The sequence below is a fragment of the Perognathus longimembris genome, chromosome 14 (assembly GCF_023159225.1).
Source record: "Perognathus longimembris pacificus isolate PPM17 chromosome 14, ASM2315922v1, whole genome shotgun sequence".
NCBI classification, from domain to species: Eukaryota; Metazoa; Chordata; class Mammalia; order Rodentia; family Heteromyidae; genus Perognathus; species Perognathus longimembris.
The window spans coordinates 9,998,306-10,286,663 of record NC_063174.1 but is presented as its reverse complement, the minus strand read 5'-3'; the positions used below and the strand labels follow the sequence as shown (position 1 = coordinate 10,286,663).

Sequence of the window (288,358 nt, the reverse complement as noted above, 5' to 3'; positions counted from 1 at the left end):
GCTGAAAAGCAAAATACTATTTAAGTTAGATGACAGTGCAAATGATTTCCAGGATATATTGTTTCATCTTCCCTTTGTCTTTTATCATTTTTTCAATAATGTTGAATTAAAACTCAAAGCCTAAGGATATTTTACCAGTCATTCTAACTGTAACTATATACTGGAAGCTCCCAGAACAATGGCCAGTATGTACCTGGGTAGTTTGGACTAAAGCCAATGAGAAACTCTTTGTGCATGCTCTTCAACCAAACATCACCAGAAATGTTTGTGTTCACCACATTGGTTTCTCCATTCGATGAGGAGAAAGAACACCATGGGAAACTGTCGGGTGTCTCTATGACAAAGAGGATTGTAGGACTTATATTTGGGCTAAGAGATTTTGTGTGAGTGTGTATGTGTGGGCTTTAACTCGGAATCTAGCCAATGTTCCCTGGCTTTTCTACTCAGGACAAGTGCTATGCCACTTGAGCCACACCTTTAATTCTGGCTTTTTGCTAGGGAACTGGAGATAAGAGTGTCACAAACTTTCCTGCCCTGGCTGACTTCAAATCACAATCCTCAGATCTTAGCCTACTGAGTAGCTAGGATTATAGGTGTGAGCCACTGGTGCCTGATGGATTAAGATCTTGAGTAAGGTTCAAATAAGCGGGCTTGGCTGTAAACAAGAGGCTCTCCAGAAGTACAGAGAATACCCTGATTGGGCATATTAATAAATCCTGTTTCGAAAATAGAAGTCAGGGCACTAGCTCTGCAATTGGTAAGGCATTCACATTAGCTATGATGCAGGAATGCTTTGTGTTTTTGCGGTTTGTGGATTGATCCTGTTTATCTCAATAGATAGACAAGATATGAAGATGTTTTGGCTTTTTATTTCTCAGGGGTCGTGTTTGTTGTCCGAGTTTTTTATATTTTATTGCTATTGTACAGGTGATACACAGAGGGGTTACAGTTACATGAATCAGGTAATGAGTACAATTCCTTTTGAACCATGTCTTCTTCCCTGGCTCTCTCCCAGTTTTTGCCCTCCTTCCGTACCAGATTCATTTTCCATGTACATCTAGTGAGTATCACTGTTGTCTTTGTTCACCCTTTGTTCCAACTTTTCTGTGTTCCCCTTCCCCTCCCAAAGAAAAACAAACTAGCAAATAAGATAAAAGGGAAGGAAAACAAAAACAATAACCAGCAGCAACCAAAAAAAGTCTCAGTTCCTTTTCTTGGAGTTCATTTTATAAAATAGTATTTTATTTGATTATATATGTACATAGCTGTTGAGCCTTTGTGATCTGCTCCTATGCATATCCTCCTTTGGCTTCAGTGTGTGAATGTCTAGAGACCTATGTAATTTATCATGTCCCAGTGTGGTGTGTGTGTGTGTGTGTGTGTGTGTGTGTGTGTGTGTGTTTAACTATTCAGTGTGTTTACTTGTATTTTTATAGGCACATTCTAGCTATAACTGAAATAAGGGAAACCATAAGGCCTATGTTTCTTTGGCTCTGGCTTATTTCACTTAGTAATTGTTTCCAAGTTTTTCATTTCCTTACAAGTGGTACAATATCATTCTTTCTGATGGATGCATAGAATTCATATATGTATACATATACATATATATAATATATAATTTTCTTGGTCTATTCATCAACTGAGGGGCATCTGGGTTGATTTCATATCTTGGCTATGGCAAACAATGCTGCAATGCACATGGCTGTGCTGGTGACTTTAGTGGACTGGTTTATGATCAACTGGATAAATGCCCAAGAGTGGGATTGCTGGGTCACAAGGAAGCTCTGTTTAGTCTTTTAAGGAACCTCCATACTGCTTTCCAGAGTGGTTGAACAACTTTACATTCCCACCAACAGTGTAATAAGAGTTCCCTTCTGGCCACATCCCCACCAGCATTTGTTATTGTTAGGGTTTTTTTATAATGGCCATTCTAACGGGTGAGGTGGAATCTCAATGTTACTCTGATTTGCATTTCTTTTAAGGCCAGAGATATTGAACATTTCTTCATGTTTCTATTGACCATTTTTCTTCCTCTGAGAAGTCTCTCTTTGGGTCTTTAGTCCATTGAACGAAAGGGTTGTTAAGTTTTTGAGGGCTTATTTTTGTTAATTTTTAGAGCTCTAAGTATATTTTATATATGAGGCCTTGTGAAAATCACATCCCATTCTGTGGGCTTTCTATATATTTTGTTAGCTATGTCCTTTGCCGTGCAGAAGATCTTCAGTTTGATGTAATCCCATTTATCCAGTCTTTCTTTGATTTGTTGTGATTCTGGATCTTAGAACATTTCAACCCATGCCTAGAAAGCCTAATATTTCCCCTACCCCTTCCTGTAATATTTTTACAGTATCTGGCCTTACATTGAGGTCTTTGATCCATTTAGAATTGATTCTGGCACAAGGTGCTATATATAAGGATCTAGCTTCTGTTTTCTGAATGTGGATAACCAATTTTGCTAGCACCATTTGTTAAAAAAAGCTTTCTCCCAATATGTGATTTTGCCTCCCTTAGCAAACAAAAAAACAGGCCTATTTTTGTGCCAGTATCAAGCTGTTTTTTGTTTTGTTTTGTTTTTTTGTTTGTTTTTTGCCAGTCCTGGGGCTTGGACTCAGGGCCTGAGCACTGTCCTTGGCTTCTTTTTGCTCAAGGCTAGCACTCTACCACTTGAGCCATAGCGCCACTTCTGGCCATTTTCTGTATATGTGGTGCTGGGGAATCAAACCCAGGGCCTCATGTATATGAGGCAGGCACTCTTGCCACTAGGCCATATCCCCAGCCCCTGTTTTTTTTTTACTATGACTTTGCAATAAAGTTTGAAGTTCTTCCTGCTAAGGATTGTTTTTGCTATTGGAGTCTTTTATTATTCCATATGATTTTAGAATTGTGTTCTCTATTCCTTTGAAAAAGGTGTTGGGATTTTGATGGATACTGAATTGAATTTGTAAATTGCTCTGGGAAATAATGCCATTTTTATTATGTTAATTCTTCCCATCAAGGAGCATGGGAGGTCTGTCCATTTCCTTAAATCTGCCTCAATTTCTTTTTTTTTTTTCAGATTTTTAAAGTGTTCACATTTGGGGAGGGCTATAACAAATAGAGTTGCCTTTCTAATTTTAGTCTCACTCTTATCATTGTTGGCATACAGAAAAGCTGGTTTTTGTGGGTTGCTTTTATACCCTGCTACTTTGCCAAAGTTTCAGATCAACTCAAATAGTTTGGGTGAGGGATCTATAGGATTCTTTAAATACAGGCTCATGTCATCTGCAAAGAGGGATAGCTTTACTTCTTTCCCTATTTGGATCTGGTGGTGTTTTTTTTTTTAAATCTTACTTCATTACCCACATACAATACGACCTCATTTGATTAACAATGATATTGTCGATGTTCACCAAAGCACACCAAGACTGGCTAGGAGTGCCAAGCAGTTCCTAGTTGCCAAGAGACGGCTTTTTTCTTTCTCACATGTACATTTGAAACTCCATGAATACCTTTATTTTTCAGTACCTTGAATTTTTGGTTGAAATTATAGTTTATGACTTTCAAGTTGGAAATGACAGAATATGAGGCTCTAGAGTTCATTATAAATGTTGCAAGGGTGTGAGACTAGCATGAAGCAATGTAGAAAATAGAAGATTCAACAGGAGATTCATGCAACATGACTTGTGTTCTATGCGTCTGCTAACATGAAGAAGTTAAAGCCAACTGACTTCCTGTCCATCTCTCATCATTTCAGCTCTCTCATCAGGGTGGGAAACTATTAGCTATCATTGCCAAGTGATGAAAAGAAGAAAGCAAAAAAGAATGGAATAATCTCAATGTTCATCAACATTGTTACAGCATTGTAGACTAGACCATATAGATTGTGAAACTATTTTACTCCATAAAAATGAATACTATGTACTCTTAGGAAAGAAACACAAAGGTGCAATGCCTCTGTGCATCTGATCATATAAAACAGTATTTATCAAAATGAACTCCAGGAAATGGAACCAAGAGATTTTTTTCTTGCTTGCTGTATTGTTTTCTTTTTGTCTTGTTTGTTCATTTATCTGCCTTTGGGAGGATAAGGGGAGAGGCACAGAAATGGAGGAACAAATGGTGAATAAGTGCAGTAGTGATATTTGGCAGACACTGCATTAATAATGAACTATACAATTTGTGGGTGGAGATGGAGGGAAAAATTGGGAGAGAGCCAGAAAGAAATGTACTCTTTACCTAACCTATGTAACTGTAACCCCTCTGTACATCACTTTTATAATCATAATTTTTCAAAAGGGAACAAATAAATAGTATAGCTGGGCACAGATGGTTCACTCCTGTAATCATAGCTACTCAAGAGGCTGAGATCTGAGGATCACAGTTCAAAGCCAGCCTGGGCAGGAAGGAGTCTATGAGACTCTTATCTCCACTAAATTGCACCCCGACACACACACACACACACACACACACACACACACACACAAGGCCTGAAGTAGAGCTGTGGCTCAAGTGGTAGAGGGCTAGCCTTGAGCATAAAAGCTCAGGGATAGAGCCCAGGTCTTGAGTTCAAGTTCTAGGACATGGACACACACACACACACACACACACACACACACACACACACCTAATGCTGTGTACCATTCAAAAGAATAAGGTAGATCTCTCAGGGCTGATAGGGAAAATCATTTTGTTATTGATTAGTCAAGCTTTCTGTCATTATAAAGAAATGCCTGAAACAAAGGAAAAGTTGAGGGCCAGGCACGGTGGTACATGCTTGTAACCCTAACTACTAGAGTTCAAGGCAGGAAGATAACTGCCCCAAACCAACTAGTATAGACAAAGTTATCAGGAGATTCTACCTGCATGCAAACAAAACCCTAAAAATGAAAGGTTTTGCCAGGCACTGGTGGCTCAGATCTATAATCCTACTCTTCAGAAGGCTGGAATCTGAGATCTAGATTTGAAGCAAGCCCAGCAGACAAATCTGAGACTCTTATCTCCAATTACCCAGCAAAAAGCCAAAAGTAGGGATATAGTAGTAGAGCATCAGCCTTTGTGATAAAGCCAAGTGAGAAAATGAGACCATGAGTTCAAGCCCCAGTATGGGTACAAAAAGAAATAAGTATGTAAATAAATAAATAGGACTGGGGTTGTAGATAAGTGAGTGGTAGTGTGTGTCTAGCAAGCACAAGACCCTATGTTCAATCCCTAGTGCTGTGAAATATTTTATTTAGCTCAGTTTTTGAAGTTCAAAGGCCAAAGCCAAGACAGCCTCTGGTGAAGGCAGATGAGCACACATCATGAAAGAAGCATAAATATGAGCAAGGAGTCCAATCTCCAACCAGGAAGCAGAAAAGGCCAAGTGAGCCCAAGCTCACAGTTCCCTAATGAGAATTACCAAGTTCAATGAAAACCACCTGCCAAGGGCACATTCCCAATGGCCTAGGCCTTTTGAGCCTTCAATCACAATGGACCTTGAAGGGGATGCCCAAGTCACAGCAATCATCTGGACATATTGTTTAAAAAGAAAAGGGGAGCCAGGTGGCTCATACCTGTACCCACAGCTACTCAGGAGCCTGAGATCTGAGAATCATGGTTCAAAGCCAGCCCAAGAAGGAAAGTCCATGAGACTCTTATCTCCAATTAATCACAGAAAAAGCTGGCAGTGGCTCTGTGGCTCAAGTGGTAGAGTGCTGGCCTTGAATAAAAGAGCTCAGGGACAGCGCCTAAACCCAGAGTTCAAGCTCCAGCACTCGAAAAAAATAAAAAAATTAATCAGCTGCAAGTTGGCAAGCACTGGAAGAGGTGGTGGCACACCAGGAGATGAATTTATAAAAACAGAATCTCAAACAGTAGTGATGGCAGCTGGCAACGGATGACAAAGGGTAGACCTGACGTCAGCCTCCTCAAATGATGCTTCCAGTTGGAAACAAATCTGGTACCTATTGAATCTGCTTGAACTGCATTTGTAGAAGCCATCATGGTAAAAGGGATGTCCAGAAGGCTATGTGCCGAATTCGAGGGGAAATGAGGGACGACTATGCACTCCAGATTAGGCTGGTGTGGGAACTACACATTCTCCCCTGGTAGAAGCTGTGGCACTCAGCTGAAACTATTGGGCCTGAGAAAGGTTTTCGTGTACTCGATCCCAAACCAAGAGGGATACTCTATTATTACATGTACATATATATTTATAAAATATGGAATATAAGACTCAAATCCGAAGCTGCTAGAATCAAAGGAAAACTTAAAAGTATGTGAAGTATTTACAGTGCAAATACCCACAGATGTACTTAAACATAATGTGCTGGAACCAAAATTTTATCTTTAAACAAGTATAGGCACTTCACTATCTCTGCCATTAAAAAGGCCCTTTTCAAAACCTTTCAGTAATAACTAGAATATGGGATTTCTTTTAGTATTTCTCTGAAGATGTTTAGCCCTTGTCTAATGGTCCAGTTCGCCACCATTGAACATAATTTGTAATCTCCAGTTATAGAAACGAAATGGTGGGCTGGGGATATAGCCTAGTGGCAAGAGTGCCTGCCTCGCATACACGAGGCCCTAGGTTCGATTCCCCAGCACCACATATACAGAAAACGGCCAGAAGCGGCACTGTGGCTCAAGTGGCAGAGTGCTAGCCTTGAGCGGGAAGAAGCCAGGGACAGTGCTCAGGCCCTGAGTCCAAGGCCCAGGACTGGCCAAAAAAAAAAAAAAAGAAACGAAATGGTACCACGTGAATGCTTCAGGCTTGGAACGACAGCAATTCTCTCATCAGAAAACTGCAACCATCTCCTAGCCAGGCCACCTACCTCAAATCCGTATTAGAGTCACAGAGACAGAAAAGGGAAACTGGATCCTAAGAATTGGTACTCCATAACTTCTCTTGGACTTCATTTTTTTAAAATGTATCTTGCAGGTCTGGGAATATGGCCTAGTGGCAAGAGTGCTTGCCTCGTATACATACATGAAGCCCAGGGTTTGATTCCTCAGCACCACATATATAGAAAATGGCCAGAAGTGGCGCTGTGGCTCAAGTGGTAGAGTGCTAGCCTTGAGCAAAAAGAAGCCAGGGACAGTGCTCAGGCCCTGAGTCCAAGGCCCAGGACTGGCAAAATAAATAAATAAATAAAAATGTGTCTTGCCAGGCAACTGATTGCTCACATCCGTAAATCCTAGATACTTGGGAGGCTGCGATCTGAGGATCCTGATTCAAAGCCAGCCCTAGCGGAAGAGTCCACAAGATTCCATCTCCAATTAACTAGCAAAATGTCAGACTGGCGGTGTGGTTGAAATGGTAGAGTACCAGCTGTGAGCAAGGAAGTCTAATGATAGCTTGGAGTCCTTGAGTTCAAGCCCCAGTACCAGCGCACGTGTGCCCGGCACACACGTGCACACGCGCGCACACACACACACATACAATGTATCTCGAAAGGGATGGCACTAATTTAAACTATAGGAAAGTCTAGATTTATAAATTTTAGCTTTTTACAACTTATAAATACATGTTTCTCAGATGAGCAACTTTAGATCATCAACTGCTTTAAAAAGTTCAAATGTAAGGCTGAGACTGTGGCTTAGCAGTAAAGTGCTTGCCTAGCACTCACAAAGCCCTGGGTTCAATTCCTCAGCACCACATAAACAGAAAAAGGCAGAAGTGGCGCTGTGGCTCAAGTGGCAGAGTGCTAGCCTTGAGCCAAAAGGAAGCCAGGGACAGTGCTCAGGCCCTGAGTCCAAGGCCCAGGACTGGCAAAAAAAAAAAAAAAAAAAAGTTCAAATGTAAGTTCTCTCACAATATTGTATCTCTTCCAGTCTGAGAAAAAATGTCCTGGTCCCAAATTCCCAATACATGGCAAATTCTACAGAGTCAACATGTTAGAATTCTCACATTTGTGTTCACTTTGTTTTGAATACGCCAGTGTCAATGACTTTCAGTTTACACATGATACATCAGCTTCCACACACAGCAGGCACTCAAACTGCAAGTAGCATTACTGGCTGCCCAGGAGTCAGGAGTCAAAGTATTCAAATAAGCTAGCTGCCGCGGCAAACTACACAGTATAAGAAGAACTTCCAGGGAGGCCGAGACTCAGGCCCACACAGCCAGTGGGGAACTGCAGGGAAGCCGCCCACCAAAGCCCTCCTAACCGGCCATCACAGTTCCTGCAAGTTAGTTCTTCACAGCAAAAATGCAAAGGACAGGCACTTCGTGAGCCCAATTCTGAGCTTTTTGTTTTTTCTGTTTATATTTTTTAAGTATCTTAGATCCTTCATCTTTAGCAAATAAAATAGTTTACATTCCAATTTGGCAAGAGACTACATAAATCCTAATGTATTCATTCATCCTAAATCCATCTTACATATAAATGAATGTTCATTCAGTTTTATTCTATGAGACTTACTGGCTCCCAAAGCAAAATCTTAGAGTAACAGCCAACGTCCTTGTTCTTTACTTTTAAAAACAATCATCAATGAGATGTAAGTGGTTCTGTAATGAGTTCCTGAGTAGCGTGTACATCAAAAAACTTTAATCCACAGATATCATGGAAAATATTCAGTGCCTAACCCACCAATATGAACAATGAGAAGGCAAGGAATGAATGCAGGCCACTAGTGTTCGTTAGTCATCAATGCTTGAACTGACAGGGCCGGGGGACTGGACATGAGAAACAGAAGCTGTAACAGTTGATCCTAAAATAGAAGCTGATCATAAAGATCTCACTTCAGAGTTCTAACAATCCTTCTTCATTAAACATTACAACCAAAAGACTAATGGGAAGATATACTACTTTATAGTATTTTAAGTCAGAGACGTGTATATGCTTACTATATCTTAATATTATGGTAGGAGGGTACATATGATGTAAACATTAGTTTTGAAAGTAAATATTTTCAACATACGGCCTCTTTAGAACTTACAGTAGGCTTTTATTGCAGTACGGCTGCATGCACGTTTTAAGTATAACTTAGCAGTCTTGAATGTGTAAATGGACCCCAATAGAGACTGAGTTGTGAAGGAAGCAGAAACGTGCAACATCCTCCCCTGAAATCCTAAAAGGCCTCAAATCCTTCTTCCAAGTGGACATAAAAACTAAACATGCAGAAGTAATTCAAGACACTCACATAACACTCAAACACGTCTTTTTATTACATACTAAATTTAAAAATACAAATCCCATTAAAAATGCTTATCAAACGTATATATAAGTACTGTCAAATACTGTTGGATTATGACATTATGTACAGTTGCTAAGGTTAATGAGAAACAGAGCAAAGTAGCCTAACTGCTGATAGTGAATGTCAGAAGTCAGCATGTCAAAATTTGGCAAATGTGAAGTGGTAATCTGCACAGGATAGTCTGCAGAGGTAAAGTCGTAAGAAATCAACGGAATCATGCAGCTGGCCTGCGCTCAGCTTTAATAAGTCCATCTCTTCCTTGTCCCTTCAGTCCCACTGTAACAGATTAAAGTGCACAAGACCACCAGGAATTCTTGATTTGGTTGTACCCTAACTCTGCACCGCAGCCTGCCGTATGGAGGGCTTCACTCCTTTGTACTGTTCCTGAGGCTTTGGAAGTTCATTTTAAATGGAGCTATGGGAGAGAGGCCAACACTGTCTAAATTGCACCACATGGCCATAAAGTGTAAAAAAAAAAAAAAAAAAGACAAAAGTGTTAATTTGGAAATAGACTCAAAGAAATCATTCCTGTCTATTTTGCCCTAGGATTAAAATTAGAATAAGGACTTAGTTTGCCTCTGAAAAATACTTACTAAAATCTGTTCCAAAAGCTGAGACAAGTCCAGCAAGACCACAATACTGCCATTACTGTTTATCACATACATAGTGCATCATAAATACAGGCACAAACACCTGCCCTCAAAGGGGTTGCAGGAATACAAGTAGAAACATCCTAACATTTGACACATACCTTACTAATTAACACTAAGCATAATTTGTAAAAACAGGTCACCACCATACAGTCAAGGAAGAGGAGAAGGAAAGCTAGTCTACAAAAGTGCTCCTTTGACCTTTCAAACCCAATAGTTTCCTTTTGGGTAAAACAAGATTGTAAGGTTTGGGCCATCAGTTCTAAATAAGCTGATGACATATATACACCTTCACATATATATGCTTAAATTTCATTCTGATTTAAACTAATGTACTAGTACAAATCATGTATAGGAAACATTTTATCCATCTTATGTACAAAGATATGGGATACTTTTTAAAAATGCAGATCAACATAGCCATGGTTCCATATGGAAGAGACAATTCATAAAAAAAAAAAAAATTTAAGAAAAAAATCAGAAAAAAAAACCCCTACCATACATACCTACTTGTCATTGAGCTTAAGGGGCAAATAAATGTAACAATCATGATTACATTTTTATCACTGTTTCTTTTACTAACGTAGATATGAATGAGGTCTACTTAAGAATACTACCTAGAGCTACATATTCTCTCATGATTGGATAGAATATAAGTTACTGAATACATTTTTTAACTCCCATGGCACATCACACTTGGTAACACTAATAAGGTAGATTTAGATAACACTTAAATCATAATTATGAATGTTTAATTGAATATTTTCCTTTCTGTAGCTGTGAAATGTAAAGCTTAGATTTGCTTCCATCAGGCCTCTTAAACCAAACTTCATCATGGTTAATTGTTGTAATTACGGCACTGTAAAGGAAAAAAAAAGAACAGGAAAAATGAATGAATTACAATATGCCTCTTCATCTTATTTTAGATTACTAGATATAAAACCAAAAATGCTGGACAGCGGGTTCAGGTAAAAAAAATCATCACTCACCAAAATGCTGCATTATCAGTAGGGCATGTTGTCAAACTACCACAGTCAACAACTTTAATAGACAGCATCCTTTCTTTCCTTAATGGAGTTGTTAAATTTTATCTTCTATTTAAACTACAGCTATGCACTGCCTAACACTTTGATTAGCAATGAACTGCATATACAACAGTGGCTCCAGAAGATAAAAACAGAGCTAAAAAAATTCCTAGCTCTGTTGAAGCCATCAAAACCTTATCACAAAACTTGTTATTCCCATATTTGTGGAAATGCTGGTGCATGCATCTACTGTGCCTAGTCATAAAGAAGAATAGCTGTAATTACAAATAGAAATGGACACTTGATAGCAATATTGGATCAACAACCTTGTTGCTGGTTCCTGTACTTGCTATACAACTTGTTAGTTTACTTCTGAAAAAGGTTTACTATACGACAGACTGCTGTGTTACAGCAGTAGTCTCATCCTTCACCTCTTGACTGCTTCGAGAAGCCAAATCACAACCAGGCACCGGTGGCTCACACCTGTAATCTTAACTACTTAAGGAGGCTAAGATCTGAGGATCGCAGTTCAAAGCCAGCCTGGGCAGGAAAGTTCAAGAGACTCTTATTTCCAGTTAACCACCAAAACAGCTGAAAGTGGACCTATGGCTCAAGTGGTAGAAAGCCTTAAGCTTAGGGACAGCACTTAGGCTGAGTTCAAGCCCCAGGCCTGAGGGGGGTGGGGGAAAAGAAAGGCTATATCCAAGTAAAATTTAAGAGGCTACAAAAATAACTTCATAAACTTTAGTTAAGTCTAGATAATTAGATTTTAAAGGCAATTTCTAATTTTCAAGTTATACTTTAAATATTGTCAGTCTTTTTGTGGGGGCAATACTGGGGATTGAACTTATTAGCCTTGTGTTTGATAGGTTAATTACTTGCTTTTAAGGTTTTCATTGATTTCTCATTACTTTCTCACCTTCACTGATACAATTTGTTTTTGATTCAAAATACTGTAACAGGCCCCAAACAGTTAAGGACTAATAGGTTGACCAAAAATTATTCATGGTCTGGATTAAAGGTATTAGGAACACAATAACTAATCTACTATAACAATTAACAAATAGGATCACTTACTCATGGGTAAATAATTCCAAACATTTTCACTTTGTTATGCTTGTGTTCAAGACTTAACATGTAGTCTGGTGGATAAACATTAATAATGATGCAAAATTATCATCAGAGAAGGGTGAACTCTCGCAGACAGTACTTCCTGACAGCAATGATCACAAACCACACTCCAAGGATCAAAATACTGCTTACCTTGTAGGACATTCATCTTTCTTATCAATGCATATTGTTTGTCCACGAATATACCATTCACCGTCATAATATAATCTCCCCTCTTCGGACCTGGCACTGTGCAGATGCTTTTCCAGTTTCACAGGCACTAAAGGGGTCAGAAGAACAAGAGGAGACATGAAGAGGTGACACCAATACATCCATCTGTGTGCAAAAACATTAACAGTATGCCTTAGATAACAAACCCAAAGATGAGAATTTGGTTTCTTACATTCTTTTATGTAATTCATTAAGTTTTTAGTTAGACAAAGCTAAACAATGAACAATGAATGGCTAGCTAATGAGACAGGTGCCAGATGGGAAAGAGGTAATTACCAATTACCTAGTTTTAATAGTACTGAAAATATTAACTGCTGTATTTCCTCTAAATATGCTTTTCATACTTTCTCTCCAGCAAGGCATCTGCCCTGGCAAAGTAGCAGATTTCAGTGACTTCCAAGAAGTCCACAAGCTTCACATTCTATAAAAGGAATACCCTAAATAGAACTTCTACTTTTAAACCCTGGAAATGGCCGGGTCCTGGCTCACGCCTGTAATCCTAGCTACTCCAGAGGCTGAGATCTGAGGGCCATGGATCAAAGCCAGCCCGGGGAGGAAAACTTCATGAGACTCTTATCTCCAACTAACCACCAGAAAACTGGAAGTGGCACTGTGGCTCAAGTGGTAGAGTGCTGGCCTGGAGCACAAAGAAGCTCAAGGACAGCACCCAGGCCCTGAGTTCAAGCCTAGATCCAGCCAAAAAAAAAAAAAAAAAAGTAACAGCACATAAGCCAGATGCTGTTGGCTCACACTTATGACATTAGCTATTCAGGAGACTGAGATCTAAGGACTGCAGTTCAAAGGTAGGCCCTGAGTTCAAGCCCCAGGACTGGCACCAAAGTGGGGTGGGGGAAGTCAGAGCACACAAAACTAAAGGGGTTGGATGGAGATCTGCTCAAATCTGTAGTGAAACTCTCAAAAGAACCCATGATCCCAAATGGAAAGAATCACTCCACCACTCCACTAGAAAGATTAGGCATTTGTCCCCTAGATGGTTCCCAAGGTCAGTACTTTATGCCACAGTGCTATAACTTCCTGACACCATATAAAGTTTAAAGGCACCTTTGGTTAAAGATATAAAGGAAACTAATCTCTTATAGATTATATCTGTTGGAATCTAACTAGAAGAAATTCCTTTTCCTACTTAAAAAAAAAAAAAAGAAACTTTTTAAAATCTAACTTTATTGCTTATAGAAGCACTGGGAATTGTGACCTATAATGAGAAAAAGTAAAACATGACCAAGTTATTCTGAGTAGTAATTTCTATCATGAATTTGCAATTTGAATTTCAAAAACAAAAAAACTCTGGAAAACATTTGGTGTGAATTTTACAGAGTATATAAAGATGTATAAATCATAAGGTAGATGAACTCCACTGTCAGCATTCTAATCTTTAGCTGCTCAGAAAGCACACATGCATAAAAATTTCACATACAACTTTACAGATTCCAGAATGTCCAAAGACTAAGTCGTCTTTGAATTACAGACTCAGTATTAGTAGAGCAATATAGCTGAACATTAGTAAAAGAAACACATTGCACTTAGAAATTTTGAATCTTTCACAGGAAGCAAGAGATTCACAATTTCTGTTTTAGTGCTCACTGGTGAAATTATATTGATAGCATAGTTCATTAACATGCAGATTATTTAATAACCTATATTCAACAAATCATCACATAGAATATTTCTCCACTCAATACTTACATTCTGTTTTCACTCTGTGTGGACCCAGTGTAGCCATTGCCTTAATTCAAAAAAGGAAGAATTGTCTGACTTCAGATTAAAATGTATTTTGGTATCTCTTTAATATACACAATGTTCCGAATTGGTTCAATAACAAATATATAAAATATATATATATGTTTTATATAAAATATAACCCTTATCTGCTCTTAAAGGAATCTTTAATAATCTATAATTATTAGCTGCTCTAATTTTTTTTTGGTGTGGGTAAATCCAGGGTTTTGCTCATGCTAGGCAAGCACTCTACCAATAAGTCATACTCCAAGCCTTCTAATAAGTCTGTAAAGAAATGGCTGAGGTTGGGACTGTGGCTTAGTGGCAGTGCTTGCCTAGCATGCATGAAACCCTGGGTTTGATTTCTCAGTACCACATAAACAGAAAAAGCTGAAAGAGGCATTGCGGCTCAAGTGATAGAGTGCTAGCCTTAAGCAAAAGAAGCTCAAGGACAATGCCCAGGCCCTGAGTTCAAGTCCCATGAGTGGCGAGGGGATGGGGGTAGCAACTAGATGCAATGGTTCATATCTGTAATCTCTGCTATTCAGAAGGGAAAGATTGAGAGAATCACAGTTCAGGGGCTAGTGGTAGAGTGCTAGCCTTGAGCAAAATGAAGCCAGAGACAGTGCCTAGCCCCTGAGCTCAAGCCCCAACAGTGGCACCCAACAACAAAACAAAATCAGAGAGAATCACAGTTTAAGGCTAGTCTGGGCAAAAAAGTTACAAGAAAAAAAACAAAAACCTGGGCATGACAGTGCATGCCTATAATCCCAGCTATTGAAACTGGCCTGAGCAAAACTGTGAGATCCTATCTGAAAAATAACTAAAGCAAAGAGGCTGGTGGGGCTAAAACACTTATCTAGTAGGAATGAATACTCGAGTTCAGTACCAAAATCAAACAAAAAAGTAACATATGTATAAAAAATAATTCTTCCTTCTAAGTATTATCAGTATTTGAAATAATTCCTTGCTGTCAACTAAATTTATAAGAAATGGAAAAGTTTAAGAAGCCCAGGAAAAGCCTCTAATTCTTGCCTAATGACAAAACATAAAAGACATGAAGTTAGGGCTCAAATGTTTACTTGTGTTCCTTCAACAGGTATGCACCAAGTGCCTTCCATGAGCCACAACCAAGCACACAATATAATCATACTGGTATCTGGGAGCACTTCTACATGTTATTAAATTATTATTAACACCCCCAGTTCTTATTCTGCTGACACATTCCTAGTTCTTACAGTCCAATTATTACTGTTTATAGTAGAATAAACTGTCTAGAAATGTTACCAAAGACATAACAACTATATTTTGATATATAAGTGAAGAAAACAGAAAATTTTAACAAGTAGACTATAAAAATATATTTCTCTTCCATGGTTCTTTAATCTTATTTTTAAGATTTTTTTATCTTTAAGTAGTTGTACAAAGGAGTTGATATTTAAGAAAGCAGCTTATGGGGGCTGGGAATATGGCCTAGTGGCAAGAGTGCTCGTATACATGAAGCCCTGGGTTCAATTCCCCAGCACCATATATATAGAAAATGGCCAGAAGTGGCGCTGTGGCTCAAGTGGCAGAGTGCTAACCTTGAGCAAAAAGAAGCCAGGGACAGTGCTCAGGCCCTGAGTCCAAGCCCAGAACTGGCCAAAAAAAAAAAAAAGCAGCTTATGAATACAATGCATCCTGAACAATGTTACCCCTCTCTCCCAACCTCTCCCTCCCCTCACTTGTCTTCATTTTGTAGGATAAACATTGAATTTGTTACTGCATTCTCTCTCTCCCTCCTCTTTATTCCTCTCACCCACTCTCCTTGACCCCACGCCAACTCTGTTTATTTTCTATAACTCTGATTTTTGTTTTTCTGGGAAATTACACTGAGTTCTCCTCTAAATCAACTGTATTTCAATTAATACATTTGTGAACAACTGCACAGCATGCAAGGTATGAGAAACATTAAGACATTAAGGCAGGACAGAACTTTCTGAATAAAGATCCAGAAGCACAGCAAATCAAAGAAAGACTTGATAAATCAGACTATATCAAACTAAGAGCTTCTGCACAGCAAAGAACACAGCGGGCAAGCTAAAGATAACCTACAGAATCAGAGATTTTTACCAGCTATAAATCAGGCAATGGCCTACTATGTGTATGCTTAAGAAACTAAACCCTCACCCAAGTAATAAATGGCTCACAGTCTTTAATCTTACCTTTCTAATTGTCGTCCAGTCTTCAAGAATATCAAGATCTTGTAGCATATAAACTATATATGGACGTTGACAAGTCAAGGTCAATTTGGCTGTAAGAACATCTTATTTTCAATTCTATTTCCAAAGTTGTAGTTTTCAGAGACTGTAACAATGCAGTACAGGCATAATCCTTTGGCATCTTGAATTGACTTCAAACTATTCTTTAAAAACTTAGTATGAAGACAAATATACTCTAGTACTTCTGACGCCATACACAGTTCCCTTAATCCAGTATACTGATTGCAAAATACATCACCAACCCAATCACTACTGTTAAAGTGGGACCAAGAAAGGCAGCTGGGGGCACAGGGAAGATTTAGAAGATTTAGAAGGCTATGTGAAGGAAATGTGAAGACTCAATGTATACATCATTATTATTCAGATATTCCAATGTCAGGAACATAACAGATGAAGCTGGGTGTGGTGGCTCAAGAATGTAATCCTAGTTACTTGGGAGGTGGAGATCAGGGGATCTTGATTTGAGACCAGCCCAGAGAGAAAAGTTCACAAACTTCTATTTCAACCAATGGCTGGGAGGGTGCATGCATCTGTTATCCCAGCCACAGGAAAGCACAACAGCTGAGTACAGTGGCACATGCTATCGCCCCAAGTGTCACAGGGAAGCACAGTAGGAGGATCATAGCCCAGTCCAGCCCAGGCATAAAGCCAAACCCTACTCCAAATTAACCAAAGGAAAAAGGGCTGGAGGCCAAGCTCAAGCTCAGCACCTGATAGTAAGCATAAGGCCCTGAGTTCAATACACAGTACCACCAAAGAAAAGTACAAGTGCAGTGGTTCATACCTGTATTCCTAGCTATTTAAGAGATTAGGATCAAGGATGAAGGACAGCCAGGACAGAAAAGTTTGCAAGACCCCTGCTCAACCAATAGCTAGGCATGGAGGTACACGCCTGTCATCATTCCAGCTATGTGAGAGGTTGAGATAGACAGCATCATAATCCAAGCTAGCTTGAGCAAAAGAAGTTATGACACTCCGTTCACTAGAAGTTGGAGGCAGTAGTGTACACCTGTCATCCCAGCTACAGTGGAAATATATACTGGAGAATCCCAGTCCAGGATCAAGCTGGGCAAGACAGACCCTGTGTCAAAAATAACCAGTATAACTGTCGACATATTGTCTAATATCGACATTACATTTAAAGCCCTAGGCGAATTTTCTTGGGCGTAGGCCACGTGGCTACTGTATATGTTCTTGGTACATTGTGTATTGTATATATGTCTACCTGACCTAGGGAAGGGAAAGAAAACCAGGGTGTAAGATATCACAAGAAATGTACACACTGCCCTACTATGTAACTGTACCCTTTTTGCACAACACCTTGTCAAAAAATTTGTGTTTAATTAATAAATAAATTTTTAAAAAAAATAACCAGTATAAAAAAGGGCTAGAAGCTGGGCACCAGTGGCTCACACCTGCAATTCTAACTGCTCAGGAAGCCAAGCCAGCCCAGGCAGAAAAGCCCCTGGCAGACTTTTATCTCCAATGAACCACACAAAAACCAGAAGTGGCACTGTGGCTACAGTGGCAGAGTGCTAGCCTTGAGCACAGAGAGGAACTGGGACAGTGCCCAGGCCAATTTCAAGCCCCACAACCAACAAAAAAAGTTGGAAGCATGATTCAGCAGCAAAGCACCTACCTAGCAAGTACAAGGCCCTGACTTCAAACCCCAGTGCTAAAAAAAAAAAGTACATATGAGGCCAGGTATGTGGCATACACCAATAATCTCAGCATTTGAAAGCTGAAGCAAGAGGATCAAGAGTTAAAAGCCTGGGCTACATAGCAAAATTGTCTTAAAAATAAAATGTACACTTGAGAACAGATCTTGCTATGTAAGAAACAGGTCTTTCACAACAATGCCAATATAAGCCAAAAAAAAAAAAACATACTAATTTTCAAAGCTAACAGGATGACTAAATTTCTTCTTCTCTCTACCTCTCTTCATCTAAATTACACGTTCTGCCTTCAACCCACTTACTACAGGACCACCTAAATAAAGTCAATATGTACTAGTAAAAGCTATAAAAGTATGCACGATGTAAAAATGCACATGAAGGGCAGGAATCAACAATTTAGAAAAGGATATCTGAAACAACAACTGGCTTCTTCTTGTCAGGACTGAAGGGGTCCTTCCTCTTTTTTCTTGACTGAAGCTCATCATTCCACAACTCTGAAAGCAAATAGAAGGAAGGATTAGTTGATCTCATTCTGCTCATTTACATATAAACTACACAAAGCTTCCATGGAAACAATGCATACACATTAAGACTGTATTCGATACCATGTCTCCACTATGCCTGCTCTGTACCAGAGAAATGAAGTTTCTTTCTAACAGACAAAATAAGACATACCCTGGAGCAGACGAGGAAATCTGCAACCTCATGTAGCCCTGAAGCAGCCCAGGATTCACACAGGATTCATCTAACTATCAACAAGTGTCCTTTTTCTGAGCCAAAAAAAAAAAATCTACCCCTCGTCTCCATCCATTTGTTACAGCTTGATGCTAGGAAAGATTCCTAACCCTGCGGCTGACTCCACTGCTTCTTAGGGAGGATTTTGTCCCTTTGGCTGTCTTCAGTTTACATCTTTCTATACGGTTTGAGTTCAAATCAAAGGAAAAACCATAACCCAACCCAATTCTTCCCTTTCCCTCCTAGTGGACATTCCATGTGCATATGCTGATACTAGAAGAGACCCAAACCCAGCGTCAGAGCGCGCCCTCACCTGAGGTGATGTCAATGCTGTGTCTGTCCTCCTCAAGCCTTCTGATTTTCTCCTCCAGCTCACTCTGAACTGTATCATACAACAAAAGCTTTTCACTCTGGGGAGTAAACGAAACTACGGATTACAGAAAGAAAGTATCGTATCCGTCCATCTTAACTAAGTGCCCAAGTGACTGAAAGGACTTTAATACATGAACACAGAGTGGGTTTGATTGCCTTTTTAGTTATAATTAAAAGAATATTTTAAAGAAATATCAATATGTGAAAGAAATATATAAAATTAGAAATTGTACTATGTACATACTAATTCGAGCTACATAAAATGGTATGTTGTTTAGGTGGGAGGATATAGTCAAGAATTCAATGCATATCCTACAAAATGAAGAAAGGTGAGAGAAGGGCTGGGGTTGCAGGCAAGAATGCTGAAGGGGTGACACTGATCAAGACACAGTGCATTCATAAACTGCTTGGTTAAATGACAACTCCTTTGCACAAGTATTTAAAGATAGTAATAAAAAAATTGTAAACCAGCCAGATATGGTAGCTCACATCTGTAATCACAATTATTTAGAAGGTAGAGAGAGAAGAACAGGGACAGCCTGGGCTAAAAAGTTAGCAAGACCTCTTCTCAATAAATAAGCTGAGTAGGGTGGTTCATGCCTGTAATCAAAAAACAAACAAACAAAAAAAAAAACAGGAGACGTAAGGAGGAGTATCAGAGTCCAAGGCCAGCCTGGACAAAAAGCTCAAGACTGTAACTGAAAAATTACTTTAAAAAAAAAATGGAGGAATTTGAAAAAAAAAAAATGGAGGGAGGAAGGGAGCTGGAGGCAGAGCTCAAAGCCTAACTCAGAACCCGAATTCCAGTCTCCCTATCCCACCAACAAACAAATGAAATAAGAACATCTAAAGATACATGTGTTAAAGAAAATGTTTATAAGACACTGGCCTTTCTGAACCATCACTGGACTGCTTGTCACCGTAATGGAGAATATACAAAAACTGTGTCCTCAGAAAACTCAGCATATTTTCTCATAGAAATGGTAAATGATAATGTGAATTGTCTCCCCATCATATTCAGTGGGCCAACATATCACAAAAAAAAAATACCAAACACAAATTTTATAGCCATTTAAGATAAGTCAATTTATTGACAGTTATAAAATTATACATTAATTACTTCCAAACAGCTCTACAAAACTGTAGAAAGACACTTGCTAAAACACATTAGACAAGACCAGGGATATAACCTGGTGACAGAGCACTTGACTAGCATACACAAGCCCTGTCACTGATCCCCAGAACTACGAAAAAAAAGGAACAAGCAAGAAGAAGGAAGACGAGGGGAAAAGGAAGAGCAAGACGAGAAGGAAGAAGAAAAGGAGACAGAGGGAGAGAAGGAAGAAGAGGAAAGGAAAGAGATTAGAAGCAAGGTCTACTCGGCCTATATTTTCTGCTGTAACACTGTAGCCCTTCTTAGAAAAGCCACAGGTTACACATAAGTATTCAGAGTTCTTACATCAACAGCTAGGACAGCTCTATTCCACCCCCCACCCCCGGCCCCCGGCCCCCGGCCCCACATGCGCATGTCAGGTGGAAACACTCAGCTAGTGGGAAGATTAGAGTCTTGTGGAAGACTCTTGTGTCATCAGTTAGGATACAGGTTGCCCTGTATAAGAGCACAGTGCCAGGCAGCAATGAACTCCCACTTGGGGTTTGAAATTTCAACTGTACACATGCTTGAAGGTTGTTCTCTGTATGGTAAGAAAGATGGATTTTGTCCATCTGAAGCCAGCCAGCAGTTTCAAAGAAAGCCAAGCTGAAGAATACACTAATTGGATGTCAGATGAAAATGATCTCCTCACATGCTGCTCTCTGTACTTTTCTATGCTTCCTCCTGTCTTAGGAAATGTTCCAGTTTATCCACAGTGCGCTACAAGAATTGGGAACTGTTCTCTATCAAAGAAAAACGGGAAGCAGCTGCCCTCCAGACTCACACCGTGGAAGTAACACCCCGTTCCCCAAGAAAAGACGACCAAATGCAGAGCTTTGAAGAACAAGAAAGTTCAAGGATACTCTCTTTCCTTTCTGTTGATAAATTTGCTGAAGGTTAAGCAGAAATTCTACAGCAAGTCTACTAACCATGTGTGTGTGTGTGTGTGTGTGAGAGAGAGAGAGAGAGAGAGAGATGAGACTTTAAGTCAGGGCCTGTCCCTGAGCTTTTTTGCTCAAGGCTACAATTTAAGCCACAGCTCCATTTCTAGCTTTTTGGCAGTTAGTTAATTGAAGATAAGAGTCTCTCAGACATTCCTGCCCAAGCCGGCTTCCAACTAAGATCCTCAGATCTCAACCTCCTCAGTAGCTGACACTGCAGGCGTGAGCCAGTGGCACCCTACCACTAATCACTCTTTCAACTTAAGTGAAGCCAGAATGAGCCAGAAACAAGTGGATCATGTCTGTCAATAATCCTAGCTACTCAGGAGGATGAGACCTGAGGCTCATAGTCCAAAGCCAGCTGTGGGCAGTCAACCCCTAAGAGATCTTCTCTCCAACTAATCACCAAAAAGCCAGAAGTGGAGCTGTAGCTCAATTAGTAGGGCACTAGCCTTGAGTAAAAAAGCTCAGGGACAGCTCCTAGGCCCTGAGTTCAATTCCTAGGACAGCACTCTCTCTCTCTCTCTCTCTCTCTCTCTCTCTCTTTTCCTGTTGGGTTCCAGAGGTTCCCACCTATAGTCCTAACTATGTAGGTGAGATCCATAGAACAGAGATTCAAAACCAGTCCAGGGAGAAAAATAGGCAAGTCTCCATATTCAATGAACCAGCAAAATGTCAAAGTAGAATCTCAAGTGGTAGAGCACCAGCTGGGCAAGTGTGAGGCCCTGGGTTCAAACCCCAGTATCAGCAATAATAATAATAATGATGATGATGATGATGATGCTTACTGCTAGGAATAGTGACACCTGCCTTTAATCTCGCCTACTTCAGAGGCAAAGGATTATGGCAATGAGGCCAGTCCTGGCAAAAGCCCTGAGACCCTATACGACAAACAACTGAAAGCAAAAATGAGGGGGGGGGAACCATGACTCAAGTGGTAGGACACCAGCCTAGCAAGTGGGAGGTTGAATGCACAGTGCTTCCAAAAGTTATGTAATTAATACAAGTATACACTTGTACTGAATTAATACAAATGCTTGGTGTACTTCCATCCTCCTCACCTGCACTCACTGCTCACTAGCCTGTTCCCAGGCTGACACCTATACTTTTCTCATTGGGACAGTCTTAAGAAACCCCAAGAGAGTCCTCCAAGGTTCCATTATGACACTGCTCTCACACTGACCTATGTTCAGAATGAGTTCCTCTTTGGTAGTTTCCTCAATTAAATACCTCACTGTTTTCAACTTTCTTCAGGACTAGAACCCCTGGGAGATTTTGAAGGACTAGCATTACCCAAAAGTGATAGATACAATACAATACAATACAATAACTGGGCATGGTGGCTTATGCCCATAATCCTAGCTACTTGGGAATACAGGAATATTGCTTGCTGTTCAGAATCCCATCTTAAAGAATAAGCCAGGTGTGGTAGTACATTTCTGTAATCCCAGATATGCTAGAGGTGTAGGTATGAGAATTCAAATCTAAAGATGGCCTAGTCAAATAGTTCAAAACTCTAAAAAAATAACAAGAACAAAAAGGGCTGGGAATATTGTTCAAGTGGTAAAGCACCTGCCTAGCAAGTATGAGGTCCAGAGTTCAAAACCTCAGTACTACCAAAGAAAGCTTTAATAGTTTTCCCCCATGTGTACTGTACTGAAATTTTTAAAAAGTACATAGGATAAAATTCAAAAATAGAAACAACCTAGTTATGAAGGAATGATCAACTGGAAGTCTAATGATATTAGGAAAATTAATTTAACTGTATCCTGGAGGCTAGAAGTATGGCTCAGTGGTAGTGCATGTGTTTATAGCCAATGCATGAAGCCTGGGTTTGGTCCCTACTACCACCACCTGGATTAAAAAGCTACACTAATAAAATGAAATCACATATATGCTGAAATAACAATATAAAAAAATCCACAGAACATGCAAAAACTTACTCTTCCCCAATACCAAGGACAAAGAGAAAATTCTAAAGTTGAACAGGGAGAAAACAGGTCAGGATCAAGAAGCAGAATAACCTATGAAAAGCAATACTGATGGCTCATGCCTGTAATCCCAGGTACTCAGAAAGCTGAGACCTAAAAGATGGCAGTTCAATGCCAGCCTTAGCAGAAAAGTCCAGGAGACTCAATCTCCAATAAACAGAACAAAAAAATCCAGACTGGAGATGTGGCTAAAGTGGTAGAGCAACGGCTTTAAACAAAAAAGCCAACTGAGAGCATGAGGCCCTGAGTTCAAAACACCTGCACAAAAAAGCAAGCTAACAATAAATGAATTAATCCAAAGATGAATGTGTGAGAAGAGGAAGTTCAAGCACAGCATAACTCAGTGAACAACATGCACAATGAAAACAAAAGGCACAGCCTACAATAAATAAAAGCAAAGCTATTTTTGTACATTTAAAATAGAATTTTCCATTAAGGAAGGGAAGACAGCTAAGATGTTCTTCAAGAAGCAAAAAGTAAACATGCAAGGAAGCATTATAACTGAAAAACCCTACGCAAAAAGCTAAAAAAAAAGTGTAGGGCTGGGAATGTGGCTTAGTGGTAGAGTGCTTGCCTAGCATGCACGAAGCTCTGGGTTCGATTTCTCAGCACCACATTAAACAGAAAAGACCAGAAGTACCTCTGTGGCTCAAGTGGTAGAATGATAGCCTTGAGCAAAAAGAAGCCAGGGACAGTGCTCAGGCCCTGAGTCCAAGCCCCAGAACTGGCAAAACAACAACAAAAAAAAAGTGTAGATAAATCTAAAAAGAATTAACTCTATAAGACAGTAACAAAGTCTCATGAAGGGTAAAAAGGCAACAATGAAACTTTTAATTTGTAATCTGGGAGACAGTAACTAGAGTGAGACATGTCCAACTCCAGAAGGAGGCTGAAGTCAACATTTAACTTTAGATCCTACTAATTTAGATATGCATGCTGAAAGTGAACGCAACATTAACACACAGAAATGGAAGATACAAAGGTAATTAACAATAAAAATATAAGGTACGATTTTATTATATGATTTTAAAATTCAATAAACAATCCCTTTCACAAAACAAAAACAGAAAAGAAATATAAACCAGAACCAATAGAAGCAGGCATGGTAACGCATACAGTAACCCCAGTACTGTGAAGGCAGAGGCAGGAGGACCGAGACATCCCGGGCTACATAACAAGTTCAAGGCAAAGTTGAGTATCATCACACAGTGATACTCTGTGTCAAGAAGGGAGGAGAAAGGAAAGGAGAGGAGGGAAAAGGAGAGGAGTAGATGTGAGTGGAATTAAAAAAGAAAAAAAGAAAAAATAGCAACCAAAAAAAAAATACAATAAGAAATAAATTCAGGGCTGGGGATATAGCCTAGTGGCAAGAGTGCCTGCCTCGGATACATGAGGCCCTAGGTTCGAGTCCCCAGCACCACATATACAGAAAACGGCCAGAAGCGGCGCTGTGGCTCAAGTGGCAGAGTGCTAGCCTTGAGCGGGAAGAAGCCAGGGACAGTGCTCAGGCCCTGAGTCCAAGGCCCAGGACTGGCCAAAAAAAAAAAAAGAAAGAAATTCAGGGCTGGGGATATGGCCTAGTGGCAAGAGTGCTTGCCTCCCATACATGAGGCCCTGGGTTCAATTCCCCAGCACCACATATACAGAAAATGGCCAGAAGTGGCGCTGTGGCTCAAGTGGCAGAGTGCTAGCCTTGAGCAAAAAGAAGCCAGGGACGGTGCTCAGGCCCTGAGTCCAAGGTCCAGGACTGGCAAAAAAAAAAAAAAAAAGAAAGAAAGAAATTCAGGCAAAAGAGCATATAGTCACTGATAAAGGAAATTAAAGATACAAATGAGTTGACAATCAAAATTCATATATGATAAGCCTTAATGTTCTTTAAATGCCCACACTATTCAAAGTGATTTGCAGATTCAACATAATCCCTATCAAAATTTCAATGGCATTTTTTACAGAAATAGAAATAAACTAATCATAAAGTCCATATGGAACCACATACTACGTAAAAAAAATCTTGAGTAAGAATAAAAAGGTACCATGTCATCTGATTTCAAAACATATTACAAACCTGCAGTAATCAAAACAGTATGGTACTGGCATAAAGACCAACATACAGACCAATGAAAGAAATACAGATATATACAAATATACAGTCAGTTGATCTTAGACAAGAGTGACAAAACCACACAATGGGAAAAGGGACAACCTTCAAAAAAACAGCACTAGGAAAACTACATATATATACAAAGAAGGAAGGAAGGGAGGGAGGGAGGGAATGAGGGAAGAAAGAAGAGGGGGGAGAGAGAGAAGAGAGAAAGAATTGAACCCTCATCTTAAACTACATACAAAAACATAGTAACTAAAACTGTAAAACTCCTAGAAGAAAATATAGGAGATAAACTTCATGACATCTGGGCAATGACTTTTTTAGATATGACCTAAAAAGCATAGAAATACCCTAACAGTACTTCTAAAGTTTTTTTAAATTGTTTCTGTACAGAAAAGGAAAAAACCAATAAATGGAAAACAACAACCTAGAGAATGGGAGAAAAAAACTTGCAACTCACTATCTGAATTTCTGACTGGTTTAACAGTGGCAAAGAATAATAATATATGCCGTCATTTAAATAGTTCAATAGCAAAAATCCATTACTAAATTCAATAGATGTACACACTTAATACAATCTAATAATTCTTCATGGTAAAAGTCAAAACCATTATGAGGTATTACTTCAGACCTACGAGAATAACTACTGGCAAAAAGACAAAAGATAACAAGTGATAGCAAAGGTGTAGAGAAAAAGGAACTCACTGTTAGTGAGAATCTAAATTAGAATCAAGGTGAAAAATAGAAAGGAGACTGGTCAACAAATTAAAGGCCAGGTACAAGTGATTCACGCCTGTCAACTCAGCTACTTGGGAAGCTGAGAACAGAGGATCCAGCCATCATTTAAATAGTTCAGTGCCAGTTCAGTCCAGTACCAGTGGTTTGTACCTGCATCCTAACTACTCTGGAGACTGGACTCTAAACATCATGTTTGAAGCAGCAAAGTCCATAAAACTCTTTTCTTCAGTTAACCCCCAAAAGGCCAGAAGTGGAGCTCTAGTGGCAGAGCACCAGTCTTGAGCAAAAAAGCTCAAGGACAGTGCTGCAGAACACACACACACACACACACACACACACACACACACACACACACACACACACTCTTCCAGTTTAGCCCACACAGAAAAATCTAAACCGCTCCATCCATCTCATTAGAAGACTGTGCATGGTGGCACAAGCCTGTCTTCCCAGCTACAAGAGAAAGCCCTAAATAAGCAAATCAAAGTCCAGGTGTACACCCAAGCAAAAAATGAGAACTATTTCAAAATTACCAGTAGGGGAAAAAAGAAGCCAAGCATCAGTGGTTCACACCTATAATCCTAGCTACTCAGGAGGCTGAGACTTGGAGGAACGTGGTTCAAAGCCTAAACAGGCAGAAAAATCTGTGAAATTTTTCTCTCCAATGAAGAGGCATGGCTCAAGCAGTAGGGCTCCTCCCTAGCAAGAATGAGTCCCCGAGTTCTAATCCCAGTACAAAAAAATAAAAATACAAGGCTGGGAATATGGCCTAGTGGTAAAGTGCTTGCCTCATATACATGAAGCCCTGGGTTCGATTCCTCAGCACCACATATATAGAAAATGGCCAGAAGTGGCGCTGTGGCTCAAGTGGTAGAGTGCTAGCCTTGAGCAAAAGAAGCCAGGGACAGTGCTCAGGCCCAGAGTTCAAGTTCCAGGACTGGCAAAATAAATAAATAAATAAAATACAAATATAATCCAACAATTTCACTTTGAGATATGTATAAAAGATAATGAAATCATATTGAAAAGAGCAAGTGTGAGGCCCTGAATTCAAAACCAGTACCAAAAAAAAAGTATAATAACAACTGTAAGATGGGTGCCGGTGGCTCATGCCTGTACTTCTAGCTACTCAGGAGGCTGAGATATGAGGATTGCAGTTCAAAGACAACCCAGGCAGGAAAGTCCATGGAGACTCTTTTCTCCAACTAACCACCAGAAAATTGAAAGTGGCACTGTGGCGCAAAGTGGTAAAGCCTTGAGTGAAAAAGCTCAGGGACAGTGCACAAGCCCTAAGTCCAAGTTCCACAACTGACGAAATAAACCATGAAAAGGAAAAGAGCAAAGTAAGACTATCAGGTTTAATTATCAATATGTACTAAACTAAAAGCTAATGAATAAATCAGCATATCAGAAATAAATCAGCATACACTCAAATAAACATTAGATAAAATGATGGGATTGGTGATTTATTACAAAATAATGTATTGAGATCACCTATCCATATGCAAAACAAAATAAGAACAATATACTTTATACCACATACAAAAGTTAACTGGAGGTAGTTTAGAAATTTAAATATTAAAAGTAAACTTTGAATTTTTAATGGAAAAATGTATCTTTTTACCTAAAACAGGTAAGATATAAAAAGCACATATGATAAGTGAAAAGGTACTTGAGGCCATCAAAAAGAGTGAAAAGATCTGATTTCCTGAGCAAAAATATTTGCAAAGTTAATGAAGGAAAAACCAAGAGGCCAATCTAGAGATGAAAGATACACATAAGCCTTCTTAGCAAAGAAAACCCAAGTAATCACCAAAAAGACATTTATCTCAATAGTAATTGGTGAGCAATGTGTGGTAGCAAGCCTAGAGACAAGGGCTGGGGATATGGCCTAGTGGCAAGAGTGCCTGCCTCGGATACACGAGGCCCTAGGTTCGATTCCCCAGCACCACATATACAGAAAACGGCCAGAAGCGGCGCTGTAGCTCAAGTGGCAGAGTGCTAGCCTTGAGCAAAAAGAAGCCAGGGACAGTGCTCAGGCCCTGAGTCCAAGGCCCAGGACTGGCCAAAAAAAAAAAAAAAAAAAAACAAGCCTAGAGACAAGATGATTGAAAGTTCAAATCTAATCTGGCTAAATTCTAGGATATCCTGGCCTATCTTAGAACAAAACAAAATACAGTACAACACAATAAAATGAATTAACAGGCTCCCTCACTTGCATACCTATCAACTTAGCATACGGAATAGCTGGGGAAGAAAAGAGTCAGAATAGCTGGGGAAGAAAAGAGTCACTACAGACTTGGTCCTCTTTCTTCTATAGGTTCTAGACTTCTATCACCTAGGATTTATGAAAAGGTACCTGAAAAATTATCACGTTTTTTGTTTGTTTGTTTTGTGCTGGTCCTAGGCTTTAAAGCGGGGCCTGGGTGCTGTTTGTGAGCTTTTGTGCTTAAGGCTAGCACTCTACCACTTGAACTCCACTTCTGGTCTTTTGCTAGTTAACAGGAACAAAGAGTTTCATAGACTGCTCAGGCTGGCTTGAAAAAACAACCTTCAGATCTCTACAAACTAGCCAGATTGCAGACAAAAAAACAAAATTTATAGAAAAACATACCTAATTTTTATAAAGAATGCTGTCCTAAAAAGTGGGAAAAGGTCTAGACAGAAATTAATTCTACAGCCCTTTATTCTAACCACAGTTTTAGTATAAATTTCCACATCACATTAATTATTCTAATAATTTCAGGGATTCCAGATAACCTCATCTTCACAAAGTCTTACTGAAGAAAGTTGCAAAACTTCTAAATTTATCACTCTTCTTATCTACACTCCTTTGTGTCCTATGTCAATACTTCCAGGACAACCACATTTAAAAAAAAAAAAAAACTCACACACAGTGATGAGCTGAAGGACTACTTAATTGTTTTTTACTTATTTGCTTTTTAAACTACTACACTCAGAAAAGGCTTGAAGAGGTGCAATTACCTCACAATGCTGGCGAGAAGCTTGAATTTCACATTCATACTTGTTCTTTACAGATTCTAAGCAGAGCTCTCTATAGATTCCTGCAACCAAACACAATTACTCTGATTATGTTAGCAATGAAGAGTTTCATTATCACTTCTCTACAGGAACTCTATCTTCATATTTTATAAGATGAATCAATAAGAAATTGGCAAATGGTTCTAATTTATCTTTAAAAAACAAAAACAAAAACAAAAAAGGTTCAATTAAACTACATGTCAAAGAAGACTAGAAACTAAGAATTTAAGAGCTACGAAGAAACAAGCTATACTGTTTTTACGTCATTCTTCAAAAAATTACTCCTTAATGTTTGATAGAGAATGATCAAAATGAAAAAAAAATTCCTTTTCCTGTAAAAATGACAACTCAGGTTTCTTATAATGCAGAGAAAATAAACTCTAGTTTCCTTATTCACATACACTCAAAGGAAAGCTGGATACCATATGCCATCAAAACCACTATACTTAAATATTTCTTATTTTGACTCCAAATATTCTGAGAAACCAAATATACATGTTGATATAACAAAATGTATAATATTCAGAGTGCTCCCAAAAGGGCTTAACCTACAGGACAAATGCCCAACATTTAATTTAGAGATATCAAGACAGTAGTGTAAAATAGGCAACATGGCTACGCCAAAATATCACCACAAAATCAGCAAGCAGAAAAACTCTAGGTATATATGTAAAACTCTCTGCCACAGATGGCCTTAGAAATGTAGTCATTTCTGTGAAGTAAAAGCAGGGGACAGACAACCAGAATTATGCCATCCGCAACATATACCATCTGCCAAATCAAAAAGGGAGGCCACAGGATAAAGTGAACAATTAACCTGAATAATATTTGCTCTTCGCCTATGTTGTCTAAAAGCATCAAAGAAAAATAAAGACTTTTTGTTACTTTTAAGGATAAGCTAAGTGTTTTCAAAGACACCAAGTTAGTTATCATGTCTGCGTTTATTAAGCACTGAAGGATGAAACGGGTGTGAGCCATAGCTACTCAGGAGGCAGAGGTTGAGAGGATCACAGTTCCAGGCCAGCCCAGCAAAAAGTTCGAGTCCTTATTTAAATAATGAAAGCTAGACACGGTAACCTGCCACATCAGCTACAAGGGAAATGTAAATGGGAGAATCAATGTCCAGGTTGGCCTGATCATAAATAAATGTAAGACCTTATTTAAAAAATAAAAGCAAAAAGGGTTGATGGTGTGGCTCAAGTAGAAGAGTGAGGTGAGTTCGGACCAGGTACCCCCAAAAGAATAAATAAATAAATAATAAAACTCAGCAAATTTAGTAAAAAGAAGAACTTATCAACAATGCCTTCCTTCACAGGTACATGAAGATCAATTCGTATTCCAAAAAAGAAAAACAATCAGCATTTCCATTATTAAAGTTCAGATTTTAGTTCAACTATGAAAAAAATCCAAAATTATCATCAAGTAGATATCCCTTGGTAAGTGCATCCCATACTGAAGTTGGAATTCAGTTACAGACGGCAGACCAAGCTTAATGATATGAATACAGTACATCTTCATTTATTCTGCCACAAGTATGTAACCAAACTTACCCATTTTTTTAAAAGGATCATTAAAGTACCTAGTTAAAGGTTAAATTTCTGTTCTGTAATATCCTGACCAAACATTTTTAAAATGTTTTTTATAAATTAAAAAAAAAAACAACTCTACTACTCAGGAAGATGAGACAGGAGGACGGCTTGAGCCCAGGAGTTCAGGATCAGCCTGGGCAACATAAAAATCACCTCTCAAAAAATAAAATAAGCCAGGCACCCAGGCACCCATGACACCTGTAATCCAACTCAAGAGGCTGAGATCTGAGGATCACAGTTTGAAGCCAGCTTGGGCAAGAATGTCCACGAAACTCTCCTATTTAACCACCAAAAAGCCAAAAGAGGAGTTGTGGCTCAAAGAGATAAGAGCACTAACCTTGAGCAAAAAAGCTTAAGGACAGGCAGCACCCAGGCCCTGAAATCAAGCCCCAGGACCAGAATCCAAACAATTTTTAAGATAATTGAACTCAAATAAAAATCCTATCACTCATACAGAGGAAAAATGCCAAAAGTACTTAAGCTTTAATTTATCTAACAGTAAATTAAACTATGATAGTACCATTATCTCTTAATGAAAATATCAGTTTCTAATTGTTTACCACTTTTTTAAAATAACATTGTGAGCCACTGGCGAATTCCTTGTGTTTGACAGTTCTAGGGCTTGCACTTAAGGCTTCAAGCTTGCTAGGCAGAGACTCTACCACTGAGCCACACTTGATGCTGTTGTTTTGTTTGATTGGTTGGTTGGTTGGTTTTTCTTCTGTAAATCTCTGGGGGTGGGGGGAGGGGATCCAGAGGCTTTAATAAATCACTAGGCTGCTGACAATGGATATCAACATGTTTGTAATGCAATGTAAATATATAAATATTTTTATAATCCCATCAGTAGTGCAAATGTATCTGTAGTACCATCAACAACACTTGACAAACATCTTTTAGAGGGAGAATGTAGAATCTACTATAATAAAAAGAAAGTTTCACTTTCCTACCTGCTACCTTTGTACGAATTTGCATATTTTCTTGTAAAGTTGCCAGTGGTTCCAAATATTCTGGTGCTTTTCCAGCTATGACTTCTTGTAGTTTTGCATCCACCTGACTTAATCGTTCTTTATAAAGTCTTAACAAAGCAGAAATTAAGACATTAATTTTAAAATCCCAACAATGGCTAACAATTTTTCATTTGTATACATTATTTTTCCTAATATCATTGACATTCTAATAACTTATCAAATGTATTTTTGCTCTCATCACAAGTGAAAAAAAAGCAATTAGATTATTTGTCTTTATACACATCCTAAGATGGATATTAGTCTATGATCTGTTCTCAGTATTATCCTTATAATAGTTAATACAAAATTACAATTGTTAACACAAAAATACAATACAAAAAAACTACTAAAAGCCAGGACCCAGTGGCTCATGCCTAGAGTTCCAGATAGTGGAGAGGGTGAAGCAAAGGTAACCAAGTCTAGAAGTTCCCGAAGCAGCCTAGCAACATTGCCAGACCATCATCTCAATAAATACACACACTTCTGGCATTCTCCATTTTTGTTTGTTTAGATTGAAAAACAATAAATCATTTCTAAGACTGAAAGCCATATAAATTCTGAGTTTAAAAAAAAAAAAAGGAAGAAAATTCCTTTTGGAGACACTAAGGTTTTGAACTCAGGGCTTTGCACTTGTTAGGCAGGTGCCCTACCACTTCAGCCATTCGGCCAGCCCTTTTTGTGCGCAGCTGTTCTGGTTATTTTATTTTGCTTTTGCTGGTACTGAGACTTAAACTGGGCCTTTCACTTGCTGGGATTATACGCTTATCGCTGGCACTCTATCATTAGAGACAGGCCTCTAGTCTGCCATTTTGCTGGTTAACAGGCGATGCAATCTCTTAAGACTTTTTCACCCAGGCTGGCTTCAAACTACAGTCCTCTAGGTTTTAGCTTTGAGTAGCTAGGATTACAGGCATGAGCCACCACAGCACAACAGGGCAGGCTGGTTGTTTTTCAAAGAGGGTCACTCTCTATGTCCAGGTCAGCATGGACCACGATCCTCCTATTTATGCCTTGGCAAGTAGCTAGAATGACATGTGTATACCACAATACCCAGCCACTGGATGAAATACAGTCTTGATTTTTTATTTTATTTTTTTGGCCCAAGTTTGCCTCTAACCATGATCCATCCATCCTCTCCTTCCCAGTAGCTAGGATTACAGGCTTCAGCCCAATATCTACATAGGAAATCAGGGTTTTTTTGTTTTGTTTTGTTTTTTGCCAGTCCTGGGACTTGAACTCAGGGCCTGAGCACTGTCCCTGGCTTCTTTTTGCTCAAGGCTAGCACTCGACCACTTAAGCCACAGCTCCACTTCCGGCTTTTTCCATATATATATATATATATATATATATATATATATATATATATATATATATGTGGTGCTGAGGAATCAAACCCAGGACTTCATGTATACGAGGCGAGTACTTTATCACTAAGCCATATTCCCAGCCCAATCAGGGTTTTTTTTACTAGTTGTCAAAATAAGTAATTCCCTGTTTTTTCTCAGTCTTTCCTAAAAAGGAAATTTAGCCTATTCAATTGGGGGGAACGGAGGGACATATCAAGATGGGTCTCATTAGTCCAAGATGGCCTCAAACTTAAAATTCTCCTGCCTTCCCCACTAGAGTACTGGATGTGTCCCACCACACTCAAAGCCTACTTAATTTTAAAACAGAATGAAAAGGAAGTAGAGTAGTGAGGATAAAAACCAATGGTTAGTGGTCAAGGAGTGGCTCTAGCCCATAATCCTAACTAACAGAAATTAAGAGATCACTTCCCCAGGCTAGTTACAGCAAAACAAAACAGGAAAGTTCACAACACTCCATCTTAGAATACTGGTTAACAGAGGTGGTACATTCCTGTCATTGCAGTTATTCAGAAAGACACAAATAGGAGGACCATTGTCTCACAAGTCCATGCCAATCTGGGCATAAACCAGACCCTATCTCATAAAACAATCAACATTTAAAAAAAAAAAAAGCATTGGCAGAGTGGCTCAAGCAGAAAAGTACCTGCTTAGGAAGTGTAAGGCCCCTGAGTTCAAACCCCAATACTGCAAAAAGGAAGGAAAAAAAAAAAAAAAAAGACAATGGCTACAGGCCCCATGATCTGATATACCGAACTCAACTACAAATGAAGAAGATATAACAAATGAGTTACTACATGGATGAAAAAATGAATAATGGGGCTTGAACTCAGGGCCTGGGCGCTGTCTCTGAGCCTCTTTGTACTCAAGGCTAGCACCTACCAATTGAGACAGGGCTCCATTTCTGGATTTTTGAGTGGTTAATTGGAGATAAAGAGACATTTCTGCCCAAGGCGGCTTTGGCACCAAGATCCTCAGATCTCAGCCTCCTGAGTAGCTAGGATTACAGGCATGAGCCAGCAGTGCCTGGCTTACAAATACTTTCATTTGGGGCTAGAAACATAGGCCAATGATAAAACACTTGCCTAGCATGAGCAGAGCCCTGGATTCAATTCCCAACACCTAAAAAAAATATGTGTGTGTGTGTGTGTGTGTGTGTCTGCTGAAACAATAGTTTGATTATCAAAGATTTATGTATGTGAGACAATTCAGTATTTATTTTTGGCAATAATTCTATAAAACTGGATTGTCACCTTTCATGAAAGGTACTACTAATCCAAAGTATCTACCATTTTTAAAGTGTGACTTTAAAAATCTAAAGTAGATTAGCAACTTATAATTTAAGACATTTTGTTGTTGTTTGTTTGTAGTAGTACTAGGGTTCTGAACTCAGAGCCGGTGCTTGCTAGGTAGGTAAGAACACTTCCGCTTCTGTCAGTCCCCTAGACCTATTTAAGATCATTTTGTAATTATTTTTTCCACTTGCTACTTTTGTCACAGGCAAAACAAATATGTCATATGTAGGAAGGACAGCATGTAGTAATTTCCAAAAGAAACCACTGGTTATGCTGTAGATGTTGGTGTAACTAGCATTAGCTTTGGCGAACTTGATGGTATTTAGTTTTCATATCAAACTGTGCTCTTCTATCTAGAAAATCTAAGCCAATACAAGTGACACAACCAATACTATTTATAAGTGATTAATATAATTAGCGTTAAGAGATTTTTACATTATGGCTCTTAAGGAATAAAGCAAGCTTAAATGTTAATGAAATAAATATTCTTGGCTGGGAATATGGCCTAGTGGCAAGAGTACTTGCCTCGTATACATGAAGCACTGGGTTCGATTCCCAAGCACCACATATATAGAAAATGGTCAGAAGTGGCACTGTGGCTCAAGTGGCAGAGTGCTAGCCTTGAGCAAAAAGAAGCCAGGGACAGTGCTCAGGCCCTGAGTTCAAGGCCCAGGACTGGCAAAAATAAAAATAAATATTCTTTTTTGTTTTAGTGGTCCCTTGGCAGCAAACACAATATAACTTAAAGAATTCATGCCAAAATAAATGCATTATCATGTCTGGGTTAAAGCTTTCTAAACGTAAGACACAATAATAACTGCATTAAGTCAGAAAAATATAAAGTAGCATGTATTTTTTAAGTTAATACCCAATTTTAGATAAAATACTAAAATTATGACACCAAGGAAAAAATATCTGAAGAAAACCAAATATATACAAAATACTGAAAGGGAATTCTTGAATTTGCAATCTAGCATCTTCAGTGAGGAAGATAAAAGAATTATTATTCTATTACATAACCTTTTAGAAAGTTATAACATAGAAAAGATCCCTCAAAATAAGTAGTCTCTACAATCTTACAAATGAAGTATAAAACCATCAATGGCAAGGAACATGAGTTCTTCAGAAGCAACCACAACACTATTTACAAAGCAGAAGCTTAATGAATGTTTATTGTATGTTGAATATTAAAGTGACAAGAATCTAGATGGCACCAATCCCTTTACCTTTTGAATAAAGTGGAAGAACACCCTTTCCACACTACAGAAACTACAAAGTGGGTTTTATGCCTTATGAAGGGAATGCTATAATACCCTATGAGGCTAAGAGAAGCAGGATAATTTGATTATGAATGCAATCAGTACAATGATTTACCACCTCCTCAGTATTTAAGACATCTTACAAAAATATCTAGTACAGCAATATAAAAATAAAGCAGTGTAATGAATGGTTCACACCAAGAACTACTTAGAAGGCAAAAAGTGGGAGGACTGCAGAAAATTAGCAAGATTCCACCTCAACCAATAAAAAGCCTGTAATGGTGGCTTCCAGCCTAGCTATAGGAAAGCAGTCCAGAACACAACTTAAGACACCATCCAAAAATAATTAAAAAATAATTAAAGTACAAAAGGGTTAGAGGGGGCTGGGGATATGGCCTAGTGGCTAGAGTGCCTGCCTCATATTCATGAGGCCCTGGGTTCAATTCCCCAGCACCACATACACAGAAAATGGCCAGAAGTGGCGCTGTGGCTCAAGTGGCAGAGTGTTAGCCTTGAGCAAAAAGAAGCCAGGGACAGTGCTCAGGCCCTGAGTCCAAGCCCCAGGACTGGCCAAAAAAAAAAGGGGGTTAGAGGCATGGCTCAAATGCCTAGCAAGTGCAAGGTCCTCAGTTCAAATCTCAGTATCACCAAAAAAACAAAGGGGGGAGGGATTCCTTAGAACTTTTTAAATTATGCTCATGTTCACAGTGTGCTCTTAAATACTTTCAAAGATAAGAGAAGCCAATAGAACCAACTTGTGGCTACTAGCCAGAGAGCCAAAAACCAAGGCAACTTTCTGTCCCAAGATGAACAAGATTAGGCCAATGACTACTTATAAAGTTTTCCTGTGTAATATATCACTTATACAAGAACAATAATTTTCCTTTCCTAGATAGCTATAAAAAATATACTTTAAAAGCTAAAATAGTGGATCTTAATTCATTGAATGAGAATGTTCATGTATTACTTGTGCTAAAACATAAAAACACAAATTTGCTTCACATTTTCCAAAATGATCATCCCTATGATCAACTCCATGTTGCCCAAATAATGTATTCTTAGGGTATTCAAACTAATTTTAATTTTAAATTAGAAATGTAAATCTTTTGTTGTCTTCTAAGACATGTCTTGCTCTGTACAGGCTGCCTTTGAGCTCAAGATTCTCCTGCTATGGCCTTCTGATTGTTGGGATTACAGATGTTCACTAGAAAGCCTGGCTGTAGTAATGTAAATCTTTAGAATAAACAAAACAAAATGTATATTTCAAAACAAAAATTTTATTTTTAATTAAATTTTATTGATAAGGTGATGTACAGAGAGGGTATATTTACATAATAAGGTAGTGAGTACATTTCTTGTCATATTTGTTACACCCTCCTTCATTTTTCTTTCCCTTCCCCAGTTCAGATAAGCATATATACAATATCCAGTATACCAGAATCATATACAGTGACCACAGGGGGTACGTCAAAGGAAATTCACCTAGTACATTAAACATAATGACAACAGTAAAATCCTTCTGTTTCCAACTCTTGGAGTTCATTTTGCTTAGCCTCATCTTATATAATCATATGTATGTAGCTGTTGAGCTATTGTGCTCCTGGCAGGTCTATCCTAGACCTTTTTATGTTTATTTAGTAATTGTTTGGTTTTAGAGACATGATGTAAAGTCAAAAACCAAAATTTTAAACTCTGGATTATTTTAGATTACTTCAATTACTCTGTTAGCTCGTATGGAACAATATCTACATATATCTACACATTCACCAATAAAAGTTGAGAAGCAGAACAACAAATTTATTATGGTAAACAAGTATTTTAGTCTGCTAATGCCAGATATATTAAACAGTTTTCATGTCTTAATAAGCATCCATATTATGGAGAATTAATAAGAATAAAAGGCTAGTTTTTGAGTAACTTATCAATATTCTTATAAGTTTCTCTTTGGATTACAATCCCAAGGTACACATCCTGTGACCATACCAAGAGGTTCCAACATGAAAGCTCTCCTAAAAGACACTGTGGTTTTTATCTTTACCTATTCTATTTTCTCTCAAATTACAAGAGCATTACATGGGTGTGATGGTATAAAACTGTATTCCCTATACTTAGGAAGCAGAAGCAGGAGGTTGCTGAGAGCCAACCTGAACTACATAGAAAGATCCCGCCCCCACCCCACAAAATAACACCATGGAGGTCCATTGAGTTGTGGCGTTAGAAAGAAAAGAAAAAAAGCAGTCTGCCCTGGATTTCTACTGATGCCATCATTCCAGCCCCTTGAGTCTCAGTGAAGCTGGGTGACATTCCCCAAAGGCAGACAAGCCAATCTGGGGGCAAACTGGATCCAGCTTCATTCAACATTCGATATTGAAAGAACCCAACTAGACACTGTTCATTTTGATACAACATGGGAAGGACAGCAGTTCCAGGGTAAAGCTGCCATTGTGGAGAAGTTATCTAGCCTTCAGTTCCAGAAAATCCAGCACAGCCTCACAGTAGAGTCAGCTGTATCATCAGCATGGTGGTGGACCAGCTCAAGGCTGATGAAGCCCCCAGGGAAGAAATCCACCATCAACAATTGGTTTACACCAATGAATTTTCAAGCTTGCCCAGCACAACTCCAGCTGATCTCCTCTCCAGGCTTTCCTACAATGTTTCCTTCTTCCCTTCTCTTCCCTGTCCTATTACACTCCTCCAGGTGCACAAAAGAGCAGGGACCAGGTGGGAGTAGGTGCAATATGCTGCTGCCACCATGTTAAGCATGACATCTGGACATTAGATTCATTTCATCTGACAAGAGAAGTTTGTGTTGTACCAGTTCATGCCGTGGAAAGACTTAAGTAATGCAAAAGATTGTACTGGAGCCTGAAGTCAAGGCCTCGTGCTCTTGCTCAGCAGTTACTCTACCACTTCAGCACCATTCCCTACTTCCAGCTTTCTACTGGTAATTGGAGATCTGAATCTCCAGATCTGTCTTCCTGGGCTGGCTCCAAACCAAGATTCTCAGATCTCAGCATCCTGAGTAGCTAGGATTACAGGCATGAGCCTCAAGTGCTTGACTTTATTTTTTTAACTGACAAGCTGCTCTCATAGCCCAAGGAAGTAAAGGAGAAAGCAGCTGCCATACCACCCAGATACTGATTTGTTCATAGGTTGCAAATGCCTCGTAATACAATGGAACCAGGAAAAGGGAAGAAGATGAAAAGCTGGATGTGGTAATGCATACCTGTAATCCCAGCTACTCAAGAGGCTATGTCAGAAGGGTCAAAGCTTAAAGATAACCTGGGAAACTTATCAATACCCTATCTCAAAATAAAAAGTGGTTAAGGCTACCGCTCGGCCGTATAATGCTTGCCTAGCATGCACAAGGCCCAGGGGTCAAATCTCAATACCGAAAAAAAAGTAACAGTACCTAATAAGCATATATCACACCAAGCAAATGGCTCAACATTTTACATAATACCTCAATCCTCGCAGGAGGATTTGTTCATTAGTTCATTCATTCATTTATGGTACTAGGATTCAACCCACGGCTTTGCACATACTAGGCAAGTGTTCTACCACTGGGTTATACCTAGCCCCTTATTATCATCATTAAGCCAGCTAAAGCTCTTTCTGGTCCACCAAATTTCCTCTAAAGTTAACGCACTTTTAGTAAAATGAACACAGCAACACCAAGAGACAAAATGCCTACCTTCACTTAGCACTTTCTGATAAACTATAGGAATGAATTAACCTTGCTGAATGTAATTTTTTCACAGGTAAGATGTGAAAGCATAGGACTCAGCCATACCAGAGGACCATGCGGAGATAATCACAGACAGGAGAAGAAGGTTCATAAGGTTTATTAGTGGGGCCATATCTCCCACGGGAGAGGGAGCAGCATGGCATCTGCTCCTTGTCCAGGTGGCAGCTTCTCTCTCTGGGGGTAAAGGGGAAGTAGTTAGGTAGTGAGTAGGAGTGGCTCATTAGGTATGGGTGGATCTGGGGCTAGTGGGCAGAGCTGAGGACCTGAGGCTAGGGAAATGCTAACCAGATGGAAATAAGACTTGTTGTGCAACAACTTAACAGAGTTTAAAATTAGAAATGTGATTTTTGATTTCTTTCGAGACATTATCTCCCTAGGTGGCTTATGGCTTAGGCGGGCTTTAAACACAATTCTCCTGCCTCAGTTAGTCTCTCAAGGACTGGGAGAGAACACCACAGCGCCTGGCCACAGTGATAGAATTCTGTGTAAGAAAAATTATAACATGCATTCAAAGCTATATAAACATATAACAGTCAAACCAGTTCACCAGACACAGAAGATTTGGAGGAAAAAAAAACTATCTTATCTTCAAATTTTTTTTTTTTTTGCCAGTCCTGGGCCTTGGACTCAGGGCCTGAGCACTGTCCCTGGCTTCTTCCCGCTCAAGGCTAGCACTCTGCCACTTGAGCCACAGCGCCGCTTCTGGCCGTTTTCTGTATATGTGGTGCTGGGGAATCGAACCTAGGGCCTCGTGTATCCGAGGCAGGCACTCTTGCCGCTAGGCTATATCCCCAGCCCCTTATCTTCAAATTTTAAAAATGCTATCATTAGCCAATCATTTACCAAAGAACCAAGGGTTCAGAAATCCTGGAAAACACTTTAACCACCAATACCTATAAAACAGATCTTATAGTTTACCTTCCCTTACCCATCCCCCCCAAATAAAATCTGCCTCAAAACTCTGTTTAGTTAATGGGGTCTCTTAGCAGGTAAACAAAATCTGAAACCTCTGTCATATCAGATCAGCCAATTCCATAAAATACAAAAGAGAAAACAGTTGAGAGGAAATGTTACTGCTCTTGTGCTAGTATACACGTGACACAATTGAGACTCAATGGCAAGGACTTTCTGAAGTGACTACTTACTGATCTTTCAGATCGGTAAACTGTTTTTCAAGATTGGACATTTCATCTAAGCACTCCATTCTTCTTCTTTCACAGTCTTCATCATCCATTTCTGTTAATAAAAAGGCAAATATCAAAGAATCAAAATTAATTATTAGATTTGTTTTGTTGCAAATATATCTGAACTTAATTCAAATGAAAATATGAAGCTAGATGTGTAAGATAAGCCTTACAGGAAAATAAACAACTGTTATCCAAAATAATTTCCACTATAGAATTAATCTAAGACATGGATGGATTAAAATTTCAGCACTCTAGATCTTCTTGTGTTTACTTATTTTTAAGTCATCTTGAATGAATGACTATAAACTATAACTATAATTAGCCCACTTTTAGTTTTCCACAAATTTATGAAAACTTAGTACTAAGAATAATTGTGTCCTTAGAAGGTCAATTCCACTCAAAAACACTCAAAATGCTTCCTTCACAACCTCTCACATGGCTGATTGGCCCAAAACATAAACTACTCTCATTATGTTCACCACACATGGTATCTTGCACTGCCACTCATGCTTGAATTGTTTCCTCTTCCCAAATTACTGTCAGTTAGTGAAAAAGAGGCACAGGAGTTAGGTGCCACTGGCTCACACCTATATTCTAGCTAATCAAGCGGCTGGGGTCTGAAGACTGTATCTCTAATGAAATAGCAAAATTTTGAATTGGAAGTATGGTTCCAGTGGTATTACCATCATTGAGTGAAGAAGCTGTGCAAGAAGCAAGAAGCAAGAGGTCCTCAGTTCAAGCTCAGAAAAAGAAAAAGAAAGAGGCAGTGAAGGAGAAAAATAAACCCATGTTTAAGGAAAGCTGCTGCTAATTACCAGGTCTGTCCCATATTCCACATACTATACTTTTACATCATATCTAGGCAATACACCAAACTAACTGAAGCACAAAATGATCTGTACCTTAATCTTCACCAAATAAAAGTTCAAATATGGAGAAAAGAGTTAAATTATGTTCACTTACTTATTTTCACATTGCAAGTAAATATATTGTTCTTTTGAATTTTCAAAAACAAATTAAAAGTATTTTGGGGTTTTTATAAGTTAGTTTGTAGCTGTTTAAAACTTCATCCGTAGAACTGTGTAACTCAGCAGTAGAGTGCTTGCCTTGCATGTGTAAGGTACTGCGTTTACTCTCCAGCACTGCAAAAACAAAAACAAAACCTTGGTCCCTTTATGACTTACTTCTCAAATTCTTTGAGTAGTAGAGGTTTCTCTGTAGCCTTAGGATCTGCTCAGTACCAAGGTTTCAGAAGAATAAAACTGGAGGTTTAACATGCAAGACATGGTGGGATAGAAATGATTTTATAAGAAGCACACTGCAAAATGTATTTAAGTAAGTTTTAAAACTGACTTGTAATTCAAATACTATTGAATCTTAGCAAAGTATGTAGTTTAATTTTCTAGGATGAAATAAAGAACAAGTAAAAACTTACAACAGATAATATAAAAATCAGAAGTGGAGAATTTTAGCAGATGTAATTTTGTGAGAGTCTATCTCCCATCAAAAATGTAGAATTGGGCTGGACATGTGCCCCAAGCAGCAAAGAGCCTGCCTAGCAGGTGTAAGACTCTGAGTTCAAAGTCCAGTTTAGGGGGGGAAAAACAGCCAGGCACCAGTGGCTCATGCCTGTAATCCTAGCTACTCAAGAGGCTGAGATCTGAATCACAATTCAAAGCCAGCCCCGAAAGGTGAGACTCTTATTCTAATTAACTACTAAAAAAAAAAAAAACTGGAAACAGAGCTATGGCTCAAGTGGTAAAGCGTTAGCCTTGGACAAAAAGCTCAGGGATGGTGCTGGAACAGTTCAAGCCCCAGGACAGGTACACCACACACACACACACACACACACACACACACACACACACGAACATTTGACAAAAAATGCTTTATACTAGGTTACATCATAAAAACCCTGTTTCAAAAGAAGTTTTACGGATGTAAGAGAGGTATTCATAGAGTCTAGATGCTTTTCTTTAAAATCCCTATTTTGAAATCTAACCTACTTCCATAGCAAGGAAGATAACTTCAGAATTATTCTCATCTCAGGTAGACTCTAATGCTATATTTTCATCAGTTTGGGTATTATTACTTAAGTATACTAGCTATGTGCTTAAAAATACTCCATTGCCTATCCGCATGACAAAGATTTACTCTTCTATTTTCAGTTAATGCTACACCATTCTCCTTGTATCTGGGTTTTCTTATCTTCACTCCTAAACTTACATTCATAAACGTTGTTGCATGCTTTGTTTGAAATCTTTCACATACACACTTTCCTTTTCCTCTTGGAGCTCAAGTCCTTCGGCCAACCAAACTGGTTTTCTCACTCTTGATCAGTTCTGGGCTTTGCACTTCCTCTCACAGTCCTTCTCTAGGAACAGTCAACCATACCACACCAACCTAAATTCTACTCACTCTTCCAAAAAATTACAGTTAATCCCACCTTCTTCAACCACTGCTGACCACTCAATTCTGAAATTTATTTCCTCTACTTTTGAATTCCCACAGCGTTGTTTACTGTCAAGCATTCACTGGGCAATTGAATAAAAGGGGTGACTTATGACAGCTCTAGATAAAGCCAGGTCATAACTCTTTACACATCACATTGAGCAGTATCTGGTGCTGCACAAAGATATCATTCACAAACACTTACTTGGGTAGGGCTGATTTATTGATTGAAATTATATACCTGCAAAAAGATTGGCTCTGACAGGGGGTGTGGGGGCGGGGGAAGACAGGAAAGAAGGAGTGGCTGATAACAGTCACCAACCTATAATCTATGCTTCCCTCTACATGGCTAAAATCTGGATGGTAAGACTCAGTCTCATCTTCATTAACGGAAAGGGATCCTGGTAATCACAAATCCCATTTCTTTTTGAATACATACTCCTAAATTTGCGAACTTTATGTGTGATGTTAACCTGCCTCCCCACACCCGCCCCCCTCAAAAACAAGTAAAATTCTGAAACAACCCGAAGTTGGAAAAGACTGAGGTGAAGAAAATTTTGAGAATTTCAACGATGCCTCCCCCCAAAAGACAAACAAAAGAAACCAATTAATAAATCATCCCAAATCATCCCTCTCATTGGTCCTTTTCTCTCCATGAAACTTCGGATTACCATAAAGCGGACAGTTCCCAAGTGAACCCCGAAAGAGCACTGCGGCGGCGATTTGTAGGTGACAGAGCCAGACAAGGGCTGGGCGGGAACAACCCACCCGCGGGGAGAAGAGCTAAGGGTTGCAAAGGTGAAAAATCTGGGGCGGGGGGGGGGGATTTCCTCAATCTCCCCAGCAGGCTGGGGGAGAAGGGGGCGTTTGACACCACCGAGGCCCGGACGCCGTCGCGTCCCCTCAGCTACGCTGGCCCAGGCCCGCCCCGCCCCGCCCGGCCCCGCCCCCCGAGACCCCGCGGGGAGCCCAGCGGCGCCCGCGACCCCGCCGGGTGCCCAGCGGCTGTCAGTCAGGGCGGCCAGCCAGTCCCCGCCCCTTCCCGCTTTCCCCGCCCCCTCGCCCAGCGGGACGCCGCTGCCCGGCGTGCCGCGAGCGGCCTGGCGCGCGCCGCGGAGAGGAGGGGCGGGCGGGGGAAGGGACTTGGGGATCCGAGCCGAGTGGCACACCTGAACTGTCTCCATCCTCGGAGACCGACGAGCTCTCCGTGTCCTCGTCTTCCGAACTGCTCCCCTCGTTCTCGGCGTAGTCCACCTCCATCTCATCGTGATGATTCGTCTCCTTCTTATCCCCTCGGGAATGGACCGGCATTTTCCAGCCGCGCCGTCGCTTCCCACTTCCGGCGCCCAGCCCGGCCACCGCCGCTTCAATGAAGGGCGCGCCGAAAAGCCCCGACCCACACCAAGTGGCCGAGCTCGCGCGGAACCCCTCCGACTCCTCCCCACCCCCGGCCCGGGCCTCACAGCCTAACCCGCAGGCTCTGCCACGGGAGCTCTGCCATTGGCGAAGGCCGTCTCCGGGCCGGGGGCGGGGCTTCTTTTACTCCGGCACGGTTGGTTGGCTGTAGTTACGGCGCGGCCACCCGGTACTTGTCGGGAGTTGTAGTCCGAAGTGTGCAGACCTTCCCTGTCTGCGGGTTTCCATAGCTTAGCAGTGCAGATCTTATCTTGCTGCTGGACTTCAAGTCCCACAAGGCAAGAAAACTGACACACTCCAATGCAGTTTATAAACTAAACAGAAACAGATTGTGCGGCCCTAGTCAGAGTTTATCCTTTTCCCGCCAAGCGATTGTCTGACCTCTCTGACTAGTCGAGATGTTTTTGTAAGATGGTAAGGTCTTCTGCTGGACAGGGTCTCTGCCTACTCTTGGGAGCCTGGAGAACTAGGCTGTTAGGGGGTCTGGAAATCGAGGATCAATGAAACCACTCAGATGACAATCGGGGATGGAAAGAATTTTATTGAGCGAGAAAGCACTGGCGGGCCAGGACTGCATCAGAGGTCTAGAGCTCAAGATGCAGCCCTGAGCCATCTCAGAAGGCTGCTTTTAAACCCCCAAACTACAGGAATTTCCCCTTTTGCCTAATTTTAATGGCTCCTTAATTTCGAGAAGTGTCCAGGAACCGGTTACAAACAGGTCAGGGCATCTTGACTAGAATTATACCCATCTGACCATCAAGTGATAAAACAGGATGTAACGCTCCCTGTAATAGGGTTACAGGTGTGGGTAATTGAAACTACACAATACAGAGCAAAGGGCCAGTTTCAGAAAAGTTTTACATCGAATAATGACAATACCGAACAATATTTCAATACTTGTGTAAAGTTAATATAAAAAAACATTATTTACATCACTTCTAGGGAATAGTCTCTTCTACCTTTATGACCTCTAATATACTTGTATTGAACAGTTACTGTGGAAAGTAAATTGTACCTTAAAAACTTATCCGACCAAAAATCTGAATGAGAAGGAAGTTTTATCTTGGCGTTTTTACTCTATATTTTCTATTTTTTTAAACAAATGCAGCCAGAAGATGCCATTAGTCTTGATTTAACTTCAGTTTTCATTGGAAAAAGAACATAATTAATTTAAGATGTTATATTTTCTCAAACAAGTTACATAGACAATGAAGATCCAATAAGTATCATAACTGTATTGACTACGTTTACTCTTTACTGAGTATCTTGGGAAATTCATACATAGGTTACATGAGTTTAATTCAGTTTAAGAACCCTGAGGGGGCTGGGACTGTGGCCTAGTGGTAGAGTGCTTGCTCGGCATGCATGAAGCCCTGGGTTCAATTCCTCAGCAACACATACACAGAAAAGGCCAGAAGTGGTGCTGTGGCTCAGCAGGTAAAGTGAGCAAAAAGAAGCCAGGGACAATGGTCAGGCCCTGAATCCAAGCCCCAGGACTGGCAAAAAAAAAAAGAAGAAGAAGAAGAAGAACCCTGAGGTGTCTAGCTCTGATAGCTCAAGCCTAATCCTACCTACTCAGGAGGGTGAGGTCTGAAGATCACTGTTCAAAGCTAGCCTCGGGCAGTAAAGTCCATGAGACTTTTTTTTTTAATATGGAATGCTTCACCAATTTGCATGTCATCTTTGTGCAGGGGCCATGCTAATCTTCTCTGTATCATTCCAATTTTAGTATTTGTGTTGCCCAAGTAAATTATTCAGAACAACTGGGAAGTGACACTGTGGGTCAAAGTGGTAGAGTGGTAGCCTTGAACACCCTGAGTTCAAGCCCCAGGACCAACAACAAACAAACAAACAAAAAACCCTGAGGGAGGGGCTGGGGATATAGCCTAGTGGCAAGAGTGCCTGCCTCGGATACACGAGGCCCTAGGTTCGATTCCCCAGCACCACATATACAGAAAACGGCCAGAAGCGGCGCTGTGGCTCAAGTGGCAGAGTGCTAGCCTTGAGCGGGAAGAAGCCAGGGACAGTGCTCAGGCCCTGAGTCCAAGGCCCAGGACTGGCCAAAAAAAAAAAAAAAAAAAAAAAACCTGAGGGAAGTGTCATTATCACAGACAAACTTCATTTTCAATCAATACTGAGACTTGAACCCAAGGGCTCAAATTGCCTAACAAGAGATATGTGACTTAAGCCAAGCCCCTAGCCCCTTTCACTGTAGTTATTTTTCAAATAGCTCTCCGGTGGGGCAGGTCTCAGACTTTGATCCCCCTATCTTGACTTCCCAGGAGGCTTGGATTACTTACAGGTGTGAGCCACCAGGCCCAGCTAAATCTTGAAATTATATTTTAGACTGGGAGAGAGCGAAGGAAGGAGTGACACTGTCTGAAAAGAAATGTACTTAGTACCCGACTTATGGAACTGTAACCCCTCTGTACATCACCTTTATAATAACAATTTTTTTAAAAAATCAAAAAAGAAGGGCTGGGAATATGGCCTAGTGGCGAGAGTGCTTGTCTCATATACATGAAGCCCTGGGTTCAATTCCCCCGCACCACATATATAGAAAACAGCCAGAAGTGGCGCTGTGGCTCAAGTGACAGAGTGCTAACCTTGAGCAAAAAGAAGCCATGGACGGTGCTCAGGCCCTGAGTCCAAGGCCCAGGACTGGCAAAATAAATGAATAAAAAAGGAAGTGGAACTGTGGCTCAAAGCTCAGGGACAGTGTCCAGGCCCTGAGTTCAAGCCCCATGACTGACAAAACAAGGGGAAAAAAATCCATGAGATTGATTGGAGTATGTTATGAATGTAGAAAGGTAACAATGAAATCCCCCTCTGTATGACTAATCTAACAACAAATACTAAAAGAAAAAAAACTGTCTTTACCAGTCATGAAGGTAGAAGTAATTTGTCATTAAAGATATTTCATAAGCCAGCTGCTGAGGGCTCATGCCTGCAATCCTAGCTACTCAGGAGGCCGAGATATGAGGATCATGATTCAAAGCCAGCAGGGTAGGAAAGTCAGTGAGACTCTTCTAACTAATCACCAAAAAGCTAGAATTGCAGCTGTGGCTCAAATGGGAGAGTACTAGCCTTGAGCAACAAAGCTCAGGAACAGTATCCAGACCCTGAGTTCCAGCCTCAGTACACACACACACACACACACACACACACACACACACACACACACACTTCATAAAATACTATACATTGTAAAGCGTTTCTCAAACATGAGGATAAAAGGCATTATTTATTGCCAACCTTTCCTTCTCTCTGTATTCTATAAAACAGATGTTTGTAGTTGCTAAACACATCAAGCTATTTCCAGCTTCAATGTCTGCACATTCTGTTCTCTGCACACCTCTTCTTTTTTCTTGACAGCACCTTCATTCTTCAGGGAAGACCTCTGTACTGGACAACTTTGTACTTGTTTCTATCCTTCTGCATTATGAATTATTAAGCAAATTCACATCATCTACTAGATGTTGAGTTCCTTGAGAGCAAGGATGGTTTTAGTCCAGGATACAAATCCAAAGGCAAGCATTAGCCAGGAGAATTAATTTAAAAGATGGAACTTTATGTGAGTAGTATAGGCTAAAGAGGGCAATTGCTTTCTTCCTACCAACCAGATTATATTACCTGAGGAATCTGGTCTAAGAATGTCAGATTTGGGTATCTATATGAAATATCTAAATTTGTAAACATTATCTGAAGATAGCATTAGTTTTGTTTTTGCTTCTTAAACTCCAGATCAACTCAACACAGCTATGTAGGCAGGCACAGTGGCTCATCCTGTAATCCTAACTGCTTGAAAGGCAACAGTGGGAAGGATAGAAGTATAGGTCCAGCCTACTAAAACCCCACTCAACCAATAAAAAAGTTGTCTGAGGTGACACACATCTGTCATCTCAACTACCTAGGAAGGGTAAATAGCAGGATTATGATCCAAGATGGCCCAGGCATAAATACAAGAATCTACTTGGCGGGCTGGAAATATGGCCTAGTGGCAAGAGTGCTTGCCTCATATACATGAAACCCTGGGTTCAATTCCCCAGCACCAGTTATATAGAAAACGGCCAGAAGTGGCGCTGTGGCTCAAGTGGCAGAGTGCTAGCCTTGAGCAAAAAGAAGCCAGGGACAGTGCCTGAGTCCAAGGCCCAGGACTGGCAAAGAAAAAGAACCTACTTGGAAAATATCTAAAGCAAAAAAGACTGATGTGAGCCAGGCTCTGGAGGCTCACATTTGTAATCCTAGCTACTCAGGAGGCTGAAATTGTGGTTTGAAGCCAACCTGAGCAGGAAAGTGAGACTCTTCAATTAACCAATAGAAAACCAGAAGTGGAGCTGTGGCTCAAAGTGTGAGAACACTAGTCTTTTTTTTTTTTGCAAGTCCTGGGCCTTGGACTCAGGACCTGAGCACTGTCCCTGGCTTCTTTTTGCTCAAGGCTAGCACACTCTGCCACTTGAGCCACAGCGCCACTTCTGGCCATTTTCTGTATTTGTGGTGCTGGGGAATTGAACCCAGGGTTTCATGTATATGAGGCAAGCACTCTTGCCAGTAGGCCATATTCCCAGCCCAGAACACTAGCCTTGAGTGAAAGATAAACAAGCTCAAGGACAGTGCCCAGGCCCTGAGTTCAAGCCCCATGACTGACAGAAGAAAAAGAAAAAGAAAAGAAGACTGATGTGGCTCAAGCACTAGAACACCTAACAAACACAAAGCCCTGAGCTCAAACACTAGTACTACCAACAAGGAGAAAAGGAAAAAGAAAACCAGCTGTGGAATTGAATTTCAGACTTTTGTTAAGTCTTTATTTAACACATACTGTGTGATGAATGGTAATGATCATTTAGTCATCTGATCCCTCTTGATATGCCAAGTCACGCACTGTTATTTGTTAAGTTAGTTCATTTATTTAATCATCTCTGGGGATTATTATGGTTTCCATTTTGTAGATGAGGAAACTGAGGCACAGAACAGATTATTTGGCAAGGTCACACAGGCTCCTAACAGATCTAGGATTTGGAATTGAGGAATTGAACATCAGCGTTTGCATGCCAGCAGTGGCCTGGACGACTGGTCTAGTAGGAGCTTTCTGCTTCTGCAGTTCAGTAAAATAATGGAATAAATTTGGAGAAGAGAAGCCAGAGAGCCCTTACTGCTAGGAACATGGAGGAGAATGGAAAAGGAATTGACTGGACTCAATCATCAACAGGCGAGAACTATTGCCAATGAGGGGCACAGACTTTTCCGCAGGTTTGGAGGTTATGCCAGGGGGTGAATTTGGGATCAGGTTTATATAAGGTCTGAGCAAGGAGACCGAGGCTCATGAAAAAGCCCTTAGATCTACGAAGTTGGGGGCTTTCCATTGGGCCCACAGTGGGCTGTTTACAGCTGGGCTTAATGAATTACTCTGCTAGAGTCAGGCAGACTGCACTTGCCTTTGGTGGCTTGCCTGGTACCTGTATGCACCTGGGAAAACAGGGTGGGGGGCAATCCTTCACTCACTCTCCTAGAAACTAGGCAATTAAATATGATATGAAATCACCTCTGGTCCGTTTTTGTAAAGCAAGAAGTCTGCATTATCAGTTTGATAATAAAAATTTGAATAAAAAAAAAGAAGTCTGCATTATGTCATCTTTCAATTTTTGCCAGCTCTGAAACTTCTAATGATAAATATTGTCAGTGTTGACCATGAAAACAGTGGAATTTCCACAATCGAGGAGTTAAAGGGGCAAGGATGATAACTTACATTCATGTACCATTTTACATTTTACAGAGGGCTTATATAAACATGGCAGTCATTTTAAAGCTCACGTTCAAAAATCCACTCATATTTATACATTTATTGAAATCTATCTGGAACTCACAGTTATCTCAGCAAATTCTTCTCTCAGGTGGCTCTTCAATTTTCTTGCTCTAAAGAAAGCATGGCTCTGGCTCCCCTAGGACCGACCCTGCTTCTTGTAAGTCTCCTCCCACCAAGCCTCACCATTGAGCAAGTGTACTCTTTGTTCTTCCAGACTGTCCTGCGCTCCTTCCCTAGATCCCTCCAGTTCATCATCAGGATGTACCACGCAGTATCTACACCATGGTATAGAAATTTTTAAAAGAAGTTTTAGCTACTGGTTTAGTGTCATTCTCTCTAAAGCTATGCTTATCATAATTCTTAGTTGCGTGTTTGCTTGCTTACCTAAGTTATGTGGAGGGGATTTCATTGTTACATTTCCACACAATCAATCTCACGCCTTCTGTCAGGCTTCTAATTCTTTCATGGTTTCTCCCTCTCTCTCGCCCTGTACTGGTATTGGGCCTTGAACTCAGGGCCTTAACACTGTCTCAAGGCTGCTACTCTACCAAGTCAGTCACAGCTCCACTTACGGCTTTTTGCTGGTTAGTTTAAGACAAGAGTCTCACAACCATTCCTGCCTGTGCTCAGCATCCTGAGTCGCTAGGATTACAGGCACCTGTGTGGCTCTCTTGGGCATTTGTTCAGATGACACTACTGGGCCTACTGTGGTACAATGTACACATAAAATAATTTCAGCATTTTCTTTCTAATATTGCTTAGATACCTCTGGAGGATAAAGTTTTTCCTAATCCGTTGTATTAAATATTTCAGCATTACCTAATAATTTAAATATCTACAATGTCATTTATTATGTAACACAGAACTGACCTATTATTAGCTTTCTTAAATCTTAACATTTTATCATTATTAGCTTCAGGCCCTTCTCAATCTCAATTCTCTTTCTCTTGGCAGGGGAAATATTATCTTGACATTGTGCTTTTGATTACAGCACATGTGTGCATGGGTATGTATTACCCATAAGCAATTTACTATATTGTTTAGCATGTTTTAAAGTGCACATATTTTACTCTTCTATATTATATATCATGCTACAACTTAACTTTCTTTGCAAATATATTTTAATATCGTAACCCTAATCTAATTATTTTAACCTGTTCTAATAGATTCCATTGAATGAACATTATCCATGTGCTAGTTAATACATATTTAGGCCACTTTTTACTATTTTACTCCAAATAGTTACCTCTGGTTGGCTGGTGGTCCACATCGATATCCTAGCTACTCAGGAGGCTGACATCTGAGTATGGAGGTTCAAAGCCAGCTTGAGCAGGAAAGTCTGTGAGATTTTTATCTCCAATTAGTAACCAAAAAGCCAGAAGTAAAGCTATGGCTCAAGTGATAGAGCAATAAAAACTCAGGGACAGCACTCAGGCCCTGAGTTCAAGCCCCAGGACCGATGCACACACAAAAATATTGCCTCCATGAACATTGATGTTTGAATATTTTAGGTCACATATGAGAATTTCTCGGTGGCAGTCCCAGCTCCCGAGTCTGGGCTGCAGACCTGGCCAGTCAGTTTGCTTTTTACTCCTCCAATAAATCCATCTTTTTGCTTGAGACTGTCTCTGAGTGGTGGACTCTTAGAGGAATGGGGGAATTCCCCCTCGGACGCCATTATAATTTTCCTTATATTTTGCATCTTGCTTGAATTCTTCCCTATATACCACTGTGTCCTGGTTGTTGGTCTTAAATCTCAGATACCTGTCCAGCTTATTTGGTTAGTAGACACGTCTGGAGCCCCTGCTGTGTGTCAGGCTGCATGACCAGAGGAGTAATGTCCCTCAGGGGTTTCCAGCTCTTTCTCAGGATCTGAGTACCCCAAACCCGCAGCCTTGCTCACAGGGCTGCCAGAGGATGCCAGGCTCTCAGCACAGAGAGCCAGGCACGTTACGAAAACAAAGCTACACTCTGCATAAATGTGACCACACAGACACCAGGGAGACTTCACCAAGGGAAGAAGGCTTCCATCTCAGAGTAGCTGGCCCAAAGGGAGATGCCAGATGGAGGTGGGGGGGAACCCTGGGAAATGAAAAGTTAGAAGCCACAAAGTCTAGGCTGGAGCTTATGAAGGGCCTTGCTGTCCCTTAGCCTTTTTGCTCAAGGTTAGCACTCTACCATTTGAGCCACAGGTCTCCTTCTGGCTCTTTGGGAGTTAAGTAGAGATGGGCTGGGGATATGGCCTAGTGGCAAGAGTACTTACCTCAAATACATGAAGCCCTGAGTTCAATTCCCTAGCACCACATATACAGAAAACGGCCAGAAGTGGCACTGTGGCTCAAGTGGCAGAGTGCTAGCCTTGAGCAAAAAGAAGTCAGGCAAAAAATCGAAGCCAGGGACTGTGCTCATGCCCTGAGTCTAAGCCCCAGGACTGGACAAAAGAGAGAAAGAGAGGAAGAGAGAGAGAGACAGACAGACAGACAGACAGAGGTTCTCCACAACAGTAGTTTCCAAAATGGGGCATGTATACTCAGGACTGAGGGCCAGGAAAGAAATACTAAAATTTCTGTTTTTAAAACTCTATAGCTCATCTTTGTTTGGAATACAGTAGTTATTGGGAAACAACTACAGTGTGTGTGTGTGTGTGTGTGTGTGTGTGTGTGTGTCTGCACGCACACATTCTGGGACTTGAATGTAAGGTCTGAGCACTATACTTGAGCTTTTTCTGCTCAAAGTTAGCCCTCTCTCTCTTGAGCCACAACTCCTGAGTTTTGGGTAGTTAATTGGAGATAAGAGTCTCCTGGAGGGCTAGGGATATGGCCTAGTGGCAAGAGAGCTTGCCTCTTATACATGAAGCCTTCGGTTCGATTCCCCAGCACCACATATACAGAAAATGGCCAGAGGTGGCGCTGTGGCTCAAGTGGTAGAGTGCTAGAGTGCTAGCCTTGAGCAAAAGGAAGCCAAGGACAGTGCTCAGGCCCTGAGTCCAAGGCCCAGGACTGGCAAAAAGAAAAGAAAAGAAAAGAGTCTCGTGGACTTTCTTGCCTGGGCTGGCTTTGAACCACGATCCTCAGATCTCAGCCTCTTCAGTAGCTAGGATTACAGGCATCGGCACCCTGCTCAATTCCATTTTAAAAATTCCAATTTATCTTCATTACAGTATGCTTGTTTTCAATACCTTCATTTCGGTGCGCTTTTTTTCAATCTACAGATCCTATCACAGAGGAGAAGCAGACAATTCCAAATTCGACCACATGGTGGTGCTGAGGCCCCAGCTACTAATTGACCCAGGCCAGAGGCGGAGGCTGGAAAAACAAAGAGGTACCAGAGCTATGGAAGTAGAGGCAGCACAGAGGACAAGGAAAACTGAAATAAAGAGGAAAAACTCTGATGACATTTAAACACCTCGGAACATACACATTCAAGGTTAGTCCTAAGCCTTTCAGTTAGTTACATGAACAAATTAATTCCTCGTTATTGAAGTTGTTTTGGTTGTTATTTTTACTTAAAAGAATCTAGACTAATATAGGTAGCTTATATTTTGGACGTGTGTTTTGGGAGACTCAATGAATAAAATATTTTATATCTTCCATTATTATTCTTGTTTAAAAATTACTTCTCACATTCCCATAACACTACTATATTAATTGTTTATTAAATATATATTGGCTGGGTGTCAGTTATTTCTATCTGGAATCCTAACTAATCAGGGAAATGAGATCTGAGAATCCCAATTCAAAGCCAGCCTGGGCTTATCTCCAATTAACTAGCAAAACGCTGAAAGTAGCGTATTACTCAAATAGTACAACACTTGCCTTGAATGAAAAAGCTAACAGCATGTGAGACCCAGGTTCAAGCCTCACTACTAATACACACAAAAATTACTAACTAGTTAATTAAATTTAAAAACCTGGACAACTCAGTGCACAATTATTTTCCAAATTATAAAAGTATAATGTTACAAAGCAGCACATCAATAAAAGATATATTCAAAGTGTAAGATTTTACCGTAGTGGAAAGTGGAGAGAATTTGCCAAATTGCTTTCCTTTTTTAAAAAAATTTTGTCAGACATGAGGCTTGAACTCAGGGCCTGGGCACTTTCCCTGATCTCTTTTTGCTCAAGGCTAGCACTCTAACTACCACTTTGAGCCACAGCACCACTTCCTGTTTTTGAGTGTTAATTGGAGATAAGAGTTTCAAAGACTTTCCTGCCTGGGTTGGCTTTCCAATTTGCTTTCATATTCCACAGGGCAACCAATGTTTAAGAAACTAACACTGAGGTTAGGCATGGTAGCTCATCCCTGTAATCCTCACTATTCAGGAGGCTGAGATCTGAGGATTGCAGTTCCAGTCCAGCCAGGCAGGAAAGTCTGTGAGATTCTTATCTCCAATAAATTACAAAAAAAAAAAAAGCCAGAAGTGGAGTTGTGGCTCAAGTGGTAGAGTGCTACCACTTGAGTGCTTCTGAGAAAAAGAAGCTCAGAGAATGCTGGACACTGGTGGCTCACACCTGTAATCCCAGCTACTCAGGAGGCTGAGATATGAGGATAGAGGTTCGAAAACAGCCAAGGCAGAACAGTCCCCAGGAGACTTTTATCTCCAGTTAACCACTCAAAACACAGAAGTGGCACTGTGACTCACATGGTAGAACACTAGCCTTGAGCACAAAGAGGTTCAACATGAGTTCAAGCCCCACAACTGACAGAAAGAAGAAGGAGGAAAAAGAGGAGGAAGAGGAGGAAGAGGAAAAGGAGGAAGAGGAAGAGGAGGAGGAGGGGGGAGGGGAAGGAGGAGGAGGAGGAGGAGAAAAAGAAAGAAAGGAAGGAAGGGGGAAGGAAGGAAGGAAGGGAGGGAGGAAGGGAGGGAGGGAGGGAGGGAGGGAGAGAGGGAGGGAGGGAGAGAGGAAAGGAAAAAGGGAGGGAGGAAGGGAAGGAGGGAGGGAGAGAGAAAGAGAAAAAGAAGAAGCAGCTCAGAGAGAGTGCCCAGGCACCAAGTTCAAGGACCAGCAAAAAAAGAAAAAGGAAAAAGGAAATAAAATGAACACTGGTTTCCTTTTAGCATGCCATTCACAATTATCTGAAAATATGAAAATATTTCCCCTTTTAAATTGCATATATATACAAAATCAGGTTTTCCTTATATATTTTAACCAAAAGACAATATGTGTCTTAAGAATCTAGGTGTCTGGAAAGGAAGGATTAAAACAATGATACTTTCTCACTACTTTTGGTTTAGAAAAAAACACCTTTATTATGGGTATAAGTATGTGTTGCAAAACATACCTATAACCTCCTCGCCCCTCCCAAAAACCATGAAGGTTATCATGTGATGGTTTACAATTGTTATTTTCCAGTGTATTAAAAAGAAATGCAATCTCAGCCTTAGGAGGTTGAAGCTGGAAGATCCAAAGTTCAAGGCTAGCCCATGTTACATGGTGAGACCTTGTCTCAAAAAATAAATAATCTGGGCTGGGGATATGGCCTAGTGGCAAGAGTGCTTGCCTCATATACATGAGGCCCTGGGTTCAATTCCCCAGCACCACATATACAGAAAACGGCCAGAAGGGGCTCTGTGGCTCAGGTGGCAGAGTGCTAGCCTTGAGCGGAAGAAGCCAGGGACAGTGCTCAGGCCCTGAGTCCAAGGCCCAGGACTGGCCAAAAAAATAATAAATAATAAATAAATAAAGAATCTGGGCACCTGTGGCTCACTCTCAGGAGGGTGAGATCTGAGGATCACAGTTCTTTTTTTATTTTATTTTATTTTATTTTTATTAATTGTACATAAATTTTTTTACAAGGTGTTGTGCAAAGAGGGTGCAGTTACATAGTAGGGCAGTGTGTACATTTCTTATGATATCTTACGACCTTGAAGATCTCAGTTCTAAGCCAGCCCAGGCAGGAAAGATAGGTAGGTAGATGGATGGATAGGGGGATGGATAGATAGATAGATAGATGAAATCTGGGGACAGTATTGCTTAGTGGCAGAGTATGTGGTTTCCATGTATAAGGCACTTGATTCAATTTTCAGCACTGAAAGAAAAAGTTTAAAATTTTCTGGTTTTGTTTTTTGTTTTTGTTTTCCCCTAGTACTAGGGATCAAACACCCAGGGCCATGGACATTTAGACAGGAGGCTAGCACTCAACATCTCTACTCCTTGGTTTTCTTTGAGACAGGATCTTTTCCTGTACTTCACTGTTGTTTTCATCTGCAATTCTCTAGTGACAAATGACTTTTGTCTTGGGGCTATTTTCCTATATTAAGTTACCTTCGGCCTATATTCCATGGTAAAAGATACTTTCTTAAGTATGTGTTCAGACTTTTGGTCTATTTTTAAGTTGAGTCTTGTTTTCTTATTGTTGAGTTTCAAGAATTCTTTGTATGCTTTGCGGGAACTTTTACCTCATAGATGGTTTGCAAATAATGCATTTTACACTCACAAGTTATCTCTCCATTTATTTATATCTTCTTCCATCCAGTGTATAGTTTCCTAAGTTTAATATTTTATAAGGTACTGGATAAGCAAAAGGGCTTCGTACAGATCCAAGAAGAAGAGGGGAAGGGAAGAGAAAGAGGGGAGGAGAGAAGAGAGGGGAGGCATTGTGAATGGAAGCAAGGGGAAGCGAGAGAAAAAAAATATTACCTAATTTTCTTTGTGGCTTGATAGCTCATTCTTTTCATTACTGAATAATATTGGATTATATGGATTCACCACAGTTTTACTCTCTCATCTATTGAAGGATATCTTGTCTGCTTCCAGACAAGATAAAGCTACTGTACTGGGTAAAGCTACTGTAAACATTTGGTCCTGATTTTTATGAGGGTATGTTTTGAAATCAGTTGAGTAAATACCTGAGAAGGTAGCTGATGGACTATTTAACAAAACGGTGTTTAGCTTGTCTGCCTGTGTCTGTCCTGTCCCCTACCCTCCCGGAGTTCTTTAGGTGTAGTCTAGGTATGCTGTGTAGTCTAGGTATGCTGCCCAGGCTGGTCTCACTATTATTTTAGTTCACAATTTTCTAATGACAAACAACTTTGGTCACTGTATTTTCATATGCTAATTTGCCTTTGGCCCATATTCTTGGGTAAAAGACACTTTCTTAGGTGTATGTAGAGACCTTTGTGTTTTTCTTTTTTAAAAGGAAAGAAAACTATTAAGTTTTATTTTCAAAATCTATTTTAATTCTGACAGAACAAACAAGCAGAAAACTGAGAAAGCTAATAGTATTAGCAGACACAGATATATCAAATGTAAAATAATGGGTTATTAACAGAACTATTTACATGCATTTTATACATTATTTTTAAGTTAGTTGGAAAAAGATCTGACATTATGTAAAAATGTTCTTACATAGGACTGAGGTGGTACCACATTATAGTAAAAGTATTAGAAAAGATATCCTCAAGGTGTATCAATTATTTTTTATAATAATAACTACTTTATTGTCCAAGTGATGTACAGAAGGGTTACAGTTTCATACGTTAGGCCATGGGTACATTTCTTGTACTATTTGTACCTCCTCCCTCATTCCCCCCTCCCCCTTCCTCTTTCCCTCTCCCTCCAGGAGTTGTTCAGTTGGTTTACACCAAATGGTTTTGCAAGTATTGCTTTTGGATTCATTTGTCTTTTTATCCTTTGTCTCTCGATTTTGATATTCCCTTTCACTTCCCTAGTTCTAATACCAGTATATACAGTATCCAGGGTACTCAAATGAGATACAGTGATAGCACAGGGACCACCACAGGAAGGGGATACAAGAGGATCATCAATAAAAGAAGCTATGGTTTCACATGGCATGTTGAAAGTAATCACAACAGTGATATAACAGTCATTTCCATTACATGGAGTTCATTTCACTTAGCATCATCTTATGCATTCATAGGGGCATAGCTATTAGGCTCTTGTGATCCTCTGCTGTGACTAGCCTAATCCTGTGCTAATTATTCCCTATGAGGGAAACCATAGAGTCCATGTTTCTTTGGGTCTGGCTCACTTCACTTAGTATATTTTTTCCAAGTTCTTCCATTTCCTTACAAATGGGGCAATGTCATTCTTTCTGATAGAGGCATAAAATTCCACTCTGTATATGTACCACATTTTCCGGATCCATTCGTCTACTGAGGGCATCTGGGTTGGTGCCATATTTTAGCTATGACAAATAGTGCTGCAATGAACATTGTTGTGGGGGTGGCTTTAGTGTGTTCTTATTTGTGGTCTTTTGGGTAGATGCCCAAAAGTGGGGCTGGTGGGTCATAGGGGAGCTCTATGTTTAGCCTTCTAAGGACTCTCCATACCACTCTCCAGAGTGACTGAACCAGTTTACATTCCCACCAACAAGGAAGTAAGGTTCCCTTTTGACCACATCCCCTCCAACATTCATTATTGTTAGTTTTCTTGATAATGGACATTCTTACTGGGGTGAGGTAGAATCTCAATTTTTTTTTTTTTTTTTGTCAGTCCTGGGCTTGGACTCAGGGCCTGAGCACTGTCCCTGGCTTCTTTTTGCTCAAGGTTGGCACGCCACTCCTGGCCGTTTTCTATATATGTGGTGCTGGGGAATCGAACTCAGGGCTTCATGTATACGAGGCAAGCACTCTTGCCACTAGGCCATATCCCCAGCCCTCAATGTTGTTTTGATTTGCATTTCTTTTATGGCCAGTGATGTAGAGCACTTTTTCATATGTCTCTTGGCCATTCTCATTTCCTTATCAGAGAAGTCTCTTTTTAAGTCTTTAGCCCACTTGTTGCGGGGGCTGTTGGTTCTTTGAGGTTTTGTTTTGGAGGAATTTAATTTTTTTAGTTCTGCATATATTTTCGATATGAGGCCTTTGCTCATTGCTCATTGCCGGTAAAGATCTTTTCCCAATCTGTGGACTTTCTGTTTATCTTGCGAGCTATGTCCTTTGCCCTGCAGAAGCTCTGCAGTTTGATGCAGTCCCATTTGTCCAACCTTTCTTTAAGGTGTATCAATTATAAAGCAGATGAAAACCTGAATGGACAAGTATCTAGTAAAATTTTCTAGTAAAAAAGTTAATGCAGACCTTTGGTCCATTTTTAAGTTGAGTCATTTGTTTTCTTATTGTTGAGTATTAAGAATTCTTTGTTTCTCCTGAGCTCAACCCAAGGAATCAACAGAATACAAGAAACAAAATGAGAAGCTCCTTAATGAAAGAGTTTACAGATTTTATGTAAGTACTCAATGGTGTCATATTTTCATTAATATAGAAAAAGTGTGCTTTTCAATATACCTTCTCAAATTACCCATATTCAGGTTACTGATGAGTGTATCTTAACAAGTAACAGAAGGTGCTTAGAAAGTTTATTAAATACCATTATAGTTTGCTGTAAGATGCATGTATATTTTTAAAATTAGAAATTAATGACCAAATGTCAACATACCGAGCATTTTCAAAAACTTTTCACAAGTGCCTGAGTATCTAGTGTGTTTTTAATTTGCTTAATAGAATATATTGATGTTTTTGTGTTTTGATAATGTTATATTCCCAGTAGACTCTGGCTTTTAAAACGTTGTCCCCAGTAGACTGGGCTGTTGTGGAACACTTGTAGACTTCTGGGTGGAGGAAACAGGTCATTTTGGAAATGTCCTTGAAGGCTCTACCAGGAATGTCTTCTGCTCTCCTTCCTCCTCCCTCCCCTCCTCCTCCCTCTTCCTCCGCTCTCTTCCCTCCCTTCTCTCTGTCATTTTCAGTGTCTCCCTCAGCCTCCTTCCTGTCTGCTAGGAGATGTGGTAATTCTCTGCTCCATTTTCCCACTGTGGTCATGTTGTGTCCAGTGCATGGGTCTCAGGAATGGAGAACAGAATCCTTTGAAGTAATGAATCAAAATAAATCCTTTGTCCCTTAAAAAAAAAAAAAAAGAATTCTTTGTTTCTGCATAGGTGAATTCTTTGTTACTGCATAGGTGACTTGCAAAATGTTTTCTTCTACTCGATGGCTTGCCTTGTGAGTCTCTTAACAAAATCTCTCACAGAGGAGAAATTTTAACAAAGCCCAATTTATTAATTTTTAAATTGCAGATTATGCTTCTGGTGCCACATCTACTCAGAGGTCATTCAGATTTATTCATGTTTCCTTCTGCAAATTTCATAGTGTTTCATTTTTACCTTCAGGTATATTCTATTTTGAGTTAACATTTGTGAAAAGATCTGTGCCAATGTTCATATCTTTTCATGTGGATGTAATTTTTAAAAAGGCACATGTGTCCTTAGCACTGTTATCCATTATGTTATCGCTCCCCCTTTTTTTTTTTTGCCAAACATCAGCTTAAGTGTATTTGTGTGTCTATTTCTGAGGTTTCTATTCTGTTCCATTGAATGCTGAATCTATTTGTAGCCAATTACCATGCTATTATTATTTTGCTCAAGGCTAGCACTCTGCCACTTGAGCCACAGCGCCACTTCTGGCTGTTTTCTGTATATGTGGTGCTGGGGAATCAAACCTAGGGCCTCGTGTATCCGAGGCAGGCACTCTTGCCACTAGGCTATATCCCCAGCCCCGAGATCCTCAATAATTTTTATCCAAAAAAATTTTGGTAACTGCTGATCTTTATCATTTCTGACCTGAACCCCTCAAAACAGCCAAGGTCATAAAAACTAGGGAAAGTATGAGACACTGCCACAGCCAAGAGGAGTCCAGGGAGATAGCACTACTAAATCTTACTTATTGGTCTTGATTAAACAGATATACACACATTTTTTTAAAGATTCAAAAAAGAAAATTAAGCCAGGCTCCAGTGGCTCATGTCTGTAATACTAAACTATTGAGGAAGCTGAGATCTGAGGATCAAGGTTTGAAGCAGGTCTGGACAAAAAAAATCCATTAGCCTTTTATCTCTAAATAACTACCAAAAAGCTGAAAGTGGAGCTGTGGCTCAAGTGGTAGAGTGCCAGCCTCTGTGTGTGTGTCTCTCTGTCTCTGTCTCTGTCTATATCTTTCTCTGTCTGTCTCTCTGTCTCTGTCTCTGTCTCTCATTTCTGTTTCTGTCTGTCTGTCTGTCTGTCTCTCTCTCTCTCTTTCTCACACACACACACACACGTACATACACGCTTAACACTTTAGATAAAAAATAAAGAAATTTGGGGCTGGGGATATAGCCTAGTGGCAAGAGTGCCTGCCTCGGATACACGAGGCCCTGGGTTCGATTCCCCAGCACCACATATACAGAAAACGGCCAGAAGTGGCGCTGTGGCTCAAGTGGCAGAGTGCTAGCCTTGAACAAAAAAGAAGCCAGGGACAGTGCTCAGGCCCTGAGTTCACGGCCCAGGACTGGCCAAAAAAAATAAATAAATAAAAATAAAAAAAAATAAAGAAATTTGGAGCCTGGTGCTGTGAATCACCCTTGTAATACAATTTACTTAGGAGGCAGAGATTGGGTGATTGCGGTTTGAGATAGCCCAAGCAAAGAGTTAGCAAGACTCCTCATCTCAACAAAAAAGCTGGGCAGTGGAGTTCTGCTCATGTGAGAGGAATAGGCAGGAGGATTAGAGACTAGCCCAAGAAAAATGGCAAGATCCTCTCTAAAAAAAATAACTAAAACAAAAAAGGGCTAGGGAGACAGATAAACCTGCCTTGCAATGACAAGGCTGAGTTCAAACCCCCGTGCAAAAAAAGAAAAGAAGCCGTGTGTCCCAGTGGCTCATTCCTGTAATCCTAGCTACTCAGAAGGCTTAGCTCTGAGTATCACAGTTCAAAGCCAGCCTGGACAGGAAAGTCCATGAAACTCTTATCTCCAATAAACTACTCAAAAAAGCTCAAAGTGGCACTGTGGCTCAAGTGGTAGAGTGCTAGCTTTGAGCAAAAGAAGCTCAGGGACAGCACCCAGGCCCAGAGTTCAAGCCCTAGGACTGGAAAGAAAAGAAAGAGAGAAAGAGAGAGAAAGAAAGGAAGGGAGGAAGGGAACGAAAAAGAAGGAAGGAAGGGAGGGAGGGAGGGAAAGTAAAGAAAGAAACCTGAACTACTTATGGAATTCAGTTAATAATAATGTATCATTATTGCTTCATTCATCATAAAAATTATGTATTCTTAATAGGGTACCAATGGCTCATGCCTGTAAATCCTAGTTACTCAGTAGACTGAAAACTGAAGGATCACAGTGTGAAGTTATCCTGGGCAGAAAAGTCTCTCCAGCTTCAAAGAACAAGAAAAACACTGGGGCTGGGAATATGGCCTAGTGGTAGAGCGCTCGCCTTCTATACATGAAGCCCTGGGTTCGATTCCCCAGCACCACGTATACAGAAAACGGCCAGAAGTGGCGCTGTGGCTCAAGTGGCAGAGTGCTAGCCTTGAGCAAAAAGAAGCCAGGGACAGTGCTCAGGCTCTGAGTCCAACCCAGGACTGGCAAAAAAAAAAAAAAGAAAGAAAGAAAGAAAAAAAAGAAAGAAAAACACTGGACTAGAAGCACAGATCAACTGGTAGAGTGCCAACTGTAAGCCAGAAAGCAGAGCAAAAGCACAAGTCTGTCCCCCCACCTCTCTCCTAACATAAGATGTTAACAGTAGAACAAATTGGGAGGTGGATATGTGGGAACTCTGTACTGTTGACTCAAATTTTCTGGAAATTAAAACTGTTTTAATGATACAGTACTTTCCTAGCATGTGTGAAGCCCTATGTTCAATTCACCAGATTCAGAAATAAAACAAAAAGCAAAATAAAAAAGCTAGTCTAGAGTTGAATATGGTGATACAAGCCAGTTGTCCCAGCTACTGGGAAGGTCAAATGACACATGAGGATTACTTCAATACCAGCTGGAGTTTGAAACCTGCCTGGGCAACACTGTAAAATATTGTCTGAAAAGGAGCAATAAAAATTTATTAATTAAGGGCTGGGAATGTGGCTTAGTGGTAGAGTGCTTGCCTTGCATGCATGAAGCCCTGGGTTCGATTCCTCAGCACCACATAAAAAGAAAAAGGCAGACGTGGCACTGTGGCTCAAGTGGTCGAGTGCTAGGCTTGTGCAAAAGGAAGCCAGGGACAGTGCTTGAAAGAACAAAGTGATTCCATTTTGCAAAAGAAACAGCCATGCTAGAGTTAAAGCTGACTCTGAGAAGCTGAGAATGCAGTCACTGGGAAAAACCACAACTGTATGCCCATCCAGTAGCCACCAAACAACAGATAGGGGGCAAGCTGACCTAGCCAAGAATAAACTATTGCTGTTTTGAAATGTGCAGATGGCCCCTAACCAACATTGCTGAAGGTCGACCAATAGGATAGCTGCCAACATGGGAAGCCCCTAAAGTTGTTTGTTCATCTGTATAAAAAGTAGGCAATCTGGGCTGGGGATATAGCCTAGTGGCAAGAGTGCCTGCCTCGGATACACGAGGCCCTAGGTTCGATTCCCCAGCACCACATATACAGAAAACGGCCAGAAGCGGCGCTGTGGCTCAAGTGGCAGAGTGCTAGCCTTGAGCGGGAAGAAGCCAGGGACAGTGCTCAGGCCCTGAGTCCAAGGCCCAGGACTGGCCAAAAAATAAAAATAAAAAATAAAAAAAATAAAAAGTATGCAATCCCCTTCCTCAGGGCCCTCGTCTCTCAGCTGCGCCTGGTGAGCACGTTGGCCCGAGTGTGCATTTGCTAATAAATGGCACCTTTGCTTTTGCATCAATCTCAGTCTTGGTGGTCTTTGGGGTATCTGGATTTGGGCACAACATGCCCAGGCCCTGAGTCCAAGCCCCAGGAGTGGCAAAAAAATCTATTAATTAAAAAATTTCCATATTTGGATGGAAATGACTTTAAAAATAGTAATGTAACATGCTCACATTTGAGAAGTTTATGGTATTTTTCATGCATGTATATGTAGGAAATTCTCGATCACCCCTTCTTTTTAAGTATGTATGTATTATTTATTTTTGTGCCAATTCTGGGGCTTGAACTAAGGGTCTATGTGCAGTTCCTGAGCTTTTTTTTTTGCTCAAGTCATTTGGACCACTGCTCCACTTCTAGCTTTTCTTTAGTGGCTAATTGGAGATAAGAGTCTGCCCTGGCTGGTTGATAAACTCCAATTCTCAGATCTCAGCCAACTGAGTAGCTAGGATTACAGGCATGAGCCACCGGTTCCTCCCCTTTTAAGCATGGAAGGCTCATGGTTTTGAACATAAATTTAAATTTTAGTTCTCAATAATGATCAGTTTTGGGTTTATCTTTTCATAATAATGTCTACAGTGGAAAGAATTTATACCTGCAAAGATTTTTTTAATTAAATTTTGTTGACAAGGTGTGCAAAAGGGGTACAGTTACATAATAAGGCAGTGAGTACATTTCTTGTGATATCTTACACCCTCGTTTTTCTTTCCCTTCCCTAGATCAGGTAGGTGTATATAGAATACCCAGTGTACCAAAATCATATACAGTAACCACGTAGCATATGCCAAAGGAGTTTCACCTAGAACTTTAAATGTAACGTCAACAATAGAATCCTCCTGTGTCCTCTTGGAGTTGTTTTTGCTTATCCTCGTCTTATATGATCATGTGTACATAGCTGTTGAGCTATTGTGATCCACTGATAGGTCTATTCTAGACCTTTTATGTTTAGTAGTTGTTTGGTTTTAGTTACATAATGTAAGGTCGCTGACCCAAACCTGTGGAAATACCATTTGAAAAGAAGTTTTTTGTTTCACAGACCTGGTCTCTACTGTCCCCACCCCATCCCCCAACAGTCATATATCAAGGAGACCATGCCCCTTTGTTCTCTGTGTTCTAGGCTTGTCTTGCTCAACATTATTTGTTCAAGTGCTGACCATTTCCCTGCAAATACCAATATATCACCATTCCTAATCGCTATGTAGTATTCCATTGTGTATAGGTACCACATTTTTTGGATCCATTCATCTGTAGTGGGGCATCTGGGTTGTTTCCATATTTTGGCTATTGTGAATTGTGCAGCGATAAACATGGATGTGCAGATGTCTTTTTCATATCCTGAGACCTGTTGTTCAGGATAGATGCCTAGGAGTGGTATGGCTGGGTCATAGGGTAGGTCTATGCTGAGCTTTTTGAGAACCTTTATACTGTTCTCCAAAGTGGTTGTACTAATTTGCACTCCCACCAACAGTGGAGAAGGGTTCCTCTTTCCCCGCACCCCCTCCAGCATTTGTTGTTGCCTGAGTTCAGAGTATAGGCCATTCTAACTGGAGTGAGGTGGTATCTCAGGGTTGTTTTTATTTGCATTTTCTTTACTGCCAGGGATGTTGAACATTTCCTCATATCTTTGCCATTTTTATCTCTTCTCCTGTGAAGTCTCTCTTTAGCTCCTTTGCCCATTTAATAATTGGTTTACTGGGTTTGGAGGAGCTTAGTTTTTTGAGTTCTCTGTAGATAATGGATATTAGGCCTTTTTCTGTTGCTGTGCTGGTGAAGATCCTTTCCCATATGGTTGGCTGTCTTTCTAGTTTGGTGGCTATGTCTTTAGCTGATACCTGCAAAGATTTTTAATGCCTGTTTAAGTCTTTTGGAAGTGAAAACCAGGCAGTGGATTAGACATGGCAACTCTAAACTATCTTTACTGCTTTGTGTTTTTTTTAAAACACCCTAATTAGTACTGGGAATGTGGCTTAGCCGTAGAGTGCTTGCCTAGCATGCTTGAAGCCCCGGGTTCAATTCCTCAGCACCACATAAACAGAAAAAGCTAGAAGTGGTGCTGTGGCTCAAGAAGTAGAGTGCTAGCCTTGAGCAAAAAAGAAGCCAGGGACAGAGCTCAGGCCCTAAGTCCCAAGCCCCAGGATTGGCAAAAAAGCAAAACACAAAAAACTTACTTATTTTAGCTGGATTTTTATTTTTATTTTTTTGGCCAGTCCTGGGCCTTGGACTCAGGGCCTGAGCACTGTCCCTGGCTTCTTCCCGCTCAAGGCTAGCACTCTGCCACTTGAGCCACAGCGCCGCTTCTGGCCGTTTTCTGTATATGTGGTGCTGGGGAATCGAACCAAGAGCTTCATGTGTGGGAGGCAAGCACTCTTGCCACTAGGCCATATTCCCAGCCCTTTAGCTGGATTTTTAAAATAATGGGTTTCCATTTATATCAGGATTCCAGCCCTATCATTATTTTTACACTTTCATTTTTGAGATTATGTTATGAATTCATCATTCAGTGAATGCCTATGTGAGAGATAGAGAGGGGAAGGGATGGTCACTCAACCGTTCAACAAAGATTTATGGCAAGTATTCTGTAGGGAGGGTACTTTGCAACAAGATTGGGATATAGTTTTAGACAAAACTATAGTCTGTGTTCCAAAGGAGTTTAGTTACAGCCTAGAAAGAGAACAAGTCTTCAAACTTACATAGGTTACTTTCTTTTTTTTTTTTTTGCCAGTCCTGGGCCTTGGACTCAGGGCCTGAGCACTGTCCCTGGCTTCCTTTTTGCTCAAGGCTAGCACTCTGCCACTTGAGCCACAGCGCCACTTCTGGCCGTTTTCTGTATATGTGGTGCTGGGGAATCAAACCCAGGGCCTCATGTATAAAAGGCAAGCTTTCTCGCCACTAGGCCATATCCCCAGCCCCCATAGGTTACTTTCTTTCAGGTCTTTGAGGGAAGGAAAGGAAGGTTAGGAGATAGGCCACACAGTAAATTTTTCTCACCTAATTGCTGTAGTTTATGTATGAGGAAAACGAGATTAAGAAGGATTAAACAATATGGTCAAAGGTCCCAGAGCAAGAAAGTCCTGAAATACAATGACTCATACAGACCTAATTCTAAAGAGCAGGATTGAAAACACTATAGTGCCTGAATTTCACACACCTGTAAATAACACACCTCATCATGATTTTTCTTTTTCTTTCCCCCTCTTCTCTCGCTCTCCCTCCCGTCTCCCTTTTCTTTTTTTTCTCCCCTCTCTTTTTTTCTCTCTTCCTCTTACCCTGCTTTTGATAACTGAGGCTGGCATTAAACTCAAGATTCTCCTGCCATTGCCTGCTAATTTTGGAGATTATAGACTTGTGCTGGCACACCTGGCCTTGATTTGTTGTTGTTGTTGTTGTTTTAGACAGAATTTTTCTGAGATTATAGGCATACGTTGATTTTTTTTTTTTTAATAAGAGAGCCTAACCCAGGCATCTGTGACTCAAGCCTATAATCCTAACTACTCAGGAAGCTTAAATCTAGATGATGGTAGTTGCTTACCAGCCCAGAAAAGAAAAGTTTGACAAACGATGTTTCCAAAATAACCATTAAAAAGCAGGGCTAAAGCCAGGCTCATGTCAGTAATTCTAGTTTTGCGGGAAGCTGAGACCTGCAAGCCTGTGTAGAAAAGTCAATGTGACTTGTCTCCAATTAACCAGCAAAAAGAAAAGAAAAGAAAGAAATGCTGAACTGGAGGTGTGGCTCAAGTGCCAGCCTAGACTTGCCAAGACACTGAGTTAAGAGAACAAAAACAACTACACCACCACCAAAACAAACAAAATGAAAAAGAAAATGGATGATGAGAGGAACAAGAACGAAATCTGTTGAATAATTCATGTATCACTGCATCATAATACTTCCTCAAACAAGTTCTGCAACTTGGATAATACAAAACTTTATTAGTATTTTGTATGTGTGTGCTGCTACTGGGGCTTGAACTCAGGGCCAAGGCACTATCCTCTAGTTTTTTGCTCAAGGCTGGCACTCTACCATTCCAGCCACGTCTTTACTTCTGGCTTTTTAGTAGCTAGTTGGAGATAAGAGATCCCCTGACTTTCCTTCCTGGACTGGCTTTGACCCTTGATTCTCAGCTCTCAGCTTCCTGAGTAGCAAAGATTATAGGCTTGAGCCACCAGTACCTGGCTTGTAATTGAATTACAATTTTTTTTTTTTTGCTAGTCCTGGGGCTTGAACTCAGGATCTGGGTACTGTCCCTGAGCTTCTTTTGCTCAAGGCTAGCACTCTACCACTTGAGCCATAACACAACTTCTGGCTTTTTCTGTTTATATGGTACTGAGGAATTGAACCCAGGGCTTCAGGCATGCTAGGCAAGCACTCTACCACTAAGCCACAGTCCCAGCCCTAATTATAATTAAATCTTTTAAGCTTGTAAAAATGTATTTAGTTCACACTCATGGAAGCTACTCAGGAGGCACAATCTGAAGATTATGGTTCAAAGCTATCCCAGACAGACAAATTGAGGAGATTTAGGAGATTCTGTCTCCAATTAAACAGCAGAATATCAGAAATGGAGGCATAGCTCAAAGTATCAACTTTGTGTAGAAAAAGAGAAAAGTTTGAGGCAATGAGTTCAAGCCCCAGTACTGCTGGCAAATGTATACACGTGTATGTGTACGTGTACACACACACACACACACGTCTTTGCTGTCAAGTTGTTTACAGCAAAAACTGAGGACATACTATGAAAAATAGTATGTGGTTGTACCTACACTATCTCTGTAATCTTATCTGAGTATATTGGAAACCGTGTATACTGGTATTGGAACTAGGAAATTGAAAGGGAATACCAAAATTGAGAGACACAGGGTAAAAAAAGACAAACAACTACAAAAGCAATACTTGCAAAACTGTTTGGTGTAAGTGAACTGAACACCTCAGGGGGGGAAAGGGTAAGGGGGAGGGGGGAGGGGGATATGAGGGACAAGGTAACAAACAGTACAAGAAATGTATCCAATGCCTAACGTATGAAACTGTAACCTCTCTGTACATCAGTTTGATAATAAAAATTTGAAAAAAAAAAGTAGGGGGAAAACACACATTTTTAATGCCCTGTTGGCTGTTGCTCAAGTGCCTGCCTATCAAGCGCAAGGTCTTGAGTACAAATTCCAGTGTCTGCAAAAATCAAAACAAAGAAAAGAAAAACAAACTCACATTGAGTTCAGCATTCCCATGCATATATATGGAGTACCTACCACATGTCAAGCGTCACTGGAGCAAAGGGTAGAAACAAAAGAGAGAGCAAGAGGAGAGAGCAAACCCTCAGTCTTGTATTGTGAAACACTGAAGAATGAAAAGAACTTTTCTTCAGGAAAGATTACAGCCCAAGAGAGATGAAGCAGAGGCTGACTGCAACACAGGCTGGTGAGTGTTATTGTACAAAACTTCCAATGAGGGTGAGACTCACAGGCAGAGACTTCTCTGAAACCAGCCCCAGACCAAAAGTTAGTGAGATCCCCCTCCCCCCCCACCCCACCCCTGCCTGCATCTCAATAAGAGGGATGTAGTGGCTCATGTCTGTACTTCCAGATACTTGGGAGCTATAGGTAGGAGGGTTTTGGTCCAAGTCTACCTAGACAAAAAACTCAATATTTATTTGAAAAAAATAAAGCAGAAAGGGCTGCAAATTTCTTTTCAAGTAGCTTTAAATCTTGTTTTAAATTCTACTCCCTACTTGGTGTAGCAGGATGTCTCTCTTTTGGAGGTATTGGGGTTTTGAACTCAGTGCCCTCAAGTTTGCTAGGTATGCTTGTTATGTTCTACCACCTGAGCTATACCTCCAGCCTTTGTTTATTTTGACTTTTGGGTCACTTTTTGTCTTAGCTTGGACTTTAATCCTATTTATACTTCTCACCATAGCTGGGATGACAGGCATACTGACCAGAATCATGCTAAAGTATGGGAAAGGCATACAACACAAACTGCTAGCTTTCCTTGAGTTAGTCTGTCAATGGGGAATTTGTTCCTTGATCAATAGTACTATAAAACATATCCCAAACCAAACAACCCATAATTCCCCACCTCCAGCTGGATTAATTTAACCATACTGCCTTTTTTTTTTGTCATTGCCGAATTGAGATCAAACACAGAAGGCAAGAGCTCTACCACTGACAGTGCCACATCCCCAGCTCATACTACTTTTCTTTGCTAAGACAGATATTCAAATACTGATTCCAAGAAGATAAGACTCTTAGTTTCTTTTCATTTCTTAAAATTCATTTTAAAAGGACAGTAGACAGTACTCAGAGTCTATTAAGATATGGTCATAGAGCAAGCTGGAGGCATGGCTCAGGGGTAGAGCACCAGCCCCGCAAGCCGGAGGCCCTCAGGTCACCACCCAATATGTAGGTAGATAGGTGGGTGGGCGGGCGGACAGACAGATGTGGAGATGGGAAGGCAGTTGGGAAGGAAATAACTGCCGTTTGAAACACTCATGGCTAGGAATGGAAACTGAGCTTGCGTAAAAGCTCAGACAACAGAGACGGGATGACCAGGTGAGGGAATACCTAGGAATCAGGAGGGGCAGGCCCTAGGGCAAGGACATGACAATGCTGGTTTCTGGTTTGAGAAACTGTGCATTAGCACAGTCATCCTAGCGAGGAGATTATGAAAACAAACACAAACACACACACAAAAAATCCCTAACCACAAAAAGCAAAAACAAAATACAAACACACCCCAAACACTCCTCGTTTTCAAGGAGTCCCTCCCTCCCTCCCTCCCTCCCTCCCTTCCTTTCCTCAGCCATGTGGAAGATAATTTTAAGCAAAAGAACATACTTTAATGGCTTTAAACTACAGTAAACTGTTAATCATCACTTTGAAAAACGCATTTAAGTCCTTTAAGCGGAATCCAAATTTAGCAATGAATCGATGCGACCTCTGAGGCTCTGGGTTTGCACGCGTCACAGCCCTGCAGCGGCGTGAGCGGCCTTCGGAAGGTGCCGTCTGTGCTCTGGCACCGTGGAGGTCCTTCACGGACCTTTTTAATGGAGACGTCCCTGGGAGTGCGGCGAAGGACCAACTGTTTGCCACGGAGCATGAGGTAAACAACTCTCCTTAGCTTTTTCAGGCTTCTCCTCTGACGGCTCATACCGGAAAAACGAAGCAAGTAGAGCCAGGGATGCGCTCACGCTGGCATGACGTCAAGAGCCGTGACGTCAGAGGGCGGTTGCCCCGGAGACCGCTCGTCACTGACGGCAGAGTCGTGAAACTCCATCAGCAGCGACCTCGCCTGGGCTCCGGCGTCTGCAGGGTCTGAGCTGCTAAGGAAGCTTTCACCTTAAGGGGGCCTCAGGGAGAGCTGAGCGGCGGCGGCGGCGGCGGCGGCGGCGGCGGAGGTGGCCGGGAGCTCCTCCTCCGCGGCTCTAGGTCCGGAGCCCCGGCCTGTGGCGGCGAGCGGCGTCCGCTAGAGGTGGGCGGCAGCGGCGGCCAGGCCCGCGCGGGCCTCTTCCCTTGCTCTGTGCAGGGCCGGGACAGGGGATCCGCCATATTGGAGCCGGGGTCGGAGGTTCCTCGGAGCCGCGGCGCGAGGCGGGCGGCGCTGGCGGCGGCGGCGGCGGCCCCGGCCAGGGCCCGCGAGGCCGGGGAGGGCACGAGCTGCTGCTCGGGCTAGGCTCTTCCCGCCCTCGCCCTCCCTCCGTCCACGCCTGCCGTCAGAACCCGGGCCGGGAGGACCAGCGGAGCCGGCCGTGGCGGCGGCAGGCAGGATGTTCTCCAAGAAGCCGCACGGGGACGTGAAGAAGTCCACCCTGAAGGTGCTGGACGCCAAGAAGGACGCGCTGACCCGCCTCAAGCACCTGCGCATCGTCATCGGTGAGCGGCGGCGGGCGGGGGCCGGCGGCGCCGCGGCCTGGCTCTCCGCGGAGGCTGGGGCTTGCGCGGGGACACGGCGCGGGCCCGGGGCCGGGGCGAGGCGTCGCCGGGGCCGAGGATTTGGAAAAGGGGCAAAACTTGGCAGTTGATAGAAACTCATGACCAGAAACCCAGGGATCGCGCAAAGTGAGCGAGTCACCCGGACTCACTAAGGAAGTGGAATTCCTCGGATAAACGTGTGTCTTTGAGACGCGGGGTCGTGGGTAATGGTGTTGATAAGATGTGTCGGCCGGACGACTACTGTCACCCCCGCCCAGCGACAAGGAAAAAGCCCCAGCCCTTCGTAGAGGGTGTGTGGAGTTCCTCGTCGTTCAAGTTTCCTGGCAGGTGACGGCCTGGAGGAAGCAGTCGCACCTCCTTGGGAAGTGGGCGGCTCCCCAAAAGTGGTGGGGAGAGAAGCAGCCCTTGTGTTCCTGAACCTCGCTCTTCATTACTGCCACTTAGAAAGAAACTATACTGAATTATTAAAAGGAGGTTACTGTTACTTCTGCTTTTCCAGAAGGGTATAGAATTCTCTTTTTACTTAATTACAGTTTTTCCCTCCCATTTACTGCCCAACCTGTCTGTTTTGCCAGCAGATCTCTGATTTGGAATACAACGCTACAAGCAACTTTGGGACTCCCTATATTAGGCTTATAAGGGATGAAGTAATACTTCTGGAAGCTTTGCTTCAGTAATTGACTTTGTTGTTGTTGTTGTTGGTCTTGGGACTTGAACTTGTGGCTTGGTGGCTGTCTCTGAGGTCCTTTTGCTCAAGGCTAGCACTGTACTACTTTGAGCCACAGCTCCACTTAGAGTTTTCTGGTAGTTAATTGGAAATAAGAATCTCACCGTTTTTTCCACACTGGCTGGATTTGAACCATGATCCTCAGATGTCAGCCTCCTCAGTAGTTAGGATTACACCGGCGCCTGGCTCGCCCTTTTCACTTTTTTTTTCTGGCTTGACTTTTTTTCTTTCTGAGGTAGAAATTTGAGGCGAAAAGGAAAGTTAAGTCTGGCTGTGTCGATATATAGAGCTAATGGCATAGCAATTTAGAGCCTGATCCTAATTCAGAATTTATTATCTCAAGCTGTGTTTCTAGTAAGTGTTTTAGGAAGAGACTTTCACTTTTAGTGCTGTAACTTCTTTATATCCTGGACATATTTTTTCCTTATTGTATTGTTATTCATTCCACCTATAGTTCCCAATATTTGTTTGGTGCCTTACAGTTTACATAGTGTCTCACAGAAATGATCATAATTAGTCTTCGAAATAACTGTAGAAGTATATTATCGCTAATGTTTTTGTTGTTGTTTAATGTTTTCAAATGAGAAAGCTGAAGTTTGGGAAGGTGAAGGAGTCCTCTAGCTACTAGGGAGGCAAAAGGAGCCTTGATTTTTCTTTTTAACTCTTCCTACACTTATGGTAACTGATTCATATTACAAGTAACTTATATTTATTCCTGTGGAATTGTAAAAAAGCAATTAAAGCTGGATTAGCAATCCAAAGAAAAGTCCAGTTAAAAACAGATTATGATGTTATTATTTCTTTTCTCCTTGAAACTTGAAGAGAAGATTTGGTGGAGAGAGTGGGACTTAGAAAGTTAATTTGCAAATGTACAATATCTGTCATTGATAATGGCAGTTTGAAATTGGACACTTAGTGGAACTTGACACTTACTTGGGGAGAAGCAATTGGATATGTAAATGCAAATAGGGTATGCAAAGTTGAGTTCCAAGAAGTATTGAGATTTCCTAAAATTTCCTAAATTAACTGCCATGATTGAGGAATGATGTATATATATGTTCTTGGCATAAAAGGTTTTTGTTTGTTTTCATTTTCCATCTGAGAGATATGGACTGCATTAAGAGGTCATATGTCAGCTATTTTATAGGACCTTGCTTCCTTAGTTTGAAAATAGCATTTGAAAGGAAAGTAACCCCTTTCACTCTTCAGTAATTTATGGAGTTAAAAAGATATATAACACATATTTGAATATGCTTAAAAATGTTAAAACGATAGCTATTTTGCTTTCTGACTAGTGGTCCTATGAGTAGAGATAGTTCATAGAGGCTATCTTGAGTAGTTTTAGAACAGTAGTGCCCAATCAGGGATTTTTTTTACCCAAAAGGAGACAATTGATAATGTCTGGAGATATATTTTTTTCCCTCTTTTGGTCCTACTGCTGATTGAACCCAGGGTCTCTTGTTAGTCAAGTGCCCTACCATCTGATATCTCCGGCTTTGGAGATTATTTTTAACAATGGGGGGCGGGGGGCCGGGGAGTGTTACCGGCATCTTTCAGTATATTAGGTGCTGTTAAAGATGTCACAATGAAAACTCCTTGTGCAACTAATACATGCTAATAAAAATCTTTTTTTTACAAACTGCCAAATTGGAATTGTGGTGGCGTGGTTCAAGTGGTAGAGTGAATCGGCCGGTTCAATCTCCAGCACTACTTAAAAAAGAAAGAAAGAAAGAAATTGTTGCAGCCAGGAGCCAGTGGCTCACACTTGTAATCCTAGCTGCTTAGGAAGCTAAGGTTAGAGGATTGTGGCTCAAAACCAGCCTGAGCAGGAAAGTCTGCGAGACTCTTATTTTCAGATAACCACCAAAAGCTGAAAGTGGAGTTGCATACCCAATGGTAGAGTGCTAGCTAGCCTTGAATGGAAAAAGCTAAAGATAGCACCTAGGACCTGAGTTTAAGCCTCAGTACTGGTGCACATGTGCATGCGTGTGCGCACACACACACAAACACAGAAAATCCTCCATATGTGCACTTGCACCATTATACCACACCATTCTGTATAGCCAGGTTTTCCTAATTTCAGCCACTATAGTACTTCCCTACTTAATAATACTGAATATCCTTTCCTACAAAATTTCTGTTCAAATCTCTTTGGTTTAAATTGAGTTTGCTTTCTTATTCAGTTTGGAAAGTTCTTTATGTACTCTAGATTCAGATTTTTTTTTCTTTTCTGTAGTACTCTGAATCAAACCCAGAACCTTGCCTGTGGTAGTCAAGTGCTCTAGCATGGAGTTATACTGTGAGCCCCTAAGTACAAGTTTTGTTGGTTGCTTTTCTTAAAAATCAAATATTGGGAGTGTGGCTTAAGGTGATAGAGTGCTTGCCTGGCATGGGTGAAGCCCTGGGTTTGATTTCTCAGCACCACATAAACAGATAAAGCTGGAAGTGACGCTGTGGCTCAAGTGGTAGAGTGCTGGCCTCGAGCAAAAGAAGCTCAGGGTGCTGAATTCAAGCCCCAGGACTGGCAAAAAAAAAAAAAAAGTCAAATGTATGACTTGCCATTTTTTTTTCCCCAGCACAGAGAATCACGTCTTCTTAAGAAGTCAGTTTAACTTCCCCCCTCCATCTAGAATGCTTCCACCCACCTCCCACCTGCCTTCCCCCCCCCCATTAAACTGACTAAAATGGTACAGAATACAAGTACAGAAGTTGTAAGTCGTTTTAGTAGATCTCTTAGAAAGAAACACTCCCTTTTAGTGGGGGAGAAGATACTGATTCTTGAACTCAGGTCTTTACAAATGCCAGGTAATTGCTCTACTGGGCTACCTCCACAGCCTTGGTGCTTCTATCCCTCTCATTTATGGTATTAGAAGTTTGTCTTTGTTTTCTTGGTCATTCCACTTACAGGCTTACTATTGATTTTCTAAATGAACCGTGTTTTGTTTTTATTTATTTTTACCATTTTTATTAGCTATAAAGGGGGATTTCATCGTGACATTTCTTCATATGTATAAAATATATTCCAATCAATCTCCCTCTCTCTATCATACTCCCTGTCTCCTTTTTCTCTTTCTAAAACAATTTCAGCAGCTTCCATTGTTTTATTTTCATACATGCCACAGTCTGTGTGAACTCCATGCAACCCCTTCAACCTTGCTAGTTAGCTCTTTCCCCTCTCACAAGTACCCACTTTGTTGGTTTGTTTTTTAGCTGGTGCTGGGGCTTGAACTTGGCCTGGGTGCTGTTCCTTTGTGTTCAAGGCTAGCACTCTACCACTTGAGCCACAGTGACTCTTCTGGCTTTTTCTGAGTAGTTTATTCGAGGTTAGAGTCTCACAGACTTTCTTGCCCAGGCTGGCTTCAAACCTCGATCCTCAGATCTCAGCCTTCTGGGTAGCTAGGATTACAGGCATGAGCCGCCAGTGCCCAGATAAAAGTACCCATTTTTCAACAGAGCTGTTTCTCTTTACCCTACTCTCTCCCCATTTCAACATCTTTCACTGAAATTCCTTATGCTTTTTTCATACTTACTTGTAGTGCATCTCAAAATTATTCACTCTTTATCTTTATTTCTCCCTTTCCCCTTCTCTTTCTAAATAGTCCCTTAGTTAGACTCAGGTTTGAGCTTATCCAAGTGTGTGTGTGTGTGTGTGTGTGTGTGTGTGTGTGTGTGTGTGTCTGTGTGCTGGTCCTGGGACTTGAACTCAAGGCCTAGGCACTATCCCTGAGCATTTTTGGCTCAAGGCTAGTGCTCTACCATTTGAGTACTATATATTTGTAATATATATTACATATAATAATATGTAATATAATATATAACATATATTACATATATAACATCTTTTTTATCCATTCATTTGTTGTTGGGCACCTAAATTGATTTTATCCTTTGTCTTTTTTGTGTATTGATTTACTATCCTTTAGATATATGCCCAAAAGTGGTATGATGGGGCCTTGTGAGGTCTGTTTTTGTTTTTTGAGGAACCTTCATACTGATTTCCATAGTTGTTATATTCCCAACAGCAATGTAGAAGGATTCCTCCCTCCACTCCCATCCTTAACTAGCATATGTTGTTTATTTTCTTGATGCCTGCCCTTCTGATTGGAGTGACATGGATCTTAAGGTATTTTCTTTTTTTTTTCATTAGTGTACACTAATTATACAGATGGGAATTTTATTGTCACCACACGTTTAGCAATGTATTCCAATCAATCTCACATCATTCTCTGTCCACCTTTTCCAAACTGTCAACAAGTATTGTTCTAATTTCATGGTTGTGTATCTATTTATACTGTTTTTGATCTGCCTAGCCCCCGTGTGTGTGTGTGTGTGTGTGTGTGTGTGTGTGTGTGTGTGTATTGTTGGGCACCTCAGCTGATACTGTCATTTTACTATTGTGACAGTGCTGTAATAATCAGGCATGTAGATAGCTTTCTGGTATGTTGATTGGCTCTCCTTCAGATATATACCCAATAGTGATATGGTTGCTCTAGTTTACAGTCCCACCAGCAATGTATTGATAAGGTTTTTTCCCCCTGAACCTTATTAGCATTTCCTTCCTTCCTCCCTCCCTCCCTCCCTCCCTCCCCCCTCTCTCTCCCTCGCTCCCTCTCTCTCTGTCTTCCTCCCTCTCCTTCTCTCCTCTTCTTTTTTGTTTTGGTCATGGGACTTGAACTCAGGGCTTGAGCACTGTCAATGAGCTTTTTGCACTCAAGGCAAGTGCTCTGCCACTTTGAGCCACAGCTCCACTTCTGGTTTTGGGGTGGTTAATTGGAGATAAGAGTCTCATGGATTTTTCTGCCTGAGTTGGTTTTGAATGGTGAGCCTCAGATCTCAGCCTCTTGCATAGCTAGGATTATAGGTGTGAGCCACCAGCATTTGGCTTATTAATTTTCTTGCTGTTGCCATTTTGATTGGTGTGAGATGGAAATTTAGTGTGACTTTATTTACATTTCCTTTATGACTAAGGATGTTGAACATTTTATCATATATCAGCCATTTGTATGTCTTCTGAGAAGTAATTTGTATGCCCGTTTTTTTGGATTATTTGTTCTTTTGCTGTTTAATTTTTTAAAAATGTCTTGGCCTTTTTTGGATATTAATCTTTTATCTGTTGGATAGCAGTTTTTCATGATTTAAAAAAGTTTCTGAGGCTGGGAATGTGGCCTAGTGGTAGAGTGCTTGTGTAGCATGCATGAAGCCCTGGGTTCGATTCCTCAGCATCACATAAACAGAAAAGGCCGGGAGTGGCACTGTGGCTCAAGTTGTAGAGTGCTATCCTTGAGTAAAAAGAAGACAGGGACAGTGCTTAGGCCCTGAATCCAAGCCCCAGAACTGGCAAGAAAAAAAAAAGTTTTTTCAGTTTCTTCAAAAAAAAGTTTCTTCATTTTTGTGGGTTGTCTGTTGGTGCTGGTGATTGTTTCTATTACTTTGCAGAAATTCTTTAATTTGATATAGTCCCATTTGTCAGTTCTTGCTTCCCTCTTCTGTATTTGTATGTTTGTAAAATTTCATTGGTTTCTGACTTGATTATCTTCGTAGTTTTGTTTAATTTGCTAGTTTAAGTGTAAATAATTAATTTGAGACGTTTTTCTTTTTACCATAGTCATTTGATGATATAATTTCCCCCAAGTAGCATCCCACCAACTAGAATATTTTGTGGTTTGATTTTTAATTAGTTCCAAAGTTCTCTCTTCCCCTCTGCTCCACTCTCTTCTCTTCTTTCCTGCTTTCCTTTTTGGCAGTAGTGCGGATTGAGCCCAGGGTATTCTACACGTTAGGCTCTGCCACTTAGCTACATCCCCACTCTGGTACCAAATACTTTCTAACTTCATTTTTTATTTCTTCTTTGATTCACATGTTATTTCCAAGTGGATTCTTTGGCTTCTCATATTTGTGGATTTTTTAAATTGTTATTTCCTTTTTGTTAAGTATTTCAAATTGAATTCCATTATAGTCAGAAAACATTATTAAAATATTTTTAAAGTCATAGGATTTCTTAGATGACCTAGAATGTGATTTAATTTGACAAATGTCCCCTATGCCTTTGAAAGGAATTATATTTTCTGCTGTTGGTGCGTAAAATGTCCTAAAAATGTATTAGAAGAAGTTATTTGATAGTGTTCAAATTTGTATCCTTACTGCATTTCTGCATACATGTTTTGTCAGTTACTGAAAGAAGGATGTTGAAGTTTCTGATTGTATATTTGGATTTGTCTGTTTCTTTTTGCAATTCTCTTCTTTATCCTTTTTAAAGATAGGAGGGAGGTTATCACACTTTTAACCAGGCTAAGCTTGAACACTAAGTGATCCTTCTGCACCAGCCTTCTGAAGAGGTGGACTACAGATGCTTATCACCATAGCAATCGTCCCTTCTTGATTATCTCTGTAGTTGCTTCACGTGTTTTGAAATTTTATCCTTACATGTCTAAACATTTAGTTTTGTGAATTTGTTCTGCTTTGAGTTAGAATGTTGCCATGTTGTGTAGGCTGGCCTCAGGCTCTTGTTCTTGAGTTGTTTTGTACCAACCTCCCAAGTAATTGGGATTACTGGAAAGTGCCACCCACCCCTAACTTCTTACTTCTTTTGATAAATTCTTTTATCATTCTGAAATGGCTTCTGTATCTCTCTTTGCATGGGAATCTATATTTATTTTAATATAGTCACTTTTGCTTTCATTTGGTTAGTGTTGCAGGATATATATTAATGTTTTCTTGTCTTCAAATTGATTTGTGCCTTTCATTTAAAATTTTTTTTTGTTTGTTTTGTTTGCTTGCTTTTTGCTAGTACTCAGGCCCTTTTCTTTTCTTTTTTTGCCAGTCCTGGGGCTTGGACTCAGGGCCTAAGCTCTGTCCCAGGTTTCCTTTTTCTCAAGGCTAGCACTCTGCCACTTGAGCCACAACACTACTTCTGGCTTTCTCTGTGTATGTGGTGCTGAGGACTTGAACCTAGGGCTTCATGCATGCTAGGCAAGCACTCTACCACTAAGCTACATTTCCAGCCCCTGGCTAACATTTTTGTTTTCTGCGTATGTGGTGCTGGGGAATCGAACCCAGGGCCTCATGTATACGAGGCAAGCACTCTTGCCACTAGGCCATATCCCCAGCCCCCCTGGCTAACTTTTTTTTTTTCCCCCAGTCCGGGGGCTTGGACTTGGCCTAAGTACTGTCCCTGGCGGCCGCAGCTCCCCTTCCCCCTCCCCTCCCCCTCCCTTCCCCCTCCCCCTGTGATCTTTAGATCTCAGCCTCTTGAGTAGCTAGTATTACAGGTGAGCCATCAGCTCCTGGCTAGGCTTTTCGTATATAACCAAATTCTCCCTTCAGTGATGATATTTTCCAGGATTCTGTCCTCACAGTCTCTTTTAACTATATAGTGTTGTTGAGTAAATTGGGTAACTTGCCTTTGGAGTACGTGTTCTTTGCTTCAAATACCTATATGTTTACTAGTAACTACACCTTTTCAGTCTCCCTCCCTTACACTTTGAACTTTTAGCCTGCTGCATACACTCTAGACCATTGTTTTCATTTGTATGTCCCATTCTTATGAACGCTGAATTTTCCAACATTTTCTTTTCTACTGAGTTGTGTTTCTCTCAACCTTTTTCTCACTTCACTTTGGCACTTTACACTTTAGTATTGAACTAGAAATTATTTTCTCTGATGCTTGTGCCTTTGCTGGTGACTGCTTTTCTATCACTCTTACTCCCTGGAAACTTCTACTCCTGGAAATCTCAGGGGAAAAAAATCTAAGCATAGTTTCTATGAAGCCTTCCTTTTCAGGTAGATGTAGGAGCCTACACTGTACTTTCCTACTTTGTGCATAGTTAACTTGAGCAATATAATTCTTCAGTTTCAAACTAAGTATTTATTTGCATTCCCACGTTTTACAACCTCCTTAGTGTTAGAAACACATGACTCTCCAGTGTCAGAAATGAGTAGATACTAGATACAGGAGATTTCGTCAAGGTAATTTACTTTTGTACAAAAGGATGCAATACATTACTCAAGCTAGAGGTAGGCAGGCACACCATGCAGGACAGTTTGCAATCCAAACTGTCCCTCCTCCTTGTTAAAGAGTTAGTCTCACATTCTAAGTACATTTAATTACCAAGCTTAGAAAGGGGGCTATTCTTCATTCCTATCGAAGGTTTACTTTTTTTTCCCTCTCATCATGGCTAGCAGGGTGTGGGATGGGATGGCTGGAAGAGGTTGATGGTCAATAGAAAGCTTCCACTAACATTTCTTTTAACACCATTGATAGGTTTCTCCTTTGAACAAACAACATACTTGGTAATTTCAGTTCATTAACTCCTTCAACACAAGATTTATCTCCCTAACATGGCTAGCTGGTCACAAGCAGCACAGATAATTGTAAAAAAGCAGATAATCCCAGGAAATATCAATACTAAAAAATATATCAATATACAAGACAGAAGCACTTTAGTTTGACAGAAAAGACCTTTTCTCTCACTAGAGCAGAAAGACATCTTTTTTAATCTTTCTATCCCTGGCTCTATAATAGGTACTCATTAAAATACTGTCCAGCTCATTAATAAGTATACTAGATATGAGGAGAGTAGAACTGTTCTGAGGTTTGAGCAACTAGGTGGCAATGGTAAAAACAAACAGAAAACCGTGAAAGTCAGTATTTTGCTCGGAAAGAAACTTGAGTGGTTTTTAGTACCTAGAAGAACAGAAGAAGATTTATAAACTAAAGTCTGTACTGTATAAAACAGAAAAGCAAAAATCACAAAAATTAGGATGTTAACTGAAAACTATTTATGGTCATATGGCAGATGTATCCAGATAATCTTCCTCTATTGTTGAAATTTTTATCACCTCTTATATAATAACTAATTGTAGGAAATTCATGTATTGATGAACCCAACAATATGTTTGCTTGGAAGTGTGGTAGAGTGGCCCCAAAGTATCATTCTCATCACCCCACTATTGAAAAAATTAACTTATGAACACAAAGAACAAAGAATGATGTGAAGAAAGAATAGAAAGAAATGTAAAGATTCTTGCCTGAAGATGGGACTTGTTTGCAAAAGCTAAGTAATGCCAGCAACTACCATAAGATAGAAGAGAAGAAGAACAGATTCTCTCCTAAGAGCCCTGTCTGGATTTTGGCCTAGTACTACTGATTTTAGACTCTACACTTTAGGTCTTTGAGAGAATAAACTTTTGATGTTTTAAGCCACCAGTTTTGTGACTGTTACTCATTAATTGCAATCATAGGGAACAGGTTTCTTAGGCATATTGGGCTTTTGCTCTTCCATATGAATTTGAGAATCAGCTGGTTAAATTCCATGTATCATTAGGATTTTGTTTGTACTTTGGGGTCTATTCCTTTGTAGCTCGAGCTGACCTTGAACTCCAGATCCTACTGCCTAAGCTTCTGGAGTGCTGGAATTATAGGCATGTACCACCACAGCTGGCTTTGCTAATATTTTTGTAATTATATAGAATTAAAAATTATTGTTTTTATTACATTGACTCTACAGACCCTTCCTTCTCCCTTTTTGCCAGGAATGGTCTTGAACTCAGGCCTCATGCTTTTGCTTAGCTTTTTTTTTGCTCAAGACTGGCACTCTGCTACTTGAGCCATACCTCTACTCCCAACTTTTTGCTGGCTGATTGCAAGTAAAAGTCTTTTAGGTTTGTCTGCCCGGTTGGCTTTAAATCTTGGTATCCTGAATAGCTAGAATTATAGGCACAAACCACTAGTACCCAGCTCAGTAGTTAACATTTTTTTTTTTTTTTGGCCAGTCCTGGGCCTTGGACTCAGGGCCTGAGCACTGTCCCTGGCTTCTTCCCGCTCAAGGCTAGCACTCTGCCACTTGAGCCACAGCACCGCTTCTGGCCGTTTTCTGTATATGTGGTGCTGGGGAATCGAACCTAGGGCCTCGTGTATCCGAGGCAGGCACTCTTGCCACTAGGCTATATCCCCAGCCCAGTAGTTAACATTTTTGATCACTTGTTTCATCACTAGACCAAGCAATTTACATGCATTATTTAATCCTTGAGATAACTTTATATCATAAATAATCCCCAAGGAAATTTGAGTAATAAACAGAAAGCATGGGGATAGAGAGTGAGAAGATTGGATTATGATCTTTTTAGTTATATTACTTTTGCAACAATTCTGATCTTCAATTTATCTGTATGTAAAATTAAAGTAACGACACCTCAAATACTATTGTGAGGGTGCATGGAAACATGTATCTCAAACATCAGATTTATAGAAGAATTAGAAGCATTACTTGGATTTCAATTAGAGTCATAAATATGATTAAATTGAATCAGGGCTGGGCTTCTAATTCATGTAGAGCATTTCTTTAGTCGGTGCAAAACACTGGGTTCCATCCCTAACATTGAAAAACAAGCAAGCAAGCAAACAAAAAAAATGAGATATTGTAACAGAATTTGTTCTTTTTTATGATTTTTTTTTTAACATTTCATGGACTATTATAACCGTTTTGAACTCAGTTGAGACTAGGCTTGGTGATGCATGTCTGTCATCTCAGTTACTCAGAGGTAGAGGTAGGAGTGTATTGGCCCAAGGACAGCCCAAACAAAAACACAAGACCCTATCTGAAAAATAAAAAAAGAAAAAAACTATATGGCTTAATGGTAGAGTACAAGTATAAGCCCCTGAAGTTTAGTTCCCAATACTGCCAAAAAGAACACATTGAGCAGAGATTCTTGAGTGTTGTTGTTAATGGTTTATACTTTGTACTTTAGTTTCTAATCTAGTAAAAAATGAGTGGTGCTTGTGGTGGCTCACATTTATAAGCCCAGCTACTTGGGAGGTAGAGTTTGGGAGGCTTGTGAATTCAACCACAAGGCCAGGTGTTGTGAAGGTCTATGGTGTCATTTATGTGGGAGGCATAGATTGGATTTAGTCCAGGCAAAGACACATAAGACTGGCTGTTCTTTACCATCCCAATTGTGGAGAGCAGACACTGTGCACAGCTAAATAAAGACTCATAGCCCGAAAAAAAAATGCACAAGACTATGTAAAAATAACTAAAGCAAAAAAAAAAAAACCCACCAAAAAACTCACACACCGGTGGCTCACATGTGTAATCCTAGCTACTCAGAAGGCTGAGATCTGAGGATCTTGGTTCAATGCCAGAAAGCCCTCCCCTTACCTTCAATTAACCGCTCAAAAAACCAAAATTGGCATTGTGGCTCAAAATGGTAGAGCACTAGCCCTGAGTGGAAGAGCTTAGAGACAGAGCTCAGGCCCTTAGTTCAAGCCCCACAACTAACAAAAATAAAAAGAAAGGGCTGGGAAATGACTACATTCTAAGGTGCCTGTGAGCAAACACAATCACTAATATAAAACTCTAGTTCTGTTCCTCCTTAAAAAAAAAATCTGAGTAACATAAAATAGCAGTTATTTGTTAGAAAACAAAAGAATTGAATGAAAGGAAATAAACTTTACTGTTGGTATTTTATTTCAAATGAATCTTAGGAAGTCACTTAGCAACTATAGCCCTTTTCCTCTCCACCCAGACCCAAAATAGAATAGGGTAAGAGGTGTGGTAGTGTTATCAAAATTTGTTGTCTTTATCTGAATTCTTTTAAGTCTGTAGCTTCAGGGTTCCCAGTCATTTTTCCTTTTCCATCAATTGTTCTTGGGGCCTTCTAAAGGCAAGGAAGTGATTACTGTAAGTCATTTCTCACAAGCATCATTTCTTACCAAGTGTGTTTAGGAAAAATAGCCATCTGTGTTTGTGTCTATTATTTTGAAATTTAAAAAATGATGCATCTAGCAAGCATTTGAATAATTGTAGTAGTAATTTCAGAGGAATAAGGGAGTTGATGGTATAATAGAGAATGTCATATGCCAGATGTGAAATATGTATAATGTACACAATTATAAATAATCATATTTAAACAAGTACCTCGAGAATGCTTCATACTGACTGTGACATTTGAGTTGAGTCTTGAAAGGTTATTAGAGTTTCAATAAGTTGAAGTGAAGGAAGTGCAGTTTGGGTGAAATTACTTGTAATAATAGTACAGATGTAGATGTAGGAAAGTAGGCTTTTAAAACGACAGCAAGCTTCAAACTGTAAGATTTTGTTTTAATAGCAAGATGGTTAGAGAGGATTGTGTGTACCCAGGCTTACTGACCCCATCCCAATATCTTTTTTTTTTTTTTTTTTGTCAGTCCTGGGGCTTGAGCTCAGGGCCTGAGCACTGTCCCTGGCTTCTTTTTGCTCAAGGCTAGCACTCTACCACTTGAGCCCACAGCGCCACTTCGGCTTTTTCTATATATGTGGTGCTGAGGAATTGAACCCAGGGCTTCATGCATGCCAAGCAAGCACTCTACCACTAGGCCACATTCCCACCCTCCCAACATCTTATATAGTAAAAAAACCCTTGTCTCAAAAAACCAAGACCCAAATGAATGAAACAATACAATCTCAAAACAACCAGAGCTGGGCCCTAGTGGCTTGAATCTAATCCTAGCTACTCAGGAAGTTGAGATTAGCTTTCAAAGCCAGCCCAGGCTAACAAAAGAAGCTAGAAGTGGTAGCAAGGCTCAGATGTGTATAATGGCTAGCCTTTAGCAAAAGAAAGCTCCAGGATAGTGCCTAAGCCCTGCGTTCAAGCCCCAGGACCAGCACAGATAAAATAAAACCCAGGAAGGAATAGGTGTTTTGGAAGGGATGGGTATAAAGATATTTCTTTTCTTCTTTCTTTTTTTGGCCAGTCCTGGGGCTTGGACTCAGGGCCTGGCGTCCCTGACTTCTTTTTGCTCAAGGCTAGCACTCTACTACTTGAGCCACAGCGCCACTTCTGGCCATTTTCTGTATATGTGGTGCTGGGGAATTGAACCCAGGGCCTCATGTATACGAGGCAAGCACTCTTGCCACTAGGCCATATCCCCAGCCCCTGAAGATATTTCTTTATGAGATTTGGTAAAAGCAGATTAAAAAAATTTTTTTACTAGAGTTTTGAAGTCAAGGCCTTAAGCTTGGTAAGCAAACTTGCTACAACTTAAGCCATACTCACTCTCCTTTTTGCTGTTATTTTTCAGATAGTAGTTACTTTTTAGATAGTGCTGTCTTCTCTACCTCTACTCTTGGGGTAGGAATTACAGACATGCACCATCTCAACTGGCTTGTTCTTTGTGATAGGTTCTTCTTCTTTTTTTTTTTTTCCATGTCTGGGCTTGAATCATGATCTTTCTGTCTGTCTCCAAGTAGCTGGGATTTTAATGAGAATTTAAGTCCATGATGATGACACTTATTTTCTGTTATTCTATTTTTTGAAATCCTTGTTTTATTGATGGCATACATAATTCCAACTTCTTTTTTTTATAGAATAGTTCCATGTTTCTTTTTTTATTTTCCTTCTTTATTTTTTTCCCTTTTATTGTCAAAGTGAAATACAGAGGGATTACAGTTTCATATGTAAGGCAGTGAGTACATTTCTTGTTCATCGTGTTACCTCCTCCCTCCTTTTTCCCCCACTTCTCCCCCCCAGTCCAACTTCTTTATTTCCTATTTATTCATTTATTACAAAGCATTGATTGGTGATGAGTTGGAACTGGAAAACAAAGATGAAAGGTTTGGTTCTTCACAGGTAGTAGTTTGAACAGTACAGTCTGTTTGGTATGTTGAGAACTAACTTTCCCCATTCTGACTCAACTTTGCATTTATCTTATGTTGATTTAATAAGTACTTTGTTTTCCAAGTAGAGTAGTATTTCTCACTCAGAATTTTTATGATACATAAGAAATCCTATTTTCTTGATACTTAAAGTAATTGTATTTTGAGAAGACTTAATGTATAGAAAATAAGTCTACCTATTTTCTGTTTTGTGAATTAAACTCCTAGATAGCATATGTTTAGTTTTTGAGTATCCAAAGAATGTTTTAAGTGTTAGAGAAGTTATTCTCTGATTTAAGAAATTATCTGTTTTGGGTATGTAGAACTGGGCATAGAACACGAATAGTGATTTATTGGTTACTCTCATTTAATTGCTCAATTGGGTGATGTTTATTTGCTTAAACTAATGGTTACCTAGTCTTTGAAAAAGTGAAGACAGTATATTTGCCACAGTAGACATCAGTGACATGGCTATATAAGTATTTGAAACTTCTATACTTAGAAATAAAATTTGCTTCTTTAGTGAGGCTTCCATTAGTTCTTCTTTTCAGAATAATTATTTTCAGATTGGCCAAGAAGTTTTAACTCAGATTCATTTAGCCATGTGGAACCAGGCAATCTTAGATATCAAGGAGTTCAAATATTAGAAGAGCTAAAAGGAGCAAGAAACAAGCAGAAACTTGTGCCTATTGACCATTTGTAAATCATCTTTGGAGAAATGCCTGTTCAAATCACTTGCCCATTTTCAACTTATGATTCTTTTGGCTGAATTATAAGAGTTATTAATTTATTATAGATGCTAGTCTTTTGTCATTACTTAATTTACAAATGTTTTTTTAATCCCTTTTGTAAGTGTGTGTGTGTGTTCACACACACACGTACACACTGATACTGGGACTTGAACTCGGCCTCATGCTCTTGCTTGACTTTTTCACTCAAGGCTGATGGCTCTACCATTTGAGCCACAGTTCCACTTCCTTTTTTTAATGTGTGTGATTAACTGAAGATAAGAGTTTCCTGGACTTTCCTGTCAGTGGTGGTTTGGAACTGTGATCCTCAGATCTCAGCCTCCTGAATAGCTAGAATTAGAGGTGTGACCCACCAGGGAGAGGTATTTTTTTCCCCTCTGTTACACTTTTGTTTTCTTGATAGTGTCCATTGCAGTAAAAAAAAAAAATCACATTTATGAATACCAGTGTTTTGTTTTTTAGTTTCTTCCAGTAGTGTCTTGTATTTTTCAGTGTACAAGTATTGTGTTTCTTTTGACAATTTAAGTATTTTATTTCATATGCTTAATTTTCACATTTGGATTTTAGATTGTTAATTGCTAGTATATAGAAATACAACTGATTTTGTTTCCTTCCTCCTTTCTTTTCCCCTTCCTTTCCCTTTCTCATTCCCTTCTTTCTTTTCCTTCCTGCTACCTCCTCCTCCACCTGCTGTCCTCATCCCTTCCCCTCCCCTACCCCCTCCACCTCTCCTCCTTCTTCCTTTCCTTTCCCCACTCTCCTTTTCTTCCTCCCTCCTCTCCCCATTCCCTTCCCTTTCCCCTCCCTTCCTCCCTCCTATTCTCTCCCCTTACTTCTGTGTCTCTTGAGACCTATCATGATTTTTTATCTTTAATCTAGAAAGATTGATTTATTTTTCTTTTAAAATTTTATTATAAAGGGAATGTACAGAGGAGTTATAGTTACATAAGTAAGGTAATGTGTACATTTCTTGTTGAACATTGTAAACCCCCCCATTTTTCTCCCACTTTCTCTCCCACAAATTGACTTATTTTTGACCAACCTTACCTTCTTGTATAAACACAACTTGGTCATGTGGAATAATCAGTTTTATATATTTGTAGAACTGGTTTGCTAGTATTTTGTAGAGGATTTTTTTTGCATCTACTTTCATAAAATGATTTATCATCTTATTGTAATGTCTTTGATTCTGCTATGAGGGTAACTGGCTTCAGAATCAGAAAGTATTCTCTACTTCATGAAAATGTTGGTAAGATTCAACCATTAAATTGTTTGGCTCTGAGTTTTTCTTGGTGGTTCTCTTTCCTCCATTTAAAAAGACCCAGGACTAACACACACACACAGACACACACACACACACACACACAGACACACACAGACACACACAGACACACACACCCATGTTATTGATTTTTTATGAGTAAATATTTCTGGTTGAAATAGTTATCATTAGTAGTGAGACACTAGACTTTGTTTGTGAACACATTAAGAAAGTAATCTTTTATTTCTTATTTTGCTTTAGGTTTCTTTGTAAAATATATCCAGGTGTTTATATTTATTTTTAGTTGTATATTAGGGTTTGAACTCAGAGCCTCCTGTTTGCTAGGCTATTCCTCTACTACTTCCACCCTCTCCCTCCCCATGAGTGTTTTAAATCAGAGGTCCTCAAGATTTTTTTCTTACAAAGAAGATATGTGCAACAAAGTTTTATAGGCATAGATAAGCATGTTTAAGAGATAAAAAATATTTTATGGATAAGTTTAGTTCCTAGAAGTATATTAGCTGCTCTACTTTTAGAATAATATAGTTCTATTCCTCCTCCCTCATTTAGAAGACATAGTGGGGGCTGGGGATATGGCCTAGTGGCAAGAGTGCTTGCCTCCTATACATGAGGCCCTGGGTTCAATTCCCCAGCACCACATATACAGAAAACGGCCAGAAGTGGCGCTGTGGCTCAAGTGGCAGAGTGCTAGCAAAAAGAAGCCAGGGACAGTGCTCAGGCCCTGAGTCCAAGCCCCAGGACTGGCCAAAAAAAAAAAAGAAGACATAGTGGAACAAATTGAAGTAGTCATGAATAAGTATTACACGCTTGTTAGATTTTTTAAAACAGCCTTATTAAGTCTATGCAGTAGTAGTAAATGGCATAGATTTTAAATATATAACTTATGTTTGTGAGTAATTTGTGTGTGTGTGTGTTGGTACTAGGGCTTGAATTCAGGCAGGACATTGTGTTCTCACTTGGCTTTTTGGCTCAAGGCTGGTGCTTTACTATTTGAGCCACAGCTCCAGTACTTCCAGTTTCTTGCTGGTTAGTTGGAAAGAAGAGTCTCTTGGATATATTTGCCTGGGTTGGCTATGTACCTCAATCCTCATGTCTCAGTCTCTTGAGTAGCTAGGGATTATAGGTGTGAGCTATCAGTGTCTGTCTACTTTTTTTTTTCTTTTAGTTTAACAGTCTTTGCCGTTTTATTAGGGATTATTTATATTTACTACAATTTGCTTTATATTGTGTTTATTATTATTACTTTGTGATTTTTCTACTACTTTTCTGCATTTTTAAAAAAGATTGTTTTCTTTTTCTTTTCTTTTTTTTGCCAGTCCTGGGCCTTGGACTCAGGGCCTGAGCACTGTCCCTGGTTTCTTTTTGCTCAAGGCTAGCACTTGAGCCACAGCGCCCCTTCTGGCCGTTTTCTATATATGTGGTGCTGGGGAATCGAACCCAGGGCTTCATGTATACAAGGCAAGCACTCTTGCCACTAGGCCATATTCCCAGCCCTTAAAGGTTGTTTTTATACTTCAGGTATTTATGTTTGATATATCGTGCTCTCCTTTCAAGTGTGGTTATACTACTTGCATAGCATGAGACTGAGTAATAATGTACCTTCATTTCTCTCCTTCTGACATGCAGGATTTTCTTTTCATCCATTTTATTTTTATGTATGATGTAAACTCCACATGCATAGATTTGTTGGGGATTTTGTTATTGTTGTCATTGATTAGACAATTATTTTTTAGAGTTTTAAATAGCAAGGAAAAAAGTTGTATAATCTACCTGTATTCTTGTACCATTTTTTCAGTGCTCTATTCATTTGTATAGATTCATATTTCTGTGTTTTTCCTTCTGCCTCAGGACTTTATTATTTTTGGTAGTATGTGGGTTAGATCTTCTGGTAATGAATTCTGTCCTTGAGTTTGCCTTTGATTTTTAAAAATAATTGTATGGGGTAATGGGATTCCAGCTTTATTACTGCATTGTTTCTGATGAGAAACATCGGAAATGAGAAATCTGTTTTTACTTGCTCTATATCATGTCTTTTTCCCCCTCTGGCTACTTTTGAGATTTGTTTTCTTTCTTCTTGATGTGCTTTGGTGAAGTTTTCTTTATCTTTCTTGTTCTTGGGATTCCATTCATTTTTTTAGGCCACTTGTTTTACAATTTTTTAATGTGCTTTTCAAATCTGATGTGTGTGTGTGTGAGAGAGGGAGAGAATATTCTGGGGCCTTCTCTTGTGTGTGTGTGCTTATTTCTTTTACATAGTTTCTATTGCCATATCTAGGTTCATTTATCTTTTACATCAGTTGTCTTTGAAGTCTATCTAGTTCACTTTTCACAAAGACACTGTAGCTCTTAACTTTTTTGTGTCTTCTTTTTTGTATCTTTGGACATAAGTACAATGTAGTTATGATAACTATTTTAATGCCTTTTTCTGTTTACTCGTGTGTGTGTGTGTGTGTGTGTGTGCATGTGTGTGTGTTTATTGCCTTGCGTTTGACTTGCTAATTATTTTGTTCACTATGTTTTCCTTCCTTAAATTTCTGGTAGTTTAATAATATACCAGACAAAATCTGGTATGTAATTATATGTCAAGGTATACAAGTATATTTATACAAGTGAACTGATACTCTATATACTTGTATATTTTTTGTGAGCTTTATTCTGGGATGTAGTTATTTGGAAACAGTTGATCATTTTGCATCTTGCTTTTTATTGTATATTAGGTGGTTCTGAAGTAGCAATCATTCTAGGGCTAATCATTGCCACAACTGATGCAGTACCTTCTTTAGTTTTACTCCACCATGATGTGTGAGTTTTTCTAGTCTGCTATCTAATAGGGACAGTCTCTCACCTGGCCTGTGTGAGTTTCTGAGGCCTTTGTTTCTTTCTATTATTTTCCTTTCTTGAGAATTGAGAAGTTGAGATTAATAACCTCAGTTTCTCAATTCTCTATTCCAGCCTTCAGGATACTGGGATTACAGGCAAGTGTTAACCTGTTACCATGTCTGGCTTTTAGTACTTTTATTTGCATTGACAAGTGTGTAGCTTCCAGGTTTTGTTAATATGCCATATGAGAAAGCAATTAATAGAAAATATCTTGGCTCCTAAAATGTCACAGAGCCTTGATTGGCTTTTGTTTTGGGTGTTGGTTTTACTTTACTATTGTTCTCACTTTCTTCTTCTGGGACTGGGTTGAAAGTATTAAATGTAATTGTAACAGCGTATTTTATTCTAATTTCATATCTTACTATAGAATATAATTTCTTATTTCAGTTTTTTGCCTTTTATCTTGGTAGTCTATAAAATATATTGAAGTAGTATTAGATGACTATTATTATAGACAGAAGAACAGTGTCTAGGCCCTGAGTTCATGCCCCAGGACTGGCAAAAAAAAAAGCTACCTTTGCTTCCTGTATAGGTGGTATTACATTAAGTATACTGTCACACCAGCCCTCAGGCTTATTTTTTAATTTTATTTTTATTAAAAATCCCTTACACTGTAAACAAAATGAGTTAATTTTCTGCATCTAATCCAGTCTTGTGTATTCCTTGCTTTATGCTTTGTTTTTTTACTGTGATGCTCTTTCCATTCAATCACTCGATACCCAGAATTCTTTTTTTTTTTTTTTTTTTTTTTTTTGCCAGTCCTGTGGCTTGGACTTAGGACCTGTGCACTGTCCCTGGCTTCATTTTGCTCAAGACTAGCACTCTTACCACTTGAGCCACAGTGCCCACTTCTGGCTTTTTCTGTGTATGTGTTGCTGAGGAAATTGAACTCAGGGCCTCATGCATGCTAGGCAAGCACTCTACCACTAAGCCACATTCCCAGCTCCCCAGAATTCTTATTACACTTAAGAGCCTTTTTAGTATTAATACTTACCTCATTATGTTTTTATTCTCCCATTTCCTGCACTAACACAATGTCTTGTGATGTAGCCCAAGCTGTCCTTGAACACAAAATCCTGTTTACTTGACCTCCTTACTAGTGAGACTGTAGGCATTTACCATCATGGACATACCTTCTTGCATTTTCATGTTTCATTGAGTTTGAAGGTAATCTTATGTTTCTGAATTTCCATATGCTGTATTTGCCATTTTCAGTATCTAATACATTCTGTGGGTACATGTTTAGGTTTTCATCTCCTGCACTATGCTGAAAATTTTCATAGAGCAGTTCTGTATTTGGTCTTTAACACTTAAGTGCCTATTACAAAGTCTTTTAAGTTAGGTACCTATTTACTGAGTATATATTTCATACCATAAATTATTCTTAGAAGCAGTTCTTTAACTTGTGGAGAGGCATTCACAAAACTGTAGCCATTAATTTTAAATAGATCTAACTGTTTTTTGAGATGACTAGGAGTAAATCTAAGGAATTTTTATTTTGTTTTTGAGACAGGAGTTCACTATGTTGTTGGCTCCAACTTGTAATCTGAGTAGTTAGCATTTTAGATATGTCTCTCTAGCCCAACTTTGACATCATCATCATCATTATCATTTTATTTTTGATGCTACTGGTGTTTGAACTAAGGTACCTGTACTTGCTAGGTAGGCATTGTACCACTTGAACTACATGTATATCTCTCACCTTTTTTGCTTCAGTTATTTTGAATAGGGTCTCAGGTTTTTACTAGGGCCAGTCTGGACTTCATGATTTACCTTTGCTTTTCAAGTAGCTGGGATGTTGGGTGTGCACCACTATGCTTAGCCTTTTTATTGGTATGGGGGGGGGGGGTGTCTCCCTAACTTGTTGCTTGAGCTAGCCTTGAACTTCAGTCCTCCCAATCTGTGCCTCTTCCTGAGATTACATGTGTGAGCCACCTCAGGCTTTGTTTTATTTTAAGGAACAACCATATGCTTATTTCTCTAGTTTTTAAAATTAAAACAAATATTTATGTAAAGCATGAAATTATGGAGGAAAAGATAATAGATATATAAAAGTATACATTCCTTGTTTTATTAGGATAGAAATTAAGGGCAATTCTTTAAGGAAATTTGGAACTATGAATATTTGTTAGCCATGACTACTTAACCATTATAAAATAATCACTTAAAACCTTTTTTTTTTATTTTTCAGAGAATGCAGAATCAATTGATCTTAAACAATTTTTTGACCAACATTTTTCACATATATACTATGTGTTCTTTGAGAATTTTGTGACTATTGAAGCTAGTCTTAAACAGAAAGGTAAGCTGTTAATGTGTTTTGGCTTATGTTGTTTCCAATATTTGCCATGAACATTAGCTTAAAAAGAGACATTTGGCATGAGAATGTCATTATTTTATTTCATTAGACACACTGTACTCATGAAGGTCTTAATGACATGTATTTGAAAGAAAACTGAGTTAATATTATTACTAGAACTGGTGAGTGTCCAAAGAGGACTCCAAAAGGGAGGACCTGGGCTGGGAATATGGACTAGTGGTGAAGTGCTCGCCTTGTATGCATGAAACCCTGGGTTCGATTCCTCAGCACCACATATATAGAAAAAGCCGGAAGTGGTGCTGTGGCTCAAGTGATAGAGTGCTAGCCTTGAGCAAAAAGAAGCCAGGGACTGTGCTCAGGCCCTGAGGTCAAGCCCAGGACTGGCAAAAAACAGAACAAAACAAAAGGGAAGAGCCATCTACCTGGCTTTCTGTAACTGTGCTCATGACATTGCCACCAAAAAGAATTTAGGACACATGAAGGTGGAGACCAACAAAGTTTGTTAGTAAAGCAAATCAGTAGTAACTGTAGTAAAAAGATCTAGATGTGCTCCAACATCAGATGTATTTATGGTGGTCAAAGTGTTGGGGGTTTGGTTTGAATTTGCTTTAGGATAGATATACCCCTTTCTTATGAATATCTAGTACATCAGATCATTCTTGCTGTTACACTACATATTTATGTATATATGTATGTATTGTATATATGTATTTATTGTGCAGTAATGGGACTTGAACTGAGGAACTTGCCCTCTTGCTCAGCTTTTTCACTCAGAGCTGGCCACTTAAGTCGTACCTCCAGCTCTGGCTTCTTGGATTTGTCTACTTGAGCTGACTTCAAACCTGTGATCCTCAGGTCTCAGCTTCCTAGGTAGGAGTGAGTCACCAGCTCTGGCTTGTTTCACTGTTTTTGGAATTATTAATTGGCCCAGAAATTTGGTCAATTTACAGAATTTGTGTGATTGTGGACGTGAATGTCTGTTTCCCTTTGGGCATCTCTTTAAAAGATGGGCTTTGCCAGATGCTCCATTCAAGACAGGTATCCTTCCTTAAGATAATTTCCCTTCATTTCAAACACTTGATCAATGGAGTTATTTTACTAGATATTTTTAAATCTCTCTAGTTCTGGAGCTTGAACTCAGCCTGAGTGCTATAACTGAGTTATTTTGCTCAAGGCTAATGCTCTACTTGAGCTACAGACCCACTTCTGGCTTTTTGGTGGTTAATTGTAGTCCTATGGATTTTCCTGCCCAATCAGGCTTCAAGCCTCTATCTTCTGGTTTCAGTCGCCTAAGTAGCTAGGATTACAAGGGTGAGTTACCAGCATCTGGCTTAATATCTTTTTAAAAAAGATACCTTTGGGAGGCTGGGGATATGGCCTAGTGGCAAGAGTGCCTGCCTCGTATACATGAGGCCCTGGGTTCGATTCCCCAGCACCACATATACAGAAAATGGCCAGAAGGGGCGCTGTGGCTCAAGTGGCAGAGTGCTGGCCTTGAACAAAAAAAGAAGCCAGGGACAGTGCTCAGGCCCTGAGTCCAAGCCCCAGGACTGACCAAAAAAAAAAAAAAAAAGATACCTTTGATGAGTTCCCAGAGTGTAAGAGTCATTTGAGAAGGTAGACAAGATCAGAGGGAGAAAGTGGCTATATATTTACTTCTTATTTTATATTAAAATGATGACAAGCCAGATACCTGTAGCTCACACCTGTAATCCTAGCTACCTCAAGAAGCAGATCTGAGTATTGCAGGTCGAAGCCAGCCTTGGCAGGAAAGCCCATGAGGCTCTTCCCTCTAGTTAACTACCAAAAGAGCTGGAAGTGGACCTGTGGCTCAAGTTGTAAAATGCTACCCTTGAGCATAAAGGGTCAGGGACAGTGCCTAGGCCCTGAGTTCAAGTTCCAGCACACGCATACACACACACAAAGGACAACAAAAAAATCAGCCCTTTAGTACTTGAAATATTTAAGCTCATTTTTAACAATGATATTTAATATTTTTTTTGTAAAATATTTTAGGTCACAAGTCTCAAAGAGAGGAGTTGGATGCAATACTTTTTATTTTTGAAGTAAGTACTGTGTATTGTAACCTTTTAGTATTTATCAGACGTAATTTTGGGAACATATAAATCAATATTAGCTATATAATGAAGCATTCTGAATTTATCAGTCTTGTGAAGAACTAAATTTAAGTTTTAATATGAAATACGCCTGACTACATTTCTGTATCTTTTGGTACAATGTATTATTTTTAGGTAGATGTAGAATGTCATTTTATGCATTTTATATCACAAAATTAATATATTCAATTTGTCTGAAAAAATTAAATTTTTTGTATAGGTTGAAGTAGGGAGAAGTGGAAAATAGAAACATTTTCTGCTCCTCATGTAGGAAGTGGGAATTAAAGATTCATGTATGCAATTAAAAAAAAATCTAGAACTGTGATGTGATTGTGGGTATTTACCAGTTCTGCTTTAATGACTTCATTGGTACAAAATAGTCTGAAGTATTTTAAAAATTATTTTCTATCATTTTGAATTGTCATGTAGGTATGTATATAAAAATAGTAGGAAATGGCTGGGTGTCAGTGACTTACGCCTGTAATTCTAGCTACTTAGGAGGCTGAGATCTAAGGATCAAGGTGCATAGCCAGCCCAGGCAAAAAAGTCTCTGAGACTCTTTTCTCCAAATAAACACCAGAAAACTGGAAGTGGCTTTGTGGCTCAAAGTGGTGGAGTGCTAGCCTTGAGCAAAAAAGCTCAGGGACAGCGCCAAAAAAGAAATATAGCTTAGATGTGGGTAAGCAAACTTTGATGTTTGCTAAAATTTGTTTTAGTCTACAAAAATAAATTACCTTCTAATTCCACTATTTTTTTTCTTTTGATGGTACTGGGGCATGAACTTAGGGCCTTGAGTTTCCACTTACTTTCTTGCTTATAGCTGGCACTCAACAGTTGAGCCTTGCTGCCAGTCCAGCTCTTTTGCTGGTTAATTGGACATAGAGTCTCTCAGACCTTTCTGCCCAGGTTAGCCTCAAGCCATGATTCTCAGGTCTCAGCAGCCTATGCAGCTAAGCTTTCAGGCATGAACCATTGACACCCATCTTCACCTACACCTTTTAAAAATAACTTACTATTTATTCTGGTGGTAGTACCAAAGGCCTTGTGTTTGCTAGGCAGGTACTCTACCACTTGAGCCAGATCCGTGGCCCATTTTGCTCCTATTATTTTTAAAAATAGAGTCTCACTTTTTTTTTTTTTTTTTGCCAGTCCTGGGCCTTGGACTCAGGGCCTGAGCACTGTCCCTGGCTTCTTCTCGCTCAAGGCTAGCACTCTGCCGCTTGAGCCACAGCACCGCTTCTGGCAGTTTTCTGTATATGTGGTGCTGGGGAATCGAACCTAGGGCCTCGTGTATCCGAGGCAGGCACTCTTGCCACTAGGCCATATCCCCAGCCCGAGTCTCACTTTTTGACTGGGCTAGGTCATGATTCTCCTATTTATACTTTCTGGGTAGTTGGAATGACAGAAAAACACCATTCTCTTTACCTTTTTATTGATACTTGGTCTTGTAAACCTTTTTGCCTGGGTTGGCCTCAAATACTTCAGTCTTTGAATTGCTAGGCTTGATCTACCTCACCTAGCTTAAGATAACGTAGTCTTTGTGTGTATGTATATGCTGGTAGTGAGGCTTAAACTCAGGGCCTTTTGCTCAAGGTTGACACTCTACCACTTGAGATATACCTCCAGTTTCAAAAGAAATTAGTTTTTATTCTGTCTTAACTTTTTTTTTTTTTGGCCAGTCCTGGGCCTTGGACTCAGGGCCTGAGCACTGTCCCTGGCTTCTTCCCGCTCAAGGCTAGCACTCTGCCACTTGAGCCACAGCGCCGCTTCTGGCCGTTTTCTGTATATGTGGTGCTGGGGAATCGAACCTAGGGCCTCATGTATCCGAGGCAGGCACTCTTGCCACTAGGCTATATCCCCAGCCACCAAAACTTAGTTATTTTGATAAAGAATAGAACCCAGAAGATTTTCCTTCAGATGTTTATGATTACTTTGTATTCAGGAAACTGAGATGATTGGTGAGTTAATAGAAGCCTTTTCACAGTATTCCTTCTATTAAAAATAATGTATTTTGGGCCAGCCTAGTGATACATACCTTGTAATTTCAGGATAAAGTCTGAGGCTGGCTCCAAGTAATAAATATACAAATGTTAGAACCGATCTTGGAAAAATAGCTAAAACAAACAGCATTTGCTGGGTCTCAAGGGGTAGAGGACCTACATAGCAAGCCCTGAGTTCAAACCCTAATGCCATCAGCAGTTATAAGGGGTTGCACTATCTGTTTAAGACTATTTTATATTTGTGTGGTATGTTTTATGAAAAAAAACCTTCTTTTTTCCTTATTACTAAGTTCTGTTTTTAAAAAATTTACTAGCAAGTATTGATTGTACAAGTAATTTCATTGTGACATTTGCATACATGCATATAATACACTTTGATCAATTTCATTTCCTCTCTTTTCTGTAAGAAACTCTTAAGGACTTAGCTCTTACTCTAATATTTCACATTTCACTAGATGTGAATTTATTACTTGTTTTTCATTCTTTTCTTCATTTTGTTCATATTGATTTTTAGAAAATTTTACAACTTCTTCCAGAGAGAATTCATCAGAGATGGCAATTTCATAGCATTGGTAAGTAATATAAATATGTACTTTATATTTAAAGTGAATTGTAATGTGTGAAAATGCTTTTTAATGTCTTGGCAGTTGCTATAAGAATTAATAGCTTTTTATGAGGCAAGCACTCTTGCCACTAGGCCATATTCCCAGCCCAATTAATAGCTTTTTAAAAAAATACAATCTTATTTGGACTTCTATAATCATGGAACTATTCCTGAAGGTTGTAAAACTTTTTGAGGTATCTGAAATTCAAAGATACATTTTATCTCTTTTTGTTGGAGGAATTTGAGTTTGAATTTAGGGCTTTGTCCTTTCTAGGCAAGTGTTCCTACTTATGGCCCCACCTGTTACTAAAATGACGGGTGCTTACCACTTTGCCCAGCCATTGTGCTTCCTGAGTATCTGGGATGACAACTACATCATTTTAGCACCTAACCACTGGTTAAGATGGAGTCTTTGATCCTTTTTTCTTGGTCTGGGATGGCTTCAAACTTTGGTCCCCTGATATAGCCTCCCAAGTAGCTAGGATTACAAGCTTGAGCTTTGGTGCCTGGCTGATACATTGTATTTCTTGAATATAGTCTTTATCAAAGGAACTTTATAGGGCCATCTACTTGTAATGATTGATGGTATTCCCAAATGGCGTGCAACTTGAAAAGATTTATATATAAGTTTTACTTTTTACTCAGAAGATTCTTCCAACATTTTTTTATTTTTGTTTTGTTTATAAAGGAAAAGAAAATTTGAATGCATTCACACTTTAAAATATGGCTTAATTGATAGCTTACATACCTGGCTAAAATGGTAGAGTGCCTGCCTATAAGTGTGAGGCCCTAATTCAAACCCCAGTATGCCCCCTCAGAACAAAAAATTTCATTAAGATATAACTAATACAGATAAAATTTACCCTTTATCTTTTTGTTTTTGTTGTTGTTGTTAGTTGTGGGGCTTGAACTCAGGGACTTGGAGCTGGTCCTGAGCCTCTTTGTATTCAAGGCTAGCACTCTACCACTTGAGCCATAGCACCACTTCCAGTTTTTGAGTGGTTAATTGGAGATAAGAGTCTCACAAGGACTTTTCTGTCCAGCCTGTGTTTGAACTGTGATCCTCAAATCTCAGTCTCCTGAGTAACTAGGATTATAGGCATGAGCCACTGGTGCCCAGTTTACCCTTTATCTTTTTTTGCTGGTCCTTGGGCTTGAACTCAGGGCCTGGGCACTGTCCTTGAGCTTTTGTGTTCAAGGCTGGTGTTCTACCATTTGAGCCATAGCTCTACTTCTGGCTCTGTGTGTGTGATTAATTAGAAATGAAACTCTCAGATCTCAGTCTCCTGATTAAGGCTAGAGGTTTGAGCCACTGGTGCCCAGCTAAAATTAACCCCTCCTCCCTGCCCCTTTTTATTTGTCAATCATGGGGCTTGAACTCAGGGCCTGGATGCTGACCTTGAGTTCTTTGGCTCAAGGCTAGCATTCTACTACTTGTATCCCCAGTGCCACTTCTGGTTTTCTGGTGGTTAATTGGAGATAAGAGTCTCACAGACTTTCCTGCCCAGGCTAGCTTTGATCCTCAGATCTCAACCTCCTAGGCTGTAGCTAGGATAACCAGCATGAGCCACAGGCATAAGATCCTCAGATCTTAGCCTCCTAGGCAGTACCTAGGATTACAGTCATGAGCCACCAGTGCCCAGTGTATTTACTCTTTTGTGTTTTGTGTTATTTTTTATTTTTTTTTTTTTGCCAGTCCTGGGCCTTGGACTCAGGGGCTGAGCACTGTCCCTGGCTTCTTTTTGCTCAAGGCTAGCACTCTACCACTTGAGCCACCGCGCCACTTCTGGCTGTTTTCTATATATGTGGTGCTGAGTAACCGAACTCAGGTCTTCATGTACACAAGGGAAGCACTCTTGCCACTAGGTCACATTCCCAGCCCTGTATTTACTCTTTTAAAGAAGAAAAATTCAGTGAGTTTTGGCTGTAGATTGTTTTTTGAAGAAAACATGAGACTGTGAGTTCAAACCTCAGTATTGCAAAATAAGTATTTTTCAACTAAATAAAGATACTATATTCCAATTTTTTTATACTTCCATCATCCCCATGTATTTTTTGAGCTTATATGTAGTCTTTTGATATTTTCAACAGGAATGTTTTCCTTCCCAAATAAACGTTGTGTGTATGTGTTTCATGTAAATAAAGTCATCCAATTTAATATCCATTTGCATCTGGCTTCTTTTAGTGAGTGTAATCTATTTTTAGTTTACCCGTATTGGTATTCCTTTTCATTGCTAAATAGCATTCTATCTTGCAGATAAAGATGTTTTTTTCTGCTCTGCAATTAACATTTGCATGATTTCCAATTTATTATATCTTGTTTAATAGTTATATTTATTTTATTGTGGATTCCTTTTGATTTTCTTTTGTGAGATATGAATTAGGACAGTTACTATCCATTACTTTACTTATTTATGATCCTGAGCTTTGAACTCAGGGTCTTGAGCTTGCTGAGTTTGCTTGCTTCCTCAACTGTTACTTTACTAATAAAGCCACATCTCCAGACAAGCTTTTTGCTGGTTATTTTGGAGATGGAGTTTCCAAACTTTTCTGCATGGGCTGGCTTTGAACTCGAATTCTCTGGATTTCAACCTTCTGAGTAGCTAAGATTACAGGTATGAGCCTCTAGTACCTGGCTACTTCTTATTTAATGCCTTCAATTATTTCTTTACCCTTTTATCTTCATTCTTCTCCTCCACTCTCAATTAAACAATACTTTTAGCAGTCTTGGAGACATGGCTAAAGTGGTAGTGTGCCTGTCTAATAAGTGTTCAAACCCCAGTACAACCATCTCAGTATACCCTAAGTTTAAATTTTGGACTTGTTTGCCTGGCAGATGCTCTACCGCTTAAGCCATGCCCCCCCATCCTTGTTTGTCTTGTTCCTGTAAAGTCGTTTAAGTAAATCCTTTGTAATTGTTTTATATTTTAAAGGGTCAGTTATGCTGGTTCCTTCTTTTATTTCTGATTTTGGTAATGTGAGTCTTATTTTGTTGACCAATCTAATTAAACACCACATTTGGTTGATCTTTTGAATTAACATTTGGTATCATTTGATTTTATTTATACATTTTTTTCCTATTTGTTTTTTTTTTTTTTTTTTGCCAGTCCTGGGGCTTGGACTCAGGGCCTGAGCACAGTCCCTGGCTTCTTTTTGCTCAAGGCTAGCACTCTGCCACTTGAGCCACAGCGCCACTTCTGGCCATTTTCTGTATAAGTGGTACTGGGGAATCGAACCCAGGGCCTCATGTATATGAGGCAGGCACTCTTGCCACTAGGCCATATCCCCAGCCCCTCCTCTTTGTTTTAATAATTATTTTTTCCTCTTTTGAAACAGGGTTTAGTTAACTATGTTGCTCAAACTCAATTCTCCTCCTGATCTACATGTACTTTTTTGTTTTGCTGTTTATCTCATTGGTTTCTAACCTTTTGTATAAAAAATTCTTCATGCTTTGAGTTTAATGTTCTCTTAGAGTTTTTCAAGCAGCAAATACATATTAATTTGATACCTTTGTTGTTGTTTTTTTCTGAAATGTAAAACTAAATTTGCCCCTAAGCCTTGTCTAAGATCAGTATTCACAAGTCTAAAAGTTAATGTTAGATTGCAAAATAACTTAAAATGAGATTTTAAATATAAGATTTTAAATAACTTAATGACTTTTAATATAAAAGTATTTTCAGAAATGATTAGTATCAAAAATATGTAATGGTTTTCTTTTGGGAAGAAAGGAATGAAATGCTTTAAGCTTCAACAATACCTGCTATGGCTAAGTAAACTTATTAAACATAATATAAAATAAAAAAATTTAAATTGTAACATGGAGCTCTGTTTACATTTGTTTAAACTGGTGGGCCTATAGATACTTGTTAGTGTTAAATTTCAATATTGTAGGTTTGAATTATGATTTAAAAGAAAAAGGAATATTGATGACTGAAACTTAAAAAATTATGGAAGAAATACTTGTATAAAAAGTATAAGTAGGGGCTGGGGATATGGCCTAGTGGCAAGAGTGCCTGCCTTGGATACACGAGGCCCTAGGTTCGATTCCCCAGCACCACATATACAGAAAACGGCCAGAAGCGGCGCTGTGGCTCAAGTGGCAGAGTGCTAGCCTTGAGCGGGAAGAAGCCAGGGACAGTGCTCAGGCCCTGAGTCCAAGGCCCAGGACTGGCCAAAAAAAAAAAAAAGTATAAGTAGGGCCTGGGGATATGGCCTAGTGGCAAGAGAGCTTGCCTCATATACATGAGGCCCTGGGTTCAATTCCCCAGCACCACATATACAGAAAACGGCCAGAAGTGGCGCTGTGGCTCAAGTGGCAGAGTGCTAGCCTTGAGCAAAAGGAAGCCAGGGACAGTGCTCAGGCCCTGAGTTCAAGGCCCAGGACTGGCCAAAAAAAAAAAGTATAAGTGTTATTAATGAAAGGAAAGTTTTGAACAATGGATTTTTTTGTATTAGTGATAAAATATTTAATTATTTTCTTAATCCAAATAGGTATACAATAAATTTTGCAAAAGATAATTTTGGATCCAGGTTTTGAATCTTGTTGTATAATTGTGCTGAAGGGTGATATTCTTTACATACTCTCTTGTCTCAAGTGTGGCCAGAGGGATATCAAGGTCACCAAGAATAATTCAGAGGTTGCCAAAGACTTGTTTAAAAGTATTTTCAAGTCTGACCGAGAACTCTGACATTTAGAAATAGATAGCAAGATATGAATATTTAAAGTTATGTTTTCTTTTCAGGATTGATTTTAAAGAAACTCCTTCACACAGGAAACTCTTTAAAGGTAAAATTACTTTGACTTAAAAAACTCATAAAAGCATATGTGCCATGTATTCTTCTTACCTCAGTTTTTTTTTCCCTAAGGGTTGTCTTCAGTTCACTTACTTGGGTAAATTTTCACTAAAAATATAGCTCCATACTCAGTAGGTGTGTACAGAGCACATAGTAACTTGGCTAGGACTTTGTGAAACCATTATATTTTGTCACTGCATTGACTCATTCCCCCAAAATCTTTTCTTTATGTGGCACCCTGAATAAAATTAGTGTCACTCAACAAATTATTCTCTAACATCCTTTCTTAGGTACAGAGAGAATAAGGGAATTTACATATATAGTATATATAAGTTCATAGATATTATGAAAAAATATATGTACATACAACACATAGAAAATGCTGATTTTTAGTTGGGCATTGATGGCTTACACCTGTAATCCTAGCTACTCAGGAGACTGAGATCTGAGGATCAAGCTTCAAAGCCAGCTCATACAGTAAGGTCTGTGAGACTCTTATCTCCAATTAACCATCAGAAAACTAGAAGTGGTGCTGTGTCTCAAAATAGTAAAGCACTAGCCTTGAGCAAAAAAGAGCCTGGGAACAGCACCAGGCCCTGAGTTCAAGCCCCAACATAAAAGAAAAAGAAGAAAATGCTGACTTTGTTTGTTTTTTCAACTACTCATTTTCCTATAGTAAAGAAATCTACCTATTCTAAAGCACCTTGCTATATGCTATGTAAAGTCACATATGTAATTTTGTTTAGGTGTAACAGAATACAAAAGAAGAGTAAGTCTTGGTGGTTAAATAGGTTGCACAGTGGTCATTAACAGAGCTCTCAGAGTAATTCCCAAAGTTACCAGTGACGTTAAATTGGTGAAGAACTTAGTGTTTTGCTTGTCAGAGATTGAATTTTCCTCTTATCTCTCTTTCCTTGTTCTCTTACTAGAGAACATTGACTGACTCATATTTATCCTTTTTTAATGTATGACTATTGTTTTAGGTGCTTAGATATAATAATGGAGCAAAATTCCTGATTTGCAAATAAGAAATAATTGAATAATTTGCAAATAAGATAATTTCAGAGACCTTTAAAATAATTTTGTATTAGTAATATGTAAACAATTATGCTTTTAACAATTTAATTTTAATGTAATTTAATTAATTAAAATTTTATAATTTTAATAATTTCAGAACTTTTTAAGGCTAATAGCATTGAGTTTGCTATATACTCATATCTCTATAATCATTCTTTTTTGAACTCATTATGGCCAGAACAGCCATTACTTTGTATTTTTTTGTCTCTTAGATTATAGTGAAGGAAGGTAGGGAAGGAGGGAGGCAGACAAGAAGGAAATGGTTTTCTGACTTTTTTCAGAAATTACAGGAAAAAACATTACAGGTTTTAAGTGGTTAGAGACCAAGTTTTATTTTTTATTTTTTGTCGGTCATGTGTCTTGAACTCTAGGCCTGGGTGCTGTCCTTTAGCTTTTCAGTTGAAGGCTAGCGCCCTACCACGTTGAGCCTCAGTACCACTTCCCATTTTCTGGTGGTTAATTGGAGATAAGAGTTTCCAGGCCTGTACTCACTACCTTATGTATGTAGCTGTAACCCCTCTGTACATCATCTTGACAATTATATATATATATATGTATATATGTATGTATGTGTATATGTATATATATATATGGTTCCCTTTGTCACACACAAGGCACAATGCCTGGCCAGAGACTAACTTTATTCTTTTTAAGAGTCCATGATGCTGGGCACTGGTGGATCACTCCTGTAATCCTAGCTACTCAGGAGGCTGAGATCTGAGGATCATGGTGCAAAGCCAGCCCAGGCAGGAAAGTCCATGAGACTCTTACCTCCAATTAGCCACCAGAAAACTGGAAGTGTGTTGTGGCTCAAAATGGTAGAGCTCTAGCCTTGAGCACAAAAGCTCAGGAACAGCACACAGATCCTGACTTCAAGCTCCATGACACACTAAAAAGAAAATCGGTATTAAAAAAAAAGTCCATGAATTTCTATTTCAGAATAGTGAGAGCTCAGTAGATGCCCTAGGTTTAATATCTAACTCCATCCCCACCTCAACCCCAACTCCAGATAGAGTTGCTTTGGAGTCTTTCTTTTGCAAAATATTATCTGTAACTTTCTGGAGAACTGTGTTCTTAAGAGGAAGAAAGTTTCCATTAAGATAAAAATACTGTTTCTCATTTTATTTTAGATTAGGCGGGAAGGTGTTCGCCTTTTCCTATTATGGTTGCAAGCTCTTCAAAATAACTGTAGCAAAGAACAGCTCTGGATGTTTTCATGCTTAATCCCTGGGTTTTCAGCACCACAATCTGAACATGGACCTCGAACTTTAGATAATCTTATTAATCCTCCACTCAACCTTCAAGAAAGTAAGATTCATCAAATGTTATATATCAGCATTTTGAAATTTTCTATAGTGTTCTTAATGTATAGCTATAACATGGGTAGTCCAAGGCAGTATTTTAAAATGTCCACTTTAGTTTATTTTGGTATGGTATCATCAACAGTGCAAAAAGATGGAAACATAGTTGTTTCCAAGACGGGAGCATGATGCGTCTGGGGGATATGTGGGGAAGAAGAGGGCTATGTGGGAACAGTACCAGGCTCAGTCAGAAGGCAGAGGGAAAAAAAGTAAATATGGACAAAACTTTGATTTTGATTTTCATGGGATGGAACAGGACAGCCAGAGAACCACATTTGAGATTAGTTACTTTTAATAATTTCAATGAGTTTAGGACTTAAAGGTTGTCTCTAGTGATCTGATCCATGGTCTTGGGGTTAAGGGAGTGTGAGTGTACCGGAGTTGGTGGGGATTTGGGCTCTGAATTGGTTGGTTTGCACTGTCCCAGTGCAAACCTGTCCCAGTGCTGCCTTGAAATGTCTGTCACTGGGAATATTTAGTGGGTTTTATGGATATTTCAGAGCTTCACAAAAACAAATCATTTATAAGACATATTTTGTAGACATGGAGTAGATTATGTGTTATTTTAGAACTGAGATGAGATGTACCTCTGTTGTGAGCTTGCTTACTTGGCTGATACATTCTCCAGACTTTGAGACACATCTGTTAAATGAGATACTGATTATGCTGCTTAGGAAATCTTTGAGAAAAGTCATATATTTGAGGTTTTGATTTTGATTTTGATTTTGATTTTCTTATATTTGTTACACATTTAAAAAACTGAAAAGTAAATAAAAGTAATCAGAATGTTATTATTGTAAGCTGTAAATACATTATTATTGCTTTTCATCGTATTGTGACTTTTTATAATGGACTCTGAATGTGAATTTAAAATCACCAGTTCTAGTGAAGTGTCATTTATTTTTCATCATTGCCTATTTGTTTCTGTGCTATATTCTCTTAAGAGTTCACAAAACAGTTGTTGAGGTTGGTCATTGTAATGAATTATCAGAATCACCTCAGATTTATCGATAACATTTTTTGGAACACTTTTCTTGTATACATGTTTTGCAGTTAAATTTTATCTGATCATGTTACTGTATTATTGAATTTGTTTTACACTACTGTTCTTTTGTCTTTGGGTAGCTCAAGTCACTATAGAGGAAATCACTCCTCTTGTCCCCCCACAATCAGGAGATAAAGGACAAGACGACCTCACAAGCTATTTTCTTGAAGCACTTTTAAAATACATTGTAATTCAGGTATGTGCCGTCTTCTTTGATGTCTCTCTGAGCAATTCCTTTTACATCTCGCTGTTGTTTAATTATAATTACGTATTTGCTTATTTTTCTTGAAGGATTGACATTTTTACTTTTGCAAATCATATTAGTACAGAATTTAAGAGATTCTTCTGATATGGTTCTAATGACGTTATTTATTTTTAGGTAAAAAGTTTAGAATGGAAGAACAAAGAAAACCAAGAAAGAGGATTTTCATTTTTGTTTTCACATTTTAAAAAATACTATTTGCCTTATATTTTTCCAAACATCTGCAAGGAGAACAGCTTATATCATCCTGTACTTGGTAGGTAGTATTTAGAATTTCCTAAACAGTCACACATAAAGATATATTTAATCTTTCAATATAAAGTTGACATTTATTACAGAAAATTGACCACATTTACTATTTGTATTGAATTGTAGTGGTACCATATCTAGACTCATATTGAAAGTTAAATTTATTCGAACTAGAGATTTCATTGGATTTTTTTTTTTTTTTTTTTTTTTTTTTTGGCCAGTCCTGGGGCTTGGTCTCAGGGTCTGAGCACTGTCCCTGGCTTCTTTTTGCTCAAGGCTAGCACTCTACCACTTGAGCCACAGAGCCACTTCTGGCCATTTTCTATATATGTGGGGCTGGGGAATCGAACCCAGGGCTTTGTGTAAAAGAGGCAAGCACTCTTGCCACAAGGCCATATTCCCAGCCCTAGAGATTTCATTGGAATCAAGAACTTTAAAATTTTTGTCTCTGGATCTCATTAGCCCATTTCTCTCAAATTAGTCCATAGGAAATATTTGTGAGGCTGTATACAGGTCACTCATGACCATAATCCTTCGGAGACTGAGAACTAGGGATTGCTGTTTGGAGCCAGCCAGGCAGATAAATCTTGTGAGACTCTCACCTCCAGTTAACCAGCCAAAAGCTGTAGAACATTAGCCATCACTGAGATAGAGTTTAAGTGCTAGTACTGGGAAAAGTGTAAGAGAGGGGAAGGATGAGGAAGACAGACAAGACAGACAGACACGCACACTCGCGCACACACACACACTTTGATTCAGAGGCTTGTAACTTGCCAGGAGGACACTCTCCTATTGTATCATGCCTCCAGCCTTTTTTTTTTTTTTTTAGCACTGATGATTTTTTTCTTTATTCTTTTTCTGGTTCTAACACTTGAACTCAGACCCTTATACTTTCTTGGCTGGTGCTCTTCTACTTGAGCCATGCTTCTAGTCCAGCTTTTTGCTGGTTACTTTGGAGATAGAGTCTTGCAGACATTTCTTTCCAGGCTGGCTTCAAACTGAGATTTTCCATATCTCAGCCTCTTCTGTCAGAATAGGCATAACCATTGGTATCAGACTATACTGTTTTGTGCTGGTACTAGAGTTTGAACTCAGGACTTCATACTCACACAGCTTTCTTTCTTTTTTTTTGAGCCAGACCTAGGGCTTGAACCTCAGAGCCTGGTCACTGTCTCTGAGCTTCTTTTGCTTAAGGCTAGAGCTCTACCATTTGAGCTGTGGTTCCATTTCCTTTTTTTGGTGGTTTAGTGGAGATAAAAGTCTCACAGATTTCCCTGCCTGGTCTGTCTTCAAACTTTGATCCTAGCTAGGACAATATGTATGAGCAACAGGTACCCAGCTTTCCTCAGCTTTCTTACTCATAATTGACACTCTTATCATTTGAGTCATGTCTGTAGTCTTATATTTTGTTGGTTAATTGGAGTGGAGTCTTGCAGACTTTTCTAATAGGGCTGGCTTTGAACCATGATCTTCAAGGTCTTAGCCTCCTAAGTAGTTAGGACTATAGGTGGAGGTACTGGGCCCACTAACACTAATTATTTCTGAGAAGGCAACTCACCTACCTGCTTGTGTGTGGACCTGAATTATGGTCCTTCTGTTTACATTTCCCATGAAGCTAGCGCATTTGACTGAATTCAGCTATTGGTTAAGAAGAAGTCTTGCCACTTTTTCTCTTGGCCTGGCCTGGCCTTGAACCTTTATTCCCCCTATCTCAGCTTCTACAAAGCTAGGATTTACATGCATAAGTCACTAGCATCTAACTTATAGCTATTTTTGTCCCTCAAAGATTCAATTTAGTATTAGTCAAATTCTATATGAATAGTAACATTATTATATATTTATTATTCTTGCCTAATATTTTGTGGCTTTGCCAACATATATATTGGATTCTTAATACTAGAACCTTGTGGACAAATCAAGCTGACTGATGACATTGATAATCTGTCTGAAGAAAATATCTTTTAGACAGAAAAATATTCCTAATGCTAAGTTACACAATTAACAGGCAAAACTTGGTTCTAGTGATTTATTTTTGTCTCTTAAGCAGGATCTATTGAGTTTTTTTTTAAATAGTGTTACTTGCGATAGAACTCAGGGCCTCTCACTTTATAAGCAAATGCTCTATTACTTGTGCCATGCCCTGGGCATTTTTGCTTCAATTGTTTTGTTGGATGGGGGTCTCCTGTTTATCCCCATGATCTTTCTGTTTTAGGCTTCCTGTATAGCAGGGATGACAAATGAATACCACCATGTTCAACTATTGTTTGAGATGGAGTTGTTGCAAATTTTTTTGCCAGGGCTGGCCTTGAACCTTGATCCTCCCAACTCTTTCCTACGTAACTAGCATTTCAAGTGTAAGTCCCCTTGGCCAGCTTAAACTGTTTTTTTGTTTTGTTTTGACACAGGCTCTCAATGTATAGTTAGTACAAGTGGCCTGTTTTACAATTGTTTTGCCCCTTTCTTCCAAATCTTGGGATTATAGATGGCCAGTTAATTGAACTTTTGATAATATTGGTAAATGTAGTTTACTCTTCTATATAGGTTCAATGATAACTTTTAATGGAATGTATTTTTTTCTTTATTAAGCCACTTCTAAAACCAGTACAGCATTTTAGTGTTTCCTCAAATGTTTAAAAATACACCTAGGAAAAATAGTATCTTATTTGTGTTTTGTTTTCTTCTCTTCTCATTTTGCATAGATATTCCACAGATAAGACCCAAGCCACATTATGTCATGATAAAGAAGGATGCTGAAACCAATGAAGCAATTTATTGTACAAAGGAGCCTTTCATTAAAGCACGAGTTATTGTCATTCGTTGGCTGGTTTCTTTCTGGCTAGAACCAAAACCACATACAGGACCTCATATTCCTGGGATGGAAGGTGAAGTCCTGCCAAAGAATATTCAGGTATACATAAATTGAGGCAAAAATGTTGAAGATTGAAATGGCTTTTGAGAATTCGGTTCACTAATTACAATTGACTTAGGTATACAACATATTTAAAACAAGTAATATATATATATATTTTGTTTTGCTTTTGCCAGTCCTGGTGCTTGAACTCTGTGCCTGAGCACTGTTCTGGCTTCTTTTTGCTCAAGGCTAGCACTCTACCACTTGACCCACAGAGCCACTTCTGGCATTTTCTATATATGTGGTGCTGAGGAATCAAACCCAGGGCTTTATGTATACAAGGTGAGCACTTTACCACTAGGCCATATTCCCAGCCCCTAAAATAAGTAATATTTTTGTATAGTTATTTTATAAATTCAAATTTTAATTATAGAAGTAATTTTCTTAATACAAAATAAAACTTGGAGGGTATAGAACTTTAGTTGTGTCAATCTTAGATTCAAACTTATTTATGTATTTTAGTTGTATTATAATAAATATCTTTTTATCCTTGGAAAATATATTCAAAGGCTCCCCCTCCCCCCCCCCCAGGGTTACTGAAGCCATGGATAGTACTGACCTTATACCTTATATGTGCTGTATTTGTGTGTGTGTGTGTGTGTATACTTTTTTTTTCTGGTTGGTCATGAGGCTTGAACTCAGGGCCTGGGTGCTGTCACTGAGCCTTTTTATTGTTCTACCACTTCAAGGCATAGCTCCACTTCCAGTTTTATGGTGGCTAATTGGAGATAATAATCTCATGAGCTTGGGTTGTCTTTGAACTTTGATCTTTAGATCTTAGCCTCCTGAGTAGCTAGGATTATAGACATGAGCTGCTATCACCCACCTATATTTCTATATATATGTATATGTATACACATGTGTATGTGTATACACATATACTATAAGGTTTAATTTATAAATTGAATTTTACTAAGTTTAATAGTAAAGATTAACAGCATAGTAAGTTTGAGATTAGTGACTAAGAGATTAGTGACTGAGATTAATGACAAAAATAACTATAATAAAATCAAATATGGCAATAATAAAATCAAATAATTATAACAATGTGCTTTTATAAAAGTTACTTGAAATTTATGAATTGTTACTAGAATTTTCCACATAGCACTTTTGGATCAAGTTCTTCATACTTTTTTCTTGGTTTGTTTCCCCTCATTGTATGTTTCCTCCATGTTTGTAAGTTACAGTACTTTTCCTATTTTCCTTTCCTCAGGTTTCACTAATAGGGTTTTTTTTTTTTGGGTGGGGGGGAGATCAGTGCTGGTGTTTGAATTAAACTTGAATTAAGTGTTATTACATTTGGGTTATGTCCCCAACTCTTCCAAGTTTTAAAAACTTACTATTAAGTTTGAAAAATCTTTAACCATGTCTTTTTTTTTTTTTTTTTTGGTGGTAGCAACTTTCTTTTTTTTTTGTAATTTATTTATTAATTAAAGAAAAGTTTTTTTTGACAAGGTGTTGTGCAAAAATGTCTTTTTTTTTAAAAGTAAGGGCTTAAATCTTCCAAAATTAAGATGGAGATAGGAAATGTTTGTTCACTAGAATTTAAAAATGTGACCTTTATTCCTCTGCCATTGTGGCAGATCATGTAGTATGCTTCCCCTAAAATTGTTTTAAACTCTCTACATGAAGTTATTAAATAAAAGTGAAGCACTATTTTTTTTTCCAGTCCTGGGGCTTGAACTCAAGGCCTGAGCACTGTTCCTGGCTTCTATTTGCTCAAGGCTAGCACCCTACCACCACAGTGTCACTTCTGGCTTTTTTCTGTATATGTGGTGCTGAGAAATCAAATCCAGGGCTTCATGTATATGTGGCAAGCACTGTACCACTAGGCCATATTCCTAGCCCTTGAAACACTATTTTCTAATACTAATATGTCATAGACTTTATTGTGATGATTAATTTAATTAAAATCATTTATTTAAATTTTCTTATTTTATGGATGATGAAACTAAGACCAAACATTGACTACTGTGCCAGAAAGTATTGTCATACAACAAAGAAGTGAGATACCTACTACATGATGGTAGTAATTTACTTAATCACTGTCTTCTTTTCTAGGGTGTGATTTGATCTTGAGTCATGGTAAAAACACAATTTACTGGAATAGAAAACTTTTCTCTCATTTTCAGAGATCTTTCTTTTAGCTTCATTTCACTTTTTTTTTTGTCATTAATCTGTCTCTTTCTGTACTTTGTTTGCTTCAAAAAGTATGTTCTTTTTTTGTGTGTGCAGGTCCTGGGGCTTGAACTCAGGGCCTGCGTGTGGTGCCTGAGCTCTTTTGCTCAAAGTTAGCACTTTATTACTTGAGCCACAGCTCTACTTAATGGTTTTTTTTTTTTTTGATGGTTAATTGGAGATAAGAGTCTCATAGAATTTCTTGCCCTGCATGGCTTTGAACCATGATCCTCAGGTCTTAGCCCTCTGAGGAGCTAGGTTTACTGGTGTAAGCCAAATGCACTTGAGTCAGAAAAATTTTAAATATCGTCATTATTAGCTAAATATTTCAATGTTGTTCGCTTATTTTGTTTACATTCTTAAGGAGTTGCGCTATCTCCCTGTTGAAAGCTATTTCACTTACGCTTAGTAACTTGTTTGAATTTCTTATATTTAATTATAGTTAATGATTATTTTTCTTGACTTTTTGAATTTCTTTGTAACATTGCATTAATTGCATTTCCACTTAATTATTCAGAATGAATCTTAAAACTTCAAGTAGTTTTTACTTTGGCTGTAGCCAATATTTGGTAAAAACAAAATACTCAGTTAAGTGATTATAATATTCTTTCCTTTGTGTTTTAATTTTAGAGAGCAGCTGCTAGTTTGGTATCCAGAGAAGAAAACAAAAGTGATAATGCTGATAAAGCAGACAGAAGTACAGAACCAGAACAATCTCATTCAAATACGAGCACTCTCACTGAGCGAGAACCCAGCTCATCTAGTCTTTGTAGTATTGATGAAGAACATCTCACAGACATTGAAATAGTTCGAAGAGTTTTTTCTTCCAAAAGAAGTAATGTAAACTTTGTCACAGAGATATTTCGCCAGGTAAAATGCTTCTAATTATTTTAAAATTGTAATGAAGACTTTGTTTTTAAATATCCAGTATGTTTTTTGTTTGTTTTGTTTTTAGCTTTTTAAGCTATTCTTAGGGTTCTTCAGTCTGCAGTCAGCTTAACAGTGCAAAGCACTGAGTTCAAACCCCAGCACTGCCAAAAAAAAAAAATAGAATTATCCATAATTTTTTCTTTTTAAAATTAACATGCATTAAATTGTACAAAGGAGTTTCATGGTAATAATTTCATTGATGCATAGTATACTTTACTTCTGTTTTGTTTTATTTTTTGCCTTATACTGTCACTTAGCTTTTTCACTCATGGCGGGTGCTCTACTACCACTTGTACCACCTTTATTTTTGCTTTTTATTTGTTGTTAATTAGAGACTGTCTTGTGGACTTCTTTACCCAGATTGGCTTCAAACCTTAGTCTTTAGATCTTAGCTGCCTGAGTAGCGATGATTATAGATATAAGCCACCTGACATATCAGAATAAATTGTAACAGTTCACCTTATGAATTGAAACTTTTCTTCCCATCGTTTTATAATAAAGATTTTTTTACATGATTATTAAAAGTTTTTTTTTTTTGTTTTTTTTTTGCCAGTCCTGGGCTTGAACTCAGGGCCTAGGCTCTGTCTCTGAGCCTCTCTATACTCAAGGCTAGAGCTCTATTACTTGAGCCATAGCACCACTTCTGGCCTGGTTTTTTGTTTATGTGGTAGTGAGTTAATCAAACCCAGGGCTTCATGCATGCTAGGCAAGCACTCTTAACACTAAACCACATTCCCAGTCCTAAGAGTTGTTTTACAAATGTCAGTGATACTTCATTGCTTTCATCCTTCTTTCAGAGCCTCAATTTTATCCATTAGAGAATTCTGAAATTAAAGTTGCTAAGAGTTATTGGGGGAAAAATAAAAAGAGGAAAATGAAATAGCTATTTCACATAAATAAACTAGAAATTCCAAAGCACATATTCCCAAGCACATAGAAATTGTTTTTAGAAAATATACTTCATCAAAATTAAGCAGTTGCCGTTCATACCAAAGATACTTAACCTTTCTCAGATAAACATCATGATTTTTATAGCCAAGAGTCATTCAGTTTTCAAGGCAATCAAGTAATAGGTCTGAGATTACAATATCCAGATCTTGGTTGTCTGAACTTCTTCTTTCTGTGTGTATGTGTAGGCGGTACATACTTTTATTACATACTTTTTATCCCAGTCATGGGGCTTAAATTTGGGGCCTGGATGCTGTCCCTGAGCTCTTTTGCTCAAGGCTAGTGCTCTATCACTTTGAGTCATGGCTCCAGTTCTGGTTTTCTGATAGTTAATTGGAGATAAGAATCTCACAGACTTTCTTCCCTGGGCTGACTTTCAACCTCAGTCCTCAGATCTTAGCCTCTTGAATAGCTAGGATTACAGGCGTGGGCTACCAGCGCCTGTGCCTCTTTTAATATTTACTCTTAAGAAACTTTTCATTCATGTTCTTTTTTTTTTCCATGTTCTTGCTTTTATTTCCATTAGTACTTACTTGTTCGTTGTTTTTATTTTAATTCTCTTAGATAATTTTTGCCAGGAGATTTATTGTTCACCTATGTAAAGAATGGTCTTTTGGCTTTGTTGACTTTTCTCTGCGTTTTTCCTCAGTTTTTCTTTCTAGTTTTCTTGATTGTATAAATGGTTCTTTTCCTAGCTAATTATTAGTCTCAATTTTTCCTCATATAAGCATTTTTCAGGATATTAATTTACCTATTTACTGTTTTAGCTGCATTCTACAAATTATCTGCAGCTTTTTTTAATTAAAATTTTTATCTTTATTAAAAGGTGATGGGGAGTTATAGTTACATAAATAAGGTAATGATTGCATTTGTTTTTAAACAATGTTCCATCCTTCATTTCCTTCAACTTGGCCTCCTACTTCCCTCCCCCAGGTTGTAAGGTTGATATCCAACCTATTGTTAAGTGAGTGTCATTGTTGTCTTAGTTCATTGGTCCTTTGTCCTGCTGTTTCTGTGATTCCCTTTCCCTTCCCTAGGTCCAATAATCTTATATACAAGACACAAGGTACAGAAAATTAAAAGAGAAATGACAAAAAATAAAAAAAAATCTATTTACAGTACATAAGAAAAACCTCTTGTTTCCATATCTTGGGAGTTCATGTTGCTATACTTTATTATATTTGGTCCTTTGTATTAAGCAGTTGGGTAGTTGAGATCTCCTGTTAAGAATATCATAGTTCTAGTTCTTACATATGAGGGAAACCATGCAACCTCCTTTAGCTTTTTCTTTTTTTGTGTGCTGGTACTAAGCTCATGCTCTCAACTGGCTGTTTTTACTCAAGGCTGGCATTCTATCATTTGAGCCACACCTTAAAAAGCCAGTTCTGGCTTTTTGCTGGTTAATGTTGATTTGATATAAAAGTCTTTCAGATGAATCTGCTTGGACTTGCTTCAAACTGTGATCTTCAGATCTGGAGCCATATTTCAAAAAGCCATTCTGGCTTTTTGCTGTTTGTTGATTTCACATAAAAGTTTTTCAGATTTATATGCCTGGGTAGCTAGGATTATAGGCATGAGCCATTGGTGCTAGCTATGTGTAGCATATTTGTAATTACTCAGTTCTTTTAATGATGCTTTCTAACCTATTAGTTATTAGGAAATGTGTATCTTCCAAAAATTAGATATTTTTGCTTTTTTTTCCTTAAAAGTTTTTTATGTAATTTTATTTTGGCTAAAGAATATTGTCTATAAGACACTAAATATTGAAACATGCCCCACCTAGTACATGGGCAGTTTGTGTCCTTGGAAAGAATTTGACAGGTGTAGTGATCCATGCCTATCCTAGGGTATATAAGTTCAAAGTCATTCTGAGCTACAAAGTGAAATCACATCTCAAAACCAAACCAAACAACATGTTACTCATTTGTCAAGTACCTTCCTGGTATAACACGTGTCTACCTGGATTCTATCCACAATGCAAAAAAGCAAAAAAAAAAAACCCCCACAAAAACACCAAAACAAAAAACAAAAACCAGGTGCCAGTGGCTCACTCCTGAAATTCTAACTACTCAGGTTGAGACCTGCAGGACCAGTTTGGAGCCAGTCTGGGCAGAAAAGACTGTAAGACTTATCTCCGATAAACCAGCAAAAGGCCTGCCAGACAGAAGACATGGCGTAAGAAAGCTGAGCCAGCGCTTGAAGCCCTAAATTCAAGCCCTAGTATCAATACTAAAAGAAATAAAGAGATTTTTAAAAAATGTATTGTTTGACATCGGAGAGGGTTGTTCTTTTTTATGCTTCCAGTTATTTATTCCTCTAAAATACAGAAAAACATAATAGACTGAAAAGAGATCAAAACAGCTTTCCTAATTCATCTGTCAGAATATCATCTGTTTGTATCTGGGTTTAATTTGGTTGAATAATAACTACAATGCAAACTTATTCTTTCACAGGGGCAGTTACCAGAAGATAAATTGCTAACAAATTTGGGCACGTTCACAATTCCTGATTTTCCCTGGTCTCTGCTATTAGACCAAGGTTCTTGTAATGAACCTGGCAGGAGATTATTTTTCATTTACTTTTATTTATTGTATATTTGACCTTTTTTGAGATAAAGACTTGCTATATAGACTGGGCACACCCCACACCGGGCCCTGGTGTGATATTTTTAAACAGGCCTGGAATGCCATCAGTTGCCATGTAGTCTTTGGTTAAGTCTTTAACGTTGTTTCAGATTTCCAGTTTCTACCACTCAAAACTACATTTTCTCTCTGATCACAGACTAAAAAGCAACCCAAGGCAACCATTTGAATATGCATATTTCACTTGCAGTTTGTATTGTCCGTTTCTGTTTCCCTAAGGAGTTAATTTTCTTTAGAAAAATTCCCAAGTTGAGTAAATCTCAGAAATGCCTAGAGCAATAACAGGAAAATTCCTATGGGCAGCATTTCACAATTAGCTCACTTGTGTTGGACAGAACTGTGCTTTCAGAGCCCAAAGAGAGATTTCCTCCTGCATGAGCAGAATGGAGTTATGGTTCTCCAGCTGGTGGTTTCTACTTTTATGAATTGTGATGTGTGAAAAACCAAAGAAATCGTTCAAAATGTATTATAGAAGATAGAAATAAATTAAGGTAAGGGGGAAGACAGGTTTGGTGTCCGGAATCTGTAATCCTAGCTACTTGGGATTGTTTAATGGACACTTAATTGTTTCTACATCTTAACTATTGTGAATAATATGCCACAGTGAATGTGAGTATATAGACAGCTCTTTGAGGTACTGATTTCATTACCTTTAGAAATATACCCAGAGAGCAGGTTGTTGTATCATATAGTAGTTCCATTATTAAGTTTTGAGGAACTTTCACACTGTTTTCCATAATAGCTGTACCAATTTATAGTCCTGCCATCAATCAGTAAGGGTTTCAGCAAAAAAATCCATCCATCCATCCATCCATCCATCCATCCATCTCTGTCTAAAATAGCTATCCTAACTGGTTTGTGGCGATAACTTATCATTTGCATTTCCTGATGATTGGTTAAATGATTGAGCTTTTTTTTTTTCAGAAACTGTTGCCTTTGTATCTGTTCTGTTTATTGAGAAATGCCTGGTGAAATTCATTTCCGTGTTTAAAACTGAGTTAATTTGATTTTTGCTGTTGTTTGAGGTGCTTAGGTGTTTTGTGTATTATCCCCTTACCAAATCCATAATTTGCTAATATTTTCTCTCATTTCTTAGGATTTTTTTACATTATATTGTTTTCTTGTGTTAAAACTTTTTAGTATAATATAATCCCACTTGCCTGTTTTTGCTTTTGTTCCTTGCAATATTGGTGTCATATCCCAGAAAAATAATTGCCTATACCAGTATCAAGGAACACTCTTTCTTCCATTAGTTATACAGTTTCAGATCTTATATCAGTCTTTTATGTATTTGAGTTGATTTTTGTATGAGTCTAATTTCATTGTTCTCATTGGTAGTTGTTGAAGAGATTATCCTTTCTTCATTCTTTTCATTGTTCTTTATTCTTTCATTGAAGATCTATTGACTATAGATGAGTAGATTTATTTTCGAGTTCTCTGTTCTGTTCATTGTTCTATATGCATTTGATGCCAGTGCCATAGTTATTGTATAGCTGTGTGTGTGTGTTAGTGTGTGTGTATAAAATCAGGAAATGTAATGTCTCCAGCTTTAGTCTTTTTCCTCATGATTTCTTGAACTATTCTGAGTTCTTCACTGCTTATCATACAGTGATAAATGACAGTGGCATAGGACTTCATTATTTTGGTTTGGGTGACAGTCTCTTTGGCATCAGTCTCCATCAGATCCATATTTAATGTGTCAATAAAGTAATACTGTAAAACCTGCAAGAGTAAACCTTGGTTAAGGAAAGCCCTAAGGGTCAGAAACATAATCTTTTGTACTCAGGCTTGTAAATAAATTCATCAAGCTCCTTGGTAATAGTCTGCTAATTTGTTCAGTGATAAAATGTCTTGGCTCTGGAGATCACTTTTTTTTAAACTTTATGCTTTAGAGTTGAAAGTTTATAACAAAATTGAGTGGAAAGTATAGTTTCCATACTAATTTTGAAAAATCAGCTAAGTTTTTAGCATTTAGAACTCTAGTATTTATAATAAAATACAGTGTCTTTACTTGAGCTTAGTTTTTGCTTTTTGGGCTTTTTTGTTGTTGCTGATCTTAGGCTTAAATGCTGCAGGGCCTAAATCCTGTTCCTGATACTCTTTCCTCAAGGCTAGCACTTTACTACTTGAATCACAGCTCCAGTTCTGGCTTTTTCTGAGTAGTTTATTGGTGACAAGTGTCATAATAAATGAATGAATGAATGGTATTGCCAAAGACCTTAAAACCACCTAACAGTTCTGATTCCTTAAATGAATATTCATTATCTTTAAAAACTGAGTATTCTGCTACTTAAATTGATTACTGTGTTTTGACAAAATTGAGTGAAGAAATCTTAATATATATATATTTATATACAGTTGTAGATTTTTGGTACTGCTTTTGAAGTCAGTTCTTCATGCTGGCCAAGTTGGAACTCTAACACTTGAGCAAACTCCTAGCTCAATTTTGTTTATTTCAATTTTGAAATAAAATATTTCTTTTAAAATTGGAAACGAGGGCTGGGGATATAGCCTAGTGGCAAGAGTGCCTGCCTCGGATACACGAGGCCCTAGGTTCGATTCCCCAGCACCACATATACAGAAAACGGCCAGAAGCGGCGCTGTGGCTCAAGTGGCAGAGTGCTAGCCTTGAGTGGGAAGAAGCCAGGGACAGTGCTCAGGCCCTGAGTCCAACGCCCAGGACTGGCCAAAAAAAAAACAAAAACAAAAACAATAAAATTGGAAACGAAAAAAAGAGACTCACAGACTTTTCTCCCCAGACTGGCTTTGAACCACCATCCTCAGCTCTCAGCCTCTTGAGTAGGATTACAGCCACTTGCACCTGGCATGAATTTAGTTTTTAAAATTTATTTTGAATCTTAGGTTAAGTTGTGGCTGCACTATAATAATTTTATAGCAAGCCTTGATAGTAAAAATGATAGAATATGGCCATTAAGCTACTTGAATATCACAGTAAGAATTAAGGAATAGATTTATTAGATTGAGGGAAAGTATCAAATAATGCAGTTTGGTAGGCACTCATTCACAGAAAATAAAAGGATTAGCAAACAGAATATCTTACTGATATTGCACATTAATTTTTCATCATTGTCTTGGCTGCTGATTTTTTTTACTAGTTTCTTGAAGACAAATTACATTCATTTTAACACCTAAAAAGTAAATATATCTGTTAGTAACTCCAGAGTCGAAACTGACACTAAGTAAAGGTCTTGTGAGTTTTAAGATTTATATTAATGGGTAGTGGTAGTTAAATGAAAACAGAAGCAGTTTACTTCTATTTCTATTTATCAGTAAAGTGTAAAAATGCTGACTACAAACACTTCTAAGGGAAATAACTTGATAGTGAAATAAGCTTTGAGTTAATTTTTACTGTTTTATTTTTCCATGTCTAGATTGGAATTTTTCCCCTGTAAAAATGTATTTTTATGTGAAAAAGTGATTTTTGACAGCTCAGAAACTACCCAAACCAAAGAATAGCTATCCTTTTAAATTTCCTATTATTTGCTTTATATTTAGATTGTAGATTTGCTTATGTATAAACAATGATGGCCAGGCAGGTGGCTCATGCCTATAATCCCAGTTACTTAGGATGCTGAGATTTGAGGATTGCAGTTAAAAGCAAGCCCAAGCAGAAATTCTAGTCCCTGTGAAACTCTTATCTCCAGTGAACCACCAGAAAACAGGAAGTGGAGCTGTGGCTCAAAGTGGTACAACCCTAGCCTTGAGCAAAAATGATCAGGCACAGCAACCAGGCCTCGTCCAGTCGCGTGCACGCACACACGTATATGAGCAAAGTAGTAAAAGTATATCAAGAATGGATCCAGCAAGAGGAAACCTTTGTTTATGCAAGAGCCTGAAGAAATTGTGATCACTTTTTTAGACATACCTTGCATATAAAAAGTTTTTTTATTTAATAAAAAACTACAGTGCTTTTTTTACATTCTGTTTTCTTTTTATAGTCACATTTAATTTTTAAAATCTTGTCACTAAAAGCTATTTAAATAATAATAATTCCCCAAATAGCAGTAACATGTTATAAAAACGTGTTTTAATGAAAAATTGTAACATATATTACCATATAATGATATACTCAATTATTCAATTAAATACAATACATTGTTTTATATACAATACCCACATGTACATTTATATGTATAATGTACAATATATTATGTAAGTTATATATACTGATGTATATATAATATAACATTGCATATAAATAATTACATATAGTTACATATAATATATAGTTATATGTTATATAATCATATATATTGAACTTGTAATGTTTAATTTTATGAGACAATAGTACTATTCTGAGGTGGTACAATTAAAACAAATCTTTGTTCCACTTGAAGTCTGTAGCCATCTACCATATATATTTCTCTGTCAATGTATTTACAAAGTACATGGACATAAAATGGTTTTGTGATAATGAATTTACATTTATATCTTTCAGTTTTATGTCTCATATCTTATGAAATAGAAATATTTTGATGATTGTGGCAAAAGAAAAAGTATCATTATTATCTCTTTATTTTCTAGGCATTTTTATTACCAATTTGTGAAGCAGCGGCTATGAGGAAAGTAGTAAAAGTATATCAAGAATGGATACAACAGGAGGAAAAACCATTGTTTATGCAAGAGCCTGAAGAAATTGTGATCACTTCTTTGGACATACCTTGCATTGAAAATGTCACAGACCATGATATTTCAGTGGAAGAAGATGAAAAAAGAGAAGAGGTAAAATTATCATGTTTTTAATAAGTTTAATAGATTAAAGTTTTATAAAGTGTAACAGTGTTGGCACAAAGATACTTAACTAGGAAAGGAAGGTATCTGATATATTTTGTAGTTTAGATAGTGTTACTTCAGTGGCCTTTTACAAAGCTCTGTGATGTCATAATTTTAAAAGGCATATTGTGGTTGTATACTGGTTCTTTAAGTCATTGTATAGCTATATTAAATGGTGTCATATTTTAAACTGTGGCACTACATGAAAATGGTTATAAGACATACTTTGTGAGATGATTACCTAACTATGGTTCCACAAACCAGAATGTTCTGAATTCTTTTCTGGGCTCTTGCAGCACAGCAATTGCAGAATGTAAAACTTCTTGGTATAATAAAATATGCAGTATTGTGATAAGGTAATAAGTCTGTGAATTTATTCAGATGGGAAGAACAGATGAGAGCATAGAGGTGGTAATATTTGGGCCCTTGATTCCATTTATTCCTTAAGTCTAAAGGAATTGTGGACCTTTCTGTTTTTCAAGAGGGGATGTTTGTATAGTATCAGGCTGGCCTTGAATTTGATCCTTTTGTGTCCACCTCCCAAATTCTGGTATTACAATATCCTACTAGTCTTTGATCTTTTCTGTTTGTTTTTTATTTTATTTTTTTATTTTTTGCAAGTCCTGGGCCTTGGACTCAGGGCCTGAGCACTGTCCCTGGCTTCCTTTTGCTCAAGGCTAGCACTCTGCCACTTGAGCCACAGCGCCACTTCTGGCCGTTTTCTGTATATGTGGTGCTGGGGAATCGAACCCAGGGCCTCATGTATACGAGGCAAGCTCTCTTGCCACTAGGCCATATCCCCAGCCCCATCTGTTTGTTTTTTAAAGACCAACTCATTCTGTTTAGTCCATATTGGCTCTGAACTTTTTTTTTTTGATTTATGAAAAATAAATTTATTACATAACACCTTGTTTTTAACAATGTTCATTTATTTTTTATTCAGAATACTCGTGTCATTCATGTAAAATAGTTTGATACAGTACATTGTATGTTATAGGTTTTACTTTTTCCTCAAAAATTCTAAGGCTCTCCTATTCCTCCTCCATTGCTGAAGTAAGGCCATCCTAAGCAATGTGCGAACAAGTTTTTAAAAAGAAAATTAACTGAAAAAATTTTAATAGTGCTACACCAACCAGCTTTAAAATCAGGACAAAGTATCTGAACTGGATGCCGCACCTTTTTTAAGGAAGTCATCATTCATGCTTTTCTCATTTTAAAGCATGCTCACAAATCAGCAACACCAACAGGAAAAATAAAACACTGTCTGTGACAACCCTTTTAGTTTGTTTGCTGAACCAAACAGGTTTACATCAATGACAACATTTTTAATTACTATCAAATAGCAGCTTTAATACCAGTCAAGTCATAGATTGAAAATAAAAACAAACTTAAAAGTTGGAAATTAATCATTGGGAGTTTTGAAACTTTTCTGGAAAACCTATGTGGCTTTTTGTACTTTCAAAAAAATCCAAGCAAGATTCTTGTCAATAAACACTGATTAAAAGTAGAAAATGAATCAACCCATTGATAAGACACTAAAAAGAAAGGTGTACCAAAATAATATCATTTTGAGTCTTGGTTATTTTGTTAAGTTAAAATAAACTGTATGTTTCAAGTACCAGCTAAACTTTGCGTTGGTGTACTATTGTATTGGTCAGATAATGTTTTTACACTGAAAGAAATCAGCGGCTCTGAACTTTTGATATTCCTAAGTCAGTCTCCCAAATGGTGTCCTATTTCTAAACAAGAAAAAAAAATTAGGAAATACAATTTGTTCTGAGAATAGCTCAGTAGTAAAGTGTGTGATTATTAGCATGCATGAAAATTAAGGTTCAATCTCTATCACCAAAAAAAAAATAGGATTATGGGATATAGTTGAAGTATATAAAATTAATGATGTACATTACAAAATTAGGAACAAATAGCACTATTTGTTTAATACCAGTGGAAAACATCATATATTTACATTGTGCTAAAAAATAAACCCATCAGTATCATTTATTTTCTACAAACATTTAAGTTCTTTGTCTATGTCCTGAGCCATCTGTATCTTCTAAATAAAAAAGATGAGTATAAGCTATGTATGCATCATAACAAACATGACTGGAGAGAAGGAGCATGAATGGATGATACAGTGTTAGATATGCCTTTTCTACTGGTAATGAAACTGCAACAACATTGCCATTAGAGGCACAAATCTTTTTCAAATGCCATCAAGTCTCATTAATGATTTTGTATCTAATCCAAAAGGTATAATCACTCATTGTCTGTTTTTATAAACTCAATATATATTAAAATTATTAAAAATTTTGGTGTTAATAAAAATGCAGAACACAAGATAGTTTGTGTGTATGTGTGCAAGAGTGACATACATCTTGCAAGATGTTTGGCATTCCTTTGTTTATTCCATTAAATTCTAGTGGTATATTTCAATTTTTTTGCTATAATAAAATAATCTCCACAATTTCACAATACCCCTTCCCCTTTGAGGGGATGTTCAGCTCAGAGTCTAAGACTTGCTAGACTGGTTCTCTAACACTTGAGCCACACTTCCAGCCCTACTTTTCAGCAGTTATTTCTCCAGATTTCAGCCCCCAGAAACTGGTTCTGAATTACCTTTTAAACATGAGAGTTGGAAGTATAAATATGAAAAAACACGATTTCCACCTTCATGTATCTTACTGTTACCAAGAATATAGCCAGGAGATGGTGTTAATGCCTATAATCATAGATGCTTAGGACACTAAGATCTGAGAACTGAGGTTAGAAGCCAGCTCGATTAGAAAAACATCTTTAAACAACTATCTTTAACCATGAAAAAAAAGCCAGACTGAAGGTCTGGCTCAAGCAGTAGAGCACTGGCCGTAAGCAAAGAAGCTGAGAGAGCAAAAGGCCCTGAGTTCAAGCCCCTGTTTTAGCAACACACACACACACACACACACACACACACACACACACACACACACACACACAGAATACAACTATATAAAGTAAGAATATAGAAAAATATTATGATTCTAGAATATGAAAGAGAGAATTCATATACTCTGCTAAGGAAAATAAAAGAATGCTTCACGGGGTATGTACTATAATACGGAAAGCTCAGTGATAAAACACTTGCTTATGTGCAAAACTCTGCGTTTGGTCTCTGGCACCTACTTTCAGGTTTCTTTATTTTTCCACAAGGGTAGCTGTTAAAAAGAAAAAAACATAAAAGCAGTAAGAAATTGTAGAGAAACTTAGAAACAGAAATACCTTGAGTGAAATTTCTGTTTACATGCTTTTTACCTAAAGAAATTTCTATACTAATACTTAACAGCTGGAACTCAAGCAAAAAGCTGTAGTCTTACTGGTGTGGAGTATCACTGTTCTTCCAATAATGGGACTTTAACTGCATTTGAGATCTGAAGTAGCAGTATTACTTATATAATAATGGAAATTTTACTATTAAGTTGGATAAAGATAAGTTTAAAAAATTTTAAGTTACTTAGATTCTTCAATTTAGAACAAACTTCATCTTTTACAAAACTGCAAATGGTATAATCTATTTGTTGGGTGTGTAAGAGTATGTCACATTAGATCGTACAAAACTGTATTTGTACTAACTCTGGCTAATTAATTCTTCATAATTTGTAAAAACTTTTTTGTCAGCGTAAATTTTTACTTTTTGATTTGTTTTCTTATGAGATCCTGGGGATGGGATCTTGGGCTTCAGATATGCTAGGCAAGTGCTGTATGACTGGATCCATGCCCCAGCCTATCTCAGTCCTAGCTTCTCTAGTTAGATAAAATACCTATTTTGAGAGGCACTTATTTAGTAGTAAGATCTAATAATTTTGTGAGCCTTCCTGTTTTCTGACCTGTTGAGGCTTTATTGTTAATGAAATACTAAATAAATACTGTTTCATTGTTTCAGGAAAATGGGACCAGTATTGCTGAGCATGTTCGAAATTCTAGTTGGGCAAAAAATGGCACCTACCAAGATGCCTCTGAAGAAGCCACAGAAGAAAACATTCGAGCTGGTACCCAGGCAGTTTTGCAGGTAGATCACTTTATTGCTGTTTTTCTTTTTGTTTGTTTGTTTTAAAGTAAAATCATCATCAGATATTTTAAAAGTTCCGAATTTCAGCTCAGTAACTGTGACTCAGCCTGTTATTCTAGCTACTCAGGAGCAAGCCAAAGGAGTGCATGGCCCTGAGTTCAAAACCCCCCCAACTTACTGGATTCCAGGATATAGTATAACTTTTTTTAATATAAAAATTTACCACCTACATTTCTTGTTCAATTTGTTACCTCCTCCCTCATTTTTCCCCTGCCTACCCCCTCTCCATTTTCCTCTCCCCTTATGAGTTGTGCATTTGGTTTATACCATATAGTTTTGTAAGTATTGCTGTTGCATTGGTTTGTCTTTTTATCCTTTGTCTCTCGATTCTGGTATTCCCTTTCCCTTCCCTAGTTCCAATACACGTATATACAATATACCAGGTACCAAAATTAGTTACAGTGATATCAGGGGTAAAACCACGGAGAAGAAATACAAAAGAAAAAGGGCATAATTTCACATGGCATGTTGAAAATAACAACAACAGTGATATACTACTTGTTTCCATAATTTGGAGTTCATTTCGTTTAGTATCATCTTATGTGTTCATATGTACATAGCCATAGACCTATTGTGAACTTCTGCTAGGACTATTTTTATAAAGTAAGTTGAGTAATTTTTTTCATTTCTGTATGAGTTTATGTAAAATAGGAATGATCTTCCATAAAGGTTGGTTAATTACCGTATCAGTTTCTTCTGTGGTGTTTATATGTACATCTTTTCTATTCTCGAGTTATTTTTGGCAATGGCCTTTTCTGTAAAATATCAATTTCATTAAAATTTCAGTTTTATTGTCATAAAGTTTTTCAGTGAGTTATCATTTTTAAATCCTCTACTTAATCTGTTTTCTTATTTAATTTCTAATGTTTATTTGTACTTTTCTTGCTTTTGTTAATCCATATCTGCTAGGTTTATACAATGAACGCTTTTGCTTTCAAAGTTTTCTTAGTTTTGTATTTTTTTTTCTTTTGCCAGTCCTGGGCCTTGGACTCAGGGCCTGAGCACTGTCCCTGGCTTCTTCTTGTTCAAGGCTAGCACTCTGCCACTTGAGCCACAGTGCCACTTCTGGCTGTTTTATATATATGTGGTGCTTGGGAATCAAACCCAGGGCTTCATGTATGTATACGAGGCAAGCACTCTTGCCACTAGGCCATATTCCCAGCCAGTTTTGTATTTTTGAGATAGAGTTTCACTGTTTAGGCTTGTGATCCTTCATTCTTAGCCTCTCTGGGATTTCAGGTGTGTGCCACCATGCTTGGGAGTTTTTTCCCCACTTTTTATTAGCTGTGTAATTGTACTTCACTAAATAGATCTAGGGATTTAAGTCAGAACTGTAGATATAGAAGACATAAATGTTGTAAATTCATAGATGTAATATCCTATTCTTCTAGGGTGTTATTGGGAGCCTCTGCACATAGCTGTTGCATTATAACTTTGTTCCTTATAATTATAAATACATATAAATTAATACTATTTTGTAATTATACCAACATAATAAGATGATTATAAATGAAGTTAATTAAAGATAGATATTGGCCTCTCAGTTATATTTATAACATTCAATCTGTTTATACAATCTCTCATCACCAAAACAGATATATACACCTTAAAAGAGGAACAGAGGATAAAATATTTATAACAACTCAGAAAATTCTTCCTGATTTAGGTGTCATCTTTTATTATAAAATAATTATACTTATTTTTTTTAATTGCAGTAGGGTTATAGTATTAATACTCTGTTTAGAAGTGCTGCATTTGGATAATTTTCTTTGAATAGCTACCAGTAATATTATATTTGTTTAGATAAACATAGCAATATGTAGGTTTAATGAGTTTTAAGTCCAGGTACTAAGCTGGTAGCAGAAGTAGAGTTAAAATCCATACTGTTTTAAAATTTTTGTAGAGTTTCTCTTTAAGAAATTTGCCATTGAAATCCCATTGTAAATAGCTAATTTTTTTATACTATAGGTGTTTATTATAAACTCAGCAAACATATTTCTTCTTGAACCTGCAAATGAAATAAAAAATCTTTTGGATGAACATACTGATATGTGTAAACGCATTCTGAACATTTATCGATACATGGTTGTACAAGTATCAATGGACAAAAAGACTTGGTAAAAATTCTTTTGTTTTTCATTTTATATACAAATACAGAATTTTTAAAGATAAGTTGTGTTAATGAATAGGATTAATAAAAATAATACTGTAATAATGGTGTCAGTACTATTCACTGTATCTCAGATGTGGGTTTTTTTTTGTGCCAGTTAAACTCAGCTTAAACTCAGGGTCTAGCCTGGGCACTGTCCCTGAGATTCTTTTTGCTCTACCACTTGAGCCACAGTGCCACTTCTGGCTTTTTAAAGTAGTGTATTGAAGAGTTTCATGGACTTTCCTGCCTACGCTGGCTTTAAACTTTGATCCTCAGCTCTCAGCCTCTTCAGTAGATAGGTTTACAGATGTGAGCCACCTGTGCCCAGCCAAACATGATTTTGTTGTTTGTTTTTAGCAACATGAGGGTTTGAACTCAGGGCCTCATGCTGCCTAGGCAGGTGCTCCAACACTTGAGCTACCTCCCCCAGCCTTGACTAGTCCTTTTTCCTTTTGTTTTGCCTTTGACCTCAATCCCCCTATCTATGATTTACATATAATCTTAGGTTAGAGAATTGACCTGTAGCAATCCTGTAATTTGGGATTACACTTGGTTTATTGGTTGAGATGAAGGTCTCTCTACCTCTGCTGAGGCTAGCCTTAAACCAAAATCTCCCTCAGCTTCTGAGTAGCTTGTATTACTCAAGAGCCACCTTACCCTGCCTCCCAAACATCTGTGATACTACTTCCTCAAGACTCTTCGTCTTGAGTGTCTCTGCTACCACCTGTGCATGTCAAGTGACTGTGCTTCTCTTTCCCTTTTTGATTTCTCCCTTAAATCCTATTTTGCCAAATAAACCCTACTTAAACTTACCCATCAAAAAAGACTCATTGGAGTGTCTTTCTGAAGTGTGAGTATATCACTTCTCCCCCTAAAGAATGAATACAGAGTAAAAGAAGCTCAGGGACCGTTCTCAAGCCCTGAGTTCAAGCCCCAGGACTGGCAAAAAAAAAAAAAAAAAAAGAAAAAAAAAGAATGAATACAATCACATATGTATATGCAGAGAGGTGTATGTTTGAATAATGAATAATGAATAATGAATGAATAGATGATTTACCAGCTATTTGGATGCCTGATTCCTTAGCTTGGCATTCAAAGGCCATGCCTGTTTTTTCTTTCTAATCCTTTACAATGAAAGTTTGCCATCTTTTCCTATTATCCCCCAAACTGTACTTTAGATTTAATCTTCCTCTTTGTAGATATCCTTTCTTACATTTTTTTCCCTACTTCATTCTGTGATTATACCTCTGTTTAGTTCTTGTCAAAATTACCTTGATTCCCATTTTACTTATGTAGGTGTCTGTGTGTCCCACAAGGTAAATTAGAGATTCTAGAATGTATAAGGTAGATATTTTCTATATTTCTCAGCATATACTGTGTGTTGTTGATACTCTATATACAATTGTTTAAATGGATGGAAAAGTAAAATTTTGGGGAGAGAGCAGTTGTGTAATTTTTGTAAGGATAATATATATATATATATATATTTTTGGCCAGTCCTGGGCCTTGGACTCAGGGCCTGAGCACTGTCCCTGGCTTCTTCCTGCTCAAGGCTAGCACTCTGCCACTTGAGCCACAGCGCCGCTTCTGGCCGTTTTCTGTATATGTGGTGCTGGGGAATCGAACCTAGGGCCTCGTGTATCCGAGGCAGGCACTCTTGCCACTAGGCTATATCCCCAGCTCATGGGATAATATATTGTTCTTGTAAAATTCAAAGAAAAGCTTCTTTTTTTTTTTTTTTAAAAGTTAGTAGGCAAGGGGCTGGTGGCTCATGACTGTAATCATAGCTACTCAGGAGGCTGAGATCTGAGGATTGCGGTTCAAAGCCAGCCTGGGCAAGAAAGTCCTTGAAACTCTCATCTCCAATTAACCACCCAAAAACCAGAAGTGGTGCCATGGCTCAAGTGGTAGAGCACTATCCTTAAGCTGAGGAGCTTAGGTACAGTTCCCAGGCCCAGAGTTCAAGCCCCATGACCAACAACAGCAAAAAGTTAGCAGATGTGAGGTCCTAAATTCAATCACAGCACCACCCTCCAAAAAGTTACCCCCAAATCTGACTCACCAAATCACATGTAGTTAATTATACCATATAAATAAGCCATAATTATTTCAATCATCCTTCTATTAGTGCACATGTAGTTATTTTCTTTTTGTTTTAGTAGGAGGGAGGATGGTGGGTGAACAGTCTCTTTAATTTTTCTCATTTGACTCATTCTTACAACTGGGAGTACTTAGTCAAAGGAAGTACCTAATTTTATGTTTTTCTACTTAGGAAAAATGACTATTTTGGAAACCTTTTTACAAGCAGTATTAATAGAATACATAGAAGTAGTTATTAACATTATTTGGAACACTCCTTTTTGCAAGGTATCTTTCTAAGCACTTTATAGGCATTTCTTAATTCTTATAGCTTATTTCTTAATTCTTAATTCTTAGTAATGTGTAATATCCCTATTTTTACATGAAACAATTTTTAGGTACAAAGGTAGTCTTGTCTTTGTTCACACAGCTATTGAGTAGTGAGCAGAGATTTGAATTTCAAAATTTCTGACTTTTGAAAGTACACTGTATTATACAGTTCTTCTGTTACTCTTGTGTTTTTCTTTCTATATGGTCTGAATCAGTGATGGGTGCAACATGAATTAGAGTTTATTTAGTATGTTTTTAGGTTCCCTTAAAACCATAGTGCTGTAGAGAATAGTACTCATGTTTACATTGAACTTAGAAGATTTTCTTTATTAAAGTCATTCTTATTGTCTTACAAAGTAAAAAGATTACCTGATATATCAGTGAGTTAGGTTTGACCATAAGTCAGATGTTTATTTTATAAAGATTGCTTGCATAGTTGCTTTCAAAAAGCTTTTTCATTTATGGTTAATAACCTAGACACCCGTGGTTACAAATGTGACTTATCCTCTGAATTAATATATGGCATTTGTTAGCCAATATATACAGCATATTTTAAATTGAATGATTGTTTTCTATTTGATTCTTTCCTTGTTTACCTGAAATACATCTAGATCTGAGACTTTTGCTACCTTGGCCACATTATTTTGCAATTGTCCCATGTAATGCTGTGCCTCAAATGGGCTTCCAATTAGCCAAAAAATCGAGGAGTCTGTGATAGAGACTTAGATTACAGTATGGTTATATGCCCAACTGAAATTCCTGGTCAGTCTCTCTTTCCTGTGGGGTTGAATCAAGTGTAATTTTATAATTTCTATAGTAAGCATGTAGGCTGAAAAGGAAAGGCTGTATTAGAATTGGTTTTATTTCCAGTTCTGGAAGAGAAAAAGGATTTTTAAAAAATGGAAAGCAACAGCATCGCTACTGTTTTTTTTTTTTCTCTCCTGATTGTTGATTATTAAAACTATAAAACTACCCTATTAGCCATGCACTTGCTGCTCACACCTGTAATCTTAGCTGCTTAGAAGGCTGAGATCAGAGGATTGCTATTACTTGAAGCCACCCAGAGCAACAGTGTCTATGAGACTCTTATCTCCAGTTAACTACCCAAAATCTGGAGTGGAGCTGTGGCTCAAATGGTAGAGCAATAGCCTTGAGCAAAAAAGCTCAGGGACAGCACCCAGGCCCTTTGTTCAAGCCCCAGGACTGACAAAAAAAAATTTGTTGTATCTGGAGGTATTATGGCTAAACAAATGGTTTTCAAATTGCTGATATAGATAAAATGGAATTTAAAAATTTTAATATTTAAATAATTCTAAAAATTGGAAATTGTCTTTCAAAAAGATTTATTAAAATCATGCTGGTATATAGCAAATATTAATTTGAATTAACCAATAAACAAGAGCATATAGGAACATATGTAAGAAGAAAATATTAATTAATCTTTTTACTTTAAGGGAACAGATGCTGCTTGTATTGCTCAGAGTCACGGAGTCTGTACTGAAGATGTCATCACAAGCTTTTCTACAGTTCCAGGGGAAAAAAAATATGACTTTGGCAGGTCGACTTGCAGGACCACTTTTCCAGGCAATAAAAATAATTTAATAGATGGATAGATATGTAGTTCTTAAAGATTCATAGTCATGAATTTGTCATCTAGAGTGGGAGGCTTTAAATCAGAAATCTCTTCATATTTAAGGATCTTTTGTAGAGCAAATCAAAAGCTAATCATGTAAATGGGCTGTTTGCCATATACACAAACTCAAAACTAGAACAAGAGTGGAGGAAAGGCCAGGTGTGATTGCTCCTACCTGTAACACTACCTACTTCTGTGTGAGTCAGAGATCAGGAGAATTACAGTTTGAGGCCAGCCTAGGCAAAAGTTACCGAGACCCCATCTCAACAAATAAGTGGAGCGAGGTGTATGCTTATGATACTAGCTACTTAGGAAGTGCTAGGTGGAATGAATTTCCATCTAAGCCTGTCCCTGGCCAAAAACAGTCAACCCTATCTGAAAATTTTTTTAAAAAGCCAAAAAGGACTGGGAGCATGTCTGTAGTGTTAAAAGTATTTGCCTAGCGAGTGTAAAACTCTGAATTCAAGCCCCAGTACCACTAATAAATTAAATAAATATACAAGTAAATTGTTGAGGAAAAATACTAGGTTTCTCAAAAAAGTGTTAAAGGATTATGATACTTATTTTACCTTTTGTATGGGATGTGTCCATGGTTTCAAGGAGCTGACAGGGGGCTTGAGGAGCAGCAGTGGCTTGTTTTATGAGTTTCTAAATCTCTAGGATTATTAAGAGAAAGTCTTTAATTTGTTCCATGATAGTAAAAGCATAGTAAATAATCAAGGCTCATTCTTACTCAGTTCTGTAGGATTGATTGTCCTCACTTCTTAATTTATAGTGTCAGTATTTTTATTTTTCAGTAATTACATACTGTATTTTTCATTTTGAGGATATAGTGCCAATTTTAAATATTGTGTGAAGATAGAAAAGGAAATATTTTCTTAGACTGATACGATAAATGTAGATACATGGATAAAATGTTATTGTTAAAGGAAAAAGCTGTTTCATGTCTAGTTCATAGCACTAAATATGACCATTTAAATTGGCTTTTTTCTAGAATTTTGTTTGAATTGTTGGTATGTTGGGAGTTCACAATTGTTAAAATGAAATTTATTGTATATACTAATAATTGCCTGATCTATTTATCTAAGTTTTGTCAATTAAGAAAGGGTTGTGGCCTATGCCTATAATCTTGGTTACTTACCAGGCTGAGATCTGAGGATTGCAGTTCAAAGCCAGCTCAGGTGGGAAAGTCTGTGAGACTCTTTTCTCTTAATTAACCACCAGAAACTGGGAGTGGTGCTGTAACTCAAAGTGGTAGAGTGCTAGACTTGAGCTTTTGTGCTCAGGGACAGCACCCAGGCCCTGAGTTCAAGCTCTGTGACCAATGAAAAAAGAAGGAAAGAAAGAAAGAGAGAGAGAGAGAGAGAGAGGAGGAAGAGGAGGAGGAGGAGGAGGAGGAAGAAGGGAAGAAGGGAAGGTTATGGATATTATGTTAATACATTTTTTTAAAGAATTGGATATTTGGTTTGAAATCATATTAATACATTTCATTGTTACATCTGAATATTTGTCTTTATAGACTCTTATAGTTGCCTGGATCAAAGCAAATCTGAATGTGTATATCTCTCGAGAACTCTGGGACGACTTATTGTCAGTATTATCATCATTGACTTATTGGGAAGAATTGGCCACTGAGTGGTCATTAACTATGGAGACATTAACTAAAGTTTTAGCTAGGAATTTATATAGTTTGGATCTCAGTGATTTGCCATTGGATAAGCTGAGTGAACAGAAGCAGAAAAAGCATAAAGGGAAAGGTAAGAGTTATTCAGGCATGGTACATATCAGTTTGTTTAAATAACAGGAGAAAACCAAATCAGAGAAAGATGTGAGAATAAAAGTTCTGTTCTTCCTTAATTATCCCCCCTTCATTAAGCCTGGAGGCTTAAAAGTTCCAGCAGTAAAACATTTTGATACCTTTTAATTTTTCTTACCCCTAATATGCTAAACTTTAAAGACCTTAAAATAATCAATTTTAATTTTAAGAAATAAAGTGTTCTGGGGCTGGGAATATGGCCTAGGGGTAAAGTGCTCACTTTGTATACATGAAGCCCTGGGTTCGATTCCCCAGCACCACATATATAGAAAAAGCCAGAAGGGGTGTGTGGCTCAAGTGGTAGAGTGCTAGCCTTGAGCAAAAAAGAAGCCAGGGACAGTGCTCAGGCCCTGAGTCCAAGCCCCAGAACTAGCAAAAAAGAAAAAAGAAATAAAGTGTTCTAGCCATAGTTCATTAAAACTAAATAATTTAGAACCTTAAATATTTTGTTTTAAGAATTAGCCCCAAAATGAAAGGTATAACATGTCAGTCCTTTTTAGGTCAAGCAACTTTTACTTAGAGACAAAATAATTATTTTATTTTACTTAATTTAAAAAACACAGAATAATTATTTGGAAACAATTTTGGTTGAAACAAAGCATTCTGGAAATGTGAAATATTTGTCTAATGTCAAAAGAGGTGGTGATGGGGTAGTAGCATAGTATTAATACATGACTTTCATTTGTTACCTTTCCTTTGCTTTTTCATTTTTTATAACTTGTTGCCAAGATATTATACTCAAGTCATATTTCATGCTTAACCCTTTGTGTACTATTTTAAGAATGTACCTTATTGCTCCATTTTTTTCTAGAGTATTTTCCAAGTGGCTATTACTCATTAGCTTTCTTCCTCCCTCTCTTCCTTCTTTCCCTCCCATACCCACCCTCATTACTTCCCTCTTTTTCTATTTCCTCTCTGTCATGCTTGTCCAGACATCTTTATTTCTATGAGAAAGCAAGTGAAGAGAATTCATAATAATTTATTGTTAACGATGTATTTTTTAAAATTCTGCATTTTAGAGTATAATCTTATAATATCCAGCATTTTATCTTGTTAATATATAATTTATTGTAAGGCTAAGAATCTGAAGCAATATAGTCCCCATAAGTTGGAGATATTATAGATCATCTGCTCAACATACTGTATATTGAGATTGAAAATGTACATTTCTAGGAGTTGGACATGAATTTCAAAAAGTTTCAGTTGACAAGTCATTTTCTAGAGGATGGAGTCGTGATCAGCCTGGCCAAGCACCAATGAGACAGCGAAGTGCCACAACCACTGGCTCCCCAGGAACTGAAAAGGCAAGGAGTATAGTACGGCAAAAAACAGTTGGTATGTACTCTTAAAAATCATGAAAATTCAACAAGGCCAGTACATTTGTAGTTTTTAGAGACAACATATCAAACACAATTTCTTAGCATTGATTTTTGTTGTGAAATGAGCAAGTTCTGTAGCAAATTTCTTTTTACAGTAGTACTCAGAGTCCAATAACATGCTATATTGTCATTTTATGGTATTGATATTTATCATACATTCTTGTTTTTATATACTTTATTTTACTATAAGTATCCTTTTTAAATGATATTTTACAGAATGCAAGAAATAGAACTCTGATTCACTTTACAGTGCTCAATCCTGAATTTATAATCTCTTTATTAAATGAATATACTCAAATAGGAGAATTAGGCAAGCTAATTTTCACTCCTCTAGTTATATTAGCTTTACAACCAACAAGGTAAGGAATTCATCTTACTACTAGTAGATAGCTAAGGTCAGCATAGAATCTTTTGTTTGGTTCTTTGATACACTTAAGAAATTTCTATCATGTAAGAAATAGCAGTTAGGGAATGCTGTTGGGAAAAAATCTAGGGATAGGATCACTTACCGTATCATAGGTTTAGCAGCTATTTCTTATTCCTTTTCAGAGAAACCTTTGTAACCCAGTATAATTATACTAGAAAATGTGTCACAATGATAAATGAGGGTTTAGCATGACCTCTCTGTCTCTTAGTCTCTCTCTTTGTCTCTCTCTCTCTCCCTCTCTTGCCTAGGGTTTGAGCTCAAACTATGTAACCTTGATAGTCAGGCACTCTGCCAATTGAAACATGCCTCTAGCCCTCTAATCTCTTTTCTTGATTACTTTTTTCACTAAATTGCTAGGTTATTTGGAATAATTTGTCAGATCTTTCTAGGTTTTAAGTACTTCATCTCTCTGTAGTAAGGATGATAATATCTCTTTTGCTGGAAGAAAATTATGTTAGATCAAGGTTTATAATTTATGATTTTAGGAAAGGAGAATATTATTCATGAAAATGCACCTATGTTAATGGTACCAGGAATAAATATCATTAATGTTAAGTTTAAAACCATTGTTATATGGAAATATCTTCATTAAAAAGTGGATTATCCACCCGGTGCCAGTGGCTCATGCCTGTAATCCTAGTTGCTCAGGAGGCTGAGATCTGAGGATTGTGGTTCAAAGCCAACCCTGGCCAAGAAAGTCTGTGAAACTCTTACCTCCATATAATCACCAGAAAACCAAAAGTGGCACTGTGGCTCAATTTGTAGAGCATTAGCCTTGAGCTGAAGAGCTCAGGAACAGATTCCAGGCCCAGAGTTCAAGCCCCACAACCAACCAACCAACAAACAAAAAAAACCAGTGTGCTCAAGTGTTAAGCCTTATAGCCTGGTAAGACACAGAATTAGAAAATTGCAAAATTAAAGATTTAAAAATAATTAAAAGCTGTAATTTAAAATCTTAGCAAAGGATCACATTTTAAGAGTTGCCTCATGTTATCCAAATCACACATATAATTATATTAATTGTATGTACCAAGCTAGAAGGGTAAGAAATGATATGAGGGAAAGAGGATATTAGTAGATTAAAATTTTATAAATATCTTAGGAATTTCATATACAACTACTTTGGATATTTTTATTTTCTTTTTCAATTGTTCCCTCTCTGTCCCTGATGCTAGGGATTAAATTCAAGATCTACCACTTACTTACAATGCAATTGCTTTACTATTGAGCTGTATCTCTAACCCTGTAAATAATGGTTACTTCTGAAATGCATTTCTTCATTCACATTTACAGGAAATATTTGTATGTTAAAGATTTTTTAAGTTTGATTAAACCCTGGATTTATTTTTAATTAATTATTTAATTTTTTGGTGCCAGTTCTGGGGGTTGAACTCAGGGCCAGGGCGCTGTCTGAGCTTTTCTTGCACAAGGCTAGTACTCTACCACTTTGAGCCACAGTTCCACTTCTGGTTTTTCCATGGCTAGTTGGAGATTAGAGTCTCATGGACTTTACTGCCCATCTGGCTTTGAACCACCATCCTCAGATTTCAGCCTCTTGAGCAGTTAGGATTATAGGCATGAACCATTGGTGCATGGCTTGTCCTGTATCTTTAAAAGTATATTCTCCTCCCCCCACCCCGATTATAGGTGTAGTTTCTGCTTAGGATATAAAGTTTGAAGAAACATAAAGACTTTCTATTGAGAAGTAATCATTTATTCACATACTCATTTTTATACTAATGTGTAAAGTAAAAAATAAATTGAATTCAACTGAATGATTTCTGATGCTTATCAACTCTCCATAGCTAGCTTGTTGAGTGAATAAGCCAGTCGAGCAGATCCTAAAGCATTAGAAAGGTAACATGCATAAAATTGGAAAACAGTTAAAAGACATAGGATTTAATTTAAGATATTCTTTGGACACTTATTTTCTTTAGTTTTAAAACTGTAAGAGTACATGGAGTTTCATATGTAAAAAAAGTATGTACATTATAGTAGTCTTCTTCATCCCATTCCCTACCCTCACAGGATACCAGTCTGGAGACAACCACTGTTACTAACTTCTTGAGCATCCTTCTAAAGATCCTTTATGCATATGCAGACATATAGCATAATACCTCTATTAACATGAGCCATAGCTTTTTATACATTTGGATAAAAACAAATTTAATTTTTAATATAGAAGTCCTGTTTGAGGAAATAATGAGCAAAACAAAAGTCCATTGGAGCTTACAAGTCTAGTGTTTGGGGAAACATTTAATAAACAGATAAATCAATATATCAGATAGTAGTAGTAAATTATAATGAAAAGTAAAGCATGATAAAGGACTAGATGCCTGGAGGAGCTCAAGGGAGATCTGTTTTATCATACAGGAACAGAGACTTGAATAAAGTGAATGAGCTCAGTAGATACCTAATAGGAAGAAGTAAATTATCAGCAAAAAGAAAAATCTGTGTGGTGTGCTTCGATGTTTGAGGAATAGTAAAGTCATTATGGCTGAAGTGAAATGTGGAACAGAGAGCGAGTGAGTGTTGGGAGACCAAGTCAGTCTGTAATGGTGTATTCTAAAGATGATTATATAGTCAAAACTCTTAAGCTTCCTGCATTATAGTTTATTACATAGAAGTACCATAATTTTCTGGACATTGGTGTCTCATACCTATAATCCCAGCAACTCAGGAGACAGATCTGAGGACAACAGTTGGAAGCAGGCCCCAGGCAGACAAGTCTGAGAGACTCTTATTTCCAGTTAATCAGTATTTCTAGTTAATAAGCAAAAAGCCAGAAGTGGAAGTGTGGCTCAAGTTAGAGGATTAACTTTGAGAGCCAAGGGAGAGTGGGAGGCCCTGAGTTTAAGCCTAGTACCAGCACATACACAAAAAGTACCATCATTTAACGTGAATCACTATAAGACATATTTTATAGTTTTGTGCTAATAAAAATGTTATAGCCCAGGCAGAAAAGTCTGTCAGACTCTTATCTCCAATAAGCTCCAAAGAAAAAACCAGAAGTGGTGCTGTGGCTCAAGTGGTAGAGTGCTAGCCTAGAGCACAAAGGGGCTTAGGGACAGTGTCAGGCCCTGAGTTCATGCCCCAGGACCAACAAAATAAAATAAAAGGGGTTAAATCATGTTATTTATGTATACCTTTACTTCAATGCATACATGCAAGTGTAACTGTAGGTAAAAGCTGTAAATTTTGAAGTTAATTTGACTTTATACCATACTAATTTGTACTTCCATTTACAATGAAGAACTTCATTTTCTTCTACATGTTTACTATTCATTTTATTCCACATTTTACTCCACAATAGTAAGAATTGAAAAATTATCTGATCGTAATTTTAATATTTTTTGTGTATTGGTTTTGTGGTTAGTATCTCACTATATTTCCCCAGGCTTGTTTCCCAAACTTATGATCCCTTTTTAGGTTGTCAGAGTAGCTGAGACTACAGGTATTTACCATTATACCTGGCTATTATTCTTTTATAAAAAATGCAAATGAAACCAGGCACAGGTGGTTCATTCATGTAATCCTAGCTACTCAGGAGGCTGAGCTTTAAGGATCACAATTCAAAGCCAGCCCAGGCAAGGACAGTCTTTGAGACTCTTTATCGCCAGTAAAACTACCAGAAAGCCAGAAGTTGAGCTGTGGCTCCAGTGATAGAGCACTAAGCTGGAGTGAAAAAATCTCAGGTACAACACCTAGGCCTTGAGTTTAAGCCCTAGGATGGCATCCCTACACCATCCCCCCCCCCCAAAAAAAAAAAAAAAGCTACAGAGAGGACTGGGTGCAGTGGCTGACATCTATTGTCCCAGCTATTCTACAGGTAGATATTGGGAGGACCACAATTTCAAGGCTAGCCCAAGCAAAAAGTTAGCAGGACCCCATTGCAACAGAAAGCTGGACATGGTGGTATACATTTATAATTCCAGAGGTATGAGATATTTAGGGAGAAAAGTCAGGGTCTAAGTCCCCTAGACAAAAATGAGATATCTGAAAGCAAACTAATAGCAAAAAGGCCTGGAGGTATGGTTCAAGTAGTAGAGTACCTGTCTATCAAATGAGATGCTCTCCCTGAGTTCAAACCCTAGTACTACCGAAAAAGAGGTGAAATCTGCAAAAAAGAGAAAACTAGATCATTTGCAAAGAGAATGACATTAAATACTGTTCTAAGCACCAACAGTGGGAGACATAGTAGTGTCCTCATACAGTTGTACACTAAACAAAACTTGCTTTCAAATACGAGATTAAGTACAAAACCTTTTTTTTTAAATGCTGCTAACTGGAGCAAATGAAGTTCCTTTGATAAAGAATGTCAGAACAGAAAAGTTAGAGCAGAATTAAGGTCTGAGATAGAAGAAATGACCTAAGAAATGAGTAGATGTGTAGACAAACTAAATGCTTCTAGGTATAATCATTCTTTTGGAATTAGAATAAAGAACAAATTAAAATATGGTCAGTTCATGTAATATCAGAGTTTAGTAAGAATATAAGTGTTCTGAAAGTATTTGTTTTGTTTATGTTGGTGTGTAGGAGCTGGTGGCATTACAGCATTTACTTTAAATTTGAAAAATAACTAAGAAAAATACAACTCAATTTAAAAATAGGAAAAGGATTTGAATGGACATTTCTCCATAGAAGATATACAAATGGCCAATATGCATGTGCTCTATATTAACTATTATTGAAATACCAGTGAAAATCACAATGAGATAGACTGTCTGTCTATCTCTCTCTCTCTGTCTCTCTCTCTCTCACACACACACACACACACACACGACTATTGTACATCAAGTGGACAGATACTAACAAGAGCCTCTTTGTCCAGTTTTTTGAAATATAAAACTGTTCAGATTACCCAGCACTCTTCACTGCTAGGAATATATTCAAGAGAATTGAAGAGTGACTTCATTCATTTATTTTATATACTGAGGTAATAATCTTTAGTTTAAAGCTTAGTATCCCCTCAAAAAGTTCATGACCTTATCAGCTTGATGTTTATAAAGCATATGCCTAATTCTAATATTGAACCAACCCTCGTTTACTTGGATAGGGTATTCTGGTATAACTTCTCAGGATTCCAATATAACAAGTTGCATGTCAAAGCCAAAAAGAATTTTAAATCTAGCATTGTTTTTCAACAGGGAAATAATCTAATAAAAGTAGTTTTTTCAGTGATAAATTTAAGATATTGTACCTTAGAATTTAAGAAGCAACAGACTGAAGTGAAGAAAAATTCTGAAAAATACTTATAAGTGATTTGAAAACTTTATTTGGAGAAAATACAAAATTGCTCTTTAAATCCATATTAGATTTGGTCTTAGAATTAAATTTCATTAAGAAGAATAGCTCTTAATGAGTTGCCTAGATAAAATACTAAATATGGTACAAAAATTACTTTTAGTTATAGTACTGAGTTCTTTGCTGCAGTGTTTTCATTCAATAGGACTTCTCAGTTCTTGGTTTTGAAGCTGAAAGTGTCTATTTTTTTTAATGTTGTTCCACTGTAATTGCTGATAAAGAAAGCATTTTCCTGCTTTACACCAAAAGTTTTACATTCAAGATGTGTGTGTTCTCTGATTTCTTTTCTTACAGCTTGCCAGTATTTGTTGTGCTGAAATGTTTTAATTTAAACTTTCCTTCCTTTGTATCTTTTAGTTTTCTCTGTTGCTGCTTTTTCTGTGACACAAGCCTTTCATTATAGTCACTCTTCTTTTTTTCCTTCCCCACTTCTTTCTTTTCCTTTTTTAAAGCCATGAGAAGCCGATCCATTGGTGAATGCGCTCTGCCATCGGCCTATATACGCAGTGCTAAAAGTGCTCCTGTTCTGATCCATACTTCCAAACCCTTCTTGCCTGATATTGTTCTCACTCCCCTTTCTGATGAGCTTTCAGGTAGTGCCACCTCTGCTAATTTCTGCATCACCCTTTTCACTGACAATCCTCTGCTTTCAAATTTTGCTTAATCAAATCAACTCTTCAGTTAATTTCTTGGGGGAGGTGTGGAAAACTGGGAAATAATTGAGAAATCAACATTTTGAGTTATTTGAACTCTAATGCTGTCTTTGCAGTTCATTCTGGAAGTGCTAAGTTTAGTGCTGTGCCAATGGACAATATTACTGGATATGAATAGCCAATTTTCTCCTTTATGTTTGATTTTTTACGTAGGTGGTTAAATAGTATTGGATATTGCTATTAATATTACTAGAACTTTGACTTTAAATTTCTCCTTGTTTTGACTAACAGTGTGGCAAATCTTGAATAATTACTTCATCTTCTATAATAATGGAATTAGGCAAGGGCAATCAGCTAATGAGAAAAGAACATAAATTTTAATGTCATTTTAAAATATTTATGTTAGCTATGACAGTACATAGATAATTGTGAACACCTGACTTTTAAGTTGCTTGAAAAACGTGCCCAGCTTCTTATTCTACTTAGGTCCTTTATCTTCAGTAAGGATGGCCTGCTCAACTAACATATAGTAAAGTGCATATACTTTGACTCAGTTCAGTGAGCAATGAAAATTATATACTTCCTGGTATTCCATCACCCAAACAAAAATTTGAAGGTTTACATTATGCTACTCTCTGTGTTGCTAACCTTCCACTCACCACCTCTGCACACACCAGTCTTTACTTTCCATCACCATAGATTGCTTAGGTTAGTCACTGAATTTTTTTTTTATCTAAAAAATGCATACACCACTGTCTTTTTGATAGAAGTAAACTTACATTGAATATGGCTTAAATATTTCATGTCTTAATGGATGGAAAGGATTTGTGAGAGAAGGTGTATTTGTATTCATACTGATACTTCAGGTAACATAACTTCTTCCATTCCTAGTCCCATTAATGTCAGATACTTTGTAAATCTACAGGGGTCAGATAATTGAGAATTATCTATATGTAGATATATAAACTTATCTATATGACTTATGCTTGATATTCTTTGAGAATATTGTAAGCGACAGAACTTATCAAAATTCACAAATAAGCACTTATTGGATATGTTTGTTCTCTAGTTTAGGATACATTGCTATTATAATATAAAAATGCTACATTCAAATATTTTAATGCTGTTTCTGAGAAGTCTTTAGTTATAGTTTGAAACCGTAATATAATTAGAGATGCTTTATAACTAAATTGGCATTTGGTTTTGAAGTTTGATAGCAATCATAAGAATTTGACCTCCATCCAGGCACCAGTGGCTCATACCTCTTATCCTATCTACTCGTGAAACTGATCTGAGGATCACAGTTCAAAGCTAGCCCAGGCAGGAAAGTCCATGAGACTTGTATCTCCAATTAACCACCAGAAAACTGGAAGTAGTGTTCTGGCTAGAGTGCTAGCGTTGTGAGCTAAAGAGCTCAGGGACACCACTCAGGCCCAGAGTTCAAGCCCCACGACAGACAGACAGACAGACAGAAAGGAAGAAAGAAAGAAAGGAAGAAAGAGAATTTGACCTCAATCTAAACTGAGAATGCTTATTGACATTTAACATATGAATGAATAAATTTTATAACAGTAAAATTAGGCAACTTGAATATTTTAGGGTATTACTATTAAAAAGTAAGAAGATAAGGGCTAGGAATGTAATGTGGCTTGGTGGTAGAGTGCTCACCTAGCATGCTTGAAGCCCTGGGTTTGATTCCTCAGCACCACATACACAGAAAAAGCCAGAAGTGGCGCTGTGGCTCAAGTGGTAGAGTGCTAGCCTTGAGCAAAAAAGAAGCCAGGGACGGTGCCCAGGCCCTGAGTCAAAGCCCTAGGACTAGCAAAAAAAAAAAAAAAAAAAGGAAGGTCAAAACATATATGGGATAAGTCATATAATGGAAATATTAATAGATTATTATTATAAATCATATAAATCTTAAATGGTTAAAATAACACATTTTATTATGGTGCTTGCCTACAAACAAATAATTAGGGTACATTGTCTCTTTAGTGCTCCATTTAAGCACTGTGGACCTTTCCCATGTGCGTAGCACAGCTTTTGGTGGCTTATATCAAATATGATTTAGTTAAATTGCCAGGCACTCCACACCTGTGATTTTAGCTACTCAGAAATATTTATTGTTTTATAATATTATTTTATAATAGTAATAATTAGTATTTAAATTATGAAACAAAACAGTGTTTCTATCTTATAACTAAATTTGTATGTAGGTAATATGAAAGTCACAGTTTATTGTAAACCTCTTCTAGATACTTTTTTTAACTTCAGGTTTTAAAGAGTGTATGTAAGACATTTAATACAAACTATTTTTAATTTGTTTAGAAAAATAAAAGTGTGTCTTAGCCAATTTTGTGTGCTAATAGGATTTTGAACTCAGGGCTTCTAGTTTGCAAGGCAAGTTCTCTGCTACTTGAGCCATGCCCCCAGTCCTTTTTGTTTAATTTACGTATCAGATAAGAGCTTGTATTTAGGATCTATCTAGACCATAATATATAATGTATTTAGGATCTATCTAGTTCATAATATATAGCCTGGTTAATGTTTTGGGATTGATTACTTTTTTAAAGTGTTATATTTTAATTGAGTTCTATGGAACAAAATATTTTAATCTTTCTACTTCTGTTTTCTTCCAAATGAAAGAAGGTATGTTTTTACTCACTTATCATATCTAAAAGCATATCCTGTTATACATAATCAAGGAATTTTTTTCCTGTCATCAATGTGCATAGGATATTCATTTTTATGGCCTGTCCACCTATGATCTACTGGTTATAGCCTAATTCCATGTTAGACTTTTTTGTTCAAACTAATTTAAGATGGAGATATATGACATATTCATAAAATACTGTTGTTTTCTTAATACAAAAATATGTTGAAACCGATGTCAGTGCCTCATGCCTATAATCCTAGCTACTCAGGAGGTTTGAACCCAGCCCAGACAGGCAAATCCAAAAGTATCTTATCTCCAGTTAACCAGCAAAAGGCTGAAACTGCAGATATGGCTCAAATACTAGAGTTCCAGCCATGAGAAGAAACATTGAATAAGAATGCAAGGTCCTGAGTTCAAGTACCATATTGGATCCTTGCCTCTTCACCTCCTCCAACCACCCCTTCAAGAAAACAGAAGAAAAAAAAAATGTTGGAGCTAGACAATAAGAGCTCATGCCTATAATTCTAGATACTCAAGAGGCTCAGATCTGAGAATCAATGTTTTGAAGCTAGAGCAAAAAACGTCCTTGAGACTGTCTCCTATTCACCAGTAGAATGCTGGGCTGAAGGTGTGGCTCAGAGGGAAGAATGAAGAAGGAATAAGGATCTGGAATCAAGCCCTAGTACCAACACACACACACACGTACCAACACACACACACACACACGAAAAGTAAGTTTTTCATTGCTTCATGCCCAGAATTTAAAAGTCAAGAAATCAATATTAGAATGGTGAAAGAATTGAAAGTGGAAGGAAGTTTAACAGGCTTAATCTTAGTGGCTTAAAATCATTTATTTGAGGTTGATTTTTTTGCTTTTAAGTCTTTTCATATAATTTTACTAACGCAGATACTCATTTGAATCATCTACAAATTAAATATCTAAAAATGATGCATTATTTTTAGTTGCTTAGATTCTCTGTAGTTATTACTTACTTTGAAGGTTCATTGCCATTGCTGCCCAAATAGACAAAAACTTACTAAATTTCCTGGGAAGTAACAAAAGTTATCTATATCTGTGTGAAAACTAATATAAGTGATTTTATGAATTCAGGATCCATAAAAATATAACTGAATATTAATGCTTCACCAAGAAAAGAATTTAACTTTAAAACATTTTGGCGCTTGTGTACATAATTAAAAAAATTTAGTCTTAAAAAAAAGAAAATCCTAGTCTTTAGTATTCTAGTTTCAGAGGCTATTTCCTCATAAAAATCAAAATATATTTTAATAGCAATTTTTAAAATAGAAGATATGCTTTCCTTCTAACCAATATTTATTAAGCCTTGTGCCATGAACTAAGTACTTCTCCAAGTATACTGTGATGGATAATACAGAAATTCTTAAGACACTTAAATTCTAGTAAAAGCGTTTTTCCCCCTACAAATTATAAACTAATATTCATACTTTAACACACAGCTTTAAACTAGCAAAGGAAACTTTTCTTTGAAATGTTCACATAAAAGCTATACTTTAGTACAGAAATAATTTTTGATACTTTAATGTTAAATATTATCAAGGAAATGCAGAGATAAAACTTAACATTTTTATAAAATTGTAACCTTTCTATGAAGCATTTTCTCAGTGTCCAAGGTTTTTTTCTTTGTTAATGGTTTTTCTTGCATTGCTTATTAAATTATTTGTAGTTCTTAAGGTTAAAATAATTTAAAGGGTTCTGTTTTTCAAATTAAAATAGAATTAAATTGCTTTGAAGGGCATTTTTTTATTCAATCAGATGTTGACAATTATTTTTAGCAATAAGAGCAGTTTTTGTATAACATTTATTTTGTCAAGGTTTTCATTTCTAAGATTCTTACAGAAATAAGTGACTGTTAGGTAATCCATAAATTTTCTTTTTGGTTATAGAATCTGTGTTTAAAAAGAGGTGTAACAGCCTGGTATAATGGCACCTTTAATCCCAACACTAGGGAGACTAAGGCAGGAGAATCAAGAATTTTAGGCCAACTTGGTTCCATAGTTAACTGTTTGGTTGTTTTTTTTAAAAGCAAATATTAGGCATTGGTGGCTCACTCCTGTAATCCTAGCTGCTCAGGAGGCTGAGATCTGAGGATCATGGCTCAAAGCCAGCCCAGGCAGTAAAGTCCATGAGATTCTTATCTCTAATCAATCCCCCCAAAAGCAAGATGTGAAGCTGTGTCTAATGTGGTAGAGCACTCGCCTTGAGCATAAAGAGCTCAGGGACATCCCCCAGGCCCTGAGTTCAAGCCCCAGGACCAGTGGGGCAGTGGGGGGTGCTGGGGGTGGGGTGGGAAGGAAGCAAACCACAAAACACATATGTAAGAAAAGAGTTTTTAGTGTTTCGTTGTTTAACAAGGCAGGTAGTATTTCTTTTTTGGAAGATTTAAATAATTTGCCAAAAACAAAACAAGTTGGACTTAAAATAATATATTGACTTCATTTGGTAGTGATGAATAAAATTTAACACTGTAGTAAAAGAAAATAAGAACCTCAGTAGAACCTGACAAAGAGAACTTTTAGAGAGAGATCCATTTATAATTTGTGATCTGTTAGAAAGGTAATGAGTTGAAGAAAAGATGGTGTCCCTTATTTGCTCATATGGAAGCAGAAAATTTTCCAAGGGCCTAGTGTGGAGTATTTAAAACAGCTTTATATGTTCAAATCTATTTTTTTTCTACTTACATAGAAAAAAATTGAATAACAAATTTGAATTGTTTGACATATTGGCACAGCTCTATCTCTAAATGCACTTCCAAAAGTTTCATTGTCTCATTGCCTTATTTCCATGCATGTTAACATTTAAAATGTATTTTGGTAGTTTTCTAATTCATTGATACTCTATGATTTATTCGCTTGTCCTCATTATTAAAAAAGATTTGTATTTTTAATTGATTTTTTTTCACTGAACAAAAAAAACCGAGTTTTCTTTCATTTTTTAAAAAGGATGCTTACACTGTGGTCTAATGAACATTTTTCAGATTCATGTAGTTTCTACTTTCTCTCTTACAGATATTGATGATGCTCAAATACTTCCCCGTTCAACTAGAGTCAGACATTTTTCACAGAGTGAAGACACTGGAAATGAAGTTTTTGGTGCCTTGAATGAGGAACAGCCGTTGCCTCGAAGTAGCAGTACTTCTGACATCTTGGAACCATTCACAGTTGAAAGAGCCAAAGGTGCAGTTCCTGTCATTGACAGTTCATCCCGTCATGCACCAAGCTTGCAGAGTTCCACAGAGGCTTCTTCAATAACTAGATCCACTGAAAGCCACATCACTGATACTCACAGTAGAGAGTCTTCTCTGGAAGTTGGTGATAGCATATATGACCATCTTTGTCACTTAATAGGTCCAGTAGAACTTGCAGATTCAGCTTTTGAACAAATCCAGTACATTGACCTTGAAGGAGATGATGATCTTCTTTCTTCCCTGAAAGAATATTTTAAGGAAAACCAGGAATATTATAGTAAAAATGAGATAGGTAAAGATACAGCTTCTCAGGAAATGATGGTTGCAGTTACTAGGGATGAAGGATCGTCCCTAGATAAGTTAGAATACATAGATCAGGAAATTAGGTCAGAAAATTTCATGCCTCTTGTCGGGACTCCTGAAAACATACAGTTTCAAAAAGAACCAAACTCAGCCGTCTTCATGAGTAATATTGTACCTATCCAGTCAGATAGTTTAACGAGAACACAAACTTCTGAAAAATCTAAGCAACTAAACATCGATGAACAGTTATCGGATCCTAGTTCAGATAGCCCTGGTGATAAAGAAAAAAAGAAATACCTGTATAGACAAACAGCCACAGAATTAGATGCCTGTGTAGATGCAACACTAGTTGACAAGCTTAGGGGTGTGCAAATTAATGAAAAAATCACAGTCCCACATATAATGTATGCCAAAAAAACTACTCTAAAAGCACCAGTTAATCGTAGAATGCCTTATGTTTCAAATACTAGCAAGCTTTCTCCAACTAAAAGGAGTTTGTCTGAATCAGTAACTCATAGGGCCAAAATCATGAAAATTGCTGCTAAGAAACGAAATAGTGTTCATGTTACTTTCAGACCATCTACTGAATCTGTTCAGTTTTATAATCCTCTGGAAAACAAAGAGGCGCCATGGAAGATGAGACTACGGAAACTCAGTGGCTTTAGTAATAGTAGCAGTAGCAGCACTAGCAACCCCCATACCAGCTCACCCAGTGGTCCAGAATTTGTAAAGCCTGGTGTGTACAGACCTTTAGATACAATTACTCCAGCATCATTTAGCAGAACAGTGAAGGAATCCACAGAGATTCCCACCACCATACTACAGAAAGAAGGAATTGCAAGTAATCAGTTAGGCAGTCGTAGCACAGTTAGATCATCAAGTCATGAGGCAGGACTACAGCAGGGCTCCCTGGGTGGCGTTTATAAAACTGTTGTACATGCTCTTTCGAAGCCGAAGGCAAATGTTTCCCCACAGAGGCAGAACAGAATGCCACCAGAGGCTCCACTGAGGGATCTGTACAGTCATGTAATGGGCTATTTTGGAAGGAAAGCTGCAGGTGAGCACTAACAGTGTGCAGAGCGCAAAAGGAGAAAGACAGCACCAGTTTGGCTTAATGCAACTGAAGCAAGCTATAAGCAATCAAAAGCTTTGGGATGGTCACTGCTTTCTCTCTGTTTGGTTATGCATGCGCCTTTCCCCCAGCTGTCCTTTCCCCAGCATAAAATGTTTATTTAAATTACTAATTTCCCTTAAAAGCTATTTAGTTAAACCTCTTTGCTGCTGAACAGGATAGGAAAAAAAGAATTTAACAAACTTTCAAGGCTGAGTGGTGTATTATGTGAGTCTTAAAATTTAAAGTTTACTGAGGAGTTCTGTATTTTTTCTCTTGCCTCGCTATAGTTTATATATTTTAGAGAGCACTAGCTGTATTTAGTATTTAATTAAAATCACTTATATTTTTTACCTTTGACTTATTTTGGTTTTGTAATTTTTTTCTTGGCAGAAAATTATTTTGAAATCTAACCAGCAATTAAGGTTCTACAACCCGTCCCAGCTTTCAAAGTAGATTTAGTCACATTTCATTTAAATCATTTATAAAAATCTTGTGGGTTTTTAGTTTTGCATTCATTTGTAGCAGAATACAAGTTACATCTTTGAAATACTTTTTTTGACATTTTAAATGTGAATAAAGATTTCATACACAGATTGCAGAAATAAACTAAGAATATGGTAACTTTTATCTTGTCAAAGCTAAAATAACTTTACAAATACAGAAAATTAACTTTCAGCAGTAAGGTAGGTTTTGATTTTGTTTTAACATGGTTTTGTTGGCATGATTAACCAATGCTGTTTAGTGCACCTTGCATTGAGCCATTAGTGCCACCTGAGGGCAGTATTTGGCAGCTTATTAGCAAAGCCTGGCCAGTAATATAAAGATAATGGTATTTCACAATGAACTTCTGACCAGTATATTTTTTTAAGCTGAAATGCTTTATAGTTTATTAGGAACATAAACAATTCTGAACTTCTTTATATTACAGAGAAACCAACTTCAACAGCATATTAGTGATATAAAAATTTTATTTTCTGTAAGTTTCAAGTTAAAATATTCTTGTTAAATACAGAAATCGTAATGTAGTCATAAAAAACCAAAATACCTATTTCGGTTGCTCTTTTAAAAATTATAAAATCTTTTTTTCAAAGCATTAAGATTAGATTTCATAGTAGATAGAAGCAAAAATATATCATAATTGTAGAATTCTTCTTATAAATATCCTAACTTTATACATTTGTATCTCACTAAGATTTGTATAGGCTGAAAGTACATGTTTTCTCTAGATATACTTTGAGGAAAACAAGAAACTTATGAATTTTTAAGACTCTAAATAGAAGCACGCAGGCAGTAGGAAAAATACCAGTTTCTTTCTAGGCAATATTAACCTGACTTCAACCAGTGCTTATCTGTAAGCTTTCCTGCTGTTCAAGGTTATACTGAAGATTGACTAACATCTGCTTAGTTAAATAAAGTAAATATCAATTTACTAATTCTTAAAGTTAAATCTAAAAGGAGGGAAATTATTCCTAAGTGCATGTGTGGCAAATAATTGGTATGGCACAGGTACTTTATTTGGGGTTATTTTTGTTTCAAATTTAGAATGTGAATTTAAGTTATTCCTCACTATATATAGTTATTTATTTACTTTTAGTCAGTAAAGAGGACATGAGCCCCAAACTGCCTCCTCTTAATAGTGATATTGGCAGCAGTGCTAATGTGCCTGATCTGATGGATGAGTTTATAGCAGAACGACTTCGAAGTGGTAATGCCTCGGTAAGTTGATTTTCTTTATTTGGTTTTAGAAATGAAGGTAGAGAATTTTTTAATAATATTCTACATCCAAAGACATAAAACAGACTGTATACACTAAAGAAAGACTGAAATACTTATTTGCTCAAGTAGCTATATTTTACTGCCTTCCTAGTTTTCCTCTATTTTTCATCTTTCTGCATAGTGTCCTTAGTGACACTAGTAGAAAAGGTAACCATGGAATTCTGGTCAGCTTCCATAGTTTTAATATTATATTGAATATTAAATATCAAAATGAAAATAGAAAATTTATATTCCAAATAATGCTAAACATCCGTATTCTATTTGAGTTTCAGATTGTTCCATAACTATTACATTGCTTTGTTTTTTAGGGTTTTTTCCCCCCCTTGAATGAGTAGAAGTCACGTACAGGCAATATAGAATAATAATGTTTGTCATTAATCTTTCTTCTTTCACTATTTCTTCTGTTGACTTATTTTTTTCACTTAAATATTTTTTCTCTGTTTAACTTATATTCACTCCATGAATATAATGCTTAAGAATTTCATGTCCAACACCATCTAATAGTTGAGGTTTTTGTTTTCAACAGACCAACAGTGGTTTAGGCACCAGTTCCATACTGTTAACATGTATAGATTGTTGAGTGGGTGTGTTTCTATTCTTGTGAAGCCCTACAATCACCTCATTTGTACTGGTAATCTTGGAAACTAGAGGCTTCAAATGCTTCATGAGAATAAAAGTTTCCTTATATTTTAAATAGTAAAATGTTTCTTTTATTTTTAGACTATGACAAGAAGAGGAAGTAGTCCAGGCAGCCTCGAAATTCCCAAAGACCTGCCTGATATTCTGAACAAGCAAAATCAGATGCGCCCTATTGATGACCCAGGCGTGCCCTCAGAATGGACTTCTCCTGCCAGTGCAGGGAGCAGCGATCTAATCAGCTCAGATAGTCATTCAGATTCTTTTAGTGCTTTCCAATATGATGGCCGAAAATTTGAAAGCAAGTATCTTTTACTATAATGTGTTTTATGTTGTTTGCTTTCTCTTCAAAATTGACTTATGGGATACATAGCTGTCTACTTTCCACTATTACTTAAGAATAGGTACCACATATTTTGGTTTCACTTTTAGTGAAATTCCAATACAAGTTGTAGGAAATCATGTCATGTTGAAACTGCTTTACTTTGCCAAACTAGGACATTAAAAAAAATCACTGTCCTTTGATCATACAAAGCATATTTTTAAGACCAAAAGTAGAAAGAAAAATAATCTTGGATGGAGTTGAAATTTAAGGCCAGTCACAATTGTGGGTTGCCACTTTCTCATAGAGCCACTGAGCAGTTATGGGCAATGCTATAGCTCCCCAGTACCTTCCCTGAATAAAGTGCTCCATGTTGAAGAACATCAGTGATATTACTTGCTACTGTATTACTAACACACTGTTACTCTGCTGAAATTCTGTTTACAGTTGGCAGGCAGCAAAAGCCACTGAAATGAAAAGGAAGAAAGTAAAATCCTTATAGCTAAACAAATTTGTGATGCACTGGATATGCACTGGAGAATTCCATGTTTCTTCCCCCCATGAACTGATACTATACTATTATGCTTTGAATCATATATGATTAAAGCAAATATGATTTAAAAGAAAAATAATTTATACTGTATGTGTATTGTTTTGGGTATATTCTTATACTAGAGATTATGAGATACTTGAAAAGCATGGTTTGTTACTAGCTATCACAAAACATGGACAGAAATAGTGATGACACATTTTTGTCTTTGGCCAATTATAATCTTCAGAATGTTAACATCTCATACACTTGCCAGAGTAAATAGAAAGCTAGAAGAAATGTTAATATTTGATCATTTTACTTATTTATCTGTGTTTTAGTTATAATTATAAATACTTTTTATAGCTGGGGCTTATACATTAGCATTTCTTCGTCCTAGACTTTGGGTTTGGAGCCGACACTGGAATTGCATCTTCTGCTGATGTGGATTCAAGTTCTGGCCATCATCAGAGCACTGAAGAGCAGGAAGTAGCCAGTCTAACCACACTTCATATAGATTCTGAAACAAGCAGTCTCAACCAGCAAGCTTTCTCTGCTGAAGTTGCAACCGTTACTGGTATAGCTATTGGAAAGAATGTGTTGCTTAAATGTGGGAGAAAATACTAGACTAGTTTCTTGACATAAAGCCTATGTGTATAAGCTTTATGGATCCTATGAACTCCCAAAATACACAATAGCCTTTTCTGCTGTTTTTTGATACTGGGGTTTGAACTTAGTGTCTCACAGTTGCCAAACAGCATTCTACCACTTTCGAACCAAACTGCAAGCCCTATTTCTTTTCCTGTTTTTGAGATATGGTTTTACATTTATGGCTGGACTAACCTGCACCGTGATCCTCCAGTTTATTCTTCCTGCCTACCTGGGATACCTACTCAGGGTTTTTTTTATTTTGTTTTTGTTTTTTTAATGTGCCAGTCCTGGACACTGTCCCTGAGCTTTTTTGATCAAAGCTAGCATTCTAGTACTTGAACAACAGCTCCAATTCTAGCTGTTTTGTGGTTTATTGGAGCTGAAAGTCTTAGAGATTTGCCTGCCCAGGCTGACTTTGAACTACAATCCTCAGATCTCACCTTCCTGAGTAGCTAGGATTGCAGACATTACCCACCAGGACCTGGCCATACCCAGCTTTTGATTAGTTGATAGGGAAGTCTTGTGAACTTTTTGCTTATCTGGGCTACTCTTGGACTATGATTCTCCTGATTTCTACCTTTGGAGTAGCTGGAATTAAAGATATGAGACACCAACCTTATGCAGTTATTTCTAACTAGATCACAAAGTTTTAAAGTATTGTGCTGTGCATTTTTTTTTTTTTTTTGGCCAGTCCTGGGGCTTGGACTCAGGGCCTGAGCACTGTCCCTGGCTTCTTTTTTTAGCTCAAGGCTAGCACTCTGCCACTTGAGCCACAGCGCCACTTCTGGCCGTTTTCTGTATATGTGGTGCTGGGGAATCGAACCCAGGGCCTCATGTATATGAGGCAAGCACTCTTGCCACTAGGCCATATCCCCAGCCCATGTGCTATGCATTTTTAATTATCATTTAGAGCATAGATTTCTTTTTGAGGGGATGGGGTAAAGTATTTGTTACAGGATGATTAAAGCATACTCTGCAATAGGTCTACTTGTTAAAGTGGTTAATTGGAGATAAAAGTCTCAGGGTCTTTCCTGCCTGGGCTAGCTTTGAACCTCAATCCTCAGATCTCAGCCTCCTGAGTAGCCAGGATTACAAGTGTGAGCCACTGGCATCCAGCTATTGATGAGATTTTATTAATTCATTTTATCGTCAGAGTGGTGGATTTATGTTTTTCTAAGCCCTTAAGTATTACATCTCAAGTAGGTTATTAAGTATGTTCTTGAAGTAATTTTATGAAATTATATTTACAGGTTCAGGAAGTGCTTCCCCAATACATTCAGCTCTTGGATCTAGATCACAGACACCATCCCCTTCCACACTGAATATAGATCACATGGAACAGAAAGATCTACAGCTCGACGAGAAGCTCCACCACTCTGTTCTTCAGACACCAGATGATCTAGGCAATGTTTAGAAATTACATATTTGCCACTTTTCCTTTCAGGCTATTAGCGTTAGGAGATCTCAAATAAGTCAGAAAAAATTGATTATGTATGATTATTATAAGTCTTTCCTAAGTCTTTTCTCCTTTCCTTCCATGCCCTACCCTACCCTCTTGTTTTCTTTTTATGGCAGTATCAGGATTTGAATTCAGGTCTTGAACTTACTAGTGATCTACCACTTGAGCCATACCCCAGGCTTTTTTTTGCTTATTTTTCAGATTAGGTCTCATGGTTTTGCCCAAGTTGGCCTCAGATTTCGGCTCCTACTTCTTCCTCTTGGATAGGTGGTGTTACAGTTATGCACCACCCTGCCCAGTCTACTGGCTAAGTGTCTGTAACTTAATAAAGTTACAGGCCCAGGCTGCCTCCTGAATTGCTAGTATTAGAGGCATGCATCACCATGCCCATCAAGAATTCTCTAAGTTTTTTGGAGATTTGTTACTATATAATTTTTCCTGCTTTTGATGAAAACTATTTATCACAATGACTTGGACGGTGAAGGCAGAAGGATCAAGAGTTAGAGGTCAGCTGAAACCATGATAGACAGACTATACATCTGAAACAAAATACAGCTGAGTGCTTGTGGCTCACACTTGTATTCCTAGCTACTCATGAGGCTAAGATTTGAAAATTATGGTTTGAAGCTAGCCTGCACAGTCTGTGAGACTCTTATCTCCAGTTAACTACCCAAAAAGCCAGAAGAAGACTTGTGGCTCAAGTAGGAGACTTGAGCAAAAAAGCTCAAAGACAGCACCTAGGCCCTGAGTTCAAAAAAATAAATAAAATATAAAACATAAGCATTTGAAGCTTGGCACAGTAGTGGAATGCAAGCTGGAGATGATGATTTAAATCCTTATTGCTGGGGAAAAAGAGAAAGCTAGTTGTAAAGTAGCTCTGATTTTTTTTTTGTTATTGTTTATTTTATCATACATAGTACTAATGATATTTTTGAGTTGTATTACATAGTACTAATGATATTTTTGAGTTGTATTATTATTTATTGATAGGATGCTATTTCCTAAAGTAGAAAATACATAATTTGCAATCACTATTCTTATATTTAATTATGCAATAATTATGCAACCATTATTACTATATTTGGATATATACTGTTGACTCACAGGAAAAAATAGCAATATTTCTAGTCATTCAAGCTCAGTGAAGCACTTTTTGTGTGTTAGTGCTCTAACACAGTTCTAGCCCTGCTCTTTTTATAAAAGTGATGCTTGGTTTTTTCAACTTCCTCAGCTAAATAAGTAGACATTCAAGACTGAGCAGTGCGGCACGCATGTAATTAATTACAGGTACTTGGGAGACAAAAATCAAGTATGGGAAGGATCCAAGGTCAAGGCCAGCTTGGGCAAAAAGTTACCATCTCATAAAATAAACCAAGTTGATGGGACATGTTCGTAATTCAGGCTCCAGATGAGGTTGTAGGTAAGAGAATCCTGGTCAAAGGCCAAACCTAGACAAAAAAAACAGAAGACCCTGCCTGAGAAGTGTTTAAAACAAAAAAAGGGCTGGGAGCATATTTCAAGTACCTGCCTACCAAGTGCAGAACCCTGAGTTTAGACCTCAGTAGCACAAAAAAAAAAAAAAAAAGGAAAGAACGAAAAAAAGAAAAATAGTCCAAATGAAGTATATTTTATGTTTTTAATATTTTTAGGAGTACTGAGGATTTATTATTTATTATCTTAGCAAAACTGAGTATTTACCAGGCAAGAGCTCTACTACTTGAACCTTTTCCCATGTCCTTTTGCTTTTGTTTTCCTGGTAGAGACTCTCACTTTTGTCTTGGCAGGCCTCTGCTTGTTTGTGATCCTCCTATAGCCATCTCTTAAATAGCTGGGATTATAAGGATATTTCTGGTTTTTTATTTTATTTAATTAGTTTTACCAGTACTTGGGTTTGAACTCAGGGCCTCACACATACGTGGCTTGTTTGCTCAGATGGCAGTCTGCCAGTTGAGCCATGCCTCCAGCCTGGCTTTTTCCTGGTTATTTTGGAGATGGAGTCTCAAAGACTTTTTTGCCTGGTCTGGCTTTGAACTACATTCCTCTGCACTCCTCTGAATCTCAAGACTCCTGAGTAGCTAGGATTTATGTGTGAGCCACTGCACCTGGCTCATACTTTTTATTTTTTATTATTTAAAAAATCGTATTTGTTTTTTTCTAATTATGTATGTATGTCAGTTGTGGTGCTTGAACTCTGGGCTTGGGTGCTGTCCCTAACCTTGTTTCTCAAGGCTAACACTTTACCTTTTTGAGCCACAGCGTCACTTTCAGTTTTCTGGTGTTTAATTGGAGGTAAGAGTCTCATAGCCTTTCCTGCCCAGGCTGGTTTTCAACCTTAATCCTCAGATTTCAGTCTCCTGACTAGCTAGCATTACAGCAATGAGCCACCAATGCCTGGTAGTATTTTTCTTTTTAAGTAAATACTATAAAGTGATTTAAGGTACCTCAAAAGTACATGGGTTTTTTTTTTAAAGTATTTGTGTTAAATCCTGTATCACATAACAAGCATGAAATAGACACTTTGTAAATATGTGAAAAATTTTGGCCAAAGACATTGAGATTATAATGAAGATACAGAAAGTCACGTTTTTTTTCTTTGTTTTCGGTGATGGGACTAGTACAGGGGTTTGAATTCAGGGCTTTACCTTTTCTAGGCAGGCACTCCGCTGTTAGTACTAATGCCATGGTGAACCCTTTGTTTACTTTTTATTACTGCAGCACATTTACTGTAAAGGAAGAAGAAATGGGCCATATAGCTCAAGTGGTAGATTGCCAGCCTTGAGCAAAAGTGCTAGGGAGAATGAGATGTCTTGATCTTATCCCCAGTACTGACCTCTACCCCTCTAAAAAGAAAAAGAAAGGAAAAATGTAAAAGGTATTTTTGTATGTATGCCAGTCCTGGGGCTTGAACTCAGGACCTCACATTCTTGCTCAGGTTTTTCACCCATAGCTAGTACTCTGTCACTTATATCATGCCTCCAGTCCAGCTTTTAAAAACTTGCTTAATTGAAAATAGAATCTGTCAGACTTTTCTGCTTAGGATGGCCTCAACCCATGATCCTCATATCTTGCTTCCTGTGTAGCTAGGATTCTAGATCGGAGCCACCGGCACTTAGCTTTAAAGATTTTTTTTTTAGCATGTATTAGCTTTACAAGGATAATTTCATTGTAATACTTGCATACAATATACCCCCAATTAAACACTTCCCTCTTTTTCAAAAGTTTCAATGTGCTTCACTGTTGTATTTTTGTACATGTGTATAAAGTACTATGGCCAAATTCAGCTTCACCCAAATGAAGAAAGTTAAAGCCATATAACTTTTGGGCTTTTGTTTTTACTGTAAAGGTGATGTACACTTACAGTTACATAAGTAATGAGTATATTTCTTGTCAGTGTTATCCCCTCCCTCGTTTAGTTCTCCTGCTACTTTTGGACTTTTTAAAAGGGCCTCATTCTTTAATGTGCAGTTAGTTAAAATTGCATAGCCCTCATTTTGGGTTTCTGGATTATTTGAAGTCTTTTCTCCCCTCATTTTGTCTTTTTGTTTGTTTACAGTTTTATCCCATCATTTCTGAAAAATATTTAACAGAAAATTTAGAAAACTAGTCAAATGAATACCCACAAAACATTCACACACACACACACACACATAAAACAGTTATTAGTGTTTGCCAATTTATGTCTCTATTGTCTTCACATGTGCTCAAACATGCACTTTAAAAAAACAACAACCCTTGTGTTTTTCTTTCTTGAGCTATGAGGTTCGAGTATAGTCATGCTGGAAGTGGAACTGTGGATCAAAGTGGTAGAGTGCTAACTGAGCACAGAAGCTTAGGGACAGCTCCAAGCCCTGAGTTCAAGTTCCATAACAGACTTAAAACATTATGCAATCATACTAATTTTTATGTTTAAATTTGAATAAAATGTATTTTTATGACACTGTAATATCTCTTAATGCTAGGTTTGGCTTAAAATTATAAAATGTTTCTTTTAACTACAAAGATATATGCCTATGAAGACTAACAGCATGTGCTTATAAAGTGGATATTTATATCAAATATAAATTTCTCCATCTAGTATCTGTTCAGTGAATGGTACTTGTATAATTTCCTCCTTAAGTAAATCTAGATAGAAGCACTACTGAAGAATTGTTGCTATAGTAGAAAATTATGAGGTGGTAAGGTTTTAACCTCAGGAAAAAATAAAATATACTAGTACATTTCTTTTATTCACTGTATAGATATGTAAGTTTATTCATTTCAGTTGGTGCTTTTGCTTTTTGTGGTAATTTCTCGAAGTTACTGACACCGTTACATCATTTTTCCCCTATAGAAATCAGTGAATTTCCATCTGAATGTTGTAGTGTGATGGCAGGAGGTACTCTCACCGGATGGCATGCAGATGTTGCTACTGTTATGTGGCGAAGAATGCTAGGCATTTTGGGAGATGTCAATGCTATTATGGATCCTGAAATTCATGCTCAAGTTTTTGATTACCTCTGTGAACTTTGGCAGAACCTAGCCAAGGTAAAAGAGAAAGTAAACAGAAGAAGGAATGAAAAATACAGTATTAAGAAATAGAAAGCTGGGCACTGGTGGCTCACACCAGTAATCCTGGCCACTCAGGGATTGAAATCTTAGGATCATGGTTCAAATCCAGCCTGGGCAGGAAACTCTGTGAGACTCTTATCTCTAACAAACTACTCAAAACAGCCAGAAGTGGCAAGGTGGCTCAAGTGGTAGAGCACTTGCCTTGAGAAAAAGAACCTCAGGGACAGCACCCAGGCCCAGAGTTTAAGCCCCAACACCTGCAAAAAAAAAAAAAAAGAAAGAAAAAGAAAAGAAATAAAGAAATAGAAGAGGGCAAGATCTGGTAGTACATGCATGTAATTCCAGCACTTAGGAAGTAGAGGCAGGAAGATGTTTAATTCAAGACAAGCCTGGGCTCTATGGCAAAAGTCAGACTTGCATTAGCTGTATGGTGAGATACTCTCTCAGAAATGGGGGGGAGGCAGACAGATTAAAAAGTCAGGGAGGGGGGCTGGGGATATAGCCTAGTGGCAAGAGTGCCTGCCTCGGATACACGAGGCCCTAGGTTCGATTCCCCAGCACCACATATACAGAAAACGGCCAGAAGCGGCGCTGTGGCTCAAGTGGCAGAGTGCTAGCCTTGAGCGGGAAGAAGCCAGGGACAGTGCTCAGGCCCTGAGTCCAAGGCCCAGGACTGGCCAAAAAAAAAAGTCAGGAAGGGAGGAAGGTAGGAAGGGAGGGAATGGAGAACAATTAGAAGAATCTTTGCTAGACTGGTAGCTCATGTCTGTAATCCTAGCTATTGAGGAGGCTGAGATCTGAGGATCATGATTTAAAGCCAAATCCAGACAGTAAAGTCTGTGAGACTCTTATCTCCGATAAACTACTAGAAGAATCCTTGGAGAACATTGCTACACTCAAACCTCTTACTGTAGATAAAACTGATGTCCACTTTGGGAGAGTCACTGAACTGTAATTAAATATATAGTTAGTAGTGAAACTGAATGTGACTTCAATTTAAGGAAAGAAAGATGAATGAAAAATGTTTGTTACCTTTTATTTGAAAATTACAGATTAGAGATAATCTTGGCATTTCAACTGATAACTTGACTTCCCCTTCTCCACCTGTTTTGATTCCTCCACTAAGAATTCTTACACCTTGGCTTTTTAAGGTAAGCTTAACACATAAAGTATTAGTTTACAATTTTGTGTTTAATACATTATTAAATAGTGGATAGAAACAACGGCAATTATATAGGCTTTTTTAACTTCGATTTTAACTGTGCCTTTTTGAAATCATTGCGCATTATATAAAGAGGAGAGTCAACATGACAAAATTATTATACAGATTTCTTTGTTTTAATTTTATTTTAAAAAGCAAAAGTTAGTATAGGAAAATAGATTATTTGTTTGTTTGTTTTGTGGTGCTAGGAACTCAAATAGGTTGTTTCTTTGTTTGTTTTGTGGTGCTAGGAACTAGGGTCTTGCTCATAGTAGATAAGTGTTTTCTTTACCACTGAACTATGCAGCCCCAGAAAAGTATGTCTTTATTGTATAAAAAGCAAGTAAAAGCTAAACCTCAAATTTTGTCACAATTATGCGGTGTCATTTTAGAGACTGAAATCTTTTAAGTATTATCTGATGTTTGGTGCATTTTCCTAAGTGAAATTTGTCATTAATCACATGTAAATTGAATCATTTTAAATAAAAAGTTTTGGTAGTCCTGATTTAGTTTATTGAAGAAATTCATACAACATAGGTGTGGTAACTCATTTTTATGGTAGAGGATCTCTGTTGGAGGCCAGCTTGGACTAAAATTGGTGAGACCACATGTCCTGGTGCCCCACACTTATAATCCTAGCTGCTCAGGATGATGAGATCTGTAGGATCCTGGTTCAAGGCAACCCAGGAAAGTGTTTACTACACTCCATCTCTAGAGGCATAGCTCAAGTGGTAGAGCACTAGCCTAGAAAGATCAAGTTCAAACCCTTCTACCACAAAAACAAACAAAAGTTAGTATATTACATCTGAATCAATAAGATCTGGGTGTGATGGTATGTATGCACCTGCCATCCCAACCGCATGAATAACATGAAGTTCACACTAGTCTAGGCAAGTACAAATCCTATGTGAAAAAAAAAGAAAAAAGCATTATTCCACCTGAAGCATTGCACAAATCCTAAGATCCTGAGTTGGAATTTCAGTACAAAAAAAAAAGAAAAAAGGAAATTGGAACAGCATGGAAATACATGTGCTGTTACATTCAGTTGTTTAAGGGTCTGACAAATAATATTTGTTCATGAATATTAAAGCTTATCTCCTAATTTTAGGCAACCATGTTGACTGATAAATATAAACAAGGCAAATTGCATGCTTATAAACTTATTTGTAATACAATGAAAAGAAGACAAGATGTATCTCCAAATAGAGATTTTCTAACACATTTCTACAATATAATGCATTGTGGATTGCTACATGTTGATCAGGTAAATACATGTGCCTCTAAAAAGTTGTTTTTTCTCTTTGCCCTTGACTTTGATTCTGTTTTAACTCTTGCTTTTTTAAAGGTGTATAATTAAAACAGTTCTTCATATGTAGTGGCTTATATACAGTTTACTTCCCTAGCATGTTTGTTCTTGAAACATGGTTGAAAACAAGCTCTATGTAGAAGCTGGGGGTTTAATTTGAATGTTCCTCCAGTTTTTATGTAATATTCCATGTGCTTTTAATTGATACTTGATAATTAGTACTTGAGGCATATGAATTTGCTAATGACTGCAGCAGTAAAAGACTTTTTTTTCTACTCGAAGAAACAGTACCTCTCATTTTCTTATTAACACCAATTATAGTAATATAGTAATATTTATATTGACTTAATGATTGGTTCATTTACAATGACAAAATCATAAATAGGATTACTGAGTATTGCTTAAGGGGTCTTGATCTTTGTTATAAAACTAGAATGATTGCAAATCTAAGTAATTGTTATTCTCATGTGACTAAACTTTACTTGTATGGAATGATTTGTGTTAAATTTGTATTAAAAATAACTATTTCTTTTTGAAAAGTGAACAACTTGTTACAACTTCAGAATTACACTGTATATAAATTAAAATAAATAGAATGTAAATTTGTTTCAGAGTGATACTGGATTACTAGAAAAATAGGGCTTTTATTTAATATAAGTTAAATTGAGTAATACAGTCCAATATACTGCATCTTTGTGGTAAATTCCAAAGACATAGTGAATAATCAAGAATGTTCCTTAAGGCTGGGAATATGGCCTAGTAGCAAGAGTGCTTGCCTTGTATACATGAAGCCCAGGGTTCGATTCCCCAGCACCACATATATAGAAAAAGCCAGAAGTGGCGCTGTGGCTCAAGTGGCAGAGTGCTAGCCTTGAGCAAAAGGAAGCCAGGGACAGTGCTCAGGCCCTGAGTCCAAGGCCCAGGACTGGCCAGGAAAAAAAAAAAAGAATGTTCCTTAAAAGTTTAAGGGACAAACCTGGCACCTATAGCTCATGCCTGTAATCCTAGTTACTCAGGAGGCTGAGATCTGAGGATTTTGTTTCAAAGCCAGGGAAGTCAGGAAAGTGCATGAGACTTTTTATCTCCAATTAAACCAAAAAGCCAAAAGTGATGCTGTGGCTCAAGTGTAGAGTGCTAGCCTTGAGCAAAAGAAGATCAGGGACAGAGCCCAGGCCCAGGGTTCAAGCCCTAGTACCAGAAAATTTAAAAAAGAAAGAAAAACAGGAATGCAAGGAAAAATTATTTGAGACTCTTGAACAATTAAAAGCAAAGACTAGGGGTGTGGCTCTAAGGCCCCAAGTTCTACCCCAGTATCTTTGAGGATAGGGAAACCTAGTTTTAGATTTTTGTGGCTAGATTTCTATCATTAAAGAACTTAAATTTATCAAAAAATTATTTGTCTCTAGTTTGTACATAGAAAATTATGTGAATTCCAAGATATGTGTTATGTTGAAATAAGTAGATTTTACAGTAGTGGGGCTAACATTTTAACCCTATGAAGTGAAGAACAATTATTGCTTTCTAGTGTAAAAATGTGTATATTATTTATATTAGTTAAATAATGTAGCTAGTAGTTAATGTAGTTAAATAAGTGTATTATTAGTTTACTTTTCTCTAACAGGATATAATACTAAGCATAATTTGTTTTGAAAATTTGAAACTAATCTTTCCAGTTAGCGAATGTATATCTGTTTCCTTTTTTAATTCACATCCTACCTCTTTTTAAAGATGTTGATTCACTGGTAACCAGGATTACATATGTGATACTCTTTTTTTCTCCTTTCTTTATTTTAAGGATATTGTCAATACAATTATCAAGCACTGCTCACCTCAGTTTTTTTCACTTGGTTTGCCTGGTGCCACAATGCTTATTATGGATTTTATTATAGCAGCTGGTAGAGTGGCCTCATCAGCTTTTCTCAATGTAAGTTTTTATCTGTAGTTCTTTTAATATAACCAGCTTTTAGTTTACCAAGACTTGGCTAACAAAGCAATGAGGGCAGAGCAATTATTGCTGAGAAGATGCAAAGTGATGTTCAAAAGAGTTTACAGTTTAAATTGATCACTTCTCTCATTAAAAAAAGAAAAGAAAGCATTTGTGACATGTAAAGAAATCACTAGAATTACTTGATGAATGTCTTAAAAGCTGTAAAAATATATATGATGACCAAAATAGGATTTAAAATAGAAGAAATTAAAGAAATGGGAGAAGGAAAAAAGTTGAAAAAGAGCAGCAGGCTATAAGCAGAAATAGGAAGAGAAATGTGCCCTTGTAGTAACCCCCAAACCTGCAAGTGAGGAATTTTTCATATAGTCATGGAGCCATAGCTCCACAATAGCTGGAATATATTCATATATAAGTGAGAAGGTGAGAATGTGTATTATTGTCTTTAATTTATTTGCATGTACAAACAGTGAAACATGTTGAGACTATTTTAAGGAGTGGGAATGGAGAAAGTGGTCAGGGTGCTGAAGTTGATAGGAATATGTTATTTATACATGTGGAAATGTCACAGTAAACCATCCCCCAAGAATAACTAATGTATACTAGTTTGTTGTTTTTTTTAAAGGAATGGTATATATGACTTGATAAGGCTTTTTTTTTTTTTTTTTTTTTGGCCAGTCCTGGGCCTTGGACTCAGGGCCTGAGCACTGTCCCTGGCTTCTTTTTGCTCAAGGCTGACACTCTGCCACTTGAGCCACAGTGCCCCTTCTGGCCATTTTCTGTATATGTGGTGCTGGGGAATTGAACCCACTCATGTATAGGAAGCAAGCACTCTTGCCACTAGGCCATATCCCCAGCCCCTTGATAAGGCTTTTATTAAACATCTCCTAGGATGTCAGGATAATAATTGAATATACAAGTCAGGAGCTCAAGGAAGATGTTTGAACTGAAATTTATTTTTATTTTGTTTTCTGCTAGTCCTGGGACTTGAACTCAAGGCCTGGGCACTGTTTCTGAGCTGTTTTGCTCAGGGCTCGCACTCTACAATTTGAAACACAGTTCCTCTTTTAGCTTTTTGGGGGTTAATTAGAGATAGGACTGTCCTGCTTGGACTGGCTTTGAATGCTGATCCTCATATCTCAGCCTTCTGAGTAGCTAGGATTACAGCCATGAGCCACTGGCACCTAGCTGAACTGTAATTTATAATGGGAGGCATTTGCATTTAGGTGGTAGTTAAAGCCTTGAAACCAGATACAAAACACACACACACACACACACACTCCCTCCCTCCCTCCCTCCCTCCCTCCCTCCCTCCCTCCCTCCCTCCCTCCCTCCCTCCCTCCCTCCCTCCCTCCAGTATATAAGCTCAAAGAAGGTCATGCCCCCCACCGCACTCACCCCAAAAAAGAAACTGGGTGCAATCACCTAGATATATAGCATAAGAATAGAATAGAATAAAGAAAGAGTCCAGGCCAAACTCGGACCAGGTCACTTCTGTAATCCTAGCTGCTCAGGAAGCTGAGATCTAAGATTTACAAAGTGAAGCTAGCCTGGAAGTGGGAGAATATATTACAGGCAGAGACCTAAGAAAGATGTGTTCAAAGTATGACAAAAAATCCATTTTGTTTACAGACTAATCTGCAAAAGTATAGTGTATGGAAAGATACTTCTAAATCCTTCATATCTAAAGTGGCATTTGGCTAAGAATATGGCTTAGTGGTGTAGTGCTTGCCTTGCATGCATTAAGTCTTGGCTTCAATTCCTCAGCACCACATAAACAAAAAAAGCTGGAAGTGGCGCTGTGGCTCAAGCAGTAGAGTGCTAGCTTTGAGCAAAAAGGAATCCAGGGACAGTGCTCAGGCCCCAGGACTGGCAAAAAATTGAATTAAATTAAAGTGGCATTGGGCATGATCTGGGTGCTTATTAGCAACACAGAATTTTAGACCACATCAAGACTTACTAAATCACTCTGTATTTTAATTGGATAACAAATGATGGGTAAAACCATTCATTATAGATTGAGAATCATTGCTCTTGATAACTTCTTCGAAGATCTTGAATGCAACTGGCTCAGGTTATAACATTATATTAGATAACCAATTAAATGTTTTATTTTATTTTTTATTATTTATTTATTTATTTTTTGGCCAGTCCTGGGCTTGGACTCAGGGCCTGAGCACTGTCCCTGGCTTCTTTTTGCTCAAGGCTAGCACTCTACCACTTGAGCCACAGCAACACTTCTGGCCATTTCCTGTATATGTGGTGCTGGGGAATTGAACCCAGGGCCTCATATATACGAGGCAATCACTCTTGGCACTAGGCCATATCCCCAGCCCCCCAATTAAATATTTTAAAATGAGGAAAGAGATGATTAAAACCTTGGGAATACTGAATAAATATATTAAGCTAGGAGTAGATTAATTGGAAAACAGCCCAGAGATAGTAAACAGGCTATAAGATCACTGTAGTATTACCAGTGTACAAAATGATCAGTTTCTAGGATGTCACTTTATTTACCTTGAAAACTAATACTCTTCAGTGAGCCAATTATTTCAGATGACGAATCTGCATGTCCTATAGCTTTTCTCAAAGTTCTGCTGAGAATTAAACCCTAATATCTTTGTTTATTAATGTTACTAATTTCTGTCCAATACATCTATAAGGATATTCATTGTTTAACAAAATACTCTGGAAAATACAGAAGATAGTCACCCCTCCCTCCTTAGGCAGATTACAAAATAATTGATTTAGTTCTGTCTTTCTTTCTTTCTTTTTTTTTGGCCAGTCCTAGGCCGTGAACTCAGGGCCTGAGCACTGTCCCTGGCTTCTTTTTTGCTCAAGGCTAGCACTCTGCCACTTGAGCCACAGCGCCACTTCTGGCCATTTTCTATATATGTGGTGCTGAGGAATCTTGCCACTCTTGGCACTAGGCCATATTCCCAGCCCCTAGTTTTGTCTTTCTTAATTACAGTCTTATTCCAGTTTTGTTCTCATTATATCCACATACCCAAACATTTCCCAGTTATTTTACTCATCTTTATAGAAAAACTCCTGGCTAATCTCTCTCATTGAATATTTTTATCAGTTTCATTTTTTTTACAGGATGGTAGATGTTAATTTACCCTGCCCCTGCACACACACTTCCTATATCTGTAAATCTAGATTTCTTAAAAAAAATCTGGGCTGGGAATATGGCCTAGTGGCAAGAGTGCTTGCCTCATATACATGAAGCCCTGGGTCTAATTCCTCGGCACCCCATATACAGAAAAGGTCAGAAGTGGCACTGTGGCTCAAGTGGTAGAGTGCTAGCCTTGAGCAAAAAGAAGCCAGGGACAGTGCTCAGGCCCTGAGCCCATGCCCCAGGACTGGCAAAAAAAAAAAAATCTGGAAATGAGTGCTTTGAGACAAGATCTAAAATGTAGCCTATACTGGGTCAAACTCATAATCATCCAGCCTCTGCCTTCAGAGTACTGGAAGTTTTTGTATTTCCGTCTATATATTTTTGTCTGTCCCCTTTTGAATTTATTGTACTCATTTCCTTGTGTAATATTATTGGATAATGAGATATAGAGAATTTAAGAACACAAATACATTGTAAAGATTTTTTAAAAAATCTAATACACAGGCACCAAGAGTAGAAGCACAAGTTCTTCTGGGATCTTTAGTTTGCTTTCCCAATCTGTATTGTGAACTGCCTGCTCTCCATCCCAACATACCTGATATTGCTGTCTCTCAGTTTACAGATGTTAAGGTAAGGAATCAAATACTAGTTTGTGCCATTTAAGTAATCTTATAGCTATGAAATTTATGTAATAAAATATGTACTCTTTCTTTACTTTTTCTTTGCAATTATTAAAGAGCATTATCATCCTTATTCTCCAAAAGCCAGAATTTTTATTAGGAATGTAACTTTTTTTGTGTTTAAATTGCTTTGGAGGTGGGCACTGGTGGGTCACACCTGTAATCCTAGCAACTCAGGAGACTGAGATCTGAGGATCATGGTTCAAAGCCAGCTCATGTAGGAAAGTCCATAAGACTCTTCAGTAAGCCACCAGAAAACTGGAAGTGGCCCTGTGGCTCAAAGTGATTGATAGATAGATAGATAGATAGATAGATAGCTCTCTGCCCTGAGCATAGAGCTCAGGGACAACACCCAGGCTCCAGGTTCAAGCCCCATGACCCATCCCCCCCAAAAATTGCTTTTGGAACCTTTTTCTAATTATTAAACTTATTCAGAATATCCATCTTTTAGGATAACTTTCTTCAATCATTGAATATTATTGAAACATTCTATGAGCCAGTTACTGTGAGCTAGGGTAAGGCTTCTGAGATAGACATGGTAGACTAATTCTGTGTTTGATTCTTTTAAGATTTTCAATGTTTTTGTTCAAACAAAATAATAGGAATAGTATACTGTTTCTATATGAAACTTTGTAATTGGTGTGTCAATCTCATGTACTTGAAGCATTAACAGTTTTGAACAGTATTCAGGAACAAATATGCCAAATGAACCCTAGTTATGTGAATCCTTTTTTTTTTTTTAATTTCATAGGTAAACAATTAGTGAGAAGTTGTTTTGTGCCTCTGCAGTGGTTAGCCTCTGTTTGGAAGGAAAGGTGTGACATGATCATTTTCTCAGTCCTCTGGACTGAGTAATTCTTAGATAAAGGTAGAGAGGACTGATGTGAAAAAGTTCCCCTGGTGAAGAAGGTTAAAGGCAGTCAGTGCTCAAGGCCCTGCAGTGTGACTGGTTGTGAATAATTCATCACTGAGTCAAGACTTGTCTCTGACTGAATGACCATGTATTACAAACACCCAAAGGCTTAACAGTCTTAGGTAATTGTGCCTGACATGGTCATTACCAGATGATCTCCCTGTTTAACCTGAATTGGTCCTTAGAATTTGAATGGTTGAAAGAAAGATATTGTACCTTCAGTGATTATGCTGATAAATTTTAAGTTGCTTTCTTTGAAAGAACTTTTTATATCAGAATTGTTACATACACTCTCACATAGCATCTGTATTTGTTTGGAATATTTAGTTTGCTTATAGTTATTTGTGCATTGCTTGATTTCTGCTTTAAACAAATAAAATATCACAAAGCCTTATTACTGTTACCACACTGCTGTTACACTGTTTGGCATATAGTATATACTCAGAAATATCAGTTAAGTAAATGGACTTCAATTATGCTTAAATTCATGTGGACCAGTGTAAATTTATAGGCCTAATAATAAAAATGATACTGTGTTACTTTTGCTTTCTTTTATTTTCAGAAGATCCTGAAGGCCAAGGATAGGTAATAGTTTCACTTCATTTAGCTAGTTGTGAGTTTGTTCAGGATTACACTAGCCTACAAGTAGCTTCTCTGAGTGGATCTCTGGTAGCTATTATTGTAGACATGTAATGGCTTAAAAATGACTTTTTAAGGGCTGGGGATACGGCCTAGTGGCAAGAGTGTTTGCCTCATATACATGAGCCCCTGGGTTCAATTCCCCAGCACCACATATACAGAAAAGCGACCAGAAGTGGCGCTGTGGCTCAAGTGGCAGAGTACTAGCCTTGAGCAAAAAGAAGCCAGTGACAGTGCTCAGGCCCCTGAGTCTAGGCCCCAGGACTGGCCAAAAAAAAAAAAAAAAGACTTTTTAAAAAGCATGCTTTTTTGTGGAAACTAATTTCCAATATCAGGGCCACTTCTAATGCTGATGAAGAAAGAAAAAAAAAACCGATAAGGCTATAATTGTTTTTAGTCAGAAAATGAAGTTTGAAGAGGAAAGAAAGTTACATGTCATCATGGTCATTTTGTTTTCATATTTTCACTGAAGGGAACTCTTCAGTTACTCTGAACTATAGCCTCATGGAGCACGTTATATAGTGTTTCACAGTTCTTTGTTCTTGAAAAACCATCTCCTAACTAAAGAATCATTATATAGTTCTTCTCCCTTTTCTTCTCTTAATCACCTCAAAGTTTAAAAACGCTGTTCATATCTTTGAGCTATTATCTTTTACTGAGCCTTTATTACTCTTCTAACAAGAAACGTATTTTTGAATATGTACTTTTGATTACAGATTTTTTTTTTTGTTGCTTAACTACTTTTAGGAATAACATTGGGCTCTTTAACTGTTGTTTTGTTGTTCTTTTGTTTTTTTGTTTTTGTCATTGGGCTTGAACTCAGGGCTTGGGCACTGTCCCTGAGCTCTTTCACTCAGATTTAGTGCTGTACTACTTTGAGCCTGCTCCACTTAAACTTTTTCAGTGGGCAATTGGAGGTAAGTCCATGGACTTTCTTGTGTGAGCTTGGCTTTGAACCATGGTCCTCAGTAGCTAGGATTGCAGGCATGAGCCACTGGTGCCTGGCTAACATTGGACTTGTATTAAAAGTATGTACATACAAATAGGCATAATGCAATGCCTGTAATCCCATCACTCTGGAGGCTGAGCCTGGAGTATTCTGAGTTCCAGGCCAGCCTAGGATACACAGTGAAACCCTGTCTCAAAACCAGCAACAAAAGTTATGTACACAAGAACAAACTTCTATTTGACTATTCTACCTCTAATACCTGATACAATGCCTAGCCCAGACGGGCTTCTTAATAAATAGTTGTTGAGCTAATCTTAGTCATTGTTATTAACTATTTCCTCTTGTTTTAGGAACTTATTATTAAAACTGTATTAAGTTCAGCAAGAGATGAACCCTCTGGTCCTGCACGGTAGGTCAGATATTTTTAGACTTACCATTTAATTATTTTGGTTTGGAATGTATTTTATTGAATCATTGTAGTAGTCCAGATTGTTTCAGACACATAAAACCCTTTCTGAATTACAAGTTTAAATTATTTGAATGATCAAGCACTTTTTTCATATGCTTTACATATTGACCTTCCTTCTTTAAAAAAAAAGTTTCTTTTTTAGTTACTTCCTTCTCCATAGCTAAGATGAATTTGTTAATTCTATTAAGTACATTTTGCTTTTTATATTGTATTTATTGTTTCTTATGTGATGTCTTGAAATATAGTATTAGTAAGTACTACTATAGTAGTACTGTTGTACTATATTCACTAGTAGTAGGTTCTACTACTATATTCATTAAGTAGAATTGAATGCTCACTAAAATGAGTGAAAGTATTTTTACTGTGCAAAGTAATTTATTTAAGAACATGGTATATTTTAGTATTCATATATTTGTGGTTTTTAGGAAAGTTTCTACCTGTTTCTGTTTTTTTGGTGCCAGAGACCTCATGAATGCCCAGTGAGCATTCTTCCACTGAGCTGTGTGCTTTACCATCTTCTTTGTGTCTTAAGCATTGAAAATGGACATTTTGTATTTTGCTATTTAAATCTTTCCAAAAAAGTTTGAGATGTAAAATATCAGGTTGCCAGAAGCACACTGTGTTCCTTCTCCTTAAAATATCACTAAGTTTTGTTTTCTGTTCATTAGCCTCAAATCAGTTGTCTACACATTTGTTGTTCAAAAGGTATAGAATTTACCTTTGGCCATTTGGACCGAAATTTAAACTCTTTTGTTGCAAATAATGTGAAAATGAACTATTTGATGTAATGAGAATAGCTCCCATTTAAAAAAAAATAACTGCATGTTTATCTTACTTAGTAGCCAAGATAACTACCATAAATCTCTTAGAGCAAATTCTTTAATTACTCATCCCACTTACTTTTTTTTTTTTTTTTTTGCAAAAGCAAAAAGAGTCTTTATCTATCGCAAGCTCAAGCTCGGTCCTCCATGCACTCAGCAACGATGACGCTAAGAGGCCCTGAGCATGGGTCTTCCAGCTATTTTATACATTCTTTGGGGAAGGCAGGGACTTACCATACATCATAGCATCTTTTAACAAATCAACACACACCGCGGGAAAATTATACAATAATTCTAAAGCATGTTTGGCGCATTTGGTGGCCGGAAGGAATCTGGAAAGGGTCATTGGTCAGATCAAGGGACCGACACATTTAAAATTGATTGGTTAAGCCATAGGGGTGTAGCAAAGGGGTTTTAATTAGATAGTGAAAATCACACCTGGGTGGGGCTCACTTACTTTTACAAAGACTTTCCTGCGATATTTTATCTGCATCACAGTTCTGAGATATTAATAAATTCACTGTATTCCAAGTTGCTAGTCAGAAACTGATGCTTAGAAAATTAACATTAAGCACAAAGCTAACATTTTAAAAAATATAATCATCATTATTAAGGGTACCAAGGGTGACCATTTCATAAATCAGGGAATTAATACATTTTTTGGACAATGTCACCCCTTCCTTTGCTCTCCCCCAGTTCAAAGTTAACAATTAAGACCTTTCCATGTGTAAGTATGCTCTGAATACTTCTATTTATTTTCTCAGTGAACTTTGTAGTAACTCTAGATTGGTACAATTTTGTCTTTGTTTTTATAGATAAGGAAATTAGAACCTAGAGATTTTTTTGCTCTGTATCTCAGATATAGCAGACTATAATGATTGCCCTCACACTTTGTCTTCAGAGTCTCATTAGATATAAAGGTAATGTGTAAGTGGCAGAAGAAGGTTTGAACATTGACCTAAAGACTGAATCTTAAAAAAAAAATCTTATTCTGACTCTTAAGGGAAAGTATGTGCTAGCCTAAACCATAGCTGCCCAAAGGTAGACTGTGATTCATTAACATACCTTATGTTATTGAGAATTAGTACATTCCAGAAATGGAACTTGAGCATTGTCTCACCTTACTTTCCTATACTTTCATATCTTTTGTTTTTGTTTTTGAAACTTACACTTCAAAGGCTTTGAAATTTTTATCACTCTGAAGCTTATACCGCTCTCTGAGCCAAAGCAAATAATGGATTCATCTTGATCATTTAGATAATTTGGGAATGAGGAAAACTTCTCTCCATGTTCTCTCTATGTGTTCCTTTGTGCTCACTCTTAACTCTAGTTCTGTTCCTCTCTCTCCCCACCTCCCCTTTCCCTCTCTATCTCTGTCATACTCCAGAAACATGGTATTCTTACTCTCTTATTACAACAGAACTGCTGTTCATTTACACTCCCTGATCTACCTATAATTATTTGAATTAATGAAGAACTTTGTTGCAATTCAGAATTTATTGGTGCCTTAGGGATTACAGATGTTTCTGTTACTAAATGTAAGACATGATTATTCAAACCTATGAATATGACGGCTTCTTAGTGGATATCAGAAGGTCAAAAAGGTAGCAACAGACATTTTGAAGACTTTCTAGTAGTTTATTTATTTATTTTTTTGCCAGTCCTGGGCTTTGAACTCAGGGCTTGAGCACTGTCCCCTAGCTACTTTTTGCTCAAGGCTAGCACTCTGCCACTTGAGCCACGGCGCCACTTCTGGCCATTTTCTGTATATGTGATGCTGGGGAATCGAACCCAGGGCTTCATGTATATGAGGCAAGCACTCTTGCCACTAGGCTATATTCCCAGCACCTCTAGTAGTTTTTATAAGAAGCAATTTAATAGCCTTTTCACTGTAAACTGACTAGAGCTGGGGCCTACATCTAGGTGGAAGAATGCTAGCGTGAAGATTTGTGTTCAGTCCCTGATATTAAAAAAAAAAAGAAAAGAACTCTACCTTCTCTCTGCTGTATTAAGGAAGATAAATATTTCTGTATTGAATTATTTCATAATTTAACATTCTGATAAATTTAAGTTAATATCAGTATGGGAATATGCTATATACTTTGGGTATTTAAGAGAGAACCATCATATACTGTTTTTAGAAAACTAAACCCAAACACACTAAGTTTTTCCTGGATTTGGTTCGCAGATAACTTCTTTCAAGCTGAAACTTGGCTGCAATTATGTTGCTAGAGAAATTAAGCTCTAGACATAAGGAAGCAGAACAAAAATTCTACAAACCCTGTTTCTTTTCTTTATTCTGTATTTGAGATTGAATTAAGTGGGAATTCTTCTATAAATTTTAAGTTCTCAGGTTTTTTAAAAGAAAAAGTGTACCTCCCTATAGTCAAAGATATGAAAAGCATATTTGACTTCATCAGCTTCCTATTTTCCCTTAAGTTCATTTTACTGTTGTCAGTTAATAGAGTTACATTCTTCACTGTTGAAAGCAAGTTACATATTTACTTACAAGGCTTTATAGCATTGTCATTAGAGTAACAAATTATTAATTCACTAACAGTATATGTCAGCTGGGACAATGTGGGGCATTGTTGTATTTAAGAGCTTCATTAGTGGTCATTTCATTGTTGTTGGTTTTTAAAATTTATTTATTTTGCAGATGTGTGGCACTTTGCAGTTTAGGCATTTGGATTTGTGAAGAATTAGTCCATGAGTCTCACCATCCTCAAATCAAAGAAGCTCTGAATGTAATTTGTGTTTCCTTAAAGGTAAGGAAAATAGTTTGATAAACTATTAATATAAAATGCGTTTTTTTCCATGTGTTCATTTTACCTTGTGCATTTGTGAAATAAAACATTTAATAAATAGTTGAATTAGTTTATTATAACATGATTTCTTGATCCTGACTCTCCTTAAGAATGGTCCTATCTTAGTTAAGCACCAATGACTTATGCCTACTATACTTGTAGCTTCTTAGGAGACTGAGGTCTGAGGATTGTGGTTCAAAGCCAGCCCAGGCAGGAAAGTCCGTAAGAGGCTTATCTCTATAGTTAACCACCAGAAATGCCAGAAATGGACTAGCCTTGAGCAAAAAAAGCTCAGACCAGCATGCAGGCCCTAAGTTTAAGCCCAGAATTGGCACAAAACAAAACAAAAAAAGAATGCTCCCATCTTGAGTTTAGAGTATTTTTGTGATGAACTTTTTATGTATTTGGCTTTGTCCCTTGAATACATGGGGATGGCTCTTAAAAAAGAAACCAGTCGGGGGCTGGGAAGGTGGCTTAGTGGTAGAGTGCTTGCCAAGCATGCATGAAGCCCTGGATTTGATTCCTCAGCTTCACGTATATAGACAAAGCCAGAAGTGGTGCTGTGGCTCAAGTGGTAGAGTGCTAGCCTTGAGCAAAAAGAATTCCAGGGACAGTATTCAGCCCCTGAGTCCAAGCCCCAGGACTAGCCAAAAAATAAAAAAACCAGTTGGTTTTATAACTAGTGATTTTGTGACTTTTTGATCTTTATTATGTCCTAAATCCTTGAACTATTTAGCTTTTGTGTTTCTCATTAAAGATAAATCCTGTCTTGCTAGCCTGCATAGATTTGTGTGAAAGTACTAATCTAATCATCTGGAAAATCTGAATAAATGATTTTGTTTTGAGACAGGGTCTCACTATTTATCTCAGGCTGACATTGAACTTACTTTGTAGCCCAGGCTCACCTCAAACTTATAATCCCCTTGCTTATGGCTCCTGAGTACTAGAATTCCCCACCTTAAATGGGTTCTTTTTTACCCGTGTGTATTATCTATATGTGTATTATTTTTATCATTAAACGCCTACCACAAGACCCATTGAAGACTCTTAAGTATACACTTGCTAATACATTTTTTAACATTTATACAGTATATACTAATATACTAATACTAATATTACTTAATATTAAGCAATAATCTTTAATCAACTAACATTTAATTAATATTAATGAAATAATATTTTATGATATTGATAGATATTTCTGAATATATACTATGTTCAATTACTTTGCTAGACAAAGTGAAAGATAAAAGGATAAAAAACAATTCACATATTATCTCTGAGACAATAATAAACTGTGAAGTGTTAAAATATGAGTTACAATACAGACTAAAGGAGTGGTGCATATAAACTATGCTGATTTAGTTAGAAAAATCAGAGATTTTATGGCTTAGTTATCAGAAAGAAAACATTTTGTTGCAGCTGGTTGTAGTATGGGTAAGATTTGAATGTAGAGAAATATGCATAAAAAGTTTGACTTTGCTATCGCAGAAATCGTTTGAGAATTTTAAGCATGGAGATTTCAGGATCAGAGCATTGCTTTAGCAGTTTAATTTGGGAATGTTGTAACACGTAGATTATAATGGTGGAAACTTGATAACAAGATAAGAAGTGTAGAAACCACTGCAGAATCCAGATAAAATAAAATGCAATTAAAGTTTAATGATGACTACTCAGACATTACAAAGAAAAAGTAAATGATATGTGTCCTTAGAATATGTTTTTAAAATTTTTGCAGCTGTAGATTCATCTTCCTAATAGTATTATAACACTCAAATTTACAAGGATAAAACAAAAGTGAAGTTTAAAAATCTCTACAACTAATTCATTGATGAATAGTTCATAAAGAATTTTTTATAACAGTGATCTTGTTGTTACTATTGCAGTTTACTAATAAAACAGTAGCTCATGTAGCTTGTAATATGCTTCACATGCTGGTTCATTACATACCTAGACTTCAGATTTACCAGCCTGATTCTCCCTTGAAAATTATTCAGGTAAGTAACTTCTCATTTATTTTTTATTATGACCTCATAAAAAACTCTTAGATTTAGATGCCTTAAAATGCAAAAAAAAATATAGTAGGTGTTAAAATTTGTGCATAATTATATAATGGTTATGCCACATGTTTTTTGTACTTTCAGAGCTCCAAACACATTTTTTGTATTTTAAATTACAAGTTTGTTCATTTTGGACAGAATTTAATTAAGTTGTATTTGATGTGCATTGTAAAAATGTAACCAAGTAACTTTTGAGGGAAAGAATAGGCTTGGGCCAGATTGGGAAAGAAGTGATATTGGCATTTCTCAAGATGCATTGTACTCATAATCTGATATGTTGAATTGAAACCCTGTTGCACATCTGTTAAATAATTTTAACTTATTAGATAATTTTGCATTTTAGTTAAAAGGATTTTAAAAGAAAAAATTCTCATTTTGGACAGAATAAAAACCTTAATATTTTATTAGTTATAGAGAAAATTAAATGTTAATGCAAACTTAATGTTTGAAGCTATAAATCTATATTCTGCTTCATTTTCTCTTAAGTTAGTAAAATATGCCATCTTGCCATTTATCTTAATTAGGACACTAGTTCTTTGATTTCCTTTCTCAATTATTTATGAACATTTCAATTTTGTGGATTTTTTTTGGAGATTTTGTTTGCTTTGTTGGTTTTTGTTTGGTTGGTTGCAGTTTGGATTTGGATTTTTTTTCTTTTCCTTTTTTTGACACACTAGAGTTTGAACTCAGAGCCTTCTGGTCTACCATTTAAGCTGTGCTCCTGTATTATAATTTTTTTCATTGTAATTCATGTTTCCTATGCTTTCTATAATAATTGACATACTTTGGTCATTTCTGTTTTAGAAAATTTGTAATGGCCTTGTGCTGGCTGGTACACTGTTCTTCGTTGAAGACACCATTCATATTCACATTATCCTTTTATGTAGTCTGAAAAAAAAGGAAAACAAACTCTTTCCTCTTTCACTATAAATGTAATTCAAAGCCTCCAAATGAGGACCCAGCCCATGTTTCCAAAATTGTGTGCAGATTCCTTTGTCCAGGCAACTTTGAGTCTGCTTACTCATTTTCAAGTGCGCCTCTTGCCCTTTTTCTGTTACCTGAAATGTTTCACTTCTCTTTACTCACCACTCATTTTTTAATTATTGGCTTTAAAAACTATCTCCTCAAAAAATAAAAATCCCTATCTGCTTTTCCCAACCACAGTCTCTCTTTCATATATTCTTTTTTAAAATTTCATTTATCCTTATGTAGTTGTACAAAAGGATTTCAATACTAGAGCACATTACTAATGGTTACATATTTGCAGAATTATGTATAGACTCCAGATTTTATAATCAGTATGAAGCAGATACATCTCATATACTAGATTTGACATTTCATATACTAGATTTGAGTAGTCATTTTCTTTAAGAGTATATTTAGTTATTGGTTGAAAGAAAATTGCATGTATTTATTACTTACAGTGTGGTATTTCAATATATGTAGAATGATCAAATCAGATCAGTTAGCATATCTGTCATCTTAAATGTTTATAATTTCTTTGAGGTAAGAAAGTCTTTGCGCTTTTTGTTTTGCTTTGGAGACAGTCTTGCTGTCTGTCTGTCTGTCTACCTATCTACCTACCTATATATTATGTCATGTTGTCCTCAAACCTACACTGTAGCCAAGCTAACCTCAAACTCCTGATTCTCCTGCCTTTACCTACTGAATGCTGGGATTATAACACTATGCCCTGCATGTACTATACATGCATACATCATCACTATCATTATTGCCAAACCTGGTGCTTGAACTCAAGGCCTGGATACTGTCCCTGAGCCTCTTTCTGCTCAAGGCTACTACCACTTGAGTCACAGTGCCTTTTCTGGCTTTTTCTGTGTAGTTTACTGGCGATAAGAGTCTCATGGGCTTTCCTGCTTGGGTTGGCCTCAAACCACAATCCTCAGATCTCAGCCTCTGAGTGGCTAAGATTATAGACATGAGCCACTGGCACCCAGCTCATACCACATTGTTATTAGCTGTAATTACTCTAGTTTGTGTTATAGCACCCAAACTTAAATCTTTTAGTTACACAACATACCTGTTGTCCCACTTCTCTCCATTCTTCCCACGCTCTTATCCTCCTCAGCCTCTTCTACCACAGGATTTTATCTTTTTATGGCTGAATAGTAATTATGTATATATACAGCACACTTTCTTTATCCATCTATCCAATGTTAGATAGCTAAGCTGGTTCCATATCTTGGTCATTTTGAATAGTGCTATGATAAACATAGAATGCAGATGTCAAACTGATTTCGTTTCTTCTACATATAATCTGTAGTGGAATTACTGGATCATATATATGGTAGTTCTGATGGGTTTTTTTTTTGTTTTAGTTTTTTTAGGTACTACCATTTTCTCAGTGTTGCTATCCTAATTTACAATACCCAGTAGTGTGTAAAAGTTCTTTTTTCCCACCTTTTCTCTTTTTTTTTTTGTCTAAGAACAAGACTCAAACAGAACCTGACATTTTCACTCATTTGCTAGTGCTCTACCACCTAAGCCATGCCTCTAACCCGTTTTTCCTCTACTTTCCTTCTAGTGTTTGTTATCTTTTGTCTTTTTTTTTTTTTTTTTGCCAGTCCTGGGCTTCAGCTCAGTAGTGATGTCAGCACTTTTTCATATATTTTTTAGCTTATATATTCCTTTTCCAATCAATGTATTTGCTTTCTTGATATTAATAATTTGAGGGTTTTGTGTTGTTGTTGTTTTTTTGCCAGTCCTGAGGCTTCTTTTTGCTCAAGGCTAGCACTCTACCACTTGAGCCACAGCGCCACTTCTGGCTTTTTCTGTTTATGTGGTACTGAGAAATCAAACCCAGGGCTTCATGCATGCTAGGCAAGTACTCTACCACTAAACCACATTCCCAGCCAGAGTTTTTTATATAATGTGTATTTAGAATAATTTTTCTACTTCATGCATTAACAATAATTTGTTAGAGTATAATAGCAAACATTAAAATTTTGTACAGATATATTTTCAATGTGCAGACTTGAAAAACTGAGTAAAAAAAGCCAGGGTGCCTAGCTAGTGGCTTATACTTATAATCTTAGCCACTCAGGAGGCTGAGATCTGAGGATTGAGGGTTGAAGCCAGCTTGGGCAGAAAGGTCCATGAGACTCCTGTCTCCAGTTAACCACTCAAACCCCAGAAGTGAAGCTGTAGCTTAAAGTGGTAGAGCACTAGTCTTCAGCAAAACTGGTCAAGGACAGCACCCAGGCCCTGAGTTCTTTCCCCACAATCAACCACAAACAAAAAACAGGTGCCAGTTGCTGACACCTGTAATCTGAGCTACTAAGGAGACAGATGCTGAGGGGTATGGTTTGAAGCCAGCCCTGGCAGAAGCTTCATTCATATCCAAAATAACCAGCTATAAAAGCTGAGGTGGAGGCATGAGTGCCAGCTGAGCACACCAAGAAAAATCCTTGAATAAAATATTGACATGGAATATACACTTGTAATACCAGTTACATGGGAGATGGAGGCAGAAAGGTTGCTTGAATATAGAAGTTTGATGTCATCCTAGAAATGCAGCAAGACTGCATCTCAAAAAACAAACAAACTGAAAAAGACCAAAAACTTTCCAGGGTAGATGATATTACTATATATAAATATTTTGCCTCATTTTAATAATGCCTTTTATTTTTGTTTCATATTCCGTTTCAAATTTTTCATATATATATTCAGTATGTAGTTTCTGTTCATTACAAAAACTGCATATCGTTTGTAAAACATATATTTATAAATGTCATTGAGTTTCTCTTATCTGAATTTCTTGGGACCAAAAGTGCTTGGGACTTTGGAGTTTTTTGGCAATGGGAATCATGGATTTCTTTCATAGATTTCACCAGCTGAGCATCCCTAATCCAAAAAATTTGAAATGCTTCAAAACCCAAATTTTTGAGCCTCATGTTGGCGCTCCTTGATTAGAATTTCAAAGCATTTTGAATTTAGGATTAGAGATGTCTGTCTAGCATATATAGGGAAATCTGGGAAGACAATAGAGTAGATTCCTTGACGTATTAAGATTGCAATTATTTTTATAGACCTTTTTACTTATCTATATTTTAATTTTTTTTCTACAATGAACATACATATATTCACTTTATGATTTGAATCAGGATGAACTTATTTATAATTGACAGAACATAGGGAATTTTGATTCTGTGCATGAAGATTGTAAATGATTGGTGTTTAGTATTCCTTAAAAGCCTGTTATAAGTTATATAAAATAATTCTGTAAAACCGGGTGTGTGTGGCTCATCTCATGCCTATAATACTAGCTACTCAGGAGACTCAGATCCAAGGACTGTGATTTGAAGCCAGCTTGGACAGGAAAGTCCATGAGACTCTTTATTTCCAGTAAACTACTCAGAAAAAGCCAGAAGTAGCACTGACTCAAGTGGTAGAGCACTAGCCTTAAGCACAAAGAGGCTCAGGGACAGCGCCCAGGCCTTGAGTTCAAGCTCCAGGACCAGCAATAAATAAATAATAAAAGAACAGTGGGTATACTTGAAAAGATTGCCTATTATAAATTACTTAAAAATACTAGTGTGTATATTAAGTACTGTATTTAGATAATGTATTAATTTGTAGCAATAGATTTTATATCACTTTAGTATTCAGCAGTTAAGTTTAAGACATGAATTGAACATATTTTGAACTCACTGATTTATTTTTGCTGACAGATCCTGATAGCCACCATCACTCATCTTTTGCCGAGTACAGAAGCTTCATCTTACGAAATGGACAAGAGGGTAAATTTTATCTGACATTTAATATGTGGTTTTGTAGAATACTTAGGTTTTTAAATTTTTAAGGTACATATACTTACTTAATAAAAATTAATGTGTAATATATCTTTCTGGTTTTAAGTATAACTAAAGTGTATTTCATGATCCTTTGACATTGAATCTCAGGGTAGTAAAGAATCTTAGGGAATATTTTCACTTACAGTAGTTTTTATATCTTGAAAAAACATGTTGCTGTATTCCTGAAAACTATTGATTCTGAGAAATTTCCACCTCTGAAGGGAGTCACTTGTTTTTATATAGCTGTTACTGATGAAAAGTAAAGATATTTCAGTAAGCAAAGTACATAGAAATATGCATACCATTTAGGAGAAAATATTCTATCCACCAAATGTTTTATAAATTACAGTAATTATCATGAATTTATTTTGAGTTTTTACATTATTGATACTGAATTTATTATTCTAAGTTGAGGAAAGGGAAAAATGAAATTACAGAGATAGAGGCTAGTAATCTTAAACTTTCGTAAAAATTCTTCAGAATGACTTTTTTTGAGGCATTTAACTCAATGAAATATGACTAGTTTATTAAAATGACTTAAGATAATGTGAATGGAAGCCAAGAACCAGTGGCTCGCTCCTGTAACCCTAGCTACTCAGGAGGCTGAGATCTGAGTATTGCAGTTCGAAGCCAGCCTGGGCAGGAAAGTCTGTGAGACTCCTATAAACTAAAAAATCTCCAGTAAGCTGAGAAAACAACAACAACCCTGAAAGTGGCTTTGTGGTGGAGTGAGTGCTAGCTAGCCTTGAGCATAAAGAGGCTCAGGGACATCACTCAGGCCCTGAATTCAAGCCCCAGGACCAGCCTCCCACCCACCCTCCAAAAAAAAGTGAACCAAGAGGAGTAATATGATAATTGTTTGAAATTATGTTGTTCAGAACTACAGAGAATAAGTACCAAATGGAATTCACAAGCAAGGAAAGGAATACAGCGAAGATCAGAATCACTAATGCAAGGGGCATAGTTCAAGTGGCAAGACACTTTCCTAACAATCACAAGGCTGTGGGTTCAACTCCTAGCACTGTAGGGAGGAAAAGAAGAAGTTTTGGAGGAATGCATATTTCAATTTTCTGTGCTCTTTGGTTATAGTAACAAGATAGAGACCAAGAGCAGTCAGTTATAAACCTGATTATAAAATTCAAGTCTGGAAATTAAATCTTAGCATTGTAAGCACATAAGTAGTAGTAAAACTGTAGGACTGTTTGAGATCATGTAAGGAAACACAACTAAGAAGAGTTAGCAACGTATGGTACAGTGAAGATTGACAAGAGTCAAGCAGAGAAAGAAGAGTCAGTAAAAGTTACTGAAAGGACTCAGGAGATGCAGAAAGAAAACCAGGTCCATAAGAATATAAACCACATGGGAGGGAAGATTAGTCTTCCAAATGTTTTCCTGAGCTCAGTTTTAATACTATTATTCACATCAGAAAGCTCAAATAACAGCATATTTGAACAAATAGAGATAGTCAGTTATACTTGACTGAAGAAAATAATATACTCTTCAATATAGCTTTCAGCCTATATGTACCAACAGACAGAAGATCATCATTCATCATGATTTATCCATCTTTTGTGGGCCACTCACAGATTTCCATGTTATTCAGATATACTTTACTATTATAGTCATCTTTAGCAATCATATTAGGCTTTCTTCTGTGAAAGATGAATAACAGAATATTATCTAAATATTCTATGTTGAATTCTAATACTTAAAAAAACTGTCACCTTTAAATTTCACTTTTATTAACAGCCTCCCCTGCCATTTTTTAAATTTTAATTTTAATTTTTTTTGGCCAGTCCTAAGGCTTGAACTTAGGACCTGAGCACAGTTCCTGAAATTCTTTTTGCTCAAGGCTAGCACTCTACCACCATATGAAGCCACAGCGCCACTTCTGGCCTTTTCTGTTTATGTGGTGCTGAGGAATCAAACCCACATTCCGGGGCCCTAATAACAACCCTCAGAAATTGAAATAATGCTCTAAATATAAAAATGACAGGTAAAATTTACATGATAAAAGAACAGCTATAGTTGGGTGCACATAATATATCCTAGTACTTTTTATTCTTCTTAGTAAAGGTGGTCTTGTCTTATTAGAAGCTTGTTTATTACATATGGAAAGATATATTGAGTTATTTGGCTTACTTTATTTAAGGACACTGTCTATTTATTTATTTATTGACAAACTGATATACAGAGCGGTTACAGTTTCATGCATTAGGCATTGGATACATTTCTTGTACTGTTACCTCGTCCCTCCTTCCCCTCTCCCCACTCCCCTTTTCCCTTTCCCCCATGCATTGTTCAGTAGATTTAAACAGTTTTGCAAGTATTGCTTTTGTAATCGTTTGTCTTTTTTACCCCGTGTCTCTCGATTTTGGTATTTCCTTTCAGTTTCCTAGTTCTAATACCTGTATACACGGTTTCCAATATAATCAGATAAGATACAGAGATAGTGCAGGTACAACCACAGAAAGGTGATAGAAGAGGATGATCAACAATAGAAGCTACGGTTTCACATCGCATGTTGAAAGTAATTACAACAGTGATACAACAGTCGTTTCCATAACATCGAGTTCATTTCACTTAGCATCATCTTTTGTGTTCATAAGGGTATAGCTATTGGGCTCTTGTGATCCTCTGCTGTGACTAGCCTAAACCTGTGCTCATTATTCCCTATGAAGGAGACCATAGAGTCCATGTTTCTTTGGGTCTGGCTCACATCACTTAGTATAATTTTTTCCAAGTCCTTCCATTTCCTCAGAAAGAATGACATTGCCCCATTTGTAAGTACACTATCTCTTAATGTCTTCATGGAAGCCACTATATAAAGAGACATTTCTCATGCATAGTCTTCAAACTGTTAGGATGGACATAGCCAGTTCTTTTATCTTTACTTTAGACCTCTGTGTCTCTGTCTCTCTTTTATTGTTTTTTTTTGTTGTTGTTGTTGTTTTTTGCCAGTCCTAGGCCGTCAACTCAGGGCCTGAGCACTGTCCCTGGCTTCTTTTTTGCTCAAGGCTAGCACTCTGCCACTTGAGCCACAGTGCCACTTCTGGCCATTTTCTGTATATGTGGTGCTGAGGAATCGAACCCAGGGCCTCATGTATACGAGGCAAGCACTCTTGCCACTAGGCCATATCCCCAGCCCTCTTTTATTAGGTTTTGAACTCAGGGCCTCATGCTTGCTAAACTGGTGTTCTACCACTTGGGCCATCCCCATAATCCTGTATTTTGCTGGCTATTTTGGAGATGGAATCTAGCAAACTTTTCTGCCTGGGCTGGCCATTCAGGTGATCCCCCAGGTCTCAGCCTCCTGAGTATCTTAAGATTACAGGCTGAGGGCTGGGGATATGGCCTAGTGGCAAGAGAGCCTGCCTCGTATAAATGAGGCCCTGGGTTCGATTCCCCAGCACCACATATACAGAAAACGGCCAGAAGTGGCGCTGTGGCTCAAGTGGCAGAGTGCTAGCCTTGAGCAAAAGGAAGCCAGGGACAGTGCTCAGGCCCTGAGTCCAAGGCCCAGGACTGGCAAAAAAAAAAAAAAGATTACAGGCTGAGCCATAGTGCCCAGCTATATGTACATAGTGAGACTTAACATTAGTAATTTCTGAAATAAGTTCTGGAAGCCCAAGAATAGGTGAAATATTCAATACTGATGATTTTTTTTCATTCTTGTGTTACAGTTGGTTGTATCCTTACTTCTTTGCCTTCTGGACTGGATTATGGCATTACCTCTAAAGACATTACTCCAACCAATCCGTGCTACAGGAACAGAAAATGATAAGACAGAAAAATCTGTCCTTAATTGCATTTACAAGGTAAACTTCCTTCCTTGGTCTACTATTTAATAACCAAAGGTTTTTAAAGAAATACAGAAAAATAGCATTAGTTATTTTTAAAGAATGTAGATTTAGCTGACAACACCTAAAGGCTATTTAAAAGTACTTCCTATGCAATATTATTATTTTACCACAAAAATTTGAGAGGAGTTAGAATTCATTTATATATAGTAAAATTTCACTTTCTCCTTAAGAGATTAAATTTTAACTTGGTTGAAGAGCTAAATTTTAAATTATTAATTTTTTTTGGCAAGGTCTTATGTTACCATTTGCCTTTTTTGTTAAATATACTTGCTTTCATTTAAAAGTAAAACCTGGTATTTTCTTTTCCTTTAGGTTTTACATGGCTGTGTTTATGGAGCACAGTGTTTTAGCACTCCAAAGTATTTTCCAATAAGCCTTTCTGACTTAGCATCTGTAGATTATGATCCTTTTATGCATTTGGAAAGTCTGAAAGAACCTGAACCTCTGCATTCTCCTGATTCAGAACGCTCTTCTAAACTCCAGCCTGTAACTGAAGGTAAGGTAACATCAGTTCTATTGAGGACAGTTACATTACTTGGGTTCTTGCTAGGTATGATTTGAGCCTGTGTGTTGAAATAATAATAGAATATTTTGCTTTGTGGTTGTTTTTTGGTTACCTACCCATGAATATTCTACCACAAGTTCAATTTTAGTTTAAGAAGTAACTTCATATGTAAAATTACTGATACTAATATGATAATATTCTTCTTATACTTCTTTCTGATTATTCTTGGGAAGACTTTTTTATATTTTATCTTATACATCATAGGATTTACATAAAATAAGAGAACTTTAAAGTCCGGTAGATCTGTGACTATTTCATTATTTGTGAAATACGGATAACATTAGTTCCCTTGTAAGTTGTTTTGAGGATCAAATGAAATTATATGTATTAATACACTTTACACAAGACCTAGTGTATTGTAAACCTACTACAATAACTTTTTATAAGCAGCACTAGAATTAGAACTCAGAGCCTTATGCTTGCTACTCAGGCACTATTTGCCTCTTGAACTACAATTCCAGCACCTCAATAATGTGTGTGTGTGTGTGTGTGTGTGTGTGTGTGTGTGTGTGTGTGTGTGTGTGTGTGTGTTGTAGGGCTTGAACTCAGGGCCTAGTCACTGTCCCTGAGCTCTTTTGCTCAAGGCTAGTGCCCTACCACTTTGAGCCATGGCACCACTTCCAGTTTTCTGGGGTTAATTGGAAATAAGAGTCTCATGGCCTTTCCTGCCTGGACTGGCTTTGAACCACCATCCTCAGATCTCAGCCTCCTGAAGTAGCTAGGATTATAGGTGGGAGCCATCAGTACCCAACTCATTAACATTTTTATTTTATTTCATTTTATTTTTGGCCAGTCCTGGGGCTTGGACTCAGAGCCTGAGCACTGTCCCTGGCTTCTTCTTGCTCAAGGCTAGCACTCTGCCACTTGAGCCACAGTGCCACTTCTGGTCATTTTCTGTATATGTGGTGCTGGGGAATCGAACCCAGGGCCTCATGTATATGAGGCAAGCACTCTTGCCACTAGGCCATATCCCCAGCCCCTCATTAACATTTTTAATCCACATTTTTAAAAGCCATTTTTGACTCCTGAAAACTAGTTTATTCTCTGATACAAGACATACATTAAAATTTTACATGAGTATAAGAAGAAAGGAAGAGAGATATAATGGAATTAGTATTAATAGCATTTTTGATAGCAAATTGTAACCTATACAAAAGGCCTGTTTCTATAAATAACTTCTTGGAATACATTTATATACATTGATATATTATTGTGACTGTTTTTGTGTAACAGGAACAGAGCTGAGTAGCAACAAAAATTAAGTGGCCCACAGAACTGAAAATATTTTCTCATTCTTCAAACAAAATGCTTACTGATCCTCAGCATTAGACTGATTTAATTACCCTAGAAAAAGATCACTCATCAGGCTAATCAAGAGCTGCTAATTGGGCTGGGATAGTGGTAGAATTCTTGCCTAGCTATATGAAGGTTCAGTTGAACCCTGGAGGTTCAATTCCTCAGTACTACATAAACAGAAAAGGCTGAAAGTAGTACTGTGGCTTAAGTGGTAAAGCACTAGCCTTGAGCATAGAGAGGTTCAAGGACTGTGCCCAGGTCCTGAGTTGAAGCCCCAGGACCAGGGAAAAAAAGCTGCTAATGGCTTAAACCGAACTTTTAATTTATCTTCTAAAGAATGATAGTAGGAATAGAAAGGAATAATAGACCTGGGAAATATTTAAAAGATAAAGTCAAAAGTCTTTTGTGGTAGTTGAGAGAAAAGCAGCAACTCAGAGTAATTTTTTGCATGTGTACCAGTCCTGGGGCTTGGACCTGGGCACTGTCCCTGAGCTTGTGCTCAAGGCTATTGCTTTAACCATTTTGAGCCATGGCGCCATTTCTAGTATTTTGATTATTAGTTAATCTGGGAGTCTCATGGACTTTCCTACCCAGCCTGGCTTTGAACCACAATCCTCCCATCTCAGCCTCCTAAGTAGCTAGGGTTGTAGGCGTGAGCTACCAGCACCAAGCTCAGAGTAATTTTTGACTGGTTAGATTCTGACTTGGGCCTTGGTTAGATGTTTTTCCCCAAATCACAGCATAAATATAAAGGAAAGTACAGATTTTGAAGGAAAAATTGAGGAGAGGACCATGTTGAGTATGATTTGCTTTGGAGTCTTTTGTATTAGGTATATAATTTTACACACACACACAACCACACACACACACACACACACACACACACACACACTAAATCTTAGCAAAGAGATCTTAGTAGGAATATATGTATGTATAATTATTTATATAGCAATTCTGAGAAGAAAAAGTTGCAAAGGAAACAAATAGTTGGAATGTAACTTGCCAGAAGCTTATCAAAAGACACTGAAAACAACAAAAAATAGCTGACCAACAGTTAAATAGAGAAGTTGGATATGAAAGGACTGATAGAGAAGGCAGAAGCTGGTGGGTGTGAGTTAAAGCAGAAGATAAGGAAGTAGAGCCATCTTACAGAAACTACTTTTTTCCCCCTAGTGCTAGGGATCATACCCAGGGGCATGCACACGCTAAGCAAGTAACTCTACCACTGAGCTACATTACCAATGTTAGCCCAAAAGTAATCTTTATAGAAGTGTGACTATTGTGGATGGGAGGATGGAGATAGGTAGGTAGGGAGGTAGGTATGTAGGTAGGTAGATAGGTAGATAGATGCATACATAGATAATAGTAACTCACACCTGTAATCCTAGCCACTTGGGAAGTGAGAATGAGAAGAGCACAGTTCAAAGCCAACCTTGACAAAAATGTTACACACAGTTAAGCATGTGGGTATATGCCTGTCATCCCAACTATGTGGAAGGGTAAGATTGGTATAGAATGTGGTTCTAAACCAGCCTAGGCAGAAGTCTGTGAGACTCCATCTCAACAGAAAAAGGTGACTTCGTGCACAGTCATCCCAGCTGCTGTGGAAAGCCTTAAAGTAGATGGCTCACAATTCAGCACATGTCCAGTTTAGTAATAAGACTATGGAAAAAATAATCAGTGCAAAAAAGGGCTGGAGGCTGAGCCCCAGTGGTTTGTGCCTAACATACAGGCTGTTCAGGAGGTTGAGATCCTAAGGTGTATAGTTCAAAGCCAGCCCAGACAGAAAAGCTTTCAAGACTATCTCCAAATAACTACCACAAAAGTACAGTTGGGGGCTTTAGAGCCAGTAGAGAAAGCACAGGACTCTGAGTTCAAAGCTGGAAACAAAAACAAAAATAAACCAGGATGTGGCCAGAGAGGAGGGGGATTAGATAGAGAGTAGATGTAACTTAGTAGTAGAGCACCTGTATAACAAGAGCAAAGCCCTCCGTTCAACTCTGCTAGAAAAAGAGGGAAAAAAAAGAAAAACTTACTTGAAAGGAAAAAGAAAAAGTAGGTAAGCTAAAGAATAATTCATATCCAGGCATGGTGGCACATGCCTTAATCTCAGTAACTCAGGAGGTAGAGGAAGGTGTGCAAGTTTGAGCACACCTGGGCTACATAATGAGACTCTGACTTACAAAAAAAAAAAAAGATAATTTGGAATTAGGGGGAATTTTTCAGATGGAGAGTATTGAATTGATTTGTAACAAAGTGTAGTCCTCGAGGGAATGAGCTGGAACGCATTGGTGATAGGATTAGATCTTCATCTGGGAATAGAAAAATAAAAGTAAATTGAAGGAGTTGACTGGAGTTACTGAGAGCACAATAGAAAATGGAAACCAACAAAATTTAGTTGCACCAGTCATTAATAAATGAGATGGATGTAACACAAATATAAGGAAACTGTGGATTTCAGAATATTTGTATGTGGCTTAGCCATGAAACCCAGGCCTATAAAGATTTCGTTTGTTTATTTGTTTGTTGCCAGTCCTGGGGCTTGAACTCAGGGCCTGAGCACTGTCCTTGGCTTCTTTCTCCTCAAGGCTAGTACTCTACCACTTGAGCCACAGCGCCACTTCTGGCTTTTTTCTGTATATGTGGTGCTGAAGAATCAAACCCAGTGCTTCATGTATGTGAGGCAAGCACTCTACCACTAGGCCACATTCCCAGCCCTCCAGGCCTGTAAAGAACTATTGCTAGTAGTGACTAATAATTTAGAAGAAAACAGAGTGATAGGGAGAGGCAGAAAGTAGGTGTGATTTGTGATAAGAAAGTAGAGCAGTGTTTTTCAGCCTAAGCTGCACATTAGAATACTAATGTTCCATTGAAGTTCTGATATATTAATCTAAGATTGTTGAATTTTGAAAGAACTCTGCATATGATTAACATGTAGCCACAGTTGAGAAACTGAGAGATTCAGTATATTGACTGTATTTCTTTTATTTTTGTAGCTAGTAGAACTTCTTCAAATAAATTTTATAAGGAAGTCCAATTTCTAACTTTTTTTCTTTTTTATTTATTTATTTTTTTGCACTGCCAGCATTTGAACGCAGGCAGGCATGCTACTACTGAGTCATGCCTCCTGCCCATTTGTGTCTGGATCATTTTGGAGATAGGGGCTCATTTCTTGACCTTTTGTGTATTAGGACGTTTAAGTTGTCAATTTCAGGCTTCCTGTTTGTACTAAGATGACAGGCACATGCCACTGTCTCCATCTCTCAGTTGTGAACTTTTCTACCCAGGCTGGCCTGGAACCTCAGTTGTGTCTCAGCCTCCCAAGTAGCTAGGATTACAGATAGGATTTAGCTCTCTGTAATGTAGAGCTGCAGCAGAGGGGATCCCTGGGACCCTGTCAGCCTCTGATATTTTCCAGGACCCTCTCCAGGGATTCTCCAAAGCACAATGTATAATTTAAGTTAGTGCTCCAATCAAAAGGAGGTAAAACAGGCAAATTTAATACAGCAAAAGAATTTCGACAATAATTTAGGGAACCAATTATTCTCTACCATTTTCATGGTAAATTAATTAGTCTTTAGTTTATTAAACAACGTTATGTGAAAAAATTGTTCTTTGCATTTTTAGAGGTAGGAATGGTAAAGTTTTTATTTTTATTTGTTAAACAGTATAGTAAGTAGAGTTTACTTATAAAAGTTTTAATGCCTCTCATACACAATATACTGTATATTATCAAATAGTCCGGTGAATATAAGTAGAGGAAAAGTTATATGTAGATGAGCTTATTAATACTAATACCAAATACTCTTTGTACAATTATTCCCTAATGTCTTAAAGTGTTCCCTTTGGACTTTGTCAAAGATACTGAAAACCAGATCAATGCAGAATCTTTTAGGCACAGCCATGAGCTATCAGCTGGTGATTCTGTAGTCTGTAGTGAATACATGCTGTGTGTGGTTTTTATAATATGGCTAAAATGACTAATCATTGTGCCCATGTTGAAGGCATGCTTCATCATCATCAACACTCTTTTGGGCAATGAATTCTAAACATAGAGTGTCCCTAATCAGCTCCATATTGGCTTAAACAAGTCTGATTTTTGAGAACTATTGGCAGAAGTAGCTATAATTATTAAATTTACTGCAGAATAAGACAAGGTAGTGAGGTTGGCTTTTTGTCAAATGGTAGAGTAGTCTTATTAGCAAAAAGTCATCATTAGCAGAGTTAGAGGAGGCTCCAAAGGATTCATTCTGCCCTAATTATAGTTTCACCTATACACATTATGCAAAGCTAATATTTAAAGCATTTGCCAAAATTAACTTCCTCTGCATGTTCTTTTACAGTGCAATGAATTGCAGCAGCTTTTTATGTCTTACTGCTTTTGTATGCCATAATAATCTGTAATTATGGGTTTGCTACAAATGCTGTAGGGTTTGTTTAATCTGACAATCTGAAAAGACAACTCTGAATAGGCTTATTTAAATGAATGCTAGTTACACAAAGCCTTAGAAGCATCGATATCTTCATTTTGCATTTTCTCACTAGACTATTTTTAAATTTTATTTTGAATTTCTAAATTAAAGAATTTTGTGTCTTTTTATATCTAACCAAAGAGAAATATGTATGTTCCATAATTTACTGCTTTAAAGAAATCTAATTGCCCAGTTAACAAGTTGAAATATCTAATGATTTTTCTTTCCTTTAATATATATACACACATGCCATCCTGGATTTAGAGCAACAGCTTGGGGGAAAAAATGATTTGGCCTACATCTGAAATTTAGATTCATCCTTAAATATTTTCAATGTTAATAATTACAATCAATTTGTGAATAAGCTCTTTTAAACTTCATTCCCACAGTTCCCTTGGGAAGAAGGTTAGCCTGGGCTGGTACCTGAGCTTGGGGCGGGGGTGGGGTGTTAGATAAAGAACTAACTCATTTTTTAGAGTTTATTTATAAACAAATTTAAAGGAAAATAAAACTTATTGAACCAGTACTCATTGTAATGTTCTCAAAATTGGTTTATGTTGTTTATACGTTTTTTATGTACTTTTAGAAATAAGTTAGAAATAAGTTTGGGAAGTTTTATGTGGTTTGTCTATGTTCACAGAGCAAACCAGTCAGTAATTCTTCTGTGACTCTTTCTGTTCTTATTTTTATTAAATCATACTTTATCTTCTTTAAAACAAACATTCATGCTCTGGATTCAGTATTTAAAATAAGTTTATTAAGTCACTGAACAGGAAGAAAGAAAGAGGAAAAAATACAAAAATTTTCCTGCATCAGAATTTTTAAGTTGTTAATTGTAATATTTCATTACCATTTTAAAAATCATTTGGATAGACAGGTGCAAATGGCTCATGCCTGTAATCCTAACTGCTCAGCTGAGATTATAGGTGTGAGTCAGCAGTAATACTGTTTTTTGAGTTCCCATGCCTAGAAAAACTAAATTTTAAAGTCACCGTTTGCACGTCATAAAGAAAAAAGTGTTTAAGAAGGAGTAAGTATAGAAATTAGAGTTGTAGGGAAGAGGAAGATAGTGATAGTGATAGTGAGCTCTGGGAGGAAAAGACCAGCCCTGATACAGAATAAGTAAATCATTTAACTTTGTGAACCATTTATCCTTATGTGCAGAATGAAGAGCACTAGCTAGATTATGCACTTACAGTGTGAACATTCATTATATTATAAATTACAATTAGGGAGCAAAAAGTAGACATTAGACTAAAGCCAACCCTGTTTCTCAGCATTCAGTTACACAGTCTTGGAAAAAGAAAATTAAATTAATTTCAATTATTTAGTGTTATCAGCATTAAATAACTTATATTTAGGACTAGCATAATAATTTACAAATAGTTCAGTATACTTAGAAGCTAAGAAATCTTCATATTTACATGTATGCAGTTATAAAACTTGGCCAGTAATTGAAGGTTTAATTTTTGACATATGAGGATAGCATAATGAAACCCACAAAATGCTGCTTGCAAAAGCTAAGAGAGAAGAGTGTGGGAATATAATGGGTGGATGACTTGATCAAAGTAGGCTGTAGGCATCTGTGGATTATTACAATGAAACCACCCCACTAATGTAAGCTAATTAAAATTTTTTAATTTAAAAATTGTGTCAAGACCGAAGACTTGAACTCAAGCAAGGCCTTGATTGTACTTTTTTGCTCTGCTTTTTTGCTCGCACTCACCAATCTAGCTCCTTTGCTGGCTTAACTGGAGATAAACTCTCTGGAACTTTTCTGCCTGGGCTGGCTTTGAACCTCAATCCTTAGATCTCAACCTCCTGAGTATCTAGTATTACAGACATAAACCACCAGCACTTGGCTTAGAAAAAAATTCGATTATAACTTTTTTGTTGGTTTTAAACTCAGGTCTTTGCTCTTACTAGGTAGATGTTGTACTACTTGAGCCACATCCCTACCCTTTTTCTGCTTTGTTATCCAGTGGGGTCTTGAGTTTACATCTGAGCCAACCTGGACTGTTATCCTATTTTTGCTTCTCAAGAGTTACTTGAGGAGTGACAAATGCAAGCCACTATGTCCATTTTATTGGTTGTGATGGGCAAACATTGTGCCCAAGCTGGCCTTGAGCCACAGTCCTCCCAACCTCTCCCTCCTGAGTAGCTAAATTACAGATGTCAGCTACTATTCTTGATTCAATTACAACATTTTAAAATCAATCAGCAAAAGCCTTAAACTGTTCTCTTTTACAGTTGGAAAAGATGTTTTTAGTATGGATAGCATAATGGATATTTGGTTTCTCACTGTCAACCTATAGCCAGTCATATTAGTTTTAAATTTTAGAGCCATTGCATTTATCTGACACCATTCTCTCTCACCTTTTTTTTAAGAAATCATACCAGCAGTACCCATGCCAGTCTTGTTTTATTTTTAACATTGTGTTCAGTGAGGTATAGTTTACATAAATAACTATTTTTAAAAAGTATCTTTTTTGAGAGGGACTTTTTCTGTATATTATGTTGGTAGTAACATACTTATATACAATTTACCCAAAGTCCTCGAACTAAACACTTAAATTTGGGGAGTTTATTGTATGTAAATCTGGTTTCCTTAATTTAAGGTATCAAATATTTTTGAAGCCCTGGAGATTGAACTTAGGGACCTATACATGGTTACACATGGAAGGCAAGAACTTGAGCTACAACCTAGTCCTTTTGTTTTTTATTTTGTATTTTAGATAGGGTAGCCTCATTTATTTTATTCTCCTGCCTCTGCCTTCCGAGTAAGTGGAATAATAGCCACATACCATTACACTTAATTTTTTAATTTATATTCAGACAAACACATATTCTGGTAGCCGGGTCCTAGTATTCACTTTCAGAGCATAGGAACAGTACTAAATAAAGCAAGTATTATTCTGTGACTGGTTGACAATATAGATACATAATTACTCTGTAATTATGCTTAAAACTAGATAGAGGCAAGAACACCTCCCCCCCCAATCTTCTCTCTTCCCCCCTGCCTCCATCCCCCCCCACACACAATTAAATGTCTTCTTCTAACATGAATTACTGATTCATCTTTACCACTGACAACTCTCCTTCCCTCTTCTTTTTTTTAACATGGTCTCCAATATATTTGCTTCCCATTATTTCTTTTTTTCCCTCATTATTGTCAAAGTGAAGTACAGAAGGGTTACAGTTTCATAAGTAAGCAATGAGTACATTTCTTATTCAACTTGTTACCTCCCTCATTTTCCCCCACTTCCCTCTCCCCCTACCCCTCTCCCCCCATGAGTTGTACAGTAGGTTTACACCAAATGGTTTTCCTCCCCTCTTCTTAAGTGAAAAGTATTAAGATACCAATCAGTTACCCTACTTCCTGACAGCACTCAATCCAGAGCCAGTTTCTCCATCAATCTTCCTGCAAATCACTGCCAGTGCTTAACTACTTGACTTGGACAACTTATTGCCTACATCCTTTCTCCTTCCCCCGTTATTATCTTCTGTCTTCCTTCTCCCCTGTACTTTCCTTTTTCAGATCCTAACAAAATCTTTTGCCTTTCTGAGCTTCTCAAACTGCTATCTATATTCTTTGAATTTCTTATTTTACTCTTTCATAGAACATTTTAAAATTACTCATGAATTTGCTTATCTGTTTGTTTTCCTTAATGTGCTTACAAAAAGGAAAAAATATTTTTTGCATACTTGTTGTTAGACTAGACCACATTGATCCAGAATTCTGTAGGAAACTATATAATATATAAGCAGACCCATCAAATATTTTTGCCCTTAAAATAGTTCTTCGTGTGTGTGTGCGCGCACGCTGCACTGATAATTTGTTTAAACTCATTTTGAGTCCTGAAGTTTATTCAAACTATCACTTTTCTGTAAAACTTTTTTTTATCATCAGTAAAGGCCAGAATTAAATGCCATTTAAAGGATGTTGCAAACTGTGTCTCTGAATCTGGAATCTATTCTGGAGATAAGAAACTTCTTAGATAATTGATTCCATTAGGTATTTGATCTGTTTGTTTGGTATATTTCAAAGAATTGGCTCATAATACTTTAGATATTTCAAAAGTGACATATTTAAAGCTTTGGCTTAAATTTGGACCCATTAGCAAAAATTTTTGAAGCAAATGTCTCCTTTCCTGTGTTCCATCATTCCTATAATGTGGAATCGAAGTTGGAAATACTAATTCAAATATTTGATTGTGATTTTAACATTGTGATAGGGTCCCTATTAGCTAACATTTCATGATTTTGTAACTTCTAGGAAGCAGCAGTACTTGTATTCACTTATATGTTTTGTTATTTCCAGTGAAAACTCAAATGCAACAAGGATTAATCTCTATAGCAGCCCGAACTGTTATTACCCATCTGGTAAATCACTTGGGCCATTATCCAATGAGTGGTGGTCCTGCTATGCTAACAAGTCAAGTATGTGAAAATCATGACAATCATTACAGCGAAAGTACTGAACTGTCTCCTGAACTCTTTGAGAGTCCAAATATCCAGTTCTTTGTATTGAACAATACAACCTTAGTGTCTTGTATCCAAATCAGATCAGAAGAGAGTATGCCTGGAGGAGGTTTATCTGCTGGACTTGCATCAGCCAATTCAAATGTCAGAATCATAGTACGTGATCTTTCAGGAAAATACTCATGGGATTCTGCCATACTATATGGACCACCTCCTTTAAGCAGCTTCTCAGAACCTACATCTTTCATACTTCCATTGTCTCACCAAGAGAAACTGGAAGAGTCTCCTACATCTAATGAATGTTTAGAAGATACAACAGTAAAAGATGGATTTTCTCTACAGCTTAAAAGATTTAGAGAAACTGTACCAACTTGGGATACAATAAGAGATGATGAAGATGTTCTTGATGAGCTCTTGCAATATTTGGGTGTTACTAGTCCTGAATGCTTACAGAGAACTGGAATCTCACTTAATATTCCTGCTCCACAACCTGTGTGCATTTCTGAAAAGCAGGAAAATGATGTTATTAATGCTATCCTTAAGCAATATACAGAAGAAAAAGAATTTGTTGAGAAGCACTTTAATGACTTAAACATGAAAGCTGTGGAGCAAGATGAACCAGTACCTCAAAAACCTCAGTCAGCATTTTATTATTGCAGATTGCTTCTTAGTATATTGGGAATGAATTCCTGGGACAAAAGGTAAGAATAAAGAAAAAAAAATTCACTTGTTTTAAGTGTTAATCTTATGTATCTTTTGATCAAGGGGGATTTTATTCTCTAATCTTTTTCTTACCAAATTTTATCTACCAATTCGTTAATCACTAGGCAGATGTGTGTGTGTGTGTGTGTGTGTGTGTGAGAGAGAGAGAGAGAGAGAAAGAGGACAGAGAGAGATGAAGAAAGATTAAGAGTGCACTGGTCCTGGGACTTGAACTCAGGGCCCTGGCATTGTCCTTGAGCTTTTCTGCTCAGGCTAGAATGCTAGTACTTGAACCACAGCTTCTGGTCTCATGAACTTTTCTGCCTGGACTGGTTTCAAATTGCAGTCCTCAGATCGCAGCCTCCTGAGTAGCTAGGATTAAAGGAATGAGCTACCAGCCCCCAGCTACAGATTTTTTTTAAGAGTACTGAGTTATATCAAGATTCAGGAAAATAAAATATAATTTAATGCAAGTAATTATTAACATTTTGAGAGTGACTGCTAGAACTCTCTGACTTAGAACTTACTGCTCATATGATTGGAAAAAAATCTAGCTTTTCAACCTTTGTGTATGCTTAACAATTTTTTAGACCAACTGCAATCATTTCTGGTTTTACTTAGTTGTATTCAAGATTTCAGGATCAACTCAAGGAAAGAACATCGGCTATTTAATCCTACTATTTTGCTTTCTTATGCATGTTACAAAATCGTATTAATAACTTAGATATGGCAGGAGTATAGTTCAATGGTGTAGTGCATGCTTAGCACATGTGAAACAGTGAGTTCAACGAACCTCAGCACCATAAAAGAAAAATAATCTAGCTTGGTGCTAGTGGCTCATGCCTATAATTCTACGTACTCAGAAGGCTGAAATCTGAGGATCATGGTTCAAAGAGAGCTGGAGTGGGAAAGTTCGTGAGATTTTTTTTTTCCCTGCACTTAGCATTTTAAGTCAGTACTCAGTTGTTTCACAGCAATGAAAACAGTATAACTGCAATAGTAAATGGGGGGGGGGAGTTAACATGTACACATGTAAAGTCACAGTATATTCTCTTTCATATATTTACAAATTAACATTTTAAAATGATTTTCTAGCTTCATAAAAATGATGGTGCATCCCACAGTCACTGTTATAGCAACTTGGCTTAACAATCAAAGACTATGGACAATGAGTATACCTTCTTATTTCTCCTGAAGAGGCCATGTGGCTTTGAGGTTTACAAAATACTAAATTCAGCAGAAGTTAAGATATTATGCCTATTTTAGAACTCACTAACTGCCTTCTGTAATTCTTCGTGAATCAGTAGAAATCTGTAAATAAAGATTGAGATTTATTCTTTGTTTGATTTAAATTGGAAATAAAATTTGTTTCCTTTTAAGTGAATGTAACAGTGTAAACTAACGATATTGTCACAAACTCATTGATCGTCTCTTAACCAGCAATTTAAATCTACACAGTTAAAAACAAAATAGCACTTCTTTTTATGATTATATATTAGCCCTCACAATGTCACAAATGTGTGCAGGCTACCAGGGGTTGCAGTACAATGTAGTATTTGGTAGCAGTGATCCACTTATACATTTGCATGGAAAGCTGGTACTGCTGATTTATTAGCAGCCACAGTGTGGCCTCATTATAATATTTCACCAACTCTTAGAACTTTCTAAATATTTTGTGCATTTCAATAATTTATTGATTGAAATGTGCTTTTGCACTCATTTTGTTTTGTCTGATTGTGATATATTTCTTTCTTTTGATTTAATTGTTTTATGCTAGAGATTTTATTGGTAAGCGTATAATCTGAACACAAATAATTAAAGCATATTTCAAATATGCCACTCTTTTCAGTGTGAATTCTAAAGGGATACTCTATGAATCACAGTAATTATACAGTTTCAAATATCCTAACTTTGTATTAGCAGTAAAAAAGGCAAGCATATAAATACTTTAACCGTGAGATTCTTTTTGTCTCCAATTAGCCATCAGAAAATCAGAAGTGGCACTGTGGCTCAAAAAAGCACTAGTCTTGAGCAGAAGAGCTCAGAGACAGCACTCAGACCCCACAACTGACAGGAAAAAAGAAAAACTTTACTAATAAACGAACAAATGTACTCAAATTAGGTGAGCGTTAAGTGAAAAGACTATCAGACTTGAATCAGAAGACCTGAGTTAGAGATACTTAATCTTTGAGTCTTTGGAAACAGTCTATAAATTGAGACTGATTCCCACTTCATATAGTAGAGAGAATAAATAATCAGATATTATACAAAAAGAAACATGAAGATAGATTGAATTTAATATAAAGCATTATAAAGCATTCATTTAGGTTTTGTTGGGCCTTGGGGGATTTGTTTTGGTAGTAGGAATTGAACCCAGGCTCCTGGCCCATGCTGAAGCACAGTTTCTGTCACTGAGTTCTGTTCCTTACATTGTGAGATTGTTTTTTGGTTGTTATTTGTGCTGGTCCTGGGGCTTGAATTCAGGGCTTGGATGCTGGTCCTGAGCATTCATGCTCAAGGCTAGCACTTTACCACTTGAGCTACAGCCCCACTTCTGGATTTTTACTGGTTAATATGAGATAGCTTCATAGACTTTCCTGCCTGGGCCCATTGTGAACTACAGTCCTCCGCTCTCAGCCTTCTTTGTAGCTAGGGTTGTAGGTGTGAGCTACCAGCACCTGGCATTCATTGTATTTTAATTTCTGTGCTACAAAAATCTGTAGGAAAGTGAAAGACAAAGGATTCTTCAATGTATCATTTCTGTTTGGCTTGGGGGGGGGTGGGGACAGGTGGAGACAAAAAACTTAGATACCACTGGATGAATAATAAATCTTGAAGTACTTCAAATGCATGTGAAACATTGAAATGCAGGTCTAGACTCTCACTTGTTTAGTGTTTATGAAGTTTCATTTGATACTTATTAGGCAGTATCCCCTACCTTAAGCCAATTATATCAGGAAGATGGCTTACCTATGGTATGTCCAAATGCAATTCATTTTCATCAAGTTGTTTTGTAAATGCATTCTAATCTCTTTGTATGGAATGGTTTGTATGTTGTTGCCTGAAAAAAATTAAAGATAGGAAAAGCTGTATTCTTACCACAGTAAACTTTGATTTTATGTACTATTTAGCTGTGATAAGAGTTAATATATATTCCTATATATCTTCAAAAGTACATAAAGTATTTAACAAGGAAGAGAACAAATTCCTACAGATACATGTACTTACTTCTGGTTTGGGATGTGCACATCCTCAAGAGAAATTGAAATGACCGGTAGATATGATCTACTAGCAGAAATGAATGAGGGCCTTGAAGAAATGATAATATATATCCTTTACATTTTTTAGGGTCTATTCTTTGTATTAGAAGTATAAAAAGGCAAGAAATGTGTAAAAGTTGCATGAGTAGAGTAGAAGGTATTTCTGGCACTGTATAATGTTATTTACTGCAAAGGTGATGAAAATGTTTATAAATCTCTCCATTTAGGAGGAGCTTTCATCTCCTGAAGAAAAATGAAAAGCTACTTAGAGAACTTCGGAACTTGGATTCAAGGCAATGGTAAGTTGCTGGAAAATCTTCCTATTTATAACTAGCAACTTTGAGCTATTTGTGTTTATAATAATACTGTGAATAATATAATACCATTGTTGAGTTACTTTCTGAGCAGCAACTTTGATTTGTATCTTAGAAAATGTTTTGTTTTTTTTTTTTCCAGTTCTGGGGCTTGGACTTAGGGCCTGAGCACTGTCCCTGGCTTCTTTTTGCTCAAGGCTAGCACTCTGCCACTTGAGCCACAGCGCCACTTCTGGCCATTTTCTGTATACGTGGTGCTGGGGAATTGAAGCCAGGGCCTCATGTATACGAGGCAAGCACTCTTGCCACTAGGCCATATCCCCAGCCCCGCACTCTACAATTTGAAACACAGCTCCTCTTTTAGCTTTTTGGGGGTTAATTAGAGATAGGACTGCGATAGAGAGAACCACAATCAATAAGTGAACCACGATATAGCAAGTGTGTATACACAGACAACACATACACATATATGAAATACATAAATATATGAAATCAAACACTATGAAACACATCTACTTATATATATGAACTCAAACACTCTTACGGAAACTTCTTTCATATAACATGATAGTTTCACACCAAGTATCAGCTATGTGTCAAAGAAAAAGTGGTTTTGTTTTGATTTCTTGTGCTGCTGGGATCTAACCCAGGTCCTTGTGCATGCTAGGTAGCTGCTCTACTGCTGAAATCAACATGATGATTTCAGTCTGTATGCATTACAGCATAATTCAGTATTTTTTTATTTATAAGGTTGTATTGTACTTTGCTTACCTATTAGGACATTTGGATTTCACTCTGTTGACTATTAGGAATACTATAATGCTGCTGTGTTCATGCTTGTACATTTTCCATAAAATGTCCACACAGAACCTCAGGTTGTAATTTGGCAGTAGGGCTGCAATTAGTTAAAATGAAGTCATATTAGTTTGGCTATGTCCCTAAATTTCATAACTGGCATTCTTATAAGAAAGCCATTTGAAGACGCATACACACATTCACACAGAAGTCATGTGGCCATGCAGAAATTGTAGCTAGAAGCAAAAAATGCTAAGGATTGTCAACAGTCAGGAAAGAAAGAAATATTTTCCTCCTAGAGCCTCTGGAGAAAGTATTAGCATTGTCAACACTTTAATTTCTGAATTCTAGCATCTAAACCCATAAGAGAATAAGTTTTTATTGTTTAAAAGCTACCTGGTTTGTATAATTTATTGTAGAAGCCCTAGGAAACAATGATTTGCCAGACTTCAAATTGAGGAGTTTTAAGAGTTCTTTATACCTTTTGGGGTACAAATTCCATATCAGGTATGACCCACAAACATTCTCATAAATTAATAGAAAATGCAGGTTGTCATTTCACTTTATTAATGGTACCATCTATAGCACAAAATTTTTCAAGTTTGATAAATTCTGAGTTTATTTTTTTTCTTTTGTCACTTGTGCTTTTCATACTGCATTTCAGAAGATCTTGCTTAATATATGGTCCTGTGCTTTTTGTCTAAAACCTTCATAGTTTTAACCTTTATAATTAGGTCTATAATCCATTTTTACTTAAATTTTTTGTAGGTGGCATTATAGTCCAACCTTGTTCTTCTACAGGTAGATACCTACTTGCTGAAGAAATTATTATTTTCCTCCATTGAATGATTTAGTTGTTATTATCAAAAAGCAATTGGTAAGAGTTTATTTCTAGATATAAGATTCTTACTATGGCAGTACTATGAGGCCTTGATTTCTTTGGCAACAAGTTTTGAAATCAAAGTATGAATACTTCAGCTGTTCTTTCTTAAGATTGCTTTGTCTGTTTTACATCTGTTGCATTTTCTTGTGACTTTTAGGATCATCTTGTTGATTCTTTTTCTTTTTTTTCTTTTTGCCAGTCCTGGGCCTTGGACTCAGGGCCTGAGCACTGTCCCTGGCTTCATTTTACTCAAGGCTAGCACTCTGCCACTTGAGCCACAGCGCCACTTCTGGACGTTTTCAGTATATGTGGTGCTGGGGAATTGAACCCAGGGCTTCATGTATACAAGGCAAGCACTCTTGCCACTAGGCCATATCCCCAGCCTCCATCTTGTTGATTCTTGTAAGATAAGTACCTTAGAGTTTGATAGGGATTTCACTGAATCCATAGATCAATTTAGGGAATACTGTCATTTAGCAATATTAAGTCTTTTGGTCCATGAACATGGGAAAGTTTTTAATTTAGATCTATAATCTCTTTTGACAGTGTTTTATCATTTTCAAAGTATAAATTTTACCTTTGTAAAATATATTAAGTGTTTTTATGCTTTTACAAAAAGGATTTTTTTCTTAATTTTGTTTTTGAATTGTTCATTGTTAGTGTATAGAAAAATACATTTGAGGGGCTGGGAATATGGTCTAGTGGCAAAAGTGCTTGCCTCATATACATGAAGCCATGGGTTCGATTCCTCAGAACCACATATACAGAAAATGCCCATAAGTGACGCTGTGGCTCAAGTGGCAGAGTGCTAGCCTTGAGCAAAAAGAAGCCAGGGTACAGCACTCAGGCCCTAGTCCAAGACCCAGGACTGGCAAAAGAAAAAAAAAAAAAAGAAAAAGAAAATGACGTTGAAGCCAGGTGCTGATGATTCGTGTCTGTAATCCTAGCTACTCAGAAGGCTGAGATCTGAGGATCATGGTTCAAAGCCAGGCCAGGCAGGAAAGTCTAGAGACTCTAATCTCCAATTAGCCACCAGAAAACTGGAAGTGGTGCTGTGACTCAAAGTGGTAGAGTGCTAGCCTTGATTAAAAATGCTAACAGATAGCTCCCAGACCCCCAGTTCAAGCCCCAGGACCAACAAAAAAAAACAAAACAAAACAAAAAAAAAACAAAGAAGAAGAAATAAAGAAAAGCAGTTGATCTCTCTATTAGTTCTTGTATATTTTAACATTACTGAGCTTATGTATTAGCGCTAACAACTTTCTAGAAGTGTATTGTTTAGCTATTTCTACATATAAAATTATGCCGTCTGCAAGTAGGAATATTTTTACTTCTTTTCAGTCAGATTACTAAACCAAAGTCTTTGCTAGCTATACATCTATTCAAATATTCAATTTTTTCTTTGAAAGTGTGTCTTTTTAGGGATTTAACTTATGTGCTAGCATAGAGTTGTTCGCATTATTTCCTCTCCTTTTTATTTCTTGAAGGCATGTAATGTTGTCTTTTCCTAAATTCTAGTTTTAGTAACACGATTCTCTACTTTTCTTCTTCACTTTGTTTGTTAATCATCTTAAACAGGTTTTAGTTTCATTTTTATTATTTTGATATTAAGCTATTAGCCTGGCAGTAGACTAACTCCACTCTCTTAGTTATTGTTTTCATATTATTTTCATTTCTTTTCCTTTGAACTTGATTTGTTTTTGAATTAAAAGTATGTTAGTTAGTGGTTGTTGACTTGTTCACTTCTTTCCTAGCAGTTTGACTTCCCCCAAAAATCTGATCTCCTTAAAAAAATTTTTTTAATCTGATCTCCTTACTCTTAATTTTTCTTTCTGCTTTAGCCTAACCATTGAAGGGGTCTTTTCTCAGGTTTACAACACCTACTTATTGATCAACGTTTGTGCTTGAGCCAGATATATTTTTACTATTTACTGCTGGATTTGTGCAACTTGGAGGTTATTAACACATTCACTGTTCATTTTTGTTCTACCATCTCACAGAGCCTAATAGCTTGAAGTTTCACTTGCTGGTGATTTCAAAAATGTTATGTAGCCTTGGGCCTGCACACAGATTTCCATGCTGCCAGGAATGACTAGATATTATTTTAAGGCCTTTCTTCCTAGGAATTGACCCTGTGTTATTAAGGTATCTGACAGACACATATATTTATTCCAGTTGTTTCTAATTAGATTCAGCCTAATGTATGTACACAGCTTCTTGACCTCCGGAATTGACTATGATCTCAAAAGGGTGTTTTTTGACTGCCTCTTTTCCTGGTATTTTAAATTAGCTGCTTTGATATGTCCTTTGTGTTACAGCAACCCATTTCTCTTAGCGAATTTATTCCAGGCTCTTTTCTAGCACTACTTCAAGCAGAAGTAGTGAGTGCTAAGTTCTTTGTCCTTATGACCTGCCTTTCACCCTGAGGAGTACCTATTTGACACTATACATAACTGAGGTCAGGGGTTTATTTGAAGTGACACCTTCAACTCTACAATTAGGCACTCTAAGTGTTAAGGGTTGATAATCCCTGATGTTAGCTTACTTCTACTAACAGAACCTTCACCCTTCTGCCTGTATGCAAGTGTGAATGAGGAATATTGGGATCCTCAGCCTTCAGCACCTACTCTAAAAATGAGGCTAGATAAGGGGAGTACTGTGTTGTCCATTTGTCTATACTTTTCTAGCTAGAATAGAGCTTTTGTGACATGGGCCTATGAAAAGATAAGAATGTCACCAGTAGCCCACATTGTCCAGGATAAAACTAGTCCCAGACTACAGGAGCTCAATGAGAAAGGCAACCTTCCTCTTCTAGGCTTAAGTAGGTTGCCCAGGGCAAAACCTTTATAACATGGTGCTGAGGGGATAAGATAAGAGAACACATTGTGGCTCATGTCAAACACTATTGTTATTGTTACCAAGGTTTTTAGTAGATTTCCTTAAATTAATATTTCCCCATTCACTATGTGTCTTTACAAAAAAACAAAAACTCAATGCTTTTTAAAAAAAATCATTTTTGCTGGGCACCACTGGCTCACACCTATATTCCTAGCTACTTAGGAGGCTGAAATTTGAGGATTATGGTTTGAAGCCAGCCCAAGGCAGGAAAGGCCATGACACTTTTTTCTCCAATTAAGCACCAGAATAACTCAAGTAGAGCTGTCACTCAAGTAATAGAATGCTAGCCTTGAGGGAAAAAAAATCTGAGGGACTGGGCCCAGGCCCTGAGTTCAAGTTCTAGAACCAACACACACACACACACACACACACACACACACACACTTCAACAGTTAAATTGTATTTTACTAGTAATCTTTACTAGTAAAGATTCTTTATCTACAATTCAGGAAGTCTTTCACCCCAAAAATGTATTTTTTTTTTACTAATTATACTAGATTATCCTGTCAATACATTGGGCACATTGAAATTTTTCTGTATATTCACCACTGCTTCTAAGTGGCTTATTAATAGAAACTCTGCTTCTTGTCATAAGTTTGTTAACCCATGCTTGGCAAATCAATATTGATCCAAACATACTGCTCCCTAATCAGTTTGGAAAGCTGACTTTTATGAACACTTTCAAATTTAGAATTTGGGCATATTTACATACACGTGTAATCCCAGCATTGGCGAGGTTGAGGAAGGAGTATGGAGAATTCAAGGCTAGCCTGAGCTACATAGTAAGTTCAAGACCAGCTGGGCTCCACAACTAGAGAGTCTCAAAATTAAAAAAAGAAAAAAAAAAGTAGAGGAAACTAAAAGTAAAATATCAACAACCATGGTAATTAAATGAATCTATCTTTTTTGTATGGATGTTTCTTCAGTATTGTATGTGCTTTAAAGGAATACATTTCTCACTCATTCTACTCAGTTCTAAGACATTTACTGTAACACTGGGATTCACAACTGTTGGATTCAGAGTCTGTCTGAAAACAGATAAGGAGAGAGAAACATGGTGTCTGAAGCTAACTGCTCAAACTCAGTATTACCTTCTCTAAGTTGCTCTGTTTTCCCAGTCAAAAGAAATACTGTCTTCCACGGGCTGGGAATATGGCCTAGTTGCAAGAGTGCTTGCCTCCAACAATGAAGTAGGGTTCCCTTTTGGCCACATCCCCTCCAACAATTGTTATTGTTAGGTTTCTTAATACAGGACATTCTTACTGGGGTGAGATGGAATCTCAGTGTTGTTTTGATTTGCATTTCTTTTATGGCCAGTGATATAGAGCATTTTTTCATATGTCTCTTGGCCATTCTCATTTCCTCATCAGAGAAGTCTCTTTGTAAGTCTTTAGCCCACTTGATGAGGGGGCTATTGGTTCTTTGCGGTTTTGTTTTGGAAGAAGGTAATTTTTTTTAGTTCTGCATATATTTTAGATATGAGGCCTTTGTCCGTTGAATGGCCGGTAAAGATCTTCTCCCAGTCTGTGGGCTTTCTGTTTATCTTGCGAGCTATGTCCTTTGCCTTGCAGAAGCTCTGCAGTTTGATGCAGTCCCATTTGTCCAACCCTTCTTTGATTTGTAGCCTTTCTGGGTCATTGTTAAGGAAGTTCTGTCCTGTGCCAAGGAGCCCAAGTGTTTCTCCTACTCCTTCCTTTAGTGTTTTCAGGGTGTCTGTTTTGATTTCGAGGTCTTTAATCCATTTGGAATTGATTTTGGTGCAGGGTGATATATAAGGATCTAGTTTTAGTTTGTTGCATGTGTTGAGCCAGTTTTGCCAGCACTATTGGTTAAAGAGGCTATCTTTCTTCCATACTATTGTTTTAGCTCCTTTATCAAAGATTAAGTAGGCGTAGTTCTGTGGGTTCATTTCTGGGTCTTCAATTCTGTTCCATTGGTCTTCAGGCCTGTTCCGGTGCCAATACCAAGCTGTTTTTATTACTATAGCTTTATAATACAGCTTGAAGTTGGGTATTATAATTCCTCCAGCACTGTTCTTTCTGCTTAGGATTGTTTTTGCTATCCTAGGTCTTTTATTGTTCCATATGAATTTCTGGATTGCTTCCTCTATTTCATTAAAAAATGGTATTGGGATATTAATGGGTATTGCATTGAATTTGTAGATAGCCTTTGGCAATATTGCCATTTTGATTATATTAATCCTCCCAATCCAGGAGCATGGGAGGTTCTTCCATTTCCTTAGTTCTGACGTAATTTCATTTTTCAAGCTTTTAAAGTTCTCCTCAAAGAAACTGGTTGAGCCACTCTGGCAAGCAGTATGGAGATTCCTCAGAAGGCTAAATATAGAACTCCCCTATGACCCAGCAGCCCCACTTTTGGGTATCTATCCAAAAGACCACAAACAAAATCACAGTAATGCCACCAGCACAACAGTGTTCTTCGCAGCACAATTTGTCATAGCTAGAATCTGGAACCAACCCAGATGCCCCCTCAGTAGACGAATGGATCAGGAAAATGTGGTACATATACACAATGGAATTTTATGCCTCCATCAGAAAGAATGGCATTGCCCCATTTGTAAGGAAATGGAAGGACTTGGAAAAAATTATACTAAGTGAAGTGAGCCAGACCCAAAGAAACATGGACTCTATGGTCTCCCTTATTGGGAATAATTAGTACAGGTTTAGGCAAGTCATAGCAGAGCATCACAAGAGCCCAATAGCTATACCCTTATGAACACATAAGATGATGCTAAGTGAAATGAACTCCATGTTATGGAAACGATTGTTATATCACAGTTGTAACTGCTTTCAACGTCCCATCTGTATCTGTAGCTTCTATTATTGATGATGTTCTTGTATCACCTTCCTGTGGTTGTACCTACACTATCTCTGTAATCTTATCTGATTATATTGGAAACCGTGTATACTGGTATTAGAAGTAGGAAATTGAAAGGGAATACCAAAATTGAGAGGCACAGGGTTACAAAAAGACAAACAACTACAAAAGCAATACTTGCAAAACTGTTTGGTGTAAGTGAACTGAACACCTCAGGGGGGGAAAGGGAAAGGGGGAGGAGGGAAGGGGGTATGAGGGACAAGGTAACAAACAGTACAAGAAATGTATCCAATGCCTAACGTATGAAACTGTAACCTCTCTGTATATCAGTTTGATAATAAAAATTTGAAAAAAAAGAGTGCTTGCCTCCTATACATCAAGCCTTGGGTTTGATTCCCTAGCACCACATATATAGAAAACGGCCAGAAGTGGCGCTGTGGCTCAAGTGGCAGAGTGCTAGCCTTGAGTAAAAATAAATAAATTAATTAATTAAATACAAAGAAATATGGTCTTCCTTCTGTTTCAATAGCAGTTATATCACTTTTGTAATCTTTTAATTTATTTAATTGTTTATCCTTTTCCATAGATCATAACATGTCTTTTTCATCTTTCTACTGCAACATATTCTGTGCATAGAATTGAGTTATTAGAGAGGTGAATGATAAAATGAATGACCAAATGTTGTAATCTTTTTTTTAATAGCCGTGAGACCCACAAGATTGCAGTATTTTATGTTGCAGAAGGACAAGAAGACAAACACTCCATTCTTACCAATACAGGAGGAAGTCAAGCATATGAAGATTTTGTAGCTGGTCTTGGTTGGGAGGTACTCTTTTAAATTAAAGCAAATGTCACAGTAATCTTGTGGTAGCTAGGAAGGGATGGTTCCAATATCATTCTGCAGATACCAGAATACAAAGATGCTCAATTCTCTTGAATTACTTGTATATAACTCACATAACTGTCTGTATACTTTTCAGACATCTGTAGATTAGTTACAATACCTAATACTAAATTTTGTATAATGATTATTAAACTATATTGCTTAAAAAATAATAAGGAAAATATTTAGTACATTTTCTTTTAAAAAATCTGGTATTAAAATTTAAACTTAGTGTGTTTCACCCTCTTGCTCTGTTTCCTTGGTCATAACTGGCATTCTGCCTCTTGAACTACACCTCCAGCCATATTTTTGTTGGTTGAAGTGGAGTCTCATGGACTTTTCTGCCCAGGGTGACTTCAAACCATGATCCTTTCTTTAGGTTTCAGTCTCCTTAGTGGTTAGGATGACAGGGATGAGCCACTGGAGCCTGGCACAAATACATTTTTTTTTTTTTTTTTTTTTTGCCAGTCCTGGGTCTTGGACTCAGGGCCTGAGCACTGTCCCTGGCTTCTTCTTGCTCAAGGCTAGCACTCTGCCACTTGAGCCACAGCGCCACTTCTGGCCATTTTCTGTATATGTGGTGCTGGGGAATCGAACCCAGGGCCTCATGTATACAAGGCAAGCACTCTTGCCACTAGGCCATATCCCCAGCCCTTAAGTTGGTTTCTAAAAGGGAAACTAAGTATATAGAAGTTTGGTATACTTTGTGTACTGTTTTGAACACTATAATTGTATTCATGAATCAAAAATATTTTTTAAATAATAAGACTAAGAACTGAGGGTATAGCTCAGAGATGGAGTTTTTGCCTAGCACACAAGAAATCCTGAGCTCAAGCCTAAGCACTGCTAAGTAAATGAGTAAGTAGATGAGTAGACAGATTAGGTAGATGCAATCTGTTTGTAATAGCATAAAAATAAATCTGTCATTCATATGACAGCCATTAAAAACACTGATATTTGAAATTATTCAGTTAATATGAAGATATTTTTAATTCTCTAATTTATCAAATACTCAAAATTATTTTATCTTTTTAAGCCATACAGTGTTATATTTAAATTCCAGATTAACAATTAATTTAATGATTGTCCCATGCAATGATTTTAGCAATGCTTTTATCAAAATCTTATTATTTTAAAGCATGCATAATGATTTTCCGAGTGAAGTATCTTTTTCCTTACTGTATTTCTCTTTTTTCTTGACGTCTGTGTATCACATGGGGCAAAATATTATCCAATGCAACAGCCCTTATATAAATATGATGTACGTACACATATATTTGAGTTTTAATTACATTTAATTTCTAAAATACACATATATACTCACATAAACATACACACACAGAACATGAAAATATTCTTTAAATCTTTTCACAGATTAAGCCAGGTGCCAGTAGTTCATACTTATAATCCTAGCTACTCAGGAGGCTGAGATCTGAAGATCATAGTTCAAAGCTATCCTGGGCAGGAAAGTTCATGAGATTGACTCTAATTAAGCACCAATATAGATGTAGGTGGAGTGGTGATTCAAGCAACAGAATGCTAGCCTTGAGGGGGGAAAAAAAAGCTCAGAAATAGCATGTAGGCCCTGAGTTCAAGCCCCTGGACTAGCACCAAAAAAAGACAAAGAATCTTTTTACAGATTAAAATTTATAGTTAACTAAATGGAATTGGAGTGTAGTTAATTTGTGCTTTTTTATATTTTATTGTGGCCTCTAGTTTATACTATAAACTTACAAAAAGTAGTTTTATGAATAAATACCGATATAGCTGTTTTAGCTCAGATACATTTATTCAGATCTTTATAATTCACCATTAATATCTAGTTGCCTAATAAAAGATTCAAAAGTAGTTGATTACTTTTCTAATTAACTGTTACTAATTCAAATTCTCAAATACTTTAAGAAAAAAATAGAGTGAACAGTTTGACTATAAATTAATACAATTGTCTCTCAGTATCTATGTAGGTTTGGGTCCTGAACTCTCTTAGGTAGCATAATTGTATATACTCAGTTGAGAGTATGGCATGATTTGCATTATTTGGAATAATTTGATCTCTGGATTTATAAGGTTTAATGAAATAAGTGGTATGTAAGTAGTTATACTATGTTGTTTAGAGAATGACAAGTCTGTACATATTCAGAACACACTTGACCTTTTTTCTGAATGTTTTCTAAAAGTTTATTCAATCCCTAGATGTAGAAACCCCAGCTATAGAGAGAAGACTATATATGATTCTAGATTTAGTATTAGTCATATATAAAAGACTTTATTCCTAGCCAGGTGCCAGTGGCTTTTGCCTGTAATCATAGCTACTCAGGAGGCTGAGATCCAATAAACTACTCAAAAAAAGCCAGAAGTAGGGTTGGGAATGTGGCTTAGTAACAGAGTGCTTGCCTAGCATGCATGGAGCTCTGGGTTCGATTTCTCAGTACCACATAAACAGAAAAAAAAAAAAAACGAAAGCTGGCAGTGGCCCTGTGGCTCAAGTGGTAGACTACTAGCCTTGAGCAAAAGTGCCCACGCCCTGGGCTCAAGCACTAGGGGAAAAAAAAGCCAGAAGTGGTGCTGTGGCTCAAGTGGGAAAGGGCTGGCCTTGGTCACAAAGAGGCTCACGGACAGCATGGATAGCAACATGCCCTGAATTAGAGCCCCAGGACCAGCAAAACAATACCCACTTTAAAAAGACCTTTATTCCTAATGTTATACCATGCAAAAAAGTTAAAGTCTTTTTTATATATAATCTTATTATTAAGGTGTTACCATTTCATAATTCAGGTAATGCATTACATTTCTCTTTTGGACAATGTCACCCTGTCTTTCACTTTCAATTTCAAGTCCTTTTCAAAAGTGTCTTGGAGTTTTGTTCTGTCTAATTGATTGAGCTTTTCATTGCTTCTAGGTAAATCTTACAAATCATTGTGGTTTTATGGGAGGACTACAAAAAAACAAAAGCACTGGATTGACCACTCCATATTTTGCTACCTCTACAGTAGAAGTAATATTTCATGTGTCAACAAGAATGCCTTCAGATTCTGATGACTCTTTGACCAAAAAAGTAAGTGTTGCAAAAACTATGTTTGAGACATAAAATCCTAGTAACTAAGAAAATTAATATAAAATACATAAGTAAATACAATTTATTAAGCACTATTTCTGATTATAGTACTTTTTCCTTTACCCATTGCTATCTTTATGATCGTTGTTGTTTTCCTTAGAAAGCAGTGATGTGATTGGAGATTATAGTCCTTCCTGTTTTTAATAAATAATATCTAGTTTATGACATGTTACAAGAGAGAGATAGTAAAATTATTAATAAGGTGAAGCAAAATAACATTTCTGTCATCATAGTTACTCTGACAAAGACAACTAAAATGTGCTTATAAAACAGAATCTCAAATACCATCCAATTTTATAAAACTACATTTCTTCCCATTTATTATACTTCTAGCCTTTCATCCTACATATCTGCTAATTTGAATCCTTTAAGCCACTGTATTATTAGGAAGGTGTCTTCGGAAAGGTGTTGTGGGTTTTTTCTACTGTTTTTGGTATGTTTGTATAGTGTTTGTTTTCCTTTGCTTTGCTTGAAACAAGTCTTGCTATGAAGCACAGATAGCTTTGAATTCATGGTTCCTCAGCCTCCCAAGTGCTGGGATTATAAGTGAGTACTACTAAGCCTCGCTGTATTATTCTTTATGTACTTTTTGTTGTAGGTCCATCAATGTTGTTGAAACGGATAGCAAAATCTCCTTTTTGAATATTGAGTAATATTCTTCTACATACATAGAAATAGGCACAGGCATGTATAGACACACACACTCCTCACTTTTATGCATTCATTATAGATTAACACCTAAGATGTTTCTACATTTTGGCTATCTTGAATAATGCTGCGGCAAACATGGAAATACAGATGAGGGAGTAATTTCAGCTCTTGTGTGTTGGTACTTTTCTTTTTCATTTCTTTAGCAACTGCCATACTGTTTTCACTAATTAGGTGGCTGCACCAGTCTACATTTCCATTGATAATATACTGGGTTTCCTTTACTCTACGCTCTCATATTATTTATTAGCTTTTTTTACACTAGCCATATAAACAACTCTCCCAGTGGCTTTGTTGTTATTGTTTTGTCTCTTTGTTTTGTTGCTGATACTGGAGTTTGAAGTCAAGTCTTGTACTTGCTTGCCTTATTTCCTCAGCTACAGATAAGACTTTTGAGCCATACCTCCAGTCTAGCATTTTCCTGATTAGTTGGAGATAGAACCTTGTGGACTTTGCTGCCTATGCAGGCTTCAAAGCACAATCTGCACACTCTCTGCCATCAGCACCTGGCTTGTCGTGATTTTAATTTTTGCATTTCCTTGATAATTTCCCTAATATAACCACCTTATCATATATCTTCTGGCCATTCTACTTTGGAGAAATGTATGTTGGTGTCCTTTGCTTATTTTTTTAATGGCTTCTTGGTTTTCTGCTACTAAGTTGTAAGTGTTCTTTATAAATTTAGATATTAACTTTTTTGTGTGGGGAGGGATTTGGTTTTAGGGCTTGAATTACAAGGCTGGGCACTGTCCTTCAGCTTTTTTGCTCAAAACTAGCACTCTACCACTTTGAGCCACAACTCCATTTCTGGTTTTCTGGTAGTTAATTGGAGATAAGAGTCTCACAGACTTTCCTACCTGGGCTGGCTTCGAACTGGGATAATCAGATCATAGCCTCCTGAGTAGCTAGGAATAAGCCACCAGCACCCAGCATAGATATTAATGTCTTATAAAATATATAATTTTCCCATTTTTCCCAGCTTGTAGGTTACCTTTTTACTTTGTGGATTGTTTCTTTTGCTATACAGGAGCTTTATAGTTTGATATAGTCTTATTTGTTTGTTTTTATAGCCTAGGAATTTGATCTGACACCCCAAAAAAAAAGTCATTGCCAAAGCCAGTATCAAGGAACTTTCCATATGTGTTTTGTTTTCTTTTTTTTTTCTTATTTATTGTCAAAGTGATGTACAGAGAGGTTACAGTTTCATACGTTAGGCCTTGGGTACATTTCTTGTACTGTTTGTTACCTCTTCCCTCATTCCCCCTCCATGTGTGTTTTCATCTAGAAGTTTTATGGTTTCAGTCTTACATTAAAGTTTTCTATGCATTTTGAGTTGATTTTTTATGTTTGACTCAAAATAACAATTTGATTTCATTTTTATTCATGTATAAATCCAAGTTTTTCTACACCATTTATTGAGGACACTTTTCCATATGTATTCTTGGTACCCTTATCAAATAAAATTTCACTATTCACTTTGGTATTGAATTCTGGATTCTATTCTGTTTTGTTGGTCTTTCTCTTTTTGTTCCAACACTGTCTTTCTTTAATTACTACAATACCTAGCTTTACCTCTTCCCCATTCTTTGTGACTCTTAATCTGTTCCTCAGGCGTCCTAGTAAGATATTTTTCAACAAGCTTATATTTTAGTTTTATTATTGTATCAATTTCTTAATAGGTTAAATGTTTAAACAATCACAGAAACAGTTGCCACAGTTCTTCTTAGTAAAATATTGCTTTCTGTATTGGTATTTTTTCTCCTGAATTTAATAAATTCCACATTAGTGGTAATAAGTTGAAGCCTAGAACATGTGTCCTATTACAAATGAACAATTGAATATCATTAGGTTGTCCCCTCTGTCGTATGTACATATATCTTCAGGTGTGTTAATCCATTCAGTAGACACATTAATGAGCACTGGTTGAAGTGTAATATTGGAGAAAGTGAAGCTTGTTGACCTCAGCATGGAGTTTAATACCTCTAATTAAGTTAGATAGTCGACAGTCAGTATAAAGAAATAGCCATGCCTCTGGCAAGTTAGAATTATTTACGACTCTAGTTCTTTGTTTTAAACTTGGTAGGAGAAAATCATTTATATCCATTTTATAGAATGTAATTTCAGTTCTGACTTATTTAAAATCTTATGTGGTGTTTTTGTAAATTATTTTTAAACATTTTACCAGAATGGGAATTAAGTGTCCCATTAATGTCCCATTAAGTGTCCCATTAAACTGTAGCTTTTTTTATTTTTATTAAGAAAAGGTTTTCCAAAGCTCAAAATATTAGCAGCAGAATTTACTATATAGACTATACCAAATTAGTCAGTTTTGTAAAGTCTCTCATAAAAATATTTTACCATATCAAAAATCCTGATATAACCCCAATCTAGAACCACCTGTCTTATAAATTATCTCTACCTGAGAAAGATTGATGGAAAATGGTTAAAAATAATTTCCACTTAACTGACTGTTTACCCCTAAAAATCAAAAGTGCTGCAAGCATTGGTATTAAGTGTTAAGAGGAGCATCTCTCATTTCCTCTGTCTCCTTGTTCTAGCCACTTTCTAATACTCTGCTTCCAGGCTAGCTGAATCATCCTTTCAGAAGTTTCATGAGATCAAGTTGAGATAATTGCAACATACTTAGTTGGACGCTCTTGTCTACTTTTCATTTTCTGAACTCCCCCCTCCACCAAAAAAAGGGGAAAGAAATACTTTAAGTCAGTTTCCATTGACATTTATTAGTATATGGACAACATATGATGTCTTGAAATTTGGTCACAATATTTTAACAGATTATCAAGCCTTATAGATCTGCTTGGTCCAATTTAAATCCACATTTTTATTTTGCATAAAAATAAGACATAAGGTACTTCCCAAAGAACAGTATGCTAAATCAATGCTACTAGTTTTTTAGAAAACAAGTTTAAGGAAAAGTGAGTCCTATTATTTTAGGAAAAATGATGATAATACTATATCATTAATAAATACTATGGAACTATACTCATGGTTTCAGTTCCAAATATAACAAATAACCTATTGTGATTCTTTTAATTTCATAGATCTATCCATAACCCCAATTTTTACAGGTATGCTCCTGATGACAAAGAGGATAAAGGAAACAGGAAATATTAATGGTTCAATGTAAAATTGTCTCACACTGTGAGTGCTCTAATTTGAATAGGCTACTAGTAGCTTCTCATTGCATGTAGAAAAAAATTCTAATTCCTCACAGTGGCCTTTAATGTTTTATGTAATTGGGCCACATGCCTTCCTGCATCTCTTCCTGCATTAACTTCTTGCTGATTCTCATTGTTCTGTTCTCTAACTTACATGACAGTTTCTCAGACCTTTCAAACTAAAGAAGTTCCCCTCTATTCAGGAGCAATATGACAGTTCTCTGTATTATTTTCTTTATAACAGTATTACCATGTAAAGGCACCCCATTTGCTAATTTTTATATATGTTTACTTGACTCCCCCCATTAGGATACCAAGGTCATGTTTTGTCTACCACTATATTCCTAGCACCTAGTACCAGGCCTAGGTATCTAAACTGTTTGATGAATAAACAGCTACAAATAGACACAAATCAAAAGAACCTTCTGCCTCTATACATCTGTTTCATGACTGAAGTGGCATATTTAAATACCACAATTAAAGATACTTCTGTTTTTGTACTATGTATCTAGTAATGACAGAAAAAATTACAAAAAAATATGACCAAGATACTGTTTTAAATAGACAGCAGGGTTTGTTTTTTGTTTTGTTTTTGGTTGTGGGGTTTTAGTTTTTGACCAGTCCTGGGGCTTGAACTCAGGGCCTGTGAGGTGTCCCTGTACTTTTTGCTCAAAGTTAGCACTCTTAACACCTGAGTCACAACTTGCTTCTGCAAGGGGTGGGGTGGGGAAGGAAGGGTGTTAGTTAATGAGAGATCAAAGTTTCAGGAACTTTCCTGCCCAAGGATGGCTTCTAACTAGTCCTTAAACCTCAGCCTTCTGAGTAGCTAAGATTACAGTTGTGAGCCACCAGCATCCAGCTCTGTTTTTCCTTTTGTGAGCAGAGACTACATCTGTATTTCCTCATTAATGCATTTTCAAAAGCTAGTTCAGTACAGTCAGTGTTCACATTTGCCAGTGAGTGAAAAAAAAAAAAAGATGAGTTGGAAGGATGGAGAAAAAGGAGAACTTCAGGGATATAGAATGACTAGCATCTGATGCAGGGTAACAGTGGAGAAAATAGGGAGGAAAGTACCAAAAAAAAGTACCATTGGTGGGAGAGGAGGACTGATTGGTTTTTTTGTGCCAGTAATGGGGCTTGAACTCAGTGCCTAGGTGCTATTTCTTAAGCATTTTTGCTCAAGGCTGGCACTCTACCAATTGAGCCACAGCTCCACTTCAGCTTTTTGATGGTTAATTAGAAGTAAGAGTTTCACAAAGACAGTCCTTGATGTGATTAGAGCTTTCTTAGGTTATGGAGGTGAAAGGATGTAAATTAGAAGTGTTTAATTCACATATTACAAAATATTAGAGCAGAATATTTTGTTGTATAAAAGGAAGAAACATCAAGCCTTATGGAAAAGGTTCTTGCTATTAAGTCCTGAGTTGTAGTTTAGGTTTTTGTTTAAGCAATTAAATGTGTCTGAAAACATCAGATCCTCTAAGCAATGGACATGTTTGACTAGTCAAGAAAAAGAAATAGGGCTGGGGATATGGCCTAGTGGCAAGAGTGCCTGCCTCATATACATGAGGCCCTGGGTTCGATTCCCCAGCACCACATATACAGAAAATGGCCAGAAGTGGCGCTGTGGCTCAAGTGGCAGAGTGCTAGCCTTGAGCAAAAAGAAGCCAGGGACAGTGCTCAGGCCCTGAGTCCAAGCCCCAGGACTGGCCAAAAAAAAAAAAAAAAAAAAAAAAATAGTCTTTTAATGTCTTAAGAAAAGTTTACTGAATTAATCATGTGTGTGTGAGTGTGTGTGTGTGTAAGGAAAAAGTTTTTGTAATTAAAAATGTAAAATAAATGTGTTATATTCAGAGGGGAAAAAGAAGTAAGAGTCTCCTAGATTTTCCTGTCCTTTCTGGCTTGGAACCTCAGTCTGAGATTTCGGCTTCCTAAGTAGCTAGGACTACAGGTGTGAGCCACCAACACTGGGCAATGTGTAATGTCTTTCATGAGCATGTTAGAAATACAGCAAGCAAACCAGTAGAACCAAAGAAGACTCCGGTTTTGATCGTGTTATAATTAGTTGATAATTATTTGTCTTTAACACAAATAAAAAAGTCGTGGAAAGCTGATTTATGAGAGCAATAATAGTTACTATACCTGACTCCTGCTCTCCAGTCCCAGTTGACTGATATTTTGTGGCACTGAGAAAACATAGAATTAACTCTGGATTTCCTGTTGGTTTCATGGAGCATGAAAGCACTGCCATAAGATGGATATCTTCTTTTGTTTTTGATGCTATAACAGTAATAGCATTTTCAGGATGGCTTGTAAACAGTGAAATTTATTTTTCATAGTCATGGAGGCAGGCACGATCAAGGCAATATTGTCAGGTTCATTGTAACCTCATATAGTGAAAGTGGCAATCAAGCTCTCAAGTGTCCTTTTTAAAGGCACTGCTCCCTTATAAAAGAACCCTTAGGATATAGACACCTCCCAAAATCCTAATGTCATCATATTGGGAGTTAGAGTGTCAACATTTGAATTTGGAGGCAACAGAAACAGTCTATAGCAATGACAAATACATCATTTTCACAAAAGACAAAACAAGCCAGAATTCAGAAAATACCAACATTCATGAGCTCCATGCCAATGTCCAGCAAAATAGGATTATTAAACAGATGGCTTGTGAGCACTCAGTTAATGAAGTACCCATCACTAGGAGCCACCATAAGTTCACCATAACAAATCACATCAAGATAACTTAATTTGTTTTAATAGGATTACTAGATCAGGGACAGCCATAGACTAATGTCTAAAGTTTTAACCAAGTTGTTGTGGACACTTTGAAGAAATGTAGTATTAATATTTGGTACATGTGTTTGTGACTGGGCTAAAAGGCTGATCTTGCCACCTACCAGTGGTTTGATCTTATATAAGCTACTTCATCTTTTTAAACTCCAATTTCTCACCTGTTTTAAAAAACAGCAGTAATACTAATTGTGTTTGCCTTGTACTATTGTTCTGAAAAGTTAATGAATTCTCACAAATAACTTAAAATAATAAGCTCTTAACAAAAGTAAACCCTTAATAAAGCCCTTAATAAATAAGCATGTAATATATATCTGTAATAATTATAGGTATTTTTTAACCAGGAAGAAAAACCTATGATTATCAAGTCTGCCCCATCCAACAATTATGTTGAGAACCTAAGTGAACATAAAGAAATTTGACTTTAAAGTTAAACTCTAGTCTAGAAAAGAGAGAAGCAACATATTGAATAGCTGAATCAGGCTCACAGTAAGTTATAAAGATCATCTTGACAAATTTAAGAATAATCTGAACTAGGAAAGGTAAAATTAAATAAGAATAAATATGAACTCTTCCCTTTAATTAAGCAGTTGATTGTACATGTTTAAAAGAACTTTGAAAACTGACTAGAGGTCCATTTAAGCAATGTTATAAAAATACAGAAAACAGGAAGAAACAAAGCCACTAATGGGTTTGCTACATTAGAGCATATATTGACATTGTATTCTCTTCCAAGCACTGCAACTTAAAAGAAACATCAGTCAACTGAGGAAATAATTCAGGATAGTGAGCATTTGTAAACTATAAGAAGGAAATAATAGTGACACTTTTAGCCTGAAAAAGTTCTTCCTGACAGTATACTCAACTTTTACTGCCATTCATTACTTCATTTGTACTTCTTATCACTTTTAACTTTTAGATTGATCTTCAGATATCTGAAAATATATAGGATATAAATTAGAAGGTTGAATTTGGAAGAACTAGCTGTTTGCACATGATATGAAGAATGTTCTAATGATTTCTTTTTTAGCCAGTACTGGGAGTTTGAAGTCCCAGTGCTGTCCTTCAGCCTTTTCCACTAAGGGGTAGTGTTCTAGTACTTCAGCTACATATCTGCTTCTTTTTTTTTTCTTCTTTTTTTGGTGGTTAATTAGAGATTAGACTGTCATAGACTTTCCTGCCTGGGCTAGCTTCGAGCTGAGATTCTCAGAACTCAGCCTCTTGAGTATCTAGGATTACACCTTTGAACCACCAGCACCCAGTTTTAATGATTACCATTCCTTAAAAGTAGAATGAGCTAATTTGTGAACTATTAAAATCTGTAAACTTAAAACTGAGCAGAGGCAGGATATCTGCTTCTCTGGAATATTGCAATGAGTAAGAGTTCCTATACTGGGTGGGAAAATACTCCCTTAAGGTCTCTTCCAGTATTAACATTCTGTAATATATCAAGGACTTAAAACTTATATATATTGACTTTCATTTCATAATCTTTGTAAATGAATAATGGTAATCTGTAGCCTATATTGCTTTGGATTTCAAATGACTTAATAGCAGTTGAAGTGAATTTGGAAGGGTAGTTGCCATTTTAATAGACTTATTCCATGTATTCAGAAGTCTGTTTCAGAATGAATTGGCATTTGGATCTAAACAGATGTAAATAAGAAATCTGAGAATTTTCAGAGTCTGGGAAAATCTGCTGACAATACATCGATACACTCTTAGGAGTACATAAAAGGAATAAATATAAAATACTATATAAACTATACCTGAAAATTCTTTTTAATCATTAAAAAATATTTAAATCATTCTTTCGAGCCAGTCACTGGTAGGAACACCTGTAATCCTACTTACTCAGGAGGCTGAGATCTGAGGATCAAGGTTCAAAGCCAGACTGGGCATGAAAGTCTGCAGGACATTTTGGCTCAAAGTGGTAGAGCACTAGCCTTGAGCAAAAGAACTTAGTCCCTGAGTTCAAGCCTGACAACTGACAAAAATAAAAATAAACTCATTCTTTCTATAGTATTTCAGAAATTCCCAACAGCCAGTCACCAGTGGCTCCTAACTGTAATCCAAGTTATTGAGGAGGCTGATATTTGAGGATCTTGGTTGAAGTTAGCTCAAGTGAGAAGGTCCATGAGACTCCTATGTCTAATTAAGCAACAAAAAACTGGAAGTGGAGTTGTGGCTCAAGTGGTAGAACACTCCAACATAAGTGGAAAAGCTAAAAGACAGTGCCCAGATCCTGAGTTCAAGCCCCATTATTAGCATTGGCTGGCACGCGCGCGCGCGCACACACACACACACACACACACACACACACACACACACACCTCTCAAGATAAAAATATAAAGAAATTGACGATAATTTTGTGTAATTATTATATAGCAGATTTTAATGGTATAAAAACAAAAAACAGAGGAAGTAACAAGTTTGACAAGAAATGTACTCACTACTTTACGTAGTACATAACTGTAACCCCTCTGTACATCACCTTGGCAATAAAAAATAAATTTTAAAAACATGCCTCGTATGACAGCCTTCAGTAGTTATGTTTTCAGCACTGAAATTTCAGTGATAACATTTTCCCAAAACTTTTTTCCTTAAATATTTGGACATGTTTAGAATGACTTTTTTATTTTGTACATGGCTCATTGCCAAAAACTTTCATTACAGGTTCTTGGCAAAAATGTTTTCTACTCAACTTCGGTAATGTCCTTTTAATACTTTATGAATGATACTTGACAAGCTTTGGTTATAAGATAAAAATACAGTTGTCCTTTTTTCCCTTCTTGTTTCTTTAGATAAGTAGACACTAGAAATTACAGATAGTTTTGGCAAGAGTTCAAGGGTTAATGTAGCAGATAAATAAAAGGAATTTTCTGTAAATTGAGACCTGCATTATTTCAGTTGTCTTGTCTTTCCTAACCTAACTCATTTAATTTTAAAAAGTAAATACTTAAATTCTTCCTGACAGTGTGCTCAGCTTTTACTATCGTTTATTACTTCAATTATACTTGATATCACTTAGAACAATCTGCCATTTGGAAATCTTAGTATAGCCCGGAGCTTAGTATTAGATCTGGCTGCTATTGTAACATGTACAGCATATGACATTAATGTATCAAAATTAGATTGGATCATCCCTCCTGGTTAAATTTATTTCACATTTCTTTTGTATTCAGTTAACATAAACCTATTAGGGAAGCTGACACATGGAATGGCTGTATAGGAAGGATATTTTTAAAGTATTTTGATTAAAAAATGAAATTATGGAGCCATGGCTTTTCTGAGTTGTGTAATTTCTTTTTTGCTTTTTAAAAATGTTACAAAGTCCAAGTCCTACATTTATATAATTCTAGTAGTGTTATACACAGGTGTAAGGAATTAACTCAAGGTTTAAGAAGAATCCAAGACAAACAAACCCTTTCACTAGGTGGACTTTGCCTCTCTATTTAAATCACATATTGGATTTTTGGCCTACTTTTTACTTTAACATAAATTTTATGTTTGGAAAATAGAAATTCTGTACATTAGCTCTTGGTATAAATATCACTGATACTTATTACATCTGTCTTCCAAACTTCCGTCTGCTATGTGTACAGTTATCTAAAAGAAACTTTTAAAAACCTATGTACGATATGTACCAAATTAGACCTAAATGATTGCAGTGACAGAAGCAAATATATTAGATGATGAACATTTATAATAGAATCAGTTTTATACAGTACTCTCCATGTAGAAATAATGGACATTAACTTCATTTTTACTAATTCATTAGAAATCCAGTTTTAATGTCTTATTTACTTATGGTTTTATCATAACATTAATTTTTCAGTTGCTTTAAGCAACACTGTAAACACCACAAATACCTTATTTACATTTTGAGCTTCCAGAAGAACTCAGGATCTCTTTTTGAAGGAATTTCTAAATTTCTATAGGCAAGGAAACCTGGGAATTAATTTGTTAAACTCTTTTTTTCATCTACTAAGTGATTATCCAATGTTTAAATTATCTGTTTTTCATTTCTTGTTGACATTTTCAGGCCACATCACTGCTTATTAGCATGCCCAGAGTGGACCTGAAAAACACACGTCAAATCAGTCACTCTTTAAAACAGTCTATTGAAAGCTTTGGTAGTAGAAAGTTGATGCAGTGTTACTAGTTTAGAACAGTGGACTGTGAATCTTTTTATCTAAATTCTGTCCGTTTCTCACTGACTAGACAGTCAAAATCACCTGGTCTTCTGCAGTGTCTCCTTAATGTCTTTGAGTGTACTTGATGTGAAAATGATCAATGAAATTTAAACTTTTTTAACTTTTTCTCTTTTTATGTTATGTTAATGCTAACTTTATAACTATACTCACAGGGCTTTTATAAAGCATTTATTTTTCTTATTTTCCAGTTGAGACATTTAGGAAATGATGAAGTGCATATTGTTTGGTCAGAGCATACTAGAGACTATAGGAGAGGAATTATCCCTACAGAATTTGGTGATGTCCTAATTATAATATATCCAATGAAAAATCATATGTACAGCATCCAAATAATGAAAAAACCAGAGGTAAGAACTCCTTAGCTTCTAAATTAGTAGTATTTTTGAATTGTGTTTCAGTATGCGTTTGTGGGTTCTTTCCATCCTGTAGAAGAAAAATTATGCCAGGCATCAAGTTTTCAAAATAGAAAGGAATTGCAGCACAGATTCTGGCAGCTAGAAAGACTCTTTTAAGTTTGGTTCTGGAAGTATTAGAATAAATAACAAGAAAATGTGCTCAAATAAGAAATGGCTAAGTAAGATATGAGTAAAGGTGCCTTTGTACTATGGTCACAAAAGGACTTACCTTTTAATTAAAGTAGAGAATTATTACTATTCCCTGAAAGACACAATAAGAACTAATCATTCTCATTAGAGTAGGGAATGATTTCCATATTGTGACATATGATTCCTATATTAATAAGAACCCTGCAAATTAACAACATAAAAGCTAAGTAATTCTGTCACCTTTCCTACAACTGTGTGATATCTTATGTACCTTAGGGTTAAAACATCTAGTGCTAGAGGCTCATGCCTGTAATCCTAGCTACTCAGGAGGCTGATATCTGAGGATTGTGGTTCAGAGCCAGCCCAGGCAGGAAAGTCCAAGAGACTTTTATCTCCAGTTAACCACTAAAAAGCCAGAAGTGGAGCTGTGGCTAAAGTAGTAGAGCATTAGCCTTGAGTACAGAAGCTCATCCCTGAGTTTAAGCCCCAGGACCAACCCTTCCCTCCCCCCAACCCAAAGAAAGGAAAGTGTTTATTTGGGCTCAATTACAGAGGGCTCAGTACATGGTCACATGTTTCTGGGCCTGTAGTAAGGCAGAACATTATGGCAGAAGGGTATAGTAGAAGAAAGCTGTCACTTCATGCCAACTAGAAAGCAGAGGGAAGAAGGTAATGAGGATAAGGCATACCCTTCAAAGGCATGCTTCTAGTGGCCTATTTCCTTCAGGAAAACCCCACTTCCTAGTTTTTACCTCCTCTCAATGTCGTAAAATTATGCATCCATCCATAGATAAATCCACTGATCAGGTAAGAGCCCTCATGATCAGTCACTTCCCAGTGCTCCATGTTTGAACATTGCATTAGGGACCAGATCTTCAACACATGAATTTGGAGAGCATTGCATTAACAATTATAAAGCTGGTATCTAACAGAAATAATGGAAAACCAACTTCCTGACTATAAAGATACATACATTTTCCTTTGCTCAATAAGAGCGAAAAGACACTTACTTCCAATGTTCTTGATTTGTACATAATTAAAACTTCAGAAAATTGAAAATTGTCAGGCAGCATACATTGTTTAGTCATTTACATGAAGCACATAGTTCTTTTGAATGGACATAATCTAGATATTGACATTTTGGTTTTTGTTTATTGTCCTAGTATTTTTATTAAAGAAGAGGAAACAAAAACACTTTTAGAGGCTGGGAATATGACCTAGTGGTAAAGTGCTCACTTGTATACATGAAGCCCTGGGTTTGATTCCCCAGCACCACATATTTAGAAAAAGCCAGAAGTGATGCTGTAGCTCAAGTGGCAGAGTGCTAGACTTGAGCAAAAAGAAGCCAGGGACAGTGCTCAGGCCCTGAGTCCAAGCCCCAGGACTAGCAAAAGAATAAAATAAAGTAAAATAAAATAAAATAAAATAAAATAAAATAAAATAAATGGATAGTTAAAAACACAGGAAAAAAAAAAACCACCACTTTAAGAGTCTTGCCTTATTATCCTAGCTACTTAGGAGGCTGATATCTGAAGATCACGGTTCAAAGCCAGTCCAGGCAGGGAAGTCCTCGAGACTCTTATCTCCAATTAATCACAGAACGAGCTGGAAGTGGTGCCATAGCTCAAATGGTAGAGTGCTAGCCTTAAGCAAAAGGAGCTCAATGACAGCACCTAGGCCCAGAGATCAAGCCCCAGGACCAGCCATTAAAAAAACAACAACACTACTTTTAGATACTAGGTATCTTGATTACTTTTATTTACAATCTTTCTTCAATTTGAATGTATAATTATGTACTAATTTCTCTTTCAGGTTCCCTTCTTTGGCCCACTTTTTGATGGTGCTATTGTAAATGGAAAGGTTCTTCCCATTATGGTTCGATCAACAGCTATAAATGCAAGCCGTGCTCTGAAATCACTAATTCCTTTATATCAAAACTTGTATCCTTTTTTAAAATTGTTATTTCTACTGTAATATATATGTACTTTATGTGTTAAAGACCTTTGAGTTTCTTTTTGTTAATAATTAGTAGAATTTCTCAGTAATTAAGTGGCTATGATACTTGAATGGTATATTTTCTTTGGTATGTGTTTTTAGTATTATTTTATAGTTTGGGTATTGAACCCAAGACAAGCATCCTACCACTTGAAATATGCTGCAAGACTTGTATTTTGTTTTTGAGATAGGGTCTCACTAACTTTATCAGGGCTAGCCTTGAACTTGAGATCATCCTCCTGTCTGTAATCTGCAGGGATCCAGGTACATGCCACCATGTGCAGCAATTTATATGTTTTTCACAAATACTAATCTTTTGATTAACTCATTAGTGTCCTGAAAATGCAAACAGTCTACTTCTCTAAAGGTACAGAAGTGACCAAAACAGACAGTGTGAAGAACTCAAAATAGATGGGGAAACTTACTGTTTTCTATGTGTGCTTTAAAAGTGATGTTTGCAAGATTTACAACAAGGAGCCTTTCACTCAGCTGGAATGGATAATGGTATCCAGAAATTCTTTAACGAATAAGTGTTAAGCATACTGGTGAGATTAAGAAGAGCCTTCAAACAAAGGGAATAACAGAGAGATAAGAAGTTTTGAGAGGAAGGCTTAGAAGTCTTGCTTTGGAGACCAGATTGTCTGGACTTTGAGCTGAGCATATTATTTAACCTCTCTGAGCGCCAATTTACTCATCTATAAAATGAAAATGATATCTCCCTTCTGGTGTTCTGTGGAATAATTCAGTATGTGTAACAATGTAAAAGCTCTTAACGTAGTGACTGTCATACAATATGAATAACCTTTTTTCTTTTAAGAAGAAGTTTTTGCCATTTTACTCAACCTGATCTGGAGCTTCTGAACCTAAGTAATCACCCTTACCTTCCCAAGTAGCTGGGACTACAGGAACAAAATAATAAGTGTTAAGATTTGAAAGGAAGCTAGGTATGCTAATGCATGCCTATAATCCCAGTACTTGGGAGATTGAGGCAGGATGATTGAGAGTTGAAGGCCAGCCTGAACAATATAATGAGACCATGTCTTAGAAATTTAAAAGGATGGCTTAAATTGAGCAGAATAGCTTAAATGGTAGAGAGCCTGCCTGGAAAGCAAAAGGCCCTGAGTTCAAACACCAATATTGCCCCACCAGAAAAAAATTTTTTAAGGAAAAATATTTGAAAATATGAAATGAATTTGTGATTATAACTTGGTGAATTACTACATTGCTTCTATTGTTTTTGTTTTTATTTTTGTACATTGTTTCTTTTGGTGAAAATCTACTTAAGCATTCCAATTCTCATTTATTATATATTCTGACACTATGAAATGAAATTACAGGTAGATCATAGTATGTTAAATTAAGCTTAATGACCTATAAATGTTACAAATAAAAAATGCTATATATCTTTACTTGGATTTGGAATTATCACATTAATGAATGATATTATTAAAAATACAGTTTGGCTGAGCCCCAATGATAGGGGGCTGAGATCTGAGAATCACAGTTTGAAGCCAGCCTAGGCAAGGAAGGAAGAGAGGAAGGCAAGGAGGCAGGCAGGCAGAAGGAAGGAAGAAAGGGAGAGAGGAGACTTTCACTTCTTTTCTGCTTGTGATCTTAGTCAAGCCATCGAATTTCTTTATTGCAGTATTGGGGATCAAATGCAAGTCCTTTAGCATGCTAGGCAAATTATCTACCAGAGTTGTAAACCTAACCAAGTCAGTGAATATTTGAATACTACTTACTTTATCTATAAAAAGATGTAACTCTGGGCGCCGGTTGGCTCAAGCCTGTAATCCTAGCTACTCAGGAGGCTGAGATCTGAGGATCCAGGTTCAAAGCCAATCTCAGGAAAGCCCTTGAAACTTATCTCCAATTAACCACCAGCCAATTGGAAGTAGGTCAGTGGCTCAAGTGGTAGTGAAGAGCTCAGTGACAACACCCAGGCCCAGAGTTCAAGCCCCACGACTGTCCAAACAAAAAGATGTTACTACCCATCTCAGAATTTGTGTAAAGATTAAGCTACTGAATTTGGATGTGCTTAATAGTCATAATGAGCTATATTATTTTGTGTAATCATTTCTCATGTGTTATTACAATCAATGTAAAAAACAACCATTACCAAAAAATTGCCTACTTAGGATTTTTGTATTTGACTCTTAGCAGATTATTTGATTGGATTGGATTCTCAGGCCAACATTATGACATTTGTAACAGTTAATCATGTTGAGACATTAGTATAGACCACAGTAGAGAAAATTCTAGGGTGAAAAGAGATTTCAGGTGAAAATAAATAATAAAGATGAAAACCTGTTTAAACAGAAAACCAGAAAAATTTCTACCATCAAAATTGCGTGTACAATACTTAAGGGTAAAAATATTAAGCCAGATCAATCAGATAGTTCTTGACTTGGAAGCTTGAATTTGGAAACTATAGACATTGTTTCCCTGTAGTATTTAGATATAGTCATCCCTTTGCATCTGTGGGTTCCATATTCAAAAATTCAACAAATGTGCCTGAAAATATTTGGAAAAAATTGACTTTTTTATTTCCTTAAAAATATAATGTATTACATTTATATATACTTACATTTGTATAGGTATTACTAAAAGTATTCTAGAGATGATTATAGTATACAAGAAAATTACATTTGGTTATATGCTAAGTATATTACCTACAGATACCAAGGGACAATTCTATATAGTTACATATGCCCCTATTCCTTGATAGGGGCTTGAATTCAGGGCCAGGGTGCTGTCCCTGAGCTCTTTGGGTTAATTGGAGTCTCACAGGGACTTTTCTGCCTGGGCTAGCTTTGAACTTCGATTCTCAGATCTCAGCTAAGTAGGATTATAGGATGAGCCACAGGCACCCAGCTGCCCCTATATCTTTTAATATTAAGAATATATTATATCATTTTTCACAAAGACACACAGAGTTCTCTATTCTAAATGTTAAGAAGGAGTTGGGAGTGATGGCTCACACCTGTAGCTACCTGGGAGAGTAAGCTGATAGAATCACTTGAGCCTAAGAGTTTGAAACTAACTTAGTCAACATAGGAAGCTCATCTCAAAAGAATGAAGAAAGGAAGGAATGTTATGGGACAGTAAGAAGTATCGTACTCACTTTTTTTTTTGTTGTTTTTGTTTTTTGTACTAGGGATTGAACCCAATACATACACTGAGTGGGCAAGTAAGCACTCCATCACTAAGCAACATCCCTAACACAGTTTTGTTTTGTTTTTGTGCCTGTACTGGGGCATGAACTCTGGGCGTGAGCATTATCCCTTAGCTTTTCTGCTCAAGACTAGCACTGTACCACTTCAGCCACAGCTCCACTTCCGGCTTTTTGCTGGTTAATTGGAAATAAGAGTTTCACGATCTTTCTTGCCTGGGCTTCATACTGGGATCCTTGGATCTCAGCTTCCTGAGCAGCTGGGATTACAGGCGTGAGCCACTGACACCCAGCTCCCAACACTTTTTAAATTATTATTTTAATTTTTAAACAGGGTCTCCAAAAGTTGCACAGGCAGGCCTTGAACTGGGCTGGCCTAGCTCCTTTGTAGTTGGAATTACAGGTATGTTCCACTATATTTGAAGACATTACCTGTTTTGTAAATGAAAGTTTACATAGTAAACTACAGCTAGAAACTTAAATCAAATTCAGGAATATCTTTTCACTTGAATAAGAAGTGATTTTAGAAATGCAATTAATCAAACTTAAACTTTAAAATGTGTGTTTTTGACAAATCAAGTTGTTGAGAAAGTCATTCTAAAACAGTTCAAAACACTTAACATGAATTACAGCAAGAATTTAGGTAGTAGTAGGCTTTGAAAATCACTAGAGTTAATATTTTAGTTCTCATAAATAAGAGGTAAAAAAAACGTAATAAACTTAGTTATTTGGATAATTGTCCTGCTGGGTCAATTATCTTATGCCCAGCATTGGTACCCACTAAGATTCCACAGCATAAATTGTGCTATTTATGATCATTAAATAGAATTTAAAATTTATCCTAGGAACATCTTCTGTTACTATGAATCTAATGTTGTTCACTAAATGAGGAGAGTATTGATTGTCATATGCTGCCCAAATCGATCATGCTGGCAACCAGAATTACAGTAATCTGTCAGCATTGATGACTGTCTTTCAAGCTTTGAAATCTCTCCTTCACTTCACTTGTCATTTCTTATATTACTTGTACTTGAAAAGCATTTTCATGCAACCTCAGATTTTTTTCAGCTAGGTACTTTTTTGTCTCTTGAGCTCAATTTGTTGTTTGATCATGCAATTAGAATTGAAATGCAACACTGAGGAAAAAGACTGGGCAGATTCTGGGTAACCATTGGATCAGAGAACTATTTCAGATTTGATCTTAGCCATCATTTTATTAGCTACCTACAAACTCGAGCGTCCATCTTGTTTGTTTTGTTGGTTTTTTCCCCAGTGGAAATAATTCTAAAGTTCTCTTCATGACCTTGGACTATTCCTTAAATTAAAAAAATTTAAGAATTTATTTGTTTTGATCTAAAAAACATTTTGACTATGATGCAATATCCCTCCAAATCCATAGACAATTAGTTCCAAGATTCCTGAGGATACCAAAATCTGCAAGTGTTTAAGCTCATTATTATTAAATGATATAGTATTTGCATTTAACCTAAACAAATCCTGAGTTCGTGGGACATAGTCTTTTGGTTACATAGTTGATTTGCCAGCTTGTCTGGGTTGTGGTTACATATTATGTTACTGGGAATTTTTTTAAAGATGTTATTACTATTTAAATCAATAAAGCCCATTGTCCTCACATAAAGCAGGCTGGCTTCATCTGGTCAAAGGCCTTAAGAGAAAAATGGCTGAAGTCACCTGAAGAATTCTATTACCAGATGATTCAGGTAACAAGTTCTTGCCTTTAGATTCAAATAACAACATCAATTCTTCTTGGGTCTCCTATAGAATTTGGATTTGCCATCTGATAATGTCATCTGATCAATGGATTCTGCATCTATGTATTCAACAGACCATGGATCAGAAACGTAGGGTGAAAAAAAACATGTTTAGTAAACAATGTCTTATTTATTTTTGTCATTATTCCCTAAAAAAAAACCACATAACATTTACATTATGCAAGTAATCTAAAGGTGAGTTTAAAGTATGCAAGAGGATTTGTGTAGGTTAAATGCAAATGCTACTAAAACAACATAGTAGGGTTATAGGCAAATTACAATGAAGAGTCCCAGGGAAGAAGGAAGTAGTATGAAAATGATCAGGAATATATAGAAAATCTTCCATTTCTAGGGATAGGATTTAAAGAGATGGAATGCAACATGTCATTCTTAGAACTGATAGCTTAGAGCTCTGTGTGCATGTACATTTACATATGTAGTATTCTGAAATACATAGTATGATGAGTACAGCATAATTAAATGGCATCTTTAAAGAATACATTATGCTTGTCTCTGTGTTTAACCTTTTGAGGAAACTGATAGAGCATTGTTTTCCAAAACAGCAGTACCATGCTACATTCCTACCAGCAGTGAATAAATATGGTTTGCAGTTAATCCAAATACTCTTATTTAGGTACATTGAAAACATATTTAACAGTATTTCACAACAGTTTCTCTGGACAGTTATAAATTTTACTTTAAATGTGACAAAACTAAGGTTCGGGAAAAGCATAAATTCTTCTTCTTAAGGTCAAAGCCTAGTAAATGTTAGAGCTAGTTTTCAAACTCTGTCTTTATTTAGAACTATACTTTATATTCACTTAAGTTGAATTTTTTCTAGAAATAATTTTGAGAATTGTTTGTATCCAGTGTATAAATGAGTGTCTGCTATGACTTAGTAATTGAAGTTAACTCTGGTCACTAGAGAGACCTGTGTCTCAGAATCAGTTGCATGTAGGACAGTGATCTTCCGACTTTTGGTACTCTTAGAATTGATGAGAGCCCTAAGAAGCTTTCACTTTTATGGATTTTGTTTATATGTAGAATATTAGCAATTTAAGTATTTGTTAAATCATTCAAAATAGCAGTAAACTATTTCTTGTTGAAATAACATACTTTTACAATAACTTCTGTAATGTCAGACTCAACAGAAGGTGATGGAATTATTATGTATGTAGATTCATTAATTCTGTTATCAATTTGATTCACGTATATGGATATCACAGATTTAGAAAATAGAGCTTTGCTAGATAATTGTGATCTTCTTTTACTATCAAAACTTTCAAGTACTATATAGGTCATTCAATGTGGCACCTGAAACACAAGATTCATATTTTATTACATTACATTAAAACTTGCAAGTATATAAGTACTTGTATTTTGAATTGACTTTTTGCTATGCTTTTGGAATATTTTGTTTTGGTCATTTGGAAAATGTTGCATTTCTAAGAGCTCCTAAGTCTTGCATATTTATGCCACAACTCAATATGAAATGATACCTTAATAGAACATTTGTTAAGTTGACAGTTTAAATCCTATTATTGAAAATAAATAATGTTGTTTTCCTTGGGAAAAAAGTACATTATACTAGAGCAAAGAAAGGGGTGACATCCAAAAAGAAATGTACTCATTTCCTGACTTATAAAACTCCCTGGGCCTGGGAATATGGCCTAGTGGTAAAGTGCTCACCTCGTAAAACTGTACTCCCTCTGTACATCACCTTTATAATAATAATAAAAAACAGTGCACTTTACATAGATTTAATATGCTTTCCTACAACCAGTATTACTTGATTTCTTCTAATATATTTAAGTTGACTTTTTATTAAATGCCAGAATTAGGTTTTCCTTATTAGACACATTACCAAAAGTCAATAATCACTGTTCAGTTAGTCACAGTTTGTTGGTCCTGCAGTTCTACTCAAATGTAAAGAACCTGTTACAAAAATATGAGAGCCAAAAATCAAATGAAATGTAATTGATTGGCTCCACTAATGTGGTTGCCTTTCATTATGATAGGACATTGTGAAGCGTCTGGGGGGGGCCATCAATATTGCTGCCATTTCATGTTAGAAGAAAATTAGTTTCTTGAGACACTACGTAATTTTACTTACCTACTGTCTTTTGTGGATCATTTTCTCAGAAGATAACATCAATAACTATGGACTATTCTTAATTTAATCTGTAAAAAGAGTACAGTTACAGTCAAACTCAGGATCGGTATAAGAATTAAAGAAATTAACCACATGAGACACTAAACTTATATGTAGCAACTGCTTGGAAAATTATAGTAACATTGTAGTTGATGGTATTATTGTCCTCTATACTAACTCTGGAAATATTCTAAGTACAAGCCTAAATTTATTAAAAGACTTATGATGGCCCTAGACTGTTACTGAAGCTGGTTTAAATTTTTTACCTGTGAGAAATGCTTTTTTTTTTAAATTTTATTTTCAAGGTGATGTACAGAAGGGTTACAGTTATATACATAAGGTAGTGAGTACACTGTCAAACTTGTTACCTCTTCCCTCATTTTTCTCCCACCCTTACCTCCTCCCCTACCCCCCCCAAGTTGTACAGTTAGTTTACAACGTATTGTCTTGTATCACTGTTGCATTGGTTCCACTTTTACCGTCTCACCATTTTGATGTTACCCTTCCCTAACTCAGATAAACATACATATAATTCTTTTTATTTTACTCTCACAGCTTCCTTTTTCCTAGTACTTTTGTCAAACATACCTATAGAAATCTATGTGTTTATTGGCGTTATAATTAGCATAGTTGTTTTTAAGAATGAAAAATCTCTATTCTTTTGTATTATTTTTAAGTAGTTGTACAAAGGGGTTTCAATTCAACTTGCCATTTTATGAGTGCAATGCAGTGTGTGTGTCTGTGCATGCACGTGTGTGCACGTGCCTGTGCACACGCAACAGAACTAAGGCTCTATTCCTTTGCTTTATCACTCAAGGCTGGAGCTCTACCACTAAACCAACAGCTGCATTTCCAGTTTGGGGGGTTTTGTAATGGTGGTTAAAGAGAATTTCATGTATTTTCCTACCTAGACTAGCTTTAAACTGCAGTCCTCGGATCTTCAGCCGCTTGAAGTACAATCACGAGCCATGGGCACCAGCCTATGTTATTATGCTTTTACACATTATTGATAAATGCTTGTGCCCTGTTCTTGCTTGTTTGTTTTTGTTGGCTATGTGGCTTATGGTCAGGGCCTGGGCACTGTCCCCAAATTCTCTTTACTCAAGGCTAGTGCTCTATCTCTTTGAGCCACAGTGCCACTTCCGGTTTTCTGATGGTTAATTAGAGATAGAAATCTCAGATTTCCCTGCTTGGGCTGAACCATGATCCTCAGATCTCAGCCTCCTGAGTAGCAAGGTTTACAGGTGTAAGCCACCAGCACCCAGTAGCATCCTACTCTTATAGTGCATTGGCCTCATGGGAAAAAAAAAATCAAAGAAAAAGAAAACACTACTTTATGTGCCAATTTAGACAGTTGAGTCATATTACAAAGCACTAGAATGAAGACAGAGTCTACAATGATAATACAGGAAGACAGTTTCCAAAAACAGCCAAACTTGATATTTCTTTTCCTCCATCTTTAACTTCCCATGTATATAGAATAGAACAGGGATTCTGTTTTCTTTTTTTCATATTAAAAGCCTATGTTAAAGGATGATATTCTTGGGAAATCATCACAAGGGTTCAGTAACTGTGTGCATATGATCATATAAAATGAAGCTTACCAAAATGAACTCCAAGAAATTGAAACAAAAGTTTTTTATTGTACTATTTGCAATTATTGTTCCTCCAGTTTATTCCCTTTTGTCACTGTTTTTTATTTCTGTACCCTTTGTCTTGTAAATAAGTTTATCTGATTTGGGGAGGGGAAAGGGAAAGCACAGAAACAGTAGGACAAAGGGTAAACCAATTCAGCAATGATACTCACCAGACACTGTGTTGGAAATGAACTATACAACTTGGGAATGGTGGAAGTCGGGAGGGGGGAAACTGTGAGAAAATGAGGGATGGGTAACACTATTCAAAAAGAAATGTACTCATTACCTGACTTATGTACATCACCTTTACAATAATAGTTAAAATTTTAAAATAGTTTGATACACCTATTTTTAAAAAAAGACCCTGTGTTAGTAGGTGATGAGGGTATATTTGTATACTTACATTATTATTCACCGTGTCTAATACATAATGTACAAATTTTATTCTAGTCTTTTTTTAATAATTTTTAAAAGATCAAAATGGTATTTGGGGATTCTGAAAGCAAATTAAGGTTTTAAAGCTGAAATCATTATTATTAAAATTTGTCTATCATAAGAATCAGGTGCTTTTAATTTTTTACTTTATTAAATGTAAGGGCTTTTGACATTGAATTTATAATTCAATAATGGAATTAATGGGAGTCACAAATCTCCCCATTTTCTTGTAACTGCTTTCTCAAACACTAGAATACAGCGTATTTAAATCTTAACTTTTGCTTGCCAAGCCACTGTTACTGTCCATCTGTTCATGCCAATTGTAAAGAAGGCTCAGTTTTAGTGAAGCTTTGCATTTCACATAAGGTATGTGAAGTGAAAATTTCACAAGGGACATGATGGATCCTGATTCTTAGTGATAAACCTTTGGGGCCATCAGGGTTGGCATATGGTCCAGTACGATATGAAGGCTTGGGTTCCCTGGCTTCACTTCTTTGGCGTGAAGCTGATAAAACCTGGCTCTTGAGTATTATTTCACTGGACACCAATCATGGGCAGCAGGAACTGCCCATTTAACTCTCTGTGGGAAGGAAGCCCAGAGAGCATTCACAATGGTACCATTGTCAAGTTGCAAACTGCTCTGAACAGCTTGACAGCTAGGGAGGAGGGGAAGGGGTTGCTTTACTAATTGCTGTTCAGAAAAGAGAGGAACAAAAATAGCTGTTGTAGAACTGATGTTTCTATATTTACTTCCTCTCTTGATAGGAGTGTTGACTTTTATTTAGCACATAGCTACTATCAAAAAGAAAGCAAATGAATATATTTAAGCAACCACCTGTAGTAATCCATTGTTAACATGCCATTATTTTCAGTCAACTAGATTACAGCAGAGTAAACATATATTTTAGTTTATGATATTTTATGTTTAGATTAAAATAGTATCCTTTTCTCTCCATAACAATTTTAAGTGAGAGGAGGTGGATCAAAATTCTCCACATTTCACAAACCAGATAAAATTATTAATTTGGTTTAATTTTCTTTATTTAGAATTCCTTTATAGTATCTGACATGTAAGTTAGAGTAGTACAAAAATGTAAACTTTCTGTGTAACAATTCCAAGTACTAACATAACCTACTAAAGGTAATATTAGCACATTTCAAAGTTAAATACTGTATTATTTAAATGAGTAACTGATAACCATTTAGTAGTTCTTGGTTGTCTGGATGAATTCTAATTTGGATATCGAAAAATGTGTAGGTTGTTTCTTTTTTTGTAAAGTACATGGGCCATGATATTTGTCTAAGCACTCCAGTTGGCCATATCAACAAGCAGCTGGTGGTTAGGTTTATCAACAAGCAGTTGATAGTCCTGATACAAAGAAACAATCAGCTACATTTTTTTTTATTAAAACTAGTTTTTACAAGCTCAGTTGGGGGGTTGGTAACAGAAGGAGCAGCAGAGAGTAGGGCAAATGGAGAGGGTGAATGAAGATGAACATAGTGGAACTAGTTCCTTTTCTGTACAAAAAAAAGAACAGTGAAGCCAGCTGAAGGTGTTTTAAGAAGCAGGAAGGGGATAGAGTGTGACAGAGGCAATGAGTCTGATAGGAATACCTTGTGTGTATGTACTGAAATACCACAGTGGATCCCCACTTGTACAACTGATATGTATAGCTCATCAACTCGTTTTCAGCTTTGAAGGGTGGTAGGCTAATCATATATTTCCATAGATAATTCTCTTTTCCAGCTAAAATTAAATTGGTCAAATGATATTGCAGAATTGTGGCTTATGCAACGTGTCCTTAAATAGTATCAGGAAGAGATATTTTCATAATGTTTTATAAGACTGTAAACTTTTTGTAAATGAAATTATTTTGCTGAATTTGGAGAAGTCAGATGTATTTTTTTGTAAAAATTAATCTCTAAAAAAATGTACCAATATTCCTTCTCCTTGCTCCCCTTAAGTGATTTTAGTAAATAGGGACCAGTGCAGTATTTCAAATACATTAATTCATTGAATGCCCATTCTTCCTTTTACTGCAGAATAGAATATATTTAAGTCAAGATTAATGGATAGATTCTGATGTTAAAGTCCAGTGTGTAAGCCTATCATTCCCTGGGGGCATATAATGCATTAGTTTAAGCTAATATACTGCTTGCCATAGATTCTATGACACTGTCTTAACTGACAGTTTGCTGCTGTACTTTGTTCCTGCTTAATATGATAATAGAATCACTTTTTTATATTCCTGATAATTACAGCATTAAAATAAACTCATAATTACATTAGACCGCATTTAGGTAAAGATAATACTTAAGTAATTGTACACCGTAAAATTTCACTTATTTAGGGTTTTTTTCTTTTTTTGCATAGTTAGAAGGTCCAAGTTTAGTATATTTAATTCAGAGACATTTATTTCCTCAATCTTTATGTACTGAAATTTTTATTCCCGAAAGAAGCAACCCAAAGTGTCTCCCAAAGCATTTTTGTTGTTGGTTGGTTGGTTGGTTTTTTGTTTTGTTTTGTTTTGTCTTGTTTTTTGACACAAGATCTCATATACGTGTAGCCCACAGTGGCCTGGAACTTATTATGTAACCCAAGTGAGCTTTGAACTCTCAATCCTCCTGCCTCAGCCTCCTGATGATGGAGATAGCAGGTAGGTATCATGCCTAGCTTCCCCAGTGTTTTTCAAACCTATTCTATTACTATTGATTTGAAACAATTATCTGCTATCTATAAAATCTGATATATATGTGTGTTAATATATGATATATGCCACTATATTTTCAAGTATATCTTACCAAGAATTTGCCATTAAATTTGATATACAGATAACTTAAATGTTGTGTTTTATTTAGCTTTATGAAAGTAGGATAGATAGATGCATATTTGACAGTCATGGTAATGGTTTTGGAAACTACCAAAATCAGATTAGATTAAATCACAAAGATTTTCAAGTCTTTTAGTTTTCAATTTATTTAAGGTTAATCTTTTTAATGTATTTTATATGAGCTTTGGTAGAGATGGACTTAACAACTTTTTTATGTTTTCATTTAGTAATTGACTGGTTTATGAGCAATTATATATAGTACAAATTTTATTCAACTCCAGCTTTCAATAATAGGGCTATCCTCACACTGCCTTAGCACCTGTTATGGATTTTGAGTCATCTGGCAGCCCATGGGACTTAGATAAAGAAGTACCAGGTGTCCTGCCTGTCTTCTAATTGAGACGCAGTGAAAACAATATAGACTTGGCAATATGGTTAAAAGGATGGATTAGAGCCCAGCTTTATCTGCTCTGACAAATCACAGCTTTTCCTTTACTGTGTAGATAGTATCATCCACTAAAGAATTTCATTAGTATAAATCACCACAAAAAAAAAACAGTTTGTCATAACCTGTTGCAGACTTTCAGAAGAATTTCTGTTAACATGGAATAATTAGCATGGAATAATTAAACAGTACCAAGATTCATGCCATTTGTTTAGGGGGATTTTATGTTTACTGCAAATAAATTATATGTTTCTTGAAGTTAGCTACAGTAGGAGTGAAATTAAATGTCCTTCCCCCACTAGATTATTAATTTACCAGACATTGTTTTATAGGGTATGTATTCTATAAGCAGTATCTATTATTTCATAAGCTACTTTAGGGAAATATGCTACTTTCTGATAATAACATGAGATCCATGAAGTATACCATATATCTCAATGTAATTCTTATTTTTCAATATTCAAAACTGCAATACTATTAGCTCAGAATTTTTGAAGATATTTCAAGGCCTTCTAATACTAGATTGTTAAATATGACCTTTTTTTCATTTTTATTTTAGAATATCCAAGTATTTTTATTCTAGTGTAGTAATTATAATAAATTATAATATAGTAGTATAAACATACATTTTCCAAAACTTTCCAAATCCTAGGCTTTAAGCTAATATTCATTGTTTTGTCACTCTTAAGATAACATGCCTAATGTTGAAAGTGAATTATACAACTAGTGGGCATGGGCAATGGGGAAAACTAGGATAAGTGGAGGAAAGAGTGACATTGTCCAAAAAGAAATACACTTTTTACCTCTCTCGCTCTCTCTTGCTCTCTCTCGGGCTCTCTCTCACTCTCACTCGCTCGCTCTCACTCTCATGCTCTCTCTTTCTCTCTCTTTTGGATGAGGAAAGAGTACCAGAATATTAAGAGATTGGGAGCCTTATTTTCAGATTTATCCATCATTGGCTTTATTTTTCCAAGCAAATTTATGTACTCTTACTCAAGCAAGATCTATGGCTGAATCAACATTTTTCTAAGTTTCCTGAAAGAATGTTGGTGGAGGTATCTTCTAGTTTAAATGTTCCTAAATATTCTCAGTCAATGGTACTTTGATTTTTGTATAATCTCTCTCTAAATGGTCTTTTAAAACCAAATACAGGGCTGGGAATGTGGCTTAGTGGTAGAGTGCTTGCTTTGCATGCATGAAGCCCTAAGTTCCAGTCCTCAGTACCACATAAACAGAAAAAGGCAGAAGTGGCGCTGTGGCTCAAGTGGTAGAGTGCTAGCCTTGAGTAAAAGAAGCTCAGGGACAATGCCCAGGCTCTGAGTTCAAGCCCCAGGACTAGCAAAAAACAAATACAGATATCCCCAGTGTACATTGGTTCAACTTTATGTTTAAATCTTACATGGTTTCTTTAAGTGAAAAGCAGTACACATTCAGTAGAAATTATATTTCAAAGTTTAGTCCTTTCCTGGGCTAGTGAATGCTACAGGATACTCTCAGGCAATGCTGGGTAAATACCAGTCAGGTGGTATCATGATAACAAAAGTAAACAACCGTTAGTGTTACCATATATTGCCTTGCAAAGGGAGGATGTTTGCTAGGTGCACTTTCCACTTAGGATAATGTCAACTTGCAGTGGGTTTAACAGGAGGAATCCCCATGATGAATTGAGAATCATGTCCATTGAAATTTTTTAATTATTATTTTTAAGGGTATTCATACTTCTCATTTTGCTTCTGTGCTAAAAGCAAGGTTTTAGCTCAGGGCCTCATACACACTTGGGTTATTTACAGCTAGTGGCCCTACCACTTGAGCCCATGCCTCCAAGTCCACAAAAATCCATTTCTTTTAGGCTGATTATAAATTGCAAGTGACCTAAATGTGCAGCCTAATGGAGTATGACATGAAATTGGTGATCACCAAAGTGTTCTGACAACAAGAGCCATTCAGAATTAAGAAATCTCAGATTTTCTGAAGAAAATTATACAAAGAGTGCTGGTTGTTACTTCTCTTTTTTTTTTAAGTTTATATTAGTTACATAAATTGCGGGGGGAGGTCCACTGTAGCATCTCCATACATGAATCTAATACACGCTAGTCACAAGTTGTTATGCCAAATCTGTCTTTAATAGCTTCTCCCATATATTAATCAAGTTGAAATGCTTGATATTATTTAACTCTGCAGTATCTTTCCTTCATACTATGTTTTTATCCCAAAAAGAAATCAGTTTCCTTATGTCAGAATAAATGCCTGTGTACATACCACAAATATCACTAATGTTATTAAGGAGTTTCTTGCACAGAGATATACGTATATTTCTCACTGACAGGAAGAATTATCTGTAGGCATGATGGTACATGCTACAAGTGGTATCTAGTCTCAGCCACTTAGAGAGACTAAGGTGGTAGAAGGAACTTAAGTTTAAGGCTAGTCTTGGCAACATAAGAGGCCTGTCTCGGGAGAAAAAAAAACAAAGACAAAAGGAAGAAATTGTCCTCAAGAAACAGCACCTGCTATTTATAAAAATATAATCCAAACATTAAATTATTTGCTGCACAGTTGTAGGACTACTTTTCAGTTGCCCTCTATTAATATCCTTTAAGTCCCAGTGTAATAAATAGGAGCAGGTATTGGTGTCCCCATTTAACGTATAGATAGACTGTGGCAAAGAGAATTCATAGTTATCTTCCCAGAACCAAGCTGAAATTGAACCACAGTTCAGCTGGTCTTGAAATGTAAAGTACTTTATATGTCTTAATAATATTAACAGTATTAATGAAGTTCAGATTCGATTTAGCTATTTCTTTATGACAGAACATGTTTTGTTCCTTTTATTAGTTTTTGAATAGTAATATTCCCTTCCTCTTTTCTGCTTTTACAGAAAGTAGAAGGAAGGAGGATTAGTGGGTAATTATATTGCTATGATTGCAGCACCTGTGTGTTATTTCTTTTGATTGGCTACTTCTGTATTAAAGATTCCTACCAGCTAAATCTCCCTTATCAAAATCTTTTTAGCTAATTTTAGCTTGAGTTATTCTAAATTTATAAGCAAAACCTTCTGAATTCAACTTGTACTTTAAATTTTCTGAATTTTTATTGGTGGCAATGGTGGCTTACCTTTACCTTTTATAATAATTTAACATTTCAGTTTTTTTTTTTAAATTTCAGTGCCATTGACAACACTCAGAGTAGGAAGGTGAGCTTTGTCCTTGTGACTAGCCACCGAGTTTGTGCCAGTCAAAATATAGGTACTAATAACTGTTCCCTAGAAAGCTGCCTTTAAATTAAAAAAAAAAGCACTTGTCAGCCAGGTGCTGGTGGATCATACCTGTAATCCTACCTGCTCTGCAGGTTGAGATATGAAAATGGAGGTTCAGAGGCAGCCCGAGCAGTAACGTCTGTGAGACTCTTATCTCCGCTAAACTACACAGTGGTAGAGCTGCAGCTTTGAACAAAAAGCAGCTTAGGAACAACGCCCAGGCCCTGACTTCAAACCCATGACTGGCACAAACAAAAAGTAATTTATTATAAGGAAATACAAGAATTCACAACTCTAAGATTCTGAATACAATTGCAGATATGATCAGTATTGTTTGGAACTTTATGATGATTGGAACCACAAAAGTACCTTTGTGGACACAGGACAGGGGAGTAAGCACTTAAAGTTCATCATATCTTCCCCCATTATGTGAGGAAAGATTTAGTCATTCATTCATCCATTTATAGTGTATATATACTACAAATTATGTTGGTTTTGATTTTTTTTTATTTTTTCCATTAAAATTGTAAGATTATGAAGAACACTTAGCTTTTAGAAGATATGTTACCTTACACTATAATTATTTACCAAATGAGCAATGTTTTCTGAAATTAACCCATCAAAAATGAAACTAGATGTTAGCCTGTGTACTTTAAGTATACCATTTTGCACTTAAACCAGTCATTAAAGGTTGTTTTTCTTGGGGTTGGAGGCATGGCTCAGTGGGTAGAGCACAAGCCAGTGAGTGAAAGTGGTAGGTTCCAACACTGTCCCCCCCCCCCAAAAAAAAAAAACTTATTTTCTTTGCCATGTAGACCAGGTTTTTGGTGTTTTTTGTTGTTGTTTGTTTGTTTGTTTGTTTTTATCATTTTAGGCCAGGCCCCGGTGGCTTATGCCTGTAATTCCACCTACTCAAGAGGCTGGAGTCTGAGAATTAAGGTTCAAAGCCAGCCTGGGCAGGAAAGTCTGTGACACTCTTCAAAAAAAACAGAAGTGGAGCTGTGGCTCAAGTAGTAGAACACTAGCCTTGAGCAAAGAAAGCTCAGGGACAACACTCAGGCCTTGAGTTTGAGCGCCACAACCAGCACACAAAAAAAACCAAAAACTCATTTTAGAAAATGTACTGGAATTTAATTAAACACATTTTCATCTTGTATAAAATGAAAATGATGTATATCTGGATAATTTTAGTGTTTTTAAACTGTAGTATGTTTCTTCAATTTTATAAACATTTTGTATAGCAAAGTAAATTATCCTTCAAAAATGTGTTGCATTTAGATAATCATTTGCTTGCTTTGGAAATATCCTCCCTGTTTTACAAATATTAATGTTTGCTTTCTGCCTAATTTTTTGTGTAATCCCTAAAATAAAATATAAAGTAAAATATTTCATTTATAGGTCCTCTGAAAGTAGAGCATTTTCAAAGCAGGTAGGTGTCTCCACCCTACTTTTCATGAAGCGTTTTACCCATTCAAGCAGACTTTTAAAAACAGCTTGTTTTGATAGCAGACTGTTCTCCTGTGGGCCTTCAGCCCTTGCTTCCTGGCAGCACCTTTGGTGCGAAAAGAGAGTGATCAATTGGGAGACTATCAGTGCCAGCATGCATAGAGTGATAAGTTAACACACCACTGGGAATTTCTAGGGCCCACCAAGATACTTCACTTCTAATGTGCTAACAAGCTCATTTTTCTACCTCTTGCCTCTTCAGTTATTTTTTTTTCTCAGAAGAGCTTAGAAGTTGAGTGCATCAGGCATAATGAAAAGCTCTGTAGGAGGGAGAAGCAATAACCCCATTTTTCCCTTTTCAGCCAAATAGAAAATTAGTTTCTGGTAATACACAAAGGCCAGTATTTTTTGTACAAGGGGCACTGCTGTGAATCAAAGGACTCTATTAACTGCAGAAAATTCGGCAGCTGTGAATCTCCCCCAATGAAAAAAAGTACTTTCCAACAAGTTGTGAGATATGTGGTATTATTTAGATTGAACCATCAGTTTCATCCTCTTCCATTTATAACCATATACCCTCTTTTAAAAGTGTGATAAATTACTTTTCTGTGTAAATTGGACTTAAAAATGTTATCCTTCCATAAAATATTTTCTTACACCCATCATTTTAGTATAGCATCTGTTGTAATTCTTTTCATAAGTAAAATTCTTTAAAGTTCATCCCAGTGTGTTCAGAATTGAAAATACTAAATTGTAAGGAAGTGAGATTCCAGTTATTTCAATATTTGATACATAAATTGTAATACAAAAAAGTAGTATACAAGCCATTTAAAAGCAAAAGACTTCATCAGCAAAGTTCACTGCTGAATGGATATACTACAGTCTTAGCTTTGACTCTTAGGCTTTTCTTAACCTCTTCTCAATCTTTGTAACTACCTACAGTGTCTCCCATTGAATTATCACATAGTCTATAATTCCTAGAATTATAGAACTATAATAGTTAAATTACAATTGTAAACCAAAACATAACAAAATTTGAGAAGGAAAGACTAAAATAGGCTTTAGAAAAACATTCATCAAAAAGAACCACTACACAAAATTTTATTGTCTCTCTTTAAATGTCTCATGTACATTTTTTATTATCCTTGTGTAAATGTCAATGTAGCACATCCTGTATAGCAGGAAAACTTTCCAAAGTTATAGAAGAAAGGTTAACTGATTTCTCAGTTCAGGAACTATAGGACATGAAGTCAGCATGTGAGTTTTTCCTGATAATTGTATGTTGCTGCCTGCTGCTCTACATTTTGACAGCCATTTCCATAGTTGCTTTCGTGAACAACAGAAATATTCTCTCTCTTTCTCGCCCTCTCTGTGCTAACAGCACAATCAGACCTGCTGAAACAGGAAGCCTGGTGTGGGTTGTTCAAAAGCAACAACACTTCAAGGTACTGGTTGCTTGTCAATAATATCAAAGAAGAAAATGTGGTGAAAGGGAAGTACAGTATTTTTCTGTCAGTGTCAGTACCCTGTAGATGCTTTGTTAGACAGTATTTAGGAGTCCTGTGGACTCTTTGCAAATATTCCTGCTTGTTTCAGTGTTATAATTGACCAGGTATTTTTCCTGACATACAGATTCAGCTATGTGTTTATCTTAACCACATGGAGTTATTCAAGGATTACAGCAACAGTAGCCTTCCATTCAAAATGAGAACAATTGTTGAGAAAACTTGGGGATTTTAGAAAAAGAAGATGATATGCAGGAATTTTTTACAATAAATGTTTTAAAATGAAAAATATGGAATGTTTGACATAGTATTTTAAGCAGTGTTGTAACATTTGTTGCATGGCATGAGAGTAAATCTGTAGGCAGAAGCTGATTAACAACATAAGAGAAGCCAGCCTGACCTTTCTTTAAGAAATCTAGCAGCAGTTTAGAATTACAATATTTTTTCTAATAAATGTGTCATAGATAGCAGTATCATGAGGAGTAAACTTAGGTTAACAAGTATATTTTATACTTTAAGAAGGTGTACTTTTAATTATAGGTAAAATAAGTGAATAATTTATAAGGAGAAACTATCATAAAAGTCCTTTTGTATGAACTCTGTTTTCAGTATAAGCTGTATTTAAGTTCATCCTTAACAGAAGGTAATCAGCTATGAGGAGAGAGCACGATACTTGCAAACAATTGTCCAGCACCATTTAGAACCAACAACATTTGAAGATTTTGCAGCACAGGTTTTTTCCCCAGCTCCCTACCATCATTTACCTTCTGATGCAGGTAAGATTAAAAGCAAGTATTAGTTACTTTTCACTGGAACTTCGAATGCAATACCCTTTTCTTCTTGGAAAAAAAAACTTGCTTGAATAAAATTCTAATCATTGAAATATAATTATTTTACCACTATTTGAATCTGACCTGTACATTTGATTTATGTTTTCTTTTACACAAATGTGGTTCAACAACCTTCATAAAAGTACAGGTACCACTTTTTATCTGAGCTAATAGTTAATAACTACATCTCATGGGATCATGACAACTATCTGCAAAAGGGACACAAGTTGAGCATGCACTCTCAACTCTCCAAGATCAGATTTTATGGCCAAGAATATTGCCTTGTCATTTCTACTTTTGTAAATAAAGCTAAACTGGTCTAGATTTAGAAGTACTTGCTATGGCAACTTATGTTATATTTAAGGATTATTAAGAGGGTACTGCATTAATATAATTAACTAATTGTAACAAATCAGTATGAATAAAATGACTCGTGGCCTTCCTATTCTGTAATATCTTGCACTCCTTATGATTGTTTCATTTATTTTATTTTCCCTCTTTAGATCATTAAATATCAGTTCTGTTTATCTGAAGGTAAGACAAAGTGTCAATCAAAACATCCTCTGTTCTTCTCCCATTTCCTTTTTTTTTTCAAAATTAGCAAGCTCTAAGCTTGTAACTCAGACATTAAGCAAACTTAACACTGCCCTGATTTATACTAAACATTTCAGAAATTTTCACTAAATTTTTTCCAGAATTATACTAACCCAGGTCTGCATGAAACACTAACATGGTTTGGGGATTTAAATAACTAATAACAGGACTCCTTTGCTGAAATTAGTTACATTGACCCTTTTTGTTTGTTTCTCAGCATGAAAAAAATAGTAGTTTTTAACTGAGGTTTTGTGTCCTTGTATTTTGTAATGTGTTGGATTGTTACTAGATAACTCCATCAAATGGCTTTTCTGTGTGCCTTGCTCTGCACTAGGCACCCAAAATGCAAAGAGGAGTGTTGTAATGGTTTTCAAGGGAAATAGGAAAAGGGCATAATAGGAAGTTAATCATAAGAAACCTACTTTTGTTTATGGTGAATAAATAAGCTTAAAGACATACACTTCTATTTTAAACTTAACATTAAAAAGAAAAAAAGAGGGGCTGGGGATATGGCCTAGTGGCAAGAATGCTTGCCTCGAATACTTGAAGCCCTGGGTTTGATTCCCCAGCACCACATATACAGAAAATGGCCAGAAGTGGCGCCGTGGCTCAAGTGGCAGAGTGCTAGCCTTGAGCAAAAAGAAGCCAGGGACAGTGCTCAGGCCCTGAGTCCAAGGCCCAGGACTGGCAAAAAGAAAAAAAGACATATTTATCAGTAGTATAGTTAATAAAATTAAAGCTTCCCTTCCCATCAGTGATTTGCCATTAAAAAGATAACTTTGCCAAAAAGTTAAATCCCTTTTAATTAATATGAAAGACCTAGAAAACAAAAAATTAAGTTAGACTAGGATGAATTTTTTTTTTTTTTTTTGGCCAGTCCTGGGGCTTGGACTCAGGGCCTGAGCACTGTCCTTGGCTTCTTTTTGCTCAAGGCTAGCACTCTACCACCTGAGCCACAGCGCCACTTCCGGCTTTTTCTGTTTATGTGGTGCTGAGGAATCGAACCCAGGGCTTCATGCATGCCAGGCAAGCACTCTACCACTAAGCCACATTCCCCACCTTAGGATGAATTATTTTTAATGAAACAAGAATTGTAAAATTAGCTTTAATGAAAAGTTTTAGCATTGGGGGAAAAATATAAAGACATTAAAAGTAAACTAGTGAATGGCAACTTTAAAACTACTTAAGTATACCTGGCAGTGCCGTTGTTTAATAATAGAGAATATCAGAATACATTGAGGTAGGTATGAATAACACTCCTGAGTATCATAAAATCAAGCCATAAAATAGAGATAACCAGATCACATTAGGACTTTTTCCTTTATATGTACATAAAGGCTCATCAGTTTTCATGGGGCAATTATTTACCAGCTGGAGTTTTTCTGTATTTCTTGTGCTACAAATGTTAATGTTCTTTACATATTTCGCATATTGTCCTGCATGTTTAGTCAGGTTTAAGATAGGGGAAGTAAGTATTCTCACCTTCCAAGACACCAAGTACAAAAGCCAAGGCAAGGCTTAGTTGCCCTCATTTTTCAGTACATTAATGTTTAGTTTATTTATCCTGTAAGTTGTTTAAAATATAATTAAGTAGTAATAAAATGCTAATATGAACATAAACTTAATATTGTGCTGTTATTTTTAAGTGTATTTGTTTCGGAACTATTAGGCACATGTACTCTTTAATTTCTAAAAGGACTTTTTTGCCTGTAAATGCTTATGACTATCTTACTGAATACACTTCTGTGTAAGTTTTTGCAGGTTTTAATCATTAGGAAAGGAATTTTCTCTCATCAGTTCTGAGTTCAACATAGTGAGATGAAAACTGGCAGGACCCTGGTGATTCAGGATGCTGGGATCTGAGGATCAAAGGTCGAAATCAGCCTGGGCATAAACTTATGTCCATGAGATGTGTATCTCCTGTTAACTAGTTTAAAAAAAAAAACAAGTGGAAGTGTGATTCAAGTGGTAAAGAGTCGGCTGTGAGCAAAAAGCAGTGATAATGCTAGGCCCCGAGTTCAAACCCCAGTACCTGAAAACACATACACAAAGATAAAAACTTCATGTACTACAGTGTCAACAAAAGTGCTTTCAAGTATCTAAAGAATAATTTTTGTCTTCCATTTATTTCAAATCTTGATTTTTCTGTCATGACATACACAGACATGCAAAACTATCTTTGTTTTGCTTGATATACTTCTTTATGTTGTTATACAGAGTTGTTTTTCTTTAAAGTTTTAATTCAGAGTGGGAGAGAAAAGACAGGAAGCTGGAGAGTGATTTGGGTCTGACGTCAACTTTGCAAACATAACATCGTAGGGCCGTTTTTTTGGCGTTTTGTTTCTTGGGTAGTTCATTGCTTTTTCTTTTTTCTTTCGTTTCTTGACCGCAGACTGGTCTCAAACAATCCCCCTGCCTCAGCCTCCTGAGTGCTGGGAATATAGGTATGTACCACCTCGCATGGGTAGGTTTGTTATTTTTACATACTGAGGAAATGGATTCATAATTGCATTTGAAAATCAGTTTTACATATCTTTACATATAAAAAGTAATCTAATCACTATTAATGCAATAATTTGAAATTAAGTATAAAAATATCAATGTGATAATTATATTCTTTCAAGCCAACCCTACTTAGTGAATAATATAGAAACACATTTTGTAGGGCTAGGGAATACACAGCCCAATGATGATGTTTGTCATGCTAAAAGGTCTGGGTTCATTTTCCAGTAGAAAATAAAAATTGAGGATATATATAGAGAGAGAAAGAGAAGTCTTCTTTTAAGTTTATATAATTTGGTGCAAGATGATCTAAAATTCATTTCTTGGTTAACAATAATGTACCAAGTGTTGATATTTAAATCCAATGAGTTTGTTGCTTTTAGTAGTGCTGGGGTTTAGTAGGCTGGGGCTTTTTGCTTGCTAAGCGGGCACGCTAATACTTAGGCCCTTTTCCCACTAATTATTTTTTAAATAAGTTCTCCCCTTTTACATGCCCAGCCTAGATCGCAATGCTTATATTTATTCTTCCCAACTACCTAAGATGACAAACACAGGCCATTATGCCCAGCTTTTTTTTTTTTTTTTGGTTGTTGTTTTGTAGTTTTTTTAATTGAGATAGAATCCAGAAGTTTTGGCCCTGGCTGGCCTGAAACAGTGATCCTCCTGATGTCAACCTTGCAGGTAGCTAGGGATATAGCCATACGCCACTCACTGTACATGGCCCCAAAAGCATTTTTAATATAGCCTTCCATGTTTATCTAAAAAGATGTGAGAGATTTTGATGTTTCATAATTGATAAGATTTTATAACTGTATTTTCTCAAAATGCACTGTCTGTGACACTAGACAGATACTTAAGGGAAATTATTTTTATCCCTAGGGTCATTGAGGGAAATACTGTGATGTCACATTTTGTTGCTCTTCTGTAACTACTTTAAAACATTATTAGATTTTTCTTGTCTTTTATTTTAAAATATATAGGAAAAATCCTTTTATCATTATCAGGCATGTAGTAGAAAGTATGGGAAGAGCTCTCTCCTCTTCCTTAGCCAGACTCCTGTGGAAGTTCAGAAATGTTTATATTTTTCCATAGGATTCTGTTTTGCTGCAAATATACATTCGTCTTTCTCAACTTCAGCATTAAAAATAACAACCTTAAGCTGTGGCTCATGCTTGTAATCCTAGCAAAGGAGGCAGTTCAAAGCCAGCCCTGGCAAGAAAGTCTGTGCAATTCTTGTCTTCAGTTAACTGCCAAAAAAGCCAAAAGGGGAGCTGTAGCTCAAGTAGTAGAGTCCCAGGCCTTGAGCAAAAATGCTAATGGACAATGCCTAGGTCCTGCGTTCAAGCCCCAGTACCAGCACACACACACAAAATTAATACTAAGATATATGCTATGTATTAATATGCCTTCAAAATCAAATAATTTAATAATTATGAAGACTTAAAATAGCATCAAATTCGCCTTAATTCTAAGCTAGTTTTGTTACTCACAAATACTATTGTTACTATATACAAACAGCTTAGGATTTATTATTGACAGAACTGTCTAGATCTCTTGAGATCCAAATCATCAAAATTTAGCCATGGTGGGCTGGGCATGGTGGTACACAGCTGTAATTCAGCAGAAATTGGGTTTAAAGTTTGAGAACAGCCCAGTAACAAGAAACACTATCTGGAAAAATAAAGCACAAGGGTTAAAGGCATTACTCAAGCAGTACAGTGCTTGCCTCGCAAGCACAGGGCCTTTAAGTTGAATCCCCAGTACCAAAAAAAATAAAGAAAACACCTAAGGTCAGTGTTCTTCTTTAAAAGTTATTTTAAAATTACTTCACCTTCCCAAGTATTCAAATGATCTGAAATAATTTCTAAATGATCTGAAAGAAATGATTTTAGCCTGGTGCCAGTAGCTCATCTTGGGAGGCTCAGATTATTGGGATCTTGATTCAAGGCCAGCCAGGGCAGATAAGCTCTTAAGGCCTCTTTCTCAGTGAAGATCTGGATGAATCAAAACCCACACCTAGGCATGCTCAGGCAAGTAGCCCCTATTTAAAAAAAATAATAACGAAAACCAGGGTAGATTCATGACTCAATGAAAAGAACATACAGGAAGCATATGGGCTGGGAATATGGCCTAGTGGTAAAGTGCCTGCCTTGTATACATGAAGCCTTGGGTTCGATTCCTCAGCACCACATATATAGAAAAAACCGGAAGTGGTGCTGTGGCTCAAGTGGCAGAGTGCTAGCCTTGAGCAAAAAGAAGCCAGGGACAGTGCTCAGGCCCTGAGTCCAAGGCCCAGGACCGGCAAAAAAAAAAAAAAGGAAGCCTAACACCCTGAGTCCAAACCCCAGTACTGGGAAAGAAAAAGAAATTGTAGCTCCTCAGACAGAGGATAGTATTTAATATTTGTAAATGCCAGTGGTAAAATAAGTGCCCTCCAGTATATAACAATTTTTTTAATTTATTTTATTTTTACAAAACAGATTCCTGCTCATACATAATTATCACTAGATTGAAATTATGGGCAGCCAAATATGTTCTGTTCAGTACTTTGAACTTGGAAATTTGGCTTATATGTTGTTGACCCAAAGGCAAATAATACTGTCCTTAAATAACATTGATTAACCTTTTGGAATATTATTAGATTGTTTCCACACAGAACTTTGATTTGGATGTGTTTTTGTGTTTTAGAGGGAAAGAGGTTTCTTGGTTGTGATCCTAGAATTTGAACTTAAGCCCTCAAACTGGTAGGCAGGTGCTCTGCCACTTGAGCCTTGCATCTAGCCCTGTTTTGCTTTCGTTGTTTTTCATATAGGGGTCTTACACTTTTTGCCCAAGATGGCCTCAAACTGCAGTCCTCCTGATCTCTTACCTTCCCAGTATAGTACCACCATGCCCAGGCCCAGGATGTGAATTTTTTTTTGAAATGCAATTAATAAAGTGATAATTGAGCAGTTACAAAGTACCAGACTGGCTAACTACTGCACATGCATTCTCTCATTCAGCCCTCATGGTACTTTTATTTGGTTTTGTTTTTTGCCAGTCTTGGAGCTTGAACTCGGGGCCTGAGCACTGTCCCTGGCATCTTCTTGCTCAAGGCTAGCACTCTGCCACTTGAGCCACAATGCCACACCGGCTTTTTCTATATATGTGGTGCTGAGGAATTGAACTCAGTACTTCATGTATATGAGACGAGCACTTTACCACTAGGCCATATTCCCAGCACCTCTCATGGTACTTTTATGACATTAAAAATAATAATAAAAACCAAGTTTTATTTACCCTTAGAAATAATCCCCTCATTCTTGGTGAACCTAGCATTCCAGTGTATACCTGCCTGACTTCAGAGTGCATGGTCTTAACTATTACAGTTACCCATTTTCCCTTCCAGTTCTGGGGTTTTAACTTGGTGCCTTGTGCTGGCTAGCTGGCTACTCTACTGCTGAGCTAAACTTCTGGCCCTTTGTACAACGGTCATTTTGAGAGAGGGTCTTGCTTTCTCCACAAAATATCTTGACTTTGATCCTCCTATTTTATACCTCTTGTTGTAGCTGGAATAACAGGCATGTGCCACTGCAACTAGGTATTGGCTGGGAAACTTTCTTATGGGCTAGACTCAAACCATGATCCCCCCAGTATCTGCCTCTCAAACAGCTAATATTATAGACGTGAGCCACCACATTGGCTTAATTTTCATCCCTTCTTGCAGTTGATAGAATGGTTGCCCAATTATCTGTCTTATTTACAAATTAAGAGCTTTTTATTTTTAGGGCTCTACTTTTCCTACCCTGAAAACTCTGAAAATCCTTTTTTTTTTTTTTTTTTTTTTTGTAGTACTGGTGTTTGATCTCAATGTCTCATATTTACTAAACAGGCAGTCTATCACTTGAGCCTTTCCAACAGCTGCTTTGGGGGTTGGTTATTTGGGGGTGGGGGTAGGTTCTCACCTTGTGCCCAGGCCAGCATGGACTGTGATCCTCCTATTTATGCTTTCCCATGTGACTGGAATGATAGACACATGCTACCATATCCAGCCATTGTGCTTCCTCTGTAGCTTAGGATAACAGGTGGCACCACCGCACCTAGCCATTAATCAAGATGGAGTCTCATGAACATTTTTTCCACTGGCTATCCTCAAACTTAAGTCTGCACTTCCCAAACCTAACTATATGCATACCTATCTATACATATATATGTGTGTGTATGTATATATGTATATATGTGTGTATGTATATATGTATATATGTGTGTATGTATATATATGTGTATGTATCTGTGTGGATATATATGAATGAATGATTGCCAGGGGTTTGAAATCAGACTGATCTGGATTTGAATCACAGTCTTGGTATTTATTATCCATATAAACTAAAAATAATTATACCATTTTGTCATTCATAAGGAGGTAAAATTTATTAAGCTTATCTAAATTTTTCTGTTTGCAGTTAATAGTAGTTTTAGGATACATTTTTTGTGCCAGTCCTAGGGCTTGAGCTCAGGACCAGCCTGGATGCTGTTTCTGAGTTTCTTGTGCTCAAGACTAGCACTTTACTACTTGAACCACAGCGCCACTTCTGGCTTTTTGATAGTTTGTTGAAGATAAAGTCTCACAGACTTTCTTGCCCAGGCTGGCTTTGAACCACAGTCCTCAGATCTCAGCCTCCTGGGTAGCTAGGATTACAGGACATTAGCCACCAACACGCAACCCATTTTAAAATATTTTTAGTGAAACTACTACTTTGTATTTCTGTACTGTTTTATTTTAAATTATGTAGTGATATTTTCCTTATGACATTAAGTGCAGTATCCATACCAACCTTAATCACTCATCAACTCCTTTAACATTATTATAGCCACTTGGATAATCTAACCCTTAATCTAAGGTTATATTTTTATATTTTATAGGGCTGGCAACATAGGAAAGGATAAATTCTTTGATTCCCCCAAAACTAAACCTGAGGATGTATTGTAGTCTTCATATTTGAGTTTTTATATCTCATAAGCTATCATCACCTCTTCTTTAAAAAAATAGTTCTGTTCTATCCTTTCTAATATTTGTTTCTTGTGACTCAAAGCCTACCAAATGTTGCCCTATTTTATAGTTTTATTGTGTAGCTACTACATTCTATGATCTTTGCATGTGGTCCATTAATCTCCACAACTTGGCAGAATACCATATTGTCTCTTATTTCACAAATAAGAAAACTTTTCAAGATCAAATAACTAATTAGAGTCAGACTTGTCATTTAATCTACAACTGTCTGGCTAGTCCATGTTCTTTCTAGTATATTCACAGTGTATCTTAGTTCAGTATTAATTCAGGTTGTTTTCAAAAGGCTATATTTACCCAGTAACTCAGTAGTTTTAAACTGTTGTGTTTGTCAGCTAACAGTACAAACAAAATGACAATAAGCTAGAATTCACTTTGTTCCCTTTTAAAATGTGTGTAGGGCTGGGAATGTGGCTTAGTGGTAGAGTGCTTGCCTTGCATGCATGAGGCCCTGGGTTCTATTCCTCAGTACCATATAAACAGAAAAAGCCAAAAGTGGTGCTGTGGCTCATGTGGCCTTGAGCACAGAAAGGCTCAGGAACAGAGCCCAGAACCAGCAATCAATCAATCAATAAAAAATACTTCAAAAACTGTGTGTAGAACCCCAAAGTCATATTCATATTATTTTAATAGCTTACTGTAACTGGTGTGCAATATATGAATCCGTATTATCAAGATAGAAACACAAGGGGCTGGGGATATAGCCTAGTGGCAAGAGTGCCTGCCTCGGATACACGAGGCCGTAGGTTCGATTCCCCAGCACCACATATACAGAAAACGGCCAGAAGCGGCGCTGTGGCTCAAGTGACAGAGTGCTAGCCTTGAGCGGGAAGAAGCCAGGGACAGTGCTCAGGCCCTGAGTCCAAGGCCCAGGACTGGCCAAAAAAAAAAAAAAAAAGATAGAAACACAAGCTGTGTGAGCACTGGAAATGTGTAATAGATACCTTATGCATAAATATAGGACCCCATAGAAATGTTTCAAACTTGTTCTTAGTAGAAGTAATTAAGAACATTCTTGGGCTGGGAATATGGCCTAGTGGTAGAGTGCTTGCCTCCTATACATGAAACCCTGGGTTCAATTCCTCAGCACCACATATATAGAAAAAGGCAGAAGTGGCGCTGTGGCTCAAGAGGTAGAGCACTAGCCTTAAACAAAAAGAAGCCATAGACAGTGCTCAGGCCCTGAGTCCAAGGCCCAGGACTGGCCAAAAAAAAAAAAAAAAGAGAAAAGAACATTCTTTTTTTTTTTTTTGGGGGGGGGGGGGCGGGCCAGTCCTGGGCCTTGGACTCAGGGCCTGAGCACTGTCCCTGGCTTCTTCCCACTCAAGGCTAGCACTCTGACACTTAAGTCACAGTGCCACCTCTAGCCATTTTCTACATATGTGGTGCTGGGGAATCGAACCTAGGGTTTCATGAATAGGAGGCAAGCACTCTTGCCACTAGGCCATATTCCCAGCCCAAGAACATTCTTTTCTTTCTTTTTTTTTTTTGGCCAGTCCTGGGCCTTGGACTCAGGGCCTGAGCACTGTCCCTGGCTTCCTTTTGCTCAAGGTGCTGGGGAATCGAACCCAGGGCCTCATGTATACGAGGCAAGCTCTCTTGCCACTAGGCCATATCCCCAGCCCCCCAAGAACATTCTTAATGACGACACTAGTTAGGCAGACTAGAACCTTACATGAAATGTGTCACTATATTCTTTACATCTAAAATTGAAGTCACCCTACTATAAATTGTTTATGGAGTGTTGATATACTGAGCATACACCAAAAATATCATTTGCTAAAACTTGAGCATGATAACTATGTACCACACACTAAAAAGCCTGATTGGACTGTGAGTTGGCTGAAGGCAATAAGGAAGACATGGAGAAAATGTTTCTTGGGGGGAAATAAACATATACCCAGTGCTGGGATTTGAATTCATGGCCTGGATGCTGTCCCTGAGCTTTTTAATTCAGGACTTGTGCTCAAACTCTTGAGCCACAGCTCCACTTTCGGCTGTTGGTGGTTAATTGGAGATAAGAGTCTCACAGACTTCCCCACCCAGGCTAGCTTCAAGTCACAGTCCTCAGATCCCAGCATCCTGAGTAGTAGGATTACAGGCAGGAGCCACCGGCACCTGGCAGAAAATGGTTTTTATGTGAGGAAGCTGTGATAATGTACCTAGACATCTGAAGATTCACTTTGCTTGCTGTTATTGTTAAAAATAGTGAACGGAAAACATCTCAGGATTTGGGTACAGTTAAGAAGAAAAATATGAAGTGGAAATGAATGACCACAATGAATTTGCATGCAGACCTGTTTTTATGAAGAATTGTGTGAGAAAATGTTCTTTGAGTTAGGCATACTGTGATAAAACTGTTAGACACTTGTCTGTTGGACAGAAATGTGGTTAATGTATTGAGGACCTGAATTATTTTAATTACCTGTAATTAAAATCTAATGTGGATATAGCTTCCTAATATATCAGAGTATGTCTAGAGATGCCAAGACTAAGTGGTAGGATAACACCACCAGTACAGTGACTTTAAAAGGAAGACGTTTATAGAATCTCTCACAGACTTCTTTCTTCTTTTCTTTTTTCCTGTTTGAACTTGTTTTGTTAGTTGGTAAGTAGAATGTTTGAATTTACAAAGCATTGACCATTGTGAAACATCACGATGCTAACTCATTGCATGCCCAATTATATTTCCTAATAAAAACTTGATACTCTTTACTCTGCTTCTCAGTTAACACCTGTAAATTCTGCACTGTCTCTCATTACTTGTTATCTATCTTCTCTTTTGTTTTCTCATTTCTGCTCGCTACTTCATTTCTTCATTCACAACAAAGAAAGAAATGCAGTGATAGTTCTCTTCCTCCCAAAACCTCCGCTAGAAAGCATTGGCCATCTCAAGGTAAACAGCCACAGCCATGTTGGCGGGGAATAGTATGCATTAACAGAAAACCATCAGTTACTGCTCTCCCCTCCCCCTGCCTTCCATCTATAGGGCTTCCCACAGTGGGCCTCGGATTCATATGCTTCTCAGGATTAGCCATTACAGTCTACCATAAGTGGATTCAGATCTTTGGAGAAAGTTGAGCAAAATATTTCCTCATTTCTTTTGAAGGCCAACCTCATTTCAATTAGGAAAATATTGGAGAGGTTACTTTGAGAAAGGTATTTATTAACTTGGCTTATGAATGACAGAATATTTTCCCTTGGGAATGTACTTAAGTGTATTTATAATGTTTGGCCTCAGAAAATACTTTGAAGTATTCTACACATACACAAGATTGATTAAGATAATAAGATCTGAACTCCTTATTGAGCATTTTGGGTTTTCTTATCAATAACTTCAATTTAAGCATAAATGCTTAAGTACTAGCCTAGCATAATTATCTCTGAGTTGGAAGTGTCAGTGAGGTGTTACATGGGCTAACAAATATGTCAAAAGTCTCCCTACAGGGCTGGGGATATGGCCTAGTGGCAAGAGTGCTTGCCTCATATATATGAGGCCCTGGGTTCAATTCCCCAGCACCACATATATAGAAAGCGGCCAGAAGTGGCGCTGTGGCTCAAGTGGTAGAGTGCTAGCCTTGAGCAAAAAGAAGCCAGGGACAGTGCTCAGGCCCTGAGTCCAAGCCCCAGGACTGGCAAAAAAAAAAAAAAGTCTCCCTACAATGTAAGGAGGAATGTAAATTCAAGCCTTCAGCCTCTAATGGTTTTTTGCTTGTGACACGAACAGTTTTTTTTTTCATATTTAAGGCCCAGAAAATGTGTACCAAAGTGCCTTACTCATTTTATATACTTAAAATAGTTTATTTTTAACTTTTATTGTCAAACTGATGTACAGAGAGGTTACAGTTTCATACGTTAGGCATTGGATACATTTCTTGTACTGTTTGTTACCTCCTTCCTCTTCCCCCCTCCCTCCCTTACTCATTTTTTAATTTGGCTATTTCATTTTTAGATTTTTTCATTTTTTCTAAAGCATGTTTTAATTCTTATTCAGTTATTTAGTAAGCAGTTGAGACGCTATACTTTTAAAGTTTGGGCAGTATTGCTATTCATTGGAGAATCAGGAGTGAAGAACTTTTATCAATGACAAAAAATTTTCTCATTTGAATTTTGTTTTGCTTGTTTTAAAATTCTGTATTGGCCAGTTCTGCTGGTCACCTACTTGCTGTTATTGATAAGTACAGAAGTTTACATTCACCCTTGAGCAAAAAGTTCAAGGTCAATAAATAGGCCGAGTTTAAGCCACAGTAACACACACACACACACACACACACACACACGGGGGAGGAGGGAAGTTTAGTGAAATTGCATTAGCATGTCTAAATTTCTGTTGGTCTTTGCTGACTGACTTTTAGATGTATCTCCCCTCTCCCAAGGCTTTATCTTGCTCCTTTTAAAATCCTACTTAAATACCCAGCACTTTGATGGTTTCATAAACGCCTCGTTCCTCTTTGGAAGGAGCTGTGTAGCACTGTTGGGCGCTATTTTCCTCCAGTCTGGGAAGTGAAGGTCCTGTTCTGGTTGGACCCTGAACCCTAGAGCTAGGATTGGTCTTCTCACCTGTTAACTGTGTCTTCCTCTGCATGCCAGTGTTGCTTTGGATACCTGTTCTTTCTGCCCAAAGATATCGTTTCCCATTGCTTTTTGAGGGTTCTAGCTCTGAGGATGATGATTGGTGTTTTCTTGCTGATATGATGGCATGAGCTACCACATCACTTTGTTTTAAATATATTCGTAAGCTATTGTAACAAGCAAGTGTGCTTGTTTTCCCCTCAAAAGACCTCATTAAGAGTTAGCATACTTGGTCCAGACAGTAACACAGGTTATTTCTCATGGAATGAGAGGCTAGACAACTGTACTAATGATCATGCTGTTTCTTACAGGCTCCTACCCAGAGGTTCTACCCAGTGAAGCTCCCACAGCAGCGCAGGTAGATGGGGCTGACCTGGCCTCTCCAATGTCTCCTCGAACTAGCAAAAGCCGCATGTCCATGAAGCTGCGTCGTTCCTCTGGTTCAGCCAATAAATCCTAAGGACACAAGCAGCCCAGCAGTGATCAGCAGTTAGACACTTTAGCCCAAACAGCGTTAACTCTTTCAGACCTTCATGTCTGCCAAATATGCATGTTCTTTCCTGTACGTTTGAGAAAACACTGGACTTAATTTGTAACAATATTTTAGATTTGGGCTATTTAATCAATTCTCCCCCCACCCCACCCTATGCTGCAAGCTGCCATATCTTGAGGGGGTAGAGTTTTATTCTATACTTACTATCTGCCCAGAGAATTATGTCTAAGTCGTTTTACCTTTAATTTCATGATTAATGTTGAGCCAAAGCATAATTGGACTGATAGTCTCTATTTATTGTTCCCCATTTCAGCTTCATGACTCAATAAATACATAATATTTTGCAAATGCAAACTTTTTTTTCCGTGGTGCTGGGAATCAAACCTGAGTCAGCACACTAAGCTAAATCGCTCTACCATTGAGCTATATCCCCATCCTTAGAAATGTAAAATTAAGTTTAAACATTTATACAGTTAGAGCAATGTTAGCCTGTTACAAACCTGTTAATATACGGGGTATGTATAGATTATTTATGTTACAAAAAATAAAACACTCAGTATATGTTCATGTAGTATCTCAAATTCCAGCCTAAATGATTTTAGCATTAACTACTTTTCAAAGCAGTGTTTCATTCTTTGGCTAAGTGATACCATGACATAGCCAATAATGAGAAAAGTCACTACTGATATTAGATTTCTGCTTAGCTTCCAAACACTTTTCTAATGTTCTGCTTTTTAAGTGATATCACCATTATATGCTATTTGTTTTGAGGTTTGGGCCCTTTGTTATTGTAGATCTGGTTATATCTATGTTCTTTCTTCAGTACCAAAAATAAGTGGTGGGCAGGAGGAAAATACTTTTCTGATATAAATATCTCAAATTATGTGTATTATTAAAAAGAAAAGAGAACATAACCTAAAAGTCTTAAGTTAAATCTAATGTTAATAAAGTCGCAGGTGCAAGTTGGTAAACACTCCACCCTCCAGAAGTGTTTTCCTATAGCAGATCAGCTGCTCACGTCTTGTTTTGGTTGGCCATCTCTTAAGAAAATGTAGCATGACATTGGTACCAACTGCATGTGTAAATACATCATACTGGCACCGATAGCATATAAATTATGTATTCATGTAGTGTCTACAAATTTGTAATGGGGGAGATTAAAAAAGAGGACATGGTATTTAACAACACAATAAAAATATTCTTATCACTTCCTCTCCATAATTTGTCTTCTTTCATATATTTTCAGATTTAATAACAGGGCTATCTGATTGGACTTTTATTTAAAGCCTAAAAATCATGAAAAGTAAAGGTAAATCCCATTTTCAAGATGCACTCTAACTTATTTTCAGATCCTATCACAGTTATTAGAAACACAAAATCTCACACTTCAAAAGGGCTGGCTAGAAACTTTGACACATTGTGGTTTAAGCATCCAATTTAGCTTGTTCCTTAAATTTCACATGATTTTATAAGATACCTTCCAGAATAAGACTTTACCACTTTTTTTCTAAAACTACTTTTTAAAAGTTCATGTGTACTTTTTTTCTTATGAAGACTTAAATTCCTGTGAGAGCGTATTAAATTTAAAAAAAAGTAGATAACTGGAGTCCCTTGGAAGATGATTAAACAGTATAGACAGTTTTCCACAGCGAAGATGACTTATTAAAAGAGAAACTCAAACTTCTTACATTTTCTAAGATGCTTTGTTTTTTAAATGAACTTCCAAAGTGTTGATGTTATGCAATAAAAATGGCATGTAAATGCCAACTTCTAATAGTGAAATTAGCACTATTGATATTCATCTTTGTCAAATTCAAACAACTAAGTACACTTTCTGTTGCCATTTGTTGAGAGTGTCTTTTGAAGAACAGTACATATACTTTCCTCTCTGGAGCTTCAATCTGTGCAGCTAGACTTCAAAGGAAAATTTCCCATTGCATTCCTGCACCATTATATTCATTTGCAAAATATATCCCTTGTCTTTGTATTTTGTCTCAATGGGTTACTATGTTTAAAATAAAATACTGGCATAGGAGAGACAAGAAATGTGGCTTTGAAAATATGCTGTATTCAACCGATTCTTAAGACACAGAACAAAAAGCACAGTCTATGTACATTTATTTGGTGGTAAGCATCTTACAAATCTGAGCTGTTTGTCAGGCAGTGCTCAGCCAGTATTACACACTGGCTATTGGGGGATGGGTACAGAATTATTCAAAATTTGTCGCTGAAAAGAAAATATAGAATATTGTGGAAGTTGCATTCAGGTCCATAATGTACTATAGCTATTAACACCTTAAGTGAACCGTTTAATATATAATATACAGGATGAGATTTACAACATAAACACTCATTTGGGTGAAACCTATTTCTAAAACAGTCAAACTTCAGGAAAAAAAGTTCTATATTTCCAAAAAGCTCCATAGCTTTTTGAAAGGTTTAAAGTAGCCTCCTGGATACTGCACACAACATAGCCACGAAGAATTTGTGTCTCAACTTCCAGAAAAGCGGCCCCTCCTCACTTCCAGACACAGAATGGACCAATACAGGAAATTGCGAAAAGAGTTACGGGAGATTCTCTATTCCCCAAGAGCAGCAGCCATTCTCTTACATTTCTTGCCATGAACCCAAGTCTTGAATATTTCCCTCCTGTGTTTGGCACCCATCACAACTTTTTAATTCACAGAATATACAATGTAAGATGTCTGACCCTATGGAGACAAACTACATAGGCGCCTGTGATGACGAGGGGGGAACGCCGATGGCCTCTGGCTAGCCACTGAGACGTGCCCCCATTCGCTGCGACTTTCCATAGGAATTACCAATCATAGGATTCGCTGGGGTCTCCAGAGCTTCGCGGGGAAACAATCCTATTTTTCGGGGAGACGTGAGGCGGATTTAAAGCTGACTCTGACCCTGTATGTTGTTTTAGACCATATACATACCTGCTCTAGAGAGAGGGGCTTTACTTTTCTCTGTCCTCTCCTCTGGCGGGAAAACGACTGGGAGAGTTTGGGGAGGAAAGCCCGGGGAAGGGGGCTCGCAGGGAACCCCCCGGCAAGGGTCCCGGGGGCTGCTCTCTCCGGCGGCGCGGGCGCGCTCAGCAGCCCGGCCGCAGCGGCATCTGCAGCAGCAGCACTTGGCGGCTCTCCGAGGGGTGGCATTTGTTGATGTGCCGGGTCAGGCCCGGGGAGCTGAAGAACGTGGACGAGCAGTGCTTGCAGGAGAAGATCTGCTGAGCACCCCCCTCCGCCGCCCCTCCGGGCCCGGGCGCTTCCGGGGGAGCCCCCGACAGGGCGGGCAGGAGCAGCTCCTCGCGGACCGCGTGCCACAGCCGGTGCTTCTCCCGGATGTCTGCCGAAGGGAAGTGCGCCCCGCACAGCGGGCAGGCGAAGGCGAGGGGGGCCCCGCGTTCCGATCCGAAGCCGGGGAGCAGCGCGCGCGCCGAGCCCGCCTCGTGAGTGCCCAGGTGCTTGCGCAGGTAGGCCTGGCGGCGGAACTTCTTGTGGCAGTAGGGACACACGAAGATCTCCGAGCCCCCCGCCCCGCCGCTCGGCCCGGGCACCCGAGGCCCCAGCACCCCCTCGGGGTACGGGGCGTGCAGTAACTGTGGCTCGGGGTGGGCCAGCAGCTGGAGGCCTTGGCGCGGGGCGCTGTCCGCGTGCTGACTGTCCCCGGAGCTGTCCTCGGCCGGCGGGTGCTGATCCGCAGTCCGCTCGGCCCGGCTGTTCTCCTTCCCCTCGGCCAGGAACGAGGTCAGGTGCCCGGAGTCGGCGCAGGACGCGGAGGACGCGGGCGGCGGCTTGCCGGGGGCGGAGGAGCCGGGGGCGGCGGCGGGCCGGGGCTTGTGCCAGCGGCGATGCGAGGCGAGGTTGGCGGGACAGCTGAAGACCTTGTCGCACTCGGGGCAGCGGTACTCGACGCGCACGATGCGGGAGCAGCGGTGCTGCGCCAGCGCGAAGGGGTCGGCGTACTGCTCCTTGCACAGCTGGCAGATGAACTCCCCCAGCGGCGTGCGGCTGCCCGCGGGGGCCCGGGACGGCGCCCCCGGCTCCTCCTCCTTGATCTTCAGGCCCAGGACCGGGGATGTGGTCACCTCATCGGCGAAGCTCAACTTCCTCATGGCCTTTGGCTTCTTGATCCCCGCCACGGCGGGCGCGGCGGGGCCGGGCGAGCAGCCGGCGGGGCCCTTGGCGCGGCGCTCGCTGCCCGCCGCCCGCTTCACGCCGTGCAGGGCGGCCGAGAGCGGAGCGGGGTCCAGCTGCAGCGCGGGCTCGGGGAACGGCGCCCGCAGCGGCAGCAGGAACTGTTCCCCCGAGGTCGCGGCGGCGGCGGCGGGCGCCACGGCGCAGGGGAAAGTGGCCAGGGCGGCCGTGCTCCCGGGAAAGGACTCGGCCGAGACCGGGGAGCGGAGGCAGCGCTCCAGGAAGGCGCGGCGCAGCTCGGCCCCCGCCGGCTTGGCGGGGCTGGGCCCGGGGCCCTCCCTCCCATTGGCCCTCCACTCCGCACCTTCCCGCCCGCCCGCCCCCAGGCTCACCCCGGCCACGGGACAAGCTGGCCCCGACAGCTCCTGCGCCGCCTCCGTCGTCAGTTCGTTCCCAGGCTCCTCCTGAGTGGGGGGCGCTGCCCTCTCGGCACGGAGCGGGGAGGCGTCGGGGCCGGGCGGCGCCACCAGGGGACCCGGCGGAGGGAAGCCCCGCTCGGCTAGGCGAACTCTGTAAGAACCGCCCGTCCGTTTAGTCCGCTTCACCAAGAAGCCCCTCGGCATGGTGGCGGAGTCAGGGGTTCTGGGCCGCCAGGAGGAACGGGAGGGTCGGCGGGGAGGCGGGAAGCAGGCAGGAGCGGGAGCCGCGGAAGCTTCGCCGGGGCGCTCATGACGGGGCGGCCTTTATAGCTGAGACGCGGGCCAGGCCCCCTGCCGAGCCACCTCCGGGCTGAGCCGACCAATCGGGAGTGAGCGCGGGCCCGGGGGCGGGGCTTCTGCGGGGCCCACCGCGTGGGTGGTGGAGGCGGTGGAGCCGTCGTGGGCGGGCCTCGCTGCCGGGCCGGGGCGCCCACACCCCCGCCCTGCCCCGGACGCCCCCTGTCCGGTCTCGGGCAAAGACGACCAAAGCTGCAGCACTCTGCCTCCGCCGCCCGCAGGGACGGACAGCTGGGGAGTACCCAGTGCACCCCCCCCAAAAAAAACTGAACCCCACTTCCACCCGACGCAAGGGATGGGGGGAGGCCGGTGGCAGCCACCAGGCGGGAGTCCCCCGGGAAAGGGTTAACGTCCTCGGCGGTATTGAGCGGAGGAGAAGCTGCGAGCGGCAGGGCGGAAGGCTTAATCCCCCCGCCCGGTGCCTGCTCGGACGGAGGGAGCACGTCCGCGCTCGGCATCGATCCCCGCGCGGCTGTGACACTATGAGCATCCATCTGGGGAGAAGGGCTCTCAGCGCGGCGCGTGCGTGCCCGCGAGCCTGCGGAGCGCCCCTCCCGGAGCGGCGCGGAGCGGCGCGGGGACGCCATCCAATTTCCCACCGTCTTCACATCAAGTGCTTTCTCGGCCTGCACGTTCCACTTGTGCTACCCGGAGGCTCGACTCCGTGCCGGCCGGCCCGCGCCGCGGGGAGGAGGCTGCGGCAGCCGCGGTGCGCCCGCCTCTCCGCGCGGGACCGGGGCGGAGCCGCCCGAGGTGCGCCGGGGCCCGAGCGCAACAGGCGCTCCCCGCCGCCCGCCGCCCGGGGCCCCGAGCCCGGCTCGGCTGTTTTTTAGCAGCTAAAAGAAACTTGCAAGTTTGTGAGCCTTACTAGGACAATAAAACAGACCATAGGAGGCAGAGGTAAAACGTCAAAATTCCTGATAGACATCAGCACGATGTGAGCACGGGAAGGAGAGTTGGCCAAGTTCAGATCTCCTGACCAAACCATATTGGAGCCAGGCACCCTTGGGTGACTCACGCCTGTAATCCCAGCTGCTGAGGAAAAGCCAGCCCAGAGGGCCACATCCTGAACTCCCATCTCCAATGAACCAGCAGTGCGGCTCAAGCGGTAGTGGACTGCCAGCCTTGAGCAAAAAAAAGCTAATTAATTAAGCAAGGGGATGAGGCCTGAAATCCAAACCCCAGTACCAGAAATAAAATAGAATAATTAAAACCAACTGGCAGAGAAGACCGAGGGAGGTGTTTTTAAAGTAGAATGTAGAGCAATCTAGTCATCAATAAAACATTTTTCCTCTCATTAGTGAAGTATTATAAAGAGGACAATATTTAGAGTAATTTTATTTTTACTGACCTCCGATTATGCATTAAGCATTTTGCTTAATTTCTACTCTGCATACATTGAGACACACACACACACACACACACACACACACATAGCAGGAAGGTGTATCCTTACTTTTTTCTTGAACAAGTTGATCACGCTAGAAAAAAGATAGAGGACCAGCAAAAGTAACAAAGAACGCAGATTCAGACCAAAGTCAGACTACTTCCAAATCCCAGAATTTCCCTAATCACATCCCACAACTGTATGTTCCATAGTACACACACACACACACACACACACACACACACACACAATTTCACAGGTTGATACAGCCCTTCACCAAGTGCATTTTTAAGAACTTGGTCATAGAAAACAAAATGACTTCATAATTTGAATAATGGATGAAGACCTACAATTATGCTATTTCCCATTAAATATCATGAAATCATACACCACTAACAGCCCGAGATTTTATACTCAAAATGGATGTTCTGAATCTCTATTTAACACATTTGAGTCTTTGAATAGTGTTGGTAAACTTAGCTTTCTGAATTGATGACTCCTGACATATCAACTTATGAAGGACTTACAATGCAAATTCTTCTCAGTTCTCCTTTCCTCTTTCTCCTGATGACTCAGAATGTGTGGTGTTGAAATTATGATATAAGAATCTTAATACTTTTAAGAGTAACCGTTTTCCAGGTTTTTCCCCAAAGATATAGTACTTTGTTAGAACTGCTGTCACCAATTTTAAAACTATTTCCAATAGTACTATTCATAGCTCTTACCTTCCCATACCCTCGGATAGAATTTTGAAAACAACTTTTCTGAAAAGTGGTCTGTCAGTACAGTGTCTATCACCAGCTTTTAAAAACTCATCTTAATCTACCAATCATTCATTCAGGAAGTAATCCAAAGTTAATGACAAAGATTTATTTACAAAGCTGTTTTTCTACAGTGTTATTTCGTAGTTGCAAACAGAATAACCTTAAGGAAATTATAGTGTAACTATGCTATAGATGGTTAAGTAGCCATTAAAATTCAATGACATAGACAAATATGCATATCATAATGTTAAGCAAAAACAGCAAGATAGCTGGGTATAGTGGTTCACACCTGTAATCTCTGCACATTGAGTAGCTGAGGCAAGAAGATCATAAATTCAAGGCCAGCCTGTCTATATTAAGAGATCCTGCCTTACAAAACAAACAACAACAAAAATACCAGCAGGATTAAAGTTACCTATAGAGTAACTCAATTATAAAAGGATAAAATGAATAAAACAATGAGAGGAAATGTGCCTGAAAATGCATATTACAGCAGAGAACAGTATTGACCTATTAGTAAGAATTTATTAATCTTCTTTAAAATCTATTAATCTTTAATTTGCTGGTATGTTCTGTGTCATGTGGTGTATAACCTGAGTCCCTGCGATGTGCCATTCAAATCATTCAAATCATTCACTACTGCTTAATCTAGGCAGTGGTGTTGACTGTTACTTTAGACACACTTCAGAAGTCTGTTTGCAGCTATACTCATAACTGGAGACAGCTGAACTCAAAGACACCAAACAAAAAACACTGGCTCATTTGGAAGGTTTTTCTTATTATCTCAGGAAATCGTCTAAAAGGAAATTACGACTGTTTAAACCCTCAGAAGTTCCTCCTGTTATTTTTTAACGGTTATCTCCCATTTGGGTTTTTTTTTGTAGGTCATATATATTTGTTGATGGCTTTATTTCTGTGCTATTGAGTACATTAATAAAAATGTTTTATGCAATAAACATTATCGAGCAGCATTATAAGGTCAGGCACAGCTTCAAACCAAACTGCAAAACTGTACATGACAGAGTGGTTAAGGGCTGTCAGTGACTGGTACTTGGCATTTTACAATCACACTTGTATGTGATTTTACTCAATCATGCTGTAAATGAGCATTTTCTTCTAGCTCCCTGATACACACTGAAACACGTTAAGTTTCGCAAATATTTTCTGAGTACTTGCAAGTATTCAGTAACTTTTGCATAGTTCTGTCCAAACTCCGCAAGAGAGCAACTTAAAATAGGAAAGATGTCTTTGCTCAGTTTCCAAGAGTTCCATCCCTGGTCCATTGGCCCAGTGCAGGTGGCAGGTTCTGTTGGCATGACACATTCGCAGCAGAGGAGCAGTTCACCCCGTGGGGCTGGGGGAAGAGAGACGGAGACTAGTATGACTATCAGAATCATGTGCCCAGTAGATTTTGTTGTTGTTAAAACATTCTGCCATGCCAGGTGTTGCTGGCTCTCACCTATAATCCTAGTTACTCAGGAGACTGAGATGTGAGGATTGCACTTGGAAGCCAGCCTTGGCAAGAAAGTCCATGAGACTCTTTAGTAAATGACTCAAAAAAGCTGGACGTGACAAAGGCTGAACCAATTCAGCAATGGTACTCACTAGACATTATGTTGGAAATGATGGGAATGAACTATATAACTTGAGGAGGAGTCGGGAAGGGGAAAAACTGGGAGAGAATGAGGGAGGGGTGACACTGCTCAAAAAGAAATGTACAAATTACCTGACTTATGTACCTGTAACCCCTCTGTACATCACCTTTACAGTAAATTTTTTAAAAATAATTTAAGCTGGAAGTGGTGCTGTGGCTCAAGTGGTAGACTGCCAGCTAGCCTTGAGCAAAAGAAGCTCAGTGATGGTGCCGAGACCCAGAGTTCAAACCCCAGGACCAGCAAAAAAAAAAAAAAAAAAAAAAGAGGAACACTTGTAATTTCTCCCTTAAATACTATGATAATATTTATATTAATATCAATGTGATAATTAAAGCTGCCAGCTGGTGGCTCACACCTCTAATCCTCTTCTACTCAAGAGGCTGAAATCTGTGAATCACAGTTCCAAGCTGGCTCAGGAAGGGCTCTGATCTCCATGTGACCCCAAAAAGTCAGAAGGGGAGTATGGCTCAAGTGGCAAAGCACCAGCCTTGAGCAAAAAAGCTAACGGACAGTGCTCAGGCCCTGAGTTCACATGCCAGAACTAGCACAAAATAAGCAACAACAAAAGTCATTACAAGGGGCTGGGGATGTAGCCTAGTGGCAAGAGTGCCTGCCTCGGATACACGAGGCCCTAGGTTCGATTCCCCAGCACCACATATACAGAAAAACGGCCAGAAGCGGCGCTGTGGCTCAAGTGGCAGAGTGCTAGCCTGGAGCGGGAAGAAGCCAGGGACAGTGCTCAGGCCCTGAGTCCAAGGCCCAGGACTGGCCAAAAAAAAAAAAAAAAAAGTCATTACAAGGTACTTCCAAGGAAAATTGGGAAATCCTTGTTTTCTCTATATTCTTTCTGTTGACATTGACTACCTTTTCTGCCTTTTAAAAACTCAGGACTTGGAGCTGGGGATATGGCCTAGTGGCAAGAGCGCTTGCCTTGTATACTTGAAGCCCTGGGTTCAATTCCCCAGCACCACATATACAGAAAATGGCCAGAAGTGACTCAAGTGGTAGAGTGCTAGCCTTGAGCAAAGAGAAGCCAGGGACAGTGCTCAGGCCCTGAGTCCAAGGCCCAGGACTGGCAAAAAAAAAAAAAAAACAAAAACTCAGGACCTTTGATTGCTCTATTGTATTTAGACAAAAAAAAAAATCATAACAGTGGATTGTTTCTCAAGCTATTTACACTTTAAACTTTCTAACTCTAGTAGTTCCTTGATTTAAATTCATAAAATTTTAGGCAATAGAAATTGAGAAACTTGCTGGGAATGTGACTTAATGGTAGAGTGCTTGCCTAGCATGCATGAAGCCCTGGATTCAGTACCACATAAACAGAAAAAGCCAGAAGTGGTACTGTAGCTCAAGTAATAGAGTGTTAGCTTTGGGCTCTCAGAGATAGTATCCGGGCCCTGAGTTCAAGCCCGAGGACTGGCACAAAACAAAAACATACAGAAATTGAGGAACAGAGAAGTCATTTTTTATTCTGAAATCATAGTGTGTATAAGTAGGCTCAGATAACTAATCTAGTTTTTTCTTTTTTTTTCTGTGCGTGTGTGTGTGTGTGTGTGTGTGTGTGTGTGTGTGTGTGCACGCCAGTACTGGGGCTTGAACTCAGGACCTGGAAGCTGTCCTTTAACTATTTTGCTCAAGGCTAGCACTCTATCACTTGAGCCACAGCTCCACTTCCAGCTAGTAAATTGGAGATAAGTGTCTGATAGATTTGTCTGTCCAGGGTGGCTTCCACCCTTAATCCTCAGATCTCACTCTCCTGAGTGGCTAGGATTACAGGCATGAGCCACCATTGCCTGATCAACTAACCTACTTTTCTATAATCACTGGAAAATCTGAAAACTTACTCAAGGACAACTTTATTTCTTCTGTCTTGTTCCCCCACCCCTCCACATAGACACATTTCTATGAAAGGATAACGCCAAGTTGCAGTTACTAGAGGCCTGTAGACCCCAAGAACCTGGAAGTTAACCATTTCTCCAAAATCCAAAGCTGAATTCTTGATTCATTCTCAGTAAATGGTACTTTTATTTAATTAGCTGTCTAGGCCAAAACCCAAAAACATTGGCTCTGGCTGCACCCCCCCCCCCATATCAATCTATTAGCACTTTTATCAGTTTTATCTTCAAAGCATTTGCTGAATCTGAACACATCAGAGTCTCTCTATACCTCCACTCTGGTCTTTTGCTTCCACTCTATGGTATATTTTTGCTATTAAAATAGAAATCTGTGGCTGGGGATATGGCCTAGTGGCAAGAGAGCTTGCCTTGTATACATGAGGCCCTGGGTTCAATTCCCCAGCACCACATATACAGAAAACGGCCAGAAGTGGCGCTGTGGCTCAAGTGGCAGAGTGCTAGCCTTGAGCAAAAAGAAACCAGGGACAGTGCTCAGGCCCTGAGTTCAAGGCCCAGGACAGGCCAAATATATATATATATATATATATATATATATATATATATATATATATATATATCTGATCATTTTACTCTTTTACTCAAAACCTTTGAATGACTTTACACTGTATTAGACTAAGCACCAAATCTCTGGGGCCAGGCACCATGGTTCATGCCTATAATCCCAGCTATTGGGGAGGCAGAAATAGGAGGTGTGAGATTCAAGGCCAGTCTAGGAAAAGGTAGTGAAAAATCCTATGTTAAAGAGCAAGCTGGGCTGCATGCTGTTGGCTCACACCTATAACACTAGCTACTCAGGAGACTGAGAGATCTGAGACTCACAGTTCAAAGCCAGTCCAGGCAGGGAAGCCTGTGAGACTCTTATCTCCAAATAACCACCTGTAATCTCAGCTACCAGACCAAGGAGGCCACGCCTGAGCAAAGAGAAACCATCGGAAAACTAAGTAAACAGGGCTACAAGCGCTGCTCAAGGGTAGAAAAACTCACTGTCCCCCAGCATGGGCAGGAAAGTCTGTGGGATTCTCATCTCTGATGAGACCACAGCTCATTAGACAAACAGCTAGAAGGGGAACTGTGGTTCCAGTGGTAGAACACTAGCCTTGAGCAAAAGTCCTCAGGGACCCCAGCATCGAGTGTAAGCCCCAGGACCAGCATAAAAAAGGAGAGAGAGAGAGAGACCCTTCATTGCTTTATTATTTGCTCAGAATTTGTGCGTCCACGTAATTTGTGTGCACACCAGAAATTGAACCCAGGACCTCACCCATGCATTCTATACCCCACCCCATCAGCTTTTTAATTTTTCTTCATAGCATTTATCATTACCTGTCACTATAACAATATATACTATATAATGTATGATATACAATACACAATAAATATGACACATAAGTGGTCACCGAAAGCTATAAGGTACATGCAGGTGGGGTTTCCACTTCGTTCACATCCACAATCCAGTTCGTACAACAATGCCAGGTGAACATTTCCTCCCGATGGGGAAAACGAGCCCCAGAGCATGGTCACAATGCCCTGGGTACTAAGAAAATGCAAACAAAAAGAAGCTGGAAAGCTACTTAGAATAACCAGCACAGCCCCGGCACGGGTGGCTCATACCTAGCATTTTAGCTGCTTAGGAGGCTGAGATCGGAGGATCCCAGTTCAAAGCCAGGCCAAGCAGGGAAGCCAGTGAGATGCTGATCTCCATTCAAGCGCCAAAACAATAACAACAAGCAAGCAAGCAAACAACAACAACCAACAAACAAACCCCCCAAAACAGAAGTACAGCTGTGGCTGAAGTTATAGAGTGCCAGCCTTGAGCTGAAAAGACAAAGAACAGTGCCTAGGCCCCAAGTTCAAGCCACAGTACCGGTGCGTGCGCGCGCACACACACACACACACACACACACACACACACAGTGGCACTTGAGGCTGCTGTGAACACACAAGCAGAGAGAACGAGCTACTTTCTGTTATACAGTGATGCGTCCGTGGGTTTTAAATATGCACAGAGCATTGCTGCTGAAAGCTGGTGGAACAGATTTCATATGAAATCCAAGGATCACTGTTCAAAGCCAAGCCTGGGCAGGAAGGTCTGTGAGAGGCTTGTCATCAGTTAGCTGCCAAAACGCTGGAAGTGGAGCTGTGGCTCACGTCTTAGAGCTGCAGCCATGAGTGAAAAAGCGCAGAGACAGCACACAGGCCCTGAGTTCAAGCCCCAGGACTGCACAAAATAAAACCACAAAAATAACTCTTCAAGACAGGTGTAGTGGTTCACATCTATAATCTCTAGTACTTGGGAAGCGAAAACAGGAGGATCATAATTTGAAACCAGTCTAAACCCCTGCCCCCCCCCCAAAAAAAGGTAGACTGTTTCTCAAAAAATAAAGCTAAGCCTGGTGGTTCACATATAGAATCCCAGCTATGAGGGGGCAGAGATGGGAAGACGTCTGTCTTAGAGCAGCCAGGGAAAATAAGGCCTTATCTGAAAAATAAAGTAAAAGGGGCAAGACGGTGACTTACTTCGGAGAGCACTTCTCAGGCAACACAGTCTCAGTCCCTCCAAGAGTTAAGGGAAACAGTACTTTGTATTTGATGTACTAATTTGTTTCTCTTTTTTTTTTGTTTTCCCTTTTAGGTACCTAAATTTAATATATCTAATCCTCCTCTTGACCAGTTTGAAGCATTTATTTGTTTATTGTACCAGTACTGGGACTTGAATTTAGGGCTTGGGCACTGACCCTTAGTTTTTGTTGTTGTTGTTGTTAGGAACTGACATGGAATTTATTAGAGTACAAGAATCATTTAAGGGGGGGCTGCAAGTATTTTCTTTTCTCAAAAATTTTATTGTTGGGGCTGGGAATATGGCCTAGTGCTTGCCTCATATACATGAAGCCCTGAGTTCGATTCCCCAGCACCACATATATAAAAAATGGCCAGAAGTGGTGCAGTGGCTCAAGTGGCAGAGTGCTAGCCTTGAGCAAAAAGAACCCAGGGACAGTGCTCAGGCCCTGAGTCCAAGCCCAGGACTGGCAAAATACTGGAGATATATATATATATATGTATATATATATACATATATATGTATATATATACATATATATATATATTAAAGGTGCTATACAGAACGGTTACAGTTATGTAAGTCTGGTGAGTACATTACTTTTTGGACAACATCATTCCTTCCCTCACTCTCTCCCAGTTTTTCCTTCCCATCCTGACCTACAGTTGTATAGTTATTTTCCCTTAGCTTTGCTACTCAAGGCTGGTACTGTACTATTTAAGCCACAGCTCCACTTCCAGCTTTTTGCTGGTTAATTGGAGATAGGAGTCCCATGGACTCTCCCATTTGGACTGGCTTTCTAGTGCAAGCCTCAGAGCTCAGCCTCCTAAGTAGCTAGGACTATAGGCATGAGCCTCCTGAGTCTGGCTTTTTTTGTTATTGTTGTTTTCAGTTTTGGAGTTGAACTCAGGACCTCGTGCTTGCTAGGCAGCCATTCTCCCTCTCAAACCATAACTCCAACCCCTTTTTTGCGCTGGTTATTTTCAAGGTCTGGCTCACTGTGTGGGCTGCTTGCCTCCTTACGCTTGCCTGTGGCTCTGAGATGACAGGCTGTGCCCCTGCCCCCCGCCTTTGTGCTCCCCCCCACAGCTGGGAGAACAGAGAAATCCAACCCCAGTCACTGGGTGAGATGGCTGTCTCAGATTTTTACGTTTGGATTGACCTGGAACTTCAATGTCCTCATCTTTGCCTCCCACGTAGCTAGGACTACAGGCTTGCGTCACTGCACCCAGCTCTACATCACACATTTTCAATTAAGCAAAATTTGTCTTTGATAATAAAAGGACATTAGAACACGTTCCTAACTTGCATGCTTTCATGTATTTTGTAAAGGTTCACAAGACACTGTGGTTTGGGATTTTTGTGCTGTACTCGAGTTAGGAGTTAGGGGCTCACACTTGCTTGGCTGGCACTCTACCATTTGAGCCATGCCTCCAGCCTTGCTTTTTTGTTGATTATTTTGGAGATAAATTGTTTCTGTCCTCCAATTGAGATCCTCCAGATGCCAGCCTCCTGAGTAGCTATGAGATTGCTTGCTCTCAACGAAAAATATTATTCCGAGAAATTAATATTCATTACATTTATTCACATTTTCCACTCTCTTAAACTATCCTCTCCTTGTATATGAGACTTTCCGTGTGGGATCGTGTTCCTCCTATCTGAAATAAATGCTTTAAAATGTCCTTCACCAAAGATTTGCTCATAGCAAAAGGTCTCAGCTCCAGTGTATGGGAAATGACTACTGCAGAATTTTAGCTGTTTCCTTTCAGCACAATGAAAACACTCTGCTGACTCCTGCATGCCATTTTTTAGTGAGGAAGCAGCTGTTGGCAGATACTGCTCTTTGGAATGTAATAGTAATTCTCTTCCTGCTTTTAATATTTGCTAATGATACATTATTGATTTACTTTTTAAAGTTGTGAGCAGCTGGACACCCTTGGCTCACACCTGCAATCTCGCTACTCAAGAGGGTGAGAGCTGAGGATCAAGGTTCAAAGCCAGTTGGGACAATCAAGAGATTTTTATCGCTGGTTAAAATTTCTTTCCAGCAAAAGATCTGGAACTGGGAGGTTTGGCTCAAGTAGTAGAGCACCAGCCATGAGTAAGAAAAGCCAAAACCTCAGTGTCATTAGCAAGAAGGAAGGAGAGATAGGAGGAGGGGAGAGAGAAGGAAAGAGAAAAGGAGAAGGGGAGAGATGGAAGGGGAAAGGAAGGAGAGAGAAAGAAACAGAGATACCTTAGTCTTTAGATAAATAATTGTCTAAATAGTTTAACACTCAACTAGTCGGCTATATGAAAATCCACTAATGGCAGTTCTTATTTGCATGGTAATATGGGATCATGCAAATGGAAACAGGTTTTTTTCTTTGTTGCTGTTTCCGTCTTCTTTTCTTCTGTCTTGTTTGTTCATTTATCCGTCTTTGGGAGGGCAAGGGGGCACAAAGAGGAACAATGCAGCAGTGATACTCATGGGACATTATGTTGAAAATGAACTGTACGTCTTGGTGGGGACAGGACTGAAAAACTGGGAGAGAACAAGGGAAGAAGTGACGTTGTCTAAAAAAAATCCTCTCTGCATGACCTATATGACCCCTGTAGCCCCTGTATATATTATCTTTATAATAACAATAAAAATGTTTAAGATGGCAAAGAACAAAAGTCATGCAAAGCCATCTTAATAATCAATGAAGAAAATGACGACTGATCCATGACCTTTAAAACCTGCCAGAACTTTTACTGTCAGTTATAAATGTACAAAACAGATGAAGTTTGTACATTAAGAATTTGTGTATTTTATCTTTTTTGGGTTTTTTTTTGACAGTCCTGGGCCTTGAACTCAGGGCTTGAGCACTGTCCCTGGCTTCTTTTTGCTCAAGGCTAGCACTCTACCACTTGAGCCACAGAACCACTTCTGGCCATTTTCTGTATATGTGGTGCTGGGGAATCGAACCCAGGGCTTCATGTATGCGAGGCAAGCACTCTACCACTAGGCCATATTCCCAGCCCCAAATTTGTGTATTTTAATTCAAAAACTAATCAACAGGAGTGTGGGACCAGGCAAGGTGGCTCAGCCACTCAGGGGTAGAGATAGGAAGGATCACAGTTACAGGCCAACCCCAGGAAAATGTTTGTGCAGACCCTACCTTAACCAATAGAGGCTGGATACAGTGGTACATGCCTATCAATCCAGCTATGTGGGAAGTACAAATAAGAGGGCAGAAGTCCAGAAATAACTAAAATGACAAAGAACGCAGTTGTGGCTCAAATATGGAGAGCACCTGCTTAGCAAGCTCATGGCTGCGAGTTCAAACCCCAGTACTTCCAAAAAGAAAGAGAAAGGGAGACAAAAAAAGAGTAATGCAAACAGTGCTTGTCATTTTTGTTGTTGTTGTTAAATAGCATATACTGAGTATCTTTCTATATCACTTTGTCACACTCCTTTTAAGTTTGGATCCGTTCCTATCCTGTCATTGTTTGCATCTTCGATGCTGTGAAATGTACTCACAAACCTATGTAGATTTTCAGTGAAATGTCTTTGGCAGACACCACCAATTCAGATATTTAAATATTAGTAGAGCTAAAATAGTGTGAATGGCTCATTTTGAACAAGCTGTAAAGCATTTTCAACAAATTTATATGCATGATATATGTATCTCCTGAAGAGAGAATTAACTAGTTTTTATAGACTAAACCACCTTCATCCGTGCCTACAATATTGATCGAGAAAGATCCTGGCCCTTTTCTGGTCTTCCGCCAAGCCTATTAGTTAGCCGTTATGATCTATTTTTATGATCGCTCCATTGCAAATCTGATAACCACACAATTGCACTGCTATCAGGCCCATCTCCTTGCATTGCATTAGCTTAATCTCAGGCAGGCCCGTAGCAGAGACTCTTCCCAACATTTAGATATATTGTTGGTCCAGTGAGTTTTCTTTGTCCACAAAACCTGTTGAGTCATTTTATAAGACCAAATAAATCTGATTTGCCTGGCGTTATCTGTCTTCATAAACAAATGCCATCCACTGCCCATCGCATTGCTATCTAAATGATTTCAGATCAATTTGGCTCTCTCTAACTTGGGCAATTGCATTCTGCCAGCCCCAAACGCCCTCTGTTTCTCAATTGGAGACATTCTTCTTCTCACTTAACAAAGTGTTCTGGGCAGCAGGCAGGGAAGTATCTGAACCAATAAAGCCCAGTTTCCTGGAGGTTTATGTCGGAGAGTCTAACTGAACCTATGCCTTACATCATCATAGCTTGAATGGCTGACATTATTACCTCAGCCGCAGTAGGAGATACCCGAAGCAGTATTGTATTACACCAAAGGTAAAACCACAAACACCTTCTCTTAATATATAGAGTAGATTCCTTGTGACAGAATTAGACGTAGTTGAAGTTAAGTTTTATATCAAGAGGTTAACAATGAGATTAAGTGAATTCGATAGGAAACTTGTTATACATTATAAGGCAGAATGATCAGTGTGCATCATTTTAAAAAAATGTTAGCATTATCAGGCGTGATAGCACATGTCTATAATCCCAGCCCTCAAGAGGCTGAAGCATGGGGATCACAAATTCAAGACCAGCTGGGATCATAAAATGAATGAACATGTTGCATTCATCACTTGCCCTATCATTGCATAAAATGGATACATTTGTTGGTGTTGTTTCCCTTACCTTTATGTTAAATCTGTGACTCATCCAGAAATGCCATTTACCTAAAACTCTATGTTTAGGTGGAAACAAAGTGAATGTGCTCTGAGAGCAATTTTCCTGAAAGAGAAATGAACAATCTTCTGTATCTTCTTTTTTCATCCTACCCTACTTCTATTCCTTTCCTTTCTTCCTTCTTTATACTTTCTAGGCAAGCACTTTTCTACTTGAGCTACACCTCCAGCCCTTTTTGCTTTATTTTCAAAGGGTCTCATGCCTATTCCTTACACGTAACTGGGATCACAGGCATAAGCCACAACACCAGACCTGGTGTTCCTATATCTTAATGTGAGCAGCTTGAGCCAATAGGTTTACTTCCTTCTATGACCAACATCTTATTGATAAGACAACACGCTTTCTAAATGTTTTTCTATTTCTTGAATGCAATGCTTGAAGTAGCTCATGCCTATAACCCAAGCTGCTCAAGCAGCTGAGATCTGAGAATCATGGTTAGAAGCCAGCCAGCCAGGGCAAGAAATTCCGTGAAACTCATATTTCCACTACAACTACCAAAAAAGCTTGAGCTAGGGCTCAAGTGGTAGAGTGCTAATCTTGAGCACAAAAGCTCAGAGACAGCACCTAGGCCCTGCGTTCAAGCTTCAAGACCAGCACACACATGCACACACACACACCCCTGTGGAATATGAACATATCAGCTGTCCATTAGCATATTTAAAGTCTATACAATGCCTATAAATATTTTCTATTTCATCCACAGAAGCTTGTGTGTATAGGACACGACCACAAGCATATTTCCAACAATTATGTGTGAAATCCTCATCATGACCATTGTCGCTGGCCAGGTGTCCTAAGTGGGGGATTTTGTGCAACTGGAATTGCTGTTTGCACTAGAAACAGTACTGGGGCAATTCAAGGCTTTCATTCCACTTGAGCGGAAATGAAGATTCACTCTATTAACCTGCTTGGGCACTTCTGAGCTGTGAAATTATGCCCCTCAATTACAAATTCTTACAGCCTTCTCTCTCCTTGCTTCTCTGTGTTCAAGTCTCATTTCAAATACTCCACTAAATATTTGGCGTCACTTGGCATAAAAGCAGCAAATCTCTGTCTCTTCTCCCCACCTGTCTTCGGAGATAATAGCCCTCGCTTCTCATGTCAAGAGACAGGGAGGCATAATATTGTGTGTGGTGCTTTCGATGCGAGGGCTAATGGAACTACTCCTTCCTGTCCCGCCGTCCCCCTCAATCGGCCCTTCGCTTTGTTGTGTGTTTATTTTGTTTGGATGTTAAGAAGGAATATTGTTTTGCTATTGAATGTGGATGTTTACTTTTATCGTCTCTGACTTCTTTCCACTTTTATTGCTTCTTGACTGTTCTGGATTCACTGCCAAACAATCACAAATGGATTCCAAGAACTGACTGGAGAATGAGGTGTGTGGTAGCTAAGGCACCTAGCCATGAGTGAATGGCATCCCGAGCCTCGGCTTCCCATGAAGCCCATGAAGAAGCCCTGCAGGTGGCCCCTCAGCTCTGCCCTAACACTGTGTGCCCCCTCGAGCGTGTGCGTGCGTGCAGGTGCGCGTGTGTACTGGGCTTTGAACTCAGGACCTCGTGCTCTTGTTCAGCTTTTTCTGCTCCAGGCTACCGCTCTACCACTTGAGCCCCAGCTTTCCTTCCGGCTCTTTGGAGGGTCACTGGAGGCAGGAGTCTCATGGACTGTCCTGCCTGGCTGGCTTCAAGTGCAATCTTCATGTCTCAGCCTCTTGAGGAGCTAGGATGGGAGGCGTGAGCCGGGCTCCGGGCTCGGCCCCGGGAGGCTCGCGGGCCAGCTCCCGCACAGTCCAACGCAAAGTAAGCACTCAAATGACTCAAAAGCAATTCGACAAACTAAATTTTTTTAATTTTGTTTTTATTGAAAAGGTGATGAGCGCGGGGGGGGGGGGTTACAGTTATCTGCAAAGTAATGAGTACATTTGTTTTTAGTCATTGTTACCCCACCCCTCATTCTCTCCCCTTCACTCTCTCCTTATTCCCCTTCCCCTCCCCCTCCCAGGTTGTAAGGTTCATATCCCACATAGTGTCAAGTGAGGATCAATGTTGCATTGATTCATCCTCTGTCCTGCTTTGTCTGTGATTCCCTTTCCCTTCCACATATCAAATAATAGTATATACACGACACAGGTACAGAAAACCAAGAGGAAACAAAATTACTCACAGGACATAAGAACCTCTTGTTTCCACATATTGGAGTTCATGTTGGTGCACTTCATTATATATGGTCCTATGCACAAAGCAAATGGGTTACTGAGATCCCCTGTTAAGAATACCACAGACATATTTTAGTTCTTACAAATAAGGGATACCATGCAGCCTACTTTTCCTTGGGTTTGGCTCACTTCACCTAATATAATTTTTTCCAAGTCTTCCCATTTCTTTATGAATGAGGCAATGCCTGGTGTCCTGGAGGCACTGGGTTCACTCCCCAAATCCCCAAAAAGATTAGTAACTGTCTCCTCCACCCTGAGGTTCTCTTTAAAAAAAAAAAAGCTTACTGTTATTATAAAAGTGATGTACGCATCAGTTTGATAATAAAAATTTGAAAAAAATAAAAAATAAGAGTGATGTACAGAGACTGAGGTAGGTTCTCTTTAAGAAACTAAGATTGGGGCTGGGAATATGGCCTAGTGGTAAAGTGCTCATCTTGTATACATGAAGCCCTGGGTTCGATTCCTCAGCATCACATATATAGAAAAAGCCAGACGTGGCGCTGTGGCTCAAGTGGCAGAGTGCAGCCTTGAGCAAAAAGAAGCCAGGGACAGTGCTCAGGCCCTGAGTTCAAGCCCCAGGACTGGTTAAAAAAAAAAAAGAAACTAAGATGGAAGACTATCAAAGACTATATTTAAGACGTTAAGTCTTAGCCAGGTGTCAGTGGTTCACACCTGTAATCCTAGCCACTCAGGAGGCTGAGATCTGAAAATTGAAGTTTGAAGCGAGACAAGGCAGAAAAGTCCAATTAACCAACTCCAATAAACCAACCAGAAGTAGAGTGTGGCTCAAGTGACAGAGCACCAGTATGGGGTGAAAAAGTCAAGCAAGTGCATGAGGCCTTGAGTTCAAGTCCCAAGACTGGAACAGACACAAAACATAGGTGCTAAGTCTCACTCATTAAAAACCCAGAAGTCATAGAAGCCTAAGACGTCTAGAAACGTTAAGGCTACAGACCAACAGATAGCTGTAGAGGAAGATACATGATAGAGGGACAGGAGCTGGTCCTACCGTGGGCATGTGCTCCAGGACGAATGGAGCAAAAAAGGCAAAAAGCATAAAATGATCATTCCTGGTCCATCAGCCAAAAACTTGGTTGAGATTTTTAGACATTTAGTTTGTCTTGATCTTCCAGAGTAAATTCAAAGAATTATCACATTCCCAAACAGGAGCATTGGCAAGTTGAAATTCAAAGAGTATAGTCCATTAAGAGAAATGGGGAAAGCAGATAGTTCAGAATAGCAGTACCCTTTTTGCTAGAAAATACTAGCAAAAGATTAAATGACTTGACACAAAGACATTTTAAGCTAACGTAGTAAACATTTAAGGAGTCTTAAGACAGCAGCATCACAGGACGCTTCTACGTAGGTAGTTATGTTCTCGGTATTCCTTAGCACTTAGACATCATAGACAGAAAATGAATTAGTGGGTAGGTAGATAGAAATCATGCTTATATGTTGCCATTTCCTTTGCTTTACTTGTGAATGTGTGCATGATAGGAGAAAGTTAAGGCAAGAAATAATATCTAAGCCAGTGGCTCATGCTTGTGATCCTAGCTACTCAGGATCTGAGGATCACAGTTCAAAGCCAGCCCAGGCAGAAAAGTACGTGAGACTCTTTTCTCCAATAATCACCAGAAAACCAGAAGTGGAGCTAGGGCTCAAAGTGGTGGAAAACTAGCCTTGAGTGAAAAAAGCTCAGGGACAGTACCCAAAAGAGGAAGGAGGGAGGGGGGAAGAAAAAGAGAGAGAAAAAGAAAGAGGAAAGGAAGGAAGGAAGGAAGGAAGGAAGGAAGGAAGGAAGGAAGGAAGGAAGGAAGGAAGGAAGGAAGGAAGGAAGGAAGGAAGGAAAGAAAGAAAAAAGAAGGAAGGAAAATATTCATCAATCTAGAGGGTAGGAACAACTACTAAGAATAGTAAATTAAGCCAGGTGCTAGTGGCTCACGCCTGTAATTCTAGCTATTCAGGACACTGAGATCTGAGGATTGTGGTTCAAAGTCAGTCAGAGTAGCTAAGTCCATGAGCCTCTTATCGCCAATTAACTGCCAAAAAGCTGGAAGTAGAGCTGTGGCTCAAGTGGTACAGCACCAGCTTTGAACATAAAAACTAAAAGACAGCATGTAGGCCCACAGTTCAAGTGCCAGTACCTGCTCACACACACACACACACACACACACACACACAGTATTTTAGCTGTGCATGGTAGCACATGCCTCTAATACTAACACTTGAAAAGCTGGAAGGAAGAGGCAAGACTATCTTAAGTTCAAGACCCACTTGTTCTACAGAATAAGATCCTGTCTCGAAAGAAAAGAGAAGCATTTCTACTCCTGCCATGAGATTTTAAGGCTCAATATACAGTTAATTCCTCATTTAAATCAAATGGTTTTAGTAAAGCAGTACCTTTTCACTTGAAAACGACGTACCTCAAAGTCAATGAAATTGGGGTTCAAGTCATCCCAAACAGGGAGGCACCCAGTGACCCTCAACTACTAAACTTCTGGCAGTCTCTCTCGTCCTGACATTTGATTAAAGTTTGATCATATATTAATTATTGTTTTGAGCATGGGCTCCAGGTTTCACTGAGTTCACCAGCTCTAAACGCCTACAAATATGTTTTGCTCTAAATTACTGGCACTGTTTCTGTTGATATTCAGCATAATCAAACATTTGTAAGCATGCTGTCTTTTCAATCTGCTCAGCTGATGCACTTTACCTGATCTTTCATTAAAGTAATCAAAACACTTGCTGTGTCGCATCTAATGAATGTTGCATGTATGATTAAGTGCTTTCATTCATATTGCAAGTTTGATTTAATGTAATCTGCCTTTCAGACAGCCATTAGCCTAGCTCCTACGTGAATTCGATTAATTGGCTGAATTCTTCCAGATGTCCATTAAGCATTACAGGAATTTCTATGTAGAAACAGCGGGGGCTGTCTAGCACAGAACCAAACAATGAGATGTTAGATTTCTGTCATGACTTACAAAAACCTGGATTCATTTTCATTAATAAAACATCTGTACCCCTGCACAGCTATGCATTGAGATGCATTGATTTTATATGTTTATTTCTCTCATGACTGCAAAAAGAGAGTTAAACAGAGGCACATTTACTGATATGTAAGCCCGGGGTTTAGAAGATGCTCATTAGTAAAGCAGTTCAATTTTTGAAGTTTACAGTCGATCCTAAATAGAAGGAAATATACTAACAAACACCTGTTTGGAAGCAAACAAAAGAATATCTAGGACTACTGCAATAGGCATATCTAAGTGACATTAGGACTTATTTAGAAAAAGACGTGATTTTCCTACCCACTTCCAAACCACAGGTCTATTTCAGAGCAAAAGGCAAATATGGCTCTTTCTGGGACAACTTGTTTTGTTGTTGTGAGTGATTCTGCCCGTCTTTCCAGTTGGTAGGCTTTTCCAGTTGTATGTTGCTCTTTAAGAGGATGAACTGTGCTGAGAGCGGGTAGCTCACGCCTGTAATCCTAGCTACTCAGGAGGCTGAGATCTGAGGATCACGGTTCAAAGCCAGCCTAGGCAGGAAATTCTGTGAGACTCCAATAAACGACTCAAAAAAAAAAAAAGCTGGAAGTGGCACCGTGGCTCAAGTGGTAGAGTGCTTGCCTTGAACAAAAAGAAACTCAGGCCCAGGGTTCAAGCCCCAGGACCAGCAAAAAAAGAAACGTGGAGGCATGGCTCAAATAGTAGAGCACCTGACTAGCAATTCTGATGCCCTAAGTTCAAATCCTAGTATTACCTACCACCTACTACATTTTACAAAAAAAAAAAAAAAAGAAATGTAAAAGAGCAAGAGAAGGCTGGCTACCAATGGCTCACATCTGTAATCCTTGCTACTCCGAAGGCTGAGATCTGAGGACCAGGATTTGAAGCCAATCTGGGCAGGAAAGTCCATGAGACTCTTATCTCCAATAAATTACCAAAAAAAGTGGAAAGTGGAACTGTGGCTTAATGGTAGAGCGCTAGTCTTGAGCAAAAGAAGCTCAGGGACTGAGCTTTTTTTTTTTTTTTTTTCTGAAGCCCAGGCTCTGAGTTAAAACCCTAGAATGGGACGAAAGAAGAAAAAGAAAGAGGAAGAAGAAAGAAGAAATCTGTGCTCCTAAGAACAGACTTGTCAAGGGTCTCATCTTGTCTCATCTGCCCAAAGCTATGCTCAGGGCACTTTGACCAATTCCTACTCTTGGCCTCTCCTTTTTTTTTTTCTTTTTTTCTTTTTTTTGCCCGTCCTGGGGCTTGAACTCAGGGCTTGGGCCATGTCCCTGAGCTTCTTTTGCTTAGAGCTCTTGAGCCACAGTGCCACTTCCTGCTTTATCTGTTTATGTGGTACAGAGGAATCAAACCTAGAGCTTTATGCTAGCTAAGCAAGCACTCTACCACTAAGCCACATTCCCAGCCCCTTATTTCAGGTTTCTATTAACACATTCTTCAAGATTAAATACAATTGATCATATTACAGATAGACTATTGTTGTCACAAGTTTTGGAAAAGATACCTTTCTTAGTTTCAATAGAGTTCAGATGCTCCCATAACTGTTTACAGAGTATTCTCTAGTTCTAAATATATCTACGAATGAATAAATTTCCTGATGGTAGAAACTTGATTTCTTGGTCATCACTTTATCCCAAGAACTTAAAATACTGCCTGACTTCAAAAGAGTCGGCAAAGCTCAGTGAGATGGTATGTTCATGTCAGCCCGGCCCTTGGCAGGTTGCGGCAGGAAATGCACACGTTTGAGGCCAGCCTGGGCTACTTAGATGCTGTCTAGTGTTGTTGTTGTTTTTTAATCAAAAAGAAAAAAGTCAATAAAGAAAGTATATTTTTATTGATTTCAAACTGAGTCTCACTCTGCTGTCAGGCTGGGCTCCGCTGCGTAGAGTCGGGGCTCCTTCTATTGTGAAAAGTGGACGATTGTGTCATGAGTTACAGAACCTTTAGATCTTTTTTTTTTTTTGAGGTTTTAGCAAGGATTTTTTTTTAGTATCACAGGGGTAAAGTAGGGAGAAATGGAAAAGGAGAAACGTTATCTGTTCCCCATGCAGGAAACAAAAGTCAAAGGCTCCAATGGTCAGGAAAATGTTCCTGTCAAAGTCTGGGCCAACGTTGCTCCTGCATCCTATGCATTCGCCACCCAGCTCCCCAAAATGCCCAGAGGCAAAGCGGTGCTTTTCTGTGATCTCGGTGCTCCACGACATCAGAATGTTTTGATTTTTAGCAACAAGCTTTGACAAGAGTTCCCACCTGGCTAACACACATAGGAAATGTCAGCTTCTTCAAAAACAAAAGGGAAGAGAACGGAAGTGACTAAATACCATTTCTTTGCGTGCTTGTGACAGGTAGCTAAATCTAAGAACTTTTTCCTTGGTGGGTCAGTGAAATACTACCAAATACTTCTCATACTTCCTAACAGATGTAAGGAGGAATTTCTTCAGCTTCCGCTGAATAAATGTTCATAAATATCATGAAACTCCAACTAATTAAAAATGAAATGCAGTCAGCTAAGCTCTGGTCATTTTTAATTTACAATATTGCTTTGCTTCTGAGGCAAAATGTGGACAAGTCACAACGTCTTTGATGCCTGAGGGACTGAAAAAATTAAATCAGCAGGATTGGCTATTGATGTTTTCGAGCAAATGTTTTGAAATCTTTTGCCTTTCATCCATCTTGTAGGAAAATAGGATTGCACTGGGAACCTTCAAAGATATTAATTCCTTTAATAAATCCGTACTTGTAGGTTGAAAACTTCCAGTGGGTTCGGTTTCTGTAGCAATCTCTCCATCAGGGTAAATGGTGCCCGCAGGCAGGCTCCCAATTTTTTTTCCCTAGTCTCATCACTCTTGGTCCGAAGGTAGGGCCAGCCAACATTATAGCAGATTAAGCACACCTTCTGCTCAGCCTCTTTTCATAAGATCCCTTTATTATATTCTTTGCAAGGCAAATTTCATGACAGGCTGTTGGCCTTCCTGGCGATCAGCACTTAATGAGATAAAGCACAAACCTAAGCAGGGGCTGTCCCAGTTGTAGACTTTGCTCCCTGCCCCTCTTCCCGGTGACTATCTGTCTATGGTAAGTGAATCAGAGCTTCAGTGCATATCAGATACCCGGAGGGAAAACATAAACAGACAAAGATAATCCCCCCAGTGTCTGCCGGAGGCCAGACCGGGAAGATGCTGGACGGGAAAGAAGGCTGACCACAGTGTGAAGACCGCTCTGCATCCATTTCCTTTTGTGGCAGACCTGGGGCTTGAACTCGGGGACTAGGGGCTATCCCTGAGCTTTTTGTTTTTCTTTTCTTTTTGCTGAAGGCTAGCATTCTACCATCTGAGCCTCAACTCCATTTCTGGCTTTTTAGGGGGAGGGTGGTGAATTGAAAAGAAGAGTCTTACAGATTTTCTCACCCAGGCTAGCTTTCAGTCTCGATCCTCAGATCTCAGCCTCCTGGGAAGTCAAGCTTGAGCCCCCAGTGCCCGGCTCAACTGTACCCATTTCTATCAGACTTTGCACCACAACAACACACAGAGAAGGAATGAGAAGCTATCACTAGAACGCCACACAACCCCAGTGAGGACAGCGTGATGTCGGATTTCTTTTTTATTAAAAGAAAGCATTTATGGAAAGGGAGGTATGGCTAAAGTGGTAGAGCATCATCCTTGAGCAGAAAAAGTCAAGGTCAGAGCCCAAGGCTCTGAGTTTAAGCCCCAGTAATGGTACACACAATTAATTAATTAATTAAACATTAGGACACCAGTTTTAAATGTTGGACTAAGGTATTTTCCTTGAAATTCCTGCTGAAGTAAATAATAATCTGCCTCGTCTGAAAAAATAGCCTTTTGCCTTTTTTTCCAAGCCATTTAATATCTATTAATATACAATACATATTATTAGTATATATGATAAATAACCTGGCTTTGTAGGAAAGAAAGAAGTTCAATAATCATAAATAAATTAACTAACACCCTTCCATGGAGATTAATCTAAAGAAGGAGTGGCTAGTTAGCTTTGACTACATAGAAGGAAAAGTCACAGGTAAAGAAAGCAACTAGTGTGAATGGACTTGAATGTCTCTGCTCATAAAAGATCTTTATCCATAATTCTTGAATTAATTATTTATGGTAGATGAGTCTTTCCTAACAAATGAAACCCTAAGCAGATTAACTCTACATAAATAATTTGTCACATTACTAATGACCATGCATCTCTATCTTTAGAATCCATTTTTCTTGCTCCACTTTTCCTATTGAGATGTAATAATAATAAAAAAACAAAACAAAACAAAAAAAAAACAGGGGGCTGGGAATGTGGCTTACCAGTAGAATGCTTGCCTAGCATGCACAAAGCCCTGGGTTCAATTCCTCAGCACCACATAAACAGAAAAGGCTAGAAGTAGCACTGTGGTTAGAATGTGCTAGCCTTGAGCAAAAGGAACCAGGGACAGTGCTCAGGCCCTGAGTCCAAGCCCCAGGACTTGCAAAATAAAAATTAAAAATTAAAAAACATAGGCTAGGAATAGAGCTCAGTGGTAGAGCCCCTCTGAGTATGTTCAAGGCCCTAGGTTCAATCCCCAGCAACACCCCCCCACACATGAACATAAAAGATAATGAAAAAGTGAAGCATTACAGTAAACACTTTAAAATTTCTACTTTTGAAATTACCTGTCTAATAATTGTGCATGGTATTTGTATAGCTACAGCAAGATATACATATAAATACACAATCAAAAAATTTAAGTCAGGTGTATAGATTGCTGCTGTTAAACTTAATCATTTTGTAACTGCCCTTACTGAAATAAAATCGTTAGGGGCTGGAGACGTAGTGCTATGGTGGAGTATTTTCTCACTCTGCACAAAGTCTCAGGTTTTTTTTTGTTTTTGTTTTTTTGGCCAGTCCTGGGCCTTGGACTCAGGGCCTGAGCACTGTCCCTGGCTTCTTCCCGCTTCTTCCCGCTCAAGGCTAGCACTCCACCACTTGAGCCACAGCGCCGCTTCTGGCCGTTTTCTGTATATGTGGTGCTGGGGAATTGAACCTAGGGCCTCGTGTATCCGAGGCAGGCACTCTTGCCACTAGGCTATATCCCCAGCCCCACAAAGTCTCAGTTTTAAGCCTTAAAATGGCAAAAATACAAAAATAAAAGTGTTAGAATTTAAAGCCAAAGGTATGGTGATGCAGGTCTGTAATCCCAGCAATCCAGAGGCCGAGGCAAGAGAGACAGAGTGTAAGGCCAGCCTGAGGAAACGGAGGCATGGCTCAAGTGGTTGAGTGAAAAAGCCCAACAAGAGTGTGAAACCTTGAGCTTAAGCCTCAATACTAGTACACATGCACATGCACACGCGCATGCAGGCACACACAAACACACACACACACAAGTCAGCCTGGGTTACATAGCAAGACCCTGTCTCAGATAAAATTAGGATTTCCCATAAATTCCACAAATAAATTTTCATTTCATTCTTCAAGAATAACTTTACCACAATGGCATACTCAATAATCGACTCAGTGTTAAAAAAATGTGATATTTAACCTCTACGGAGAGTTTCAGTCGCACTTATCTCTCTTGCTATTTGCCCTCAGCGTTTATGATTCTTCAAGTCTGAGAATTCCAAGCATTTCTATTTTTTTTTCAAATCTGTTTTTTAAAAAACCTCCTACAATCAGGACACTTGCTGAAATTGAGGATCGTGGTTCAAAGCCAGCAGAAAAGTCCTGTGGGATTGTTATGTCCAATTAGCCAGCAAAAGCCAGACGTGGAGGTGTATTTCAAGTGGCAGAGCACTAGCATTGAGCAAAAAAGCTAAGAGAGTACCCTACCCCTGAGTTTAAGCCTTTGCACTGGCACATGTGCACGTGTGCGTGCACACACACACACACCTCCATAGGTGAGTCCAACATGCAACTACGGCTGAGAATAACTAAATGTAGAAACTGGCATTATCAGGAAGTGCTACACCAACAGTAGAAATAAAATACGCAAGTTCAAATTATTCTGCAAAAATTAGAGTTAATTGCATAAACTCAACCTTCAGCATATTAAGAACTAATAGTTGTTATACCAGCAAAGTGGTGTCCTGGGCTTTCCTTCCTCCTCCCCATAGAAATATTGAAAAGCAAGTAGAGAGATAAAAACCAGCTTTGTCAGAACTGTGCTTTACAGCATCAAAGAAAAAAAAAGTTCAATCAAGAAAAAGACAAAAGTTCTATGCCATTTTTATTACCTCTTTCCTTGCCTGGGCTCTGTCCTTTGTGGGGGGAGGGTGCTGAGGAGGGAGGGAGGGAAGGAGGGAGAGAATAAGAAGAGAGGAGACGAGGAGGGCTGAGTTCCTAGTACAGACTTGCAAGCTTGCTTCCAGAGGCAGGAGAGCAGACCTACTCATAACTTCCTGTGTGTTCCAACTACTCTGGCGCTCACAGACTGACTGACGGCATAGATCTGTCTCCCTTAACTCCAAACTTGAACAAGAAAAAATGAAAAAATACAACATGTTATTCCAAAGCTGCAAGAAGCCAGACATGACTGGGGCGTAGGCTGAGCACGGTGTCATACGACTATAATCGCAGCACTTGGGAGTCTGAGGCAGGAGGTATACAAGTTTGAGGCCACCCTGTGCTGTAGAGCAAGACCGTGTCTTAAAACAAAACACCTCCCCAAATGAACAAGCAACGAGAACAAAATGTGGAAAACAAAAGTCCCAACTCTCCCAATCTGCAGATTGGCTCCGTGACGGCCATCTGAGCATCTAGTGCGCCTAGGAGAAAGCTCACAGCTCAGGTCTTTTCTGAGCATGTCACTTGCTCTGGTCACCTGCTTAGCTGTCTAAGTTCTGCCACAGGCTCCCATGTTATAGAGGCTGCGTTTTGAAACCGCGGAAAGAACCAATGAAGCGCTGTTTCCTAGGTGGGCTTTAGGTGGTCTATTGTGCCCTGAATGTTTTACTCCATCTCATCTGAAGGATTGTTAGTTTGACCTGCAAGGGTTTTGTTGTTGTTGTTGTTGTCTTATTGTCTGACTATATTATTCAAGGTGATTTCAAACCCCTGGGCTCAAGTGACTCTTCACTTGGGGAGAGGAAGGGAGTATTTCTCTTATTTTGGGCTCATTTTATTTTATTCTCCCCAAGCATCCATAAAATATGTGGAGACTCAATTGCCATACGCAACAATGGCAAGGGATACAGCCTTAAATAATTAAAAACACAAAACAGAGCCAGGCACTGGGGGCTCACACATGTTATCCTAGCTACTCAGAAGGCTGAGATCTGAAGATCATGGTTCAAAGTCAGCCCTGACAGGAAAGTCTGTGAAGCTCTTATAATCAATTAACCAACAAAAATCTGGAAGTGGAGTTGTAACTCAAGTGGAAGAGTGTTAGCCTTGAGTAAAAAAGCGCAGGGACAGCACCCAGGCCCTGAGTTCAAGCTCCAACATGCATCAATCAATCAATCTCCAAACCCTGAATCAAACTTTTAATTTTTTGCAGTTACCACAACATTCAAAGACCAGTTTTCAACAAAAAATAAAAGACATACAAAAAAGGTATGGTTTATTCAAAGAACAAATGAATTGGCTGAAAAACATTTCTAAGAAAACCTAAACATTAAACATATTGCACTCATCCTTTAAAACAACTGTCTTAAATATACTCGTTGCTAAAGGAAAACACAAGCAAAGGTCTAAAAAGGAAAATAATGTATGAATCATATTAGACTATCAACAAGTAGAAATTATAAAAAAAGAAGCCAAAAAATTCTGAGGTAAAGAAAGTGCAATAAGTAAAATGAAAAATTCGCTAGAGATTGCAGATTTCAATGGTACAGGAAAGTATCATTGAACTTGAAGATAGACTAATTCAAATTATCACACATGAGAAGCAGAAAGAAAAAGAATGAAAAAGACTAAACTTTAAGGGACTGGTAAGCTACTATCAAGTAGATCAGAAAGATTACTCAAAGAAGTTGTAGTACAAAAGTCCTAAGTAAGTTAAAAAAAATTTCCAAGTCCAGGATAATATGGCTTTGGTGATAAATTCTATCAAATATTTAGTGAAGAATTAACACTAAATCCTTCTCAAATTCTTCCAAAACATTAAAGGAGAATACTTTTAGTTTTGGTGTACTGGGGATCACAAATACTAGGCAAGCATGCTACCACCAAGTTGTACCTCCAGCCAACTCTTTTTTTAGCTTCTTTAAAGCTATCAGTATTCTGATACCAAAGCCAGATAAAACACAGAAAAGTTACAGACAAGATAACTTTACAAACGTAATGCAAAAACTCTCAACAAAACACTAGCAAACCAGTTTCAACAGTACATTAAAATGATTGCACACCATAACTAAGTGGGTTTATCTTAAGAATGGAAGAGTTCACTGTGTTTAAGAAAATGAAATACACTCCATTTTTTAAGAAAGAAAGAAAAGCAAGTAAGCAAACTGGGCACCAGTGTCCCACATCTATAATCCTAGCTTTTCATGGGGCTGAGAGTTGAGGATCAGGTGCAAGAAAATCTGTGAGACTCTTATCTCCAACTAACCAGAAAAAAGTCAAGTCGTGGAGTGATAGCTTTGAGCAAAAGAGCTCAGATCCTGAGTTCAAGCCACAGGACCCACACAAAAAAATTAAGTCTTAACTTATTAAGAGCCATAGGAATGATAGAGTAATTAGAAGTTCTAGTAGGAAATCTGGCTAGTTGGTATAGGATTTGAGAGAAACATTGTTTTAATGATAATTTAATCTTGGATTTAGTATGAAATAATCTAAAAACCCATTCAAAGATTCTATAAAGTAGCAGTGTGCCAATGTGGTCATCCTCCAAATTTGGGGTTGAATCAGTTTC

The 288,358-nt window shown here is 38.1% G+C and overlaps 3 protein-coding genes and 1 non-coding gene across 11 annotated transcripts; 1 reads left to right on the top strand and 3 right to left on the bottom strand.

Moving 5' to 3' along the window:
- Positions 1–9,103: 9,103 nt before the first annotated feature.
- Positions 9,104–44,302, bottom strand: Brms1l (BRMS1 like transcriptional repressor). The gene is made up of 10 exons (XM_048362265.1): positions 43,995–44,302; positions 40,333–40,423; positions 31,462–31,589; positions 28,866–28,945; positions 18,895–18,991; positions 18,257–18,340; positions 16,114–16,178; positions 13,877–13,916; positions 12,095–12,221; positions 9,104–10,665 (listed from the first exon to the last, which is right to left on the bottom strand). The coding sequence occupies exons 1-10, from the start codon at positions 44,134–44,136 to the stop codon at positions 10,548–10,550; spliced, it is 972 nt and encodes a 323-aa protein (XP_048218222.1). The 5' UTR covers positions 44,137–44,302; the 3' UTR covers positions 9,104–10,547.
- A 1,585-nt stretch (positions 44,303–45,887) lies between these two features.
- LOC125363748 lies at positions 45,888–45,992 on the bottom strand. Its single transcript, XR_007213329.1, has one exon. It is a non-coding gene; the product is annotated as a U6 spliceosomal RNA (small nuclear RNA).
- Positions 45,993–71,072: 25,080 nt separating this feature from the next.
- On the top strand, positions 71,073–257,261 carry Ralgapa1 (Ral GTPase activating protein catalytic subunit alpha 1). Of its 7 annotated transcripts, XM_048362444.1 has the most exons (42): positions 71,075–71,500; positions 93,021–93,131; positions 95,166–95,215; positions 97,781–97,838; positions 102,613–102,656; positions 104,872–105,049; positions 106,228–106,343; positions 106,527–106,665; positions 109,358–109,566; positions 112,378–112,617; positions 120,813–121,010; positions 124,978–125,103; positions 127,132–127,280; positions 131,179–131,308; positions 132,877–133,114; positions 134,347–134,508; positions 146,635–148,173; positions 149,825–149,946; positions 150,727–150,943; positions 151,894–152,070; positions 153,395–153,547; positions 157,934–158,127; positions 159,204–159,302; positions 160,461–160,616; positions 162,454–162,582; positions 166,229–166,354; positions 169,256–169,314; positions 172,855–172,963; positions 174,889–174,999; positions 179,754–179,822; positions 183,560–183,694; positions 184,052–184,235; positions 194,394–195,255; positions 198,744–198,815; positions 206,947–207,070; positions 210,027–210,182; positions 221,329–221,487; positions 223,498–223,625; positions 242,983–243,107; positions 243,665–243,695; positions 253,910–253,912; positions 256,188–256,289. In XM_048362444.1, exons 1-40 carry the CDS (start codon positions 71,395–71,397, stop codon positions 243,670–243,672), a joined length of 7,467 nt encoding a protein of 2,488 aa, XP_048218401.1. In that variant the 5' UTR covers positions 71,075–71,394; the 3' UTR covers positions 243,673–243,695; positions 253,910–253,912; positions 256,188–256,289. The 7 variants fall into 7 exon arrangements, with proteins under 7 accessions (XP_048218406.1, XP_048218401.1, XP_048218400.1 ...); XM_048362449.1 differs by lacking the exons at positions 243,665–243,695; positions 253,910–253,912 and adding an exon at positions 140,736–140,876 and having other exon boundaries at positions 71,073–71,500; positions 256,188–257,261; XM_048362443.1 differs by lacking the exon at positions 253,910–253,912 and having other exon boundaries at positions 256,188–256,323.
- A 2,173-nt stretch (positions 257,262–259,434) lies between these two features.
- Insm2 (INSM transcriptional repressor 2) lies at positions 259,435–261,137 on the bottom strand. 2 transcript variants are annotated; one of them, XM_048362451.1, is made up of 2 exons: positions 261,042–261,137; positions 259,435–260,948 (listed from the first exon to the last, which is right to left on the bottom strand). In XM_048362451.1, the coding sequence occupies exons 1-2, from the start codon at positions 261,135–261,137 to the stop codon at positions 259,470–259,472; spliced, it is 1,575 nt and encodes a 524-aa protein (XP_048218408.1). In that variant the 3' UTR covers positions 259,435–259,469. The 2 variants fall into 2 exon arrangements, with proteins under 2 accessions (XP_048218408.1, XP_048218407.1); XM_048362450.1 differs by having other exon boundaries at positions 259,435–261,137.
- Positions 261,138–288,358: the final 27,221 nt, after the last annotated feature.

Coding starts and splice junctions, on each gene's coding strand:
- Ralgapa1 (XM_048362449.1), top strand. CDS start 71,395: ATGTTCTCCAAGAAGCCGCACGGGGACGTGAAGAAGTCCACCCTGAAG. Junction 148,174..149,824: donor TTTTGGAAGGAAAGCTGCAG/GTGAGCACTAAC, acceptor ATTTACTTTTAG/TCAGTAAAGAGGACATGAGC. Junction 162,583..166,228: donor CCTCATCAGCTTTTCTCAAT/GTAAGTTTTTAT, acceptor TCTAATACACAG/GCACCAAGAGTAGAAGCACA.
- Insm2 (XM_048362450.1), bottom strand. CDS start 261,137: ATGCCGAGGGGCTTCTTGGTGAAGCGGACTAAACGGACGGGCGGTTCT.
- Brms1l (XM_048362265.1), bottom strand. CDS start 44,136: ATGCCGGTCCATTCCCGAGGGGATAAGAAGGAGACGAATCATCACGAT. Junction 31,590..40,332: donor TTTACCGATCTGAAAGATCA/GTAAGTAGTCAC, acceptor TGCTTTGTTAAG/ACTTTATAAAGAACGATTAA. Junction 13,917..16,113: donor ACTGGACGACAATTAGAAAG/GTAAGATTAAAG, acceptor TTTTGAATTAAG/GCAATGGCTACACTGGGTCC.